The 288,358-nt window shown below is 35.5% G+C and overlaps 2 protein-coding genes across 11 annotated transcripts; one reads left to right on the top strand and one right to left on the bottom strand.

Moving 5' to 3' along the window:
- Window positions 1–10,291: 10,291 nt before the first annotated feature.
- LOC145662849 (sperm flagellar protein 2-like) lies at window positions 10,292–43,266 on the bottom strand. The gene is made up of 2 exons (XM_081728778.1): window positions 43,089–43,266; window positions 10,292–15,967 (listed from the first exon to the last, which is right to left on the bottom strand). Exon 2 carries the CDS (start codon window positions 15,857–15,859, stop codon window positions 10,295–10,297), a length of 5,565 nt encoding a protein of 1,854 aa, XP_081584904.1. The 5' UTR covers window positions 15,860–15,967; window positions 43,089–43,266; the 3' UTR covers window positions 10,292–10,294.
- A 55,316-nt stretch (window positions 43,267–98,582) lies between these two features.
- LOC145662848 (uncharacterized) lies at window positions 98,583–271,691 on the top strand. Of its 10 annotated transcripts, none has more exons than XM_081728767.1 (14): window positions 98,583–98,740; window positions 120,066–120,180; window positions 159,925–160,057; window positions 162,058–162,162; window positions 171,305–171,460; window positions 226,207–226,303; window positions 236,834–237,075; window positions 244,655–244,833; window positions 250,923–250,987; window positions 254,143–254,166; window positions 256,299–256,322; window positions 256,991–257,014; window positions 259,947–259,970; window positions 269,012–271,691. In XM_081728767.1, exons 2-14 carry the CDS (start codon window positions 120,111–120,113, stop codon window positions 271,100–271,102), a joined length of 3,234 nt encoding a protein of 1,077 aa, XP_081584893.1. In that variant the 5' UTR covers window positions 98,583–98,740; window positions 120,066–120,110; the 3' UTR covers window positions 271,103–271,691. The 10 variants fall into 10 exon arrangements, with proteins under 10 accessions (XP_081584893.1, XP_081584895.1, XP_081584896.1 ...); XM_081728768.1 differs by lacking the exon at window positions 98,583–98,740 and adding an exon at window positions 98,904–99,042; XM_081728769.1 differs by lacking the exon at window positions 254,143–254,166.
- Window positions 271,692–288,358: the final 16,667 nt, after the last annotated feature.

Raw genomic sequence — 288,358 nt, 5'->3', positions numbered from 1 at the left:
TAATAATAACTCTACAATACACATGAAGTAATTTATCATGAATATTTACAAAAGGTAGCCTACTGTTGAGATGAGTTTATTTTTGGATGATTTTCTCAAAAACGACTCTGGCAATTTCTTTTAGATTTCATTAATAACCCTAAAATGTTGCGTAAATCACTTTTTACGAAAATATCCACAAGGGGAAAAAAAGTTTATTTATTTACTTATAACTTTCTCAAGTTCGGCTCAAGTAATTTAGTTAATATCTCATAAGTGAATGTTTTATTAATAACACTAATATGTGGCGTAAGTAATTTCTCATTAAAAAGTCCGCAAAGGGTAGTTTGCTTTACGGACTGAGTATTCTTCGAACAAAATTTTTCGAAAACATACTTGTTTTTTTTTCCTATTTCATAAATAAATGTTTCAGTAATAACTGTAGCATCACATAATCTAGCAGAAGTGTACAATTTACGCACAGCAAGAATGTTTAATAAACGTGAAACCAGATATTGAATACTACAGAAATTGTCTCCCTTTAGAAACGGAATTTTCGAAAACAATGAAATGGTATTCACTCGTTTCTAATGAATACTTTATGTGCTAAATTTCACTCCTCCAAGTTCAGCAAATCCTAAAATTCAACATTCCGTAAATATAACTAACTAACTCTATGGCCTATAGAACCCGGAGGGTGACAGGACGTAAATATAATATCGGAAATTAGAATATTATATAAATTGACGTCTTTCCCTTTTAGGCGTGGATTTTTCTAAAACACTGAAAAACATTTCCTCTTATTAATGAAGTGGTTACATGTTGAATTTCGAAGATCCAACTTAAGAGAATCCTCACATTGTGCCTTTTCTGAACAAAGACGATCTAAAAACGATCAATGTTCTAATATACAATTTTCAAAACAATGCAGTTAAAGTTTCAGTTAAAATAAATTAGTCTAACTTCCGAAATTTTCATGCCCATCAAGCTAAAATATATAACTTTGTTGCCGTATTAGTTAAAAAATATTACAGAATAATATAACAAATTTATTAAAGATTGACAGACAAATTATTTGTTATAAATTTAATATTCGTTAATCTATGTGACAAATACTCTGTAAGATTTTTAAAATATGCGATTATGGTCAGTTTAATTATAACATATTATAATTCTTCTTAGTAGCTCAGATTTCAAATTTAAGGGACCAATGTCGATTGATTCTTTATACTATAATGTAGTACGCTTATACCTGCATTTCTAGACAATATTTACTATATTATTTACTTTCTAATTTCATTTCAATAAATGATTTATCGATGAATTTTCTTCTTTCAAATAGACTTTGGAATCCTCAATACTTTAGCCTATTTTCATAATTATGAGAATAATAATTCTTTTTCATTGAACAACAAAGTGGCCTAATAAAACATTTCTAAACCATTTTTTTTTTTTTTTTTTTTTTTTTTTTTTTTTTTTTTTTTTTTTAGCGTGTTACAGATACTGTTTTACATGACTGAAACAAACTATAGTTTAGATCAAACTAGTGTCACCATCTATAAAAATTCAGCACATTAATTGAATCGAAATTTCAGTTATCTGTCATAGAATATCTAGATCTTTCATGTCTTCTTCCTTGTTTATTGTTACTTCATTGATGGCAAAATATTGAATCTTGTTCGTAAATGTCATACTTTTTTTTTTTCATTTGATGTCCAATAAATACTTTTGTACCAGTTACTTATTCTATCTAAATCTATTTTTATTTTTTATTTTTTATTTTATTTATTCACTTTCCATTGGCCCCAAAGAGCTAATACTCACTTTAAGGGGCAGTACAATCCACTACGTACATATTTCAATAATAATAAAACATGACAATATATGTTTGTCATAGACTAAAAAGAAACAAATAAAAGAAAGAAAAAAATAAAGAAACAATAATGAAAATAAAGTACAATTATATTTATAAGAAAAGGAAATACATGGTAACTACTAAATACACGAAACAATAATATAAATTCAAAATTTTGCATAAGATGTTAACTAGAATAACAATATATAAAATACATGAACAGAAACTTTATAGTTATGGATTATATATGTAAGTTACATTAACAACAAATTTAGGAAAATATCATATAGCGTGACAGTTGTTTACAATGAGTTATAAACTGCTCCTAGTAATGCTGTGTCAGCTGTTTCTTAAATATATACTCACTACAACAATTTTTAAGTTTATCTGGAAGATCGTTATACGTTTTGAGTAGACTGTATTTGACACCCTTTGTGCCATAGTTAGTTGAGTTCATTCTTCTTATATGTAATGCATTTCTACGTCTAGTATTGTATTCATGAATATCGTTATTTTTTTGAAGCTTGAGATTAATATGTGTCTGGGAATTTATAATTTTGTAGATTAAAATACTTGTTTGACCTTTTGTAATTAAATTTAGTGGTAATATTCCTGAGGTCATGTGCAAATTTTTGCTGGAATATCTCGGAGGTAATCCATATATTGACTTTATTGCCTTCTTTTGGAGAATTGCTAATCTCTTTATATCTGATTGCCTACCATTCTGCCAGATTACCGATAAGTAAGATAGGTGGGGTTGTATGAGTGAATAGTATACTACTCTAACACTTGAATTTGGTACGATATTACGTAAACGACTGAGAACTCCCACAACTGGTGATATCTTCTGTGTTAACATTAATATATGATTATCCCATTTCATATTGTCATCCAGTACTAGACCTAAGTATTTTACAGTACTTGCTCTGAGTATAGTCAATTCATCTACCTGTAGTTTGCCAGGGATCTGTGTTTTAAATGAAGGCTTACGAAACACTAAAAACACAGTTTTGGAGGGATTCAGCACAAATTTGTTTTCACAAAGCCATCGATTAAAAATGTTTAAATCGTATTTTATATTACACAATAGTTCTTGGATAGAGTTTTCAACATAAAAGTATTGTTTTGTCATCTGCAAATAAAGCAACTTTACCTTTGAGGTTTAACTCGTTTATGTCATTTATATAAATAAATTTTTTTTTGTAAAAAATTATTGTCGTACTCATTATTAACTATTCTAAGAAGTTTGTCATCTGCGTACAGTAGTGTTTTTGAATATTCGATTTTTCGGGTAAATTATTTATAAATAAGGAGAAAAACAAGGGTTCTAAGAGATACCCTTGGAGCAGTCCGTTCTCTATTTTGCCTCCACTAGGTTATACATTGTCATTTTATCTTAAAAGTTCTATTTGACAGATAGCTTTCAAACTAATGTATTTTAATGACAATCTGATATTTGATAGCTTATTAAGGAGTAATTTACGATTAATGGAGTCGAAGGCATTTGGCATATCGATGTACGAGGGGATATCAAAAGGTTCCTGCAACCACCTAGAAGAAATCCACTCTGATACCTTGGAGTACTCTGACACCATGATGGTATTAGTACTTCTCAGGGGTGTAGCCACGCGGGGAGCATCGGGGCCAGGCCCCCACCAAATTACCAGTTTTTAAAACATCATTGTAAGATTACCTCACTTCAGTCACTTGAAAATAACAAAGTTTACATATAATTAATAATTTACGGTAAAATAGTATGGAAAAATACTATTTTACTATACCAATCGAAAAATAGTATGGTATCTCCTCCTTATCCCAATCGGAAAAGAGTATGGTTTATTTATTTTATTTATTTATTTATTTTTTACAGCAGATTACACAATTTACTGCGATTTATATTTGACACTTTGAAGACAACAATTTACTGTAAATACTACCATAAAACAATGGTACTAAACTGATTTGTAAGTAGGCCTGCATTACATTTTTTATGTGCTGTAGCTAGTATTTAAAAAAACATATTTATATCAGATGAAAAATTTGGTGAAAAACAGCGTTTTTCAGTATGGATTTCAATTAATCGGTCATTTTCAATTATTTTTACATGTCACCATCCCCCTTAGAAGTACTAATGGGGACTGAGTTTGGATTTAAACAGCATCGGAACTGGCACTGTTCATATCAGCAACTCCGAAAACTATGTTTCAACATTAATATTGGTCATTTTCGATCATTTTTGTATATCTTCCGCTTTTCTTCAAAGTGCCCCTTCAAAGTGAAGCTATAAAAACCATTCCAGGCCCGAACCTCATCTACATTGAAAATTTAATCGAAATCAGTCGGATGGCTCAAGAGTTGTTACAAATGTAGTCATTTCATTATATATATATATAGGGTGAATGGTAACTACGTGGACAAATTTGGGCGGATGATAGTACATCTAACAAGAAGCAAAAAAGTCGTAGTGAACATGGGAATTTCCGTCCCGTTTAGGAGTGACAGAGTGTCGAAAGCGTGAGAACATGAACTTCAGAGGTCAACAGCTTAAAAACAATACATCATAGAGAGTGCGGTTAAAAATGTCACTTAGAAAGTCATACCTACTCTGTTGAAAAATGCATATTTGGAAATGCAGCTATGCGTGCGCACGGAATTCCCCAAAGGAACAGACGGATTCCCGGACATGCTGTAAAGGAAAGAAGTGTCACACGTTGTTAATGCCGTGCGTCCACGTAGTTACCGTTCACCCTGTATATATAGATATATAGAAAAATGAAATGAAATCTTTGAGTTTTACGTCCCACGCTTATGCCGGTTAGGCTAAAGGAGACGGTGATGATGACTAATGAATGAAATGGCGGAATGAAGAAAGTGGGAGGAAACGGGAGAACCTCGAGGAAACCCATGTACACGGTGTTTGTCCACCACAAAGTTCACTTGGCGGAGGCTGGAATCGAACCCGGGACCCCATAGATATATAGATATATAAGTAAATAATTACATTATTGCGGAAAGTTTCGAACTATAGCCTATATAAATTGAATCATACAGAAGTTATTCGGAGACGCACTAGACACCAACATGACTGGTGAAGAACCCTGTGCGTATTACAATACAACAAAACTCCGTTTTGCGGCTATCGCACCATTGCATTTACGTCACACGATTTTCTGGAGTTAGTTGTTAGTGATCGTAACCACCGCTTTAAAATTCCTTCGCCTTCCCACTTGTATCGCTATTTCTGAGAATATTATTTAAAACTTCTGATTCGAATCATTACCCACTCTTTTCTTCGAAGAAGTTTCGCATGTGAAACAGAAGAAACTTTTTTTCTTGAAATGTTTTCCGCGACGGAACAATGCACGATTTACAGACCTAAAGATATTAAAAACCTAATTCGTCGGATATTAATGTCGTACTACTTTTTTATTATTATTTTTGGATTTGAATATTTCTGAAGAAATCGAGTTTATTCGCATTCTCGCACTAATTTAGGATAAAAAAAGAATTTGTAAAGTGGTAAACTGAAGTTCGAAGTCCAAAGAAGATGCTCGAAAGCTTGTTTACAAACGAGATGTCCCTGCTCCTTCACGTGTGCAATTACTTCGAATCTGTGGTCGACGTGGAACAGAACTCTGCATCGTTAACACTGGCGAACTTCAAATGCACGAAGCACCCTGTATCTCGGAAGAGGAGGTCGATGCTATTTCTTTAAATCCTGTTTTAACTGCATCTTCCGCAGTACTTTCTCCTTGCCAATCACCAGTGACCTAAAATGATGGGTGCGATCTCCTTGGGGAGTTTTAAAGAATTAGGATTGGTTAATTAAACAACCTTATGTGGATAAAAGATTATTACAAGTCTACCATTTTCTAATACTTTGATTTGTTGGCGAAAAACGCTACAAATATATTCACAATAATATAAGCATTTTGTAATAAAAAGTTCTACCATTAAAAATAGTTTTGTTATTGTAATAACCCCTAAAATAATCAAAATAATGAAAAAAACAAAGATAAAAAAGTGTTACGTAACAAAGGGGAGGGGTATGGCCTTGCGTTACGAAGTGTGACAAGCAGGAGGGAGGGGGGTAAAAATTGGTCAAAAATAGCGTTACGTAATATGTTAACGGCCCCTAGAACAGGAAATAAGACATAGATGTTAATAAAATAATTGTTTTTTTAGTCACGAATAATAAATAATTATTTTTCTCAGGAAATCTTATAGAAAATAAGTGAAATTTCAAAGAAAATCAGCCTTATGTAGATAGGTTGTGTACAAGGGCTTAAACTAAAATAGTTATGCACCAAGGTATAACCTTTGGTCCGGGACAATAATTATTTGTTAAACATAAAAACTATCTGGAATATAATTTATGCACAAAAAGCAAATAATAATAATAATAATAATAATAATAATAATAATAATAATAATAATAATAAATAAGCTAGAAACCAGTGTTTTTTAGTTTCCCGGAAGGAAACCAAAATTTGCCGGTTTTTTCAGGCCTCAAAAACACTAGCTGCAACATAGTTTATTTTGGCTTTGTGGCTGGCCCCCCCTCAAAAACGACGGGCCCCTCCTACATAAACCTGCTGGCTACACCTCTGGTCCTTCTCTACGTAATCATAGTGCGTAGCGACAAATTTTTGACAACGGTTCTTCACTTTCCGTAAGTATGTTTTGTAAAAGTCTGCAGTTCGGCTTTGGAACAACAGTTCAACCTCAGAAATGTCGTCATCTCTACTTTCAAAATGGCGTCTTCTGAGTGGACGTTTCATTTCTGAGAAGAGAACGAAGTTACTTGGTGCTAGGTCCGGTGAGTATTGGGGTGAGGTAATAATTCATATCCTAATTCCACTATCTTCATCATAGTCGCATGGGCGGAATGAGCTGGTGCATTGTTTGGTAACAGTAGCACCTCTTTTGTGACCAATTCACGATGTTTCTTCTTCAGTTCCTCTCGTAGCTTAGTCAGGAGATGGAAATAATATGCACTAGTAATAGTTTACCCCTGTGGTAGTTAATTTATCATGATGAACTTTTCACAGTCCTAGAAAACGGAAAGCATCACCTTCGCTGCAGACTTCTGCACTCGTGCCGTTTTAGAGGGAGGGGATGAATGTTTCCATTGTTGCTCATTTCTTTGTTTCTGGGTTATAAAGATAAACCAACTTTCATCTATTGTTACTAATCTGTAGAAAAAGTTCTCTTCATTCACCTCACAACGATGCAACTTTTTTCTTGGAGCGTCCATGCGATTTCTCTTATGAAAAGTTGTGAATAGTGGCACCCAACATGCTGACACTTTCCGAAGATGCAATTGGATTGTGAATGATATTCCAGGCAGACCCATAACTCATACCTATTGCACACATAACACTTTCAATGGTTATCCTCTTGTCTTCCATTATGATCTCAACATTCTCCGTCAAAGCAGCATTATCGGTGAAAGATGATTTTCCAGATTTAGAGGCGTCCGCAGTGGCCATGCGTCCAGTTTGGAATTGTCGTTTCCACTTGGATACCATCTCATAAGATGGGCTTTCATCTCCATAGACTTCTTTCATTTCTTGGTGGATCTGCTTTGCCGGTTTCCCCTGAAGATGGAGAAAACTCAATGACGCTCCGTGCCTTAAGCTCGACAATCATTGCAACTTCAGTGATTTACTTGGAAAAAATAAATTAATTAATTAAATTAAATAAATAAAAATAAAAACAAAAATAAAGAATTGTTCTACGAGTCCAGAATTTGCATGTCTAACATACAAGGATCTAACTATAAAATGCATGCCCGTGAGAGTTCGTAGTTCGTCACCTTCTAGGTGATTGCATGAATGTTTTGATACCTTCTCGTATATATAGCATTAACCTGTAAATTACTTTTTAATGTAACATACGTGAAGCCAGTAAAATGAATAAGATTAGTTACAATCCCTCTGCATTTGTAGGATTCATGATGTGCTTCAATTAAAATATATATTTTTTAAATATTAAAATATAAATATTCATGTACAGTTTATTAAAAAGAAATAGAAAACACATTTACTAAACATATGTAGCCCTATAATTTTTAATATTTTCACGATCACCTGATTTGTAAATCGGTACAACATATAATTTAGTTCCATTTCGAAAGGAATACTCGAATTTTTTAAATGAAATATTAAAAATGTTCGATAAATTTGTTGCTATATCACTACTACATGCTTTAATTATATAATACGGAATATTATTATTAGGTCTAGGGATAGTACTCCCTTTAGTTTTTCTAGTTGTTTGAATTACATCAGTTCCCATCATACTTGGAATACAAATCGATATACTTAAACTGCTACTAAACTTTCACAATTTCATAATCTAACTTTTTATATACTGATTAGAAACAAAATTATTTTACAATTTGTTCCGTCAAAATTAATTTAAGATGTATAAGTGTGAAATATATATATAAATGAACATTTATTTTCTCCTCTGTAAAGTTCAGTTTTATTGGGATATGATATTTTCATTCTTAGGCGACGATATATTCATTAGTTTGGCTTGTCATTTGTTTTAAGAAATTGTGGTTGGTCTTCTGTGGATTAATCAAGTTTATTGTAGATACTAATTTGGAAGATTTAGAGTAGAGTCATTAGAGTCTAGTGCTCACAGATTTGTGCGATTTTGTGACTATGATTATTTCATGAGACTCTGCACAAATAAATAGTAAAGTCAAACAGAATGAAAATTTGTGGAGAAAGTTATTTAAACGAAGATATTGTAGCTCAGTAACTGGATATCACGTAGCTGGAACAATCTACGTGAGTAAGATGATTCAGGTTCATTTCGGTCACGCCTATGCAATGTAGAGATATCCGAGTTGTTGTTCACGTTTGAAAGTCTTATTAGTCGAAGTGAATTGATTATTATTCTCAAAACCTGAAAGAACCTTTAAGCATATATAGAGAACCCAGTTCTAACTTTCTTCTTTTTTTTCTTGATATTATTTAACAATCTGTTCTATAATTACAACCAATACCATTGGTAACAGTATGATTCTATTATCTAATTTCTGATTTTTGGATCATTGTATAATGTATTATTCACTACCTACAGATGTCTTTATATTATACAGGGTGACTATAATTGATTCATTGAGTTTGAAAGGACTGTATTAAAAAATTATATAGCACATACAATAGCGAATTATATGTCCAAGTTTCAGACATATTGTTACAATTATTCAATGTGACTTCCTTTCGTCACACAATACATATCTATACGGTTATCTAGTTCGTCCCACACGCGCTATAGCATATCTCTACTAATGGCTGTAAATATAGCTGTAATATGATTCTGGAGTTTACTCAAGGTGTTGGTGTTGTAGTCATTTACACTGTGTCTTTCGCAACCCCCAAAGGAAAATAATCACGAACTATCAGATTGGAAGATCCAGAAGTCCATGGGGAAAGCGCTGAGTCATCTTCAGCACATTACCTAATCTAACGGTAAGAAAATTCTTCGTTCAGGTAACGACACACTTCAGTGTGCCAATGGAGCAGTACCCCATTAAGTTGGAGCATGAAGTTGTTGGAATCCACTTTCAATTGTGGAAACAAAAACAACTGTAGTATATATAGGAATGACATACCTTTCATACTGCTCTACGCGAATTAAAGGACCGAACACTTTTGTTTAGACACTGCAACAAAAACATTTAATTTTACCTTTACACAGCCCAATGTCGATACCATCTCAGAATGCTTTGGTGACCTGGCATAGCAGTTGCGAACTGTCTACGGAACGCACGCTGTACGGTAACAATGGAAAAACATTTCTCATTTTTAAAAACATAGAATGCTTTCTGCTGTAGAGACGCCATTTTGTAAACTAGACGTGTATTACCATTGTGTCCAGAAGCCAAGATTACGAATATGAGAAATTGAATACTTTCAAATGTATTCTTTCGTTTCATCGTTAGCACAAAAATATTGTATTAGTAATTTTCGACATATTTCACTTTAAAGCTCGATGAATTATTTGCAATTACCCTATAATACTCGTAATCCTCATTGGTTACTTTTAATTGTAATATAGCGGTCACGGTGTCATACCTCTGTTGTGAGAGGTCCCAGTTCAATCTCCGGTGATACTAGTCTGTTGTGGACAGCATCGTGTCCATAGGTTTTCTCGGGATTCCTCCATTTTCTTTCATTCTCCATTCTCATGTCACAAATTCTTTCTAGTTATTCATTATCATTAATTATCCGCTCCTTTTGTTTAATGAACATAAATGTGGAACGTAAATCAAGAAATTCCTTTCGTTCGTCGCATGTAATTGCAATATAGATTTAAGGGTGTTTCTAAATTTTCAATGTTTTATAACTGCTTTACTCAATACTAATAATTTCATCTTCGGATCAAGAATCAAGCAAGTCAATACATTCTTACATAGAAGAAATATAAAGAGTAGTAGTATTAATATTGCCTCAATTTTTTAATGTTGTTTAAAATTTCTGTAAGATACAATCCTTTGAATTGATTTGTTTCCCGTAGCATATTGTTGATAAAGCTACACTGTGTTAGAGATGTAGTTGGCAAAGTTTCTTCTTCTAAATACAGTATTCTGAGCTCAAATTCAATATCCTTTGGAGTCAACCAGGGAAGACTTGTAGTTAGGACATCATGGAGAATTTGGAATGATATTTCAGAAGCCTTGTAAAGCCATGATTTGCTTTCTTTCACAAGTTCCTCCTCCTCCTCCAATTCTTCTTCTTCTACTTCTTCTTCAACCAGTTCTTCTGGTTCTAATAAAGTTTCGTCATGCAAGACTTTCTCGTGCTCTTCTTCAAGATTCTCTGTCATGTCACGCGATAGTAAGTCACCAATATCTGTTCTAGACCCCGGAGTAAATGTATAGTTCGATCTAAGTAATTTGGATTCATGATCAGTGGCCTCTGTTGAAAAGAGTGAAGATTTAGGGCCTAAAAGAACATCAATAGTTGGTTCTTCCTCTCCTTCTTCTCCTTCTCCCTCTTCTTCTACCTGTTCCTCACTTATTTCCTCTTCATCGATCTTTTTCTCAACCGTTTCTGCAACTAACAGCCCAGTGGATAAAGGTATGGTAGATGTTACCTTAATGCCGTCATCTTCCATACATGGATAAAATTTTTCTTCTTCAGTTGGATAAAGACTCACAGCCTGACCCATATGCACAGCTATAGCATTAGCAAAACCTTGTATTGAATCCGAGCTTTTACTGAAACAATGAAGAAGATCAATGTAATTGATCTTTTCATTTTTTTGAAACAGATAACACAGGATCTCCTTCATTGGAATATTTATTAAAATATTACCATATTCATCTACTTCTTGTTCCTCAAACCAAAATATAACATGAACGTAATCGTTACAGTCAACGAATCCGGTGCGTTCAACATCATATTCCCAAAACCTTTTTAGTGTTCTTAATAACTGTCTTTGAGTCGGGTACGGTAAATTAAGAGAATATATCATAAAGTGGATCCAACGCATGTAGTCACTCGAGCCATAAACTTCCTCAAGAACATAACTAATTTCCGATGGCTGTAAATCACTCCATGCCTTTGGAAACGGCTGGATTTCCTCGTCATCCCAACAAAGTAATACATCTTCTACTATATACTGGAGAGCTTTTTTCCTAATATAACCTGTGGGAGCTACGTAAGTGAACACACTATGTAATTTTAGAATCGTATCTCTCTGAAAATACATCTCCTCGGTACTCTCAGTTACATGAAACTTTAAAGGAATTTTCGGATAAACAACTTGATTGCTTCGTATATAGAACTCATCGGTATGTAATATGAGATCAGCCTCTAGAGGACAACCTTGCTCAATCATGTTAAACAGAACGCCGCAAAGTAGATCAGAACTTGCTATTTCTCTCTCGTACATTTTATATAAATCTTCAAGCAAAGAGAATAACATCGATTGTGCCTGCCCTAAAATATTAGATAAATCTGCTAATGCTCGAGTTTTTACCTTCTCTAGTTTATACGACTGTGTTACTATTTCTCTTTCCAAACAAACTCTCCATTCGCTACAGATCTTTGTAGTGATGTCTTTGCTTAGTTGTAAATCAAAATTAGGAGACGTCTGTTTAAACATATTTGAATAACAACGTTTAACCTTTTGTTTATGTTTCTCTTTGTATTTTATCTCATTTCCTTTTTGATCAAACATGTCTCTAAAGAAACAAGTAACATTTTCCATTTCTGCTTTTGCAATATTAAATGTTTTCGAAATAATTTCATGACAAGGCGATGTATTCTTGCCATATTTTTGTGTGCTTGCGAGAAATTCTATCATCTTGATCTTAATTTCTTCAGCGTCTGCATTTTGTGTTGCTTTTATTTCATCAGAGGTTATCTTATGTCTTTTGTATATTTTAGCTATCCAATATTTTCTTTGTATTTCTGCTTCTTTTTCTCTCATTGATCTATGTACAATTTTTGGAATGGTCACTGGTTCTAATCTACTTCCCTTGATGAAATCACCCAGCATAAGAAGATAGTAATCGTAAAGTAGTTGGAATATTGCTGTGTTTATATTAATTTCCATTTGAATCATATCTAAATATGTATTAGTAAGTGTTACTATTTCATCTACAATCCAACCATCGGATATGATTTCTTCCCATTTTGTCGAAGCTTCCCTCTTCTTCACATCACAGTGCTCCCAAAGAACATTCTGTAATTTGTTAACGTACGAAATCAAACATTCTTTAGGCATCTTAGATTGGCTTAAATATTTATCAAATTTCGCTTGGAATTTTTTCACTATTTCTTGTTTTCTGTCTGGTCGTAAAAGAAACTTCTTGAAGTTTATTTGGATATGATTAAGCCAAGTTGATATTCTTATGAACGTTGGTCGTCTTACAGCTATACATTGCTTTAGTGCTTCAAAGTATGCTTCCTCCTTATTCTCCCATGTTGAAATAAGCATTAATGCTATCTCCTCTGGTAGAGGAACATTAATGTATTCCCATCCTGGTTCGCCAGGTTGCGCTGTTTGAATACTTAACAACGTATCAGTCTTACTTTCTGGCAAATCAGGTGTTTCATTTTCCTCCTCCTTTTGAGTTAATGTCTCCATTGGTGTCTCCGTAGCTTTTTTAGGCTCCGAACCTTTTCCTTTCTTTTTGTCAGCACCGGCTGTTGGATCCTCCATTATATCTATTACAGAGACATCTGGAATTACACCCTCGAGTATAATTTTTGCTAGCTCTTTAATCAGGAGGAAATCATAGGCCGGAAAAACGAATTGCTGATAAATATTTTGATCGTCATAAAATAGTTGCAAAAATTCGTGAGACTTGATGCTTTCTTCTGACATTTCGGTTTCCGATTCTTCTTCCTCAGCTTGCAATTCTTCGTCCAATGATAATAATGATTCTGTACGTGAAAGTCGCTGACCTGAACTTATGCCATCACCACCCTGACTTACATTCTCTGTTTTTACAGACCTATCTGTGCTTGGTCTAGCAGCTTCTGTCTCCTTCATTGTATTATTTACTGTTTGAGATAAACTAATCGTAGTTTTTCCGTAAAGCTTTTTCAACAATTTTTTCTTTTTCCTTTTGAAATGTTCATCTTCCTTCGTAATTTCTATATATTTTTTGAAAAAGGATTTAAAACCTGTGTCCGAAAGTGGAGGTCTAGGATTATTGTAAAGTCTTGAATAATTAATTATTTCCTCTTTCTTATCACTGGTTATTTCCTCTTCTGCTGTTAATTGAGATGCTGTTCTCCCAAATATCTCTTCACCATTTTCGTCAAAGAAAATTGGAATACCAATAGAGGAAGGGAGACTTCTGTCACCACTCAAAGTATCGATTCCAAATGATGGAGCCTCTATTTCTTTTCCTGTCAAAATTCGTTCTAGATATTTAATTTCTTTCCAATGAATGGGATAGTTTAATAATATCCATCCATTTGCATGTTGTAGTGTATTTAAATAAGTTATTAATATATCCACAAGTAGTTCATCTTCTAATATCTCACCGCGGCATAGTTTTTCAAAAGCCTTTCGACCCAGTTTAGCCAGAGGAGTTAACTCAACTAAAAGTTCATCAGACGGTACTTGTACAAGTTTGTCAACCTTATTTTGGGAGTGAGAATCAGGTTCGGTTCGGCCCGTGTCCGGTTTCCCTTTTTTATCTGGCTTTTGAGCACCTTTATCATTTTTACTGGGTTTCTTTGGAATAAAATCATCAATCATAAATCTTTTGTCCTCAAACTCTTTAATTTCAGTTTCCAATATTAAAGGTTTCCCAAATTCATTCTTATAGGTTTCAAAGCTAGTAACTACAATTTTAGACAAAGATAGTAAATATACTTCGTGCACTTTGAGTACGTCATGTAATGCCTTCATAGCTCGTTCATCGTCAATGCCTATTATAATGCCTGTGACAATAAAATCCGGGATGTTTGCTGGCTTTGGGGGGATTGGAGGAGGATACTTTACATCAAACAATCTATAGATGATATGAGCGAAAATTGTGTTTTCTTCGGGATGAGGACCTTCCAAAACATCCCAAGGCCCTTTAAAATTAAGATAGTCATCGACATCAGATGTGAGGAGAGCATCTTTGTCTGTGCCATCCATTCGTAACGCTTCCTCTAATATTCGATCAAATTCATCTTCTGATGATTCTCGTTCATCTGATGTGAATGGACGATAAATGGATTCTGAGCGTAAAAATTGCTGCGTCCAAAATTGCCACATTTCTTCTGGAATATTATTATTATTTCTTCCTTTATATTCTGCCGCTTGTACTGCAAAATCAATAATATCAGATGCAATGTCCATACAAAACATCCTATTTTGCACATGTTTCAGGTTTTTTCTTTTCTCACGCAGAAGGCGATGTAATTCCATTTCTCTCAGTTCTTGCAGTTGGAACTCTGTGTAAGTTTCACCTTCCATATCTTCTTCAAATCCTTTGTCCATGCCCATCAGTCTCGTAACGAATTCCTGCTCTCTCTCTAGAAGAATTTGTTCCTCGCGTGCTATATTTCTTTCTATTAACTCTTGTTTTCTTTGTCTTAGTTGAAAAAGCTTGGCAGCAAGTTTCTTCTCAAATTGAGATTTTTCCAGAATCTTTTTAGTAGTAGTATAATCTATTTCTTTTTGTTGTTGCTCAATAAGTCTATTCCACAATTTTGCTAATGTCATCTTTTCGACGGGTGTCTTTAGATTACGATATACGATCCGCTTTCTTTCTCTTCTCTTTAGATTATCCATAAACTTCTCTGTTTCTATTTTGGTGTCGCTATCATGATAAGGAAGATCTATAAGACTTAATTTCTTAGGTAAAACCTGACTTAAGATGGTGTCTGTGTCGACGGGTTTTAAATCATGCTTCTCTTCAAATTCATCAATGGTTTTTTGAGCACTCACGGCACTTTCTACATTTTCTTTTCTCTTCCTTCCCGTGATCACCTGTGTACCAAGAGCTTCCAGCTTAAGCGCTCGAGTAAATTCAAGTCTTGCATAAGCACACTTTTCCCTAAATGCTTGCTGTCGTTCTGTGTACCAATTAATTTGTGATTTTCTTTTCTCGCGTGTTTCTCGAAATTTCTCGGTCGACATGTCTTTAGTACGTTTGGGAGAACTTTTCAATGGTTTCCCTAATATTTCTCTTTCATTGCCACTGGACAGCAGAACTCTTCTATCCTGACCAAGACACAAATTTAATATATAAATTAACTGTAGACTTGCCGCTCCATTTCCTTCAGAGATCTTAGTGATAAACTCTTGCTCGCAATCCACTTTAATTAATTTCAACCAAGATTTAATTTTGTTCATATTTCCAAGGCAAATATATGGTTTATTTGAAGGAATAATATATTGCAGTTCTCGTGCTGGTATAATTCCATAGTTGCATAATATTTTAGCAATTGCTGTGCCATCTTTCATTTGAGAGCCAAACTCATGAGGAGCCATACTTATATTTAGTCCCATTTTTTGGTTCAGCCAAATTTTCAATTCGTCTCCCATATTCACTGATAGACATACATTAAGATAAAAATACGTTCACTTATCCGTTCCAGACAAACACTACAGTATGTATCCTATTCAGACTTCCATTGACGACTTCATACGTACCTGAAAAATTAATACCATTTAACAGATTAATATTACCAGTTACAAATCTAACAAATTGTTAGAAAAATCTCTAAATTATGCTATTTATAGTTCATTTTGTGATGTATACTGTTGATGTTTCAGTTTGTGTTGTATATTGTTGATACTTCAGTCTTTGGTATATTTACTGTGAAACCTCTTTAAGGAGACTGCTCAAAATTATCAAGTAAGATCAGTTACCTACAGAAGCGGTATTTTTGAAAGAGACTTAATGATTTATCAAAGATTTCAAGTCGGGAGTAAAACTAAATAATAGAGGATTTAATTAAATTATATGGTTTATTGTGGTTTTTCTTTATTTGTTTGTTTTTTTAATTTTATTTAAGAGCCGGTGAAATATGGAGGAAATTAAAGTGTTGGAAGAATCGTATCACTCACGTGATGATAAGAAGTGTCTCTAATTTACATTTTTCCATTAACAGTTAATCTTTTCTATTGTACACTTATCATTTTATTCATTCTTGAGGTAAAAGAAAAGCATGTAAGTCAATGTAAGTTCTTAAGACTATTGAGCAAATTATTAGTTCATGAAGAGAAAAAGGAAGGAAATAATTTCGAATATGCTTAGACGATTGTTTTTTAGTTTTAAACAAACTCTGAAACTCATAGAATACTCTACAAGTCCTGTTACAATTAGAATAATGCATAAAATAAGGAAGGGAAGTAAAATTATTTCTTCTGTTTATATAGATAAAAATGTATCCTAGATATAAATTTGTGAGAGTTTCTAGAATTGCATTTTTTCTGTCTTTCGCTAATGTAATTAACACATACCTACAACGATAAGTAGTAATCACTTATCTCCTTGATTAGCGATTATACTGTATTATATGCTCTTGTCTGAGGAAGAATTATATTAACTTTCCATCTAATATGTAAAAATGAAAATGATTTTTGTGGGATCAAATCACGGGAAAATAGCTGAACCGTTTGAAATGAATTTTGGGATATAATTATCACGTATCTTGACCTAAGTTTTTACCGTGTCACTTTGATTAAAATACATATTCTAAGGGTATGGGGTAATCACTATATATATATATCTATATATATACAGTATATATATATATATATATATATATATATATATATATATATATATAGTGTTTCAAAACAACAGCGACAACATTTGGGAGGTGAATCCTGACATCAAGATAAGACAAAAAGTATAGACCAACCTGAGTGCACAAGTGCTTCCTTTCGGAGTTATAGGCTGCCGAAAACAAAAAATGAACTTTAAAGCTCCATACCTCCAATACTATGGAACCTACCATTGTCGGGTCAAGACTTCACTTAGGAACTAGTATGTGCCCTATCCAAATATTCATGTTTCAGAATCTTGCGGTTCTTCCGCAACAATTTTTATAGGGGTATTTGGTGAGTACTTCAAATTATATGTTCATAGCCAAACTCCCTCTATAAAAATAGTTGCGTATCCCAACAGGGATATTTGGATAGGGCATATACTAGTTCCTAAGTGAAGTCTTGACCCGACGACGGTAGGTCCCACAGTATTGGAGTTATGGACCTTTAAATTTCAGTTTTCCATGTTTTCGGCAGCCTGTAACTCCGAAAGGAAGCATTTGTGCACCCAGGTTGATCTGAGTTTTGTCTTCTTGCTTAAAAGGCGTATCTTAAAGGAGATAGGAGGCTCAAAATTTATGCCATAGATAGAATATCTTATGAGTATTTATCATTACGTTTTCATTAAAGTGCGTATCCTAAGGAGGAGAAAGGGGTTAAAATTTTTCCTATCATAAACTTGTTCTCCCGTGATACGAACAGGCATTTGAGCTTGTATTATATAAAATATAAGATAATAAAAACTCCAATGTTTTGTTTTATGGTTGTTAAGAGTTTTGGTTACTAAGATAGATAGGAAATAAACAATATCTAAGATCAATGACGTATTATCAAGTGATTCAATTAATGAATCAATAAAGATTTCTGGAAGTAAAGAAAATTGTGCGCGCTTCGTCATTAGTTGAAACATTTTCGTTTAATTTAAAATTTATACGATGTCGTAAAGTACGATAACAAAACGTTAACCATTTTATTATTAATGGTGATTTCAAGAAGAGATAGATAGATAGATAGATAGATAGATAGAAAGTGAGGGCGAGAGAAATGTATAATACGGCAGAAAACTACGAAAAGGATACACTGGCAGAAAGCGAAACCATTACTTTGTCACATAATGTCTCGAAGAACCTGGAAAATTACTTCAAATAATTTTATAATAATGATTTGTTTACTAAACTTATAGAAAAAAAATACCAACTATAAAATCAATTTGAGTATTTGGCGAGCTCAATATTAGACGTCTATAAATAGAGCTTCAGAAACAAGTATGAAAAACACCATCACAGTTGTATTATGTTAGATTTTGTGGCAGTATGATCATTCCAATGATTGAGATGATGGAGATCCGACATATTAATTATCTAAGTTAACCGGAGGCATACAGGATAATGAAACCCATAACACCAAGAATTGACACGTTTAGTGAATAAGGGAATCAAATCCACCTCTGGTCATTTTGAACATATTTCATTTTTAAAATGTGTATATGAAGCTCCTTTCAGAGTGTAAAAGATTTATTTCCAGATATTCTAAGCGACCTTTATAATAATAGAAAAAGCTTTCCATATACTTAAATGTACTGTATAAACTTACGTCTTTTTCTTACAACTTTGGTAATTTCACTTGACACCCTTCTGCTCTGAATGGGCAGACATAATTGTATTATGCATTTAACAAGAGATTCAAAACATATTATAGTAATAACGGATGTAATGATAATTTGAAGTTGAATTTAATGGGATGTAGTGTGTATTACCAAGCATAGAAGGCACACTGATAATATCCTACCAATACACTTTTGGAGATATGAAGATGAATGTGATGTAATGAGTACAAGTAAAAGTAAATATTGTAATGTCCCACGTGCTTGTGTGTACGTACAAACACCCAACATGTGCTTCTATTTACAAACAACAACCACGTGCACCTTGCTATGGAGTATTATAGCTGCAGGCGACGGAGACGACAGCCACAACATTAGTCACATGAAGACGAGGGAACAGAAGCGCCACTGCCTCACCTGGGGTGAATGTATAGTCGAGAGGATTCCATGGATAGCCATTGGTTTCGACTGGTCAAATCCCCTTTCTTGGCTTACAGTGGATCCTAGGAAGTACCTCACCTAAACCCAAAGGCTTAGTTTGCAGTGGAGTTAACGGTTCCTTTTCCTCCTGGCTTGCAGTGGAGCGTTGTTTGAAAGTTTACTTCTTTTTCTGTTTGCAGTGAGGCAGCGAGATATACCTAAACACAACCCGGACTAGCTTGCAGTGGAGCTTTGTCGAGATCTCTAACCGCTCTCTGTTTGTAGTGGAGCAGCGAGTGTCCTACACTCCCTTACGTAGTACCTATTGAGGAATTCTTCCTGGGACCGTCAGGTCGAAGGGACCCCTATTCCTACCTTAGACTAGAGAATTTACATTATTGTAGTATTTCTGTAGATTGCTGTTTATAGAGGATTTTTATAATAAAAACCGGTAATGGGAAACGATTCCGGACTGTAATTTGCTCTACCCATACTCTACCTATTCCTGCAGAAGCAGAATTTTACAATATATACAGGTTTCATCACATGTTCTCGCAATTTCGTGTTCAATTCGGTCTAGATTGTGAAAAATACATTAGGTATTTACGAAGATTTCAAGTGTACACTTTTAAGTAATTTTGAAAATCATTTTGTAATATGCAACAATATATGCCTCTGTTAGAAATCGTAGATACCGTCTCTCAGGATGGAAAAAAGTCTTACAGATTTTAATGTATCTACACACATAATAATTTAAAATTATTCAACCCATTTCAACTTGATCCTAGAATAATAGTATTTTTTTGTATCCTATTACAATTTAGATTACAGCAGACATTGCTGTTATTTCAGTGTATGAATTTTAATTACTTTCTACTGTTAATACTGAATTACGAAGAATAGAAATTTAATTAGCAATCAGCAAGGGAATAGTATGAAAAAAGGGAAGAATGGTCTTCTTGATACTTGTAGTCCTGCGAAGAACAATCATTTTAGATTTATTAATATTGTACAACCAAGATGCTATCGTGACACAAGTAATAACAACAGATTAAATAGGTTCAGCAATCTTACACCTGTTATAACAACTTTCCTAACCTTAGAAACAACAGATACAGCGAGTACAGTAGTCCATATAATTAGTTGACAGTGATTTTTTCTTGAAACTAGGTGGTTCTTATAGTTTTTAAGCTCCTAAAAAGTAATCTGAACTTAGTTTTGGTACTGCGCCCTCCAGTTTAGAAATAGCGCCAGTAATAGTATTTATCTTCGGAAAACTACTTTAAAAAAGTTGGACTTTCACTTAGCAAGCTTTTGCTCTTAGTCTAATAAACTTAGATTCATGGTTGGTACACTATTATCTTTGGAATGATTCGTGCTTTTGAATGATACCTCACGATCTATAATTTTGCGGAAATCCTGGAAAATTCGAGAAATTTACCAGAAAAGTAGATGCTTTAGTAATCTGGGCAACCCTGGCAGGATCCAGTGTGAAGTACCTACATCAAATATATGTATATTCCACATTTTATTACACGTTTTGGACTATATACCAAGTTTCATTGAAGTGCAGCTGGTAGGTGTGAACATAGGATAATTTTCCGAAATATTACGACATTTTGAAATATAAAATAATTATGGAGCTTCTGATCGTATCGTAATTATTATAGATGCATAATTTTTACGTCATTGTCTTTAGAGTGAGCAGGATTTTGAATGACATCTAATTCATGTGTAATGATCCATAAATTCGAGAAAATTATCGAAATTGTCCTTTAAAAAGGTATATTTTAATTTAGGTACTCTTATCAGGGTATCAAAATCAGCTAACATATGATTGGAATAAAGTGTTTTCATTCGACTAGTACTTACATGCCATTAATTACATTTTAAGTGTTTTGCAACTCGTTTTGTACATAAGGCTATCATTTTTATATATGCATACATTCCCTTTCTCACTATTAGGTCTACTTTCGCTTTCTCCTAAAAAGTCATATTTGATGAAAACAATACTGTCCGAAAAATCTTCGTAATTATATCTTCATAACTTCTAATCATCTTTCAATGTAAGTTGACAAATATATAACATAAAATATGTACGATTTTTCGGAGTACCTTTCGTGCCGATATCTGATACTGGCGCCCCGATATGATATAATTTTTAAATTAAAATTTCGGAAATTTTATCGAATTTATGGATTGTTACACAGCGTGGGACATGATTCGAAACCCTGCATTATTCTATAGGCAATGACGTACAAACTATGACTCTGCAATATTTATGGTATGACCAAGATTTTTTTTTTTTCGCTCATGAAAAATTAGACGAAAATTCTAAATTATTGAAAAGTCAAAATGAAGAACTAGTGAAGTGTATGAATTTCATTGCCAAACTCAAAGTAAAAAATTTTCATTAAAAAGGACAGGTAGAGGAACTGAAGACAAAGATAGATTATCTGGATCAATACGGTAGAAGAAATACTTTAGAAATCCATGGTATTCCCGCCCTTCCCAATGAAGATGTTCAAATTGTAAAGAAGGTTGGTACTGCTTTGGACTTAAACATTACAGATAATATAATAAATACTTGTCACAGACCAAAAAAAAAAAAAAATAAATAAATAAATAAAAAATAATAATAAAAAAAAACAACAACCAGACCCGCATATAGTAGTAAAATTTGGTAGAAGATGTGACAAAGATAGCTTTGTTAAGAGAAGGAAAGTTAAAAGGAACCTAAATTGTAAAGATATTGGTTACTCAACTGGTGCAATTATTTATATAAATCATAGTTTAGCATTGCATCGAAGGCTAGTATTTAAGGAAGCTAGGAAGGTTAAAAGGGATAACATTTTGATTTTCTTTGAGTTGATTATGCGGGTAACATTAAGTTAAAGAAAAAAAAGCAAGCGATACTTATGTATACACGCTCAGTATGGTAGAAGAGGTTAAAAATACGTCATAATGATTGTTAACAAACATGATATTTTATTCAATTATCAAAATGTAAGAGGTTTAAGGTTCAAGTTGAGTGACTTATATGTGAGTATCACTACTAATGACTTTGATGTTATATTATTAACTGAAACCTATCTGTGACGGAATATAAAATGGCGAATTTATAGATCATAGGTACAATGTGTATCGACAGGACAGACAAAATAAGAACGAGGGTAGCGTATTGATTGCTGTCCTCAAACATTTTCATGTTGAAAACATTCCAATATCTATTGATACATTGATACAGTTGAAATACTGTGTATAAAATTGGTAACTGTGCATAAATCTTTTTATATAATAGTAGTTTATTTTCCACCCAAAAAAAGTTGACAAATATGAAGAATTTTTCTGAAAAATTGAGCAAGTTAAGGATATTCAGCATAATAACTTCTTAATCTTCGGTGATTTCAACATTCTAGAAATTAAAGATTCTGAATATGATTTGTTATAAGGTAGTCTGATTTGCGTTTCATTTGCCAATTTTTTGTCATTAATTAATTTACAATCATTGAAATCGGTGAGAAATAGTAACGGTAAAACTTTGGATTTAGTTCTTTCTAATATTGAAGGAGGTATAACTGTATCTAAGTGTATTTTCCCTTTATTACCTGAAGACATGCATCATCCCTCATTAACTTGTCAAATTTATATTAAGAGTTTTGATCTACTCTTAGACCGAATTCTATTATTGTATATAATTACAGTAAAGCTGACTTTTTTAATTTACACAAATCATTACAAAAACAAAATTGGAATGAAGTAACTAATTCCAATAATGTTGATAAGGCCGTGGATCTTTTCTATGAAGTGGTTAATGATGTTATTGATAGACACGTACCTAAGAAAGAGTTGTTCAAAAAACGCACTTACCCTGTTGGTTTACACATGAAATCATTACAATTCTCAAGCAAAAAGATTATTATAAGAAACACAAAAATCAATTGGAGTATAACGAAAATAAATTTATACAACTTCGTAGGCAACTAAAAAGTATGTTGAACACTGTGTATAAAAGATATATACGATAAACTGAAGACACTTTACGTAAGAACTCTTAATGTGAACTCCAAATGTTTTTAGAATTTCATTAAATCCAAGAAAAATGAATATTTTGTAAATAGGCGTAAGTTTTATAATAATCAAAAATTGAATTCTGACAGAGATATAGTAGATAGTTTTGCAAAGTATTTTTGAAGTGTATATAGTTTAGAATCGTCTTCTTATACTATTGGTGATATAAGTACTATGGAAGTTTCTCAGAGTGTGTCAATTGATTCCATGTATGAACTCGAAATTAAAGAATCCATTAAGACACTGAAGTCATCTAAGGCAAGGAGCCAAGACTCTATTCCTAGTTATGTATTTAAAGGTAATGGTGATGTTTTAATTGCACCTTTGTATTATATTTTTTATTTGATTTTGAAAACCAACTTTTCCTACATTATGGAAAGTTATTAAAGTTTCACTTATATATATCAACACCTGCTAAAATATTTGAGTATATAATTATTAATAGAATATTTAATCATGTTAGATCATACATATTTCTATATCAACACGGATTCTACCGAGGACGTTCAACTGGGTCTACCTTAATTACATTTGACAAAACATTCCAGAATCTATAAACAATAATTTCAAGGTTGATATCATATATACGGACTTTGCCAAGGCTTTTGACAGGCTTAATCATGATTTGTTGCTCCGAAATTATCTCTCTTTGGATATTCATACAAATTATTGACATTAAATTCTTCGTATCTTAAACACCGCGAACAGTATGTATCATATAATAAATTAAATTCGCCACATTTTAGGATTTTATCGGGTGTAACACAAGGTCCAAAGCTTGGACAATTACTTTTCTATTGTTTATCAATGATCTGCCTCGAGTTATAAAGTACTCCAAATGTCTGTTGTATGCAGATATGAAACTTCATAAAGAAATAAAGAATAACAATGTGTAATCAATTTACAAATGGATATAGATAGCTGCTACAGATGGAATATTGAAAATTTTGCCTTTTAATATAAAGAAATGGTCGGTAATAATGTTCTCGAGAAAGTTAATCCAACGTTATTCTAATTATTCGATGAACAATGTAATAATAAAGAGTTAGTCATGTAAATGATTTAGGCGTCCTTATAGATTCTAAACTATGCTTTAATCAGCGTATACATAAAATAATTAATGAAGCATATAAATCTTTAGGATTTTCAATTAGAAATACAAATAAATTTACTAACATAAGATCTTATACTGTTTTGGTTAATAGTATAGTACGTAGCAAGTTGAAATATGCGTCGATAATATGAGCTCCTTACTATAAGCAACATGAAAGAAATATTGAAAGAATGGAAAATAAGTTTTTAAGATATTTGTATTTTAAAATGTACAGGGTGAATTCCTATGACATGAGAGTTTCTTATAGTACATTATAGGACTTGTTTAAATATTCGTCACTAACTACACGGTGGGAAATATCTCAATAGATTTTCTTATTTAAATTGGCGAATGGTATTATAGATAATCATGAGGGCATAAGTATGTTAAATTTTAATACTACGAAAACCAGCCTAAGAAATAGAACGCTATTTTATAATGTGAAATCCAGAACTATGCATATGAATTCTCCCATAATTCGAATTTGTCGAAATTATAATAACGTATCCAAGAAAAGTCCAGAGATTAATCTTTCTCTTTCATATCCTTTATATTTGAAGTAGTTAAAAGAAATACTAAACAAAAAGTACGTTAGACGACTATTGGAATAATTTTCTTCTATTACGTTATGGATATAACATTCTTTTTTTTACGCCACTGCCAATCCTATGTATATTTTTCTTTATTTTTATTTTATCTTATTTTATTCATGCTTCTTTCTTTTATTTCTGTTTATTCTTATTTTTGTTCTTATTATTGTACATGTATAAAAGTATCTCTATAAACTTACATTTTGTAAGCCTATTTTAATTGGGACATTAGTCTTGTTATAGGTGACAAATAAATAATTCAAAACATACAATAATGTTTGGATATATTTTGTGTAGGTGCCCCACGATGGGGCACAACCAGGGGTGCCAAGTTTGCTAAACTTTTCTGGAAAATTTCTTGAATTTTCCAGGATCTCCCCAAAATCTTGGGTCATGACTTATCATTGCATGGTAACATTCGAAAACACGAACCATTACAAACATAACTTCTGCTAACCATGAATCTAAGTTAATTAGAGTGAAAGTCTAAAATTTCCTTTAAGAGAACAAAACGTGATTTTGAAAAGGTCTTTAATTTTATTGACATTATTCTTTAGTTGGGAGTTGAAAAACCAAAACTAAATTCAGATTTATTTTTAGGAGCTCGAAAACTATAAAAAACACCTAGTTTCACGCAAAAAATTCAGAGCTGAATTTTGTTGACCAGTGAAATAATAATAATAATAATAATAATAATAATAATAATAATAATAATAATAATAATAATAATAATAATAATAATAATAATAATAATAATAATAATAACTACACGTAATAACGTTAGTCAACAAATTTAAACTTTATATCTGTCACATGGACGAAAGTAGGTAATTTTAACTAAATCGACCCTCCTGAACGTGAAAATGGCAATTTCTAACACGTAACGTTTTCATATTACAAAGCGAGTTCGATTCTGGCGAAAAATATAAATTCATTAATTTTGTTGACATACAATTTTAATTATGTCTCTAAAATATTAATTTAATTACGTAATGTGACTAAAAATGAATTAATTTTGCACATAACACAGAATGTAATGTGTAACTACTGTTGCTTTCGCACAATTAGTGTTTGACCTGAATACGATTCGATAAATATCTCTATTTTTGAAATGATTTAAACATGCTACAATGTACTAAAACAAGTTGAAATGTTGTTTTAAATTACAATTTTGATCGATATTTCAATTTTTATTCAATACTTTAAGCGAAGTATTTTTAAAATGTAATTTTTATGTATAATTATAAAAATATCAATATTAATGTTCTTATAATGTTTTAGAGGTACTAAACCATGCAGAAGAAATCAAAAATGACAAATGTTTTTAAATTGTAAAGTTCTTTCTTTCTCTTGTATCTGTAGCTAGAAACAGCAGTAGTTAGTTATCCATCATGTAAGGATCCTATCTACTTTGATAGCTCTTTCCATTTTCTGTATACTGTAATTGAACTTTTCTCATCGCTCACAGCTTCTAAGTTCCAGGAGAAGAGTCTAGGTAATACTGTACGAAATGAATTTTCAACGAAACCGTCCATGTCTCGAACGAACTTTTTTAGGCGTAATTTTATATAGAGAGAAAGTGGAAGTAGTATTTATGTGGATTTACTAAAGGAATATACTTTACATTATGATGTCCTGGTATATATATTTTTATCAAGGCCTCTTTTTCACAGTGTATGTTACTCAATTGCTCTACTAAGCCAGAAGCTAAGGAAACCACACAATTCTAAATTATCCCTATAATCCTAGTAATATAGCAATTACCTTTAAATCCCCACAAATTTGTCAGTAGTACTTATAACAATGACTCATATCTAAAAACACAGACATACTATCATATGTTTTCTTCATATATAATATTGGTATTCATGGTTTAATGTTCCCGTCGTGTAGTAATAGTATTTCGAGGCTAGTTTAGAAGAGTAGATTAAAATCCCCGTTCTTTAGGAGTGTGTCGGAACCTAGTGCCTAGACCTTAACCATATATCTTTACATACGTGCAGAGAGATTCTTCCATAACATAGTATCCTGAAATTGTTCATGTATGTTCTTAACAAAATGAACTTCTAGTGCTGAAATTCAGTAAATTCCATTCCTGTAGCCTCTACTCAAGCACCTCCGCTTGATGTGTGGTGGATTCATATCTCTTATTAAGTTGTCCGGTTCAAGTTCTAGTCTACTTTGAGTAGGCGACGTGGAAGTTCCGAGTAATTAATTCAGCTGCAGAGAATTCTACCCTTGACAGCGGACTAAGAACTGGAGTTCAGATCCATGCAGCGATCATTACGGTACTCAATATTACAGTAGATTTTCTTCTATTCGAATTGTCCCCCAATTTCTGTTAGGCAGAAATATCATTCTTCCTCGCAGCAAAAATAAATCTTGACACTCAGGCACTTGAAACCACTTATCAAAAGGAAAAACTGAAGTCTAGAATACGAAGTTTTCACAATAAACACTCTCTCAGCCAATTTCCGTTGGTCAGACTCATGGAATAATGTGATAATAATCGCTAATGTAGCTTACTCCATATCGTACTTTATGTAGTTTGAATACCTATACATCTCTGTTAGTCGCCTATGGAATCACATGTCATAAGCTAGAGAACAAATCGTCAAAATAGCTTCTTGAAATAGAGACATGCATTGCTAACATCGTGTATATATGAAGATATGTTAGAAACGAAAGAAGAGGCACAGAATGGATCAGAAAACAATATTTTCACCTATGATACAACCAGAAGGACTTTTTGTCTTCTTTTGATGTCAGGAATCACCTCCTGGAGTTGGTGCACATCTTTCAGGTTCCCCCTATATATCTATATATAGGGTGGCCCAAAAGTAGGTATACTATCTTCCATTGATCAAGTATAATATTCTAGTTTATGGGTTAATTGGCTTGGCCTCTTTCGAGCTTAAGATGTAAGTAAAAACACATTAAGAACACATAATAAAGAAACTAAGTCTATCTGATGGATAACAATAAGAAATTATATAAAATGCAATACTTACTATACTGTATACCTACTTATGGGCCACCTTATATATATATATATATATATATATATATATATATATATATATATATATATATATATATATATATATGCCTATGTGTGTATGTGTATGTTCTGTTAAGATCGAACTTTGAATATTAACTTTTACGATCCGGTATCCTCTACATTTCACAGTTCTGAGTTGTAATAATTACATTTTGATGATCGATATCCTATTTTTGTAATTAATCGTTTATTAACAGACACGCCTAATTTCATTATACTCTGAAATAAAAATATATTTTGAATACACTACACATTCTGGAGATGAATTTCATCTTTCCACGTTCGAAAATTGAAGTTAATCAATGGCCGGCGTGAGAATAAATAAGTTGTCTTGTTACACAACTTTAAGAATAAAAGAGAATCTTCGTATTTCATACGGATCTTGTTCTTTGTTCCCAAATAATTTCTGTTCTATAAACTAGTGAATTTCCTTTTAGAGGGAAACGGTCGTACTTCATTGATTTTTAACAATTCTTCTTTATATGTAAATAGCAGGTTCGAAACCAGCCACAGAGGTTTGGGGGGCCATGAATGTTAGGGGGGCAAGTTCTCTTTCAAATATCTAAATTGTGTTTTTGTATCATTTTGTATTGCGGTCTGGAGGGGCCACGAAAAGTTTAGGGCGGTCAGGCCTCCCCAGCACCCCTCTGGTTGCGGGCCTGATAAACACACTCCGTATTTACTTTCCGTAACAGGTGTAACAGTGACGGTAACGGTGGAGGTTATTAGTGGTTAAATATAAAACTAGTTTATAACAACCTTCTGCTAGTCGGAATTTCGGTAGCAGGAATGCACGCTCCGAAAACAAAGTGTATTAATAAATAGTGAATTCAAATTGAATAAGAATACTAATATTAATATCAGAACACTTTTAGGTCGTAATTGACAACTTACCATGAAAGCCTTTAATATAAATTTTTATACCAATGATATTTATGACGTTGTTAGACGTAAACTATTTATTGAGATGATGCGAGCAATTTCGAACCAGAACTTTTAGAATTTATTTGCATAAACTTGTTATTAAAAACAATATGTATTTATTTGTAATATTTGTTTTTATAATACCACATTTTACCACAAAATTGTATTTATATACACGTCTGGTAATGTTTACTACAAATGAATGATATTTTGACAAATAGTTAATTTAATAATGATTTGATAATGTTACTGACTTTAATTATTGATACTGTTTAACATAAAACTGAGATTGACAAGTATTTAAAAGAGACAACATATATAGAACAATGAAACAAAAAATATTATATACAACAAAAATAATAATACATGTAATAAGGTTTTTAAATATATTTATATAAGTTTTTGTAGAATAAATGAGAGTCCACATGCAGAGCCGTAGCTAAGGGGGGGCCAGCGGGGCGCCCGCCCCGGGCGCTGACAGCAAGGGGGCGCCGCACGAGCAAGGAAAAAGAAAAAGTGGTGTTGAACATGAGTAAAAGACGAGTCGCCCCCAGAAAGTATTGGCGCCCTATTAGATAAATATTGCTGTAGGTTATCAATGAAATACATAGATTTCTTAAAAATTTTCTTGCTCGCTTCGCTCGCAATGCAAGAGTTTAAATAAGTCACAACAAGTTTCTACTTATTACTTGAAGATTTATTATACATGATTTCTTAATGACATGTGGTATACAAGGTGCCGAGTAATGACTTATAGTGTACGAATGAGCATTTTCAAAATCAGAAACGAGCAAAGTCGTGTTCGGCGTTTTGACAGTGATGAATTTGCTGACTTCAAAACGTTTTTCTACCCAATCGGATTAATCACGACGCACACTGGGGCCAAAGCACTGAATTTTTGGCAAAAATAAGAATTCGCAATATGAAGCGGAAAATTGAAATCAATTAGTTCGGCGTATGCAGTGGCTACAATAATTTTATTTCGACATTATTTAATCAAAAACATAGAGTTTTAATCATAAAAGGAAACATCCCTTATATTCGCGCCTAAATTATATAACAGATTATATGATTGGCATAAAGAAACGCGTGGGCAATATGCTTTGATTTGGCAATTTACGATTGGCTTATATTCTTATGTATGAAAGGAAAGAGTGTACTTATTCATTTTACAACTGAAGAGTAATAAAATTGAAGAAAAGTTCTTGCTTCTCAAAATTATTTCAAAGTTGTGGAGGATTCGTTATGACAATGAAGATGCAAGGACCTTCAATACATAAAAATTATCTCATCACAAGTGCTCGATATGAATATATTATCAGATACATTAAACATATGATTCACAAGCATCAGTAACCTGTTCAGGTTGTTTCATATATTGCATCGTGCATTACGTGAGCTCATTTCATAGCTTGATTGGAACACTCTGAGCTGGAACGAGCGGAGGCTCATTACAGTTGATCCCAATGTCACTTCTGTGCATGCATCACAAAAACACAATACTGAATTGATCAACACCATTTTAATATGGTTCATAGATGGTTTAGCATTGGCGTTTCAAAATGTCGCCACCATTAATCAAATATGTTTGACTAGAGTTTAGTTCTGTTGGTGAATGACAGAGAAGTATGACTAGATGTTGGAAACAAGATGGGTCTGGGGGCAAAATTCTCAGAATCGACCTATATTCAACTTTGTCACTGCGCGCATGTCTAATAACCTAACACTTGTTCTCACATTCATCCCAGCTCAATTCAAAAGCACCATTGCATCCAGAATGCGGTTTTCCTCAAACATTTTCATGTGCTATATTTTCCAAACGTGCAAATATGTGCAGGTTTTCTCTTTGCATACAGTAAGAACAATGTTTCTGGTACGACATATTAAAAAATCACAGACATATTATGCCATTAATCTAGTAAAATGGCACTCTATCGTTTGACCATACTTTATATGCTTTCAGTACCACAGCATTTTCCAAATATGATATTAAGTAGGGGATTATCATAAGGATATGATAATGATATTAGCATCATTGCTAATATGATTATTGACTACACATCACATCAATATTCTAAATATACAAAACGATACATACATGTCGGTCGTGTCACCATGTTTACCAGTCACTGAATATATACACGCAATGTAGAAATAGTCGCATTCAAAATCAATTTCCTATCTTCTCTCCGGCTTCAGCGGATAACCAAATTTACACGTCCCATGAGTTCATTGTAAGTTGCTATCACTTATTTTCCTGCACACTATCTTACGTGTACACTATTAAGGCTTCATTATAACAAATTATATCAAGTCAATCTTTTACTTCATTCTTCGAGTTTTTGCTAAGAATTGCCTGGTTCGGCCCCACTGTGCGACGGTGAGAATGAAGGTATGAAAGTGAGAAGAGTGAAGAGACACATTCAAGCTGCTGTTTGTGCGATAATATGAAAAATAAAGGTAAACGAGGGGAACAATAACATTTTCGAACTTCAAGCAGTTGTAGAATAGGGACTTAAGGGATCAGAACTTAGCCCAAAGAAGTTCAACTTTTTTAGATACTATTCACTACCAATGATTTATTTTTAAATTCCATTAACATATAAAATTCTTCCAGTTTGAAGGAATTTATTGGGGTCATTTTTTCATCAACTTTTTGTATTGTCAGCATATTATTTTGTGCATACGTGTCTAGCTGTGTGATGTTTTTATCTATCTACATACATACAAAACATAAGTAGGCACACTCTTAATATAAGTACGTGTTAGTGTATTTTAATATGTTAATTAATAATAAGTAGCTTAAATTCGGAACTCATTCATTAAGAAATTAAGTAATTACTATAATTTCAGACATATGTAGTAGCCAAAGTATATTTTGGATTTTAAGTACAAACATTGAACATATTCTTCACCTCCATCGATCAATATTTAGAAATTCACAAAGAAGGCTCCTTCTGAATTTCCATTACATTTCACAAACTATTTTTTACCGTAAAAAGATCGAAATTAAAATGCTATTCATCTGGTCACATACAGAATAAAATTAAAATGTTTACAATTATTATTGGAAATTAATACTGTCACCCATTTCGAACAATTTAGAAGCACATAGTTTTTAATGTATTAAAATATAATTTCTTATCGATAGTATTAAACGTTGTACATAGTAGTAATTTTCCTGAACTGTTCTCCTAGTGAATTTGTATACAACCAAACGTAGTTTTGTCAATCTTAACAAAAAATCCAAAATAAGACTCTTGAAAACAGCTCTTATTTGAAAAAGAATACATAATGATCGTTTTTAGTTGTTGCAGTGGTCTTTCCAAGAAGATTTATAAAAATTCAGCGTAGCATAACAACAAAAGCTGCTTTTCTTATATATATATAATGATTGGTAAGATTAGTAAGATGAGTGTAGGAGCGCCGAATTCTACTTCGCCCCGGGCGCCGAAATCTCTAGCTACGGCTCTGTCCACATGGCAATAGCGAATTATTGGTATTTTATATGTTTAGAAAGAACTGTTTTATATACAAAGAATTGTTTTATTTATTTTTTGATACAAAATGTGGTTTTGATTGTTATATTTGAAACGTATATTTGAATCTTATTAAATTTAAGTATTATATCATTACGAACAATACAGTTTTAGCCTTGTACTAATGTAATTTAATTTTGATTTATACTTATTTTTATTTGTTATTATTTTTTGAATTGATAATGCAACTGATGAAGCTTAACCTAAAACAATTCACTTATATAACGTAAGAGTATGAAGGTAGTAAATTCTGTACAGAACTTTATATTGAAATTTGAGTGATATTACTGTATTATAATTATATGATTTTAAAGTGAGCGAATGAAATGCGATTACTCAATGGAGAAATAGCTAGTTATTTTTTATATTTGGATACTTTTAATACTTTATTTATCTTTTATTTTCTCGTAAAAAATATTATGCACTTATATTCATGGGAATATTTTTTCTTTTTATTATTTTTATAATAACTATTTCATGGATCTTGTAAAATTTAAATTTCTTGTGATTGATTCTCTTTTCCTGTTTTTTTTAAAGATGTTTCATTGACCAGTGTAGCCAGTCAAGTTTTGACAGCTAACGTGAAGTTTAGATGGTTACTGAGCTGAGCGCTCAGTCACACCGCTCGAAATGAGCGAAACGCAAAGTTTGCGAAAACAACTGGTTCTCAAATGCTGATGGGGCGGCGTGTTCTGTTGCATATGGCGTCCGAATAGGTTGATTTCTGCGCCTTCGCTAAGCATTTTTAGATTAACTTTTACTTAGTTGTTACAGATACTTATGAGAAAAAGATAATATACAAACAAATGAAACCTGACATTAAACTTATATACATATATGCACAATATTTTGAAATATGTATAGTCCCCAATTTATTTGCAGTATTGAATTTTACAATACAACCGTACTGATTTATCCCAAGTTATTTTTGGTACTTTGGTCTGATCTTGCTTCAGAGCATCAATATAATTTATTAACTGTGGATTTTTACGCTGGTATTGTTTTTAATTTTTACTGGTTATATTTGCTAAATTTCCTGGAAGGACATGAAAATTTAAAATTATAACAATTCTAAGTGATTGACATGAGATAATACGAGACAAAGTATCCGTTGCTACATTGTTACTCCAGGTATGTATTGGATTTTTAACTCTACATTTTGCATTTCAATACACCACCGATGCAACCTGGTATTTCATTATTTTGTGCTTTTAAAATGCACTAAAGCTTGATGGTCAGTTAGCACGATCACATGATGTTCTATTAATAAAGTACGCCATTTTCTTATAGCTTTGTCAACACCCAACATTTCTATCTCGGTAATGATATAGCGAGATTTGCAAGGCTTAAGTATATGTCTAGTAGAACCAATAACTTGTTTCCCATCTTTATAATCTTGTGTTAAAATAGCAGAAGTTTCAATAATCGAACCGTTGACTATGATAATAAAATTTTTTGACATATTTGGATGCACCAAAAGCATATTTTTTACAGATTTCGTGTTTTATTTTTTCAAAACACTTCGTATGTTTAGACAACCAGGTTTATTTTTTTCTTGTTTAAGCAGCTGGTATAAAGGTACTGACTTACGTGCAAAATTATGTATGAACTTGGAGCACCACTGAAAAAATCCTAAGGGTTGTTGCAATGTTTTAATAGTTGTTGACCTTGGCAATGACTTTGCTAGTTCCACATACTCTGGAGCTTTTGCTATTTTTACTGGTATTACCACAAAACCTAAGAAACTGGCCTCAGACACCATAAATGTACATTTTCCAAAATTGACTGTCATATTTGCTTTCTTTAACTTTCACAATATTTGGTCTAACAACTCAATATGAGCTACTGAATTAGTTTTTGGAATTAAAATGTTATTTGTATAGAATAAGATTTTTTAAGTATAGCAACTTTTAACACTTTGCAATGCTGCCATTAAACAACCTTTACCATTTTTGTAACGGAACGGTATTTTGCAATGCTAGTACATTCGGCCTTTAAAAGAGAATGCTATAAATTTTTTACATTTTTTGGTTAACTTGATTCAACAGTAGGTATGCACCAGGTCGAGGACGTTGTACAGGTTATCCCATTGAATCTTGCAAAGAGGTCATCGAGGCGTTTGACCTTAAAATTTGTTAATGATACGAATTTATTAAGTTGGACCAAATTAAGACAGACTTTAACCTTATCTGAATTCTTTTTTATTACTACGAGGGGATGGTGATGTTTTGACATTGCAGGCTCAATATTCCCTTGACGTAACCATTTTTGGATTTGCTCTCTCGCCTTATTCCGGTAACACAACGGAATTGGATAAGGTAGTTTTACATTAGGGTTTTCAGTCGAAACCTGGATTGTATACTTAAACTTGTTACATTTTCCTGGTAAATGGGCGAAAACTTTTTTAGCAGCTCATTGAACATTTTCTTGTGTTCCGGAGAAATAGGAGTTTTTTTATTACTTTTTAAATGTTTTTTGGAGTAGCGTATAGACTTTTTAGTTGCTTTTTTGCCTTTTATGGTTTCCACGTTCTTTGGACAGCAAGTTGAACATTGAATTTCCTGAACAAGCGGGTTATATAAAGACTCCACAAGAGCTTGATCCTTATTTGGGTTACCCTAATTCGTTTTAGGTTGCCTTGACCTAGCTTTATTATACGAATTTTCTTGTTGCATCAATACGCTGTTTTAGTGATTTGAGACTTTTTAAGATCCTCATAATCGCATTCACATACCTGTGTGCAGCATGCTTCCTCTGGATGGCATTTGCATTCACTCCATTTTTCTTTTACATTTCCAGGAAAATGATTATCCACAGTTAACTTATTAGTCATATTATATTGCATGTTGTATTTTTTCTCTTTTGATTCAACCATGGGTACTACTTTGTGCTCCCCAGTTTGAATGGTTACCATGCCATTTCCGAAATTTATTTTTACTTGAAACTTGTTCATGTAATCACGACCCAGTAGAAGACCTTGGTTCTACAGTGTATATATTTTAAGCTTCAAATTCCTCGACAGAATTCGCGACGACAAAGGGTTTTAAACTGAATAATAACACGAATTTCCTGCTTTCAGTCGACATTTAAATCCTTCGTCGATGTGATTTTGGTCTGTTAATATTGTTCCTACATACTTGAAAGTATCCACTTTATCGAAAATATTATTTGATACTTTGACGGATCCATAATTTGCATATTACGATTCCAGTGAACTTTCATGTATTTTGTTTTTTCTGAATTTACTTCTAAATCTGCAAAAATTTAATAATATTTCTGCATTTCTTTCTATTGTTTCTCCTATCTTCTTCTACTAGATTTACATAATCAGCATACGCCATAACCTGGTGAATACCATTCATCTCTAGGCCCTGGTTGTTATCTTTGATTTTCCTTATAGTGTACTCCAGAATAAAGTTGAATAATAATGTCCACAACGCATCTCCTTGTTGCAGGCCATTCTCAACGAGGAAGCTCGTGGACAAGAATTTTCCTACTCGGACTTTACTTGGGGATTCGTTAACACATCTTAATTAATCTAACTAGCTTTTTTCGGCATTCCAAATTCTGCAAGAATGTATCTTCTAATAGAATCGTAAGCCTTTCTAAAATCAATAAATAATTGATGTAACGGGGTATTGTATTCCCGTTTCTTTTCTAGTCTGGTCTATAGTTGGTAAATTTAATCTAAATCCGCATTGATAATCTCCAACAATTTCATCCGCGTATGGGATCAATCTTGCTAATAAAATGTTAGAGAGGAGTTTATAACACGAGAAAGCCTCGAAAATTATTACAATGCGCTTTGTTGTCTTTCTTGTGAATTGGAACAATGATTCATTCTTTTCACTTTTGTGGTAATTCCTCCTTGCTCCAGATAAAGAGAATGAGTTTGTGTATCTTGCTCCACAATTTTCCTCTCTAGCTAAAATTAACTCAGCCAGAATATAGCCTATACCCTGAGATTTGTATTTCTTTAATTTTTTATAGCAATTTCTACTCCTTTTTGGCTAGGCTCTGAAATTTATGGTTCATTTCCCTTTCCTCATTAACATTAGTTTTTGGCTGCGTGTTAAGCAAATCGTCAAAGAAATCTTTCCAGCTTTTTAAGATGCTATCTGTATCAGTAAGAATTGATCCATCGTCTCTCTTTAATATATGAAAGCGAGATTGATACCCTTTCTTAAATTCGTTGATGCTTTTCAATATGTCTCGAACTTTTTTCTTTTACTATTATCTTCAAGTGCATTAATTTAAGCTTTCAATAAATCGCGTTTCTCTCTTCTAAACATTTTGGAAGTTTCCCGTCTGATGTCAACGAAATTTAGTGTAGTTATATATTTCGGATTTTGTAACCAACACAGTTTCGCCTATTTTCCCTTCTCCGTTAGTTTGGTTCATTCCTGGTCGAATCATGATTTGTTCATACGTATTTTCGCGTGGTCCAATTTTTCTGTTGCTGTAATTTTAATGCTATCCCTAATTTGAAGGCAAGTATTCTCAACATTAGAGCTCTCAAAACCTTCTAAAAACGAGAATTTATTATACTTCAGCCTGGTATTCTCCTCTCGCCTGGTTCTCTTCTATTTCTTTAAACTAAACCTCTCCGTTTTCAGATGTTGAATATTCTCTTTATTGAACGATGATCTCTGTCTCTTATTGCTGCTACCAGATAGTGATCAGTGTCACAATCGGATCCTCTGAACAAGCGAACATCAATTATGCTAGACTGTCTTCTTCTAACTACTAAAACGTGATCAATTTGATTGTTTATTCTTCTACCTAGCGAAGTCCATGTGTATTTATGGACATCGCGATGTGAGAATTTTGTACTCTTCATGATAAGGTTTTAGGATGTTCCAAAGTTTACGAAACTAGCCCCGTTGTCATTACTTTCCTTATGTAGATTTTCTTTCGCTATAACCGGTTTGAAAACATCCTGTCGCCCTACCTTCGCATTGAAATCCTCTAATAGAATTTTCATATTGTATCTCTCGACTTGATCGAATACCCGTGATACTACTTCGTAAAAAGTGTATTTTATATCGTCATTCTTATCTTCTGTTGGGACATGTACACTCATGTCCAAAATTATTGTCGCATATCTATAAATATGTTGTTGTAGGAATACAATTTGATAACGAATTCTCCCGGTATTTCTTATAATGTTAGTATGTGTATAATCAGCAAAGACATGTATTGTGGCAAATTTTATGTCAAAAGAGCAGGAAATAAGAGAAATAAAACAAAAATAAAACTTTCTTCTCCATTTAGCAAACATTTTGTTTTACTTATTCTAATTTTCGTATTTATAAGTCTTTTTCTATGAAATTTACCACAAATATATTCCCTATTATACACATAGTATCAGCATTAAAAGTACCCTGCAAAATCATTATCAAATTATATTCTTACAAGAAGACAGTTATAGATATGCGACAATAATTTTGGACATGAGTGTACATTTAAAACGATAGTATCACACCACCGACCCCTAAAAGTAATAAAAGGAAGTCTATTATTAACAAGTTCAACCCGTTTAATTGGTGATATGAAAAGAATTGAAACTAAAATGCTATTTGTGTGGTCACATACAGAATAAAATTACAAAAGTTTACAATTATTAGTGGAAATTAATGCTGTTACCCATTTCGAACATATTAAAAGCACACAGTTTCTAATGTATTGAAATTTCATTTCTTATCGATAGTATGAAACGTTACAAATAGTTGTGTTGTAACTTTCCGTAACTGTTCTTCAAGTGGATTTGTAAACAACCAAAGGTAGTTTTGTCAATCAAAAGTTCCAACTGCTTCTTTTCTTACAAGTAAAAAATAAATAAATAAATAAATAAATAAAATAAAATAAAATAAATAAATAAAAAAACTTGGTGTGGCGAGGGTAGGGGGCGCCGAAGTCTCTAGCTACGGCTCTGTACACAGATACTTCAAATAAAATTGCTAGAAATTATCAGTACAATACATTATATATCAGAAAAAAATCCACGAGCAAATTTGATTATATAATATTATCACTGGATCAACGCAAAGTAAAGAAATTTTAAAATTATTGAAATTGAATGTGATTAAAAATAGATTATGTACTTTGTTTGCTTTTGCAGTAAATTGTACCTTAGTCACGTCATTTGATAAATGTATTGTAATATATATAATACGTATTACCTGACCAGGATAGCAGTGTGGTTTTGGAAGCATGGCGCTGCTGTTGTCTTTACATCAGTTTCTTGGCAAGCGCGGTGTGACAGGGGAGCGGAGAGTTTCATTCTGCAGTGTATCCAACAGTTTTAAAAAGTTGCAGTTTAGATGTTATGCATAGCCGAATTTCTTTCCGCTTAATAAAGAATGTCGTAAGTTATGTGGTTGTAGTGAACCATTCCTGCAGTAATACAGATGTATTGTGGATAGTGATATATGAATGGAAATTACCAATTTAAGAACAGCATAGCACAATTGACAATTCAGTGAGCTTCTACCGTTTATTAAGCAGATTGTATAAAAATTGATTACGTTTTATTCGATGTCATTATAAAACAGGAGCAGCCTGTAAAACGCTGCTCGATAGTTTGTTCGCAAGTTAACGCCTTCACAAATGACTTTTTTTTTTTTTTTTTTTTTTTTGCAATGCTGTAAACATCTATGCCTCTTCTGGCGCTTACTTAAACTAACAGATGTTCACAAAGCACAGGAAACCTGTAAGCTTCTGCCTTCTATTGACAGCAAGCGGGATACAGCCGCTCAAACATCGAAACGCGTGACACGCGTCAAAATACGGAAGTGAAAAGTGAAAAGCAACGCGTCCAGCGCGTCAAAATATGGCAAGGGGTTAATATAGAGGGTGTATTTTTCTGCTTTTTTTTTTTTTTTTTTTTTTGCTTGTTGCTTAAGATGTTCTGCAAATAACTTCTTGAAACTGTTTGTCTTAACTTGAGCCAGGGGCGGATCTAGGCTGAATGTTTGGGGGGCGGTCGTTCGAAGTCAAATCAAGGTAAGAGTGTATTGCAAAAAAAAAAAAAAAAAAAGTAAATCAACTTTAGAAAAGGAAAAGTAGCTATTGTCTGCAATTTATAGAACAGAAATGGCCAACTGCGATTTCGAAGGTGGACATTTTTTGAGCAAGAACGCCAATGTGAGCAATTTCTTGCAATTTATTGCTTTATTTGACTTCTGCAACGTAAAACAAAAAAGTAAGGCCTACCTATTTTAGGTTAGGTTTTACATATATAACACAAAGGTGAAAATTCTTAGGTTTTATTTTTAAAATAAAAAATATCCTATTCTGGGGGGGGGGGGCAATCGCCCCTGGATCTGCCCCTGACTTGAGCATATGTGTGAAATGATTTATTACGAACAGGACAAAAAGGACTGTGATAGATTGATTACAAGTAATCCGGTTAGAAACACTGCTGCTTGCATTTTAGTTCCAAAACCGACCGCCCGCACTCGTTGGCTGGTCAGGTAATACAATATCTGTGAAACTCTACAATCGATTTTAATTCTGTATAAATATAGAGGGGAGGCTGTTTTGCTTATCATACCGGTACCCCTTGTTGATGGTTTCCTTGTTCACCGCCGGTGTATTGGATAATCCTGTTCGTATCCACTGCTCCGATTTATTTACGCGATTTTTCACGTATTCAAATTACTTGTAATCGGAGCAGTGAATCGTAATATTGAATCATATGCGCCATAAATTAACATTGCTCCTATATTACCTTTATATATTAAATAGAAATATAGTAATTGAAACAAGTAATACTTCTGGTATTTTCTAGCTTATACAATCCGTTAAAGCTACTCTAAATACAGCAAAGCAAAAAATAATAGTTATTATTACTCAAATATACAGTATGGCGCTAAGTTCGTTGTACAAGACCAGAGGGATGATTCCTGAAAGCAAAACAAACAAAAAAAGTTCTAATAAACATAGGGCGAAAATCGCGTCGTTTACGTGTTTTAAGCTGCCAAAAGCGTGGGAAAACTTTAGAGTTGAATATTGCACAAAGTACTGAGCGTAGACGTGATGCGGCATGATATCATCAAAGGATCCTAACTTTCTCTATTCAAATTTGAGTTTTCAGATTTGTGTAATGGCGGCGCAAGGGATTCCCTGATATTTTATGACTAAATTGAGTTGACAAGAGTATGTAAAAGACGTCTCACTACCTGGAAATAATACAACGTGGTCAGGAAATTTTCTAGGGAGGGGCCTGTCTTCATGGTTGCTATATTACGGCTGGTATTTCTGGTATTTAATATACGTGGTTTGCTATGTTACGTATATATTTTCGTGAGCCAGAGGGGGGCCAGGAACCCACCGTGCCCTCCGCTTCGGGCGCCCATGCACGTGGTAGATCAATACACATACATGCAGATAAAAGATGGCGGAGAAGGTAATAATCACTGTGCGTGGTTGCATACCTCCTTAAAAAGTACTATACATTATTCGCCGTAAGCTCTAAACTGCGATAAACAAAGCCATTTGAAACTAAATCTCGCTGATTTGCTGTTGTCCTACCGACGCTTGTACTCCTCCGCAAAATAGTTCATGCGATTGCATTATTACTTTTACTATGAAGCTTCATATAAAACTGCTATATTATTATAAATAACAAAAATATAATACGGATTATCTAATAATACTGCAGTCGAGTGTGGCTAATGAAACAATAGAAATAAACACTAAGCATGCGCAGTAATTCTGGCGCCAACTCAACTGTGGACGGGTGTTCTGCTTTTAAAGTCTGAAAGATGACTGGCATGAATCCCGGTTCCGCGAGTGTTGTGGTGAAACACCAACAAGGCAAACCTTTACTCACTAAGCAACAATTACTTACGAGCGAAATTCAAATACTTTTCTTTTCTTTTTTTTTTAATCTTTCGAGTTTCTTTTCTTTCTTTTCTGCTGCTGCTGTAAGTATCTGGACAACACGAGACAGTATTGTCAAAATGCACGTGTATAATTTGCTCCTCCCCGTGGGGAGTGGGAGTGATACATCATTAGCCAATCGTATTTGTGACAAGCGGAAGGATACAAATATTTTGTTTATCGGAGTTTAGAGCTTACGCCGAATAATGTATAGTAAAGACGTTGTGCAAGTTTTCACTGGAAACGTCACGTCGCCACAATGTAAAAATAAGTATATACAACACAAGCCGAAAGGTAACAGAAAATGAAGAAATTGAGATACTAATCTGCTCATATTAATGACATCCGAATTCTTTTGTTGACGATCTGTTATTGATTGAGAAAAAGAAAGTACTCTAGTCTCATTTGTGTGATGTACTGATAGAAATGAATGTGCTGAAACAGTTATATTATTATTATTATTATTATTATTATTATTATTATTATTATTATTATTATTATTATTATTATTATTATTATTATTATTATTATTATTATTACGCCTTCTTTGTCTCTTAATAGTGGTTCTTGTTCAACTCCTGTAGTATTAAAGGTAGACGCGTTCTCAAAAGTGTTGCGATATCATTAATATGAGCAGATTAGCAATCGGAATTTCTTTATTTTCGGTTACCTATCGGCTTGTATTGTACGTATTCTTACATTGTAGGGACGTGAAGTTTCCAGTGAAATCTTGCACAACGTCTTTACTTGTACTTTTTCAGGAGGTATGCAATCACGCACAGTGATAATTATCTTATTCACCACATTTTATCTGCGTGTATGTGTATTGACCTGCCAAGTGGTATTATTTCCAGGTAGCGAGACGTCTTTTACATACTCTTGTCAACTCAGTTTACGTCATAAAAAGTCCGGGAATCCCTAACGTCCTTTGGGGAATCCCTTGCGCCGCCATTGCACAAGTCTGAAATTTGCAAATTTGGATAGAGCAGGTTAGGATCCTTTGATGATATGCCGCATCACGTCTACGCTCAGTACTTTGTGCAATATTTAACTCTAAAGTTTGTTTTCCCACGCTTTCGGCAGCTTATAACACGTAAGCAACGAGATTTTCGCCCTATGTTTATTAGAACTTTTTTTGTTTGTTTTGCTCTCAGGAATCACCCCTCTGCTTTTGTACAATGAATTTAGCGCCATACTGTATAACTTTCTGATAATTTAGGGGTGCAAATGCCATACTGTAGTAGTAGCATTTCAGCAAAGAAGGAATTTCACCCCTTAAGTTTAGAGATGCCCCTCCGTTTTTTTTATAAAAAGAATAGGAAAATTTACAGGAGTAATGAGGTAAGAAATGATGATTTGGAGTTCTTGTGTGACCTTTAGATGTGAAGGTTTGCCCGGAAAGTTGTGTTTAATACGACAAAAGATCTGTAGAGTGGATAGTCCTACTGAATTTGAGAACACAGTGTAGAAAGTATGGGAAGGTAGTGAAAATCAAGCGTATAGAATAGAAAATCGGTGTGTTGAATATAGTGAAAAAGTAATGGGCAAACCTTTACTTTGAGTAGAACATTCACTAAAACCTAACCTAGCCTATACTTTAAATTAAGTGATAATTGGAACTTCTATGAGAACCGGTTCCAGTCACTGTTCTAGTCTAATTAAAGTCTTACCGGGTAACCTAAACTAATCTAACAATTTTTAATGTTTTAAATGCTTTTTAGTAGATTTCAAACTGGAGAGGCATCCCTAAACTTAAGAACCAATTTCACTCTTAGCGATATTTATTATTACACTAGTTATCTTCGTACTCACTTTTTGGAATTTTTCTTAATAGTTTCACTAGCTGCTATATAAATATACAGAGTACTTAAATTCACCAAAAAAAATTACAAAGCATAATCTTCTTCTTTCATACTAGTGTTAAAATTTTATCTGATTTAAGTTGGAAGAAGAAAAAAGAGAACAATGTAAGACGTTCATTACGGGGCGTTTACACTTAGTCGATTTGTAGTCAATTAAGTTGAACTGACGTCACTTTCGACTCAGTCGACTGTGTAAACAGTATTTCGACTGAATCGCCTGCTGGTCGAAAGCGACTAATCGACTGGCAACTGAATTGAAAAACGTTCTCGGGTCGATTCGATCAGATTGCCCAGCGAAGACGACTGGGTTGCCTAGTGTAAACACCTAATTCCAGGAAGTTTTCAGCGGAAGGGAAAAGTGTCTTAGAGGCAATGAGCATGCCATTCCGGTTTACAGATGTCTACAAGAATTTATATAATAAGTACTTCTTTCATTAGGAAAAGTACTTATATTAGCCTATGAATTGTTTCTTGTGGGAGTACTTGTATTCCTAGGTACAGATTCACTTTAGGATGACTTAATTGTTATGGGTATAAATACAACGTCGGACATATTCTGTAAAAGCGACAGTGCACAACACAAACTAATCTGTGCTAGGTGGCCACTGAAAGCAAGAAGTGTATCTATCAGAGCACGGCGAAGGTAGTAGACTCGCGCGGGATTGCGTTCGTAGGGAGCAGATGTCAGCGAATGTAGGTAGACCAATAAGCGTAAGCGTCGCTGTGGTATGCATATAAATGAACTGCCCTCATGTTACTAAACGCCTTACTTCTTACCTGCGTGACAGCGCTTTAGAGACTTTCTATTTCAGGTGTGCCCTTTTGGCGCTGCTGTCGGTGTGTTTTCCCGTACCTGCCTCGAAATTGGAGGGACAATTTGCTACGGCCGAGATCTTTCAATTGTTGGATGCGGTAGCGTTGCCACAATGAATTATTTCACAGTTTTCACTGTGCTCTATCTTGTTACCCATTCTAAAAGTACCCTACTATGTTCACTCATCAAGACCAAACGGCTGAATGGCAAATTAGCAATCCCGCTGCGGCCATTGACTTCTTTTCCTTAAACAAATGGCGGGTTTCCTCAATCAGTGGTTAGCGGGGGTGGGGCCGAAGTATGTTTCGCATAGTTTCCGAGGGCACACCTGGAGTAGACAAACTCTAATTACGAATCATGACTTGCCACACTACATTAACATAGTCTACATATTCAGTCCATCATTGTTTCGTTATAAACTATTACATGATTAGAAGGGCACATTTACATTACGTTTTATAACATTCTTAGGGATGTCAGAGGTAAGATTTCCATATATTTTGATTACTTACGTATTCCTCTTTTTAAATAACAGTCTACAAATTTATGAATCCCTAAACTGGGATAGCACCGAAATTAGATTAAGGCTGAAAACAATGGGGGGGAGGGTCGCTCTTCCTAAGTTTGAGGGCAAAAGTTTTAGGAAATAAAACATTAAATCGCGCTTATTTTACTCCCACACAGTGATGCAAACCCTGGGGAAAATCCCATATTGAAGGATTTTTTTTTTTTTACAACGATTTCTCGAAATGAGATAAAGAGAATTTTCGTATAAATTGGAAGGACTTACGGGGTTTTTCATAAATCATATCATTGACGCCAACAAAATTTTCTATGAGTGAAGAGTAGACAAATGAGTCTTTAATAAGCTTGGAATTAATGCTAACTGTCAAATTTTGTTACTAGAAAATGCAAGTGTTAAAGCGATTTACGCAGTGACTTGTGAAACTATAAAATAAAAAAAGTGCTAATGAACCTTGATTGTACTCTGGTATTTAAAAAAAAAAAAAGAGAGAAATGAAAGAAAGAATAAAACTAGCGGAAGAAAATAAAACGAGAAACATCCAACTTCCAATTCGTTCCATACAAAATGACTGAAGAATGAAGTTTATCTAGTTTTATTACGTTCAGTAGAAGTTTATAACACAGAAGTGTGATAGAAATACTAAACTCCCAAAAAATGTACTTATTTTCATCAGGAGCTCCTTCGTGGCTAAGCGGTTAGCGTACGCGCCTTTGGCGTGGGAGACCCGGGTTCGATTCCCGGCGGGAGCTCATGTGGTTCGGATTCCACGTTAATCAGTAGGTCCACGTCTCATATAGCCTCGCTGCTGAACGGGACGCTAAACTAAAAATCAACACAACTCAACAATTATTTTCATCAGTATTTTCAATTGTCTCTTTTAATTAAGGAAAGTACCGTATTTGTTCATAAACGGTTTAATAAACGTAGATGATCGGAATTTTTGAAGAATTTACTCATATATTGAAGAAAATTACTGATATGGCCTATACACTAACTTCACTGTTCATGTTTTCTAAGTTCAGAAAAGCGTGGGGAATTCAAGAGCAAAATGAGAATTCCTGCCTCTCCAGATGGGATTTTATAACGTTTCTGGTTGGCATCACTGCTCCCACACAAAATTTCCTTTTTAGTGCATTTTATAAAAGCATTGTATCAAAAAGTTTCTTAACGCTTGTTATGTAGTAGTGATGAGCAAATGCAAGACCAAGACCAAGACCCGAATGGTCTTGGTCTTGCTTACAAGTCTTGTAAGTTTTGCTTTTAAGAAATCTTATGCTCTTCGTTGGTAAATTTTACTCTGGATATAAGGGATAATAAATTCTACAATGTGCCAATAGTAACAGAAATACAATGCATGTTTCTAAATATAATATGGTTTACCTTCGTGTAAGTATAATGATAGTGTATAACATAAGCGATAACCTTCAGTTGTTTTTTAATACGTGACGACGCTTCACTACTTATGAGATAAATCACAACGTTTGTAATCTTTTTTTTTTTTTTTTTTAATAGATCCAATACTCCACCGGTTCCCAAACTGGGAAGGATACCCCTGAGACGCATAAAAGAAAATCAAGACGGTACAGATTACTAAAATACCATGATTCTTGCAAAATTACTTTTACACTCTAAAGTATCAGATTTTTTATCTTTTCAATCACGATTAGCTAATCTTTGTATTGATCAAACTTCCAATTAAATATTGAGATTTTGTTTTATTGATTCCAATATATGTACTCCATGGGTCAGAAATATGGACATTACGCAAAAGTGATGAAAAAAAAAATTGGAAGCTTTCGAAACATAGGCATGAAGAAAAAGGAGAGAATTAGCTGGGTTGTACAGGAAACGAATGAGATGTTAGAAATAGTAGCAGTTAGAGAGAAAACAAGAATCTGAGATGTAATTGAGAGGAGGAAGAGAAACTGGTTGGAACATTGGCTGAGTAGGAACTATATTTTGAGGGAAGTGCTAGAGAGTATGGTGGAAGGAAAGAGAGGGAGGAGACGAAGGAAACTGTTGTTGAAGGAAGGTATTCAAACAGAAAATTACTAAAAGGCGAAGAGACTAGCTAAGAACCACCGTACATTGAAGCTTCTCGGTTGCAGCAAGTGATCTGCTGATAATGGCAGAATACCTATGATGATGATGATGATATGTTTAGCAATATTGGCCAAAAAGAAAGAAAAAATCATAATCAATATAATAAAACCTCTTAATATTTTAGAATAATTTGAGGGAAAACTGAAAACGACTCAACTGTATGTCTTTTGTGTAAACTCAATTTATGCAAGTTGTTTTAAAACAACAACAACGTTTCGGAGACGATCCCTCTTGACACCAAGATAAGACAAAAAGTATAAACCAACCTGCGTGCACAAATGCTTCCTTTCGGAGTTATAGGCAATCTAAAACATGAAAAAAAAAATGAACTTTAAAGGTCTCTAAAACTATGGGACCGACCGTAGTTGGGTCAAGACTTCACTTAAAAACTAATATGTGAGCTATCCAAAATCCATGTTTCAGAATCCTGCGGTACTCACGCAACAATTTTATAGGAGTTTGACTACGGGTAAGTAATTTGAAGTACTCACCAACTACCTCTATAAAAATTGTTTCGGAAGTACCACAGGATTCTGAAATATGGATATTTGAATAGGACACATACTGGTTCGTAACTGAAGATCTGACCCAGTCCCATAGTTTAGGTGCTATGGAGCTTTAAAGTTAATTTTTTCATGTTTTCGGCAGTCTGTAGCTCCGAAAGTAAGCATTTGTGCACCCAAGTTGGTCTATACTTTTCGTCTTATCTTTGTGTCAGGATAACCTCCCAAACGTTGTCAGTTATGTTTTGGAACACCTTGTATAAATACTTTTTACCTATATTAGAAATACAGAATAATGGCATCAAACTCCAAGTTATTTGAAATAACTGTACCTAGGTACAAAGTCACTCTCACTTGAAAATATGGATTATTTATTGTTGTATAATGTTATATCGTTCAATCCTCGATGTGCCGTATACCTAAGGAGGCTAAAAGTTATATTGATAAGCATTCGACCATGAAATCAAGCTTACGGGCGTATGCACAAAGTTTTTGTAAATGTAATGAAAATGTCTTCTCGATACTGATATTCTGAGAACACATAAAAAAATTTCCAAGGGATGCTTGAGCCTTGGAGTCAAGGCCATATTCATGTAGTCAGCACCTATAGTGTATGGAATTACTGATGTTCAGTGCTACACTTCTATTTAGTTTTGGAAGAACATCAGTAATATGGTTTTAAATGAAATGAAACATCTAGTTTAACGTCCCAGGCTCATTGGCGTAACTAGGATGTTTTTCTAGGCGGAGCCTTGGCCCTTAGTTCTGAAAATTGGAAGAATCTTTTAGGAAACCTTGTTATATTATATGTTTATATATATATATATATATATATATATATATATATATATATATATATATATATATATATATATATATATATATATATATATATATATATATATATATCCTTCTGAGTCCCTTACCCCGCACTCATTATCATCTCTTCAAGTTATTTAATTCTAACACTACACTGTCATGTAACAGTTCAGTGAAAATCTATATTACATCAGAAATTTGCTTAAAATTGTGTATTTCCTATATTCTGTTGCTACTAAATAACTACCTAAAGTCTACTCTAATTATGAGAGCTCATAATTTTTTATTACTGCTTTACTCGTGCAATTCTGATCGAAATCACATTATTCGTAAACGTGAATGATCATGTTCTGTTTTCGTATTTTTTTTTTCTTGTTGACATTTGATGAGTTTTCTTGCTGCCCATAAGTGGAAAGAGGAAGTAAATGTTCCATCATATTTAAGATACCTATGTATTGCTTCTACATTCTGATGACTTTAATTTATTATGTACTCCTTTCGTTAAATTTCCTTTTTTATATATATAAATAGGGAGATGCAAATACCAAGGGACACAAATTTTCATGTACCAAGGGACAATACTTGTAGTAGGATTCCAATTAAACAAGATGGAAATGTGAAATCTTCACGAAGTAAAAGGAAGACTCTCCAAGTTTCCTACCTATTCAGCGCAGTTCGATGTGACTTCCATTTGTTGCCTTACAAACATCTAAACGATATTCAGGTTCTTCCCACCACGGTTAATGGCGTCTGGTGTAACAGAATGCATAATATCTGTGATTATTTTAAATGATGAATATCATTGATACTGTCACTGCAAAAATGTTGCATTACATAATCCACAATATAAAAGTCTAAGGGCGCCAGATCCGGGCATCGTGGTGGTAGAACCCCTGTCTATCCACCGCTGGGGGAATGTTGTATCCAAAAACTCATCAACAATGTGGGTGCAGTGTGAAAGAGCACCGTCATGTTAAAAGATGACACCTTCTGGAAATTGTAACATAGCATATAATTCCAACATTTCAAGGTAGTTTGCCGTCACAGTCTGCTCCGCAAAGAAAAATGGGCCTGTCACTTTATCATGGATTAGGCCACACCACACGTTCACTTTAGGGGTGTTACGTTCGTACTCAACGTCGGCATGAGGATTTTCAGCAGTCTATATTCGAACGTTATGGTGATGAACATGTCCACAGACATGAAATGTCGCTTCATCGCTAAACACAATCTTCTGCAGAAATGGTTCATCATTGTCGATCTCATGAACCATATCTGTAGCAAATATGAATCGTTTGGATCTATCCGCCGGTTTGATAGCGTGCAACAGCTGCACTTTGTAACCATTAGTAGGCGTTTCTTGAACATTTAAGAAACCGTAGTCTTGCTTAGGTGTAATTATCGAGCACACACACGCACAGACTTTTTAAAAGGGCTTTTTAGGTAGCTATCCCATAGCCTCTACAGAGTCATCACTTACCGATGGCCTACCAAAACAGATTTGTCCAACAAACTGCTGGTATCCTTCAACTGCTTATCCTACCAAGTAATGTTATTCATGTGTGGTGCGCTTCGTTGTACACGCGACAATATTCACGTTGCACTTTGGTCACGAATTAGAAACCCACAGAATATACTGAACTTTCCTGTGTACCATGCACATCTCGACTGGCGTGGGCGTGGGCTACTATGCATTTGGTGTTGTTGCATCATCACCTGTACACACTTGCACATCATACTACGGAAACTGGGAGAGCTTTCCTTTTATTTGATGAAGATTTCATATTTCATCTTTTTTTCTGCTTTGTTTTCCTGTTGCTTACCTGTGACCTTTCAAAAGTGCACCATGACTTTACGGACATATGTACATCGTTTAAAAAGCAACTTACCTGCAACAGTGATTGCTTCTGTGGTTTTCCTCTAAAGATATAGATATTTTTCTCTTTTAAAAAAATCGAGTTGAGTTTTCATTTTTTTGTCCAGGACTCTGTGACCAAGGGGCCCCAAAAATTTTAAAAATTACTGTAAACATTTTTTACCATAAAAGTTTAAAAATATGACATGAATCATTCCTATATAAAACATGGTCCTTTTGAATGTGTTGAGAGACGGTACGTTATAGAAGTTTTGATGGGGCCCCCTTGTATTTTCCCGTTCCAGGGCCCCCAATGGTCTTAATCCGACCATGTATATTTTCTATGCGGAAAACAACGGTGCTATAAAGTGTAAACTATTATTTAGTTTCAAGTTATGGTATCATTTGAGATTTCAGTTTAGCTAAATACTTCAATATTAGCAAAAGTTATAATCATCATCATCATAGGTATTCTGCCTTTATTGGCAGGTCACTTGCCGCAGCTGAGAAGCTTCCATGCTCCACGGTCCTCCGCTAACCTTTTCGTCTTCGCGTATGATCTTTCTGTTTTAATATAATCCATTAATTGTAGTCTCTTTCGCCCCCTCCCTCTCTTTCCTGCCACCATACCCTCTAGGACGTCCCTCATAATACAATCTCTTCTTAGGCAATGTCCCAACCAGTTTCTCTTCCTCTTCTTAATAATATCTAAAAGTGTTCTTTTCTCACCCACCATTTCTAACACTCTCGCATTCGTTTTCCGCTCGACCCAACTAATTCTTTCCATTCTTCTCCACACCCGCATTTCGAAGGCTTCCAGTCGATTTTCGTCACCTTTACGTAATGTCCACGTTTCCGCCCCATACAGTACAACACTCCACACGAAGCATTTTATGAGTCTTTTTCTCAACTCTTTGTTCAAGGTCCCACAAGACAGACTTTTCTTTCTTTTAAAGGCTTCTTTCGCCATTCCTATCCTTGCTTTTATTTCACTTTCGCATTTCATGTCATTACTAAGAACACTACCCAGGTATCGAAAACTATTCACTTGTTCTATTTTCTCCCCTCCTACTTTTATATTTGACACAGACCCCTTCGTTCCAATCACCATGACTTTTGTCTTTCTAACATTTATTTTCATCCCATATTCTTCAAAGCCCTTTCTCATTTTTTCTAACATTTTATTGATTTTATATGTTATAAAGCTATAAAGACCGGAAAAGTTATAAAGCAGGGTGGAAAATCAGTAACCATTCAAGGGTTGAATTACGAAAAAATGTGAAAGGTTCATGGGGAAACAATATTGGGTTTGGGATTAGCTGACTGTGTTGCCGGTACTCGACATGTTATCGTCCTCCGTTCCGTTACTCCCATATCTGAGAAGTGCGTGACGCGTGCTTTTTTTGGTATATACCGCTACTTACGATACAGGGCGGAGGGCCCACTAAAAAGTTTACCGTTCAGGGCCCACCGGAAAATTTCCCGGTTTCTCGCCTGGCCAGTACGGCCCTGGTTGCCCCCTGCCTCTCCCACAAGTTATGGCCCTGGGTGTGCGTGAGGTCTGAAGGTGTATTCAGAGCGGAAATTCATAGAAGACTTTTAGCTCAATATGGGAACAATGTGTTCCCACATCGAAGTGTTTATCAGTGGACTAAACAGCTCAAAAGTAGTAGAACAAGCGTGAAGGATGAGAATAAAGCAGGGCGTCTAGCTATAGCAATAACTGATGACATTATTGAACGAGTCCGTGACTTGATTCTGAATAACAGAAGTGACTATTGATGGAGTGCAACCCATATGCAGATTACTCATGGTTCTCTATATATGACATCATGCATGCTCAACTTTCAGAAAGTCTGTCCGAGATGAGCGCCGAAAAAAAAAACTCAATGAATATTATAAGCAAAACCGTGTGAGAATATATCAGCACTTATTGAACCGTTATGCTGACGAAGGTGAAGCGTTCCTCGGGCGAATCATCGCTGGAGATAAAATGTGGATTCATCACTTTGAATCATAGAACAAAGCCAGAGAATATAATGGAAGCATTCCGAATCTCCCTTCAAGAAGAAACTCAAGAGTCAACCGTCTACACGGAAAGTGATACCCACAGTATTTTGAAACTCACAAGGCCAATTGTGGAACATTACCCCGAAAAAGGGTCAACAATAAACAGTAAAAGGTACAATATGCTAGAAAGCAAGTTGAAGCCTGCAATTCGTAATAAACGTATAGGTTGATTGTCGGAAGGCGTTCTTCTGTTGCATGACAATGCGCGTTCACTTACCGCCGCAAACTCTTTAGACGCTGCGTTTTGAGGTGTTTGTGCATGCTGCATACAGTCCCGATCTCGCCCCATCGGATTACCATCTCCATTTAAAGATGGTCTTAGAGGCTGTCGATTCAGGTCCAATCAACAGGTGAAGGAAGTGGTGCATTCGTAGTTTGTTGCGCAACCCACAGGGGTGTAGCCACGGGTGCCTCATCGGAGCCAGGGCCCCCAAATGATTTCCTGGCCACCACATCATTTTAGAACATCATCGTAAGATTGTCTCGCTTCAGTCATTTTAAAATAAAAAAAGTTACATAGAATTGATAATTCATGGAAAAATAAGATTTTATCATATCGATTGAAAAATAGTATGGTATCTCTTCCTTATACCGATCGGAAAATAGCATGGTACACTTTTTTGTGAGAGCAGATTACATAATTTTCTGCGATTCATATTTGACAGTTTGAAGACAAACAAGATACTATAAATACTACCATAAAACAATACTACTAAACTAGTTTGTTAGTACATTATATATATATATATATATATATATATATATATATATATATATATATAAAACATATTTTTATCAGATGGAAAATTTGGTGGAAAACAACGTTCTTATTCAGGTTTTCAGTTTGGATTTCTTTAGCATTTTTATCTACTAAGTGTAAAACAGGAAGTGATATATAGCTGTTATTAAAATAATTAGTTTTTTAGTCACGAATATAATTAATAAATATTTCTGTCAGGAAATCTTAAAGAAATTAAGTGCAATTTCAAAGAAAATCAATCTTATTTAGATAGGTTCTGTGTACAAGGACTTAAACTGAATTAGTTATACGTACATTAAGGTATAACGTTTGGTCCGGGGCAGTAGTTCTTGGTTAACCCTTGAAATGACAAGGTGAGGCTATGAGCCTCATAGGTATTTTCATTTACTGTGCACGCGGATACCTACATGTAAATGTTTCTGTTTTATGATAATTGTGCGTACGTACTTGTTAGTAACTCTATTCCTGATTACCATTGTTGTAAATAGTGTTTACTCGTTTCTTTGTTAAACTTCACTTTTAATGGTAAATGATAAAAGTTAGCAATACGTCACTCAAAATAATGTATAATGTTTTGATAGTATACATGTTTTTGGTATATACAGTTTAGAAGAACCTAAAGTTAATTACTCACAGAGAACGGTTCACTTGTTTTGACAACGTACACAAATTCTACTCATCTTGCTGAGCTGTGTGTAGACATTTATCTTAGATATATCGAATGTTTGTTGCTATATTCTTGACTTTTTTTTTTTTTTTTTTGATCACACGCATGACAACTTCTATGCTTCTTTACCTTCACTTGATTGTCACATATCTGGGCACACCTGTAAATTACGACAGAATTCCATAACCAATTTTATGTCATTATGTAAGCTAATGATGCTATGTCAATTGATCTGTTTTATCAATGCTTCTGCTACTGAAATCAAAAACAGATACCTTTAATCGGTGGTAGTTACATTCCAGTTTGGGTGGCTGTTAGTCCAAATCACGCATGCTGCCACTCCATAAGCATCCAGAAGATTCATAAAATAAGCAAAATTGTATCTATACGTTTTCTTCCTGTATGCATAGGTGTGAACCATCTAATCGAAGGAATCAACCAGCCTTTTTGTTTCGTTGTAAAATACAGGGTGTTTCAAAACAACACCAACAACGTTCGGGAGGTTTCATTTAAAAACTACTTTGTGTCCTATCCAGATATCCATGTTTCAGAATCCTGCGGTATTTCCGCAACAATTTTTATAGAGGTAGTTAGTGAGTGCTTCAAATTATATTCCCGTAGGCAAACTACCTCTATAAAAATTGTTGCATGAGTACCGCAAGATTTTGAAACATGTATTTTTGGATAGCACACATATTAGTTCCAAAGTGACGTCTTGACCCGACTAGGTCCCCTAGTATTGGAGTTATGGACCTTTAAACTTCATTTTATATATATATATATATATATATATATATATATATATATATATATATATATATATATATATTTTCGCCTAAATTCCGAAAGGAAGCATTTGTGCACCCAGATTACTTTGTACTTTCGTCTTACCTTGGTGTCAGGAATCACCTCCCAAACGTTGTCGGTGCGTTGTTTTGAAACACCGGAAAAAATTTAAAATAACAATATCTGGCTTATTGTTCTTGTGTGGATGAAATTTATTGTCGTGATGGATACTGGATATAACTACAACTAAAGAGATTTCCTTAGGAACATAAGATACAAGTGTGAATTTGTCATTATTAGACATCGGATTTTTATGCACTTAAAATTCATGAAATATGCAAGCATCTATGCTGTTAAATATGTTGAAATATGCACTTAATATGCACTAACAATGCAATAAAAGAGAACATTTTCAAACATGCAGCAATGTTGTAACAAAATTTTGTATGTGAAATATAACATCGAAAGTGTACTTTACCTTTCAGGGATAGACAGTTATAGTTTATATACTACTAACTTTTTAAAACACACAAACTATAAGATTAAAATATCACACTGATATAAGAACACGTCTATACTTGTTCTTCACATTTGTATTTTAGAGTGCATTTACTTTACACAAAATAATACAAGCCTCACTTTTCTACACCTTCCATTATATATATGATTTATAGCTTCGCATAATTAGTCTTACAGTATATCACAAGATGCTTCTACTCATTTTTGGTGTCAGTTTGTGACATTTGTAGCCTGAAAATGACCTGTTAATATCAATAGATATTACTGGACAATATTTCAGAAAGGAGTAAGTTTAGTATCTATATTTTCTGGTCAGTTGAAATTTAACCCATGAAGGTATTTCCCATTTCAATTGTTTTGTAGTCGAGAGTTTGTGGCAACAACATCCATCAATTTCTTTTCCACAGAGCCCCCGATTTTACCAGGAACTGACTGGAGTTCGTGCCGAATTTCACCAACTAAAGCATCATTCACTGAGCCGCATTCCTCGTGTCTTTTGTTTCTGAACTGATAACATGGTATTACAACGTCTTTATCATTATCGGATCTCTCATAACGTCTAAGCAACTGTAAACGTCTTTGCTCTTCCGATCGGTCGCTAATAATATTGGTCTTCCAAAAACCATGCATTCTTCCATTCTCCTATGCAAAACGACGTTCTGTTGCAAAGACATGTAAATACATTGAAAATAGAAACTAAAACTGGATTTATTCCATGCTATAAACATACATGTGAAAAGCTTCTAGAATATGCGAAATATGCTCTTAAGCACTAATATATGCACTAACCTTTGAAATGTGCATTTACATGCATTACAAAAGTACAAATTCGAGCTGTATTATTGTTCTTAGAAAGCCCTAACAAGTTTAACAGAAATGCATATGTGCAAACAAAATATGCATTTGCATAAAAATCCGAAGTCCTGTCATACACGAATAAAGATGTGTGAGGCTCTCTGTGTTGCATAAAATATTGCCACAATCCCTTAGGTGAGGAAAAATATACTGAACAATAAACTAGTGAGAAATAACCTGAATTTCAAATAACCTGCACATAAAAAAATACATTCACTACAATAAGTTCATCTGCCAGTGCTGCCATTTGGTGACCACTGAATATTGTAATAATGAAGAATTTAAAAGAAAAGTACTGGCCTTTCATTTTAGCTTCAGAGGTTCATTTTGTCATGATTAAGTATGAAAAAAGAAAGCTGAAACGAGTAATTAAAATGTCGTTCAAGCTGAATGAGGCATATCACGGAATATACAGAAGACGCTGTGAGAATTCATAAAATATTAAAAAATCTTCAACTCTCATTAAAGCAGCTTTTTAATAAGAACGGTGATCATGAGGCTGAAAGACTCACCTTGTCATTTCTTCGGTTAAACATAATAAAAACTATCTGGAATATAATTTATGGATAAAAAGCAAAATAAATAAATAAACAAATAATAATAGGAAGAAGAAGAAGTTAAAGAACGGAAGGAAACCAATATTTTCCGGTTTTTTCAGACCTCAAAAACACCAGCTGCAATACAATATTTTTGACTTTGTACATTGTAGCTGGCCCTCCTCAAAAATGACGGGCCCCTCCAACATAAACCTGCTGGCTACACTCTGCAACCCAAAACCTTTTTTTTTCAAGGTATCGGAAAGCTTTTGCAACGGCGGACCAAGTGCATTGTATCACGATAACGTGATAATTTATCACGGTATTGTGATGCTTAATGTTGTTAAAAGATACTTAATATAATAGCTAATAATATTTTTACCACACCTGTTGATTACCTCGGTAGTACAGCAGTAAATGGTAATGATTTTATTAAATTATCTTTTAACATGTTGTAGGGAGATTGGGGTTAAATAGTTACCTATGACTAAACACACGCAGCAATAATTACGCAGTAATTGACTTAGGCTGTTTCATTTTATTATGATAACTATAATATAAATGTGGATGAGCCACCTTATAGGGCTATTTTAATCTAAATAAATTTGTTAATAAGTATATGGGTCATTTGCAGTGAGTAAAATACTTGTGAGTTAAAGAACTTGAATATACTATGAGATATGCATGACTAATAATTGACACATTGAGATGTAATGCCTTGGTAAATTACATAGTAAACTCATAAGCAGCATGCTTGTAACCGAACTTAATAATTGTTATAATTGCAACCTTTGTAATTACTGAAATAATGGTGACAAGTTAAGTTAATTATACCATTGAAATACTTATAAGAATAATTGATCCGGGTTTATCATAACCTACGGTTATGAGAATCTGATTGACATGTACTGCCCTGCCATAATCATGTGTAAGAGTATAAAAAAAACATGTAATATACAACTTACATTTTCTGGTCCATAGATCAATACAATACATAGACCATTTACGGTGGTGAATACAATTATACCACCTGCCCGATACTGTCCGACTTAACAATGCGAGTCGAGACGAGACGAGACTACGACCGACTGAACGCGATTGAAGGATCGGATATCCTGGTTTAGGAACCATAAGTTTTTATATGTGCCTCTTTTGATATTTCTCTTTCTCATGTCCTTCAGAACCAGTGATTTCTAGACTATGAAATAATACTTTTCGTGACGTATGCGGGAAAACACTACTTTCACATTTTTCACAAACATAATGTTTTTGTTATATAATTGTTTTGGTTTTCTGGTGTCTTTCTCCAAGTATGTTGCTGTAACAATTATAACTTATTTGTGTTACTTGGGTTTTCCAATGTGATATTATCATGCACTAAATAATATTGAAGTATGATTTCCGAAATTATAAAAAATTCGGTCAAATCCTTTCCGTTTTTATAGGAATTGAAAAGCAGGGTGACTATGTTGAAAAATGACGAATAAAAACCAATGTGCTGTGCGGGGTTATGCCTTTGTATATTTCAAGAATATTCATTCGTTCCTTAAGTGCTTGCATAAACAAATAAAAAAAGAAAGAGAAAGAAAAAGAAAGCTACATACATGTACTATCCATAAGGTGTTATTAAATCGTGAAATCCTAAACTACATTAAGAAAGTTTTTTTTTTTACCTGATGATAATTTCTATATGAGTTTTGTAAAACAAACAACCCTTCATCGAAAAAAATTATTGAGTCATCCTTACCCCCTGAGAAGAATGATATTTTTCTTCGAGTCCTTCCTTCCGTGCATCGTGTGATAAAGCTTAGGATGAGGCTCCAACCTATTAACTTCACTCCTTGCGGCAACGAGGTAGGAAAAGGAACGTTTCTGTTATGAAAAATGTGTGATTACAATGTACTTAAGGCTAGGCGTTTAAACGGCCGTTATATATCAGCAATGCACGTTAAAAAGAGTAAAAACAAAACACGTAAGAGAAGGCAATATGAAGCATTGTAACTTATGTTGCCATGTCTGTTACGAGCATCAATCAAAGTTGCCGATTCCATGTTAAAATACCTAAAAATTTATGTCTGGTCTGTCCAAACTCGTACACATAAATAAAAGCTCATAATTCTTTTTTTAAATATTTCTCCTCGTATTAATTGGAAAGTCACGTGACTTTGTGATTATATTACTAAGCCGCCTTGAAATAAATAAATATTCTTCGAATAGTCTTGAATTATAGTTTAAATTGATTTCCCTCTGAAATGTCGTTGTGAAGAATGGATGCGAAGCCATAGGCAAATATATAAGTTGCACTTATAATTCAAATAAATTGCTATAAAATACAAACAAATGGAGAGTAGCAAAATGTCGACAAATAAAATTTCAAATTTTAGAAATGAATTTCTTTTGTTTTTACTACCCTAAACCTCAGAATTTTTATGGTTTTGAGTCAATTGTCACGTCATATAGGGTAAGCTTAAGGTGGGGAATACTCACGGGGTTATGCGAATTCGGTCCCCGCTAGACTTGCGAAAATTTATGCATAGGTTCCTCGTGGATATATGATTAGTAAACGTGCCTTTGACATGGGATCCCAGGGTTCAGTTTCCGGTAGGAGTACGTTTGTTTCAAAGTCTACATTAAACTGTAGTTCTACGTCTCAGTGGTGAAAAGGAATTGTCGAATGAAGTACTTATTTGCTTTAGAAACTATCGAAATCTACTACATAGTTGAATTTCAATACATTATGTAAGTATTACCATGTCTGTTTTACAAATTTAAAATAATAATAGTATAAACGAGAAATGAAATCAGTTAACTTAGGATCATCATTCAGTTTTTTGTATCCGTTTTCGGTGATACTATTAATAAGCATGTTTTAATGGGTATGTACCCGAACGATATTTATAAAATTGATTAAGAAATTTAACACCCTTTTCGCTGATCTAGCAATTAGCACGTGCATCTATGGGGTGCATGGTTAGAGTTTGATTTCTTATGGGAACGCACAAGAATTTAATTTCACAGTCGTTCACTTTCATTAATCATTCCTATCTTTAGCCTAAAGGGTATAATTATGGTACCTGTACGTTAAACTAAAGTTTTAATTGATTAAGCAATTAAAACTGAACAAATATATTGAACAGTGTTGGAAACATCAATTATTTTCCACTCTTTGAATTCTTTGTACTTAGCAATGTATTTGACATAAAGTTCAATAGTTCTGTATGAGATATAGGGCTATGTTGGATACATTATTGCGATGCCAAATTTGTTATTAGTATGTAATACTTGTACCTGATAGTAGTAAGATGTAGAATTATACACAGCAAAGAGAAACCGCTCTTCTAAAATTTGGTAGTTCTAATGCGATTTTAGATGTTAACGTGGTAGAAAAAGTCGTGTATTGTTAATTGCTAAATACGTAAAAGTAGGTGAGGATTTTCTAAAGCTGTGAATGGTATTAGTAGTCGGATAATGACTTTTCATGCTTGCTGTGAGCAGCAGGAGCATGTTCTCTGGCTTTAGAACTGAGCCTCTGTGTTATAGAAGGTCCTGTATCGTTCAGCACCCTCCCGGTATGGTCCCTGACCCAACCACAATTTTTTATTGTTTATTATATTCCGAAAATACTAAAATGTGTGAACGTAATAGAAAAGTAGGCCTTGTCCCCTGAGTTTCCAGGTTCGATTCTATGTACTGTATGAAAAGCTTGTTGTTAAAGTGGTCCCCAGGACCCCTCTGTTTCCCAGAATGATGCCCTGCCCTTGTCTTTTTTATTTCATGTGTATTATTTATAATAATACTCTTTCTTAAAGTGGTCCCAGGACTCATTTGTGGCCCCCAAATGCTTTTAGAACCCTGTTCTTGTAAAACGATGATTGTAGGACCCCATAATATATTATTAGCAATGGGAATTGAACAATCTTAGTGTGAACAATGGGAGTCGTACCCGGTACTCCCACGCCAAAGATGCGCACGCTAACCGCCTACCCATGGTGGAGTTTGAATAAAAACATTTCTTTATTCACTCGTAATGTTTATGTTATCGGACCATTTGCTTCGCAAATTCTGAACACTGTGTGAACGTATTAAGAACTTATTGGTAAAAATCAGAAAAGATATCGTGAACTTGTAAGTTAGAAATATTTATTCATTTATATATTTTTCATAACAGGTCTAGCAGGATGCGGACCAGTCCTCAGGTACATCCTACTTTGTTCAACTTACAACACTAACTGAAGTTTTCGCCCAGCTCCATTGTAGACCGCCTAACATGCACAAGTTTCTGATAGAACTAACCAGCTTACAGCTAATGATGTTTGACCCCTTTACCTTGAACAACAAATGAACGCGAATGTGATGGTTGTGCTAGCATGCAGACAGCTTCTCTTCTCTCTCCTTGTGCACAGTGTCTGGTTTCTGTCAATGACCGTGCTCACATACTTTTCCTCCCTGTTGTGGGGAACTTCCTTCATGTTGCAGAGATGAATCTCATCGATTGATTACTTGATTTTTTTCCTTAAATGCATTAGTAAATGACAGTATTATCAGTCGTTGTGGTCATATGCTGATACAATCTTAATGGTAATGCGTTGCAATGAAATGTCAGCGTAAGGAACGTGAAAATCACAATTTCAATGTATGAAAAACGTGTCTGGAATATTCCAAAATACTATGTAGATAGCATCTTGAAAATTTAAGTGAATATGTAAATGCTTTTATTAAGATGTGATGTTTCTTAATTGTTGTAAAATGCACTCCCTCTCTCCCTTATGCATTAAAATTTTAATAAAGAGAACTACATTGCAATATTCCAAAATGTCACGTTCTTGTCCATTTTGTATGAAAGCATCTCAGCATTTTTGCAGAGAAAATCTTAGTTGATGTTGGATGAATGACCTGCTTTAATAAAGGCCTATATAAACTTCGACATTTTACCTTATCCCTATATTGTGATACTAACCTGTTGTACACTGTTTCAGTTGTTTTGTTTTCCTGTGAAGTCTGTTTTTCCCCGCGCTACAAGATACACGTAAGTTGGTTTTTTGTACTTTATTATTTTTAAAGATGTTTAAGAAGAAATATTTTAAAAGTTTAAAAATAATGATGATATCGTTTATAAACATGTAAACAAGATTTTAAAGACACCACAAATATTTTTTATTTTATTAGTATATAATTGGATTTTTAAAATTTTATTACACACACCACACACACACACACACACACACACACACACACACGCACACATACACACACACACAGACACACACACACACACACACACACACACATATATATATATATATATATATATATATATATATATATATATTACATTAATTTTTTAAAATTACATTTCTGCATTTTACCTACAATTCCTATAAAAAAACATTACAATCTTGGTAATGCATTAATTGATGCTGTTGATCTTTCATACTTCCACCAAAATTCAACTGTTATACATTACGATATACACATCCGGATTTCTTTACAATATTTGTATGAAAAGGACAATATTCATTAAATGTGTTTCCACACAATTCATTTAATGAATTACAATAATTGTTTCTAAATCAATAACATTATCTAATGCAAATATTCTCTTAAACAAAAGAGATTTCTCTAAACTGCTACAATAAAAGTTAAATTCTTTGCCCATAATTGACGTACCAGGTTCTTTATGAATGATACAGTATATCCGGTTTTGCTATCCGACCTCAAACCGTGTGAATTTAATGTTAACCAATCAATTTGTTTTTGGCAACTTGATGACAATAGATTATATTCTATTGGAGATTTTACCAAGCAATGAAAATTTACTTTATCATCGCATGGGGTTAAACAAAACTCACGAGTAATAAATTCGTTATCAGACATGTTAAAATCTTAAATATCAATAATATATTTATTTACGCATGTTCAAACTTGATTTGTGTGCTGATTGAGAAACGGTAGAATTTGTCCAAGAAATTCTCTATTTTTTAAAAAAGATGACAAGTTTTACACATAAAACAAATAAATGAAATTTCGCTTTGTTTTTTCAAACACTTCAGAAAGTTCACTAAGAATTCTATCGAGATAAGTATTTCGCTGCAATTGTTCCAGTATTATGAAGATGAGTAAAATCATGTACTCATCTTCCCAGTAGTACCAATTGTACAATCACGAAACCAATAGTTTGCATTCCGCGCATTCGTTTGGATTATTATTTCGTAAGAATATTTGTATAGTTTCTAATACACAATTCGCATTAACATTTTCAGCAGTACATAAAACACATGAAACACTACCACTATTGAAATACAATTTTTCACTCTGGAATGTCAGATTTCCGTCTGTTTTTTTCTTAATAAGACATCGAGTAATTCCGTGTGATAATATCAGATATCCGTCTGTCTTTTTTAAATAAACGTCGAGTGATTCCGGGTTCTATTGTCAGATTTCCGTCTGTCTTCTCTTAATAAAACGTCGAGTAATTCCAGGTGGTAATGTCTGATTTCTGTCTGTCCTTTCTTAATAAAACGTCGACTAATTCTGGGTTATAGTCTATATTATTTAATAATTCCACATATGTTTCATAATTCTTTTCTCGTTAATATCCCAATAATATGTCTTTGCATATAGGTAAAACACATCATCAACACTAGGACTTGCTACAGTACTCCACGCACGGTTTTCCAATGACTTTGGGGATACATTCATACAATCATGATAGGATCCTTCTCTATAACCATCGTATATTAATGTATCATCAAAATTCCATTTTTCAATAGCCTTCTTTATACATTGACGGCCTACTCTGACTATTACAACAAGTCTAAACTCCAAAATTTCGATGTTCTTAATAATACAGATGGAGATGACGGTGGGGTTTTTGAAACTGTTAGCACTGGTAATTCTATTGCGTCAATACCAAATTCTTCATCTGAAGATGATTCGTATACTTCTGATTCAACATGAGACGATGATGCTTCAATGTTAACATTGCCAAGTTCCTTTTTCTCGTAGGACTGCAGGGTGTATCGATATATATATTTTCTCTTATAACCTTATTTAAAGTATTTTATTGTCACAAGGTAATCACATGTTCACCCGTCGCGGCACCTAACTTCTTTTCTATTGCATCATCGGTTTTCTCTGATGTATACACCCCACGACGCCAAACTTCTTTTCTACTCCCATCGGTATTCTGTGACGTCAAGCTTCTTTTCTATTGGCTATTGGTTTCATCACCTAGCAGTAAGGTCAATACCCCACGCCACCAACTTTCACTTCCGTTCACCTATCGGTGTTCCAAAAGCTCGCGAAAACGTCAGTTACACTTCTGAATTCAGCAGAGAAAGATCTATCTGAAGACTGCTCCGCATCCGGAAGTGAACATGTACAAAAAATAAAATGTCACGCATGAATAAAGTTTATTCTCTCCCATCTTTCTATATAACGAGTGTTATTGTAAATAATACGAAAGAACAAATATGATCACAGCTTAGCTGTTCTACATTATGTAGATGACCTTCGTACCGCAACAAAAAGCAAATATTTAATATGTTCACACTTTTTTTTTAGTATTTTCGGAACCATTTATCAGTCATGGTAACATTGAGTATTTTGTTAAGAGAAAATAATACGAAAAATAAAAAAGTTTTTCTAAAATGTCAGGGGTTACAGGCCCTAACAGCTACTTCAGCTTCCTACAGTTTTAGGCACTTGTTGCACCAAATTGATATTATCAATTATGTACTACAAATATAGCATTTATATACCTGGCTCTAGCAGTAATTTGTTTTTATATTGTCACTTGGGACATATATCTGTCATGTTCTTGGTACGCCCTTTTGGTATATACTGTTTCAGATACCTTAACAGCACAAGATGTGCTAGGCATGCTACATTTATGTGCTCTAAATTTATCTCCTACATTTGATGCATTTCTTGCTTCTTCTAAGCGATTGTGTACTACAAGCAACAAATCCATTAACTTTATTAGATGCCAACTGTCGTCGATCATATGAAAGTGAATATAGAAGAACCATGAAAAAAAGTAAATAGAACTCATTTTGTTATAAAATTGCATGGCGAGCAGTTTTTATCTGATCCCAAACGGTTATCATCGAATATACGCGGTTAAAGGAGCACTCTGAGTAGTCAAATTCAAAAGGCCTTAACAATTTATCCCACTACAAGCGACGTTCTCTTCATCACCTCCATGGCCAATCCGGAGAAGCACATGGCTAGCGATCCAAAGGTTGTTGGTTCCACTTGTTTAAAGTGTTTTTAGAGTCACCTTAGTGTAAACATATTACGTATATAGACGATTTAACATATTTTGGGGGGTAATTTTGTGGTTCATTGACGCTTATGGCATGGGGAAATACCCAGAACGTACTAGGCACGTTCCACAGGAACACGTCAGGCATGTGTCCAGGGGCGGACAGACTGTGACTATCACTTGCCATCCATGTGATTTCTCTCTCATAACACATATTGTTCACATTCCCATGTACCTGAGGAAACATGTTAGGCATATGCATGCTATGTACTTGTGCTGTTAGGGGGAACATTCTTTACATTTGTCAGGGGCTATAAGGACCATACTGATCAAATTTTCCGCCAATTTTTAATTTTATTACATCACAGTTTTAACAACGAGTTTCCAAAGGAAACGTTCCATTAAAATTAGGAAAGAATGATCTTGCCAACGCGGTCAGATTGACCAAAAGTCACATGGTACAGATGATTCACACTACAGGAAAATCCTCACCTATTTTCACCTATGTAGAATTAACACTACATGATTTTCTCTACCACGTTAACATTTCAAAGTCCATAACATTTACCTAATTTACCGTTAGCCGGCATCCTTTCGCCATGTAGAATTCTACATCTTACTACTCCTGATATCCAAATTTAAATAATGCCTTCAAAGGAAAGTCACTGGAGGGGCCGAAACCCACGGGGTGATGTAGGTTTTACTTACACTGGAAACGTGACTTCCCTCTGATAGAACTCTGAAGCCGTAATTGAACTAATGGCAATGTATAAATTGGTGTAGTTTACATGTAGTGTTGACTGTTTCTAATATATACCAATTAACTGACCATTCGAAATATTATGACCACCTACTTTTTAAACGGAGTCACTGGGCTGCCGTAAGATTATTCATACTGTAGCACAGCAAAACCGCTTCCCGGACGGTGACGGAGATTTCACTCGACAACTTAGTATGAAGTTTGTGTATAGAGTCGGAAAGGTTGGTGATATATGGGTTAACCCTTTGGGGATCCTATGGTGCAATTTTGTACCATACGCGTTTTTCATGCTACATTGCGTTATTTCTCTTCTATTTGAGCTTTTTCGTCCGGTTTTTTTGTTTTCCAAGTCCAAAGGCCTTACGTATGGTTTCAGACCGTCCTGCGTCCAGATATAGGAGGTGATGACGTCATAAGTCAAAAATTTCTTTTTTCATTTTCTAAGCCTATGTTCAATATTTTTTTGGCGGGCTTATTTTTCTACGTAGAAGATTGAAATTTTGTGCAAACATTCAGTCCACCGAGTAGTATTTACCAGATTTTTTGTTCCGATATCAGTGCTAAAAAAGTAGGGAACCAGAGGGGCAAAGGGGTAAAAAAGGGATTTTTTAACACCCAAAATCCCGTTTTTCGTCATTTTCCCGCCTTACATACATGATAGGACCATGTGAGTCATACCGTCTGAAAGGCAGTTTCATTCTGAAGAGAACGACGGTTGAATTATTATCCTAGGGTAATTAGGGATGTCTCAGGGAATTTTTAAAAAATATACTTCTATATAGGGAAAAATGGGGCATTGTCGGTATATATATTTTTTGGCGGGCTTATTTTTGAACGTAGAAGATTGAAATTTTGCACAAACATTCAGTCCACCGAGTAGTATTTACCAGATTTTTTGTTCCGATGTCAGTGTTAAAACAGGGGGGAACCAGAGTGGCAAAGGGTTAAAAAAGGGATATTTTTACCCCAAAAATCCCGTTTTTCGTCATTTTCCCGCCTCAATACATGATAGGACCACGTTAGTCATACCGTCTGAAAGACAATTCCATTCTGAAGAGAACGATGGTCGAATTATTATTCTAGGGTAATTAGGGCCGTCTCAGTGAATTTTTATTCAAATATATTTCTGTATAGGGTAAAAGTGGGGCATGGTAGGGAAATTTTTTCTGGCGGGCCTATTTTTTCACGTAGAAGATTGAAATTTTGCACAAACATTCAGTCCACCGAGTAGTATTTACCAGAAGTTTTTTCCGATTTCTGCGTAAAAACAGTGGGGTCCAGAGGGGCAAATTTGAAAAAAGGGGTTTTTAAACCCAAAAATCCCTTTCTTCGGGATTTTCCCCCTTTACATACATGATAGAGACACGTGAGTCATACCGTCTGAAAGGCAGTTCTGTTCCGAAGAGAATGATGGGCGAAACATGACCCTAGGGTAATTAGGGATGTCTCAGGAAATTTTTTCCCTGAGATCATGGTGTTTTGCGGTCGTTTTGGGCATGGTGGGAATTCCTGATAAAATTTTTCCCGCCCTTACTGTTCAAGATAGAAACTTGAAATTTGGTACACATTTAGTTTACCAAGTACTATTCATCAGATTTTTTGGAGGTCTCTACTTTCACACAGGGGGGGCAGGGGGCTCAAAGTTGGACAAAAAATTTTCTCATCAAAATTTTCCCTTTGACATCAATTTTCCCTCTCCTGGTATATGGTATGGGCATGGTGCCTGCTGTATTCTGATACCATTTGAAAGCCTGCTGTATTCTGAAGAGAATGAGGTATGAACCATGATTCTAGAATAAATAGTGACGATGCAGTAGCTGCTTGACTAAAAGTTTAAAAAATAGCCCAAAATGCCAGGATCCGGGAAAGGGTTAATAGGGACAGAACCATGATATCCAAAATGCTGAGAACGAGCATCTCTGAAACAGTGCGACTTGTCGAGTGGTTTCGAGCTGCCGTTGTTTGTGTCTTCCAAAGGAGGGTGAAACCAACACCAAACCGCAAGACATGAGGTGGCCACATCTCATTAAAGATTTCAAACGTCTCGAGATTGGTTCAGCAGGATAAGGTGTAACTGTGTGAAAATTAACATCAGATTTTAACGGACTCTAAGAGTGGACAAAGCACGAATGTGTTTAAACACACAGTTCACCGTACACTGTTAGGTATGGGCCTCCACAACCGACATCTCACATGTGTATCAATCTTAACTGCAAGATATAGTTATGCTGTTTGATACACTTTCTATGCCGGAAAAAGTAGACGTCAACTACAAGAACACCTATAACGTGAGTAGTAGTGGCCCCATTATATTGAGCCGAGTCAGCAAAAATTTTCTCGATTCTGATTGGCTGAGAGAGGTCACGTGACGTTAGGCCCCGCCCACGCGGGAAATTCAAATTTTCAGGTCACGTGGTATGATGACCCGCGGGGAAATCCCTCATTCTCTTTTATGACCGGGATTTTTGAAATTTGTTCCCTTTTACGGGTAAGATGTGTGATTCTGATTGGTTGATAGCTGTCACGTGATTTTAGACCCTGCGATATTTGAAATTCGTTCCCTTTTACGGGTAAGATGAGTGTTTATGATTGGCTGATAGAGGTCACGTGATCTTAGGCCCTGGGATTTTTAAAATTCGTTCCCTTTTATGGGTAAGATGAGTGGTTTGGTACCTTGAATTTGATTGGTTGATAGCGGTCACATGATCTTAGACCCTGGGTTTTGAAATTTGGGTATCCTCTTTGATGAGTGCTTTGGTACCTCGATTCTGATTGGCCGACAGAGGTTACATGATCTTAGACCCGCCACACGGTGAACAGGTCACATGGTATGACGTCATGTTTTACCCTTGCGGGGAAATCCATCACTAATTCGTTTCCTTTTACGGGTAAGATAAGTGCTTTGGTACCTTGATTCTGATTGGATGATAGAGATCACGTGATTTTAGGTCCTAGGATTTTTGAAATTAGGGTGTCCTTTCTGATGTATACTTTGGTACCTCGATTCTGATTGGCCGACAGAGGTCACATGATTTTAGACCCGTCACACAGTGAACAGAATACGTTGGGAAAACCCCTCACTCATTTGTTTCCATTTTACGGATAAGATGATTGCTTTGGTACCGCGATGTTGATTGGTTGATAGAAATCGCATAATCTTACACCCCCACCCCCAATGCTAGACATTCAGAGTGCTATGACGACGATCCACCCTAGACCTGGATTTTAGAATTTTGTTCCTTTTTTATGGTTATCCTTAAAGTTCCCATGGAGGGTTTAACCTCCTCTTAAATAACCCTTTTTTTTTGGTATCATGATATTGTACTGAAGTTTACATTAAATATTATCGTTCTCTCTTTGACAGATAAGATGATTCTTACCTTGATGGAGATCCTGTCCTTGAATTAGTAGCCTATGTCTCTGGAAGTAACAATGATGAAAGAGGGGTGTCGCTTGTAGATTTCTTATAACACATTGTTGTGAGTTTAAGCGATTTATTGCTCAGTAAGCGCTTCATTAATGGAAACAGTGTTGCCAGATTTTTTTTACCTAAACTGCTCCGATTCTTTTCGAAACGGTTCCGCAGAGTGCAAGAAATTTTAAACTAAAAATTTTTCGAACTAAAAAAATTTTAAACAAAAATTTTCAAACAAAAAAAATTTCGAACTAAAAATTTTGAAACAAAAATTTCAAAAAAATTCGAACTAAAAAATTTAAACTAAAAACTTTCGAACTAAATTTTCAAATCAAAAAATTTTCGAACTAAAAGGAATTTAAAAAATTTTCGAACCCAAAAAAAATTCGAACTAAAAAAATTAAAAATTTTTCGAAAAATATTTTAAACTAAAAACTTTCGAACTAAATTTTCAAATCAAAATTTTTCGAACTAAAAATTTAAACAAAAAATTTCGAACCAATTTTTAAAAACAAGTTTCGTACTAAAGTTGTAAACCACATTTGAAAGTTTTCAAATCCAAATTTTTTTCGAACTAAATTAAAAACCAAATTTTGGACACTAAAAAATTCTTTAATTATTTTTTCGAACAAAATCATGTAAACCAAATCTTGGATATATTTTCCACCTTAAATTTTCAAGATTACCATTTATTTGAAAACAAGTGTTCAGGGTTTCAAGAAATAATAAAACATATTTTTTTCAACTTGTTGTATTTTAACGAATGGTATGTGCTCTTCTCATACAAGTTTATTAACATAATAAATACAGGATCTAGTTTAATGAATATGTTGGACGTGTCATCATCTTCGAATGTTGTAGACGTATCCTGTAAAGAAAAAGAAGAAACGACGGATTACTTTAAGAATTTCTTTTTTCTGAAACAATAAAAATGAGTCAATATTGATAAGAGAGAAATAAAACTTACTCGTAAATGATGGATCTGTTTAGGCTCATCTTCCTCCTCGGGTACGAGATAACACCATTTCATCCACTGATGGATGTTTACGAACTTTTTCTGGGTACTGCATTTTTCTTGGTGTTGCTGCTTTATGGTCAAGGTTCCTCCTTCGGTACGAGATGACTGCATTTCTTCCACTGATGGTGATGTTGATGATTTATGAACTCTTGTGGGTACTTCATTTTCTTCTTCTTGGTGTTGCTGCTTTGTGGTTAAGGAAGGGAAAGAAGAAAAGGAAAAGGAAAAAAGAAATGGCGGCCTTATTGGGTATTTACAGTTTTTTCTTCTTCATCTTCTTTTTCCAGTTCCATCTTCTGTTTTTAACGTACCCGTACGGAACCGTATCATAAGAATTGAATTCTTTAAATCGACGTTTTGTGTACTGGATACTGTACATTTTTTCTTCTTTGCGTGTGACGATGGTATGGTCTTTGGTCCTGCATATCTTATGGGGGATAGTGATGGTGACTTGTCCACGGCATTGATTTGTAATCATTTCTTTTAGCGTATTGAAATTTAATTGTTGTCCTGCATTGTAATTTAATGTAAATCCTCTAATTTTGCATATGTAACTGGTGACGTTGCTATCCGGATTGTATATTTCTAGGCTGTAATTTTTTGGTCCTCCACTGACAAATGTTTTGATGTATGCTCGTGGTCCGTAAGACTCCATCTCATTCGATAAGCATCCCAAGTACGTTGAAGGTTCAATGGTTGGCTCCCCGGGCTTTTCTGTAAATATTACAGAATCCGTGTCGAAATATAAAACACGTTCCTGCAACATTTCCAGGTACTTGTACAGTTCCAGGCGTGCCTGACATGTTGTAAATGCACCTAACACGACATTGGTGTTTCGGTTTTGAACAGGCACATGTTCATTGTACTCCCAGAACGCATACAACATCGTATCATTGATGGGTACAATTTGATGGAGTTTAATGTCGGGGGAAGTGAGTTTTTCATAAAATTCTTCCGGCCGGTCAATAATTGTGGTCTGGCTAAAGTTTGATCTTTGGCAAAGCTTTCCCCATAATGAGTTAACACAAAGCTTAGATAAACTTCTTCGTGCAGGATTATTTTCAATTTTGGACGGATCCAATGCAATACCTTCACGCTCCAGGACGGTTTGTATGAATTTTGATTTGTCTTCTTCGGTCACACAGGAACTAGGCCAGCCAGACGCTTCCATTTTTGATTTTAAAAACGTATTGATATATTCCGTGAACAAGCCACCTGTTTTCGTGATGGGATCATATTGTTCAATGTCATAGTCCCAAATTTCAAAAATTTCCACTGGTTGATATCCTAATTCTATTGCTTTCTGGATTTCATATGATACCCATGTTCCAGTGAGGCACCGCTCCTGGTCGTTGTGTGTACACGTTGCTGTAGGGTCTGGGTTCATTTCTTCGGTACACGCAGCACACAGTGGAAAGAGTAGTTTCTTGTTACATCGGTAAGGCAGGAGACCATGATAAAGATGGCGACTTGGTAATATCGACATTTTGATTAGACCATTGACTTTATTTATTGGTGGTATATTTTCATCACCCTGTAGATAAATTCGTGGATGGCCTACAGGGTATTTAGCACACTTATTGATGTAAGGATAAAGCGAGACAATATCGAAATATTTTATTACTTCTCCTGCTTTTTCATCGACTTGGTGGTACAATTTCACGCAATTGGTCCTTCCTCCAAAAAAACTATCTCTTGGATTTAATGGTCTGCGGTTCATGTACGGGTGATTCTTCAGATACGTCGCCATTGCAGGATTTTGTTTTAAGAACTGATTAAATTCGCACTCCCACATTTCATGTACAATGTACCCCAATTCACGCAGTCTTGCATTTTTTCTTTGCGTTCGTTCATAACGGAATTCCATGGTGTCTTCTGGATTGCTGTAGATGGGCTGATTACGGCCTGTAGTAAAACATACTTTACACCCGTGGTAAAAGCAGCCGGCATGCTCGTAGACGTGCTCCTCTAACGTCTCAGGATCTTGGTAGTAACCATCAACATGGAATCCCGCAATAAACACTTCTTTTTGTCGGGCCGCATGTAAGATTTGTTTTTCTTCGGTTTTTTCAATGTAGGCCAGCCATTGCATTGCAGCGATCGATTGGGTACTTCTCCATCGATAGCCATGTGTCGGTAGAATTCCAATGGTGTTGGGTTTAAGGAAATTCCGGCGGAATACTAAATTGGAAGCACTGGCAATCGTGATTGTCTCCAAGAAGGGATTCACTTTGGTTTCTGTTTCAAATGACGTCATAAACGAAACGCATGCTTGTCGCAGTACATTGACATCTTGAATACAATACTTGAGAATTTCTTTCTGGAAATCAAACGTGTCATTACGATGATCGTTGTACCACTGCATGAACTTGTTCCTGTCTTCGACGGCCATTTCATCTGCACCATAATACTTCGTTTCTGGAAGTGGTCCAATATACGATTGATTCTCCTTGGTGTTGAAGAAATGCGGGAAGTAGCCTTTAGTTGCGGGTAAATTGAACGCTTTTGACAATTTACTTAATGCCATAGGTAGGAAGTTCAACGAGTCAATGAACGTCAGATTATTCAACGTTAAACTCAGTATCTTGGTCCCATTTAATATGACGTCAGGTCTCCATTGGCATTGTTCTACCATGGTCTTTAGGATAAAATGTCCATCGTATCCCTTAGCGTTGTGCGCGAGGCAGAAAATCCTATTTATATTGGGACGACGTTCCCGCAAGTACTGGAGAAAATCATAAACTGGATCCTCTCCTTGGAAAATATGCTGGCGCTGACCACACGTACTGCAAGACTGCTGGATATTATTGTTTTCAACACATACATAACATACTTGTTGTGCAACCAATAAATTTGGAATGTGTACATACGTATTATCACCAATATTCGTGTCCTGCATAGATTCTATATCATAGAATATCAACAAGGCTTTCTTTGCGTGCATGAGTGAAGGAACACCAGGTTTCAAGCATTGGCGATCAGGAAGCATAAAACATTGATGGGATCCTGGAACAATCTTCTTACAAACATTGCAAAAGATCTCATTACAATCATGAAGTCGTTGTCCTGTATGCACAAAAGAATATACTCTGTAGCATTTAGTACATTGCTTCACCATTTTGCATACAGGTTCCCCTTGATGATATACAATATTACGATGATTGTTAAAACATTGTTCGCCGTAAAATTGACGATTGCAGTCTTTGCATAATATCGGCGTTTGGTTCTTGTCGCATAGAGGTCTCTGTAGACATTTGGAGCATGTTACAGGACAATTTTTCACATGTCTGTTACGATGATCATACTTTTTATGGCACGCTTCACAGTAGAACTTGGTTGCAAAACAAGCAGTTAAAGATTGGATGATGTCAAAATGGCCAGCCAAACAAATCAAATTTATGGGAGTGCGATTTTCGTCGTTGGGCCCCTCGTACATGATGTCACGGCCTGTGAAACTAGTATACACTGTAATTTTATATTCTTTGAGGTATGCCTGGAATTGTCGTATTTCATTTACACTGGCACCATGATCCAAATTGACTCCTGCATTTGCACATAATGCATTTACTTCATCGTCCACAACACATTTTGATTGATCTTGATATTGTCTACGTCGTTTCACATCTACATTCTTGTATTTTTTCAGGCCAATAGCAATAACAAGGTCGTACGCCAGGCACCTTGAATCTTGATTTTTTACGCGTACAATCCCTCGCTTGCAACGTAACAATTCTTCATTTTGAAGTATTCCTTGTGCTAAACGATCTCCATATCCGTATCCTCTTGGAATATCCACACGATGGAAATGAATCGTGAATGGCTCGTGCAGGAGAAATGCATTGTTACTTTGTAACACTCTTTCGAATGAGGCCCACATCGTTTCCAGTGTCAAGTTTCGTGCTTGGCGAAAACTCACCCAAAACGGTTTATTCGTGTTACGTGGCGATATTACCGATAAACCAACCATCGCCTCATCGTCGACATTGGCTAACAAATGGTCTAGCATTGCTTGGAAACTGTTATGTACATACTGTATGATATCGGTTCCTACGGGCGGTGCGTTGAATTGAATTTCGAGCATTCTGCCCTCAATGTTAAATCGTCTATAATGACGAGTGATTTCATTGCGAACAGTAAAACCCGATTCGGCCATGTTAATAAAAGGAGAAAACAAACAAACAGGTACGGTAAAACAAATATGTAATGGGGAAAAAGGAATTGAGCAGCGTGAATTTACTACAAAAGAAAAGAAGAAAGAAAAATCTTAATCACCTGATAAACAGGAAATCATAACATTCATGATAAATTCTTAACTAAACAATTCATGTAAAGGTCCTGAGTTTGATTCCCTAGCGATGGCGTTCAAAATCTCATTATGAAAGCACGCGTACTAGAAATCAAAGTTTTTTTAAAAAATAATTATGTTACTGAAATGAGTGTTTTATTGCTGTCAAACTCGAGAGCACTACATCAGCATTTAACTGACCTACCATTCTATAGTGATAAAAAGAATGCATGAAATGAATGAATGTTTCATCAGTACTGAGATGTTAGAAAGCACGCGTCAGCATTTTTTTTTCCCCACTCACAACGACCTTTAAATGATGCGCTTGCAAGTTGAAGAGATTCATCAAACATTAACGATACACATACGTAATTGTCGAAACAAAATCTGTATAGCGTATTTTTTTATTATTATTGTGACTAAGCGGTTAGCGTACATGGTTCGGACGTGGAAGGTCCTGGTTCAAGCCTCGGTGGGTTTGCTTTCCACGTCGGGGCATGTCAAGCCTTTTCTGTAATTTAATATTCTCACACGTTATCATACATTCTTTTCAAAACTAAGCTAAATGGTTGACGTACACCTTATAATACATAAACGTACATAAATCGTCTATAATGACGAGTGATTTCATTGCGAACAGTAAAACCCGATTGGGCCATGATTAAAAAATGAAAACAACAAACAGGTACGGTAAAACAAATATGTAATGGGAAAAAAGGAATTGAGCAGCGTGAATTTGAGTTGATTTTTTGATTTTTAGTTTAGCGTCCCTTTCAACAGCGAGGCTATATGAGACGTGGACCTACTGATTAACGTGGAATCCGAACCACATGAGCTCCCCGCCGGGAATCGAACCCTGGTCTCCCACGCCAAAGGCACGTATGCTAACCGCTTAGCCCAGGAAATCATAACATTCATGATAAATTCTTAACTAAGCAATTCATGTAAAGGTCCTGAGTTTGATTCCTGGCGGTGACGTTCAGAATCTCATTATGAAAGCACGTGTACTAGAAATCAAAGTTTTTTTTAAATAATTATGTTACTGAAATGAGTGTTTTATTGCTGTCAAACTCGAGACCATTACATCAGCATGTAACTGACCTACCATTCTATAGTGATAAAAAGAATGCATGAAATGAATGAATGTTTCAACAGTACTGAGATGTGACAAAGTACGCGTAAGCATTTTTTTCCACTCACAACGACCTTTAAATGATGCGTTTGCAAGTTGAAGAGATTCACCAACCATTAACGTTACACATACGTAATTGTCAAAACAAAATCTGTATAGCGTAAATCTTTTAACCAAATATTCATGCACTCTTTTTTATTTAAGCGGTTAGCGTACATGCTTTCTAACGTGGAAGGCCCTGGTTCAATCCTCGGTGGGTTTGCTTTCCCACATCGGATCGCTGTCAAGCCTTTTCTGAAATTTAATATTCTCATGCGTTATCATACATTCTTTTCAAAACTAAGTTAAATGATTGACGTACACACCTCTGGCCTTGGTTCAATCCCAGGTGATTGCTCGAATATCACGTTAAGCTGAAGGGGACACTAATGCTTTCAAAGGGTATCGAACCATATTGTTCTCAGGCATAGTTTCTGAAATTCTGTAATGCATTCTTTTCAAAACTAAGCGCACACATTTTCTGGCCATGGTTCAATTCCCGACGGGAGTTCACATTCAACATTAAGCTGAAGGGGCGCTAAAACATATCATTTATCGTGCTTACTTTTAATGTGTGGGGATCCTGATTCGTACTCCCACTTTCCCATTCCACTAATTTCTTCATAGTCTAAATATTTCGTACTAAAAGTAAAACAGTGTATGAGTGATCCACCCCCACAAATATAAAATAAAAATGATTTTCGAATCTTGGGTGACAAATAAAATCTCACTGAACTTACCTCAAATTCAATGAACAAAAAGTCGGTGCAGTAAAGCTTAAATGAAGACACTTCTAAAAAAGCAGATCTTCTTCACTTCACAGTTGAGAGCGATGTAGGATTTGAAAAATGAAATTTAGATTTTTATTTAGGTCGTTGTGAAAACGATGTCATCATCAACCAATCAGAAACGAGGAAATTTATAAAATGACATCACAACGAACCAATCAAAACGCTCGCTGCTTTTGTCATGAATCACGAACGAAAACGATGTGTAACAATCGATCGTGACGTCATTCAAGTTTCTCAATAGTTACAACATCTAGTATCACAGTTCTGATCCCAAATGCTTTCTGTCAGGATCATGTCACTACTTGTCGTAACTGTGACGACATTTCATTTTCCTCATATTCCATACGAGAATGTCAATGTTTGCTTTTTTTCATGAATCATGCTGACACGTTCGTAGTAAAACAAAAAGTAATGCGATCCGCTGACGTTTGCATTTTCAATCATATGTGCTTCTATGTCTACACACAAAGAAGTCTATCAGCATTTTATTTTAATCCACGTTACACTGTCAGATTTATTTTCTTAAAGTATAAGTGTATCCTTTTCAAGAACCATGGTTCGAAACCCACCAAGCATGATTAAATCCGAATTCATTCATAGCTAAGCGGTTAGGATACACATCTTTGGTTTGAAAGACCTGAGTTCGATTCCTGGAGAAACATTTCTTAGGATTTTTCTAAAACTTGGTTTAAATTTCTAGTTCGAAAATTTTAAAAGTTTAGTTCGATAAAAAGTTTGATTTGAAAATTTTTAGATGTGATTTACATCTTTAGTTCGAAACTTTTGTTTTTAAAAAATGTTTTAGTTCGACAAAATTTTGTTTCAATTTTTTTAGTTCGAAATTTTTTTGTTTAATTTTTTTAGTTTGAAATTTTTTTGTTCGAAAAATTTGTTTCGAAATTTTTTAGTTCGAAACTTTTGTTTGAAATTTTTGTTACAAAATTTTTAGTAACAAACTTTTTGGTTCGAAAATTTTTAGTTTTGAAATTTTTTTAGTTCGAAAAATTTTTAGTTTAAAATTTCTTGCACTTTGCGGAACCGTTTCGAAAAGAACCGGAGCAGTTTCGGTAAGAAAAATCTGGCAACACTGTTTCCATTAATGAAGCGCTTACTGAGCAATAAATCGCTTAAACTCACAACAATGTGTTATAAGAAATCTACAAGCGACACCCCTCTTTCATCATTGTTACTTCCAGAGACATAGGCTACTAATTCAAGGACAGGATCTCCATCAAGGTAAGAATCATCTTATCTGTCAAAGAGAGAACGATAATATTTAATGTAAACTTCAGTACAATATCATGATACCAAAAAAAAGGGTTATTTACGAGGAGGTTAAACCCTCCATGGGAACTTTAAGGATAACCATAAAAAAGGAACAAAATTCTAAAATCCAGGTCTAGGGTGGATCGTCGTCATAGCACTCTGAATGTCTAGCATTGGGGGTGGGGGTGTAAGATTATGCGATTTCTATCAACCAATCAACATCGCGGTACCAAAGCAATCATCTTATCCGTAAAATGGAAACAAATGAGTGAGGGGTTTTCCCAACGTATTCTGTTCACTGTGTGACGGGTCTAAAATCATGTGACCTCTGTCGGCCAATCAGAATCGAGGTACCAAAGTATACATCAGAAAGGACACCCTAATTTCAAAAATCCTAGGACCTAAAATCACGTGATCTCTATCATCCAATCAGAATCAAGGTACCAAAGCACTTATCTTACCCGTAAAAGGAAACGAATTAGTGATGGATTTCCCCGCAAGGGTAAAACATGACGTCATACCATGTGACCTGTTCACCGTGTGGCGGGTCTAAGATCATGTAACCTCTGTCGGCCAATCAGAATCGAGGTACCAAAGCACTCATCAAAGAGGATACCCAAATTTCAAAACCCAGGGTCTAAGATCATGTGACCGCTATCAACCAATCAAATTCAAGGTACCAAACCACTCATCTTACCCATAAAAGGGAACGAATTTTAAAAATCCCAGGGCCTAAGATCACGTGACCTCTATCAGCCAATCATAAACACTCATCTTACCCGTAAAAGGGAACGAATTTCAAATATCGCAGGGTCTAAAATCACGTGACAGCTATCAACCAATCAGAATCACACATCTTACCCGTAAAAGGGAACAAATTTCAAAAATCCCGGTCATAAAAGAGAATGAGGGATTTCCCCGCGGGTCATCATACCACGTGACCTGAAAATTTGAATTTCCCGCGTGGGCGGGGCCTAACATCACGTGACCTCTCTCAGCCAATCAGAATCGAGAAAATTTTTGCTGACTCGGCTCAATATAACGGGGCCACTACTACTAAAATTTCTCCCGCCCTTACTGTTCAAGATAGAAACTTGAAATTTGGTACACATTTAGTTTACCAAGTACTATTCATCAGATTTTTTGGAGGTCTCTACTTTCACACAGGGGGGGCAGGGGGCTCAAAGTTGGACAAAAAATTTTCCCATCAAAATTTTCCCTTTGACATCAATTTTCCCTCTCCTGGTATATGGTATGGGCATGGTGCCTGCTGTATTCTGATACCATTTGAAAGCCTGCTGTATTCTGAAGAGAATGAGGTATGAACCATGATTCTAGAATAAATAGTGACGATGCAGTAGCTGCTTGACTAAAAGTTTAAAAAATAGCCCAAAATGCCAGGATCCGGGAAAGGGTTAATAGGGACAGAACCATGATATCCAAAATGCTGAGAACGAGCATCTCTGAAACAGTGCGACTTGTCGAGTGGTTTCGAGCTGCCGTTGTTTGTGTCTTCCAAAGGAGGGTGAAACCAACACCAAACCGCAAGACATGAGGTGGCCACATCTCATTAAAGATTTCAAACGTCTCGAGATTGGTTCAGCAGGATAAGGTGTAACTGTGTGAAAATTAACATCAGATTTTAACGGACTCTAAGAGTGGACAAAGCACGAATGTGTTTAAACACACAGTTCACCGTACACTGTTAGGTATGGGCCTCCACAACCGACATCTCACATGTGTATCAATCTTAACTGCAAGATATAGTTATGCTGTTTGATACACTTTCTATGCCGGAAAAAGTAGACGTCAACTACAAGAACACCTATAACGTGGATCAATAAAATTACGTTTTTTTCGAGACAATTCGGATGGTCTGTTTCTTTCCTTAATGTTTCTAAATATTAACATGTGTTACAAGAAATATTTTAAGGAACATTTTAGGTCAGGTATGTGCAGGTTGGAACAGGGAGTGGGCTATCCACAGAGGACTTAGTGGCCACGAGGGCCGTACGAAACGATGTACAACATTTTCCAAAGATTGAATAGCCATATTCTATACATAAAGTCTTTCGTCGTAGATTAATATCCAGGAACATAAAAACCGTTATAGTAGTAGCCAAATATTTACTTACTAAAGAAAAGCAGAAAAATCTATTTATTTACCATTATACTAGAGCACTTGACCAATCTGCCAATGTTTCAACGCGAGGGATATTTTGAAGACGGATATCAGTTTTCCAAGAAAAACTTTCGGCTCATTTTAAAAAGTTATATATGAAACTCATTTTCAATAACAAGTCAGGCAGTCTGGCCATTGGGCCGAGGCGGGTGTTGTAAATTGCTTTTTAGGTCAGTGTTTTACATGAAAAAGTATTAAATCCGTATTTTGGTTGAAATCCCCATTCGTCGTTACAGCTTTTATGTTGCAATCTGCAAAATTTTGCGATGAACTAAAAGTTGCTAAAGTTAAGCCATTACACAAAAAAGGTAAGCTCAATGAAATAGAAAACTATAGAACGATATCGTTGCTACTCTTTATAGATAAAATTCTGGAAAAAATAATGTTCAATAGAGTAATAGATTTCATTAATAAATATTCTATCATATCCAACACGCAACATGCTTTCTTGAAAGGTGAATTCACAGAGACAGCAATTTTTCATTTTCTAGGAACCTGCAGAAAGTTGCCGGATGGAAAAGGATTAACTATAGGAATATTTTTTAGATCTAACAAAAGCCTTCGATTTAGTAATTCATAATACATTGCTAGAAAATTTAGTTGCTATGGCATTAGAGGCTTAGCAAATAAATGACTTGAATCATTCCTTAAACATCGGAAGCAGGTAACTGAAATCACAGGAATGTTTAATAATAAAATTCAAAAATGTGTAACAAATGAAGAAATTATTAATCGTGGAGTACCGCAGGGATCAATTCTAGAACCACTTCTCTTTCTTCTTTATATAAATGATCTTTCTGAAAGCATTAACAGTTTATATGTGACTTTATAAGCAGATGATACAAATATAATAGTTAGTGGGAAAGATGAAAGCGAATTAGCTTCAAAATGCCAAACGGCAATGAGCCAACTTTCAAGTTGGATGAATAAAAATGACCTAATTATTAATGCAAATAAAACGTGTGCCTTAAATTTTCATAATGGCAAAAGTAATCAAATCAATACAATAATAAGAATAAATAAAAAAACAGTTAAATATGTAGAAAGTGTTACCTTTGTCGGAGTTAAAATATCTAATAATTTCAAGTGGGAACCACATATAGAATATGTAAGAAGGAGGGACGTAGCTATGGAGGGGCACGGGGGGCACCGGCCTCCCAAAATCTTGGTTTGGCCCCCTCAAATATTTATTTAAAATTGTTACAAATTGTTTTATCCGACAATAAATGAAAAACTTACCCGTAGTAAACTGTAATTATTCGTACTTCTAAGAAAATGTTATTTTTAAAACCCATTTACAGGCTATTTCTTAAACATTAAGTGAGCGGTAATGTGAGTATAAGATCAGTAACTTTGGGGCTGGGAGTCGCCATTTTTAACATTGCTAGGTTCTTCCAGTCCATAATGATTCCAGCCTTATAGTCGCCTTGAGGTACCAAGGGCTAAAAATCTATACGAATGCACTTTTTATAACCGACTAACATGTAAAGGGTCCAAATGGATGAGTTGAGATGCAGGATGAGACATAGTGCACCTGATAGAGTATGTGAAAATATTTTTATGTTCAAAATTATAGCGGCTGAGCGCCATAAGGAACTGAGGGGAAGGGCTATGTGATAGAAATATATCAAATAAACTGTTGAATCGTAAAAATTGTGAAAGATAGACAATTCAAACAGTGGTAGTTTCACATATTGACAAGAGAAAAATGAGCAAAGTAGATGAGGAACCTCCGCCGCTATTTTGCAATCCGTCATTTTGAAACATGTTATATTTTTTGAAATGGAAAGGTACTCACGTGATATATCAATTAGAGCCAACATGTTCTTAAACAGTCAATTATGAACTTTATTGATCGTTATTTGGAAAATTTACGACCATCTTTATAGTTACTTACGAAAATTTAGGAGAATGATGACAACATTGTGAACGAGTTTGTCAGAAAATTCTACAAGGAAAATATATCTGTAATTGGTGGGATTCAAGCATGTCATCCTAAAACAAAACTGTTCTTGATGGAGGAGGCAATGGAAGAGTGTGCTACGCAATTCGAAATAGATTTTCCTGAATATGAATTCGTTATTGTAAAAATTACGTAGAATCTCTTATGGAGAAAGAAATTACAAATATCTCGTACCTGCGAGTTGCTGGAAATAGTCTTGACGCTACCTGTGTTATCAGCTTCTTGTGAGTGTTCTTTCAGCGTGCATAAGACTCGCAAATCCAGTGGCGTATTTACGATTTTGTTTCGAGGGCTTTGCTAACTTTAGTCCTGGAAATATTAAAATTCTGCAAGATATGTCATTTACTTTAATATAGTAAATAAAATTTCGTGGGGAGGGCTTAAGCCCAGAGCCCCCTAAATACGCCACTGATCAAATCATATCTTCGTTGTAGGTCTGATTAGAACAGAACATCAGCATTAGCCACACTTGAAATAGAACAAGAGATAGCCTCTAAGCTTGAAGAAGATAAAATTATTGACATAGGCCTATTCAGAAAGTCGTCGCAGATGCGCTACAGTTTGTGTCCAGCAAGTAATTTGTAAACGCAATGCGGAAGAACCTTGTCAGGTGGATGCAAGAACAGCATAAAAAGTGGTGGTGTAACATTAGTCCAATATTTTACCAATTATTATTTTATATGTACTTCGTTGATTAGATTTTTTTATGCTTACGGACGTTCAAGTATTGTAAGCCTTTTTAATATTCATATGTTTGAGACGCACGGAAGACGTTAACGATTTTGTGAACAATAAAAATGTATATGAAGGAACTCAAGATTCTTAATAAATGCTAAAGTTTATTAATGCTTATTAAATTTACACGATAGTCAGTTGAAACTATGTTGAAGTTTATTAGTCTAGTATAGGGTATAATGTTTCTTTTACTATGTAGAATATTACATTTTAACGCAAAAATATGTCTTGAGAGCTTGTGTGTTCAGTTTAGGTAACCTCATGGAAGTCATGTCATTTTTTAAGGTAGTTAATGTATTACCTGTTACCTATTACTTACTATTTATTTGTAACTATTTTCTCAAGCTACAAAGTATATAAAAGTACAAGGCAAAAATTTACAGTATATACAGGGTGTTTCAAACCAACACCGACAACGTTTGGGAGGTGATTCCTGACACCAAGATAAGACACAAAGTATAGACCAACCTACTTTTGCCTACAAATGCTTCCTTTCGGAGTTATAGGCTGCCGAAAATAAATTTTGAAAGTCCATAGCTCAAAAACTATGCGACCTACCGTAGTCGGTTCAAGACTTCACTTAGGAACTAGTATGTGCTCTAACGAAATATCCAAGATTCAGAATCCTGTGGTAGTTCCACAACATTTTTTTTAATAGAGGGAGTTTGGTTACGTGCATATAATCTGAAGTACTCACGAACTACATCTATAAAAATTGTTGTGGAAGTATCTGAAATTTGGGCATATATTAGTTCCTAAGTGAAGTCTTGACCCGACTACGGTAGCTCCCATACTATTGGAGCTATGGACCTTCAAAGTTCATTTTTTCATGTTTTCGGCAGCCTATAATTTCGAAAGAAAGCATTTGTGCACCAGGTTGGTCTATACTTTTTGTCTTATCTTGGTGTCAGGAATCACCTCCCAAACGTTGTCGGTGCAGTTTTGAAACACCCTGTATAAGTGTATCAAAAAGTATTTATATGAAGTATTGCGTTTCTTAATGTTCTAGTTGGATGTCCTTGCATAAGTAAACAACACTATTATTACATAGTTTTTAAATTATTGTCTCATTATCGCATTTTGTAGGGGAGGTTCACTTTTCTTTTCTAACCCCCGAAGGAGTAGTTAAAGTTTAATTTAATACAATTTATTGGTGAGTTTTCCATACGATCTTTTCGTGTTGATTATCCACGGTTGCCGCGCCACCCGATTCAGTGAATTATCGTGAGTACACAACACACACACACACACACACACACATATATATATATATATATATATATATATATATATATATATATATATATATATATATATATATATATATATGTGTGTGTGTGTGTGTGTGTGTGTGTTATTTCATCTGCAAATACGGCCCCGCAAACTCAGAACTCTGGCTACGTCCCTGGTAAGAAGTAAGTTAAGCAAACTATGTTATGCAATCAGATGTATAAGATATAAGATTAATGTAAAAACAGCTAAGTGTATATATTACTCAAATTTCCATTCTATAATGAAATATGAATTGATGGTCTGGGGAAATACACCTAAAAGTATTGTCGTATTTAGGCTATAGAAGAAAATGGTAAGAATACTTGCAGGAGTAAAATGGAACGTTTATAGGGAATCTGAAATAATGACTCTTAGCTCAATGCATTTGTTTGAAATATTAATGTATTTGAAAGAACATAGTGGTAAATTTATTATTAATAAAGACATTCACAGGTACAACAAAAGAAGTAAAGAAGACATTCACTTGCATGCACATAGAGCAAATATATACAATAAATCAATTAGGTATAAAGGTACTCTATTATATAATCTACTTCCATAATGTGCAAAAAATCAGGTCTCTCTAATAGCTTTAGATCCAAACCTAAAATGTACTTGATAGAACAATGGTTTTACTCTGTTGAAGAATATGTACAAAATAATCCGTATGCTTAAAATTAAATGTATAGTAAGTAAATTAGTGAATCTATAAGAATTCATATATAATAATACGTACGTTTGAAACGAAAAAATTTAACAAACAAAAATTTCAAAAAAAATTTGAAACGAAAAAAAAATTCATAAAAAATTTCAAACAAAATTTTCAAACAAATAATTTTACGTTTCACGGTTAACCGTCAAACTTTATCCGGCTTTTAACTATTCGATTAACAAACGGTTTTGATCATATTTATTAGTGAGTGCAAAATGTTGATCGAAACCAAAATTTTTAAACAGTAATCGATAAATGTTAAACAAAACTTAAAACTGAATGCAGCAAAGATTTGAAAATCATCAACTAATCAGATTGCGTGAAAGATAGTGATCAACCAATCAGATTGCATCAACAATAACTTTGCCAGTGTCAGATTACATCACCTTGTGACTAAATTTCAGTGTTGTAGCATGTATTGTCTTTAGACTATGAGTCATAAGATTCAATAAGGTTAGCTATCAGATTTCTAAAACTCAAGGGCAAATCAACCACCACCAATGATCTTAGACTATGAGCTGTGACTAAAGTTGAAAGTGTTATTTCAAATTTCGCGCCTTATGTAAAAATTCTGTTTATTACAATTCCCAAATTTAAAGAATGGTCCTACGTACCTCTCTCGATATACCTGTCTTAAAATTAACCATATGTTCAATAAGGTCAATAATGTCCGTCAATTGTTTGCCTTAGCAGAACCAACTGTTTTCTAGAAGTGTGTACTCAAATTTAAGAAGTACCACAACAAAGGAAATGAATCGCTGTACACTACTTCATCAAGGACAATCACGTTGTACATCGTATTGCGTACGTTTATATTTGGTCCATAGGCGGGAATAATCAAAACTAGTTACGTAATTTCATTTTGAAATTCTCAAATTATCCTACAAAGTTTCAATGTACCAATGTCATGGACTCCTAATCCCATCATAGGTCAATAACTGACCACGTGATCATACTAATATTTGACAATGATTTACCCATAGAATGAGATACCACCCAATTCTAAGAACAACTAGCAATTATTATATGACAATAAGAAATGTACCGCTCTTAAAATTTAAGATTGGGACACAAATACACCTGTGTCTTATGAAAAAGTAATAAATTCTGTACTCATTCAATGATAAAGCCGGTCAATTACCTTCGAAATTTGAATATTTGGCCATAAGAGGGACACCAACATTTTTCAAAGGGTTCTAGAAAACGTTTACCGAATTTTGTTATTTGATAATTCCCAAATTTAAGGAATGGTTCTATGACCCCAACAAAATTTAAAAGGGAACATAAAAATATAAAGATAATAAACCTCTGTACATACCCATATAACGTGCTAAATCCTTATCAAAGGGAATAAATTGAGTCAATAATCGAACACGTGGTGATAGTAATTTCTGGTAATTTTTACTCATGAAAGGGAACGAAATTTATAATGGTATATATTAAGAACCTATATTATTATACCAAATTGGGCAATTTCCTAACTTTAAGGGTGAGCCAATGTAACTCTAACAAATATTACGACGAAAGCATCAATGTCCTCATGCCTTATAAAATAAAATAAACCCCTGAACACATTCATATGTTCATATAAGGTAATAAAACCTCATCAAAGGGGTCAAAAACCTCCGAAATTTGATTTTTTAAATTTTTTATTCATAAAAGGGAACAAAAATGGACCACCCAAATTTATGCTAATACATATTAGGGTCCTGTAGTACTATATTAAATGTTTACATTTGGCAATTTCCAAAATTTAAGGTGGGGGCCAATGTACTCCTTGAAATTTTTCAACGGATGCACCAATGTATCTATGTCTTAAGAAATAGAATAGACCCTATGCATGCCCATATAATCATATAAGGTAATAAGACCTCATCAAATGAAATAAAATGAGTCAATAACCTCCGAAATTTGATTTTTGGTAGTTCTTTACCCATGAAAGGGAACGAAGTGGACCATCCAAATTTATAATGATACATATTGATGTCCTATACTATAATACCAAATGCTTATATTAAACAATTTCCAAAATTTAAGGGGTGGGCCAAGGTACCCTCCCAAATTTTGAAAGGGTGCACTAATATACCTATGTCTTATGTAAGATAATTGACCCCTATACATACCCATATAATCATACATGATAATAGGATCTCATCAAAGGGGATAACTTAGGTCAAAACCAAATACGTGGTCGTACTAATTTTCGACAATCTTTTACCCATGAAAGGGAACGAGGCGGACCATCCGAATTTATCATGATACATATTGAGGTCCTGTACTATAATACAGGGTGCGGCACGTAAAACCGGCCCGTCGTAATATTCTGGTATATTGTGTTTTTGGCAACACTTAAATAATCTACCTTCCTACCAAGAGATGGCGTGTCGAGGTCGGGTCGACTTACGTGACCTGCAGCAGTCACGTGCAGCCGCAGCCAGTGAAACTTGTCGAAACCAGTTGAGAAAAAGGCCTCGTTGTGTTAAGCCGGGTGAGTGTCAGTGTGTGATAATGCCGTATTCGATACCCGAGCGTGTTGCCATTGTTGAAGGGTTCATTCTCACTGGATCTTTTGTGAAAACAAAGAATTTGTTTCGGGAGAAATTTTCAGGACGTTCTGTGCCAGCAAAAAGCACCATTCAGGAATTGATTGAAAAATGGCGGCGTACAGGATCGGTTCAAAATGCTCCCAGGAACAGACGACCATCTGTCTGCACACCTGAATTAAAGATGCAGGTGGGGGAGATAATGACAAGAAGTCCTCGAAAGTCAACCAGGAGATTGAGTCAACAGGTTCATGCGAGTGAGAGAAGTTGCAGACGTGTTTTAAGGAGACTGAAGTTAAAACCGTACCGGATAAGTGTTGTGCAAGAACTGAAGGAGCCTGACCTGCAGAAGAGAGTGCATTTCTGTTCATGTCTGTTGAGCAATGTTGCCAATGGTTTCTTGGATCCACTAATGCTCATCATGAGTGACGAGGCGTGATTCCACCTGTCTGGGTACGTAAATTCCGAAAACAACCGGTATTGGTCGACAGAAAATCCACACGCAATCCACCACGTACCCTTGCATGATGAGAAGATTGGTGTTTGGTGTGTCATTTCCGCCACACGCGTTATTGGGCCCATATTCTTTGAGACGACAGTGAACAGTGACGTGTATATAGGAATCCTGGAGGAGTTTTATACACACTTGACCGAAGAGGAGCGTCAGTTATGTTACTTTCAGCAGGACGGTGCAACATGCCACACATCAGCTGCATCATTGTCCCTTGTGCATGAGATGTTTACACCAGAGAGGACAATCAGCAAAGGCTTGTGGCCTCCTCGGTCACCAGACTTGTCCACGTGTGACTTTTACTTATGGGGACTGTTAAAGGGAAGAGTATACGAAACAAATCCACACACAATTGAAGAACTCAAGACCAGGATCCAGGATGTCACCAATAGCATTACAACACAAGAACTGACAAGGGTATATATGAATCTCCTCAATCGTGCTCACATGTGTGTTGAAGTGGGCGGAGGACACTTTCAGCACCTGCTGTGAAGGTGAGAAGTCACATTCAATACATTACATTTCATTTATGTGTTGTAGTTAATCATATTCAATACATTACATTTCATTTTATGTATTCACTTTACAGGCCGGTTTTACGTGCCGCACCCTGTACCAAATGCTTAAATCGGAGAATTTCCAAAATTTAAGGGGTTGGCCAAGGTATTGCTCCCAAAAATTTAAAGGGGTGCATCAATATACCCATGTCTTATGATAGGAAATGAACCCGTGTATACATCCATATAACCATATAAGGTAATAGAACCTCATCAAAAGGGATAAAATGGGCCTAAAACCAAACACGTCGTTGTACTAAAATTTGGCAATTTTGTACACCTAAAAGGGAACGAGGGGGACCACTCAAATTTATAATAATCTATATTAGGTTCCTATACTATAATACCAAATGTTTAAATTGGGCAATTTCCAAAATTTAAGGGGTGGGCCAATGAACGTCTCCCAAAAAATTAAAGGGGTGCATCATTGTAACCGTATGTTTTATGATAGGGAATGGACACATATACATGACCATATAACCATATAAGGTAATAGGACCTCATCAAAGGGGATAAAATGGGCCAAAAACCAAACACGTGGTACAACGTATTGCTTACGTTTATATTTTGGCAATTTTGTACCCCCAAAAGGGAACGAGGTGGACCACCCAAATTTATAGTGATCGATATTAGGGTCCTATACTATTATACCAAATGTTTAAATTGGTCAATTTCCAAACTTGAAGGGGTGGGCCAAGGTAATCCTCCCAAAAATGTAAAGGGGTGCATCAATATACTCATATCTTATGAAAGGGAATGGACCCCTGTATACGCCCATATAACTATATAGGGTAATAACACCTATCAAAGGGGTTAAATTAGGTCAAAAAAACCCGAAATTTAACATTTTGGCAATTTTTTACCCATGAAAGGGAACCAGATGGACATCCAATACTAAAAGAGGTACGTACCCTGGTTTTAGGCTACCATACCAAATTTTTAGATCTGGCAATTTCCAAAATTTAAGGGGGTGGTCCTATGTATCCCTGCCAAAATCTAGAGGGGGTGGTTCTAAGTACCCGTACGTCATTGACCCCGGGCCAAGGTCATTGACCTTTTTACCTATGACGTTACAAAGGTCGGGGTCAAAGTCCAAACTTCGGCCGTCATGCGAGTACTACTTACATGAAAATGCGATTTTCTCCATGTTTGCCTGCGCCAATTTTGAAAATTCCTTCACCAATCGATTTCTCTCGCTCAGTACCACAAGAATCAGTTTAAAACTCGCGGGCCCTTTTTTCTTCTCCATTTTGAAACGGTACATGAAAATACTATTTTCTTCATGTTTGCCTGCGCCGATTTCGAAAATTCCTTCACTAATCGATTTCTCTCGTCGAGTACTACAAGAATCAGTTAAAATCTCGCGGGCCCTTTTTTTCTTCCCCATTTTGAACCGGTACATGAAAATGCGTTTTTCTCCATGTTGGCCTGCGCCGATTTTGAAAATTCTTTCACTAATGTATTTTTCTCGTCTAGTACTGCAAGAATCAGTTAAAATCTCGTGGGTCCTTTTTTCTTCCCCAACTTCCCATTTCCTAAGACTAAGTTAAAAAAAGAAAAAAACTCATCAGGTCCAATACCATCTCTGTTATTGGCTATGAATTCATTCTAGTGTTCCTTAAATTCTTCAGTCTGAGCTTTCACTGTGAGATGGAGATATTATTTCTTTGCGTTCTCAGCCACTTGTCCAGATATCCTCTTGGCACCATGCAATTCTTCTAGAACAGCATCTACTCTTTTGACCAAATATTCCAGAATGCAGTTATATGTTTTTTTCTCGCAGAAAATTAGTTTCAACAACTGATCAGAGAACACTGTGACTCCCTCAACATCATCATTGAGAACACTACATTTTCCATCCAGTAACAGTAAAGAAATCAACCCTATTTCATAAATTCAGTAATTGAACAATGGACCTAAATCGATTTTTTCCTGACTTTTCCTACCAATCTGCCATTTCCCTGACGTCACCTGATACATTTTTACTTCCCTGACCTTTCCCTGACTTTCACTTATTTTCCAGAATGTGGACACCCTGGTAAAGGTTTTGTATGTATTACTGTTTCATATGAAAAATTGTGCCATATGATATTTTCCGTTGCGTGAGTACTTATTGCAGGGGTGTTGCCAGCAGGTTTGTGTAGGGGGGCCCGTCGTTTTTGAGGGGGGGGGGCAGCTACAATGTACAAAGCCAAAAAAAAGTGTTGCTGCTAGTGTTTTTGAGGCCTGAAAGAAAGGAAAATTTTAGTTTCTTTTGGAAAACTAAAAACACTATTTTAGCTTATTATTATTATTATTATTATTATTATTATTATTATTATTATTATTATTATTATTATTATTATTATTATTATTATTATTATTATTATTATTATTATCCATAAATTATATTCAAGATAGTTTTTATTATGCTTAATCAAGAACTACTGCCCGGGACCAAACGCTATACTTTTGTGGATAACTATAAAGGTAACCAAGAAAGTTCTGTCCCTTTTCGTGGAAGTCTGTGTTCAATTGGACCTCACACCGTGAGTTGAATGCGAGTGGAGATAAGGCGAACGTCAGTTGTTGGTGTGGGTATATCCTACATACTACCTGGTTGCGGCAATTCAGACACACCGTGAACTTGCCTAAAGACAAAGGGAACATTGGACATCCACAGAGCTTCATAAGAGCATGTATGCCGAACGAGTTCAAATGGAGGTCAAACGCCGCTGTAGCGGGACAGAAGATATGCTAGGCCTTTGGTGAGGGTGTCGTGACGACGCGAACATTGCAGCGATGGTTTAACAAGTTTAAGAACGATGACGAAACACACGAAAACATCAGGTGCCGGAAGACCAACACATGTACAAAGAGGAACTGGGACTACAATTCAGTGTGTGGAGAAACCTTTCGGCAGCACATCCATCAACTTGTGAAGCACTACATGTTGGGTCAATGGGTCTCACATATTTTGACTCCGGGCCAGAAGGAAACGCGGCAGTCGCCTGTGTTTATTTACTGTTTCGGAGCCATTTCTGGACAGGGCGTTGACATGTGATAAAAAGTGTGTCCTATACGAAGCTCCACGGCGCCGTCATCATTGGTTAGCATCCCATGAGCCTATTTCAAAACATCCGAAACCAGCACTGTACCAGAATAAGGTCCTTCTGTGTGTTTGGTGCATCGTGCATCGGGAACTGCTATCAGCTGGTCAGAGTATCAATGCAAGTGTGTAGTGTCAGCAATTGAGCTGTGCACAACAAAAACTCAAAACTCTGGAGCCATCGCTTCTGAATTGCAAATGGGTCCTCGTTTACGGGACAACGCTAAGTCCCACGTGGTTAAGATGACTCAGGACACCATTTTCCGCTTTGGATGGGAAACAATATTGCAACCACTATATTCCCCGGGTATTGCACCGTCCGATTATCACCTGTTCCATTCTTTGAACAATCATCTTAGAGGACGCCAGTTCAAATCCCTAGTAAAAGTCCAAAATGCACCTGATACTTTCTTCGTTTCACGGCCACCAAGTTCTACCGCGATGGATTCCATGGCCTTCCAGAACGTTTTCAGAAGGTCGTCGATGCTGATAGGGACTATTTTTGATCTTCCAGGTTAGGTGACATATCAATGTTCGAAGGTGGTGGGTGAAAAAGCAACAAAACTTTTTCTTGGTTACCTTTAAATTTAAGATCTTGTATACAGAACCTATCTACACAAGATTGATTTTCTTTGAAATTTCACTTAATTTCTTTACGGTTTCCTGACAAAAACGTTTATTATTCGTGACTTAAAAAAAAAAAAAAATATATTGCACTGAGCAGAAATAAAAGAGAGAGCGAATGAAATCCAAATTGAATAAAAGCATTGTTTCTCACCAAATTTTAAAACCTCTATGTCTTTTAAAACACTTGTTAAAGCATATAAAAATATACTTGTTAAAACATATAAATCGCAGTAAATTGTGTAATCTGCTGTCACACAAAAAAGTATCCTATTTTTCGATCGGTATAAGGAAAAGATACTATACTATTTTTCGATCGTTATGGAAAAAAACAATATTTCACCTTACTATTTTACCATAAATTATTAATTGACAATAAAATTTGTTACTTTTAAATGAATGAAGCGAGATAATTTTATTATGATGTTTTAAAAGCTGGTCATTTGGGTGGGCCAGGAAACCATTTGGGGGGGGGAGGCCCCGATAGGCCCCCCCTTGGCTACACCCCTGACGTATTGGTTATTTGTCTTCCCATGTATTTAAGAAAGCTACAGGAATTGCGTTTTAATTGCAATTCAAAGCAATTAATATTGTAATTGCATATTTCTTTAAATGTCATAGCATATGCTTGCAGTACTTACTGTATTTCATTTTCTAAGAGTAAAAACATTCATTTAATGGCATGTGTGGAATTAAAAGTTTAAGTTGTTCATTAATTCCCAGTTTCAATATAACTTCTGCAAAACAAGCCTCATTATTCATTACTATGATTATCCCTTCTATTCACTTGTTTTGCAAATTTATTAAATAATCTGATCACACAGTTTTCCAGACAGAATTTTGAGATGTTCATGAGCAAGAACTCAAATCTTTTCTTACACTTTCGATCAGGGCATTTTTTAAGCTACCTTTTTGTATCCAAATGGATACCTAGGCCCAGCACTTGGATACCCAGGCCCAGGAGTTTGGATACCTAGTGAACTTCATAAATCTTAAATTACTGGAAGAGTACTTAACAATAAGTGACTTGAATTGCTGTAAATTTAAAATTACTTGAATATACTTTGGTTTTGTGACTATATGTATTAGCTTGTATTCTGTGGATAGGTATAAAATTTGAGAGCTTCGTTCTTGAAATTTCTCTTTCCTTCGTTTCGCGTAGTCATTTGTCTGTCTCGAGATGCTAACACTTTCATTCTAATACTAATACAGAGGAAGTTAATAGACCGATTAAAGAGGTAGAAAGGTTGAAGCCAAACTCTCACATGAGTATCGGTCCAAATGATGTTTGGATTATGTGTCTTTCGAATAGTCTCTGACAGAAAATAACAAAAGAAAACAACTTTGCTATTTGGATATTTAATTTTTATGAGATGGAATTTTTACTTATCCTTAGCTTACAATACTGGTTTGCTTTGCTACAATTAAGGCTCACTATTTCTGATAAAATATTGAGAAAAGAACCTTTACAACACTTTTGGGGAACACTTTGCGTAGCGACGATAGCCACTTACATAAGAAACGCAGCAACATGTAGAGTAAGAAGGAGCTTCTGATTCAGAGTGCCGGCGCCGATGGTTTTTAGTGAAAATCTATCATGCCGAATGATTAATGTAGCTACGTGAAGTCAAAGCCAGGATTGTCGTCTGTCGTCTATAAGGTAGGTCCACGTATTAGAACATATTTGAGGCTAAGCTAACCTGTCTATTAAAGAGGAGGTTATTGTAAATAGGAAGGATCTAGAGCGACAGAATTAGTTAGGCTTGCCATGTATGTTTTGTTTTGCTGCTTGTAGGTTTTCTGGCGACAATATTGAATATTGAGTTTCCTAGAATCCATTTCCGTTTTATTGAGAAGAAGCGATCACGGACGACTTTTCCTTTAAAGTCAGATTGTATTTTATTCTTTACCATAACGTGATTTTTTCATACATCCTCCCATCACACCGATCTACTACGCACTATATTATTGATATTCATTTGATGTGATGCATATTAAGCTATAAACGTTGATAAAACAACTTTTGATTTTTTGCTTAGGTTGGGTTATATTGAGTGCATTGACTACGCATACATAATTTTGAAGTTGCTATTTTAGAGGCCTCTTGAGACTAGCTTTCAGCTATTCCTGAACTACGCTTGTCCATTCGTAATATGGTTCGTTTTCCAGAGATTCCCAATTCTCATTATCGCCCAATTCCAGTCTGCTCAAAGATTGTTCAGCAGACCTAACCTGTTTTATCCTGTCTGTTATCGGCAATATCGGTAATTGAGATTTGTTCAGGCAAATTTTATGACAATTAATAGTGGCACAAACTTGTAAGAAAGTGAGATTGTCCATTAAGTATAAAGCGCTATTTTTAACAATTTTTGAACCAATTTGTTGCACAGTTAGCTTCAGTGGCAGATTTACGCCGGCGGGGAAGGGGCTGACCTCTTCCAAAATTTTGGGATTTCTATAGAAAACGAATCAATTGTTACTTATTACCTTCAAGTACCTCCCTTAAAATTTTGGGATTTCTAAACACGAAGTATTCCTAAGAGAAGTCCCTACTAAAATATTTTTCTAAATTTGTCGCAAGTTACCTTTGTGCACCTCCCTTTTTACCCTTATTTCCTGATATTAGAACCTCTAATACTCAGATTATAATCACTGGGTATTATTCCGTTTTTTCTTCAGCGCGAGTTTTCTTAAATATTGCCAGAAATGTTTCTTTTTCTTTGGTAATTTTACGATCAGTGAGATGCTACAAAATGACGACAGTTAAATTCTTAAAAAGAATCCCTTATGTCACAAAGCATAACAAATTGTAAACCTTTTTCATGCTCTGTAGCGTTACATAATTGATGGACAGTCCTAATAGTATCTAATGCCGAAATCTCTAATACACCGCATACATTCTATTTCCATAGGAAAAGTAGGGCTATATGTGTACAAAAAATGCTCCTGTATTGATGGCGATGTGTTGAATTGGAAATGAAACGGTTAGCAGAAGTCTGACGAATAGTTCATTTTATATGTCATTATTTCAAACGTGTACATTATACAAAAATGTACTTTAAAAACTCTGGTTGAATTTTGTTATTATTGTCAAGGGCCCTTTTGTGCCTGGATACCCAGTAGCGATTTCTTAAAAAATGCACTGCTTTCGATGCTTAAGAGTGTAAAGGGCTAGTACCTAACTGCATTAGGCCCTACTCTTATGAATTTACTTAAAACAGAAATACAATATTCGGCATTTTAAGTGAAAAAAGATAGTACCCTATTAGTTATACAACCTTTCATCAAACAGTGTTAGAAACAACCAGGAAATCTAACATTAACATTGATATACAATTGTTCAGATCACGTCTTGCTCCCCACTTTTAACGTCCAACCGCCGCCACTGGTGTGATCTAATATTCCAGTTTTAATTTATAGGTAAAAATTAAAAAAATGTACATTTATTCCAGGTTCTCTCCTTCAAATTAAATTAAGAATAATTAATGTTCGAAAACTATTGACACTACTAACTACACAACTGTACGTAGTTAAGTTAGTTACTTCCATATAATCAATCTACACCGTTATTTATTTAAAGCTGCAACAAAATAAACTGATATCATATAGACTCTAGTTGACACAAACTGGTCCTTTTTCTTTCCTTTTATTAAGAAAGAAAAAAGTATGTAATTCGTAGGTGTTTGCCACGAATTCCCAAATGAGACAGAATTATTTTTTTTTACATGAATATTTGATTTAATTATTATACAAACATTGGTTAAACATCTATGAGTAGGTATTCATGATTTTTTAAGTAGATATTTTCTTCTTTTTAGCATCATTATATCCCTTAATATTTGATTTGTCTCATAAACATATTTTCCCAAAAAAAAAAAAAAAAAAGTTTTGCTAGGTAGCCAATTTTAAAACATTAATATACATCGAAATAACAATGAAAAATAATTAGTGTACAACAATATGGACACATTACTCTTGTTTTTAAAGTAAGAAAATCTCCTCCAGTGCTTTACCAGGAGGTATGGTTCCTAGTATTGAAGCTACATTACCTCTCTGCACCGCCATGCTTATTCTTTGAATTAGGAAGCTGGTTGCCCTTTCATCACCGGATAACTGTGTGATGCGTTTTCCTACTTCCTTTATAAAGTTTAGGCCTTCCCTTCCCCACGAGCCACCGGATTCAACTGCAACTGGTACGAATTGATATTTTTCCATAAGGTTGTTGTATTTTCGTCTTTTCTCTATCTCTTTCCGACCTGCTGCATTGCCCGCCTGGATTGAAGAGAAAGGAAGGTTGGAAGGTGCAAAAGTGTCTGTGCATGTGAAGTCCCAAATTAAGGCTTTACCTTTCTTCCAAGGAATTAAGGACATCCCATCTGGTCTTTTTCCATCTGTTCTACTACAGCCATTTGGCTCCCTTATTGCCGGTACACCTGCGGAGATGAGTGCTCTCACAATGATGTCGTTGCAGCTCGAGTGTCGAGGATGTCTACCTGTGCTTTTTATGCAGGAGAGACCATGTAGTCCTTTTTTGTCAACAGGATTTTTGCACGCTTGGCATTTATGGGGTTCGCAAATATCTGCTCCCAGTCTTAACGCAATTGCTATTCTAAAAGATTCATCATTCAGGTGAAGGCCTAGAGGACGTGAGGGCAAAGCTTTGAGCCAAGCACCTGCCTCAATGGACGATGCAGCGATCAGTCTGGCCTTGTCCTCTGGGTTGTCGGAAGACTGTAGTAAAAATGAAAAATTTGATTGTATGATAGGTTCTTCCCATGTGGATTGTTTAGCCCTGAAACTGAGGTCGGGTAAATCGGAGCCCACCAACAATGACCATGTAGACGAACAATCATGAACTTCAGAATCCCAGTGGAGATTGTTGTTCTGTTGGAGAAGTGATTTTATTAGACATTGAGAGCCGTAGAATGATGCCAAGAAGGCGGGAATAGCCAAATCTAAGGCTCTTCGAATGCCTAATCCACCAAGATTAACTGGGAGAGATGCCTGAAGCCATGTGCTATCCTCAAGGACACAATTTAGGATAGACTCCAAACCAGATTTTATACTGTTGTCATATCTTTCTAGTAAATCCTCTTCTTTCCATGAAGGTGAACATCGCAGGAAATATAATAATCTTGGGATGGAAAATGATGTTCTTAGTAAGTAAAAGGCAGAATGAGCAGATATTGATGATAGACGTGAGAAATACATGTCCAACTGGTTAATCTTCTCAGTTAATAGAGTTCTTCTTGATTCAGCTGAGAGAGCAGCTCCAAGGAGGAAAGCGTTTGATGGCGACATTAATTGGATACCTGGAGCTACTTGGTTGTATGACGAAAACAGTGTGTGCTTTTGTTCATTTGTAGTTTCAAGAAAGCTGATTTCACATTTCGAGAAATTTAGTTGCAGACCAATTGTAGCTGCCTGTGTGTTGATCATTTTCAATGTATTTAATACAATATCTGGATCTCCAGCTATTGCACCATCATCGAGGTACCAGATATTTAAGTCTGTCTTGATATTATTGACTATAGGCTGCAATGTTACGGCAAATAATGCTGGACCTAAAGGATCACCTTGTTGGACTCCTCTTTCTGATAAGATTATATCTTTGCCATAATATAAATTACTGGCTTCAGCATAGCTTTGGTGTACATAGGGATATATCGAAGGAAAATTTTGTTTGACGATAGATAGCATTGTATATCTGTCTATTTCATTGAATGCGTTCCTAAAATCTATTTTTAAGAAAGCTTTGGGCTTCTGATGATGGTATGAGTAATAGATACGTGCTGTATGTGCTGCCGCTTCCGCACCATGTTGAACGCCTACTCCAAGTTGGTGTGGAGCAAGGAATTGGAGTAGTGGTTGTTTAATCCTCCCACAGATAATCTTGGATGCAAGTCTCCTCCAAACATTCCCAATGGCAATGGGTCTGATACCGCCATTTTTCTTTGTCAAGGCTATTAAGGATGCCCCAAAGAAAATGGGTCTTACTTCTTTAGGAACATTACCTGATATAATCTTTGAAAGAAACTCACAAATGTTCTTAATTAGGCGATCTTTAGAATCTTGATTATTATATAGTATCAAATCCTTGATAATTGAAGGGCGCATGCTATCTAAACCACCAGCCGATCCTGAAGGAAAGGATTTCAGTGCTTTAAGAAATTCATTAGATGTGACGTTGTTAAGATCAGTGCTAAAATCATTTATATCAGGAGCTGTAAATGCATATGCATGTGTAGGATGTTTGGCTTTTAGGGCTTTCAATATGGTTGCATCTGTTGGAGCTAAAGTATCTTCGGAAATAAGAAGTCTGACTGCTCCATGTACATCTCCATCTGCGAGTTTATTTTCAATTATCTTGATAAATATGCTATTAGATGATTTGTCAGTTCTACGTTTCTGTTTATTTTTTTTCAAAGATGTTTGGTTTGTTATATTGTCACTGGAGCTGCTTGACCAATTTTGGATTCTTTGTTTTACCCACGTAGTTAGGTTATTGGTTTTTACAGTATGTGGAGGCATACAAAGTATTACGTAGGGGAAGAGTAACAGATTCATCCAGGATTCCAAATTGTCAGAGTTCACTATCTGTTCAAGCACTTCACATAACAAATCTGCCATAACATGTCTTGCTCCTCGCGGAACTCTTCGTAAAATATTTACTGATGATTTTAATTTTCGTAAAATATCACTATATTTAGAAATTAATGCATTTTCATCTATCACATTGGCATTTGTATTCGAAACTTGCGCACTAGGTTGTTTCGCGGTGGCATCGATTACTTTCTTATCCTTATTAATGTCATTGTGGCACTTGCTGTTATGTATGGTTAGTCCTCTTGAGTTGAGAAAACTCTTATTACATATAGAACATTGAGAATTATTGGAACTACTAGAAGGGATGCTGGGTATATTTGCAGTTTGTGTATTAATCATTGTTTTCATTCTAACACATTTTGGAGTTTGAAGTATTGTTACTGAATGATTCAAATATTTAAATGTTAACGAATAATAACCGAAATAAATTATTCGGTATAATTGATAATAAATTAATACGAAAGGAATCACTTATGAGAAAAATTAATAAACTATCCCATTCTAGTTTTGTTCAATTCACTGAGGATACAAATCACAGTAATCTCACACTTAACACGATATCATTAGATGAGTGAGGGAAAGGCAGCAGGCTTGTCCTTTGGTTTCAAGTATTAGCGTTCTCGTTTATATCTTGTGATCCCCTGGATCGATTTAAAAACGGTTTTCACTCGAATTGTTCTTAAGTCATCATGAACGTTTTCATATTACTTAGCAAAGTCAAAACGAAACAACACTTTCACTTATAGGAAATTTAAACAGAGCGAATTTTTTGGACGATCACTAATATACAACAATATACAACAATATATTATTGAATATTCTTGTGGATAGAAAGTTAGTGAACCTGGCAACATTGAACTTTCTCCAACGATTATTTACCAAGATGGTGCGTTCTACACGTTGTAGTTCTAATGACGTGACGGTGTAGGAGTGAAATGTTGACTCTGTGTGTAACACGGAATGATTTATCTGTATTTCATATACGCCACTAATGACTTAATGGACTATATGACGTTTAAATAACGTAAGTAGTTAAAGAAACGATAAAGCATATGTGTTTCAATGTTAATCGGTGCTCCAAATTTACGTAACATAAAACTTGGAAAATTGGTACTGCAGCAGATGGTTACTGAGAATTAGGTCAAGATGAGCGGTGATCTATCTGTGTTCCATGTTTTGAGGTTATCGATGTACTAATTATTCTAAACGTGGCATGCTGTAAATTCTTAACCGTAGGAGCAAGTATTGCTATTGTGTTCTAGTACAGTAGGCAAGCGAATTTGTCTTATTCTGTTATAGAGAACTAGTTTTGAAGTTAGTTTATAGGTAGGTTATGGTTTTGAAGATGATCGTACATAGTTGGTATGTAGATAGCGACTAAGAATGATAATTAAATGATGGATTGACTTCAATGTATGGCTCGACACAGACATTAGAAAGAATACATCATCATATTCAATTTTCCTGTTAATAACATCAAAGTGAATACTTTATCCTTTAAAGTACAATATTTTTATAATATAAAGAAGTCATAGTCTCCCTCAAGTTACAAGAAAACACTCAAATCTGTCTAATATCATTCCAGAGTTAATGAGAAAAGTAAATATTGATTGTTAAATAAAATAAAATTTTCCGAGGACTATGTATGTATTGCGTATGCGTTTATATCGCTAGTTTTCAATAAGGTAACGTTAAGAGTCTTCACTACAGCGAAATTTAACTACCACTAATTTTAGTGTTTTTCTGTAATATCTTCAAAACAAATAAAAGTATTCGAAAAGCAGAAACGTAGTGAACTAGACAATATTATTTTGCATGTGATATCGTTATCACAACTCATCTATCTGCTTTCGATTTGGAACTGTAGATAGATTTAGCGTTTTTTGCGGGTTCTGTAAATAGCGGCATACCAAAAGCAGATAAGTGAATTGTGGTAAAGGTATCACATGCAAAATCGTATTGTCTAGTTCACTACGTTTCGGCTTTTGAATATTTTTATTTGTTTTGAAGATATTACAGAAAAACTCTAAAATTAGCGGTAGTTAAATTTCGTTATAGTGAAGACCCTTAATAACTAATGTCAGGTTTCAGATATTTTTGTCGGCGCAGATCAAGGAAAGAGGCTTAAGTTCAGAGTTGCCCCTCCAGTTCCCAACTTACAAAAATGCAGTTAAAACATTAACAATTTTGTTAGGTTTGGTTAGTTTAGGTTCGGTTAGGTTACCTGGTAAGACTTTAGTTAGACTAGAACAGTGACTGAAACAGGTTCTCACATAAGCGTCAATTAAATTCAATAACACATAGTTCTCATAACAATTTAATAGATTTTCTTCATTATTCTTATATAATTCTGTAAACCTCAATGCGGAAATGTCGTATTCAACGCACCCATCCCCCATCCTATAAGACTACCATGCTGTTCAGCAGGGTTGGCTGGTTTAAACCAGCTGGTTTTTTCATAAAAACCAATTGGTTTAAACCAAAAAACAAAAAAATGTTCGTAAAAGTGTAAGTGTTTGTAAAATCTTGATGAACACACATTTGTGGGTTATCACGTTTCACTCCCGTATATTATTCGTATTATATTCAGACCTAAATTCCCCGTTCATTACTCAAAAAGATTATACTACAAAAGCAACTTTCTTTATAAGTTTATAAATGTTTATTTTGTGATTTTTTGTAGTTGTTATTATTGTTATGTAATTGCAATCGAAGAAAAATTCTAAATATTGTTTTGTTTCAATGTTTACTATTGATAAAGTACATCGAAATGCCGTAGTTGTGTGTGTGTGTGTGGGGGGGGGTCATAAAACCCTACGAGAGGCATTTAGTGAAATGAGAAGTATCTTTGGTATCTATTTATGTGTATAAATGGGCCAAAGCCAAAGTGGACTCAAATAATTCATATATTTATTCACTTTTCTTACTGATATGCAAATTGAGTCGTATTTCTTTAACTTGGATTAATAACAGTTGTTGTTAACTAACTTGGATTAAATTAATTCTTCTGTACTCCGTAGTACTTTGAAATTGTTCATATGTAATTCTGTGAAACTGTTGCAACTGTTTATCTTTTTGTCATTCTGAAATTACTCTTGACAGTTATATTAAGAAGCATGTAAAGATCAGTACAACTTATTTTTATCAGGATTCCTTCTTGAGTGAGTCGGCAGACGTATCGCATTTGTGGCCAATTAGTCCTGGATCTGAGTTCAAGTGGAGGACAATTTCTCTCGGATGTAACTCGAGAAGCGGTTTTTATTCCGCTTTAAGCTTATGTGACCCCTTCCAGCATAACCCGGTTGTTGCATAATAACATCAAGGCTTAACAAACTTATTTCTGTCCATATATGATATGAATATATAGAGCAAATTATTTAAACCATAAAAACCTGGTTTAAACCAAAAAAAACGTTTTTTTTTTGTTTTTTTAATAAAAACCATGGTTTTTGCCAACCCTGCTGTTCAGTGATCGAAACCTTCTGCGTCTTGCAAATAGTACCCACTTCTTCATATCTTTTCTCGTATTAAACCAGCTGTTTTTTTTTTTTTTTTTTTTTTTTTTAAACAACCAACTGGTTTAAACCAAATAAAAAAGAACGAAAAATGCTTTAAATTGTGTGAACTTCATGGTGACTTCTCCACATATCAAAGCATCTGCATTACGTTTATCTACTTTTCACCTTTTAATCAAGAGGTCCCATGTTCAATTCTCGGTCGAACCACAACCCATCTTTCAAGTGTAAACCAAGTAGCGATTCGAGGTGTCCCTTTAAGCGAAAGTCTTCTTCGTGATAACCTTGGTATTTCATAAGGATGTTAAGTCGAAACATACGAAATGAAACCGAATTATATATTTCTACTGGCCTGAATGCTTGTTGTTTTGTAAAGAAACCAAAGTTGCTTAAATATATTGATAGAAATTTGCCAAATTTATCAACTGCCTACGTAGCTTCCAAAATCAGCTTGGATTCGACTTTGTTTTAATTTTATTGAATGATACCTACATACCAAGTTTGCAATTTAATACCTCAGTTTTAGCGTAGTGATTATATGTTGACCTTAAAATTGTACATACAAATACATTTAAAGTAATAACAGGATTTTCCCAATGGCTAAGGCGGGAGTTTCCCGATTTATGTGTAATTCTGTATAACGTTTTTACGTGTGTAACTGTTTATCGTTTTGTCCTTCTGAAATGACTCTTGGCATTTATATTAACTACTAGGCTTATGTAAAGATCAGTACAACGTATTTTTATCCCGAGTCCTTCGTGAGTGAGTCGGCAATCGCATTTGTGACCAATTAGTCCCAGTTTCGTGTCGAAATGGACAGTTTCTCTTGGATGTAAGCCGTGATGCGGTTTGAATTCCGCTTTAAGCATATGTGACCATTTCCAGCATAACCTTGTTGTTGTATAATAACACCAAGACGAAACAAACTAATTTTTGTCCATATCTAATATAAATACAGAGAGTAAATTATTTAAAAAAATGGTTTTTAGGTTTTTTCAATAAAAACCATGGTTTTTGCCAACCCTGTATTAAACATAACTTTACTGCCAAATTTTCACACCTAAACATCTCATAAGAACTGCAAATCATCATTTCTTACCCCATTTATCCTGTAAATTTTCCTAATTTTTTTTTAAAAAACGAAGGGGCAACTCTAAACTTAACCCAGGAAAGAACTCGTAAGAAGTTGTTAGTTCGGTTTCTGCTTCAAGTTCTCGTTAGTAATACTTATTTAGAGGGAATTTGCTAGCGTATAGTAGAAGGGTTGACTGATTTAGTGTGAAGAATAAGCTTATTAGAACCATAAGGAATATAAAAATTGATTTTGAACTTTTACTGAGTTAGGGTAAAGTTCTGTTTTTCAAGGATGAAAGAGTGCGACTGGGTCGCCGATCAAATCCGAATTTCCGTACTGTGCAGATACACTGCTATTACGGGTCCCAGACATCCTTGTTAGCCGAAACAGTCCCGGATTCACATAATCTGTCCCCCTCGAAATAAATGTACTGTACAGGTTGACAATAGATTGTCAAATTTTGAAAGAATTTTATTTCAACTTCTCTAACTTCGTCACGTTAATGATTTGACGAACTCGTTTTATAATTCACTACTTAGAATGAATCCCCCTACATCACTGTTCTGCGGGACTTTTGATATCAGTATTAGTAATGGGTTACTCGAGCAGACGGTTCTACCAAATAGCAAATTTATACGTAAAATACGACGTGAATCATTTTTAGCTGATACGTCCTCCATTGTACGGGGTAAGCAATATTTGAAAGATGTTCAAATACATTCACTAACTCTGACTTTCGGAAAGATTGGGAGCGTTGAACCATGTAGTATTTTTTTCTAGTGTCCTGGATATTTTCAAATAAATAAATAAAAAAAAACTAATTTCGCTATTGCTTGGAAATGAGAGCAGAGTGAATATATATATATATATATATATATATATATATATATATATATATATATATATATATATATAATATGTATGTATATGTTTTTACAAAATTGGTACTTCAGTAATTAGGGGTATTTGGTTCACAGGGTTTGGTATATTTGTGATGTCGTACGTAATAATGTAAAGTGTGGACACAGATACGTCTAACGCTGTGACAGGCAATCCCGAAATTGGTTGGCAATCCTGATAACGGTTGCTTGGGAGAAGTGGTAATGCTCACAGACGTGTTTTTAGGATACCGAAGACTACTTATACCAATTTTAGGGTGGATATGTTAGATCGTATAGAAGTTATTGGAAATACTTTATTTCGCAATCAGTTGGCAACCCTGACTGGGATATCTCTTTAGTGCTTGGAGGGACCATCACAAATGCTATAGGAACTCATATCACTGCTAAACCCGCATTAACGTAGGTTACTTGTAAATGCGACATACAAGCACTAACTTAACCTACCCGACCCTACTACACTAATGTAACCTAACCTATCTAGGGATGTACCTATATATCGGTATCGGCAAATGGACACCGATGTTTACCATACATTTTCCGAACTATTTTCAATTTGTGTACTATTAACCGTAACACTAATTTTTCATCGGTTTCTTTTAGAATTAAAGTTATCTAAATTATTATCAATTGTACAATCTATTTCTTTATGCATATGTACGCCTTTGATTTGCACTACTCGTCCCTCAATGCCAAAATAGTGGTGAAGTAAAGCCAAAGGTCCTTAGTCAGAATAATGGGCGCCCGAAGAAAATTTTCTAGGGGGGACCATTCCATGGTTTCTATATTACGTATATATTTTCGTGAGCCAGTTGTGTCCCACCTTGCTTTGCCCCTTCGGGCGCCCATGGTCAGGATAGAGATCCGTAATTTGAATTCCAAACTAGACAGGTTTCGATTCAGAAGAAAATGTTATGGAGGAAACCAGAATTGGCTGGTTTAAACCATGGTTTAAAAAAAGATGGCTTTAAATCATGTGAACTTCATGATGACGATCACTTATCAAACCATCTATACATTAGTTTTATCTACTTTTCACCTTTTAATCAAGAGGTCCCATGTTCAATTCTCGGTCGAACTACAACTCTTCTTTCAAGTGTAAACCAAGTAGCGGTTCGGTTGTCCATTTAAGCGAAAGTCTTCTTAATAACCTTGGTATTTCATAAGGATGTTTAGTCTAAACATAACGAAACGAAACCAAAGTATATATTTGCTTGCCTGAATGCCTGTTGTTTTATAAAGGAGCCAAGGTTGCTTAAATATATTGATAGAAATTGGCAAATTTTATCAATTGCCTACGTAACTTCCATCATTAGCTTGGATTGGACGTTGATTTAATTTTATTGAATGATATACTAAATTTGTAATTTAATGCCTCTGTTTTAGCGTACTGCTTATGATACGTTGACCTTAAAATGTTACATACAAATACATTTAAAGTAATAACAGGATTTTCCCAATGGCTACGGCAGAGTTCCGGATTTATATATAATTCTGTGTAATGTTTTTACTTATGTAACTGTATATCTTTCTGAAATGACTCTTGACAATTACATTAACAGGTAGGCCTATGTAGAGGTCAGTGCAACATATTTTTATCAGGAGTCCCTCGTGAGTCAGTCGGCAGACTCATCGCATTTGTGACCAATCAGTTCCGGTTTCGTGTCCAAATAGACAGTTTCTCTTGGATGTAAGCCGAGAAGCGGTTTGGATTCCGCTTTAACCTTATGTGACCCTTTCCAGAATAACCTTGTTGTTGCATAATAACAGCACTTATTTCTGTCCATATGCAATATAAATACATAGAGCAAATTATTTAAACCAAAAAAACCGTGTTTAAAACAAACAAACAAAAAAAGTTTTTTAAAAATAAAAATCATGGTTTTTGCCAACCCTGGAAGAACCACTTTGTCATTATTTTCTCCTACTTACTGGTTAAAAACAATTAGTTCTAAAGTTAATAAAGCGTTTTTTCGTTTTCGACTTCCCTTAAATAACCCTCTTATTTTTCTTATGGTTTATACAGCAACTCCTGCTTCATCACGCATAATTTTGTAAACAAAAATCTGTAACGGTAGTAGTCGTTTGCATTATATATATGTAATAGAGACTAGTAAATACTTTGTAACGTCAAAGTATGTTATCACTCTAAATATCAATCACTAATCTTAGAATTAAGTGTACACGATATAAGTATTTGCTGCTTTTTAGTTCATTGTATGTGAGCTGGATTAAATTTAGAGGAAATGTATTTTTTGTGTGGAACCTAATAGGTGCTGCTTTTTGTCTTTGGTCCTATATCTAATATACCCTATTACAATGTTGATCATTTCATTATTCTGAAAACTCCTGATAATATATAAGAAATGTGTCCAAAAGTATCGGTGTCATCAGTAACGGCCTCTAGTATTGGTATCGGCATCGGGTATCGGTGAAAAAGTGGTATCGGTACATCCCTGCACCTACTTCTTTGTTCTACTATACCACAGAATACCTTAGTGAATGTTTTTACACGTTTAATTTGTTTTCATGACACATCAATTTGCACTTATCTGATGGAGTATTAACTGAACGTATCGTGGGACTGATTGCTGTTATTGATAATATGTCCATATACGTTCGTGTGAAAGCCCCAGCTTGTCTCCTGATTCTGTCTTCAAATTTCAAGGATGGGGCTGTTACACTAGCCTTTCAAGTCAGCTCTTTCTTCATGACAAAATGTCTATGGAATGAACCAAGGATGTTCTAACATAGAGGATCTGCCTATTCAACAAAATCGTGAAGTCATACAGTAACAGCTTAGCCACACTTACTCCGTTCTCTCGGCGCCACTAAGATAGCAATGTTTCGAGCCAACAATCATGGCGGAAACAAGAGTACCAATCAGAAGTGCTGGCTTAGATGATGCTCGGTTGTCTTTTGGCTTCCACCGTGTGCGTGGGTTTTCTCGGGGTTCTCCCGTTTCCTCCCACTTTCTTCATTCCACCTTTTCATTCATTTCTCATAATCGCCGTCTCCTTCAGCCTAACCGACATAACCGTGGAACGTAAAACTCAAAGATTTCATTTCATTTTTCTTTTGGCTTCATTGAGTTCATAGGAATAAGATACGCATGGGCAGATCCTCTATTTTATAACATCCTAGGAATGAACCATGATATTTTAAAGCAGGGATGCAAATAACCACTCGCCCATTTAATATCATACCGAAGGTAAGTAAATGATTTCTATTGTGGGATGTAGGCTTATATATATATATATATATATATATATATATATATATATATATATATTTCTCTTGGGCTAGTAAACTTCTGTTGCTGATTTGCATCCCTGCTTTAAAAGGTTGACAGAATGACCTTGGAGAATTTCTGTCTCCGATCTTTCGATATGCAGTGTGGCAGTGAGATGATTCATGCTTCATTCAACAAACCTTTTTTTTAAATGTCGATGATTTATAAAAGCAGGAAAGGGATTAGTTTAAATTTTTGTTCGTTTGGCCGCACCTCCACTTGTCGCGCCACGGTTTATTGAATCAACAACGCGTTGTACTTGGAACAAGTCTAGATCGGTCACAAGAAAGCTTAAAAGCTATTTCCGAACATGTAGTTGCTTTCTTTTCAAACCGGAGATGGGGCTCTTACACGGGCAGTTTGCAAATCAGTAATATGAAAGAAAAAGTAGGATGGGGGCTGTTACATGGGCGATGCCGTTTCTTTGGCGTGTACGATATATAGCTTCGTATTTAGGAAAAGTACTTCTCCGTAATTAATTGTGAGTCGAAGTAAGTTGAATGAGAAAGAATTCGGTAGTTGCTTTTGATTGTTTGAAAATGTAGCGTTTCTTTGAACCTTAATTATCTGTATACTAGGAGCAGAGGACATTTTGGGTTTAGCCAGAAGTCTCGATTGAGTAAATCATCTGTCACTCTTGATGTTGAGATGAAGTGCGTTGAGTGGATTAAACTGTATTTATTGTAATTTTACGTCCCAGTACTAAACCTTGTAGGTTAGTCTGCTAAGCCATAGGTTAGAAAGGAAGAAAGAAACTGTTATTGGTTGATGGTTTGAAGTGTAACGTTCCTTTCCACATCGAGGCTGCAAAAGAAATGGACATAGGATAATGTAGGATTCCAAAAACGTGCACACCGAACAGGAATCAAACCTTGATCTTCCTCTGAACAGCGAACGTACGTTCTATTCGCTCGCAATGTATCTTTAGTACCTAACCATAATACGTAGTTTAATTCAGTTTCGTGAGCATCACAACCTTAAATTAAACGAGCAATAGCCTTGTATCCCGAAAGAATATTTCGTCTTTTATATCATTTCGAGGAGGGGGTTGGGGTCCTCTTTGGGCCCTTCCTGAGTTGAAATATAATTTGATCATATCGTTTATTTTGTTGATTTTGTAAATTTCATTATGAAACTACGAAGTATATTCGTAATATGGGTACAAACTGTATGATGTGTGAGCCCCCTGAGGATGAGATCCAATAGAATTGACTATTTTTTAATAGTGATTTCCTCTATTCTTATTGTTATGCTTTAATATGTTAGATATAAGGATATTTCGCGTTACTGTATGAAATTTTGTGTTATGAAAATTCTCATATTTTTGGTAGTTTTAAATTAATGGGTAGGATTTAGGTTATAAGTTTGTTATATTTGGTGGTTTATAATAGTTTTTGAATACGCATTTTGATCATAAATTTTAACTTTGGAGTTTGGGTATTTTTTATTTCAAAATTTCATTGTTCTTCCGCCATGTTATCAAATAATTTCTTTAATTGATTCTTTTATCTTCTAAAACTCTATTAGAGGACCCTTCTGTGTTGATCTGACGTTATTGATATTGTCTCATTATTGGAGGATATTCTGTGAAGTTAGTTATTTTAATTTAGATTGGTGTTTCATCCTCCCTATTTCCATCCAGTCTCAGTTAACTTCTTTGTTACTTAGAGGTTTTTAACTTTTGACGGGCTGACTCTTTTGAGGCCAAACTTATATTCACATCATACTTCTAGTTTCTACGAAAAAAAATATATATAGTTTAATAAAAGTAGTAAAACTCAACTAAGAGAAGCAGAATACTTCGAATCCGATGTGTGGCTGCTTTTTTTCGTTTAGCACAGGACAATTAACTGTAGAAAAAAAAATCATTAATTAGAATAGAATGCTTCTAGTGCTATGGTCGAAGGGTAGTCCTTTCGACGATTTCACGTAAACGACATGATTACATTTGTTGCTATTTTTAGTGGACAGTTGGGGGCTCAGTAGAGATTGGGTCGTAATTAAGTAGTAAAAGAACTGTCCATGGTCTTTAATAACACAAATCATATGCCCGATTTTCAGTCTTGTTAGTGGTAGGAGCTGTTTCTGTACATTTCGGCAATAGCTTTCCAAATTCTGGCTGTTACGAAAATGGAGAAATGGAATCAGGTGTGCATCAATTTTGATTTATTGATTGGGAGAGGAGGAATATAATGGGAAAGTTAGCAACTTGGGCTTTGTTCCTGCTACGGCCTTAAGTATTCAAGGAAGCATGAGTTAACTTAAGTATTGGTGGAATCGCACTTTTCCTACCCAAGTAATTCACAAATTATTTTCTTCGTAGGCAGTGCCATGGGTAATTGGTGTACAACTAGAAAGTGAGTGAAGCTACTCTTTCTTTCTTTCATGTGTTCTTTCTTTCTATGCACTGTAAGCCAAAGGAGACTGGTAATAAATGAAGGCAGAACGTTTTAAGTCAAAATACCAGGAAAGCAATGATGTACTTTGGTCAACAACGTAATTTAATAATGAAATTAATAATAACTTTAAATCAGCTCTCGCCAAGTGGGCTTTGTGGTGAACAAATGTAGTGTGTAGGGTTGGCAAAAACCATGGGTTTTATTGAAAAAACCAAAAAACCAGGTTTTTTGGTTTAAACCCGCTTTTTTTGGGTTTAAACCCGCTTTTTTTGTGTTTAAACCCGCTTTTTTTTTGTGTTTAAACCAGGTTTTTTTGGTTTAAATAATTTGCTTTAAGTATTTATATCACATATGGACAGAAATAAGCTTATTTCGCCTTGGTGTTAATATGCAACAACCGGGTTATGCTGGAAGGGGTCACATAAGCTTAAAGCGGAATCCAAACCACTTCTCGGCTTACATCCAAGAGAAAGTGTCCTCCATTTGAACTCGAAACCGGGACTAATTGGCTACAAATGCGATACGTCTGCCGACTCACTCACGAAGGATTCCTGATAAAAATACGTTGGACTAATCTTTACATATTTCTTAATATAATCGTCAACAGTCATTTCAGAAGGACAAAAAGATAAACAATTGCACAAGTGGAACCATTATACAGAATTACGTATGGACAATTTCAAAGTACTACAGAGTACAGAAGAACTAATTTAGTCCAAGTCAGTTCACTACGACTTTTATTAGTTTAAGTTAAAGAAATATAACGACTTCCTTTGCATATCAGTAAGAAAAATGAATAAAGATACGAATTATTTGAGTCCACCTTGGCTCTGACCCATTTATACATAAATAGTTACCAGAGATTCTTATGATTTCAATAATTGCCTCTCGTGGGGTTTGTATGACCCCCCTCTCCCCAAAAACGGCATTTCGATGTATTTTATCAATAGTAAACATTATTAATACGAAACAATGTTTAGAATTTTCCTTTGGTTGCATAACAATAATAACAAACTATAAAAAAATCACAAAAAAAAAAAATCCATAAAGTTACATAAAAAAGGTTGCTTTTGTAATATGATCTCTTTGAATAATGAATGTGGAATTTAGGTCTGAATATAGTACGAGTAATATATAGGAGTGAAGCGTGATAACCCACAAATGTGTGTTCGTCAAGATTTTATGAATAGTTACACTTTTACGAACCTTTTTTGTTATTTGGTTTAAACCAGTTGGTTTTTTACCTGGTTTAGCCACCTTGGTTTAAACCAGCCAACCCTGGTAGTGTGGATGGGTTTTCTCGAGGTTCTCCCATTTTCTTTATTTCACCATTTCGTTCATTGTTATGAATACTATCTCCTTTAGTCTCGGAGAATGATCGTAGGACATTAAACTCAAAGTAAAGTAATAAAAACAGAAAGAGATAATAATAAAATTAACTTAGGTGTTCGTTTTTTTTATTTAGTTCCCTTTTTGAGGTTGTATGATACTCGACTTGTATATTACCGTGGAAACGGCACCACATGAACATATATCGAGCGTAGAATCCGTATATCTCGGATGAAACGGGAACCGTTGCTGTTTAGCCAGGTGAGACGCCGCAACTTATTGATATAATACTACTACACGTTAAGCTGTACGTACACTGTTTTACATAACTTCGCTATTTAAAGGGACGCTGTACTCGAATGCAGCTAATAACCAAACGGTACGTGACGTTTGGGCGCGAGTTAAATTAAAATACCATTATGTTAGGCGCTGAGTACTAAGTTTTAATCAAGATATCACAAGGTGTCTGCTGTAATGGAAGTCCTTGAATTATACTGGATTTTGTTTTACATACTAGAAATACTGGAATTTCAAAATTCTAAAACTGAATTAACAATTAAATTTTGTAAATTTAAGTTTCAACTAAAGTTGTGTTTTTATTTGATAACTTTTCAAGCCAAAGGTAAGTAGACCAGACTAAATATGATTGATTGCATTACATACATAGTGAGCCTATTCCATTAAAAAACTTAAAGCAGGCCTTCCACTGTAGTTATGCAATAAGTGTGAATGTCAAACACATTTCTAGTGGCTAAATGACCAATATATGTACACTTAACTATTATTTTTCACTTTGAAATCGTTTTTTTTTTTTTTTTTTCCTTTCGCCACTTTCTTTAATGCAGATTAAATGCTTACAGTGGGACGAAAAAAAAAGTGTGTTAAGTTTTGATTTTTGTATTGGAATGTTAATAAAAAAAATCAGAAATACGGCATACTCCAGTTCCTAAACTCAATGTCTTAGACGGGACAGGACGTTTGGGCGCCACCATTTGGGCGCGGACGTTTCGGCGCTGCCGTTTGGGCGCCGGACGTTTGGGCGTGAAGCCGTTTAGGCACCAGACGTTTGGGCGCGAGGTACATAGTAAAACTTACAATTTACGAAATATAAAGTAAGCTAGGCACTGAAAACTAAGCGCGAATCAAGATATATACTTTTCCTACACTTCTATCTTTATCTTACCTCATTTATCTATCTATTTTCTATCTTATTTATTCATCTAAATTAAATGGTTTAATGCGTTTGTGGCATTTGTTGCCTAACCTCGTCATGGATTGATTTTTCGCTTGTTCACGATTCTTGTACTTCTGATCTAATGTTGATCTAATTTTTGTATTATATAAGAAAGCTAGGAAATGAAGGAATCAGACGAACTGTTAATAATTTTCTTAATGTTAATTTAAAAATATTGATTTAATTTTTTTATTTTTTAAAAAAAGTTAATAATTACATACTTAGAATCTTAAAATTTGCTTTCTTTCGTATTACGTTTGCTAAACTCTTCTCTTCCTTATTACGTTTGCCAAACTCTTCTCTTCCTTAAGTCCAATAAAGAACCACCAATAAAAGATTTCCGTGCACTCGAGTTGAGAGAAGTGGCCCCGCGTAGCGTAGTCGCTAACGCTCTCACCTTCTGTGCGAGCGGTCCCGGGTACGATTCCCGGTAGGGGCACTCGGTCGAAAATGTGTAACACGCTCTTTCAGGCCGGCCACCCTGAATGAGGTTTTCCTCATTCACACCAGGCCGGGGTGGTACCTAATTTATAGGTCCAGGCCGCTTCCTTCCTTCCCCAATCCTTTCTTCCTTTCCTTTTCCCGGATAGTGTGCCCCCTCAAACGTGACGGGCTAAATGGCCTTACATGCCGACAGCCCAAAAATCTAAATCATAATCGAGTTGAGCGAAAGCTATTAATACAGGGTGTCTAAGACATTGAGTTTAGGAACTGTAGTATGCTGTATTTCTTGTATCACTTTTTTTTATTAACATTCCAATATAAAAATCAAAACTTAACACACTTTTTTTCGTCCCATTGTAAGCATTTAATCTGCACTAAAGAAAGTGGCGAAAGGAAATAAAGAAGATTTCAAAGTGAAAAATAATAGTTAAGTGTACATATATTGGTCATTCAGCCACTAGAAATGTGTTTGACATTCACACTTATTGCATAACTACAGTAGAAGTCCTGCTTTAAGTTTTTTAATGGAATAGGCTCACTATGTACGTAATGCAGTCAATCATATCTAGTCTGGTCTACTTACCTTTGGCTTGAAAAGTTATCAAATAAAAAGCATACTTAACTTTGGTTGAAACTTAAATTTACAAAATTTAATTGTTAATTCAGTTTTTAGAATTTTCAAATTTCAATATTTCTAGTAGTAAAACAAAATCCAGTACAATTCAAGGACTTCCACTACAGTAGACACTTTGTGATATCTTGATTCGAACTTAGTACTCAGCGCCTAACACAATGACTTTTTAATTTAACTCGCGCCCAAACGTCTGGCGCCCAAATGGCTTCGCGCCCAAACGTCCAGTGCCCAAACGGCGGGGCCCAAACGTCCGCGCCCAAACGGCGGCGCCCAAACGTCACGTACCGGTCTTAGACACCCTGTATTAACATTTTCCCCTCAACTCGATTAGAATTTAGGATTTTTAGATTTCTGGATTCTCGGCATCTAAGGCCATTTAGCTCGTCACGTTTGAGGGAGCACACTAACCGGGGAAAGGGAAGGAAGAAAGGATTGGGGAAGGGAGGAAACAACCTGGACCTATAAATTAGGTACCACCCTGGTATTTGCCTGTCGTGAATGAGGAAAACTCAGGAAAACCTCATTTAGGGTGGCTGGCCTGAAAGAGCGTGTTACATTTTTTCGACCGAGTGCCCCCAACGGGAATCGAACCCGGGACCGCTCGCACCGAAGGCGAGAGCGTTAGCGCCTACGCTACACGGGGCCACTTTTCTTAACTCGAGTGCGCGGAAATCTTTTATTGGTAGTTCTTTATTGGACTTAAGGGAGAGAAAAGTTTGGCAAACGTAATACGAAAGAAAACAAATGTTAACATTCATAAGTATGTAATTACGAACTTAAAAAAAAAAAATCAAAAATTAAATCAATATGTTTTAATTAACATTAAGAAAATTATTAACAGTTCGTCTGATTTTTTCATTTCCTAGCTTTCTTATATAATACAAAAACTAGATCAGATGTACAAGAATCGTAAACAAGCGAAAAATCAATCCATGACAAGGTTAGGCAACAAATACCACAAACGCATTAAACTATTTAATTTAGATGAATAAATAAGATAGAGATAGAAAATATATAGATAAATGAGGTGAGATAAAGATAGAAGTGTAGGAAATGTATATATATATATATATATATATATATATATATATATATATATATATATATCTTGATTCGTGCTTAGTTTTCAGTGCCTAGCTTACTTTATATGTCGTAGATTGTGATTTTTACTATGTACCTCGCGCCCAAACAGCAGCACCGAAACGTCCCGCGTCCAAATGGTGGCGCCCAAACGTCCTGTCCCGTAACCAAAGTATCTATAGTAGGAGACAGTTTCGCATAAAACAATATTGAAAACTGTGCTCCACATTTTTGAGAAAACAGTGAGAGCATGACTAAACATGGGAGTAAAATTTCTTCAAGAGAGATAAAGAAATTTCGGGGACATAATTTAGAAGGCCTTCCAATCATGAAAATACATTAAGGGAATATTTATTCAAAAGCAATTGGTTTTGGTCCCCAGTTGGAATATTGTCCTTCCGTAGGTAGTTTACCTTTCCTTAGATATTTTACATTAACCTTTCAGATAAGAAACTTGTTTAAAACGTTATTTAAAACCTGTTTTTGAAAAAATTGTCCACTTTTGTACTTGTTTGTTCAAGGCTAAAAATTAACACTAGCAGTTAACATATTTGAATGATAAAGCAGAAAAGCTCTTTCTCATTCTTACGTATAACTTCTAAATTATTTTTTAAAATAATAATTAGAATATGTATGAAAATAGAAAATAATCAGCTGTCAGTTCTGAAAGATATTTGTTCAGCACATGGGATACTTGTATTATTGTAACAGCGACATTTCAGTTACCTGTTAAATATTATGAGAGATGGATTAAACCGTCCCTTGCAGAGGTTGAATCAACTAATCAATTGAATAGGGGGTCACTGTTGCTTAGTGGTAAGGCGCTGTGGTGCGAAGATCCTAGTTCAGTCCTTTTTACAGACATGTGTAAATGGAAAGTTAAATGATATAGTCACTTCTGCTCTCAGCCTAAGTGCAAGGATTTAAAAATCATATCTTCGGTTCGAAAAGATAAAGAAAGGAGAACATTAAAATTCCAACTCGTTCATTATAAAATCACGAATTTCCTTTGCAATTCGATAGAGAACGTGTGTCAGACAAATTGTGTCAATCATGATTGGCGGAAGGACTTTAAGAGCAATTGCAGGTCGCTGTACAAACAAGACAGCATCTTGATATTCTATACCTTCCGGCCAAAGAAACTTTAGTACGTGCAGAAGTGAACAACTGGGCAGTTGCTGTACTATTTGGATTTTGTAGTTGCTCACACGAAAAGAAAAAAAAATTAAAATAAAAAAAATAAAAAAAAGCGTCGGTTGTCTCGTCGGTGGAAACCCATTTTTTTTTTTTCGTCCCGAGTAACACTCGTCGACGTAATTTTTGCTCAATGTTAACTCATTCTATATCTCTTCTCCTGCGTATTTTGACAAAAAATCATCTTAGTGAGATATTTTTAATTTCCACAGAGGATTTTTTTGGGTTCAAATCCGTTTTTTTTTGTTTAAACCAGGCTTTTTTTTTTGGTTTAAATAATGTACTCATATTAGATATGGACAGAAATTAGTTTGTTTCGCCTTGGTGTTATTATGCAACAACAAGGTTATGCTGGAAGGGGTCACACAAGCGTAAAGCGGTATCCAAACTGCTTCTCGCTTTACATCAGAGAGAAATTGTCCTCCATTAAAACTCGGAACCGGGATTAATTGGCCACAAATGCGATACGTCTGCCGACTCACTCACGAAGGACTCCTGATAAAAATACGTTGTACTGATTTTTACATATAATTGTCGAGAGTCATTTCAGAAGGACAAAAAGATAAACAGTTACACAATAAAAACATTATACAATTATATATAAATCGGGAAACTCCCGCCTTAGCCATTGGGAAAATCCTGTTATTACTTTAAATGTATTTGTATATAAAATTTTAAGGTCAACGTATCATAATCACTACGCTAAAACTGAGGTATTAAATTACAAATTTGGTATGTATATATCATTCAATAAAATTAAAACAAAGTCAAATCAAAGCTAATGTTCGAAGATCAGTGATGAAAATTTTCCGGAAAATTTTCCGATTCATAAAAACATACTCCACTTATTCCTACATCGTTGTTTAGTCGAGATGTGAGGTGGAAAATTTTCTTCCATATTTTTCCGGAAAATTTTCAGTTCTTAACAAATATCAGTGATCAAGTAACAATTCGTCAGTATTCATAAAATTGATTGAATTCGTATATAGAAACGTTAAAAAGTGAAAGATCGTTTAAAGGATCTGAAAATGTTCATGGCTCAGACAATTTTCAGTACGATGTAGGAACTAGTGGAACAATTTTTCATGAATCGAAAAATTGTCTGTCCTGTACAATGAAAATTTTCCGGAAAATTTTCCGATTCATAAAAACATACTCCACTTATTCCTACATCGTTGTCTAGTTAAGATGTGAGGTGGAAATTTTTCTTCTATATTTTTCCGGAAAATTTTCCGTTAACAAATATCAGTGATCAAGTAACAATTCGTCAGTATTCGTAAAATTGATTGAATTCATATATAGAAACGTTAAAGAGTGAAAGATTGTTTAAAGGATCTGAAAATTTTCATGGCTTAGACAATTTTCAGTACGATGTAGGAACTAGTGGAACAATTTTTTATGAATCGAAAAATTGTCTGTCCTGTACAATGAAAATTTTCCGATTCATAAAAACATACTCCACTTATTCCTAGTTGAGATGTGAAGTGGAAATTTTTCTTCTATATTTTTCCGGAAAATTTTCCGTTCTTAACAAATATCAGTGATTAAGTAACAATTCGTCAGTATTCATAAAATTGATTGAATTCATATATAGAAATGTTAAAAAGTGAAAGATCGTTGAAAGAATCTGAAAATTTTCATGGCTTAGACAATTTTCAGTACGATGTAGGAACTAGTGGAACAATTTTTCATTAATCGAAAAGTTGTCTGTCCTGTTACAGTGATGAAAATTTTCCGGAAAATTTTCCGATTCATGAAAACATAGTGCACTTATTCCTAGTTGAGATGTGAGGTGGAAAATTTTCTTCTATATTTTTCCGGAAAATTTTCCGTTCTTAACAAATATCAGTGATTAAGTAAGAATTCGTCAGTATTCATGAAATTGATTGAATTCATATATAGAAATGTTAGAAAGTGAAAGATCGTTTAAAGAATCTGAAAATTTTCATGGTTTAGATAATTTTCAGTACTATGTAGGAACAAGTGGAACAATTTTCCATGAATCGAAAAATTGTCTGTCCTGTACAGTAATTAAAATTTTCCGGAAAATTTTGAAACGGAAAATTTTCCGATTCGTAAAAGAATAGTCCACTTATTCCTACATCGTTGATGTGAGGTGAAAAATTTCTTGTATAGAGAGAGAGAAAAACTGTGGTAAAAGTTTATTTCCCAACTTGAAATAAAAAATTTCCGTTTCCCGAAAGCTAATTGGAAAATTATAATTTGTTGCTGACTAACTTTCCTCTACTGAAATTCAATTTTGTAGCTCTATGTGCAGTTAAATATAGTGGAAAATTTTCCACCTAACATCACTATATATAATATACAAATTTGTCAGGCCTATGAAAAGTGTTTTCCACTTGTTTCTACAGAGCAATAAAATTTTCCGATTCAGAAAACAGTTGTTTTACTTCTTGCTTCGAAATGATGAAAACTTTCCGACTCATAAAAAATTCTTCAATTTTTCCACATAAGGCAGGAAATATTTCGATTCATGAACAATTGTTAACTTGTTCCTACATAGTACTGAAAATTGTCTGAGCCATGAAAATTTTCAGATTCTTTAAACGATCTTTCAGTTTTTAACATTTCTATACATGAATTCAATCAATTTCATGATTGCTGAGGAATTGTTACTTGATTACTGATTTTTTTTAGAACGGAAAATTTTCCGGAAAAATATAGCGGAAAATTTTCCGAAATGGAAAATTTTCCGCGGAAAACTTTCCGCCTCACATCACTATCGAAGATGCGTAGGCAGTTGATAAATTTTGCCAATTTCTATCAATATATTTAAGCAACCCTGGCTTCTTTATAAAACAGGCATTCAGGCAAGTAGACATATATATTTTGGTTTCGTTTCGTATGTTTAGGGTTAACATCCTTATGAAATACAAAGGTTATCACGGAGAAGACTTTCGCTTAAAGGGACATCTCGAATCGCTATTTTGTTTACACTTGAAAGATGGGTTGTGGTTCGACCGAGAATTGAACACGGGACCCCTTGATTAAAAGGTGAAAAGTACATAAACGTAATGCAGGTGGTTTCATACAGGGTTTGTCCGGAAAGTAATAGGACTGAGTCGATTTAAAAAAAAATTATTGAGCCAATCGTTACAATTCTTTAAAAACTTTCAAAATAGGGTCCTTCTGGATTTCCAAGCATTGAAGGCGTCACGGAAGTTATTCTCCGGAATAGCCTTGAGAGCCGCGGTGCAAGCTGCTTGGATCCCCTCTGTCGTCTCAAAATGCTTGCCTTTCATCGGGCGTTTCAGGCGAGGGAACAAAAAGAAGTTCGGGGGCGCACATCTGGGCTGTAGGGCGGCTGCGGAAGCGTTGGGATGCCGGCCTTGGTCAGGTAGCTGTTCACAAGAAAGGCGGTGTGAGCCGGGCGTTGTCGTGGTGCAGCTTCCAGTCGGCTCCGATGTCTGGTCGGACCCGATTGACCCTTCGTTTGAGTCTTTTGAGCACTTCCACGTAAAACTTGGCGTTGACGGTTTGTCCAGGAGGAACAAATTCTTCCCTTTTTTGGGCGAGGAGACGCCGGCGTGTGCCACTCGGAAGATTGCCTCTTTGTCTCGGGATCATATTCAAAGATCCATGATTCGTCACCTGTGATTACGTTATTCAAAAATTGGGGGTCACTTTCACACATGTTCAAATTTTCTTGGCACAATTCCACTCGCCGCAATTTCTGGTCGTCAGTGAGCACTTTTGGGACAGTCTTCGCGCACACCTTGCGCATGTTCAAATGCTCCGTCACAATTTCATGAACCATAGTTTTTGGTAAATTTAACATCTGGGCAATTAAACGAATACTTAGTCGACGGTCTGAGTTCAAAACTTCGCGCACACAAGTCACATTGTCGGTGTTTGTCGAAGTCGAAGGTCTTCCAGCACGGTCTTCATCGGCGACCTCTTCCCGGCCCTCTGAAAAGGCCTTGTGCCACCGAAACACACCACTTCTTGCTAAAGCATCATCTGGGTAAACCTGCTTGATCATATCAAACGTCTTTGTCGCAGATTTACCGAGTTTAACACAGAATTTAATCGCGTACCTCTGCTCTAACGAACGCTGCATTTTCGGCTTGCACCATTCAGCGAAAAAGCCTGTCCTGACTCTCCGTGTGCTCGGAGACAACTGACCAGCCGCTCGTTCGTTTGCTAGGAACGCCCTCTACCGGATCCAGTCGATGCGCCCACGCTCCGAAGTACAGTCATGGCGGAATAAAATCAGTCCTATTATTTCCCGGACAAACCCTGTATGTGGAGACGTCACCATGAAGTTCACACGATTTAAAGCATTTTTCGTTTTTTTTTTTTTTTTTTTTTTTTTTTTTTTTTTTTTTTTTTGTTTAAACCAGCCAACCCTGATACTACCAAACTAAAATGAGATCGAATGTGTGGAATATCAGAAAGAAAGAAGGAATGGAAGAGGGCAATGCAAATCACATGCAGCGTTGTTCGTTTCAGGCATTGATATGACACTTGGATTTGACCTGAACATAAGCAAGTTTCTTATATTTTTAAATTTCGTGGAACTGGTAGAAACCTTTCTTGAAATAAGAAATCTAAATACATGACATAGTCACCATGAAGTTCTGATTTGTAGAAAATACAATGAATAGTCAGTTTTTGGCATTTAAATAATAAAATAGGTAAGAGTGAAATTGACAAACTAATTATTGCTTAAATTGTACCAAAGATTCCCCCTCCCCCTAAGTAAACTTCAGCACGGTCAATTTTATCAAATCTTTAATTTTAAGAAATGTACATCTTGCCTAACATCCGGCTCTAGTTACTATCAATTTCACGTAGGTCATACGTAATGTTCATTGAGGTTTGCTCCAAAATATCTTTCGTCAGGCTTCTTAAATATGATTCTTTGCACCCCGTGCCAGTATTGTCTCCCCCGTTTTAGTCGGTTCTATTTGATTATCCGTACGTCATTCAGTGACTTACAAATATTATGATTTTCGAGTTCGTAAGCAATCTTTCGTATATTTTAACTACTGTCTTAAGTAATGAAGAACTGTGATTGAGTTTGAAATACAACGAATTAAATGCTATTATTTGAAGTGGTGAGTTCAATCTAGATGTTTTTTGTGTCAGAAATAAACAGATTAACATTGAGTCATCCTGCTGTATATTACGATTTTGAAATGAGATGTGGTTTTCAAAAATTACTTTTTTCTCTTTTCTCTTTCTGGTGAGATGTTTGATATATTTATATATTTCCTTTTCGTTATTTTAGGCCAGTTCAGCTTTGGAGAAGTAGGTGTATTGTAACACTTCCACAATGTCAGTGGTTATTGAAACTACGATTGGAGACATCACTGTCGACTTGTATACCGACGAAAGGCCACGAAGTAAGTATACAATAAATTTTATTTATGCTATATATGTATATGCATTTAATATTCCAACAACTTGCCCTACGGATCAGTGTTCGTAGATCCAGGTGGTTTATCACCAGATTATTGCAATTTTGTATTTAAAAAAAAAGTACGTAAACTGTGAGTAATACGTAAAGAGAGAACTATTTCGGATTGACTTCTGCCAAATGTGAACGCCATCGTAAAAGAACTATGAACATGCTGTTGTAATTTTTAGAAGCAATATATTGCTCTGGAAAAACTAACTTACAAGTATTATGAATAGAAATCCAGGACTAATGTTGGTGTCTGGAAAGTTAGTTACTTGAGCAAAATGCAGTGAGGGTGATTTAACGTATTATTAAGTATTTTGCCTTTTGGCAGGTCCTGGAACTAGTGAGTTTTGTTTGTTTGTTTGTTTCAGTTTAGGTTTGGGTTTGGAAATGTTTTATCTACGTTTCCCAATCTTCAGCCTCCTCTTTTGACTCCCAATATTTTCTTCTGTTTTTCCAATCATTGGTCAATTGTGTTGTTCTTCCTATCCCTCGCTTTCCTTCTATTGACAATGTGAAGAAGACATTTTCTTCGCAAGATGTGCCCAATCCTATTGCCCTCCTATGAAGAATGCTGGCTAAAAGCGTTCTTTTCTATTCAAAGGTCTCTAAATATTTCTTCTCTAACTTCCGTATGTCCAGGTCTCAGAACCATAGAGTCCAATACTTCATACATAGCAGAGTTTCCAAATGTAGCACTCAAATTTCCCTATTATGTACCAGAAGCGGGAAAATCCCACCCAAATCGAAAAAAGGGATTTTTCAAGGAGAAAATTTCCCTTTTCCCTCTAAATTTCTCCCCTTCGGGACATAAAGACATATTAGAAGTGGTACCGTTGGAAACCTAGTTGTATTTGGAACAAAGCGAGATACAAATCATGATCCTAGAGTAAATAGAAATGTGCCAGGAAATTTTCCATTGTTTGAATACTTGCTTTATTTACACATTTTTAGTCAATTAGTTTAGTAAAGTATCTACAGTATTATCACTATTTATCCTAAAATCATGAATCGTACCTCGTTTTCTTCGGCATGAATCGGCCATTCGAACGGTATAACTTGCATATCCGTATCGTGCACCTGAGGGGAGAAAATTCCCCCAAAAGGGAAATTTTTGTAAAAAAAATTTTTTTTTTTAAATTTTGGGTCCCTCTGTGCGCCCCGGGTGGCTCAGCGCCCAAAATATTTCGAAATATGCTACATAGTGTATGTAATAATTGTACGAAATACCAATCTCATATCTTGAAAACTAAAGGCGAGAAAAAAATATTGACCCATGTAGCAACAATACGCATGTTCCCCTATAGCATGAAAAAAGAGCTGAATTCTAGATAAAAATTTCCTGACACATCCCTAATTGTCGTAGGAACACGAATACAAAATCAATATATGCAATCGATACGGTAGACTTTTGTCGGAACTTCTGTAGAGTAACTGCTGATTTCTTCCTCCTCACGGCACTATTAGTAGTTGCCAGAGACGGCCGCACTACTCAGGATGTCCGTGTCATATGTGCAGCGAAGTATTATTTATTTTCTACAGTGCTACGGCACACAGCCATATTCACAGGGAAATGGAGATGGTGTATGGGGACAAGTGTTTAGCAGTGTGATCCAAGGAGTTTCAAAATGGTCGAGATGATGTTCAGTGCAATGAGCGATCGGCTCGACCTCGTTCTGCGCTGATACTGGACAACATTATGCGTGAAGACGAAATGAAGACCCCCCCCCCCTTTAAGGTACGAATTTTAATGAAAGTACACTATAATGATAAAAACCCATTAGATGCTCTTTATTTTTCGCAGAAAGTTTGAATCTCAGTCCCCGCTTACAGTATGCCCTGCAATCAGAGTGACATGATAAAATTCCAGCTTGAGGTAGGCACTATGATCCAAAATTTATTCAAGACAAGCCAGGCGTTTTCCCGTGATGCCATCACGAACAGCAATAGCAATTTCAATGTAAAGAGAGGAATTATAGAAAATGCCCCTCTTACAGTCTTAAAACGCAAAGTTTTAGAAACGCTGGGATACGTGTCTACTTATTTTTAATCAGGAGTTTCAACTTCCTAATTTGAAAGGATTGTAAGATACTCATGAACTTTGATTCCCTGCTTCTCCCTTAAGGTACACATTTTAATCAAAGTAACATGGTAAAAACCCAGTTCGAGGTAGCTATATCCAAAAATTAGTTTCAAAAGGTCCATATGTTTTTCGTGATACTATTACAAATATGATCTTTTTCACTTTTATTAGATGATAGACAAATTCAGTAAATGTGGTGATTAACGTAAAATTTGCTGCAAAGCAAAGCAGGTGCACAAGCAAACCTATTTTTAAGTAAGTGCGTAACTCATTTTTATTCACATTGAATTTTAATAAGTTTAAAATTTTCTGATTTTGCATTGATGCATTGAAAAAATTTACTCGTAGGTTTCCAGTAGATAATGTATTATACTAATTTTTTCTAGCAATTTTATATGTACGTCTTATATTACTTTTTTATATATAAGTTTAATTATACAGTATAACGTAACTATTTTGAGTTATAGTTTGTGTATATAACACTAGTAAAAAGGATCCCTCGAATGAAACCATTAATACCTCTATATTCTTTTTGACTTGAATAAAATAAAACTAGCTATTGCATACAGTATTTTTATTTTTCAATTTGTGTTTCGAAAGATGCTAATTAACTTATGATCGAGTATTATCCGAAATAATTGATTTCTGTCCTACTTTCCAAAATATTATCATCATTTTACATTCTAAGCAGAAGAAATCTTAGTTTCTCTTGTCGTATCGGTACCGTACACTGAGAGAAAAAGTTTATTTATTTTTTAGCCTAGAGAATCCGGAGGGGCGAAATTTAGCAGCATTCTCTATCACACACTAGATTTTCTCTTTCAGACTACTTACAGATTTACTGCTTAACCAGGACCAATTTATACAGCTTAAAAAAAACGTCGGCACGTGCAGGATACAGAAATCATAGTTACTTCGATAAACATTATCTGGTTGTGCACTGACGCTATACAATCCCATTCTTATCCACGATTTAGATTTTCCTTCTGCCAGAAATACGAGGTCTGGAAAGAAATAAGTGGCAACACTGTTTTATCCCCGCTCAGGGATTTTTGTTCTTGCTGCTGTTGGCAACGCGTGTAGAGGGTGGGTGAAGCCATACATCTCGGTTGGCGACGCTAGTGTAGGTGCCGCAGTGATAGTAGTGGAGTGTGTTAAATGTAGGTTATCAAATCACATCCCTCTAAAGCAGGGATGCAAATAAGCAACAAAATTTTACTCGGCCAAGAAAAAAGCTACTAGCCTACATCCCACAATGGAAATAATTCACTTACTTCGGTATGATAAATACTCGCCCGCACCGATGAGCCACTCGCCCTGGGCGAGTGGGCGAGTGCTTACTTCAGGGTGGCCACTCACCTGGAAAACCGGGAAAAGTCAGGGAATTTTGATGAAAAACATGGAATTTTTACTCGGGAGAAAATTTACGTTCTGCTGTATTCCTAGCCATTTAGCCGGTTTATTTATATACAAAATAGCTTTGGTCGCTGGGGGCTTCGCCCCCAGATTTCTCCTTCCTTCCAGGTTTCGTTTATCTAGCTCTGCTGGTTTGGGCTGCGCATACTTTCTTCATATTCTTTTGTCATTTAGTGCTGCCCATGAATTGAGCTGGAGCGAAATCGGGACCATTTTGTAATTAACACACTTGTTTAGTTCGATGGTTGCTTGATTTCCAGAATTCGCTCGGGGCTGCGCCCCTGCATCCCGTTTTGGTGGTCCCGATTAATATAAAGGCTGAACGATAGTTGAGTATTTCTGCCGGAAGAGTTCCGAATGTGTGTCGAATTCCACAAAATGTGTGGAATTTTGGTTAATGCGTGTATTTCTATGTGGAATCAAAAACTGTGTGGATTCCACATGCATTTGTACTCAGTGGCGGCAGTACTTTTTGCGCCACACGATTAATTGGCCATGCTTTTCTACAGATATTTGACCTTTTGACCACCAATTTGAAGTAATGGCATTCCCCTCCCCCTAGTTTTTACACCCAATTCCGCTACTGCATGTACTATTGTTCTAAAAAAAATCAACTTCAAACAAATTTTTCTGATTTCTTAAAAGCACATTTTAATAGTGCTCATTTACTTCAGTTCCGTTGTTTTGTTACACAATATTTCCCATCTATGTCGACCTGTTCCCCGGTTGCATAACCACCGCACGCCACTGCTGGCACGACAAAACCTTTGGGACCCGGGCCTACCTAAAGTTGTTAATGCCGGCTTTCTAGACCGAAGTCCGCTACTTCTTAATACAGGTAGCTCCATAATTGTCCTCTCCATTCATTTGTGACGTCAAAGAACGATAGCATAACCTTGTACTGCAATATGACAGAGGTTGCTAATAAGCACACCTGGTGAAGGTATTGTATATTTGTTGTTAAATCCGGAGAAATATTTGATTGCAAATTAACGAATAATAAGTAGATAATGAGTAGAACAGTTTCTTGATTTGAATTTTGCAATTTTAAACCGATTTTATGTAAATTCTGTAATGGTGTTTTTCCAAGAAAATAAATTTAAGAATTATTGACTACTTATTTTTTAAACATATATTTGTTAAAAAAAGAAATGAAAATTTCAGTCAAGGGAGTTGAGGATTGTCGCAGGGTGCGGGCTCCACCTCCATTGGCCATTTCCTAGCTATGGGCCTGGATCAAAATACCATGTTTTCGAGTAATTCTTTTTCTTAACACATGGACTTCTTTGCCGTATAACTCACATGATTTGTGTTTAATAATGGTTTACGGGTTTGCAGGGCCGGCGACAGGGGAGGGGGAATAGGGGACAAATGCCCGGGGGCCTGGAATCACAAAAGAATAATTAAAAGCAATAATTTTACTGGAATTTAGGGGTTCGTGTCCCTGAGTTGCCCAAGGATCCTATATATACCAATTTTAGATCTCTAGAAATTTTCTGGAAAACCGGGAAAATTTCTGGAAAAGTCAGGGAATTTTGAAATTCCAAATGAGTGGCCACCCTGTACTTGCATTCCTGCTTTAAAGGGATGTTTTCCAAGGTGAAATAATGTTCATGGATAAAGATCGAAGTGATCCGTGGAAAAAACGCCAGGTAATGTAACTCTGGACTACGTGAAACATGCGGTAATGACTTCGTTGTATCGAAGTGGCACGTTGGGTTGCATCGTTTCGTGCAGGACGTGGTAGTGTACAACAGGAACCAGATGGAGGTCAACAACCGAGTCATCGAATCTTTGTTGGATGTGGACAGGAGGTTGACTGCCAGGGAATTGGCTAACGAAGTAGGAACATTCCACACTACAGTGTTGAATGTGTTGCACAATGTCCTTGGTTACCAAAAAATTGCATCCCGGTGGCTACCGCACCACCTTACAGATGTTCAAAAATGGCGCAGATACGCCCACGCCGGAGATCATTTGGCATGTTACAGACGGGAAGGTTGCACGTTCCTGGATAGGATCATCGCACTTGACGAAACGGGCGTGCTCTTATGAGCCAGAACTTAAGCTCCAATCAAATGAATGCTCCACTCATAATCTCCCCGCCCAAGAAGCTGTCAGAAAACGGGGAATGTGAAGATGATACTAATAGTGGCACACAATGTACACTTCTCCAAAATATAATTTCATGCCCGAATTTTTCTGTCACTTAAAATTCTAAGTTTAGCAATAGCGCATTCTGAGTGAGAAGAGGGGAAGGAATGAAAAAAGAAACAAGACTTATGAATACAGCTCACAGTTTGCTGGTTGAAATTCTCAGTTCTTCTTTTGTTACTTATAAAAACGATACTTCTAGTACAAAGATCATCATAAAAACAACGAAAAACAAAGATAATCATAAAAACAAGGGTAGTTAAGGAGTTTGTTCTCTATCAATGCAACTGAAGGAGCGTTCTCTAGTTGTTCCGATAGCCATGCGTGTGAAGTAGTCTATTTTTATGTTGACGCAATACTTTTTAACTTGGTTCGAATCCCACTTGATGCATTTATTCTTTTATTTTGTAATTTTCAGTCATTCTTGCCGTACATATTTATAGTATATGTATTACACGGAGGTGATGGACAACTTTCTAATTTATCCAAAAATAAGTGTACAGGCGTAGATCCTTTCCTATATATCCCAATGTGAGTCTCCCTTAGTGCAAATAACTTCTTGCATCGATTTATAACATTTTCAGAAACTTGTAAATAAATCCAGAGATCTAGTGTTCAGGAAATCAGTATCAGATCTAATACCTCCTTCATCACTACCAGAACGCAATTATTATTATTATTATTATTATTATTATTATTATTATTATTAGTAGTAGTAGTAGTATAAGTAGGAAATAGAAAAAAAGGTTTTAGGGTACTAAATTTGGTGAGACATTTTATTTCTTCCCAGTATGGACTTTATTGTTGTTTTGGTGTATCAGAACCATTTTAGATAGGTTTTCACGACGTTCTCACATTTTTTTTCGCTTTAGAGTCTTAATAACTCTCAATAGTGTCACTGCTTTCTAGAGTTAATTGCATCTCACAAGAATGCACTCAGTTACATAATACCTTGGCCATCACTTTACTCCGAACATTCTCACTTAGTGTTTTACGAGAGAAGATGAGGTGTGTTCTCTACTGTTTTCAAATCGGTTTTGTCTCAGGTTCAAAGTAATGGATGTAAGTGTTTAATGAGTATCAATTTGGGCAACAACGACACGTTGATATTCTCTCATGCTTCACAGCGTAAGCGTGAAGATTCATGAATTATCGGAAATGAATTTTCTAAAAGGTAGTCCAAACTTTTGAATATATATAGGGTAATTTTGAATAGGCCTAATATAGGCGTATTAAAAGAAAAGGATGATATAGAAATATAATTTGACAGAAACGTGAAATATCTTGTCTAGAGTTCAGTCTGTTGGTTAAGTTACTTTTAAAATTTATCGCGTTACTTTGTCATCAACTTTTCCTTATATACAATATATGACACAAGTTACACTAGGTGATAGTTGTTACTTATGTAACTCGTGGTCGGTTCGGAAGTAGCACGCTATTTGTAGCGAAGTTACAATAGCTAGCTACAAATTTTGTAGCTCTAGATGTAGCGGCGCCACAAGTCTAAACCTGTAGCTTGTAGCTGTAGCTGAGCTACATATTTTTATAGTGTGTAGCGAATTTTGCACTAAAGCTACAAATAAACCTTTTTCAGGACGCAAAAATATTTTGTAACTAGAACATTTCCTCAAAATTTTTAGTAAATTTTTATATGATGATAGGGAGAAAATATGATTGTTTTCTAATTTCTGTCTCCAATTATTTTGTAACAATATTACAAGAAAATTTTCTGAAATAAATTGCGTACTGACGATCGGTCAAAAGGATAGTAATGACTCTTAAAATAGACCTACATGCCATTCTAGTGAAAGCATACATTTCTTTGGGGGAGGGGGTAATATATATAATATGCACTTTATAAAGAGTAGACAAAATGCATACTTTACTGTGAAATGCAAATTGACAAACAAAGCTTTTATGTAATATTTTAACCAAACTTTTAAGTTCAGTTACGCATGTAGATGCCAGACATATATTATAATCCATGATGCCAAGTAAACTGTATTTGTGACAAGAGCTTAAGTAGCGAATACGTTTCTGGAAAACCAGCTAATAGTTGTAGCGAGCTACACCTTTTATCATGTAGCTGTAGAGCAGCTACTTTCGAAAAGTAACTTTCCAATCACTACTCAAATAATGTTGGCAAATGGTGAATATACTGTATACTTGCCTTCTACGTGTGCCTCTCGGGTTTACTCTAGGCGATCTTGCTTTCCTCGATTTCAACAAGCGATAGAAGGAAATTTATCACTTTTCTCAGTTGGTTTTCTGTATGCTCAGGAAACTGATAAGAGTATGATTTTTAGAGTACTCGGGTCATAATCAAAGAAGGGGCATGAAAACCATGGCCATACTCACCTGAACCGATGAAAACTACTAAACACTGCTTAAATCGATTAATTCTTTACGATAGCTATGCAAAATCTTTATCGAGTTGGAAATAGTGGTGTCAACCAGCTCGGCTCGAGCACTAAGCCACCGGCGCGGCTTGAACTCCGGCTTGGTTCAACTGAGCCAACAGCTTGAGTCGGGGTGATTGGAATGAGCCATTGGTTCTGTTAGGCTCAGCTCAGGTAAGCCATTGGCTCAAGACGGCTCAGTTGGAATGAACCATCGGCTCGAGCCGGCACGTTTGGATGAGCTGTTGGCTCGGCTCACTTCTCAGTTCGGCTCGATGGTGACTGAGCCGGGAGCCAAGCTGATCAAGCCGTTGACAACACTACTACTTGAAACCTGAAAAACACAGATTTGAAAGAAGTAGAGAAAACACCTCATCTCCACTCGCAAAATACTCATGAGAGATTGTTTGGGGTAAGATGATGACCAATGTTTCATGAAACTGAGGGCATTCATGGACTCTAGCAAACGGTGATACTATTGAGAGCTATTAAGACATTTAAGTAAAAGATACGAGATCATCGTGAAAACCTATCTTATGGTGGAAAGACTACAAGGTGGATGCAATGCAGTGGTACATTCTTGTCGCTCTGGCGCATGACGTCATCTTGGTCGCAGACGTAGCCAGAGAGAGTCAGATGAACTTTTAACAAGCGCTTGCTCGCTGGTATCTTACACGTAAACTTCTCTTCTATTTATAGTGATCTTCAACGGAGTAAAAATTTTAGTATAAACAATAATTATATAAACGTAATGTAATCAATGCTTAAGCTAAGTGAATTCAAAAGAAGGTATTTACAATAGCAAAAGAAACAGCAATATCAGTTCATATTAAACAACTTTGAAGCTTGAACAAGCTAATGTTACTCACTACATTTTTTGCTTTTTCTTTCTTTTCTTTTCTTTCTTGTTTCTTTTCTTTTTTAAACATCTGAAGTAAGACCTCGAGTATGTATAGGCCTGAATAATCTATATCACAGTGTGTCGTTAATGCATTTCATTATTATATATTTATGTATGCTCAAGTATATTTTCGTAACACATTGATCGGTTTTGATTTACAATTATTATTATTTTGCTTGAAAGAGAATTCTTTACTGATGACACCATATAAATTTTGAGAATATCTCAAGGGAGAATTCATGGTTTTCGTAAACAGAAATGCACGTACGTATATTTTCGTTATGCTTGGACAGTTTTTTTTTTTTTTTTTTTTTTAAGAGGTTGCTCCCACGTAAGTTTCGTCAGAATCTCAGGGGAGGTTAAAAACTTTATTGAGCAGGGACGCACTTATTTAATATTTTAAACATCGTTTTTATTTTTGATTTATATAAAGAAAAAAACATCTGATTTGAAATCGCTGATCGCTTATTTATAGAATTTGTATTTAAACAAAAGGTTTGGTGAAACTGACAGTTCTCTGAATATTAGTGTCAAAATTTACGCCATAACAAACTGTATTATTAAACATTTGTACGAAATGAAACGTTACATATGCTATTGTGTTCTAAAAATATATAGAAATAAATATGTATATACAAAGCACCTAAAAGACAAAGAAACTGCCACTTGACTATTTCAAGCAAGAAACAAAGTACTAGTCGTAACTGAAGACGATGTAGGGGTGTTACAGCTAAACCAGAAAACATATAAACCATAAAATTACATAATTTTCTTGATAAGTTTTCTCTTTTCTGTCCCGTGGACTAAAGACAAAAGATAAATTCAAGTGATGACTGTGGAATTTGGTGGAATGAGAATGCGGGAGTACCCCGAGAAACTCACGGACACGATGTTGTCCACCACAAACTCACTTGACCGAGAAGCGGACTAGTATCCCTTGCACCAGAGGTGAGCCTTCTGCCACTGAGCCACCGTGCTTCCTTGATTGGTTGAGAATCTACCATATTTTTAAATTTACTGCACTCATTCTTAATTTTGTAACTCTGTAGGGGGCCCCTAAATATGTATATGTAATTATCCAAAGTTATGATTAAAATGAACAAAAATTTCAAAATCTGAGTATAAAAATGTCCCGACAATGTCGCCCTGACATGGTAGGTGGATACTTTATTCTCTTGATCTAATACATTGTTATATATCTTTGTAACCGTTAATCGTTATTACGAATCTTCCATTCGTTAGTTAATTTGAAGTACAACGTCCCGTTTCAGCACCGAGGCTACAGGGAATGCATACCTCCAGAATGAAATGGGATCTGAACTACATTAACGCGTTCAATATTCTACATATACGTAACTGGAGGGAGGTAATAGCCCCTAGAACATCGTGCCTCCCTTCTCGAGTTACATGCCTGCCTCTGTGGTGAAAATTTGGTCTCAATATCTTATGTAGAAGGAAATGATGGTAGAAATGATCACCTCTGTCTGTTCCCCTCCCTCATGATTTCAAATCCGGGTCTTGCCTCAAAGTTCGTCTTTTTAAATCGTACTATTGGATTTTTGTATGCATAATCAACACAAGCTACTGTAGCTCTATATACTATTATTACATACTATTAATACCAAAAAGAAACTACATAATGAATCGGTTTTTTTATAATTTCATTTAACATTGCATTTACTTATTACTTTTATGTAAAACTTACCATATTTTAGGTTTATTTTGTCCTGTCGCCTGCAAGCTAAAATCCATTTCTGGAGGCATTCCCCCTCTTTTAGAGGAAATCTAAAGTATTTTATATTAGTTTCCTTAGTTTTTCTGTACTAATTACTACAGCCGTACACTGCACAGTTAGGCATTCTCGATATCATTTAAAAGAACAAAGTAACAAAGAATTTCCACTTGTCACTTAAAGCCGCGCCTTTTCCCGCTGTCTGTTGCAAACCAGATGACGTCACAGCCACGACAACGCTCCAAGCGACATGCGCATGCAACCACCTTGTAGTCTTTCCACCATGGCCTATCTAAAATGGTTCTGATACACTAAGATAACAACATACAGTCCATAGGTGTAACCAGCGCCGTACCTTAGTTTTTTTCTGAAGGGGGGGGGGCAAGCATTAAGACGCGTATTAGGGTTCCATAGAATGGTTGTTTTCTAATTCTTGGGCCCCATCTTTCTCTTACTCTTTATGGGAGCCTGTGGGCCCTCCCGCACGGCAAGGTATGTGGTTCCATTAGTTGCGCCCCTGAACCCGTTTTATACATGACAAATTAATTAAGGGGACAATATTGACAAATCTCAAAGCCATACTAATACACATTATTTCTAGGGCACATAATAGTAGACATTTTTTTACTAAAATGGGCAATAGACTCAATTTTGTTTTATTTACCTTTTGTGTGCTGTTTTGTTTATATAATGTAATGAATCTGTTTGATGTTTCATTTATAATTTGATCTTCGTATCGTATATGGAGTAAAAAGAAAATTGTCTTAACATGGGACCCCATCGAACGGCGGGGAGCTTCTCTGGTAGGGACAGTTGCCCGATGCCCCCCCACAAGTTACGATACTGGGTGTAACAAACTAGGAGGAAATAAAATATCTCACCAAATTTAGTACACTAAAACCTTCTTTTTCTAATTCCTACTTACAATAATAATAATAATAATAATAATAATAATAATAATAATAATAATAATATGAACTGCGTTCTGGTAGTAATGAGGGAGGTATTAGGGCTGATAGTGATCTTCTGGACACTAGAACTCCGGATTTATTTTGAGGTTTACGAAAATCTTACGGATCAATGCAAGAAGTGATTTGCACTAAGAAGGAATCACAATGGGATATACAGAAAAGGTTTTACACCTGTACACCTTATTTTTGAATAAATTAGAAAGTTGTTCATCACCTCCGTGTAATACATATACTATAAAAGTGTACGGCAAAAATAAATGAAAAATTACAAAATGAAAAAGTAAGAGCATCGAATGGGACTCGAACCAGGTTCAAAAGTACTAAATCCGCACAGAAAACAAGAACTTAGCTTGCATGGCTATCGAAACAACTATGAAGTTCCATTCCTGTTTCATGAATAGAGAACGAATTTCTTAACAACTCCCCCTCTCCTTTTTTAACGAATATTGTGGTCGAAAAGCTTGTTTGCTTTACTTACAACTAAGTTTTCTGCATTTACCAAGTACTATGATGTTCTAAATGTATCATTATATTAAGTTATAAAAAGTCAACTGAGTATTTCAAACAGCAAATTATGAGTTGTGTTGCGAAGTCTCGTTATTTTTTTCTTTTCACTTCCCCTACCATTACGTCGTCTGCGATGTTCCCAAACCTACAATTTTAAGGGACTTAGAAAAATTCGGGCATGCAGTTATATTTTGGAGAAGTGTACAATGGCATGCAATTCCTCCGAACCAGACCGTAAATGCAGTGTACTACCGCAGGTTTCTGGAACACATCTTCGCCCTGCATTACGCACTAAACGACCCAACTTCACAAGGGATCCGCTCATTGTTTTGCACGACAATGCCCGTTGTCAACGCAGTTGCTGTGAGGAACCTGTTTGTACGATGGGACCCCAAAGCAGAACATTTTCAACTTCCTGCGACTATTTGCGAAAAATCCAAAAACTTTCTGCAACGTTCTAGTAATAGCGTAGTAAAATTACAGCATGAACTTTTCAAGCGCGTGAAAGCAAAAAAGTTTTTACAGTTCTATATTCCTAGGGAAAACGGTGAAAATGACACTTTTTCTATAATGAATATAACTTTATTAATAAACAAGCCAGAGCTCGAAAGTTTTTCAGTACAATAATGCCTAGAACATTCAACATAAAATTCTAGTTAGTTACATAGGATCTAAGTGTTAAGGCTTAATGACAGTAAATTAATAAATTTAGTGTTACATTTTGAAAGGAAAAGAAAAGGTTAAAATGACATATTGAACAGGCAAAATGACATACATAAAGTATCTTAGGTAAGAGTCTTATACAGCAACAAAGTGCACTCAAGAAGGTAACATGAGACAAATATCACATTCACATTGAACCTACTCCTCCATAGGTTTTAAATTGGAGTACAGATCGTTACAAGCGGGGGCTCATGTGGTTCGGATTCCACGTTAATCAGTAGGTCCACGTCTCATATAGCCTCGCTTCTAAACGGGACGTAAAACTCAAAATCAATCAATTAGTCAGTCAGATCGTTACGAAAAATTCATTCACAATTACTTTCATTGTCATCAACATCTACATCACTCACAATTCTAGTGTCTGAGGGCTCTTGTAGTATTTGTTTTTAGCACACTCGTGAAAATTGACATCTTTCAAGAGCCTCCTTTTCTTCTATTTTCTTTTTCTGTTCCTTGGGACTACACGTTAGAATTGTTGTGCTTCTTCCCTTGCGAACCAATCCTTTTGCGTTTACCAATCCTGATGTAGACGGAAACGGAGAAAGTTCTTGGATAGGGACAATGTGACGTTAACCTTCAGCTTTTGATGGAGTACTAGGTACATTTTTCGGAGTAAAGTTACAGGATGATTTCTCGGATAGATTGGATGGACTGTCAGAAATTGTAGGTGGGTATGAAACGTCTATTTGTAATGAAGCATTTTGTGTAGATCCACCATCATTCGTAGACATAACATCTAGTAATTGGTTGTCTGATCAAACACTCCTCTCGTCAGCAAGTCCCTCTATGTCTGGAATATTCATGTTAACTTTGGATGCTTTTAAACAATCCATTTGCTCCGGTCGAACCGCTCGAATTGCTTCCTCCATAGCCACTTTATCCCAGGATTGTCGTGTCTTAGTCCGTGTGTAGTTAGACCCATTCTGAAACAAAACGAAAATATTTATTAGAACTGTCAAATTGGTCATTAAAATAGAAATTTAAAAAAGTTAACCCTTTTAAATTATTGCCCTTTTCGGCGTTTTTCTTGTCTCAGATAAGCAGCGACAGTGTCATCCCTATTTACCCTAGGATCGTGGTTCATACCTCGTTTTTCTCAGAATGGAACAGCCTTTCAAACGGTACCACTTGCATGTCCCTATGGTATATCAGAAGGAAATTATTTGAGGGAAAATCGGGATTTTTGCCAAAAAAAAACTTTTTCAAAGTTTGTGGCCCCCTGAGACTCTACCGGGTCTGCGCACAAACCTCCAAAAATTTGGAAAAATACTACGTAGTGTACTAATTACTTGTGACAAATTCGAATTTCTTGTCTTGAATAATAAGGGCCGGAAAATTTTTTACCCATGTTGAGAGAGCATAAAAAAAACGTCCAAAAATTCTCTAAAACGCACCCTACAAATTTAAAAATTTTCTGACACGTCCATAATGATCGTAAAATTATGGTTTATACGTCGTTTTGTTCAGAATGGCGTAGCCTTTCAGATGGTATCACCGCATGTCCCTCGAACATCCCTAAGGAGGGAAAAAATGAGGAAAATAGGGATTTTTGATGAAAAATCCCTTTTTTCCAGATTTGGGGCCCTCTGGTGCGGCCCTGGGTAAACATAGAGATCTGGAAATCACTTTCAAAAATACTACGTAGTGTACTAATTACTTGTGCCAAATACCAATTTCCTATCTTCAATACTAAGGACGGGAAAAATATTTTCCTCTTCTGCGAATATTTCCGAAATTCTCCAAGGATGCTATACAAACTTCAAAAATTTCCTGACACGTCCCTAATTATTGTAGAATAATGATTCATACGTCGTTCTCTTCAGAATCGAGTAGGCTTTCAGAAAGTACCACTCAAATGTCCCTATCATGTAGCCGAGCGGAGCAAGAATCGGGAAAGTGGGATTTTTGGTCAAAAATATCCTTTTTTTTTTTTTTTACCCTTTTGTCCCTCTGAACCCCCCTTCTGTGTTGACGAAGAGATCCGAAAAAATTCTCATAAAAACTAATGGGTCCACTGATTGTTTATGGAAAATGTGAGGATTCTAGGATTAAAGAGAATCTCACCAATGTTGAAGTTAGACCTCAGTAAAAAAAGGGAATTTAAAAATTGACGACGTCATACCCTCCAATGTTCTGACGCCCTGAAGCGTGTAAACCCTTCCAAGGCTTTCTTGAATGCCTCCTCTCTTGGAAAATAAAAAAAGACCGGAACTAAATAGCATTCTTAGTTCTCTTTTAATCGAATCTTTAAGACACTACAATATCGGTCGAAAACGACCGAAAAAACTTAAAAGGGTTAATCATATTACTTGAAATAACATATTTTCAGTGTGTTCACAATTGTCAATTTACAGTGCAATATTTTGCAGTGTGGATTTGAATTTTCCATGTGCTAGAGTGGAGCAAAAATGCTTTTTCTGATACTGAATTTTGGAAGAAATCAGATCTATTTTAAAAGTGGAAATTAACAGATTTTAGAATGCTGCCTCAGAACAATAGGCTATAACATGAAACTGAGATACAATGTATAGCTTAATTTCCAATTATGGTAAAATGACGCACTATGTCATCCTACATCAAGCCATGACGTGTCATTTCCCCCCAATAGCACACTGCGACAAACTAGCGTCATTCTACAAGAGCGCAAAAAACCACCAACTAAGAAGAAGGCATAAAATGATAGCTCACTGACCATAATTCAACACCCACATATTGTTAACAATGGCTCGGTAACTTTAAAGTACTTATGCTATTTCTCCGAGCAATAAGAAAAAAATTACATTCCTACCTTAACACAAATCTTCCCATCAAAACGTAACTTCCTGCTCTATTGGTCTACCATTACTCCACTATCACTGTTGCTAAGTACCGCATTTGGTTATGTTGCCGACAGACACAGAAAACACACCAACACCGAGAAACCCCGCTATGTCATTTTACCTGAGTGTCATTTTCGCAAAGTCCCCTAAACTTCTTTACTTATAGGCTTTCTATTTATAGAGAAATATATAGAGAATTTATAGGGTTGTATAATAACTGAATAAGTAGCCCATCAAGAAATCCCCATATATATTTACTCAGAAAGAATTACAGGCACTTTTTTTAAAATCTCAAACATGACGATGAATCATTTAACTTCCCTTGAATCCTTCTTACAACTTTGAATGTGACCTGCTTGGACATTAATTTATCTTCAGAAATAGACTTGAAATTGTAGTATTGACTGTCATATTTCTGACATAAAGCCATTAAAAAAAAAAAAAAATCCTGTTTCCCTTGTAACCAGTAGATTGTTCATTTATCTGAAGTAAGCCAACATATTAGTTACGCCAATCTCGTCAAACGAAAAAGCACTGGCTGCTGTGCGGTTAGTCATAATATTGCTAATTAGAGACCCCCAGCTTTCACAAATCGTCCTGAGGTAGCCATTTTCTAAGTATCAAAATCACGTTATAACCTCGACGGCTGCTCTACCAATGCGCAATGGCTCATTGGTATCGTTTACGCTTCCTGTTCTCGCCTCTCAATTTTATCGGTATATTACGATTATCAAATGTTGAACTGTTCTGAATCGTGTTTTATTTATGGGGAAGAAAATCTTTTTGCAACCGTAATTTTTATTTTTAGAGTAGACAATCTTTCTGAGGCAGTGATTTTCGTCTAGAGGTAGCCAGTCTTTCTGCCGCCCGCATTTTCTTTCTGCAACATTGTCGCACTGTCACTTATTGTTCTGCTTTGGGGCGATGGGACATTCTAGAGCGCCCACCCTATTCACCTGACATGAGTCCATGTGACTTTCGTCTGTTTCCTAAGACGAAAGAACCACTGCGAGGGGTGCGTTTCCGCACCAGAGATGCCATACTTCAAGCTATAGGGCACTCTCAGATATCCTCAAAGAGAGCACGGCTGCTAGTATCCTACGACTTCCCCCCATCTGGCAACTGGTGAACATGCGTGCAGGGGATTACGTTGAAGGCCTGTAGAAGTCTCATGATTGTGCAATATATAGTTCACGAAAGACCCAGCACCATGTGTTGCCATTTATTTCTTTCCAGTCCTCGTAAACATGTGGATAACAGAATTGAGTGCGCAGCAGCATCTAGAAAATGTGTAAGAAGCATATGTACTACGATGAGAAGGTATGCACCATCTAGGCTGACCTGGCTGTACTCCTTACAACGCAGTACAAAAATTGCGTCCCCTAACACAAATTGCACTTCTTTTCTCTGGTAGAGTAGCGCCAGGAAAGTCGCCTGTAGCTGGAATTTACGTATTTTCTTTCTAATTGCACTCGATTATTCTCTCTTATGAAATTTATTTAATTTTCTTCTACTTGTACTTAAATGTTTGTGCATTTTAAAAGCTTTACAGTTGAGTTTACAAAAAAAAAAAAAAAAAAAAAAAAAAGCGTATGAGAAGTCGTACAATTTGAACTACCAGTGCAGTCCAATGCCTTCATCGCTACGACATCCGTGAAACAACAGAGGTACGGCCATATCATCGTAGCCTACTGGAGCCGCTAGTGCTTGCGAGTGACTTGTATTTTTTTTTTTTTTTTTTGCATGATAATAGGGAAAAAGGTGTGATAGTTGATCGTTACTTTCGACATCATAGTAGCTCAGTGGGTTTTATTGGGTAAAATTAAGTTTTATTAAATTATGTACGTATATTTAAAATCGTATTCGTAGTGAAATACCATCTAAGCATTCATACTCTATTGTACACATGAAATTATGAAATTCCCTCATCGCACAGAGGAAATCCATGGACCCCCATCTGCGCTTCGTGGAACATACTTTGCACCATTGTCACTTGGCTATATTTAGGTTTCTAGAAAGAAGGAAGTAAACAATTTTATAGAGTATCAAAAAGGTGGGTAATTCTATATAATATAGAATAGGGATAAAATCCGTTAGTACACGAAGGATTCAAATTCGTGGGCCAGCCAGGCAAATACTGGGATGTACCTTAAGGTCAGAAGCCAAAGATAAGAAATTTCTAAATAGGGTGAATGTGCCCGAATTCAGCCGTCTCCAGTAGTCAGCCACTTTCAGTAACAAGCAATTAAATAAGCATGCGGTAGCTTGTTGTCAAACAAACAGTCAACTAAAACATAAATCAGAGCTCCAGTAGTCAACCTCATTTGTTCTGGCCTGGTGTGACTTCTCGTAGCAGAAAAGAAAAATTATCATTTGAGGTCTGCTGATGCAAGTAGTTAAGTTAAAACTATATTATTGTAAAATAGTACGAGTTATTGCTTTCTTCGATGCATGAATGTATGTAGTTACTTAAAAATTTGTGTTCTTTTGATACAAAACAAGATATTGCGTAGAAATAAGGGGGGCTGACTTCAGGTTGCATTTTTGATAACGTTTCCCAGTGGTGAGCCCCCATTACTTTCAACGGACGACTACTGGATACATATACTCCAGTAGTCAGCTACTAAGTCACTAATTGCATCATGCAAGCATAATAGTTATAATACCAGCCATTTCAATTCTTGTATTGGGGGGCGCGGTGGCTCAGTGGTAGAGCGTTCACCTCCGGTGCTTGGGGTCCCTGGTTCGATCCCAGCTCGCGCCGTGTGGACTTTGTGGTGGACAAACACCGTGCTCGTGGGTTTTCTCGGGGTTCTCCCGTTTCCTCCCACTTTCTTCATTCCACCATTTCACTCATCTCTCATCATCACCGTCTCCTTTAGCCTAACCGGCATAACCATGGGACGTAAAATTTCAGATTTCATTTCATTTCAATTCTTGTATTTTCCTGGAACTGAGGGGGGAAAAAGGTTAAGAATTTATGGCTGGCCTGAATTATTTCTCTAAAATATAAAGGACAGGTAATGAGTATTTTTTTTACCCTGATCATAGGTTACCTTTTAATCTAAGGTAACTGTGAGGAAATCAGGGATATCAATATCTAATTGATTTGATGATTTAAATTACTCCGCACAATGTCACGTTTCTACATGTTTTTAATTCCAAAGTTGCAATATTATTATTATTATTACTAATAATAATAATATCTGTTCCGTTCCTAGAGTTGCCTGATTGCCAAAACAATACAGAATAATCATAAATATTTACATTCTAACTCATGTTTCACATTCAGTACCTCATAGCCTAGGTACACTTTCTCATAGTAACCTACTTGCTTTCTATCAAAACCTAATTAAAAACGCGCTTTATCTTTTTATAAGTAAATTTACGCACAGATGCGTGTTAGCCTATCTTGAAGAGAGACAACGGAAACCAAAGAGTCATAGAGAGCCATTTCAAGCATTCCAACCAAGAGTAATAGCTGGTAGGTGTGAAAGTTATCGAATACTTGAAATCGAATCTTCATAAAAAAGCAAATAATGAAGGTCTCTTTCAAGGAATTAAGAGGACTGCTGACCGTGAGGAAAATATGTCTAACAGTTTAAGAACGTGTGATTCACTGTTTCTTTGAACCAGTCCAAAGACATCTACTGGAATAGACTCAGTGTCAGATGTTTTTGCAACCAGGTGCATTGAGAATACTGTATCCAAAGTCTTCTTGTTCTACACTAATGAACTCAGACAGGGCTATTCTTCTGTCCAAAGAGGATCGATCTGTTAAATCAGTACTTGCTAGTGAGATGTTCGATAATCTTAGTCCTGGAACATACCAGATTTCCACAATCGGCCTTCTAGAACCTACAAATACATCTGTGATATCAGAAATAGATGTTACGTCTGACTCAAACCAGGAAACCAACATATCCGTTGTGGAATCTTGTACTGAAACGACGCAAGGTGAAAGGTCTTCTCCGGTTTCTACAATCGGTAGTACCAGAAATAACTCCATATGATCTCAGAAGAAATTCAAAGAGAACCTTCGTCAAATACTTTCATATCATCTGCCTTTGATCAACATCTTTTCTGACTAGCTCCAATCAAAACAGGAACTACCAAAAATGTGCCCAGAGAAAAAGTTCCAACTGCGATATCCTCCAAAGAATGGAGAAATTATCAGATGTTAAAGAGTGAAAAGAAACGAAAACTAGAAGAGGAACGTCTAAAACGAAAAAGGTAGAGAATAAAAAAGAAAGGAAAATCTGCAAAAGTCAAACAGAAAGAAAATACTGTCAAGCCAAGTAGCAATAGTAGTTCGGAAGACGAGATGCAAGAAATTGTTGAAAGCCGTGTAAAATGTAAGGCCTATGAAGAAGAATTCATAAGTGATATTGAGGTCGACACTAAATATATTGGGTGTGATTTTTGTGATCACTGGTATCACTTGAAATGCACGTGCCTCAGTGATTTATCGTACGAAGAAGCTACTAAGCAAGTGTTTATGTGTCCTGCATGTGCTTAATGAACTTCATATTAAAGGATTAATGTCATAGCTAAGTATAAATGTCAATGTAAATATAAATAAGCCTATATATTAGTTTTAAATAGGCCAGTCTAGGCCGAGGCACATTTTTCTTAGTTTATGGTAAGTACAAGAAGTCTTTTTCCTGTATTGCAATAGATTTTCCAGGTAGTTTTTCTCTGTAGGAACTCCGAGTGCAATATATTTGTCCCTTAATTTGCTAACTGGGGAATTTGTCTCTTAAATTTCATTAAAAAAGTCCATTCTATAGTGTGGCTGAGTACTGGTTAAAGTAATGGCTGACCTTTGGTTTTCATAGACTGAGTACTGGTTATTTTAGGGCTTCTGGTATTTTCTTTTACCTATGTAACTATTTATAAAAGATTTCCTATGCGAGCTACACAAAAGTAAAATTTAAACGCTGCTCTTTGTAATGGCATATGCAGTAAAAGTTGTTAATAAAAAAATATTTTTTTTTATACTTTAAAGTTGAAAATCTTAAATGGCCGACTACTGGCACATTTACCCTATACATTCTTTATGAAAATAAAAACTCAGCTTTTTTTCTTTTTTTGGTGTGCAGAACTGAAATGTTGAAAATTTATTATTATTTTTTTTAAATTTAAAAACTCATTTCTAGTTAGCTTTCTTTCGTACGATAGAGTTTACGATTGAGGAAGTTCTGTAACACATATATACACATCACATACTCCACTAGATGGAAAAGAAGAATTCGGGAGTTTTCCGATCTCCTTTTTAATGCAGTTTTTTTTGTTTTTATGTACGAGGAACTATCAGAAACTAAGGTTACAAGGCCAATGCTTCTGGAATTTCGTCTGTTATAGAGAAATGAGGAGTATGCGGTAATTTTAATACATGGAGTTGGCAACTGTGCAGTTTCAGCCACCCACCACTAGTTGTATGTAAACACAAGTGGTGACTCGTTTGGAAAACTGGTTTCGCTAAGAAGTCTGCTCAGTTATTCGATTCTTGTGGCAGGAAACATGTAACTAGTTGAAATTCACCAACAGCTAGTAGAGGTTTACGGAGACTGAAATGTCTCGTCAGCATGTTGCAGAATGGTGTCAAAAGTTAGCGACTGGTAGAGAAAACAGTCACCGACGAGGAGCGCAGTGGACGACCCAGGTACGACGTCAAGCAGTTTCGCTGCGACATCACCGACCACCCTCCCTTCAGCCCGGACCTTGTTCCAAGCGAGGGGCCGCGGTGGCTCAGTGGTACAGCGTTCACCTCTGGTGCTTGGGGTCCCGGGTTCGATCCCAGCCCCCGCCAAGTGAATTTTTGGTGGGCAAACACCATGTGCGTGGGTTTCCTCGGGGTCCTCCCGTTTCCTCCCACTTTTTCATTCTACCATTTCATTCATTACTCATCATCACCGTCTCCTTTAGCGTAAACGGCATAATCGTGGGACGTAAAACTCAAAGATTTCATTTCATTTTTTGTTCCAAGCGACTTTCACCTGTTCTGATACTGAAGGAGCACCTAGGAGACCGTCGCTTCGCTTCAGACGAGGAGGTGAAACACTTCGTGACAACGTGGCTGAACATGCAAAGACGGGAATTTTACCAGGAGGGAATTTTCAAACTCATCCCATGATGCGATAAGTGTCTCAACGGATATTGAGACTGTTGGAAACTAACCTGATTATGTATGTTGGCTATATTGATTGCATGAAATAAATAATATATACACGTTTCACTGCAGGCTTTGTAAGCTTACTTTCTGATCACTCCTCGTGTGTAATTATACCTACGTAGTGTTGAGAAAGTAGGGGTAGTTGTTTAGCAATTCTCCTTTTTTTTAAAGTTAAACGTCTGTAGTGTCTTCGATTCGAATTACTGATATTATGCATTTGTAATTATCATAAGATGATTTGGTTTCCTTTTTAATGCAAATTTTATTTTTAATTTCTTTGTGTGTAATTATTAAGATATAGTATTGAGAAAATAAGAGAGATATCTTTAGTAATTTCCTTTTTTAAAAGTGGAGCGTTTTCGATTTGTAATCAACGTGCTACGGGAACAGAAAGATGTACTCGCATTACATATGGTTCCAGATTGCAGTTGAACACCATTATGGCGAGATTGATTAGCGCGAACAAAGTTCGTTATATATATATATATATATATATATATATATATATATATATAATATATGAGAGAGAGAGAGAGAGGACCGATTCCATTTCAAATCGTCCAGGCAAACCACAATTGGTCCCCATCATAGTCTCAGATTTCATTTATTTTTTTTAAATATGGGATCTACATGCAATATTATTAGACCCATATTTTTTCTTTTTGCTGAAAACAGTTTTCCTTCGATATATAACCTTCCAAAATGACTCCCCTCCTCTCGTGGTTGTAGCCCCTAACATTCGCAATTAATTATTGAAATTTCGATTTTTGTACTTGAAATGTAAATATTTCCTATGGGCATTTAGATCCTGTACACAAGGCGATTTGAAAGGGAGTATGAACATTTTGAGAGATGAATTCTGACATCAAATCCAGTAGAAAAGTTCCTATAAACATGAGTCGAATTCCGCTTCGTTTTCGAGTTACAGGATTTCCAACTCGGGACCCAAAATCGGCTCGCGACAATGGAAAATAAAATATAAATTTCGCGTTAAATCAGCACTATGTGTTAAGGTTATGATGAAGTTCAGAAAGTTGATTTGTATCAATGTGATAATTTTTACGTGCGTTGCAATTCGATTTGCAGTGTTGCCAACTTGGTAAAACTTTTATTTGTTTTCAAATGACACTACGTGGTTTTTATTTGATATTTGATATTTATTAATAGTTGTAAACATTACATGAAGCACAATTTTCCCCACATCACCACAGTTTTCGAAAACTTACATGTATTTCATTAAAAGGTTTTATCTCGTGCGTTATTGATAGTTTGCAACATTAAATGTGAATTTCACTTGATGCTTGCCATCATTAGTAAAACCAAAATGTCGAATAAAAACTACGTTTGTGTAAGTTGTAATAATAATAATAAGAAGAAGAAGGAGAAGAACATTTATTTATTGCAAAACCTCTCATAACTCCACGCATCAAGTTGACTTGTTCTAGAACTTCTGCTGCAACCACATCGAACTCGTTCAAAAATTGTTTACACGAACATGATGTTTGCGCAAACACGTGGACCGTGTATGGGCATGTTTGTGCGAACACGAGCTTTATTTCCGAGTAAGAGGCCTAGTGTACAGACGTTTATTTCTTGTGATAGGTCTATGGCGTCAGTGAATAGGAATCAAGAATTCTAGAGAGAATTTATTAAACTTGATCGAAATTTACCTGAACTGTGGAAGGTAAACAGTGAAGATTATATATATATATAAAAGAATTGAAAAAATGCGGCGTATGAGAAATTGATGGCTAAAATGAAGATTAGAAGGCGGATAGAGTGTCAGTGAGGAATAAAATCAATTTTCCAGTATTTCACCACATGTAGTTGAATCCATTCGTAAATAATTTTTATAGTCCACAGTCAAACTTATCTCAAGTTCGGATATTACCTAGGTAAATTTTGATGACTAAACTTAGACCGTTTCTTGAACCACTCTTTCATCCACACCATCTTCTTCTGTTTTGGTTTCGCACGTCTTTCCGCTTCCAAAACACAAGCAATTACTATCATTAAACGACATGTTTACGCGATCAAAGTCAAAATTGAACTGAAGTTTGTGCAAACAGTTGAACCATGTATGGCCGAATGTTTGCGCAAACACAGTGTTTGCACAAACCGTGGATCGTCTATGGTCCCTTTAAGAGGATTGTGTACAGAAAGAATTCTTGACAAAAATTTTATCTTGCGGCAAAATATATGTATTGTGTATAGCGCGTCTGCCAAAACCTAGTATTAGGAGAGGATGATTATTTGTGTAAAGGGTGCTTTGAATATTTACTGTGCACAACGTGAAGGTATGTGAGATATTTGTGACCATGGAAGAAGGTATAAATATGAAATTATGTACCAGCAAGAAAAAGAATTTGTTCCTCTGAATGTAGATTTGGAAACCATCAACCAGACAGTTAACATGCTAAAGATGAATGTGTCGCCATTAAAACGGCCGTTGTCTGTGACCTAGACTACGGTGAAGGATTCACGTCTCAAAATTTTTCATACTGCCTTTCAAATCGCGTTGTGTACAGGACACAAATAATCATCATCCTCTAATAGTACGTTTGGGCAGACACGCTGTACGCAATCCATATATTTTACCGCAAGGGTTTTTTTTTTTTTGTCTAGAATTCTTTCTGTGCACAATCCTCTTATGGCTTTTAGCATAATCAAAACATTTAATACGGTCCTTACTGTAATAGGACTTCTCCATTATTATTCACAGGAACACTGTAATTAGTGCACTACAATGTCATGTTACCAGTGAAAACAATTTTCATGCTTCCAGAGAACACTAAGACGATGTTCACGACACCGAATCACGCAAACTATCAATAATGCACGAGATAAAACTTTTTAATGAAATACATGTAAGTTTTCGAAAACTGTGGTGATGTGGAGAAAATTGTGCTTCATGTGATGTTTACAATCATTAATGAATACCAAATATAAAATAAAATCCATGTAGTGTCATTTGAAAACATAAAAGTTCTACCAAGTTGGCAATACTGCCAACAGAATTGCAACTAGTGCTGTTGAATTTTTGTGACATTTGCGGTTTTCGGTTTTTGAGAAAACCGGTTTTCTGAAAACCGAAACCGCAAATGCGGTTTTCAAAACCGAAACCGCAAAAGCGGTTTTCAAAACCGAAACCGCAAAAGCGGTTTTCAAAACCGAAACCGCAAAAGCGGTTTTCAAAACCGAAACCGCAAATGCGGTTTTCAAAACCGACATTTCGGTTTTATGAAATTTCACTTTTTTCAAAAACCGGTTTTCGGTTTTTTCAAAAACCGATTTCGACAGCACTAATTGCAACGCACGTAATCATCATAATATTGATACAAATCAACCTTCTGAACTTTATCATAGCTTTAACACACAGTTCTGATTTAACGCGATATATATATATATATATATATATATATATATATATATATATATTCTTTTTTCTATTGTCCCGAGCCGATTTTGGGTCCCGAGTTGGAAACCCTGTAACTCGAAAATGAAGCAGAATTCGACTCATGTTTATAGGAACTTTTCTACTGGATTTGATGTCAGGATTCATCTCAAAATGTTCATACTCCCTTTCAATTCGCCTTCTGTATAGGATCTAAATGCCCATAGGAAATACATTTATTTCCTACATTTACATTTCAAGTACAAAAATCGAAATTTCAATAATTAATTGCGAATCTTAGGGGACAGCCGCATGAACGGTTAGCGGATATTAAATACTTAGATACTTCTCCAATACATGTAAATAATTCAGATTTTTAAAAGGTGGGGTTTTTGAGAAAATGGCGTCCAAACATGGCGTCTTAATGAAATTTTCAGCTTTTCATCATGCTATAACATGGAATGTAATAATCAGAAACTAAGTCCTTTACATTTTCAGGAGACTATGGAGTAGATTTCGATGCTAGAAGCAGATCGATATTGCTTGTGAGGACAGAAAAAAAGTTTGAAGTTAGCAAAAATTTCACCAAAGTTGGCAACATTGCGAGTGAATTGCGCAATCCCTGTTTTACCAATAGACGAGTTTTGGCCCTCCACCGAAACATACAACTTTATACTCTTCCTGCTATTGCGATTATGTTACTAAGTACACTCGTTTCTCTACAATAAAATTTTTAATTTGACATATTTTTCAATTTTTCGAGCAACCAGAGAGGAGGGCAGCCATTTTGGAAGGCTGTATATTGAAGAAAAAAATATTTTCAACAAAAAGAAAAAATATGGGTCTAATAATTTTGTATGTCGTTTCTTATTTTAAAATAATAAACTAAATCTAAGACAGTTGTGTGGACCACCCTGGACAATTTGAAATGGAATCACAGAAAAAGAAAGAGATGGTATTCTGTTTTGTAGATCTCGTGATAAATACCATATTTTAAAGCCAATTCTGAAATTAGACGTGTGCTGAGAAACACGATTGAAGAAAGTAATTATAATTACATTGAAGTTGTCATTTCAGTCCAAGTTTTGAAGTGTGTTTTTGGGTTTTATTGTGGGTTTTTATCCCTCCGAAAAACTCTTGTCGGTATTTTTGGGCTGGGAAAATTCCATTAATATTCCAGTATGAGTACTGGAAGAATTGCTGCTTTCCCTCAGGACACTCTTCGGTTAGATACCCCATTTTAGAGCAAAGATGCGTGAATAATCCGTCTGACAGCAGTCCATCTCTAAAGAAGCTCTAAATCTTGTTACGGCATTCATCTAAACAAAGACATATTTAAAGTTTGTGTGGAAGGGGGATTGAGTATAACAATAGAAAAGAGTATCCAGCTGTAATGGAACGTTGAAGTATTAATCTTGATATTCTTTTTCTGAATTATACTTTGATAGATATATATATATAGTGTGATTTACGCTTACTATATACCAGTCCTTCACACAGGACTCCAAATAGCTTAAAAATTGAAGCACAATGAAGTTGTTAAATATTGATTTAACGGTAACTGTTGTTGCACATTGATTCAGTAGAACTCTCACTTGAGAACAATAGTGTCTTAAGTTAAATACTAATGTTTTCATTTTATGTATAATACGCTATTATGTAAACCAACAAAGAATAGATAAAAATCACGTACCTTAGTGTATTTGTGTTTTATTTAATCGACTATCTTTTGGATGTCTCAGTGACATCTTATCCAGACGACAACTTTGGATTACTTGTTGAGCTGCTGATAACTTACATTTTTGATCTTGTGTCTTTTCTCCCATCTCCTAATTGACAACATTGTAAGACGGCGATGTTGTATTTGAAGATAACGTAGTTCATTATGTTGTAAATTAGTGTTTTTAACAAGAATTTAATATGCTTTTAGTCTACTCAGTTAGGGGTTGGAGAGACTATTAATATATATGAAGTGGTAGAGGAAGACACAAGATAATATGTAAGTTATAATTAGCCCAACAACTAATTCAAGTACGTGTTTGAAAAAAAAAATGCTAGTGAAACATCATTATGATCCTCGATTAAATAAAACACAAATTAGCACTGTGCGAATTAGACAATTTATATTGGGGGGGGGGGGATAAAATTAGGCCAACTTGAAGTAGTCTGAAGGTGCAATAATTCAAAATGAGACAGTAATGTCTTACCCCCCCCCCCCACATAAATATGATATGACATAAATAAGGGATTTATTAATTCAATAAATATACCGACAATAACTATGTATATTTGGCATGCACACACCACACCTAACCTTTCTAAATGTGTTTAAATGTCGTACTCACTCTTGTGTCCGTAGCTTTCTAAGGTTTATTTACTTAATAATTTGGCCCGAGCGATAGCCATAATCACAAGCATATGTTGATTTTTCCGCTCATATTGAAATCTTCTACTTTGCGTTATTACACACAACCTTATGAAAGAAAACTTAGGCCTACTTCAGTGTTACGAAAACCACTAAAATTATCAGTTAAACGAGACATATTTTTTTAAAAAAATCTACGTATTAGCCTATCATTAAGAAATGGATTGTTGCTGGTCCCGATTTCTGGCATCAAGGTCAAATCGAAGGCCAAATATTTAAAAACTCTCAATTCAAATTTCGAGCTTTCGCTTCTACTTCTCGCTAATGCTGCGCTCTCCATGTTTCCCCCCCTTCCCTCAAATATCGATTTCATGACGGAGCTTAGGAAATCAATACTTCTAATTACTTTTACTGTTAGGTTAGTTTACTGAGTTGATTCACTATGTGCTACGTTATCAAATGTAGTATAAACATTACATTAAAGTTTTCCAGACAACATTATTGGCGTGGACAGCAAACTGTACAGCGAAAAGATAGATGGAAAGCGAATGGTTAACTTTGAAATGCCCGCTCCAGTTGAAGTGCTTATACAGACACCAGCAATGAATGACACGGAAAATCAGTCGTATTAGCAAATGCTGAAACAAATCTTATCCGCTTACTCACCTTCACTAACGAGTCTGCTCACTACGGACGCATCCTCAGCATGCAGGTTAACATATAGCCACGAGAGAATATGTAACTCAGATTCTGAGTACAGTTTCAAAGTTCATTTTCATAAACTGTAAAAGGCAGTGATGTTCAGGCAATAATAGTCTACTTATGTTCTGTTAAATCCACTTGTTCCATTTATTGGATATTACAAATATTGTGCAAACTTGCAAACTAAAATAAAATATAACAAAAATTAAAACAAGATGATAATCGATACAAATGTAGAGGATGGATATGACATGCCCGAGTATGATGGAAGAAACCATTTGTTTACTTCTTGGCCAAACCGCTAAGAGCATTTATAAATCCATATGCTACTTTGTTATGCGCAATTAGGACATTCAAATTCACAAATGACGACGAACTAAAGGGTATGAGGATACCGTTGCAAGTTACAACTGTAGTCATAATAATATAGTTCAACTAAGCAACGGTGAAAATAGTGGGGAAATTAGAAATGATCAAAACTGAATAGTTTACATCGCTCATTTCGAAATACGGCTAGCAGATTAAACTTACAAGAAATGTCACAAATCAGTAAAATGTGGCGTTATACTAAGCATGGTTTGGGGGAAAAGCGAGCATCCCCGGTAGAGATACTTCAGTTTTATTTGGGGGGGGGGAACAAAATGTGTTGGTAGGGGATAGGTCTATTTTATTCAATAATTTGTTCTACAAAATGTCTCAACCCCCCACGGAATTAATTGGCTTCCTCCCGTAATGATCGTGTTGATTACATAGCATTATTGTACCTGCAAAGTTTGACAACGGTATAGCAGATCTGGTTATCCTGACACAACTAATGCGTATAACGGATATACAGGTTTCATTTTGGTTTTATTCTTAAATATAGGTTGACTGCCATGTGCGTCATATGTTGTGCTCACCTTATTTCTCTGTGGGTCCATGAGCACCATGTATGATGCTCTGATGCTCATATTTGATATCACAAATTACTAACCTATCCAGGTTCTTGAGCATCATATATGATGCTCATTGTCACAAATTACTGTGAAAGACCATGACCATCACATATAGTGCTCGGCTCCCATTGGCACATTTTTGGGAGAAAAAATATCGCGACAAAAATGTGATATAACTATCCATAACCGAGCAAAAGGCAAGAAGAAAATTATGGCCTCCTAAAACAAGTAACCTCAAACCACCTTGGCAGTCAACCTGTTAAAGTGATATGATATTTATTGTATTTTTATTTCAAGTTCATCTACTAAGTGGCAAATTCTCGATCTTGAAAGGTAATGAGGAAATTGAGTAGGAGTTCTACCAAAAGCATAAAATTGAAATTGGCACTAGCTTGCTTGTGAGTCTGAAACATCCTAGCAAGTGCCTCCGTAGCATAATGGTTTAAGCGTCAGATTAATAATTTACATTGGGGCGGCGGTGGCTCAGTGGTAGAGCGTTCACCTCTGATGTGTGGGGTCCCTGGTTTGACCCCAACTCGCACCAAATGTTCTTTGTGGTGGACAAACCGTGTGCATGGGTATTCTCGGGTTTCTCCCGTTTCCTCCCACTTTCTTCGTACCACATTTTTCATTTATGGACAGAAATTAGTTTGTTTCGCCTTGGTGTTAGTATGCAACAACCGGGTTATGCTGGAAGGGGTCACATAAGCTTAAAGCGTAATCCAAACCGCTTCTCGGCTTACATCCAAGAGAAATTGTCCTCCATTTGAATTCGAAACCGGGACTAATTGGCCACAAATGCGATACGTCTGCCGACTCACTCACAAAGGACTCCTGATAAAAATACGTTGAATGATCTTTACATATTTGTTAATATAATCGTCAAGAGTCATTAGGACAAAAGGACAAAAGATAAACAATTGCACAAGTGGAACCATTATACAGTATATTATAAATTACATATGGACAATTTCAAAGTACTACAGAGTATAGAAGAACTAATTTAGTCTAAGTCAGTTCACTACGACTTTTGTTAGTCCAAGTTAAAAAAAAAAATACAATGACTTAATTTGCATATCAGTAAGAAAAGTGAATAAAGATACGAATTATTTGAGTCCACTTTGGCTCTGACCCATTTATACATAAATATTTACCAAAGATTCTTGCCTCAATAATTGCCTCTCGTGGGGTTTGTGTGACCCCCTCCCAAAAAAAAGTACGGCAATTCGATGTATTTTATCAATAGTAAACATTATTAAAACGAAAAAATGTTTAGAATTTTCCTTTGGTTGCATAACAGTAATAACAAACTATAAAAAAGTTACAAAAGAAACATCCATAAAGTTACCTAAAAAAAGTTGCTTTTGTAATATAATCTCTTTGAGTAAATAATGGGGAATTTAGGTCTGAATATAGTACGAATAATATATGGGAGTGAAACATGATAACCCACAAATGCGTGTTCATCAAGATTTTGCGAATAGTTACACTTTTACGAAAATATTTCGTTTTTTGGTTTAAACCAGCCAACCCTGTTAGAGAATAAATAATAATAACGGCTGGTAGCAACACATGAAAGATATATAATATTGAAATAGAGATACAGTGACATCATACACACGAAGAAACACTACGCTTCTTGCGAAAATATCACTTGTGTAAGTGAAACAGTACCTGTCAGCGTTCGTTAGTAGTTGAAACGTAGATAATTCTACGTCAAGAAACATAAAACCTAAATACATTTATCATTCCATAATATATATATATATATATATATATATATATATATATATATATATATATATATATATATATATATATATATATATATATATATATATATATATAGTTTCTTCATTGGTGTGCATTGTAAAAGCCTTCCATTAGAACTGAAACGTGTTTTTATACAAACCAATAAAACTTCAAACTGAATAATGTCTTTGTGTGTAAGTAGGTGTTGATTATTTTGCAAATATATTGTAATTATTTGGAATTAATCATTCGATTTAAATCATGATGGACGTGCTAGAAGGTATGGTGATAGGAAAAAAAAAAAGAGGGGTGGCGAAAGAGACTACAATTGGTGGACGGTATTAAAACACAAAGATCATACGTGAAAACAGTTAGCTGTACCTGTACTCATCGAGACACTGTCAGCAAGTTATGACCCATGTAATGATAATGAAGAATGCAGATTAAGAGGTTCATATACATGACTCAGCAGCTCGTTTCGTAATATAGTGAGGTAGTAATAATAATAATAACAATAAAGAGAGCCTATATTATCAATTTTACTTGCCACCTACAATGAGCTTAAATTTTTAAATGTTTATTTTAATTTTATTGTGGAATTTTACATTGATCAGAACTGATGAGCTTGACATTTTACGTTTCATTTTCTCACTTACATTATCAAAAAGGAAAGCCTTTTAAGTATGATATTCTTCGCAGAGCTTAAAAATTTTTTAATGTATGTTCTTGTAAAATTTAGAATTCTTCTAAATTTTGTGTTCGTTTGTGACTAAATAACTAACACTCTTTGTTTTCTGTATACGTGATCCCGAATTCTATTTCCGGTGGAAGGTGCTTGCCTCGGATGCAAATTCAAGCAGTGGTTTGGACCAGACCCGTATCCAGAGGGGGTCTAGGGTGGGCGGCCCCCCTAAATTTTTGCTGGGCCCCTAAACTTTTCACGGTAGGCTTGAAAATGAACTATAATATGGCGTTGAACTATATGGTTGGATCGCCCCCCTAACTTCAGCCGGCCCGGCCCCACCTACATTTTTGGGCTGTCTACCGGCCTGGTTTGGACTCTACTTGAATTAATTTGTCCTTCTTCTATTAAGCATTGATGCTGAAAAGGTACATGAAATTCCAATAATCAACCAATCGATCTATCTATAGTTTCGAAAATGATGAAGCAAAATTAAATGTTCTGGGAAAGCTGCATTATCTTTTCTCAGTGTTAGGTACTTCTTTTTCATTTTTTAAGCGAATGATTCCAGCGTTTTATAAGAAAAATCTCGAAAGAAGGCGTATATTATTTTGAAAAAAACAAGCCTCAACATTTATCAAATTTAAGAATTGAAAATGTGGTCTGTTCACACTTATAGCTAATTCATACTTATATGATCAAAAAATGAAATGTGGTTTTAAGGGATATTCGACACTTCTGTTTCATTTCCCCCCGTAAAAAACACTACAATGTGAATATTATCCGTGAAAACTGTTAGATCTTTAACCACTAGGTTTTGACTTGGTGAAATGCAGTGGCGTATTTTATGGACAACCGAGGCTACAGGCGGTAGCCCTGCAATATTAATGAAGATAGTTAATATAACCCGTATAAATTAATTAAAAATAATACGTTTACAGTTTATTATCTTCTTTTCATGGTACTAGATTCTCTATATTTTCGCAAACATGAATACGTACTAAGGCAGCCGTTAACGCTTAGAACACAATCTCTCTTGCTTTCGTAAACATTGGTGATTTGACAATTCCTGAGAAACCGCATCCGTCTGCCAGCAGAGAGAAACGTGTAACTGCTTGCGCACCCACGTAGGTTCCCCCGTAACAGTGTACTAGCGAGGCACTGGATGGCAACGAAGCAGGTTATCTCTCTGTGGAACGGTTTCTGTAGGTGGAGCGAGTAAATTGAAGTTAAGAACAATGACATAGCAGCCATTTTGAGACTATCTGAGAATTTCGGGGCATCATTTGGTAGCGCTTTGCGTCAACGCAATTCAAAATTTGTGTTTGTTTGCTATTCTTGTTATTGTAGTTATAATTACATATTGCGTTATTTGCATTGAGTTGAATCCGTTGATTTTGCGCCAACCATTATGAAATGTGGCCCGCAGACAGTATTGTAGGTTAAAGAATGTGTTAACTTCTATTACTCTGGTGAGCATTGTGAGTAGTATCTAGCGGGGAAAATGAAATGCTACGAAGAAAATTCTCAATTGTTTAAAAATTTTTTGTTACAAAGTAAATTGATTATAGAACTTTTTTGTAAAGCTAAAATATGCACTAATGGATTTAAGACCAAATAGCAAAATCACAATACATATCTCGTGATGCAAATTGATGAACGAAAAATCCACGAGAAGTTAACTGCACAGATGTATGATGGGATTTCATTTACGGTGGAAAACATTAATGGTCTCAAGGCAAAAGTTCAAACAAAACACACCAACCACTTTTGTTCATTGTCATGCATATTTTGATTTTTATTATTATTATTAATATTATTATTATTATTAATGATAATAATAATATACAAGGTACCGGTATGTGGTAGCCTATGCCTTCAAACCAGTATACTGATCTTGTGTATGATCGAATAATGACCAACCAGCTCAACTGCTTGAAATTAATTTTTGAATAAGGTAATCACCTACTCCGATCTGTATTTTTTATCATGTTATTTTTTATTAAAATGCATATCCTACGGCGGTAGTCAGGCCGTAATTTATGAAAAAAAATCCCGCTTAAAAATAAGCGGACACTTGTCGCAGTATTTTTGAAAAGTTTCAAGAGAGGCAAAGGGGTATTTTATATATTTTTTCGCCATATCGAAAGCGACGTCTGTTTTTGATCGCATCATCAGAGAACGTCTAAACTGTTTGAAGTTAATTTTAGTAAATAATACCTATTTCGAACTCGTTTTTTATAATTTTAACTTTAATTCAAAGACATATTAAAGGGTGGTGCAAGGGATTAAAATTTCAGCCGAAAATAGTGTATTTCACGAACCTCTCAAATTAAGATTGTGAAACTTCGTAAATAAAGTAAGCGAATTTTTGTCCCAGCGTTTTCAAAATTCCGGCTTTAAGGAATAAAGAATTCTTAGCAATAAATTAATTGTATGGTAAAATTAATTATACTTAGGTATAATTAATTTTACCATATAGAAATTCATGTTGTCTGTTATTTTGTGATCACATCACGGGGAAAGTGCTGATCTATTTGAAAGTAATTTTAGAATTAGTTTGTACCAACCTCGACCTTTTTCACGGCACTTTGATTAAAGAGCATATCGTAAGGGGTTCAGAATTTATACAAAACATATAGTACCTTATGGGTTTTTATCGTTACACTTTTATTAAAATGCGTTTCCTAAGGGAGGAAGAGGTTTCCGTATACTCTCCATAAATCCATTGGCATGACAGATAGTGAATAAATATAATGACATTATGAGAACCTCATGGCATAAAGCAGGGATGCAAATAACCACTCGCCCGGGGCGAGTGGTTCATCGGTGCGGGCGAGTATTTAATATCATACCGAAGGTAAGTAAATAATTTGTATTGTGGGATGTAGGCTAGTAGATTTTTTTCTCGAACTACTAAAATTTTGTTTCTTATTTGCATCCCTGGCATAAATAAATGTAATTTTCTACTAAAATTTCTCTTTTGAAATTAGCCTCCTGGAATTTAAAAGATTCAGAAAATCCATCGCTGCAAGTTTTCAAACGTTTTCTAATTGAGTAGTTCCCAACACTTCTTGACTAACGACACACTAATTATAATAGTGTAAGATGATACTATAGTGTACGACTGTAAGTTTCTCTAAAGTAGTGACCGTACACTGGTTACCCGTTGAATTAGAGACACCTACCTAATACCGTGTAGCTCCACCTTTCGCTCTGATAACGGCGGCTACCCAGCGTGGCATGGATTCCGAGGCGCCTCAAGTAGTGTTGTGGCATCTCAATCCATATCTGCTGCAAAGTCTCCCACAGAGCCAACGGGTTGGTCGGAAGAGGGTCCACAGCCCTAAGACGAAGTTTTATGGCGTCCCAGATATTTTCGATAGGATTGAAGTCTGGTGACTGTAATGGCTAGGGAAGTGTTGCCAGATCAAAGGAGTGCTCATCAAAACAGTTTGCTGCCATCTTAGAGCGGTGAGCCGGCGCATTTTCCTGCTGAAAGATGAGCCACCATCCGGATGTTGCAGCCGAGCAAATGACAAGACATGGTTATCCAGAATATCGCGGTAGCGTTCACCTGTGATGGACCCATATCACACGTGTTAGAGACCCATTTTAGTCTACGTAAACTTGCCCCAGATGAGAATACCACCACCATCGGCTTGCACAATTAGTGATGCACCCGTCCCCGTCCATCGACATGTATCAATGTGAAACGTGACTCATCTGTCCTGGCAACCTTTTTACACATTTCCATGGTCTAGTGGCAGTGTTCCTTTGCCCGAGTGCTCGCGTGGACCGATGGCTTCTGTACCCCATGGCGAGTAGGTAGTTGTGTGGCTGCTAACACGGCATTGTTGTTGTGCATTGAACCTCTCCGCAATTTGACGCACTGTGGCTCGTCTATCGGTTGTTACGATGCGGGAGAGTCGGCATCTACCCCTGACGTCGACACGCCCCTGACCGCGACAGTTTTCCCGTGCAGGTGCGGTTTTACCGGAATTCAGGTACTCACAATACATCCTTGACACAGTTGCCTTTGAAAATCCGAGTGCAACAGCCACTTCCAAAATCGAGCCACCCAGTCTTTTGGCCCCTACGATTTGACTACGATCTATGCACTCTGTCTGTCTTGCCCATCACACTGCACTGTCACGGATACCGAGAGAGGAAGCGCACGACAGCAGTACACGCACGATGCGTTTCATTCATATGCACTCGTGGAGCCTCTTCAGGGCGGTTTCTGCAACTGTCCTTCTGTCTTTAAGAGCCCTTTCTCATTATCCGACGAACTGCCATAAACAGCGACGGCGAATTGCCGTGCAGGGTAGAAATATATTGCAAGCAATAGAGCTCTTCTCATATGCGAGGCGGTCGCCGTTTTCATTTACATGGCGAGCAAAAACAACTGCCTCTCCCTGCTAGAAAGCGGCGCGGCAGATTGCCGTTTATAGCCAAGCGGGACATGACAAGCAATGGAGCTCTTCACATATACTCGGTGATCTGCCGTTGGATGTTGGGGGAGGGAGCAAGTGTTGCCAGGAAAGAGTAGAGAGTGGCTGCGATAATATGGATGTGTGTGTTTTACGTATATATATATAATCGAAAACGATCGATACTACCGGTGTCGAATCCATAGGTCGTTGACCAAAAAGAGTCCAAATCAATATATTTTTTATGTAATAGAAGATTGGGAGAAATAAATGTCCAGGCAGCACTGGGCAAATGACCTTGTAATTCTATAAATTTGTACCAAAATTTAAATATACACTATCAACTATTTCAGCAATATTACTTATTTAGTAATAATACATTAATGTACTTTCACAAAGCAAGAGAGAATTCATGATGTAATATTTGATAAATATAACGTACTTTATATAATTTATCGTTAACACTTCTATGGTTGTAATTTCTTGAATAGTCCTTTGAATTCAGGGACTAGAGCAGTGCTTTAGAGAGACTTGAGTCAATAGTCGGAACGCTTAAAACAATAATAATAATAATAATAATAATAATAATAATAATAATAATAATAATAATAATAATAATAATAATAGTGGTTGTGTGTTGACTTGATATTTTGGGGGGGGACCGCGGTGGCTCAGTGGTGCTAGGGGTCTCTGGTGCTAGGGGTCTCGGGTTCAAAACCTGCTCCCGCCAAGTGAACCTTGTGGTGGACAAACACCGTGTGCGTGGGTTTTCTCGGGGTTCCCCCGTTTCCCCCCACTTTCTTCATTCCACCATTTCATTCATTACTCATTATCACCGTCTCCTTTAGCCTAACCGGCATAACCGTGGGACGTAAAACTCAAAATTTCATTTCATTTGATATTTTGGGATGGATCTCAATCACCGACTATCCTGAAAGGACTTCATCCTGGTTTTCTCAGTCACAGCAGGTGAATACCGGGATGGTATTTTAAATATTCAGAACCCGGCCCCTATTTTGCTCAAGTCTCAATTGTGGGAACAGTATAGAAAAATCTCCTTCAAGATACCACTTCTCTCTCTCTCTCTCTCGAAAAAGAAAAAAAAACATGTCTCTGACTTTATTTCCTGTTTAACAAGGCGAGTAGAGACAGTTTTTGCGTCTGTCCATTGCAACTACCACAACACAACAGTCACAGGTTTTTTTTTTCTTCAGTTGCACAGCAACCCTGCTCACATATTTTTCATCCTCGGCAAAACGCCGCGTAATGTGAAAGGGTACACTTGTCATTATTTAATACTTTGACTCCCTTCTGCTCAAAAACACAAAACGCGCTTTGTTGTGTGTTATGGTATACTAAAGGACTAACTATTCCCAAAATATCAGATTTTTTTTTATTTTTTATCCAGACCTATTGGAGATATTGGACAGTGAAATATGCTAAATTGGCATAATTCCCCAATTTTACGATATTTTTTTCAGGCCTTTGGGAGCAGCTACAGGCCTGTAAATGTTTGTGTATTAACTTATGACCCCGGACTACATGCACTCACAAATTCAGGCCTCTACGTAAGTTGTTTCCTCTTCCCAAACATGTTTTCAGTGTCCAGAAATGTTGCTACTGTAGGCCCTGATTTCACCCCCTTCAGATGGTTTTAGGCAAAAATGTTGAGATCAAAGTTTTAGCTCTGCACGAGTTGTAGACGTCCAGCAATTTTCAATTTGTTAGGGCAAATACATGCTGAGATATTCAAAACAACGTAAAGGCCTAAAATAGAAAAAACGCAAAATGGCGCCAGTCCCTGTGTCGCCATGGGATGTTGTAAAAAAAAATTGTGGTTTTGAAGTACCCTGATATAGGATAAACATTCATGAAAAAAGTGATTTTTTTTTTTCTTTGAAAAGGTCGAGCGGCAATTTTTCTTTTTTCTCGATCACTTTGCATGGATTGACCTATTCATTACAATATCTTCAGATTTTGTTCTTGTACACGAATACTGAGATTCGAAGCATTTCTTAAATAAGCCTTAGAACCACAGTTTGAACGAAATGACTAATTATACATTACTGTGTGAAATGCAACACATTTTTCTACTGCTGCGAGTATTTATTTCTTATATTCGAAAAATATAGAAACCGTTGCATTGGAAGCAGCTCCACTGACTGTCGATTTGTTTTTTTGTTTGTTTTTTCGTTTTTAAATGACGTTCTATTTCAGATTATCCGCTGTTGGCAATGGAAAGCTGAGCTGAACATTTTTCACAATGTATATCACTATCTGTCTTCCCTTTCTCAATAAATGGGTAGAGATATTTTAGTTCTGAATTTAGAACATGGGTGTCTCTTGTTTGTTCACACAATGTACTTAAGCAAATAACACTACTGAAAAAAGCGAAGATACAGCGCACCGCAAGTCTTTAAGTGGGCGAATCAAATCCATTTGTATCAGAATCAAGTAATTGCATTTGCATTATAATTAATTAGACACGTAATTAATATTTGTGCTTGTCGTTTATTTTGATGAACGTATAGTGAAATTTCGTGTAAGGCTAAATACTTATTTTTTTTTTTTTAATCGACTTTCGGTGCGTGGGATTATTTTAAAGAATGAGGGAAAATTTGGATCGGTACGAGGGAACTTCTACTTAACTTCGTTGGTATTATTGTCGTAACTTGAAATAAGAAATCTTTCCTGCCTTACTGACATCTCAACAAGGTCTTCTCAGTAAAGTCAATGTATTGCAAAACAGTGGTTTGTTGATTGTTTTCCTTTCCTAACAGTAATATTTTGAGAAGTGTTGAAAAACACAGCGGTTTATCATTCAGAGAAAGAATGTCTCTGATTCAAAATAGTGTGAGTAAAGAATGAAATATTAAAGTACTGCAAAGTAAGTGAAATTAGGACATTTTAAAAAAGTAGGACATTTCTCGATTGGTGACTTTGCAACACATAGGACAGCTCTTGGAAAAACAGTACTGTACTGCGAAAATCAGTACGTCTGGTCACCCTCTACACTAGATGAACTTCTCAGACTAAACGATTATAGAGGCAATCCAATTCTTATTACAAATGCTTTTGTAGGATGACAGATTAACTCTTTTTCTCTCAGCTTTCAACATTTCTTGTCGAATTTTTATTTCTTGGAAATAAAAGTATATAGGAATGAACAGCTTATTATTTATGTCCTTGTTCTAGATCACTTTCCTCTGCTATGTCTATTTGTTGAATAGATAAAGGTCATTAAAAGAGGGCTTATTTTACAATAGTGTGTATATTAATTGATAGAAAATACATACTGAAGCCTTTCTATTAACGACTAGCAGGACGACTTGGCTAGTCTACAAAAAAATAGAAGTCTTTGATGATATGAATGTCTGTTTGTTCTTTTAGAGGCCAATGAATGAATTAATAAAGACACAAGAGTTGTATATCAGTATTCACAAAACGCTGTGTTTTTATCAGTAGATATTTAATCATTTGACATATTTTGAGTTTAGTAGTTGTAGGGGTAACTGAGGCACTTTTTCTTTCTTTCTTTGCAGCATGTCTGAACTTCTTGAAACTCTGCAAAATCAAGTACTACAATTTCTGTCTTTTTCACTCGGTTCAGCATAATTTTATAGCTCAAACTGGCGATCCCACAGGATCTGGAAAGGGAGGAGAATCGGTTTATGGGTGAGTATTCGGTAAAGCATTTGAAATATAAAGTAACCTGTAATAAATTTATATATATAAAAATTAATTGAATATATAATTATATACTTCTGAATTATTGATCGCTGCTGTAAAAAAATAAATTATGAGTAAATATGTTGGGTTTTACGGATTTTGCTTCTTGAGTTTATTTCTTATTCATTTCTTATATATTTGGTTTATAATATTTACGTGTTAAAAACTTTTACAAATTATAAACAAAAGCATGAACAGTGATTATAAAAAGAGTACAGGGATAAATTGTTGCGTAATTATCGTTAATTCTGCTAACCATACTGTAATATACATCACTGAATTAAATTTACGGGAAAATGGAGATTTGCATAATATCATGGGCATAATTTTTAATTAACAAAATGAGTTAGGAATATTCACCCCTCACCTATGTACAGTTACGAAAGAAAGTATTGTGCAGTTGACAAAATTCTTTTCTGAATGTTCTTAATAACTCAATAATAAACTAACCTATTACAGTACCGATTTTGGCAAGTTATCAAATTATATCTATCCTATGAATAACAACAAAAAGATTCAAATTAATTCATTTGTTCCCGAGTTATTGGCAAAAGAAAATTTGTCAACTGTCAAATACTTTCTTTTACGTGTGTACACGAGAAATAAAGATTAGTCAAACAAATTGAATATTTAAGTATGAGACTTAATAAAAATTGTTTAGAAGTGGATGAAAAAAGAATAATATGCTTCATCATTTTAGGCTGCAGCTTCACATTTAGAAAAGTAATGAGCGGGTGAAGTGAAATATTAACACAGTCTGGTAACACATGAATAAAGGCTTGGAGTTATTTGCTTCTTCCATGAAAGAAGCAAAATTCAATTTAGATATTTGAATCTGGAACACGATTCTGAGTTCCAAGTTGAAAGCTTTTAAAGCTTGCATTCCCAGTTTCCTCCAGGGTAGCCCAACATGTACTCGGTAAATGTCTTTTACTTTGGTCTGGCAAATCTCCGGACTACGGACTAAGTCCTATCGATTAGTAATTACCACCATCCAAGTATACTAAGATCTATAGCGAATAGGAAATGTCATGTCCCCGACAGACAACCGACTACGTGCCCGAAAAGCTGCTTGTGTGTCCACTCGGTGTAGTTACACGTTGTTTTAATGTGAGTATTATTTGTTTTTGAGCACCCTCTATGACATATTCGCGATAGCCCACGGGGGCACTCTTGGAATTTTAACAACTATTTACCTTTACCAGATTCATGAAATCGCGCTGGGTGTTCTTAATTTTGTTTCCACCTGTATATTTATTGGATAATAAACATTGTAAATACGGGAGTCTTACGCAAATCGAAATTGCGATTGAAAAAAAAATACGATTCTTATTATATTATATCTACTAATCAGACACTAAACACTCATCAATCCAATTTAAATAAATCTCTGTATGTAATTAATTACGTATGGTATTTCTGGGTAAGTTTTGCATAAAGTTTATTGTTTCAAAACTGAGATAAAATACTGTTCGATGCTAGATTGCATATTTTTTGTTGCATGTGACTGAGATGTCTTCTCTATCAGGTGTAAGATATGTATTTTTACTTGCAGAGACAAAGAAGCAATTTCCACAGAACGTGCAAAAAAGTATTTGTATAAAGTAAACGTATTTGAGTTAAAAAGCATTTTAATTCTGGTAAGTAAAATAATCATAAATTTCGAGTGAAGATTGAACATGTTGACATCGAATTGTATTAATAAAAAAAATGTTCAATTGCAATACTTAATTTCATTCCCACACGGTAAGTAAACGAACAGAGTATAAAAAAACATGGTTACTCCATAAACTAAAGGTTTACTGTATTAGTGGGGAAGACATGTTTTACTGAAAGTTGGAAGTATTCTGTTTTACTGAAAGTTTTAGCTGATCTAGTAACAACGTAGATACAGTCGTTTTTAGCGTGGCATTTCTCTGATATATGGCTTCTGGTTTCTCTGTTAGGATTATATATGGAGAAAATGCAAGATACTTCGAGGCGGAAACTTTGCCTAAAATCAAACACAACAAGGCTGGTCTCATATCAATGGTTCATTGTGGTGGAAATACGTAAGTAAACCTCATTCACTACTTGTAAGCAATGAAAAAACAAAAGGCAATTAACCCCGGATTACTAAACCATTTTTGTTTCAACATGGTTACTAAACATTCGTAAATTTTACTACTCAAGTTCATTCCTTTTGGGATTAGGGTCTATATTATTATTTTTTTTAAACTGAGAATGTGTTTGTTTATAGAATTATGCGTATGTAGACAACACGATTATATATCTTTGAAATACTTTACTTTAAAAATACACATAAAAATCTATATATATTAACTTCCTCACAGTATATCTGAATTACAAGTACGACCATAAGAAAAAATTACATATGTGAGGAAATTGTTTTATTGATAGTATGACTTTATAGTTTTTTAAAAAAATAACGAAGTAAGTATCAGTTATAACACTGTGCATATAAACTTAAAACGAAGTTATTAGTGGATCGGTGAAAAAGTGTCATCCATCTGTTTCTGTTTCACTACTTGAACTTTCTATTTCAAAATTTGGATCGGCGTCCGTGTCTTCCGTATCTTCTATATATCTTCTTCACATCTTTCTTCAAATAATGTTCCATCATCATCAACACTATCATCAGAAGTAACGTTATCCAACAATCATCTTATTCATTCATTTTCACGTTCGTCCTCTCTCTCCCACATTTTCTCCAACAGAGACAAGCAATAATTAAAGTATTATAAAAGTATTATTTGCAATATAATAGTCTAAAACTGCTTACTGATTTTACAAATTATAAAAATTAGCTAAAGTGATCTAAAGAGTCCCTAAAACAATAACGTAATTATAAAACCTTCGTAAAAATTACGAATATACGTTCAGTACAAGTCTGACACAAGCAACAGACAAGACTCTAAAACCAGAACTGGCCTCTGTAATAAGAGTTAGGAAGGTAGTGGGAAGAGGGGAGCCCGCGATACACAGTTCGATAGATACGGCAATGTTTGTCGTGCTGTTTCGTAAAATTTTCATTGAATTTGTGATTAAGGGTTAACATATGTAGGAATCAGTATTTTAAACATTATTTTTCATATATGGAAAACGGGCAAAAGTTTCTAGTTTCTAATGATAATAGTAAACCATATTTACTTCAAAGCGACGATAGAAGCAAAAAAGAGATCAGTCTGTGCGTAATGATAATATGCAAAATTCGAAACATTTGAGAGAAGCATCTAGGAGAAAATATTGAGATATTCTTAAGCTTTATTATAAGCGCAAGACGCCGCAGTCTCTTAATCTTGCTAAATTCCTAGTAGTTCACAGTCAGGCTAAGCCTATGCCAAGAGACGTCGATGATAATAATAATAATAATAATAATAATAATACCTTTTCAAGACTTAAAATTTACCAAAATTTTCTCTCTCGATGCACTTTGGTTGTTCCAATGTGCAGAGAATTGGAGGGAGGTTATGATATTTTGCATAGAGAGTCATATATTCCCGTCTTCCACACAAAATTAGGTATAATTTACTCGAATGTGAAAATCGAAAATAACTATTTTGTAGAAAACAGTTCAAACATTCCATAAATATACATATACATATATATATATATATATATATATATATATATATATATATATAATATGCCTCCCATTCCGTGCTATATATATATATATATATATCACCTATGGGGGGCATATGAAAGATCTATAATAATTCTCTCTTTAGAGAAAAAAAATTATAAAATGTTCATTGCTGGAGTGGTTATTGTTTTGACCATTATCTTAGAAGCTCCTATTACAATTTTTTTTTTTAAAACAGAAATAACGGTTTGATGAATATATCTGTAACATTTCTCCCGTACAGTGATAATATTATAACGTAACATAAAATAGAAAGTAGAGTGCGTGTAGATATACCGAAATTTATAATTTATTGATCAGTCCCAATATCGAAGAAACGAACGATTGATTGGTTAATGTACACCAAAGGTTTCTTGGCGAATATGAAAAAATCACCGTTATTTTGTAAGAATGTTTTCTTTTTTTAGTTACTTAAAAGTGTTTAGTAGACTTAAGGTGAATGAGGAATATAGAAATCAAGGAAGGGCAGTATTCTAGTAATGACATATCGACAGTCTGGGAATTCGTATAAGGTTTTCTTCCTTCATATTTTATTCTTTTTCTTCTGTATTATTTAATATTTTTTCTATTATATATGTTGTGTCAGTGTTCCTTTTTATGAAATAAACCAGAGAGAGCTCCTTCCTGATAATTATCTAACCTATGTGATGTCAAGAGACTGGTAACACAAGACTTTCCGTCAGCCTAATTATGACACAGTAATGGATTTGTGCTTAAAACCAATGAGAACTCGGAAGAAAGGAGTCAGTCAGTCAGTCGGTTAGTCAGAATACGAGGAACAGTCAGTTCAGAATTAGTTATTCGAGAATAAACATTCTCTGTCTGTAAGAGTAGCCTTTGGCACAGGAACTGGCCGTTCGGAGTGTTAATCAAACGGTAAGATAACCAGTGAGTTAGGGACTCGGACACCAACTGTTCAAGGTCCACACTTAAGTCTGCGATATATCTACCTTTAGGCTAGAAACATAGACTACATGAATTCTATACGCTAATAGCAGAACAAGAAGACTTCTTGGATCAGGCGAAAGGAGAACGACGAGGAGCAAAGCTGCAGGATGGAGTGTCATCAGGTATCCTGTAACCCTGTATTTGTACTCTCGTAACTTCCACTTATTCCTTCTCTCTCCGTATTTTCTGGATTTTATTGTTTTCATTTTATTTCACCTTACGACTTACTGCTGTAAGATCTAAACGAGCGCCGCTCGAACCCCAAGTACCATTTGCCATTCTGAGAAACTTACCAAAATTGCCTCTGTGGCGGTGCAGCTACTCTGAGACTTACCTTCGGAGATAGCATTCGTTAAATGATAGAGATATTGTGTCTCAATTACCTCTTCATTAGTTCTTACTGAGTTTGTTAGCAGTTCTCAAGCCATTTCTTTTTTAAACCTCTGTTTCCGAAATTCCCCACCGCCTTCTCGGTATAATTATTTTATATTTTTATTCATTGATCCAACTTTTCTAATAACGATCATACATAACGTTTGTTTTCATTTCTCTTCAACATATTTGAAAAGTGATGATGTTCCCAATATCTTTTCTTAAGATATACTCGTATGTAGTCTTTTCTGATCCTTTCTGTATATTTTGTGATTTTAATATACCATATGTACCTTGTATTCACTTTAGACTTCTGCCGAGTGCAATTTATTTTTGGTTTTATATCTTGCAGCGCTTAGCGGAGAATTTTTTAAAATTTCTTTTAATATGTTTGACTTGAATGATACGGTTTATTCTCATCCTGGTCCGTGTTCGTCTCTCAAATCGGCGAAATTAACCAGAAATTACGTAACAGCTGAGAAAGGAGAATTTTCGATAACTTTCTCTGCCATTAAACCCAATTCGTTAGAAGTAACTGTTGAAAGTCCCGTCATACTAGAAATGGCTTCAGGAGGAGATAACCCACCTTTAACTGTTTTTAATAAGTATATTAAACGGGAATCATCCTATGCTCGATTAGGAGAGGACGTGGAACGCTTCGTCAGGAAATATGAGTCTATAGCTGATATGAACGGATGGGATGGGATGAGGTGAAAATTAGTGCTTGGTTCGGTTGAAGTGACTTACGATCAGTTTAAACAAGCATTGATTGCAGCGTTCAAAGACAACTTAGTTCCTCACTTAACAGAGGCGCAAATTAGATCGAGGGAACAGGGTAACGATGAATTGGTAGTGGACTACGTTTATACGAAACAGGACCTCATTTTGAGAGCGGATTCTACTGCTCCCGAAAAGAAACAAATTCAGTTGATAATTGAGGGTTTAATTTCGGACTATTTTAAGGTCGTCATGTGCAAAGAATACGCCACTGTTGCAGCTTTACTTAATGACATGGTGGTTGAGAAAAAGGCAGTTATTGTTAAAGCAGCGGAAGGAGTTAGAAAAATTCCTGAAAAAGAATTCTTCTGTTTTACATCTGTGATTGCTTGCACCAAGCAATCTTGAATCTTGAGGTAAGAATATTGCGGAATCAGCAGTTCAAAGTCCGATGTACGCGGAAGAGAATTCTGTTCGGTCAGCGTCTGTGCAGAACCAGCAGAATCAGGTGGTTAACGACCAGATGCTTGTCTTACAACAGCAATTATAGAAATTAACGCTGCAAATATGTGCGTTAGCTTCTGCTAAGACCAGGAAGTACACGACGAGTCACAATTCAAGAAAAAAGAGGGAAGTGAACAAAGAAATATAGGTCAGGAGAATAGTAAGATAAATAATGCCCGTGAAAAATCAAAACCGTAACAATAGTGATAATAATAGCAATAATGATTCATGTTCTTTCAACGGATATTCGTCTCAGAACCATGGTTTGACCCCCAGTAAAGGCGCAATCGTATGTGTTAGCTCTAAAATGCCAAATCATATCGCACGCTACTGTAGGGCAGCTTTAAACTTACAAACACAATATATAATAATCCCATTTTTTTCTTTCAATGAGTTACCTTACAGTACTGCTTTAATGGACTGTCAAGTAGTAACTATAATGATTGAAAGCGGAAGCCAGATTAATTGTTTTGGGGAGAATTTAGTACCTAAGAACGCGAAACGTTTTCGTCTTAACACGAGATTGAAGGGGATTACTGGAAAATGTATTCAGATATCGGAAATTGTTTTATTAAAATGTCACCTTGGTAATAGATGTTTTACGCATATCTTTCGAATTATTCCAAACTTTAATTATGGTCCTGTGATCGATGCAGATTTTTTGGAAAGACATCGAGCTGTTTTGAAGCATAATAAACAAATTTTGACTTTGTACCGTTTTGACGTCCTCCTGTATGAAGTTGCCCCGTAGGAATTTAGAAGTAAATCTGTCGAAAGTTTTAACATCTGGAATTGCTCACGAATCTAGAACCATTTTTAGTATTAGAAAATACAATTTTACCTCCTTGTTCGCACACGCTAGTGAAGTTACGTACATGTTCAGGGTGTGTATCGGTCACGAAAAAAAATCACGAAATCAGAAAATGGTCATGAAAGTCACGAAATTTAGCTTTTGGGTCACGATTTTTTTAAACTGTTCAAATGTAAGTACATAGTGGAAAATTTTGTTCTATAAAACGTCAAAGTTCACCACCAAAAACGTCTATGATCGGCTTTAGACGCTACCAAATCGCAAGCAAAGTACGTTTTAATCGCATGGATGAAAATTCGGCCTAATTCGCACCCAAATTTGCTCTTAAAAATATTAGGAAATTTTATGATTTGGTAAAGAAAAGGTCACGAAAAAGTCACGAAATTTCATTTTGGAATTTTAGTAGACACCCTGATGTTGGGATATTCCGGGAAGAAGAGTGTTACTGTCAGTAGTCTCGAGATATAGAGAAAATGGGAATCTTTATCCCGAGAGTAATAATAAATAGTAAGTCTCCAACGGTGTTCGTAACGAATCCCACAGTACGCACAGTGAAGTTACGACAGGGAACGAATGTTAGTGACCGCAGAGGAGTTCGAAGAAGTGCTCGAGTAATCTAAGAGAACATTGTCGACTTTGCGGAATATACATCTTGTCCAGAGAAATTAGAGGAATCCAGAAGGATGGGCGACCCGGTCAGTGTAGATAGCTTTCATAAAATGCGAGTTGACAGAATATAACGAACGATTTTGAAGAAATGCAAAGTGTATTCTAAGTAAGAACGAACCATTGACCTGGAAATACTTGTCATTCTTCGAAGTCCAACTGTATACTTAATGTCCAGTTATGCACTTACGTGTAACACCTTCATACTTAACGGTTTCCAAATTCTGCAATACGAAAATTAATATCTGAGCATTTCGTATTAATTAAATTTCTAACAAATATTTCCCCTTACGTATATCAACTTTGGCATTATAGTTACTTGCATAGACCTTTCTGGCCATAACTACAAGTATAAGCGTAGGTTGGTGCTAATTTTTCGAGAACGATTCTAACTGTTCCCTTCACTTATCTTGAATAGATATTTGAAGTAATTTATTTTATAACATGAATCTTTCTTGGAACGGATAATGCGATGGCTTCGCATTTTCTTGCGATTTTCTCGAAAAATCACACTGAAAATTATGTTATAAACATTTCGCTTAGAATCCTGGATTTTATTTTTGTAGGGGTAAATACGTGGATTAAATATTGTGTAATAGATTTTTGAATATTTTAGCCATAATTCATTTTCGATTTCATGAAATGAAATTAATCCCAATAATAATCTAATGCAGAAGAGATAATTGATTATATTGACTATTAGCAACGAGACAGCATTTTATTGTTTTCACATAAGGCTTCGCTAGTGTTTTTTACTATTATTTTGTAGCCTTTTTATTTATTTATTTATTTATTTATTTATTTATTTAGTAAAGTCGAAATGTCATACAGGTAAGTTATGCTGTTGTTTGTCGTTGATTTTTCCCCCTCTTCATTGTTTCTTTTTCGTTATGTGATACTGGAGAGGTGGTATAGGCTATCTAATAGTTTTTACCTAAAAGTTAATTTGTTGCTACTAACGAGGGAACCTATCCAAGTGCAACTCTGACTTCGAGTCGAGATTATGGCCGTTGGATACCTTGTCCCAAAAGAACATAACACGAAAAGGGATACACCCTCGATCGCAACCGTTGCGGAGATATAAGAGTGAAAAGTTAGAAATTGAGCTCCATACTATACATTACAAAGTCAGATTCCGGGTCAGATTTTTCGGAAATGGTCAGGTAAGGAAACTCAGCGAATACATATCAAATTAGTGTGGGGAGCACAGCACCTTTTGAATAAAAAAATTGTGTCCCCGGGGCACTCGCAGGGTCCCAGGCAGGTCCAACTCAAAATTTGCAAATGGAACCGGGGGTCAAGTAGCATATTGTATGAAAGCTATTGTTAAATAAAAGAAGACAGAACAAATCTCAACTCTCTACTATAACCCTATACAAACGGGCAACTGGTCAAAATGTCAATACAGCCTACATCAGAAAATCTATGGCCACTCTTCTAAATCCGTTAAGTTGCGACAATAACAAAACAGAAAAACACGTTTGAAAGTGCAAGGTATTGAAGTAAAGCATATTGCTGCAGAGTCCCTCACTGAGTCGCACAACGGACCTTATGCAAGTATAAGTGTGACTTCGAATGACCAATAGACAATAGAATAACCATGACCATTGAATTTCGTGTCCTAGAAGAGAAAGGATACATTGTCAATCGCAACCGTCGTGGAGGGTGAGAAGGTCAAAAGGCAACGGTATATGCTTCGCGCATCAGGACCCCAAATTCACAGATTGCACTGTGAAATTTCTATCGGAGGATTTGCTGAACGAGAAACATGATGGTACAGACGAAAAGGAGTAACCTTGAAACTGTGAGGCAACTTGAAGAGGAGTGAGGTTGGAGAAAACTGGAATAATGGTGCAAAAGTAAAATATATCGGAGGGTGCTTTTGAGAGAGAGACTCTGCAGCAATTTGCTTTACTTCAGTACCTTGCACTTTCAAACGTGCTTTTTCTGTTTTGTTATTGTCGCAACTTAACGGATTTAGAAGAGTGGCCATAGATTTTCTGATGTAGGTTGTATTGACATCTTGACTAGTTGCCCGGTTGCACAGGGTTATCGTAGAGAGTTGAGATTTGTTCTAACTTCTTTTATTTAACAATAGCTTTCATACAATATGCTACTTGACCCCCGGTTCCATTTGCAAATTTTGAGTTGGACCTGCCTGGGACCCTGCGAGTGCCCCGGGGACACAAATTTTTTATTCAAAAGGTGCTGTGCTCCCCACACTAATTTGATATGTATTCGCTGAGTTTCCTTACCTGACCATTTCCGAAAAATTTGACCCGGAATCTGACTTTGTAATGTATAGTATGGAGCTCAATTTCTAACTTTTCACTCTTATACCTCCGCAACGGTTGCGATCGAGGGTGTATCCCTTTTCGTGTTATGTTCTTTTGGGACAAGGTACCCAACGGCCATAATCTCGACTCGAAGTCAGAGTTGCACTTGGATAGGTTCCCTCGTAAGATTTTTTGTTGCATGAAATCAGTTAGGGATAAGATAATGATTATGTAAATCAAATTTATAATTTTTAACCAAAGTTTTTCTGTTTGTTCAATTAGTAATGAAAGGAATGGTGTTATATGGACTTAATTATAAAGTAGTTTTATTGTTTAAAGTTCCAGAAAATTGCATTGAAACATTGTTTTGAATTGTTACTTATTCGTGATTAGAGTAAAATATAAATGCTATCAATTTATTTATATTCTGTCATTTTCATCAGAAAGAAAGAACTTTAATTGCAGTCGCAATAAATTTCGTTGTTATACTGTAATTCTCATATTTTCTGGTAGTTTGGTGAGTAGTAAGATGTTATTTTTATTTAGAAATGAAATGTTTTTCTTAAAAGAAAATTCATCTTGGACAAAGTATTTTTTGATCATTTAATGTAATAAAAGATCATTTTGAAGTGATCCATAAAATGAAAAACTAAAGAAATGTCCATTTTGTAGTTATTGGTTAAAAAAAGAAAAGTTTACACTGTTTTGATGAATTGAAATTTTCATTCGTGATATTTAACTTTAAGAATGTTCAATGACTGCCGTAAATGGTCTCACCGTAATGTAAGACTTCGCTTTCTTCGATGTTTCGGAATTTCAAATGGAATTAGTAGATAATTTCAATGTATTAAATGCATTTGATTACTAACTTCAAATATCAGCCTGGATCATTAAATTCTGGAAATCACTGTAAAGACGAGGCCTGTTTTGAATTAGGAGAATGATCTGATTCCAAATTGAAGACAGTCCGTCGACAGCACAGCAGAGAAGATTTGGATCTGTTTGGAGTGATGTGATTAACATTCGTCGTTCCTAGAAGAGGTGGTTTCTTGTCGTCAAGATGTTTACAATTTGGACCCACATCGAAGACTGAGAAGAATATTAGATTCATGTAAGGTAAGAGAAAGCTGCCCATTTGCAGTTAATACATTGAAAATCTTAAGTTGTTCCACTTGATATTCTGACATCGTTATTCATATAGTGCCATTACACAAGGTAACACACTTTTCTTTTGTCTTTTTAAACAAATACAGGATTGGATCACAGTTTTTCCTCACCCTGAGTGCTGATCTTACTTCGTTGGATAGTGAACATTGTGTCTTCGGAGAGGTTGCGGAAGGCCATGATGTCCTCGCGAAGCTGAATGATGCCATCTGCGATGAGGAGCATCGACCGTATCAAGACATCAGGTATTTTGAGGGAAAGCATGCTTAGGCTTGGTTGTTGTTATGTACATATATGTTGAATATTTTAAAATTATATTTAAATACATCTTTTAATATTTAAAAGAGTTTAAACCAGAAGGTTTGCTTCTAATGAAAATTGTTCCTTCTTATCTTATATTCTGTCTCTGAAGACCTGAATTTTATTGTCTTCACTCTTCGTACATTCTATTTTATTATATAGTTAATAGTAGTGTCTAATTGATACGCTTTTTCAGAGTAACAAATACGTCTCAACGTCTGAGATGGTTGTGGTATATTTGCACCTTGTTCTTTAATTTGCTGTCTATTTTGAGCTGTGTTTTTGGTTGGCAGAGTGTATACACATTTATTGTATGGAATTTATATCTTGAGCAGGAATGTGGAATAACATAGTTCATTGTGTGTTTATTTCTACACGATTGTCTATTCAAATATAAGGATTTTTATGTATACTAAGGCGTTCAAGCTTTCGATGGTACTGAATTGCAGCAATAATACGAAATATCCACAATTTAATACGAAAGATCCATAATTTTATGACTTAAGTGAACCGTAATTATATAGTCTGATGTTCTTTAGATTTTTAATTCTGAGTACGTTGGATTTATATATCATAATGATCTAGAAGCGGACTTTTAGTGAGATACTTTTTCTTTCTTTCTTTCTTTCTTTCTTTGGTAGTCAAAAACAGCTTTTATTTTCAAATGCTAGACTGCCATAGCAGCGAAACTAACTTACTACATTTCAGGTTTTTCTTTGAAAGCCTTATATGTGCTTTCAGATGTAATAGATAATCTTTTCTGTTTATTTATTTATTTATTTATTTATTTATTATGCATGCCACTTGAAAACCGTCGTTTTCACTTGAAAAGAATGCTTATACACAAGGAACATTATAATGATATATTATTGCTTGTCAGGAACTGAGAAAAAAAAAAAAGAACTAAAGTTTTAATAAATTTAATGATGTTTATTCGCCAAACCACATTGTGATTAACATGTTCATGCATGTTGATCTATTTTATTTATTTATCTGATAGGGTGATAGATTCCGCTTTTGTTCAGAATTCTCATATTGACGCATTCTGTTTCAATTCCATTAGGCATATCCCCTCTTTCCAAATATGTTTTCTCTCTTTTATTCTGGGTTCACGATAAGAAACAAAAGTGAAATGAAATCGTTAGCTAAAAAATGAACTGAAATTTTTAAGTCCCATGGTTATGTCCTTTAGGCTGAAAGAGACGGATAATTAATAAAAGTGAGTGACTCTGAATGAATTGGTATAATGAGAATGTGGGACGGAATGGGAGCACCCAAGAAAACCTACAAGCACACTGTTGTGTACCGCAAACGAGTGAACTAGGATAGAACTAAGGGACCACTCGCACCAGATGTGAGTACTCTACCACTGAAGCCAATGTGCTTCCTCGACAAGAAACAAATATTAGCTTACAACGAGATACAGAGGAACTGTTTGTAATGGGCTTATTCTGTCAGGTACAACTGCCGAGTTTGTGAAAAAAAAAATAAGCAGTGCTTCTTTCTCTGAGCTATATTTAATTTCCTATATCAGTCCATTGTATTGTCTGTGATAGCTTCTTCTTATTGTCTCTTTTTCGGTTAGTGTTTTTCTGTGTCTTCAAACGACTTTTAGACTTCAGTTTTAATACGATGTACTCTTTAAATTGAACACTTTATTGTACTTAAAGCTGTTAAATACAGGCGCTATCATTGATTTTTTAGTCCGTTGTGTCATATTTGGGGTGTAGTTTGTATTTTTTTAAATATAAAAATGGAAATTTGAATATTCTGTGAAAATTCATAGTAAAAAAGTGCTGAACTGAACCGTGGATTGAACACGGGTCTCGGCTTACCATATCTGTATGCTAACCGGTACGCTTCCCAGTCCGCTGTCTGAGCAGCCATACACAATTGCTGGTTATACACCCATTTTCTCAGATAGTATTGAGTTCATGTGGTGTAGGCGTTCATTAATATGGACGTTAAGTAATCCAGGCATAAACGGAGTCGTGTTACAGTCTATGTGTTCTCATGGTATGAACACTAACTTAGAGGTGTGAATGTTCGTAGGTGGTTAGGGAGCAAACTATTTAGCATAGTGGTTAATGCACTGGCACGGTAAGACGGAGATGGGTTAGGTTCCGGACTTTTTCATTCAAAACTTCCATTAAATTTGAACCTATACAGGGCATAATGTAAGGAATATCGGTTAATGCTGTTACCTTCTATATATTTATTTTAATGCTTTGTGGAAATGAGTTTAGTTTATATACAAAAATAATTTACGTAAATTACATATTAAATTTAGTATGCAAACAAAAGTGACTCTAACGGAGAAAGACAAAATACGATAATCATAGTTAATCTTCGATGTCCGGACGTCTTTTCGACAAACTGGGAAAATATTACCTCATATGAATCAGGTAAAAATAAGATACGTTCCCCATTTGGGAGTGAAATGTGGTTCATGTACATTGTAAACGTAAGCCTCCATATCTCCATGGTCGTGAAACATAGAGGAGGTTTGAACGACGGAATAAACCCTGTCCCGGGCCATTCAGTTGGTAGATCAGTGGATTGAAAATCAAAGATTACGCCAGTATTGTACAGTCTAAACCGTAGTGGGAAATTTTATGAGTATTTGCTGTAGGAGCAGTCTTGACTGCATAGTATCTTGTGTTTCACAATATAGACATTTCAGGGGCTGTAGTTTGCTATCTTCTTAGTATGTTGGTAATGGATTAGTCAAGTGATTTCACTTCCACTCTTAAGTGTAAGGACCTAAAATTCATATTTTCGATTCCAAACAATATGTCTGCTAGGTAAAGGAAACATTGGTTGGTGTATGCTTCACTTTATTTTCATGAAAATGCGTTTTCCATCCTTACTTATCTTTCATCTTTTCGCTCTTTAAAGTTCTCTTTTTCAGAAATGTAAACAGAAATTGCAATTCTTTCTTTCATTATAATATTTATAAGCAAAACATAACCACTGTAAGTTCCTTATGTAGCTCACGTCATTTGAATCAACTGGAAACAAATGCTACCGGAATTACTGCCAGAAATAGGTCATGCTTGACCTGTCCATTAGTAGTGATATGTTATATTGTGTGTGGTCCATTGGGTCTGTAATCTAACTTCGTCCAAACTCTGCAGAGAAATGGCGAAAAAATATAATATGTTATTTAGATATTCAAGTTTTCGAATGTCGTACTCGCATCATTAAATCGCTAGCAGAAATGCATTTTCCTCCCACTTATTCTTTTGGTAATAACTTCTATAAAAGTAGACCAATTTGACTGTAGATTTCCTCTATGTACAGAGGACGTGATCCTCCATAGATTAGTAAAAAACTGCACCGAAGATTATACGAGTAGTTTGTTCAAGTTCATTGATAAATTAATAGATAAGGGAAGGTGTGATCTTTGAAGAAGTCAGTGTGTTCGCTATACGAGCGATTCTGACCCTTGTCGAAGGTTTTTCGTAATCAAAGGAGGCAAAGATAAAAAGCCTTAAAAGCAGTATTGTACTATAGATAGAAAATATCCTAAGCTTTAAAGCCCATTCAATATAAAAATACAATATTTTCGAGATAGTTATATTTTCTAGTATTCTCTACACAAACCAATATTCAGATCACTTTCAGGTCATTTTGTTTTATGTAAATAGTTTCGTTAAATTAATGTCATTCAGTCTTGCATGAAAGTTTTCTTTTTGTTCCCGTACTCTTCTAATGAGAAATTCCGTTTCTTCTGCATGTTTTAGTTATTTCACATTTCATTTCTTCGTTAATTTCTTGCGCAGTTTCGAGATAACTAAGAACATCCACCAAGAGTGATTTTGTACCTACATGCTCTCTTGGTTGTTCTTTTTGTTGCCATCATTCGCTAACCAAGTGTGAATTTCGCATGTCAATTTCTTTTAGTTGTGTTAAGCAGCAACTTCAGATTTCAAAATGCTGATGGAATGTTGGAGTGTAAGCTATGTAGAGAGAAAATATTTTTTACACAAGAAGTTTTTTCCTTCTATTCACCACGAAACAGTGGGAAGTTCCCGCCATACGTATTGCTGTGACGATTGGACCAGTTTGGGACTATTGCTGCAGTATTAAGTGAAAATGGTAAGTGCTGTTGTATTTTATTCACCAATATTACTTTTATACTCTATTTACAGTAACAGTAGAAGGCTATTTGTATACTTTGAAGTACATATCTCGAATCAAAGAACGTAATGCGTAAATTATTGTAGACTTTTATGTATTATCCATCTATAGATTTCTTTTATGCTATTGGAGACAAACACATCACTTAAGACAATTATGCTTATAAAATATAGCACATACTGTGGGAGGTTATTCCATTCAGTAAAAGAAGTAAGAGTTTGGAACAGTGGTGTAAACTAGATTTACATTGGCGACTCTTTCGTAAACTCTGCATACTTCAAGCCCCCCGCTCCCACCGTCCTTACGACAAAGGCACTATTAAATATGTAGCGCCCGTAAAGTTGGCTAAAGGTAAATTGCAAACGATCATTACTATTAGTACTTTCTTCTTAATTTCACAGTTCGTCAGTAATTTACACCCCCCTTGCTCGCTCTTCACGGCAGCCTCCAGGCTGGGGACCATTGATCCTCATATATCACTAAATCAACAATTTTCCCATATTTTGTGATTCGGTGGAAACTACTTTCAGTTAGAAAGTACCGTCAAAAATAATAGTCTAGAAAAACTGAACAATAGCTTTTTTTAAATATTTTGTGTTCGATTTGTAAAGAGTGTTTGAAAATTAAAAATCAAGGCTTTGTATTTTTACTGTAAATTATAAATGTTAATTCTTTTTTTTTTTAACAAATGTTTTTTTTTTATTTATTTATTTTTTTTTTATTAACAAGACTGTTCAGAGGGAATTCATTTATTGTAAATGTGTGGTGTCTCTTAAGTAGTCCTAAAACTAGCTGCCAAAGAAACAAAATTCTGCAACCGAATCTTATCGTCTTTTAAACAGTCCAATCCAGTTGAATCAATCCAGGATTCTTGATATCCACTCCTAATATTATATTATTTTCAATCATCTTTCGTTAGCTAGAAGCCTGTCTTTCAAAAGTTTTCGAAATAAAACTGAACATCCCTCTCTAGATTAGTGTGTTTTAGTATGATCTTCGTATTTGGTAACATGCTCATAACTGAAGTTTCAGATTATTTCTCACTCAACGTGTCAGACAAAATAATAATTTTCCATGTTTTTGATTTTCATTTTTTTAATAAGTCGCAACAATAGAAATTTTGTATAAATTAGTAAACATACATCTTTCACTTAGGAATATACCGAGAAATTTAAGTTAAGCCTATTTTATTTCTGTAGTGATTCTAGTGAGAAAAAGTTGTATGTTGTGTGCTTGCCTTGAAATGCATATTTTAACATTCTTTACCTATTTCATTTTGCCAAATGTATATACAAACTTGAAAAAAACAAACTTATTGTGGTGGCAGAAACAATGAAAATAGTTGAGTGAGGTGAACGGACGGAAGAAAATCTTGGAATTCCGTGCACTGCATTAGTAAACTGGTCATAGTAAAACAGTCAATGATTACTAGAATTACTCAACAGTAATTACCTGTAACTTCAACTGTTGTTTAATGATTCAGGCCATAAAGCGAAGTTGTCATAACGGGAGAAAACTCATAACAATAAGATACTTAGTTGGAATTAATCCTGCTATTATGGGCCATTCCGAGAACTTTTCAAATATCCCTCATATGCTTTCGCAGAGAAACGAAATGAAATGAAATCTTCGAGATTTTCGTTCCATTTTTTTTTTGTGTGTGTGTGTGTGTGTGTGTGTGTGTTCTGTATACTAAAAGAAACGGAAATTAATGAAAGTGAATAATTATAAAGGAAGCGGTGAAATGAGAATGTGGGAGGGAACAGGAAAACGGACTCGATATTCTCCACCACAAATTCAGATAGCCCGGGATCGAATCAGTCACACCTCGTGCCAGAGTAGAGGTGAGCGATGTACTACTGACCTACTGTGCCTCTATATTTATGCAGAGTTGATTTCCTGTTTGGATTACCTCCCAGGGTTAGTGGAAACGTTTAGTAAACATTTTCTACAAAACATATTGAACAGTTGCACTTTGTACTACTGTAATTAGAGTAAATTATTCTTGCTAAGTTAACTTCGTACATATAACTAAAGATTACATATGAAGTTTTACAGGAAAAAGATTTCTGAAACTTTTAACATGAAATCCGTTAGTAATTAGAGTGTTCAAGAAACACAAACTTCGATTAGTACAATTAACTCGAATATTATCGTGTAGGTAGTCTTTATTCCTAATTTCTTTTTATATTCTACTATAATAAATATGCAGAAAAGAGTGATAAAAGGATATAAGTACTGAAAAGAGCATTGCTCTTTTCAGTACTTATATCCTTGTATATATATATTCTTCGGGTTCAGTAGGACTATTATGGCAACATCACAAAACATGCTTGGTGAACTGCTACTCTTGGAGCAAATCCTTTCTTAAGTTTGTAGCTACCTTCTTGTTAAGAAAAGAGAGAAACATTGGTAGAGATAGCCAGACTTCCAAGCGTATATTAGAGTTGCACGAACTTCAAATAATCTGATTACTCGTATTTGTAAGGTATAGAAATTGAGGAACATAAAGTCGACGATTCCCAAGTCGAGGGGGGACTCAAGTAATTGATTGGAGTATTAACTTTCCTTATCAATACATGCTATATGATGTAATTGGAATACTGTAAATTAGTTGTTTTATGAAAATATTATTCGTAGAGCTTTTCCACAAATCCCATTTGGGCAGATGGATACTCACCTTTTAAATCTACAGTCCGAACATTTTATTGTTATCCGTACTAAGCGTTGAGAACAATAGATTTGTGGTGATATTGACTACTCCGTGGCGTTACAGAACACGAAAGACTGTGCTTGACGAGACAGCTATGAGTTGAATGATGAGCTCATGAGCAGCTGCTAAAAGTGAGCACATCAACAGCTCACTTTCTAGACCAGTGTGCGCTACGCTTTAATTCGTCGGACACACGAATTTGTGGTGGACATAATCGTGTCCCAGTGTTTTTTCGGTGATCTCCCGTTTCAACGCACATTCTCATTCCACCTGTTCGTTCATAATTCACTTTCACTTGCAAGAAAAACAAATATTAAAAATTAAATTATTGACTCGACGGCGGTCGAACGGGACCCGATCGTGTGTCGTTCGGGAGATTGTTATTATGCTTAGGCAACCCGCCTTACAAATAACCTGAATAATTAAATCTCTTAAAGTAAAGGCTTCAAACTCTTGCATATTATAAAAGGTATATAATTTCTAAATATCCTATTAAGCCAAAGAATATCCATATTTCGGCTGTGTCTAAGGGTATATTAATTAAGCCAATAAAATTATACACGGGAACATATCCTGTTAATAAACGTCTTGATTTCTTTCCTCTCTTTTCTTTATTTACGAAATAAATTTTTGGGCTTAACTTTGTATCAATCTAATCGATGCGAGGAAGAGTTCATCGAATCCACAGGTTGGCTCTCAGGAATCTCTAAGACCATGGTTCGTAATAAAAATACAGCTCCTACTCTGATATTTTCCTTAAAGACGTTAAAGAAACTTTAATTTAACTAAAATTACTCTAAATCTAAATCGTGGGACTTGCGTACTCACCTTTTTCGCATTCACTTACACGCCTCCCAGTGAGCCCTTAATTTACAAAGGTTCCTTCAGCACTCGTACAGAAACCTGGGCTACTGCCTACTCGTAGTACAGCCTGTCAGAGGCAGTACCACTAATTAAGGATTCTATCTAAACAATTTACAAGGAATGGGTAGGATTTAAGGTAAGGCTACATTTCCTCAAGTAGGAAATAAATATGTCCCTCACTACGGAACTGGTTAACTTATAGGAAGTTCAACAAAATGATATAGGCCCATAATCTTGATCGCTCAAGAGTAAGACGTATAAATCTCTATCAAGCAGGCCGATCACGTCACCTGGCTTCAAAGGAAATCGAGCTTAAAACTCCATAAATACCAAATAAACCTACAGCTGGCCCTCAAGTAGAAACCAGATGTATCTGAGAGCTTACAGAGCCTCAAGGAAACTCTAAGAAAAATCTAATTTCCAATATAGGAGTAGTATTAAAGAAACACATATAACAATATAATAATTTCTAAGTAAATTGCTTACAATTGAGAAAGAAAACCTAAACAGGAACTACCTTACCAACCCTATTTTACACAGGAATACAGCCTCCCATTTAGAGAGCTGAAAAACTTCTTGTCATCTGAGTTTCGTAAAAGTGCTAAACTTCTAAGAAACCTAACATCCCTATATTGCCATCACTAAGGCTAAAAAACCAGCATAAAAATGTGACAAAATGATCTTCGTGGCGTTTGTGCGTAAAGTTCCGTCAAAAATGAAGAGGACTTCTTCTCGTATTTACAGAGAACGACCCAAAGGGACACTTTGACTTCCCTTACAAAAAATCCATTTATAGAACCAGAGAAAGGAAAGAGAAACGGTTTCCCCCCTCTCTACAATAGCTGGCTGGCTAAATTTAGAAATAAACTGGTTTCCTAAAGCTAGCAAGAGGAAAGATTTCTTTTAATAAGAAACTCTTAAAAAAAGGAATATACAAACATATACAATAATAATTTTAAAATGCTAATCAGATTATATGAATTAAATGATACCCAGGCCTGGGATCCCCATCTTAATTAAATTTAACGAAATTAAACGTATATATAAAATATGTACTAATATTCAATTTTTAATATTATAAGCAAGAGGCACAAAATGACTCTTGCACACTGATCGTCCATCTTTTTTAGCCTAAAGAGTATAATTGGATGTAAAACTAGAAATTCTATTTCATTTCATTTTGCTACGTCTTAATTCAAGTAGTTCAGCGATTGCCTCAGCAGTGCAGAGTCAACGTCGAAGGGTATGTAAACATACGTACCTGAAATTGAACCTAAATTATACACTGTTAATAGTTTAGGAATACGATGAAATAACTTTTTCTACATTTCTGTAGAAGAGAGGTGTCCTTTTGAGGGTTTCTTAAGTTATGCGAATTCTCTAGGCAGATTCGAGAACAACATACTTCCTGAAGGCCAAATAATTTTCGTGCCGTGCTACCTTTTCCAGATTGCTTTCTGATTGTTAATCAGAAGATTGCGGTTCGATCTCAGAGCATGTCAGTTTCTGGTAGACAACACCATGCCCGTGGATTTTCTCGGAGTTTTCACCTTTCGTCGTACATTTTCATACCCATTTACTTTCAATCACATCCGTCTCCATTAGCCTATATTGTATAATCGTGGCACGTGAAACTTAGAGCTTTTCATTTCATTTTTACTTAGAAGAATACATAAGCCTATTAGTTCTCAGAATCGCGCGAGAGGGAAGACCGGTCGGATAGCCAGGCGTTAGTTTCGATGCTTATTGAGATGGTTGGTCTCTGTAAAATAATAGTCTGTTGTATTATTTTCCAGTAAACTATGCCACTGAACAAACAGAAGCCATACGCTCTGGTCCAGTGAGGTGATACTTCGTGGGTGCATGGATTATCAAGAAATCCCATCAAGAAGTAACTGAAACTGGATGTAGTTGGTCGGCAAAGGTGTCAGCTAACTGCTTTTAAAGTAACAAGAGTCGTTCTCCGTGCATCGAAGAAGAGTTCTGTTCATCATCTGGTCTGTCGCGTAGAATTTCTGGTCTATGTGCAGCTATTTTTTCCACAGGTCATCATCCCGATAGGTGTCAAAGGAGGTAGAAAGAAGAATTGCAGAATACTAAAAGTAAGTAGTATCTTGATTAGTAAAGCGAAAATTGATGCATTAGCATTGCACTGAGGACGTCACAACATTTTTACAAGTCTTTAAACCAGTATTTCAAGAAAAGTCTTCAGACCACCGCCGTATGTTCTCACAACAGAAGTATTTAGGATCAAAATACAAATAATCGATGCTGATATTTGATCTTCAGAGTTTAGTTAAATTAATGCAATACTTTCTCACTGGAAAAGATTATTTCGTTGTTTCTATTGTAAGATTTGGTTAATTGCAAGATTGGTTCGAACATCCTTAATTTGTTCACAGGGCATGTGAGCTTAAGGTGGGTATTATATGTAGGGTTACTCGGGGCGATTCTGTATCGTATTGCTATATTTATTTTCTCTACGTCATTCAGTTCTGTCCACCTGACTCCTGGATCCACCAGGATTCATCCGTTCTATAATCATCGGACGAGACTCAAGATTTTATTGGGGGCGCGGTGGCTCAGTGGTAGAGCGTTCACCTCCGGTGCTTGGGGTCCCTGGTTCGATCCGAGCTCGCGCTGTGTGGACTTTGTGGTGGACAAATACCGTGCTCGTGGGTTTTCTCGGGGTTCTCCCGTTTCCTCCCACTTTCTTCATTCCACCATTTCATTCATTTCTCATAATCACCGTCTCCTTTAGCCTAACCGGCATAATCGTGGGACGTAAAACTCAAAGATTTAATTTCATTTTCAAGATTTTATTGTATTTTCTGTTGCAAAATAGTCAAAATTCAGCAATTAAACAGAACGTTTGTAAAAGAAGGAAAGAATAAAATAGAAAACGGTAATCGCGTATACCTTTCGATAAATGAAGAAGTAGAAATTTACATACGGAAATGAAAGAGAAAGATCAAATACGTTAAGATTAAATATGAATGCTGACAGCGCTGAGATTTTATAAACAATAACTTATATAACGTAATTGTGTAGGACTTCGAGAGATTTCTAGCACTACAAGAAAAAATAACATTTTTGGCGAAATGAAAGAATGTTTTAAAACAATCGACGAGTCTTTCTGGCTAGAGTCACAGCCTATAAGCTTAAGTGTAAAAAGAATGATTAGTTTTGAATCATAATTAGGACAATCATAGTAATGTAATTTTTCCTTTGGAATACTAGATTGCGGCTTGATGGAGGCCCTGCCCATTATTACCTTGAAATTATTTTTGTGTGATGTAAGTCTCGTGTATTTTTGTCAGACTGAAATGCATAGGCTTTTCTTTCCTATAGTTACTATCTAAGAAATGAATAATAATAATGGTCACAAAGTAGGAAGGAGCCGATGTTGTAATATGCTGAAAGGAATCATAAAGAATTGCTACAATGGAAGCCACATACGAAGAATATAGGAACAGGTAGACTATGTAAAAAAAAAACTTTTACTGATTTTTTTTTTTTTTTTCAAGTAGAAACACCACGTCAAATAGTTTGCTTTTGTCACTGAATGTAAGAACAGTGCATATTCGTGGTCATTATCCCTATCTCGAAGGTAAAATCTAGAAAGGTTTTTCCTTCCTTTCTGTTCCGCGCAAATATCATATTGAAATTGGTATCTGAATGCTACTCGTTCTAGCTTTGGAACTATTTATAAGTTAAATAAAAATAAAATCTGACCAAGCAATAATTATGTGTGTAACAGTTTCCGCAAATATATCATTACCTTCTTTAGACATATTGCCTTCATTAGGTAATGTGTTTGTTGAAGGCAATGATATATTGAGAAAAGTGTAACACAAGTTAGTAATAAAAAGTATTTACTTTTTTTTTTTTTTTTTTTTTTAATTTACAAAATTGGTAGACATGAATTTCGATAAAGATATTTTCTTGATAAGTTACAAATGTTTTCAAAATTTTATTGAATAGTTTGTCTTTAAGGAGAGCGTCGGCAGTGCTAATGTATCAGTTAAATTCGCTTATTTGTGTATCAATTTGCCCCTAGTTAGCATTATGAATAAAAAATTTAAAATAAAAGAATAATATAATAAATATGATTTTGGAATAAACATTTAGATGAAAATGCAAAAAGAAAAAAGTGAGTTCGCTGTTAATGCATATTGTAATTACAGTGAAGACGTTTAACTGATTCGTTCCACTTTTGAGTAATGCTTTGATGATAGTTTTAATGGCAATTTGCTGTCTTGTTTTACCATGATGTAAAGAATGTACAAGACGGCAATTGCTGTTTATATAAACTGTCGTCAAAATATTACTCAGAAGATGTCGCATCGGGTAAAAAAATTAGTTTTGGAAGGAAATAAAAAATATCCAGTAAACTAAAAGCTATCATTAAGACAATATTGTCTCAAGGTATGAGTAAACAGCAAAATCTGTTTTCTTTTTAGTAAATGAGGGTGTTGCCTCGTAGTATGGTAATAATAACAATATGGATGAAAATTGAAAACACATAGTGCAAATTGTGTTCGTAAGTATGAATGAACCTTAAATTCTGATTAGAAATCGTATTTTGAAATTTGACTTGATCTACTTGTCTGTGTGTTTGTTGTCTTGGGAGTACTTATGTAGTTATGATTGCTACGCCATTAACATCTCAAAATTTCCCATAATGTATCGATTATTTATCAAGTCTAAGCAGTTACTCTACAGTCGGCGCTCTACCAACTCGATTTGTTACCGTATATTAACAATTACTTTAACTACCAATATTTTCTTCCATTTTTCAAATCATCGATTAGTTGTGTTCTTCCTTCTCTTCTCTTCTCTTTCCATCTTTCTCTCTACAGCGGTAGGAAGAAGACATTTTCTTTGCAAGATGTGTCCAATCCAACTGGCCTTCCTACGAATGATGCTGACTGAAAGCGTCCTCTTCTATCCTACCCGTTTTAAAACATCTTCGTTTGTTACTCTTTCCATTTATTTCATCTTCCTCCAACACACATTTTGAAGCTTTCTAAATATTTCTCCTCTAACACTGAAGTAATGTCCAAGTCTCCGAATCATGTCCCATACTCCACATGTAGCACTTGACCAGTTTCTTCCTTAGTCCAATATTAAGCCTACTAGTTAAGAGTAATCTTTTCTTGTTGAATGCCTCTTGGCTACGACAATTTTTGACCTGACCTCTTCGCATCTCTCGTCATAATACTTCCCAGCTATGTGAAATGATTGAACTCTTCAAGTTCTCTGTGTTCTACTCTGACCTGTAAGAGCGCTCTCCACGGGATATCTCATGACCTTCGATTTTCGACATTGTTTTCCGTTCCATATTGTTACCCGATGTCAACTGTTTTGTTCATCTCCTGTAGTTCTTCGGTTTCAGCTATAATAACCATATCATCCGCATACCTAACCTTGTTAGTTATCTGTCCTCCAATCATCAAGCCTCATGTTCAGTATCCGCGCAATAATATTTCCAGTGTGGAAAAATGAGGGTAATGGTTCTGTGATCACTGCATTTCTTTGTTTGCTTTTTCTTTGGTAATGCAAACTTGGTAACACCAGGAAAATCCTTTGGCCATTTCCACTCAGATCTTGTTAATAAGTGACATCAGAATTTTATTGCACTGCCTTCTAGTCTCTTGAGCAAATCCTCTACTGTGTCATTGTCTCCAGTGACCATCTTTCCTCGTATATTTTCGATGGATTGTATTACTTTACTTTTCAATATACTGGGTCCTTTTCCTTCATCATCCACCTCTTTCTTTGCTTGAATCACAATATCTTGTGGGCAGTTCTTCTGGTCATATAGATCCTTTATGTAGTCTTTCCAGATTCTGCAAAGATTCTTTGGTGGTCATTGACTACATGACTGTGTTGATCTTCGATTCCAAACGTGGGTTAGCTTTCCCTCCTAATTCTTGTGCTTTCTGATACATCAAATCATACCTGCCGTGTTGGTGAAGTTTCATTATTTCTTCACATATCTATTCCATGTACTTCTTTCTGACTTTGTGAGTCTCTCCTCTCAATTCATTATTCAGCTTTCTTCATTCTGTGATGTGTGGGGTTTTTGGCTTTCTGCGTTCCTCCATCTTCTTACGCATCACTTCAGTTACCTTGACAATGTTACTTCGGAGTGTGTCAAGTAGAATCTGTTTAACTTTTCTCCAGCTATTTTCTACACTTTCTACCGTATCGCCCATTGCACAGAATTTTTCTCAGTCTCTTCTTTCACATCACTGTCCATATTTCTTAGTTGCTTTAACCCATTTGGGACAAAATTATTATTTTTCTGATTTCTTTCACTTTAAGAATTCAATTTAGTTTACTATTGCCTGAGTATCACGAAGATATAACATTTTGATTTTTCCTGCGCATCAGATGTGACTTACGCCCTGACCTATAAATAGGACTCTGGTCCTTTCTGATATACTAGAGAGGATATATTTCTAACTAATTGCATTCTATTGCTTGAGTGAAGCAATTCAAATTTTTACCGCTAAGTGCCTCAAGGCATTGAGTGATCACGGTCGGTCTATCGAAGCACGAAGTCTTCCTGATTTATATCTATATCTATCTATCTATATATATACACAGTATATATAATATGCGTGTGTGTTTCGTATTGATGTTCATTTAGAACACTAAACAGTTAAGTTTGAAGTTCAGATAATTACCGGTTTGTAATTTCGATCTACCTGTGCAAGTTTGTTACACGTGTTTGGCTTTGATTCAAAGTTTATTTTTCTTTGCCTTCTTGATATTTCACGAAACGCTTTGAAACACAATGTGACATTACACTTTTCAAAGTACGATAATGGTATTCAAGTGCATCGATTATCATGGCATCTTTACGTCTTCCTTTCCATAATGAAGTAACCACTTCCAGCGAGGCGTACATCATTGAATACATTTGAAGAGGTGACCACCAAGTTTGATATATATGATAGATATACAGATATGTTGCGTGTAAATGTCAGAAGATCCATATTGAACTGAGTTGGTTTCGTAAACATAATTATGAGTTTACGATCATCATGTTAATAATTCGTGAAAATATTACCCAATACCACTTTTTGCATCTTATATCAATTCTAATTTTTTGAACTAGCAAGTCGAAGCAGTCGACACCTCCCATATGGTTATGGTAGGATAACATGAGGCTGCTCAATTCTAATATGTTCATGATGTAGTCGGCTCCACCTCATGGTTCACGAAACAGGATGTATGCTGTCAAAATTTGTGCCAATTACAACACGTCAATTGTCATTCCATTTGACAGTGAGAACTTACCATCCCAGTCGAATCTGTATTCATATGAACTCCGTGCATATGTATTTACTCAACTCTGCAGTCAATGGATACTGAGACACACGGTTACTTTGCAGAGTACCGGTTGCTCTGAATCCCAATTCACGAAGATGTATTAGCAGATCTCTACTTGCGAAAAAATTCTCAAAATATAGCAGATGATTATTCGGAACATCTACAATATTTAGCATATTGAAAACCACTCTGGAATCTTAAGAAAAATCATCTCTATCATGATGTATATTGTCGCTAGCACTCTCCTTTATTTTCATATCCTTTCCATAGCAGAGATCAAATTTTTATAACAAGTTTTGTAATCGTACAACAGAAAATGATGATTGTTCTTTATATCTACATCATAACGAACTGTTTCCTTCACTATAGCTATATTGCACTGTGTCACTGTTGGAAATACAAAAGAATATCTCTGTAGGTGATTTGTTTACAACATTTCTCTTTCAGTTCGCTAAAGATTCTGTCAGTTTGTACACCAACTTGGGGAAGCTTTGTGTATGATGCGTATATTTTTTTTTCAAATTTGAACATTATTATTCAGCACTTTTCTTTTTCTACCACTTATTTCTCTACTGTAGTTACACTAAAGCTTAGACGTAAATTGCATTCAATTGAGAAAAGTAAAAAAATGTAGTTTTTAAGTACTGAACAATGAATGATAAGCGTAAGAACGCGAAAAATCAAGGGCGTCAGTCTATCTATACATTCGCTTTTATTACTTAGTAGTATACTGCTTTGGACCAGCGTCCTATTTATGACACTAATGTTTCAACATCTATAGCACCGAAAGTAATAACAAAACTAAAATAACCTTTTTATAGTCTGATTGCGGCGTACCTATTGCTGCCTAATACATATAAATTAAATGCACTGTTTGTATTAAAAACAAAAATTAACGTTGCCCAAAACATACCCAAATAAAGTAATTTACACAGATAAATTTAAGCGTCCGTTTTTTACAGAGGGAAAGGAAAAAATGTATCAAAAAATTACAGTGCATTATGACAGGTCTTCAATTGCTCCCTGTAATTAGCAGAACACGAAAACCTTATTCTTCTTTGCTATAAAAAATAAAATATCAAGTGCCCTAAAAATAGGACGCTGGCCCCAAATGGGTTAAATTCCATTTTCAATTTCTCCTCTCATTCTTCTGTATTGATTTTAACTAGATTTGCACTTACGTCACTAGGAGATTGTAGTCCGAATCGATGATGGCTCCTGGTCGTACACTATTCCTGAAACCTTGCTAAGGAAGGATGTAATCGATTAGGTAGCGTTTCTTATCGCCTGGATTTTTTCCTTCTGTATAGCTTGTTTTTCCTTTCTTATAGCACGTATTCGTCACTACCATATTATGTTGCGTACAAGTATCAATAAGTATCTGTCCCTGTTCTACCTAGTCCAAATGGTCCCACCACCTAACTCGCAACTCCTCGCACTTTGCTGTGAAAAGTCTCCCATTACAGTGGCGTTGATTTCACCTCTTTTCTCCTGATGCAATATGACACTAATTTCATCATATATTATTTCTACTACATTGTCATCATGGTTGGTTGTTGGCATATACGCTTTGGATTATCACAATATCCACTGGTTTTGGACTTAGCTTTACAAATGGCTGGACATTAAAATTAAAGTTTCATTTTGTGAAATCATTCTTACATTGTAGTGATATTTATTTTTTGTCTTAATGAGAATCTCGCAACGAAATATTTTATTTTTGAAGATAAGATGAAATTTTAAGTATCTGGAATAAGTATTTGTAGATGATGCGGAAGTAGACAGTTTGTTCGTGTTCCGATCGCTGTGATCAGTAAACAGTTGTCTTGAGAGTCTAAATCTGTGTACACATTAAGCCAAACTTCTGCAAGCTTATATGATATCACTAAACGTAGGAAGTAATAAAAATAGCCCCTGATAATGTTGTTTAAGAGAAATTATTTTGCAGCTGTTCTTTTTTCACTTTTATTTTTGTGAATTATAACTGTTTAGTCATTGTTGCTATTGGTTGTGGGCCAGGTATAATTTTTCTTAGCAATTGGATATATCACTGTACTACTGTACTATAGCTGCTTATTTAAAGAATATTTAGGTGAATATTTACAGGGTACAAATTAAGTGATCACCCCACACATGATATATGAACGAAGCTGACGATATTTTGTAATATAGATATGTCCGCAAATGTTTTATTTGAGCGATATAAAGCAGACAAGTTTCACTTTCATATTCTTGGAAAAGGAAAGTTGAGTAAATGTTGATTTTCACTATTTAACGCAATTATGGAATAGTCAAGTATACATTTTGTACACCTCTGGTGCAAAGTCGAAGTTTCGGTTGTGACAAAATGTAACAGGCAGGTTGATTTGACAACCAACTAATCAGAACGTACCTTTTACTTAATGGAATTCGTAAAAAAAAATACTAGATATATATATCTAGATACATTGCTTGTGGCATTGAATGTAGTATAGTCATGTGTTAAATTCTAGTACGACGATGTAGCTTCATACTTTGACGGCCTAAAGATATCTTATATAAAAAGTGGGATGTCGTGTACATCCATCTCCGCCTTGCCCTTTCCTTACCGGCGCCAATGCACGTTTTCTCCGAAGTATTTTGAAGAGTTGTGTTAAAAAAAAAAAAAAAAAAAAAAAAAAAAAAAAAAAAAAAAAGTGAAAAAATCAGTGCTAGGAACATTGCGATGGATTGAACTAAGCGAAACATTATAATGTCTTGCAAGTATTATGAATAAATATGAAGGCTTCTGTCAGAAGATACATTTTGCTGCATGTTATTAGTATTATCATTATTTTCAAAATAAATTAATGCCACGATAGTATAATAATGTTTATTTGAAGTTCAGCCTTCGTTTTGAGCATCGAGGCTCAATGAAAAATCCTACGATTTAAAAGAGAAATTGTAACCACCATATGCATTTAAATTTTAATATTCACTCTCTGGGAATCAATCTCTTGACCACATGTATCAAAGATGCGCACGCTAGCCACTAGACCAGCGGAGAACGAGAAGTATAATGTTGTAATGGTAGGTTTGTTCATTGTAATGTACAGTAATATTACGTGTGTTATTTTCTTTTCTCTGCATCTTTGTGTAATTGCTCAGTTAATTCATAATGCTGATTTAATATTTGCATGTTGCTTTATGCTTGAAATCTTTGCTACTAATTGCATGTGCTTGAAATGTGCATTTCTGTGTTCAGAGTGCGTGATATAATTTTCGACCCCCAACGGAAGATGATATTTATATAACATTAAAGTATTAAGTTAGACATTTATTGTTATCACGTTACTGTGACGATAGGGAAGTGTTTATAGTATCTGGTTCGATAGGAAACTAGGAAAAAAATCAACATAATTATCGATTATAATGGAAAAGGTTTGATTTTTCGCTAGATTAATAATGGATTCTAAGATAAAGAGGAAGGATACTGTAATTAACTTCTGACACTTGCGCTTTCTATTGCAAATCAGTATAGACCTAATTTAGTATGATTTTCTATTATTTTGCATATTACGGTTGAAATAAATAATCACTTGTTATTACTAAGATGACATATTGCAGTCAAATTATTAATCAGATTATTCAAATTCTGATGTACGTGTTTTCAGGTTCAAGCAAGTGATATGAGTTGAGTTATTAAGAGCAATAAGAAAATATAAGAGATGAATTTGTTTAATGTTCAGTGAAACAGGAAATACCATTGAGAATTCGTTTGTGTCGTCTGTATAGTATGTGTATTGTGGATTTAATATATATTCCGATAATAAAGAGAAAAATAAATAAACCATTACTATGCATTACATTATAATTAAATATGAGGAAGATAAGAGAACATAAGTTTATGAAATAATTGTTATACCAAATAAAGTAAATGTACATACAAAATCAAGCGTGAGTGTAATAAGCAAGCTGTAATTTATTTGTTAATAAGTAAATAACTATAAAAACTCACGAGTTGATGTTTAAAATACCAATAGATATACCGGTATTAACCGTTTGTTGCATATGATGTACATGTTAAGACTACTGCAATCTGCTTTTTTTTTTTTTTTTTTTTTTCTGTAACTATTTCTTGTAAATTACTGCCGAAACTAGTTGTATGTTGTCGAATCTCTTTCAGTGTGCTTTTATTATTTGTACTGCTGTTCATTTGTCTGTCAATGATCAATGCAGGTGCATGAAAACAATACGAAATTTTTATGTAACTTTTTTTTTTTTTTAAATTCTAATGCTAGAGCAATGGTAGTACTAGTAGTATTTCTTCGTAGTGTTTTCACTGCACTTCCTTCCTACAAGACGGCTTACAATTCGCTTCTTTAATAGGTAAGTGACATAACTCAAAATCATCAACTTTTCAGGAAGGTTTGCTGTAGATTGACATAGCAGGTTAACATGGCACGTTGCTTCTTCGAGGAAATGTGTACCTTCATCTGCGACGTTAATACACAAAACATTTCTACTCTTTAGACTGATTTCAACATCATATGTCAATAAGGGTCATTTTTGAGTTGTCACGTTTTGTTTAAGTGGCAATTTGATCTGGTCTAAAGTAGATTCAGTAACTTAGTTAAACCTAACGATAACAGTACCAATAAAATAATTAACGTTTTTGTTGTTATATAATATACATTACATCATATCGCTCAAATCAAGCTTGTGCGGACTAAACTATATAAACAAAAGTTGATCAATTTTATTCATACAACCCATCTTCAAGCTTTCTTTGTAATGTGTGTATAGTTTCTTTCATCGTATGGAAACTGAATGACGTACGTACATTAAGTACCCTTGTCGGTGTTATTTTATTTTATTTTTTTTTTCATGAGAAATAGTTTTACAAGTATTTAATAACTAAGGAGGTAAATATTACTTGGCTTTTCGAATTCGATTGTAAAATAAATGTATCTTATCTTTTCTTACGTTTCAGCCAATGTAAGAAGAGTAACCGCATGCAACTCCACATTGCGACTGAAGTTCTGAAGATTCCTCTTGTGGTGGATGTTTGAAATATCAAGTGAAATAATGCCATTTAAAAAAGTTGTATGCTAATGTAATTAACGTATATTTGAAATATAAATATGTTATTCACCATTTTCTTACTCTTTTTAATGGCCCTTGTACTAGAAATCTACTGTTTAGCTATGTAGATTTACTGCATCAGATGATTTAGTTCAGATAAATTTTCTCGATACATTTGTTACTGACTTTCTTAATGACATAGGGTCATTTCATTTGTGGTTCTTTGTGCTGTTCTTATACTACAAAAAATTAAACAGGATTCATAATCTAGTAAAAAAAAGTTACCACGATATGCGTAAGAATTATAATAGTGTACTTGCTGGGGTAAAAAAGGTGATGGGATATGGTCTTTTACGTTTCCATGGTTTCAGAAAACATTCAAAATATTTTCTGTTAAGAATCATACTTAGTAAATTATTAAATTTTATAAATATTTAATGAAATCAATACAAATGTTTTTATTTTTCAGTTAAGCAGTTTTCCACCGTACTGAACTGATGTGAGATCATTGCTTTTGAATTACTTCGTATGTTAAATTTCTTAAAAATATAAGTTTTAGTATGTTAATTGTTCTTCACTGTTCTGTAAATTGTACATACACTACTGGAATCACTATCTTTAATGTTAAAACTCAACATGCTATTTGCACGGACATTAGCTTCGTATAAGTATAACAGTTTATCCTATTAGATAAAGGATGCACGGGAGTAATCACTGGTATTTTCTTTCGTAAAATTTACTTGCCCTGTAACCGTAAAATTATCGGATAACTGTTTCTATTGAATGTTATTTCCAAGTATAAGGTTTTTCTATTCGATCTATTGGACCTATCGATACATGAAGTTAATAGTAAAACACTTCTTTGGTGCATTAACTATAATTTACCAGTCACGCTTCACACTATGTTGAGAAGAGAGAATTTATTTTCTTAACGCCCATTTTAACGAGCTTTTTTTAAATATATATATATATATATATATATATATATATATATATATATATATAAAGAATATCAGTACAGCAAAAATTAAATGTGAATTCTTAGGGACATGGCGGCTTAGTGGTAAGTCACTCACCTGTTTTATAAAGATTTCCAGTTTGATTACTAGCATATAAGCTTGTGGTGGAAAACCTGCATTATCACAATGTTGCGAGCGGTGATTATTAGAAAAAGCGGAAAGCCTATTACTCACCGCCAAAAATATGTAACAGAATTTTCTTCTACATGCAACAGGTAGCGCTTTCGAAAGATGCTACTCCCTTCATCAGCCTATGGTAGACTTCAAAAAGGATTAAAAAACATAAAGATGGTAAAAAATGGTTAAAAGTTTAGGATATGTAAAAAAATCTTCTGTCAAACATTAAAACGTAGAAACTCACTGACATTTTACACTGCTGTTCACTGTTTTCTGTTCTTGCTTTTCAAATGGTGAAAGTATGTAGTGAAAAGATTACTCCAAATAATATTTATTTCTCCTCTATCCAGGTTAAGTGAGGGCCTTTCTTTGTGAATATTATATGATTCTTTAATTTTTCGTTCCGTTGCTCTTTTTGCTTTTTTAATTGAACCTGATTCCACGATATGCTGGTTATAATCTCTAAGATGCATTGCTAGACCGGATAACTGTTGCGGATTCCGAGATTTCGAGGTACGAACGTGCTCAGTTATTCTAGTACAAATGTTCGTTTTTGTTTGACCTATGTACACTTTATCACACTGACATTTCACCCGATAGACAACACTGCTTTGTAAAGGGTCAGTAAAAATGCTTTAAAATTGGCTATGTATTTATCTATAGATTTTGGAGAAACTTCTGAATTTTTGATGCTTTGTCTTTGCAGAATCATCTTGATTTTTACTGAAAAATGTGGAACCAAAGAGACACCAATCCGTCTGTCAGTTACGGCATCTGTTGTTGGTTGATGATGGGTGCCGACGATCTTCTGTTGTACCTGTTTGTACCATTTTAACAATAGAGATTTTTGGAAACCATTTTCCTGTCCAATTTGTAATAAATACTCTATTTCCTTGTTGAAATTCTCAGAGAGGTCTGAAAGTAAAAGAGCTCTCCTAAAAAAGCTTTTCCAAACATTTAATTTCTGAAGCTATGAAGCTTTGAAGTTAATATATATATATGGTACCAGCAGAAGGTTTGTGGTATACCGAAGTAATAAATTTATTGTTATGTACATAAATTCAAAATACATGCTGGTACAAAATATATCAACTTCAAATCATCACATTCATGGCTTCAGAAATTAAATGTTTAGAAAAACTTTTTTAGGAGAACTTTTACTTTCAGACCTCTCTGAGAATCTCAACAAGGAAATAAAGTATTTATTACAAATTGGACAGAAAAATAGTTTCCAAAAATCTTTATTGTTAAAATGGTACGAACAGGTATAACAGGAGATCGTCGGCACCCATCATCAACCAACAACAGATGCCGTAACTGACAGATGGATTGATGTCCCTTGGTTTCACATTTTTCAGTAAAAATCAAGATGATTCTGCAAAGAGACAGCATCAAAATTTCAGAAGTTTCTCCAAAATCTATAGATAAATACATAACCAATTTTAAAGCATTTTTACTGACCCTTTACAAAGCAATGGCGTCTATCGGGTGAAATGTCAGTATGATAAAGTGTACATAGGTCAAACAAAAACGAACATTTGTACTAGAATAACTGAGCACGTTCGTACCTCGAAATCTCGGAATTCACAACAGTTACCCGGTCTAGCAACGCATCTTAGAGGTTATAACCATCACATCGTGAAATCAGGTTCAATTGAAAAAGCAAACAGAGCAACGGAACGAAAAATTAAAGAATCATATAATATTCACAAAGAAAAGCCCTCACTTAACCTGGATAGAGGAGAAATAAATATATTTGGAGTAATCTTTTCACTACATACTTTCACCATTTAAAAAGCAAGAACAAAAAACAGTGAACAACAGTGTACAGTGTCAGTGAGTTCCTATGTTTTAATGTTTGACAGATTTGTTTACATATCCTAAACTTTTAACCATTTTTTTAACCATCCTTCACGGTTTTTTTTTTTTTTTTTAATTATATCCTTTTTGAAGTCTACCACAGGCTGATGAAGGAAGTAGCATTTTCCGAAAGCGCTACCTGTTGCATGTAGAAGAAAATTCTGTTTTTTTGCGGTGAGTAATAGTCTTTCCGTTTTTTCTCATTGGTGTACATTATTTTCGGAGTTCTTCCTCTACCTCCCATTATCAAATATTAGATTCGCAAGAAGGGGCCGCGGTGGCTCAGCGGTTGAGCGTTCACCTCCGGTGCTTGGGGTCCCGGATTTGATCCCAGCCCTCGCCAAGTGAACTTTGTGATGGACAAACCGTTTGCGTGGATTTCCTCGAGGTTCTCCCGTTTCCTCCCACTTTCTTCATTCCACCATTTCATTCATTACTCATCATCACCGTCTCCTTTAGTCTAACCGGCATAACCGTGGGACGTAAAACTCAAAGATTTCATTTCATTTTTAGATTCGCAAGACCTATTCTAGTCCAGTTTAGGACATGAGTATGTGTTTTCCTTTCAGTATTTATCATCATAGTTTATCATTATCTTCTTTAACCTAGAGACAGAATCGTTGGATGTAAAACTGAAAAATAAGTTAAATAATAAAACTAATTTTTGAGTATTTTCACTTTTGCTAATAATTCATGTCCTTAAGCCTAAAGAGCATATTTGTGAACGACAATTCGTTGTACTTGTTGCTCATCGTATTTTACCAAAATTTACTCTAAGACCCCGCAGGCGCCCAATAAACCATCTTCATCTGGCAAATATTCCCATTTAGGGGCACCAATCGTTTCGCTTCGGCAGGTATGGCTACAATAGTATGCCTGAACAATATTCGTGGTGAGGTACCACACAGATTCCTGGGCCCAATGGTCCATACCATTGGCCCATTTGAGAAATTACAACCTCTTGTAACTTCTTATGTCCCCCAGTAGAAAATCCCGTCACATTCTCCACCTATGTTCATTGCTATGCTATAAAAGAGATGGTGTTCAAAAAGCAAAAGGCATTGTTTTAAAAATTCCCAATTTGGCATCTTAAATAATGCGTGTAAGTGCTGCACGCTTAAGTAATCTTACGTGGGGTCCCTCCCCCTTTCTTAACACGGGCTTGGGACCTGCTATGGCAGATTTAGGTGGAGACCTACAGTTAAAAGTAGGGTTTCAACCACTACAGTGCGCCTGATGTTTTCTCATCGGAAATTAAATCCGCAACCTGTTGAACCACAGGCACACACATTAGCTACTAGATCAGGAAGGAAGGGGTTGATTTTTTAAAATTTTAAATTCTACTGTCATATGACACTTATCATTTTTTGTGTGTGTGTGTGTGTGTGTGTGTTTTGTTTTTTAAATAATTATCTGCTGTGCATTGACGTACTCGCACAAAATTTACTGATTCACCTACCTTTTATTTGACTACCTGGAATCAAGATGTTAGTGGAGTTTCTCTACCAGGATATTTCATGTGTCATTACTTTGTTCCTGCTGAATATTTCGGTTTAGTGTGGAGTTTTTGTTTGTTTGTTTGTTTTTGTTACATCTTAAAGATGTTTGGATAATCTTAAAATAGGGTTTGTTCTTTTCGCATCTTAATACGTCCGTTAAAACTTAATTTTATATGTTGTGGCGTGTTTCCTATATAAGATTTCTCACAAAATAATTACATATAAGTTCATACATCCCACTTTTTTGTAAAATAATTTTTGTAACCAGTTACCACCTTGACGTGTTCGTGCAATGGAAGGTAAATTCTAATTTCTGTCGTGCGAAAACGTCAAATTGATAAGTAATTATGAATTTAATTGTTTTATGAGTTGATGATTAGGTATTTACTTGTTACTTCCGGGGTTTTGTTATTAGTTTCTTTTTCACTGTATATAGTGATTTTAAACATCATTTATCTACGAAACCAATGTGTTTCCGTTATAACCAACCTGTTTCCCAATATTCATTTTGAATACGCTATTTCCACCGTTACAACTTGCCTACTGGAGCACAAATTAAGGCCCTTTCTAAGACAAAGTCGTAGGAAAGATGTGCAGATATTTCATGAATATATTGAAAATAAGTTTTGGCTTTCTGTACACTATTATTAAATACTTTTCTTTTTGTGTAAATAAGTTAACGAAATAAATTATACCGAATATTTTGTGTTATGATTCCACATTTTTAACGTATAACAGTTTACTAAAAAGACAATAATTCAAATTGTATACATTTATTTACAGAAAAAATAATAAATTTAACACAACAGTATACAAAACTGACAGTTAGTTCCCAGTGTATTCATGCATCATCTTAAAAGCCAATGTATGGAAAAAAGTTTATTTTAGAAAGTTTCTTAATTTGTGCTCTAACTTGTAAAGTATAACAAGAGAAATAGCATATTTGATGGCTATGTAAAAACAGATAGATTATATAATATTTATGATGTAAAGGAAGTTGGGCGTGAAACAGAACATAATCAGCAGTGGAAAATGAATGACTCATGGAGTAATATAGAAATCATTTAAATCTTGATTCCGATCAGTTGAATTAAAGATTAGTAAAAGTGGCAAGTTTTATGCTAATAGGTCAGTGCGTAGCAGGAAGAAAAACATTGACACTTTATGTGACGAGAGAAAAAAGTGACCTAGCAGGAGGCTTATATTTTAACTATTTTTAATAGTTGTTTCACATAGATTTTTTTTGTTTTATCCTTGTTTCAAATAATTTTCACACATCTTCACACATCACTTTGATTCTTCTGTGGAAGTGCTGCGTAATGTCGTAGAATATAAAGGTAATTTGTGCTTATGTTAGACATAAAAATCGTCTACAGTGAATAAAGGTATCAAACTTCCTTTCTATATTTAAAAAAAAAAAAAAAAAAAAATCCTGTTAATTTAAGGCTACTGTATCCAAAAATTAATATCTTTTTTAACTTCACAAGTCGGGCATTTAGTTCGAAATGGAAGTCTTATCTTCAAAATTCAGCCACGTGATGCAGCTACTAATATAATGCAAAACTGTAATACAAAGTTGGCAAATAGATTATACTCTTAATTGTAGGCTTTATGCTTCTGAATATGTTCGGTTCCTTATATTTGCAAATGAAGCAATGAACATAAATCTCTTAACATAAACTGTAGGTTATGAGTTCAAATCTGAACTTAGGAAGATAGTAAAACTAATATTTTATTTTTATATCTGTGTACCACACGTGAACTTATTATGACTCGAATTAGATTCGTTGGGAGAACACGTGTGATTTGAGTAAAGACGGAAAGCCAATTGAGTAGTTCTATGAAAAACATTACAGTCAAAAGTAGATCGTAATTGACTGGTTCCATGTGTTTTGAGGAAAAACCTCTTAATTATGCTAAAATGAGTTCATTGCTTGATGTTCGTATCTCCGGCAATGCATCTAATTTTCGTCAAGTGAGAATGTAAATGGTTACCTTTGCCAACGTGGTAACATCGATTGTTTACAGTACCGGATCTAGGAAGTATACTAAGAGTATATGTTCGTTTTTCACGTGCATATTCAAAAATGCATATTTTAGTTTCATTCACTTATATGTGAAAACCTAGTAGAGAAATAATACTTACGAACTAAATATAGCATTTAGCTATAATTTGGCACTCTTTCGATTAATTACAGTTGAGAAGTAGTATATGAAAAATTGTAGTAACATTCCCAAAATTAACATTTTGGAAGTGATTCGCGGTATTCAGTTGAAGTATGTGAGAAAATAATATATTGCTTTGATAGCACACGATAAAAAAGACGATCAACGTTAATTTAATGGGTTGCACTTCTGTAATAGGCTTGCGAGGAAAGGACGCGATGTCACTCAGAGATAACTGCACCAAATTTGAAGTAGAAGTAGGTAATAGGAATAGAAAAGAACGTGTGGAAGCATTCGTTTCGCAGGCGTTCGGAATCAGAAGTAATGGACCCTACAGTTCAGAAGAAGTATGTCCTGACAATCAGATATTGATAGGACGGAGTCGTTGCTCGCTGTTGCGATCAATGCAGAAGAAGTTAAATAAAGTAGAATGAAAACAGAAAAGATGGGCTGAATAGAAAATGAGCCAATATCTGCCCTCAGATTCACCATGCAAATGCCGGGATACTAAATCTATCAACTGCCCTGCCCTTGCCGTTATCAATAGGGTATGCATCATTAGTTAGCTTAATGAAATTATATTTAAGAAATAAAGAAAATATATACAGAAATTAATCAGGGGCGTCGCCAGAAGGTTTCCAGAGAAGGGGTCAAAATGAAGTTGCTGTATTTCTTCACACTATAAGATGGCGTTAGTACGCAAGTGTTACTGGTTTCATTTGTACGCGTGTTTGATATCTACGACGTGGTGCCCACCAAAATTGAATTATTGTGTGTTTGTGAGGCGAATTTAAACATATATTAAAGGATTAGTGATGTTTAAAATGGGACCGACTCTGGACGGCCATAACAAAAATAACGTTTGAATACATACAAGACTGTTCGTTAACAACCATGTTAACGCAAAGAATAAGAAAATATTTGAATTTGGTCTACTCACCATTAGAAAGTTTCGTAGCAACTGCGTTCAAGACTCCAAATATAACTCACGCATGTTTCACAAACACTGCATTTTAATAGTGTGAACACAAAATGAACATGAGCTACCTAGCACACATGAGACAGAACGTCTTCACTGGCTACACACATGCAATGATCGTAAAATTAGCTTTCAAATTGGTTTCAACAAGATAATTAAATACCGTAGTTAACCGTAATATGCAGTACAGTGAGTTATATACTTTTTTTTTTGTGACATCATGAAACGGTTGTTAACAGAAGCATTAAAAAAATATAATAGGCATACATACAGCAGTACCAGGAACTGTATTCAAAAAGATAAATAGGCTGAAAAAAAACACACGTTCTGATGAGACTGTTTTTTAAAAATTTATTTCAATTCCTCTTTATAGAGATAAGGTGGGTAATGTCAAGGGCAATTAATAATTTAGTATCTCGGCATTCGGCCTGGTGGGTCTGAGGGCGGACATCGGCTCATTTTCTATTCATCCCATCTTTTCTGTTTTCATTCTACTTTATTTAATTTCTGTATTGGTCGCAACAGCGAGCAAAATCTCCGTCCTATCAATATCTTATTGACAGGCCATACTTTTCCTGAATTGTAGGGTCCATTACTTCTGATTCCGAACGCCTGCGAAACGAATGCTTCCACACGTTCTTTTCTATTCCCATTACCTACTTCTACCCCAAATTTGGTTCAATTATCTCTGAGTGACATCGCGCTCTTTCCTCGTGAGTTATCGTGAATGAAATGTCTTCTACCACATACTTAAAATAGCACTTCACGAAAAGGCTTTTATTTCTCCATTCTGTGTTCGACGAGAAATATTTTCGTAAAGACTTGATGAATGAATTCAAATCAAATTTTAATAAGATATACATCTAAATTTGTTTCGAATGTAAAGAATTAGGGAAGAAGAATTGATAGCTGAGTTTTATAGCAAATAATAATAATAATAATAATAATAATATTTGGTCTAGGAATTAATTCGTGCGGTTGGTACGCACACATTGAAGCTGTAGTACAAACACAAAATACATAAATACCTTAAGAAAAATATTGTCCATCGCTAGCCACCACTTTCGCCCATCTGTCAGGCAATGTACGGATTCCGTGGCGAAAGAAGTCCTCATCCTTGGAAGCGATCCAGTCAGAGACCCATGTTTCGATATCTTCTGAAGAAGTAAACCGCTGTCCAATCAAATCGTTGTTCATGCAATCGAACAAGTAGTAGTCCGAAGGAGCAACGTCTGGTGAATACGGCGGGTGGGGTAAAACTTTCCATCCGACATTTTCTAAATAGGTTTTGACCGGTTTTGCGACATGTGGGCGAGCGTTATCATGTTGAACAATAAGTTTATCATGTCTGTTCTCCCATTCTGGTCGTGTTCTGGCCAGAGCTTGCTTCAAACGCATTAATTGTCGTCGATAACGTTCTCCATTCATAGTTTCACCCGGTTGCAGCAGCTCATAGTACACCACACCTTTTTATATCCCACCATATGCACAGCATAACCTTTGCACAGTGAATATCTCGTTTTGGTTGTGATGGACCTGGTTCACCTGGTTTCACCCAGGCCTTTTTTCGTTTAGGGTTCTCGTAATGGATCCACTTCTCATCACCCGTAATAATTCGATGCAGAAACCCCTTTCTGCTCTGTCGTTGAAGCAGCAATTCGCAAATGGTTTTTCGTCTTTCAACGTCTCTGTCTTTCAATTCATGTGGAACCCAATGTGACATCTTTTGAATCATTCCCATGGCTTTCAAGCGTTTGGAGACTGTTGTTTGATCAACGCCTAATGCTGCTGCAAGTTGTTCCTGCGTTTGACACGAATCCTGCTCGAGCAATGCTGTCAATTCTTCGTCTTGAAATTTTTTTGGCTGTCCAGCTCGCTCTTGGTCTGCCAAGCCGAAATCACCACTTCTAAACCGTGCAAACCACTTCTGACACGTTCGCTCAGCTAGAGCATGGTCACCATACACTTCCACCAAAATACGATGACTTTCAGTCGCACTTTTCTGCATGTTAAAGTAATGCAGCAGGACACCCCGCAAAAACACTTTATCAGGCACAAATTGGGCCATGTTCACTTAACTACAAACTGGTGTTGTTGACGCTTTAATCCACTGCCCTATACTACGAACGATACGCGATGACAGGGGTTGCAACACATGTGTGGATACACGGAACTGTGGGACGCTCCGTTCGTTGCGCCATCTCTTGTCCACCCGCACGAATTAATTCCTAGACCAAATAATAATAATAATAAAATCTTTCAAGGTTAAGGCGTAGGAAGTATTGTCAACAAAATTTCCGAAAATTTTAAAAACAATGTGAGAGTCGCCAAACGAGAAATGACATATTTGTAGAATGCATCTTTAATAATCTATTTTTGGAGAAAAATTGTAATTAAAAGCTACTAGTTCTCAATAAAGTAGTCCATATATTACATAGGAACTTGGGAAACTTTCTCAATCAAAAGAAGGGTTCGCTGTATGCAAATGGTACGAATATGAAAAAATGACACCACCGAGAAGAAAATATAATAACAGGAAACAAGAGTATAGGAACAAAAGGAAATACTAACTTTGAAGGCGAGCTTATTGTTACGGATTTAACCAATTAATCAATCATACAATTAAGAAATTCCAGACTTTGGTTGAAATAAAAGATTACCCTGAACTGAAAGACATTTCTAATTATGCATAGCAATATACATCTCATTATCACCATTTCTAATCAACCCATCTGTCAATTACTTCGAATCCTAGCTCCTAGAAAAACAGCAAATTCAAGGTAGTGTAATCTGCAGAAGACGCGTTGACGACACGCTACTCCATATATTACGAAACTGTCATACGCTAGTAATGTACAAGGGCTGTAATACTTTTAATGAAGTTGATTAAATTCAGTAGATTACGAAAACCTCAAATTTGACTGCTAAGGAAGATCTGTAAAATGAATCTGTAAACTTGGACATCACCATTAAAATGATTAACAAGATCTTGAAAGCTTATGAGTAGAAAACTCATTGCTAGGGTATACAGTACTTCACAATCAAAGTACGTATTTGCTCAGAAAGCAAATATGGAAGATTTTCCTCATAAGAGCAATAATCTGATGCTGTAACGCCAGTGCTGCAAAAATTAGAATCAAATAAATAATGGGAAAAGATAGGATCAAACAATAATTGAATTAATAATTAATTCAACAAAGTAAATTTATGAAATGATTCTATCAATTCACAGAATGGTTAAGGTAGGTTCTATCCAACAGGAGGATCAAAATTGATTTTCATCCTACACCCTGGGAAGTCTTTGACAAAATGGCTTCAGCTTTATGCAATTATTAGTATTTCACATCATAGTTATCATAATATATTACCAGCTTTTACTCCTCATTAAGGAGCGACTCAGTATCGGGTATATATTACGTCCCACGTTTGGAAACATACATTTTTTTTTTTTTTTTAAAAAGAACAAAATAGCATACGAGACATGTAAAACGTTTACCCTAGAATAAAGGTAAGAAACCGAAAATGAATTTCATATGTAATTTGTAACTGAAAATCATATGGAAGAGATTTATTACACTTTCAAGAACAAACTGCAACTTAAACTTCGTATAAAAAGTACAGAAACTACCGTATATTTAAAAGCGATGGAAAAAGAGGTTAAGTCTTTCTCTTGTTTTCTGTTATTATTTAAACTATACGCCTGTTTGTCGTATATAGGGTATTCTCCTAACCAAAACGTTCCGTAATATATTTACAACTCGATTAAGAACTAGTAATTTTTATTTAAATTTTTACTTTAATATCATGACAGTTTTGTTACGTCATTTTAATATTAGTTTGTTTTTAATTTTTTTGCTTACATCACTTTCAACCTACAGTATCAGAAATGTTTGTATTAACTGACACTATTGATGAACTACGTACTAGATTAAGATCCTTTGTAATTCTTCAGCTGTGCCTCATGTGTGGAATGTACATCATTTTAGTTTACAGTACTCACTTCCAGTGTCGAGTTGCAAGTGATCATTTATCGAGACATTTTCTCAAATGGAAATAGGAAATCATCATAATAGAAAATAATGAAAACAGTAGACGAAACGTAGATTTTCATACATGTTGTATCAGAAAACAATACTAACACTGTCACAATATGAAAGGAAGTAAATTATGAATGCTTTCGCTAAACAATATCACATACAGAGAAGTAGTAAGAAGAGAAAATATAAAAATAAAGAACACAGCTAACTGAAGCGCCCAGTTGGGCACTTTATTGGAAGCTATCATATGATAGTGTTCTCAGTTTAAAGAGATTTTAGTAAAGTAAGATAAAACTAAGATGGAGTGATCGTTAGAAGTATAGAGGGGGAGCGATCATTAATGAAGGAATGAATTTATGTATATGTAGAAATGAGAGATTTTTTTAAAAAAAGAAAAAAAAACAAGAGGGGCCGCGGTGGCTCAGTGTTAGAGCGTTCACTTCTGGTGCACGGGGTCCCTGGTTTGATCCAAGCTCGTGCCAAGTGAGCTTTGTGGTGGACACACCGTGTGCGTGAGTTTCCTCGGAGTTCTCCCGTTTTCTCCTACTTTCTTTATGCCACCGTTTCATTCATTTCTCATCATCACTGTCTCCTTTAGCTTAACCGTCATAACCATGGGACGAAAAACTCAAAAAAAATTATTTAAAGAAAAAAAAAGAAGAATGGAAAAACATAAATTAATAATAAATTATGAAATAATAATTAGAGAGAAAGATTGTCTAAAAATAAAAATGTATAATAATAATAAAAAAGGAGTATTGGTAAAGATAAAATACATATATGGAGAACGTAGTGAGTAAATTGGATGTTTGGTAGGTATAAGTGAATGAAACCAGGGGATGGTTCTGAAATAGCATAATAATACACGTGTCTGACCCGTCGTAAGAACACGGAAGAGTCGTGGAAAAGAATTTTGTAGTCAAATGTTTGTTGCGATTAAGTTTGGACCGCCAATACACGATTTTGGACCCGGTCTGGACAGCACTTTCGGTTTATGATGGAATGAGAGTAGGAATGAGCTAGGTTCATGAGTTTGTGTAGAGAACGGAAGGTGGAAAGGTATTGAGTGAGGAAATTTGAAGTAGAGAAATCTGTTTTCTTTAGTGTTATCCATGTTTAGACTGTTTGTGGATAAAGTTCGGGGATGGGATTTTCCGATTAGTGAGTACTGGCGAGAGGATCTTGAGATAGTTGTTGGACAATAGTTTACTTTCTGTTATGGTGTGTGATAGGATTTCTGCTGTTTTTTGGTAAGTATATGTTCTTCACGCTTGTTTTGGTATTCCTTTGTTCATAGCATCAACCATACATAATACAAGAGAGAAATTCGCAATGGGAATGAAAACCCAAAACATATAGTACTAATAAGAAATAGATTAAATCTATAGGAAAAAAAGCAGCTTGAAAATTTTAAAAATTTGGAAAAAGCTAAGGAAAGACACAGATATTGGGACAAATGTCAAACATCGACGGACGAAGAGGAAGAACTCACACTCGGGAAGAATGAGGAAAGTATGAAAACAGCAGCAAACTATGTATAAGTAAACGATATATTATACAAATCTTGGATCACTGAAGAAATAGTGGTCTTCATGGAGAAAGAAATGAAGTAAAAGTAACATAAGATACAAAGTAATGTTAGTAAAGCAGGAAATTCAAAAATTAAAATTGTAAAGAGAAAAACAAGAACAGCCTGAGAAACCTGAGATGTCAATAATTTAAAATAGGGAGGAAAATGTGAGTAAGGGAACAAGGGAGCTAGAGGTAAGAAAGTGTTCAAGATTTGAAAGCAGCAGTCAGGCGTTAGTGAAGATAGAAATGAAAAACAAACGAACGACACACCGACGAAGAATGCATAGAGGAACTTAACGAACTTAAACTAGTAATTGACCGAAGAAAAGGATCAGATAGAGGAAAACTATTTAGATTCAATTTTGAATATTTAATTTGATAATGGAATACAAGGAACGAAGGAAACGAAAACTTCACGATCATATATCAGTTGAACAAGTAAAAAAAATTAGAAAGAGTTACAGAAAGAATTTCTTTAAGTTAGTAAATTAAATGATACATAGCAGGGAAAGTGCCAGTATATTTTGAGTGTCATAATTTCAGTCTCGTATAAAGAGGGAATGTGGAAATACTAGGACTGGAAGGTGATCAATGTGATATCGAATGCATAAAACAAATCCTGTGCTGAATCTATTATAAGATCAATTTAGGGTCAGCAAAAACTGTCTACGATTGATTACTGAATAACTCAATCGAATTAACGAAAATCTGATTGTTTAATTGTAGAAAGTGTATAATATAAAAGTAAGCAATAAGAAACATTTTTCAAGCGTATAAAGAAAAAACAGAAAAGAATGAGAATTTCCTCTCGACTAAGATAAAATTGAAGAAAATACATTAAATATTTGGGGAGCGAGAAATGATCGAACGGAAGAAATAAAAATGACCTGAGAAATAGTATTGGACAGACAATGCAGGCATTTCCCAAATCGATAAGTTTTGTATAATATGTTGCCCTGTACAGATCAGAAACTTGAATATTTTGGATATTAGGAGAAAACACTAGAAGCATTTAGCAATTGGATGTTTGATTTAAAAAATAAAAAAGATCTATGTATCGTGGACAAAAGATGTAACAGAAAAACGAAGGCGATGTACAAGGGCTGATGGAAAAGTTCCTGCAAACTGCTACTTATAGTGGCGCTAGTGTTCCCATATAAAATTAGGAAGAATAGATATTACTATGTTTATTTTATTTTATTTCTGAGTCTATTCGTTCATATTTCGTAGCAATATGAAGAAGTGCCACAGAAACCGCTGTTCGAAATACGTCAACAGCTGTTTCATGCATCTTATTTTTCGTGTGTGGAAACAAAAAGAAGTCACTAAGTGTTAAATAAGGAGAGTACGAGCAATGAGTCATTCATTCGACATTTTTACTGGAACAAAGTAAACAGTTTGGTCTGCTAAGTGGAAACTGATGTTTTAGTAGTGAGGAATGATGCAACGATTTGACTTTGTTTTACATAATTCATTGATAACCTTTGGTAAACAAATTGTTTTCTGTAACAGTATTTACAGTCCGTTGATCTTCGAAAGTTTTAGTTTCTACACGATATGTACGGTATTACCGAAGAAACATTGCGTTGCAGCACTTCTCGAACGGACAACTTTTGTTAGTTTAGGCTCACTTTGAAACATCCAAACAATGGATTGCTGTTTAGTTTCGAGTTCATGTGAAAGATCTAAATTTCATCCCCTGGTATGATACTGTACACCAAATTTGACTTAACCTCGGTTGAATTTCTTGAGTACTTCTTTACACCAAGGAGCATGAGCTTCGGTTGAATGGGATCCAACTGTTGAACGTATGTTCAGGTGGCCATGTATTGCTTTCATATCAATGTCCAAGGATACCTGAATCTCACGGTATGTCACACCCTGATCTCTTGTCATTTCACGCACAGCATCAGCATTACTGACAACAACGGACATCGATGGACGACCTTCACGAAATTCATTACTGAGAAATGTGCAACCACGCTGAAATTTGGAAAACCAACTGTACACAGTCCAATTAGATGGTTCGTCATCCCTAAAAAAACAAATGATGTCACTTGATGCATTGTTTTGGTGTCTACATTTGAAATCATAAAACATCGTTACCCAAAAGTGAACATGAGAAATTTCCACTTCCCAAAATACTGTGAAGAGTGAATGAATCGGCTTAAACAAAGATAATTTAAGCATAGAAAGATGTGTTATTTCGAATTTGATAATAGCGAAATACTGGCGCCACTGTAAGTAGTAGTTTGCAGAAACTTTTTCCAGCAGCTCTCGTATTACGATAAAAAAAAATTAATTAAAAAAAGCATAACAACTCATTTCATTCGGTTTAATGGAGCAACATATTGTTAGCAAGAAAGATAAAGGAAGAATCAGACGTAGAAGATCAAGAACAGTGTATCTAGACGATATAAAGCAAGGTAATTTTATAAGCACGTAAAGCAATTTTCAAATAAATGGCACAAAATTTAAATCTATGTTACATTAACCTTTGGTTGAGTAGAGAACTGAAAATATGTAGTCGAAAGTTGCTCGCTAACTTGCAGAAAAGCGCAGTGGCTGACAGGATTTTCTAAGACGAATTTTCAGGAAAATGCCACATTTTTGCAGATACAAATTTCTATCAAGATACAGTGTCACTTCCAAAATACATGTTAAATGTGGAATAATTGCGACAGTTATATGAAACCACCCATTCTTTCAGTAAGTATTATGTATAACTCATAGCTTTTCAACAGACGAAAGACAAAGCTCAAACTATTTCGTTTGATTCACATAGGAATAATTCACTGTATAGGCAAATACTTTTCACTTTTGGTCCACATAGCAATAACTGTACGACCAACGATAGAAAATAAATTTGTTGAACTTAATACCGCATATTCCTAATACATAGATACAATTTTTTTCCTGCAGCTTTTTCCAGTCAAAACCAAGATGCGCGGTGTGGGCGCATAAATACAGCATTTGGTACAAACGTAAAGATACAGATACCATCCCTTTTGCTATAGTTGCTAGCACGTACGCCTTGTGGTTCAAATTCCATACTACACTGTAGGTTCACGCCTCATATAGCCTCATTACTGAAAGTGGAAGCTTTAACAAACCTAAAAGAACAAATAAATAAGGTTAACCAACTCGAAACTTTACAACAGTAGCAAGGTACCAAAAATTTTATGGATATAATTCGGTCTCCAACCTCAGGGGTTCAGGCGTGCTACGACAAGAAAGATAATGACATGTTCTACGCGTTTATTGTTTGGATAAATGATATGGACAAATAAAATACGAAGCGGTATCAAAAAGTTTCGAGATTAGTTCTGTAACACGCCAACAGGTGGTAGCGCAAGGCTGTTCGCACAGGTACAGGGAGTATGGACTTTCATAACTCAGTGTCTAAGAGATATCGTCCTGTATATATTAGGAGCTGTGCAGCTGGTGCTATTGACTATGTGCGTTACCACGTCAGCAATTTCATCATGGACATCAAATTAGAGCAACGAGCGAACGTGAAATTATATGTGAAATTGGACAAATCCGCAACACAGACACGACATGGTTCGGCAAGTGTACGACGATGTTGCAATGAGTCATTCGAGATGTTTTGAATAGCACACGCGCTTCAAGAGCGGAAGAACATCATTGGGAGACATCGAGAGATCAGGACGACCTTCAACGAGCACGATATCCGAAAATGTTGAAACCATTCGGCAACTTGTGCATGAGAATCGTCGGAGAACAGTCAGTCTACAACATTGCTGCCATTGTCGATGTGTCATACGGAACAGTATAGGCAATCCTCATGTGTGATTTGAACATGCGCCGTGTTGCTGCCAAGTTCGTCCCCAAGCTGCTGACCCAGGAGCAATAGGAACACGGCATCGAAGTCTGCCAAGAACTCCGTCAGCGTGTCGTGGATGCCCCGTCCTTCATGTCGAGGATCATTACCTGTGACGAAACTTCGGTGTACGGATACGACCCTGAGACAAAGCAACAGTCTTTACAGTGGAAGAGCCCATAATCTCCACGACCGAAAAAGGCGAGGCAGGTCCGTAGCTCGACCAAGTGCATGTTTATCGTTTTTTTTTTTTTTTTTTCGACATTCGCGGCATTGTACATTACGAATTCGTCCCCAGGGGCTAGAACATCAATAGCGAGTTCTGCTTCCAAGTTTTAAGCCGTTTGAGGGCGGACATTTGGCGAACGACTCATTGCTGCATCATACCGCAATGAGTACACTTGCCGAATCATGTCAAGCGCCTCTGTGGCGGATTTACCCAATTTCACACAGAATTTAACGTTCACTTGTTCTAACTTGTCCATAATGAAATCGCAGACTCGCAAACGTGGTAACTCACCTGGTGAGAATAGCACCAACTGCACAGCTCCGGATGTACACATGACGATGTCTCTTGGCACACTGACTTATGAAGATCGGTGCTCCCTGGACCTTTGCGTGCGGCCTTGCGCTACCATCTGTTGATGTATTACAGAACTAGTCTCGAAACTTTAGATACCACCTTGTATATTGCTCTACGTTCATACGTTGAAGGCGCTGTTTTGTATAAGCTTACGTTTCTTGTTTAATATTTTTTTCATAAATGTTTGAGTGTTTTTGACAATATTATTTGTATTATCAGAGATAGGTAATGACTCCGTTGTAACATGATACTCAGAATGGATGGTGCATTATCTTACTTTAAAAGCTACATAAGTCTTTCCTATCTCAGGAGGTTATACATATATTTTCAATGTCAATTTACACTTACGTATGCAATAGACTAAAGATGGATAACAGTATTATTTCTGCGAAAATATTAGATAACATGAATGCTGCAGAATAAATAATAAATAAATAAATTCCTAAATTTATCCGTTGCAAAAATACAAGAGATTTGAAATTGCTGGTTAATCTTTGGAAAATGAGTTGAAGTAAACAGGTACACAATAACAAAGTTTGACTTAATGCATTTTAATATGTAATCCTATTGTTTAGTGTAATCATGAACTATTGAATAAATTAGAAAACTTTACTTACACTGCCTTTAAATTAAATTAGAAAACTTAACTTAGTTCTAACATTATGGAAATGTAGGTAAGCTACTGTAAGTTTTACATTGTAACTTCTTCATAATGACTCATCGAGTGTAGGGAACACATCATAATAAATTGAATTACCTAATTGTACAGTGAGTAATTCTAGTTATCTTACGTAGTAGTTAACTTCGTAAGTTTTTTAACTAGAAAGTGTTCATAGGGTATCCGGTGTTGTTCCCCCTCCCGAGGAGTTAAGGCTTCAGTTCATAGTTATAAGTTTGGCACATGTTCCAAGAAATTAATATTTTTCATGAACTTTATAGCTGTAAATACATATTCTTGCTGCTGTTAAAATGGTAAGTGACGATTTCATGAACTTTCAAATGTAATTTCAGTTTTATCGATCGTCAATGCATTTTTTTTTTTTTTCATTCCTATACTATAAACTCCACTTCCACATACTTTTCAATGAATACAAGATCACATTTTTCAGTGAGATAGTCATTCACGACAGAAGCACGTAATTAGATAATTTTTTCCAGTTTTTCTCTTTCGTGAAAGGGATCTTCACTACATCCCCTACCCACAACAAACAAACTGTGGCAAGTTTGGAAAGTTGATTTCCAGATCCTTTCATATTGTGTAGAGATTTGAGCACCCGAAAATTATAATGTCATAAACACATTGACTTACAAGGTAATAGCTAGGAACCGGTATTAGTTTACGTAATAACATTTAGTAGATACGACCCGATAATATTTTCTGAATTTGTGATATTCTTTATTTTCTTTAAGTTTTTCATGAACAGTAACAATACTGAAAGGTTGTAAGCCTAGTAAAAACTTAACTCAAATGGAATGACTATACTGCAAAACATGAATGAAATGAATTTATTCATTAATCATTTTCACTCTGTAACTAAAGTAAAAGTGTTCCTTTCGAGTGTAAAATGAGAATATGTTATCTTGGAACTCTTGAATACCCAGAACGTTCTTGTGGATTTATATGTTGCAGTATTTCACACGCTTTATATGTGCTTTTATTTCAATAAAGTAGATTTAAAGAATCATGAAAAATAGATAAAAACGAGGGACGTAAAACGTTTTAAGGATTCCTCTTCTAACCAGCTGGTTGTGTTGCTACATTAAACGAAACGTCAGTGAGAGCAATTCAAACATGGTAATTCCAAATAGTGTTATAGGGCCTGTATACTTCAAGAATTGAAACTGAGAACAAACGCTAGTGAAACAGGAATAAAAATATACACGGCATTTGGGTACCGATATGGGGAGGGTTTGCGAGGGCGAGGAACAATTTCCTTCGTGAGAACGAGGGCACGCGAGGGAGAAGGACAAGCTTTCTTAATAACTATTTTGAATTTGCTGTTTAACAATTTTTGGAGGAATATAATATTTAAAATAACATATGCCGTGTCCCTTAGATGAAAATTGATGTCAAAGCAAGATCATAGATTGGTCATATTCTTCCTTTCATTTAATTGCAGTAAACAATTTCTCTTGTGTACTTCTACATAATTATTAAAAATAATAATGCAAATGAATATAATATTTGCTTGTTCCTCATGTTCTTCATGTTTCCGGATAGAAATAGCACTACGTTTAGAAGTGTGTGTGCTTCATTGTTGCCCTGCCTGTGCTAGAGACTTTTTTAAGATAAAAAGTGTCTACACTGTCATGTTTAAAGAGTACTGGTAGACAAACTGTCACTCACGTCATTCAGCAGTAAATGACAAGAGCGCTGATATCTGAACAAACACAATCAGTGAGAGAACCAACAGAATGCAGTAGATCAGATTGAAAAAGACTTGGTGGAATGACTTTTTGTTCGTAGATGGCCATTTTGCACTGGGCTCGCGCTCACTTCTCTGAACTGGGTTCGCGTTCACTCGGGCACGGGCTCATTTCTTTCAACTGGGCTCGTGCTCGGGCTCAGTTCCCTCAGTTTGGCTGCTCACGCTTAATTTTTAATTGAATAGTTTGTATTAAGTTTCTGGAAACAAGCAATATGTTCTGAAGTTGATTGAACAGTAGTTTATTTTTATATGTTTCCAACTTCTGTTGTAAAAATAGATATTAAGTAATATGATAGTCCATGAACACACGGATGATACAGCCTCTGAGATTTCTTTGTATGTTTTTTTTCTCTTCTCCCACCCAAAACTAAGTTTTATATGCTCAAAGACACACACACACACACACAAGAGAAATAAACATACAAAGAAATCTCACTGAGGCTATATCATCCGTGTGTTCATGGATGTGTCATATTACTTAATATCTATCTATCTATCTATCTATCTGTCATATATATGTGTGTGTGTGTCTTGGAGCAATATAGTATATGCAAGTTAGTTGTGAACCTGGGGTCCCGCAATAGTGTTCCCAATCGGGCCTTGCACCTTCTAAGTCCATTAGATTACTTTTTCTTCCCCTTACTTGAAGCAAGAAAGCTTTACATTTTTAACTATATGACTTCCCTCAGGAACAGTCTCTACTTTCAATTATGTGTTTGAAGACATATTGTCCTGGTAAAATACATTAAATATAATAATTTCTTTATTAGTTCTTATGCGGTGGTAATAAATTTTGGTCGGACACATGTTCTTATCTTTCCTATTATTATTATTATTATTATTATTATTATTATTATTATTATTATTATTATTATTAGACAATATTACCTACTCACCAACCAATAAGCATTTCTTGGAAAAGTTGTCAGAACGAACCTTCAATTTATGATACCCGAAGAAAAGTTTTTATCTGCAGCTATAACGCCTACAGGTAATCTAGGACTGAAATCCGGGGCTGGATTCACGACGGGCTCCTGGGGGGCAGTGAAAGTTTTCTCTGATGATCTGAAGCTGCCGCAATGTGGTGTCGCTAAGCGGAGTGACAAACGACACTTCGTCCTGTGCTAATGCAGAGATTTCTTTGAATTTAGTAGAGGTGTCATCCTCCCATCACCTTAGTAAAAATAGAAACTAACTTCTACACACTAAAAAAAATGGGTCAATGATTTCTGGGCATATGAAATATATACCACATATTACAAAGGGTGTTATTGCTGGAATTGTAAACAAAATTCACCAAATTAATTTCGTGCAAATAACTAACTCAATATTTTACGTAAATCTTATGTATTCCTTATGTGTTAATAATTATAAGAAACTATAAGTTGAAAACAACACTTTTTAAATCTCATGAGCGTTAGCACTCTTATAATTTGCACTACGAGACAAGACATGAAGTTTTTCGAGTTTTGTGAGCAACACTAGTTCACCCAAGTCTTAGGTCTCAAACACTATTTTAGCGCTAAATGATCCGTTTGAGAAACCTATAAATTGATAAAAGTGATCACAATGAAGAGCATTTATGAACGTTTAAAGATACTCAAATCAGAATATATTCCAATAATAAATATGGTTTAAATTCTCTTACATACACCCTTCTTACACCTCTCGTGACGCAGAAGGTTCTGAGAATATCTAGATAAGGAAATAAATTTTGTAGGTAAATTTACAGAACGAGACGAGAAGTGAGTCGTCGAGAATCGAGAAAATAAAGAAGTTTCCGAAAATTGAAACGAGACGAGACTTCTATAAAATTTACGAGACGAGATTATAAATCTTATTTCTCATCTCGTCTCGTCTCATGGGCAACACTAGTTTGCACCGAAAGATGTAAAGTGAACTACTCAAATTTTATCTGAACATATTCATGGTAATATTAAGCGTGGAGTAGTCAATGACTTGTTGTATTTTAGGAGATTCCGAGTAAGTTATACGATGGTATGTTTAGTTTTCTTTGTTTAGGACGTATGTTCAGGAATAATTCAGTAAATAGGCTGTAGAATTGAGAATTGATCCTCGCCAGAGAGGCTCTCGAGAGGGCTTCCTCACCATCAAATAACCTCGCCCTCAATCATATGAGGGCGATGGGCGACTCCCTTCGCGAGGGTGAGATTGAATGAGGGCGAGGGCCAACTGCCACTGCCAGGGCGAGGATGCGCGAGGGCGAGGAGAAGTTTCCAGTACGAGAGCGAGGGCGATGCACAACCATCCTAGCGAGTAGGGCTAACTTCCACTATGAGGGCGAGGGTGCGCGAGGGCGATGGACAATTTCCTTCGTGAGGACGAGGTTGAATGAGGGCAAGTGCCAACTGCCACTGTGAGGGCGAGGGTGAGTGAGGCCGGAGTAAAATGAACATCTATGATTTAACCTGATATATTGTATCAAAGAAATAATCACACTCTACTTTGGTTAGTATCGTATTTGTGGACTAGTTATCACTCGACTGCCTTAATCATTTAAACATACTTCATTCAACCTCTAGAATAATTATTATAGTCTATACCATCTACCAAAAAGTCCCATTTCATCTCTTGAATTTGTTACGTATTTCTGTAACACTTCTTATTCCAAGAGGTAGTTTTAGATTCCAAGTTGTTCAAGTACTAGAGCGTGAATACATTTCAGTAGTGTATCAGTTAGGTAAGCATTTTAAAATTACGTGAATCTCACAGCTCTTCGCCTGCTCTACGCGTTTTTTCCCACTTTCTTCCTTCCATCATTTCCTTCATCCTGATCATCTACGTCTCCTTTAACCTACAGGACATAACGAGGGACGTAAAAACTTACATATTATTTCATACTTTCATAAATATTATTCGATTTTGTTAGAATTTCCAAAGGTCACCGTCAAAGTGAAATGAAAACCATCCTAGGCTCAAACTCCATCTATATTGAAAATTTGATCGAGACAGGTCGGGTGGTTCAAGAGTTATTGAGTCACAAACGCAGCCAATTTATTTTTTTTTATGTATTTCTATATATTTCCCCCTTTCCCTCCGCCTTCCCGTCAAAGTAAAATGATAAAAACCATCCCAGGCGGTAACCTGATCTGTCTGGCAAATTCGATCGAGATTGGTCTCTTGGTTCAAGAGTTATTAAGTTTTATTTATTTTTATATATCTTCCCCTCCACTTCATTATGCCGTCAAAGTGAAATTACAAAAGACATCCCAGGCCGGAGCCTCATCTATGTTGAAAATTTGATCGAGATCGGTCTGGTGGCTCAAGAGGTATTATGTCACAAACACAGTAATTTTCATTTTTATATATACAGATTTTCAAAGCACGCGTTAGAATATTTTCTTCTCATTATTTTAATGTAATTATGTGTTATTACAAAATATATACATATAGCAATATATAGAGCATTCTACATCGAAGAAATGGTCGTGACGAGGTTTTATACCGACATTTCTTCCCAGGCAAGATTACGTCCCGCGTAGTTTAAACCAGGCGAGATTCTGTGTCCAGAGATCAGGACCGTGAGATTTTGGGTATTGCGAGATTTTGGGGCGCGAGGTTTTGGCAAGGCGAGGTTTCGGACTAACGAGATTTTAGGCGGCGAGGTTTTGACGTGGCGAGATTTTGTCCCTCGAGGTTTTGGGCGGCGAGGTTCAGGCCCGTCGAGATTTTGGGCCGCGAGGTTTTGTACCCAAACCGAACTACACAGCTTGATAGGCAGACACAATATACAATAATTCCTTTTGTGCATAATTAATTGGCCAGATAAATAATTTTCATAGTCTGAAGACTTAATATGGCATTTCTAAAAGTGATTGTGCTGTGAATCATCCAAACCAAGCTAAAGAAAAATAAGTGTTGAGCACTTGTGTTACTAAGAAATCGTAAGTGGAGATATAAAGAATTGGGGTATAGGAGAGCACTTCCCCTTGAATTTCTAATTAATGTCGATGGAAGATTTTTTTAAGGGGAGGGGAAAAGGATATTTATTTTTATTTTCAAAAATTGTGTGCCGTTTCAGCTTGAAGAGTAAGTTTATAATAAATGGAGAATTAGTATTGTCCAGAAAATTTGAAATTCTGTTATCTTAAAGTTGTCTGACGGTTGTATTCGTAGATTTTTGTGAATAAGATACAAATGTCATTTCATCAGGACCTTACTGAAAACCTATATCTCAAAATCTTGCCTAAGTGGGATTATGAAACAGCAATTCGTCTCTCAAGATAGATCTTGAGAAAATTTTTCGTTAAGATGGCTCTAAGAAATAGTATGGGTGTCAAACATTAATCTTTCTGTTTTACAGTTCATTATTTCCGTGTATATATTTAGCTGAAAGTTAATGTTCCACATTTGAAGTGAACGGACGGTACCACTTGGTTTGAGGTGTGCATTCAGTAATATGATAAAACCTCTTTTCCTTATGTTCGCATCTAGGTCGAAAACTATTATATCAATTCATGTTTTCAGCTTGGCAAAGCAGATATTTTATGAATGAGATCTTAAATGTTTCTTCTTATGTGTGCGGTTAATTTGTGGATCATTATGAATAGACACCAAGCCGTTTTCTGTTTATTTTTATTTATTTATTTATTTATTTATTTATTTATTTATTTATTATTGAAAGGAGAGTTTGCATTTTGAGCACCGAATCTGAGACAAACGTAAGTCATATAAGATTGGGGCTGTATGTGCCTCCACCAATAATCCAGTTCAGAACTCATATGGGAAATATGTTTCTAGCCAGTCGCCTGCTTGGCAGCCCTTACCACTTTCTTGAGTTGACCATTTTTTTTTTTTTTATGTGAAACCACATTAGGGCATATACTTTTAGGAAAAAAAATGAGACCCGGGTTCCATTCCCGGCGGGAGCTCAAGTGGTTCGGATTCCACGTTAATCAGTAGGTCCACGTCTCATATAGCCTCGCTGCCGAACGGGACGTTAAACTCAAAATCAACAACTTTTAGGAAAAAATTGTTGGTTTCAAGTAAGGAGGTAGATTCTGTGTGCGAATCTAAAACCAGATGATTTTATTTGCTGTAGCGACCTATTGACTTATCGCTAATGGATAGAAAATCTTCTGGAAATAATATATCCCTACCAATAATGTTCAAGAATTACTGTTGGGATAAGTGTATGTTCAAATCTGTAAAATGCAATAATGTAACTTCGTACTTACAAATACATTTCATAGAGCTCATTCGTGGTTAAGCGGTTAGCGTGCGCGTCTTTGGCGTGGAAGACCAAGGTTTGATTCCCGGCGGGAGCTCATGTGGTTCGGATTCCACGTTAATCAGTAGGTCCCGTCTCATATAGCCTCACTTTTGACAGGGACGTTAAACTCAAACTCGACAATAACAACAAACAAATTTCATTAGTCTTCCTCTTGCAAAGATCCTTTCATTTGCACACTGTCCGCCGTTCGTGGCATTTGTTCGCCATTTTTCAGCCAAAAATCGTGTGAATATTGCTAACTTCCTGAACAATATTAAATAATTACTTTCGTTTGATTTTTCGCTCTTGCAGCGTTTTTTATGGTAAACTTTCGTGATATTGAAGTATAGAATAGTTAAAAAAAAGTATATGAATTTAGTTTTTTATTAGTTCCTGAGCTTATAATTAATCCGTTAAAAATTAACGAATGATTTAATTCGTCAAAAGTTTTGTTAATTTTTAATTAAATCAGTTAAATTTTGGAGGAGTTAATGTGTAATTAAAACGATCATTAAAAACGTTAGTAACGATTAAAAAATCAGTTATTATTTCTTCGCGAAAACCAAGTGAAATGGACAGTCTGCAAGAGGTTTTCTATTGCTTATTTCAAAAACGGCGGTTTTACTACAGAAATGCATTAAAGTAGGCCTTATTTCCCAGAATAGCTTCAAATTGTTTTGAAGTCTGAGTTATGGACTCATGAATTTTTAACGATGAAGTTATCATTATTGAAGACTGTTATATGCACCTGGTATTTGGTATAGCTTTAACATGATATACACTTACCATTAATATTACATTAAAAATTGTGTTATTCCTAGATAAAAATTACTCAAAAGATTTTATTAAAAATATAGAATTTCATTGATATTTTTTCGCTCAGTTTAGTATTATTTTCAGTAATTATCAGTTTTGTTTGGAAAGAGCAACAAAGTAACAGGTTATATTTTTCATGCTCTTAATTTTATCCATTAAATTTTAGATAAAATTTCGTAACTCAAGATGATTTCCATTACCTAATACTGAAAATATACAATTTTAAGTTTAATAAGTTTTTTTTGTTCTTTACCGTAGTTTTTAATTTTAATCGGTTAATTTTTTCTTTAATTTTTCCAACTAGGGAAAAAATTTATGTTAATTTCACTTGCGCCTACAGAGCCTGATAGGCTTTCTTATAAATGACTTTTGAATTATTTTCTCACCTGTAACAATCCACCATTGTCTGTATTCTGTGTGACGATTCCCCGACAGCACAGTTTCACTAAAGAAGACTTCTTTGCAGGTAAACAAGGAGTATTTCGATCTATTCTTGTTGAGGCGCGTTCTAGAGACCAGAAACTGCACATCCTTACGAGAAGAAAAGCGTTGTTTCAGAAGTTGAAAGGCGTACTACTGTATTAGAAACCGAATTCTAGCTTCCATATATCAGTAGATTACCAGAGATGATTTGGGTGTGACTGGAACCTGGTCCTGTTGCAATTTCATCCAAGTGGTGTCTGCTCCATACTAACTAAATTAACTAAGCAGTATTCACAAGCTTTCCATTGACTTCTATCCTTAGCCATTTGGATCCTGTTTCTACTTCGTATTCTTATATCTGCGGGATCAATCTTAACCCCTTAAGCGGGGAATTTTCAATCGTAGGTTTATCACATGTGTAATTCTTTTTCACAGAATCAAGTAAGTACTGTAAATCTTATATGATAATTAGTACAAGTATTATTCGCAGGTAATTCCCAAAGAGAACCACATGTAACAAAGTTGGGTACATATTATGTAAACCAGACACACATATCATCATTATTATCATCACTATTTTAGCTATTACCACACGAGCTGCATAAATGGAATCTTTATCCTGGTGCAGTCTTCGAGACTTTGAAGTCCACAGACCTGGTAATTTCGAATAAAAAGCATCCCGTAGACGATAGAAAATGTCTTTCGTATCTGTATGTCCTTCCGGTACGCACAAATGTTGTACATTGCCTCAGCAATCGAAGAACACAATCAACATTGGTCTGATTTTGCTATGCACCTGGTGATCTCTGGGTCTTCGTGAGTTTTATCAGACCTTGGCGAGATTGGATGTGTCCACGGAGTTGGCTGAGACTTCGTTCTCGCGTCCTATCCGTACAAACCCATGTCTTTACCATCTTAGTGCGCAGAGACCACAGAAGAGCACCAAACATAATCACTCCTCTAAAACAGAAGATGCAATTGAAAATAACGACATCTGCAGGCTGATGATATCATGAATTCCTCTTCCATGTCGCAAAATTTCGCCAAACTACGCCATGTAGTTTTCCTAAAAACAAAGAAGATCGGATATTTTTTCAGCAGGCTTCTTCAATTATAGGAGTACAATTCTCGGTGGAATAGTGTGATTTTACCTTGAAATCTTACTAAAGAAAGAACTTTATTTTATCTTAAAAAAAAAAAAAAGTTTTCTCTCTCATTTTTCCCGCCACAGACACGCGCACACTCAACAACACTGTCCTACAATATTACTGTCTACTTCTCTATTTTACTTTCTCTGTCGCATAATGTTACCTTGGCAATTCTAAATTCCGATACGAAAGGCGTAAACACTGCACTGTCAGTCACAATGGAAGTGTGGTTGTAAATGTTCACTTGAGAAGTGCTTGCTAGCGTGAAACAAACAACAAACGAAGAAGTAATTTTTAACTTCCACACCTACTGCAAAAAATGGCAAGTTTCCATACAGACGAAATTCAAAGAGCACAATACATTACGGGCATACAACAGAACCGTGAAAGCCGCTTTACTGAGGCAGTAGTGTTGATGTGTCTGCCAGCACAGTATTGTGTTGTGCGAAGTGTAATGGCGCCGAAAGTGAGTCGATTCTTGTAAGGTTACATTGTAGCGTTGTTCTAGCATAGGTAAATAGTGCCTCAAATGTCTATTTTCTGAGCTCCCTCGTCGTTATATGGTTGGCGTACTTGTCTGGCGTGAGATTCCCAGGTTCGATTCCCGGTGGGAGTTCATATGGTTTCGATCTCATATTGAGGTGTAGGCTCACGTCTCATATGGTCTCAATACTGAAAGGGACGCTGAACTTCAATCCAACCAACAGTGGATTTGCTGTTGGACCCTCTACTCTGAATGTCACAGCGCGATGATATGTAGCGCGACTGCCTCCGGATTGTGTACCACCAACTAAGCCACATCCGAAACGGACTTCAGTGAAGCTGACACCACCAATGTTAGGCAGAATTAGGATACTAACAGAACTGGAAAATCTACACGGGTCCTTGTGTCCCAACCAATAACTCACCATGCTATTCATAAAATGTTCCGTTTCAATGAGGTCCATAAAACGAAAGATCTTGCACTGAAAACCAGAAATGTCTAGCAACGGAAACCCAACTGGAGAAAGATGTATGAGCACAACCTGATAGGAGATCAATGGAAATTTAAAGTTATGACAGAGTGTGGATATATTTGACCGATTGTACAATTCCGGTCCAGGTTTGAGCAGTTACGTGCAGAAGTGTCTAATGCAAAAAGACAAAGAAATTTCATTCCGTCGTGCACCGAGTTTCCCACGCGGTTTCATGGTTGTGGCTAGACATTGTTAAAGGAGAAGATCAAGTTACCATCAATGTAAAAAATCAATGCTAGATATTATCTGGAACATGTTTTGACGATATTTACAAGAACAGTAATTGCACCCACAATGCATGGAGCGGATTGCAATTATTTGTAACTATAAGTGCGGATTTAGCTGAAATTGATAAACTATCAATCAGATACCTACTATTCGCCAAATACTTGAAAAAAAAAAAAAAAATGGGAATACAATACCCCAGTATACATCATTGATTTACTTATTGATTTCAGAAGGATCTATAATTTGGTTAGGAGGGAAACACTGTACAACATTCTCTCTAAATCTGGTATGCCAAAAAAGCTAATTAGATTAATTATGGTTAATGAAACTGAAAGTAAAGTCCGATTAGAGAAATACATGTCCACGAGCTTTTACGTCGAGAATGACCTAAAACAAGATGTATTATCACCATTGTTACTCAATTTTGTTATGGAATATGCTATATATATATATATATACTGTGGCGGATCCAAGGGGAGGGCTATAGGGGCTGTAGCCCCCCCCCCCCCCTTGACGCTCAGGTTTACACTGGATAAAATGGGCTTCAATCTTGGTTTACACTGGATAAAACGGCAAACTATGGTTTAGCCCCTCCCTTGATCATATTCTGGATCCGCCACTGTATATATATAAACTTAAAGAGGGGACTGGAAAATGAATGGCATTTACAGATTATGGCTTATGGTGATGTCAATCTGATAGATGTGAGGATCATGAAATAAATGCACAGATGATTTTAAACGCCTGCAGGGACATGGGTTTAGAAGTAACCTCACAGAAAACCAAATACTTGGAAATTCACTGCGATTGAAATATTGCAAACTATGAATACGTTAAAATATCAAGTAATACTTTTGACAAAGTGGACACTTTCAAATATTTAGGATTAACATTAACCGACCAAAACCATATCCAAATTAAATGTCGACTGAAAGCAGGGAATTTATGATATTCAGTCCAAACTCTCTTGTCTTCCCGAATTCTACCGAAAAGATTCAAGATTAATATATGTATATATATATATATATATAAAGATAAATTACGCTTGTTATGATGTATAGCTGCGAAACATGGTAGGTTATCTCAAGGGAAGAACGCAGAATGAAAGTATTCGAAAATAAAATCTTGAGTTAAATATTCGAACCCAAGATGGATGGGAATGAGAATGGTAGGGGCATAACGAGAAGCTGCATAATTTATACCATTTACCAAACATTGTTAGGGTCATAAAATCTAGGAGACTCAGGTGGAAGTCCAATCAGAAAATGACCATTAGGGAGACCTAAGCTCACATGGGAGGACAATATTAACCCTTTAAGCAGGTGGACCGCTTATAAGTGTCACGGTTGGCATAACATTTATTGGGTAAACCACTTTTAAGCGTTTTTGAAGTTTATTTTCCTTTTTCTCCTTGTGTAGATCGCTTATATGCGTCAAGTTAGATGAAAACAACCTGCTACCTATTGACAACATTCCTATTTGTTTACTATATGGTGGGCGTTCCTTTTGTGTACTATATTGTACCGTGGATTGAATTTGTCATTTGTTAGAAAATGGCTGCAAGCACAAGTTCTGCTATGAGTGCTATTGCAAAGAAATGCGTTCATGATGAACTAATATTGCAAGGTATTACACAGAAGCCATCTTCAGTTCTTCATCTACAGACTAAGAACAAATTATACATATTCTTACATAGGCCATAAAATGCTGCTATGGTGATTTACTGTATTATTTTTAACGTCGAGCTGGTTATAAAGAGGAAAATAAATCGTTTGACAGAATTCTAGTTCTCTTCCATCATCTCTCATACAGAATCAGATAAGATTTCAGTGGTGATGTAGGCTGAAGATGTTTAAGGTACTGATTTCACTTGATGTAAGGCTTGTATTTTTGCTTCAGCTTTTATCACGCGAAATTGCAGTAGCCTTGTACGTATTTTTAAGAGGAGTTACGTGTTCCTTAAATAAAAGTATTCATATCTATAGTTCGTCTCCATTGTTCCTCACCCAACTTAGAAGTAACCCATGACAGTATAGCAATGGTTTCGTAATGGTAGTAAAGAGATGTCTGATAGTACGCTGCTTCCATTCTTTCATAGAGTACATTTGAGTGGTTGGATGTAAAATTTTGCGTTTTCCATTCGTCATATTACATCAATGTTTAAATAATTCGAAGTACAAGTAACTTTCATGTTACCTTTTGTATGGCACAAACCGTGTTTTCTTGTTTTAAACTATTTCCTCTTTGTTTTTAAGGAGGGAGAGGGAGGAGGGGAAGAAATGTACATCAGACTTCGATGTTTTATGAATCACTAGTTCAGTTACCTTACATTTACCTTTGGAGTGTAAAATTGCATGTTCGATCCCGATTTCACCATAATGGTTTGGAGTTGTACAGCATTATATGTAAGAAAGAACTTACGCAAAGGCAGCTTGTGGTGTCAGATTTTTAAGAAGGGAAGTTCTTCTAGTAATAAACTAGTCTCTTTCGGATAGAAAATAACGTGGTAGATGACACACATTTGCATTATTGTTAGTCTTTTAACAGTTTATTTTATTTTTTTATTTATTTATTTTATTATTATTATTATTATTATTTTTTTTTTTTGTAAACGAGTGATTAGACACACACCACCCTGTTGCTTTTCTAGACTCTGTAGTATATCACTTCAAAGTAATTATCTCAATAGGTTTCAACGTTTTGAAGGAAGTGCACACCCAAGAACAGTTTTCACAAAGAAGACAGGGCGAGAAATATTCAGCATTTGGTTTAACAGCTGCTGCTTTGTAACCTTTAAATTCCAACTGTCTTTTTCAAGTTATCACTGAAATCAGAAGTTTCGCTGTACTGTATTTACTAACTGGATGCATGCGATTTTTTAATACCTCTGTTTCCCGCACTTTAAGGATTATTTTTATTATTTATTTAATTTTTCCCCCTTTATGTTCCTCATTTCTATTGCACAAAGTAATTAAATTGGATTAACATAATTATTTACTGTTAAGTTTATCGAGTTCTTCAGTTGGATTTGAATCTTAAAAGTATGAATTGCGTATGAGAAGTGGACCAGAACACATGGTTTGGAATGCACTTTCATCTTACACATAAATTTTTTGGAAGTATAAACAAAATTAAAGTAAAATACTGAATTCTAAAATGAAACTTATTGCACAAATGATGGTTGTTGTTAGATCGTATATATTGTTTAAAAGTTCTATCAGTATAGTCACCCAATGAACTTATTTTATATTCCTGCTCAAGGTGCTTTATATATTTTTCTGGTAATATTAATTGTGTGCTTAGCCAATGAACTTATTCCATATTCCTGCTCAAGGTGTTTTATATTTTCTGGTTAATATTATTTGTGACTTAGATTTTAGCATTGTGTAATAATAGTTTTGCAGTGTAAAAAGGTAGAAAGAATAATCAGTTCACATGAGAGAGCTTTTCAGTTTATGTGTACTGCAAATCCTTTCTAATAACATAAACGAAGCACAACAAAACATACTCTGCAGTTAAAGCAGAACTTTCAGTTTTATTGGGTAAGTGCAACTGCGGCCAAACCACCATGTTAGAGACAAGAGTATCGGACCAGTTACAGATTACCAGTATGCCAGTGGCTTAAAAATTAAAGCTAACAATGTAAAAGGTAAAATGGTAATGAACGCCTCTGTTTCTAGGTTCATTTATGGGTACAGAACTTCTAAAGAAACATTGACAGTATTTTAGATGTCTTCATTACACTACGTACAATCGACGAATGATCTGGTTTAAGAGTGACTTGTACTTTCTTTTTAACGAAATGTTCTTTTCAATGAAAGGTTTCGTAATATCAAAGAATTTAATTGTAGGATCTACTCTTGTTGTTACTTGTGCAATACATTGATGATATTCACCATACTAGCGCAAGTCAACCTTAAAATTAATCATTTTATATTTGCTGGCAACTTGATGAGTGGGGAGGGTAAAAAATGGCAGGAGATAAAACGGTAAAACAAATGCATCTTCATATCTTTGAAACATTGTCTGAAATTTTTATTTGATCCAACTAGTGTTCGAAGCCAGTTATCATGAACTCACACATGAAATATTAAAGATGGCATCAAAATGTAAACCTTAGCTAGGAAGATTTTACAACGTTAAGGAGACATATTCTGCTACTGGAGCAGCTTTCAGCAAAAATATTATTCGAGGACATTATGGTTTGAAAGATATTACAATTGATATACATTTTGAAAGCACTAGAAATTCATATTTTCCTGTCACTCAGCAAAAGGGCACTCCAACAAAATCCCAAATAATCAAAACTAAGAGAGTTTACTTACGGATTTATCGAGGTAAAAGATTAAAAATAAATTTATCAAATTCACAGTTTTAAAAAAAAATAATGTTGAAGTCCTGCTTAAGGTCAGATTCATTGGAAATGCAACTGTAATGTTTCTTTAACATTCTGAGAGTTTGACAAGAATCATGTCTCATAAACATGTAATAATGAAACGTAAAAATATTTGATGGCTAACTTCCAGACCACTAGACCGATTTTGATGATTTTTGGTACATGACTGCACCGAACTTAAATGTTTATCACATTATTTTTTCGGAATTGCTTACCCTAAGGAGGGTTGGGGAGGGGGGTAGAGAGAAGGTGTTCAAAAATTTATGCCAGAAATAAAGTATCTCGCGTGCCCATCAAAGTTAGAAAGATGAAGCTCAAAATATAATCTCCTCATTAAAAATAAAGGGACACGTCCACTGTCTTGGGAAGAAAGAAAGAAAGAAAAAAAAAAACTGTTCTGAGGGAAAACGGAGGAAGATATGTTCTAATTTCTATATAATTAAAAATGGATGTAATTGTGTTTGGCGGCCAACTTCTTCTAAACCGCTGCTCCAAATGACAAATTTTAGGGCGTAAGTTGCCATAGCCTAACTTAGGCTTTTATCACATTACCAACATGTGGTTTGAAAAGTGGGATGGGAAGGGGGTGAAATAATCAAAAACGACTGCTGTTAATATCTAGTCCATAGTGTTCCTATGATGAACAGTGACACCCGTAATATCATTTAACTCCTCAGGGGGGGGGGGGGAGGAGTGACATGTTGAAATTATCGAAAACTACCATTTTAGTCTGCAGTCCATAGTTTTCGGGGTCGTTGAGATTGATAGTAGCAGTTCTGATGCCGTTTAAGTTCAATCCCCATCGGCATTATGGAAAAGGACGACACTTTCATTAAAATAGGTGTCTTAAAGAGGGAGGGAGTTCAAATAGTTTCCATAACCTTTGCTCACACTATTAGAAGAATAGGCATTTCAGGTACTTTTCGTTAAGATAAGTGGAATAGGTTTACATTTGGAGAAGAAAGTGGTTGGTGCCGATATTTCAAATTACAGGTTGAATAGTACTTTCTTTTTCAAGTTTTTTCAATTAATCAGAATAGCCAGAAATTTTAAAAATTATATTATTGTAAATTTTTTCTTGACAAACTTCAGAGTGAGAAATCTTTCAGTGGATAATAATGTATTTATACAATATCTTAATATTGCTTTTATTTGTTTTTCATCTCGTGTATGAAATTTGCATAAGAGTCTAAAACCATGTGTTCTTCATTTATTGCAGAATTACCCATACGGTGATATTAGACGATCCTTTTCCGGACCCACCAGCGTTACCAATTCCAGACATGTCACCGGAACCAACCAAAGAGCGTCTTATGGTTAGTATTGACTGATCTTTAGCAATAACAGATATTTCTTAACTGTTAATATAAATAATAGATTATACGTTATTATTAGATACGTTATACACTGATGAAGCAAAACACACATGACCGGCACCACCTGACTACTAATATCTTACGTATTAATGAATGGTAATGTTTGAACAGAAATACATACCGGTATCTATATTAATAAAAATGAATATGACGATGTTTACTCGTCCTAGAACGCTGCACCATTTGATGATTTGTGGTATATGAGTGCACTCTGGTCTGACTTTTTAGCACAGTTTCGGCAAGAGAAGGGGCGAAGATAACAACATGTAAAAATATGTTTGACTGATAACTCCTTCTAGGTCGTTGTGCCGAGTTTGGTGATTTTAGTACATGAATGGATCCTTGTGGCCTAACTTAGGTTTTTAGCACTTTTTGGCAAAGGGAGGAGAAGGGCTGAGGTGGTGAAATGTAAAAATAATCGGAAACGACTAATCCGGCTTCCGTGGTCCCTGATAAGAATAGTAACTTTCCGATGCCAATGAAGTCCAAATTCATCCAAATCCTAAGAGTGAAAGGGGTTCAAATATTTCTAAACCTGTTCTCCAGTGCTAAGAACGGGAATTTCAGCTAACATAATGTCTGTATGTAGAGTTAACTTGATACATAGTGATTAGTTTAATAATGCCGGATTCAGCAGCAAAGGAAAGAAAAAAATAATAATCGTTCGTGAATAAAAGTCTAGTTGTTAGTCAGAAGGCTTTCCGAGAACATTTCTTAACTGAGACTCTTAGCAAGGCAATATTCATTGCCAGCGGTGTGAAGAGGGAAAAAAGTTACTAACACGAAACATGAAGGCTACTTTGGTTTATACTGCAGAATGCTTTAATTGTATGAAGAAGGAAATGCCAGTTGATTATATCTGTTAAATTTGAGATTGCGAGTATCAAATCCAAACAGTGTACATAATTTGGGTAAGGAGTGCCCAGACAGAAAATGCAGGTGGTTTACAGGCGCCTGTGAAACATGCATCAACAGACATATTTTTACAGGCGCCTGTACATGCGCCTGAAAATGGAACACTTTTAAACGCATGAGACAGGTACCGATTTGTTTCAGGATCATTGCATGTTCATTTCACGGAAACAGGTAGTTTTCGTGTTGATAGGTTGCAACATTGCAACGTGAAAAATGCGTGTAAACAACATGTAGAGAGTGGAAGGACATGTACGTAACCATGTAGTTGACATATACGTTATTTCATGAGGATCTGACGACACCTGCTTTTCATTAGATAAAAATGTAATTGACATATTAAGCACATGTGAAATACAGGTGTTAGCGAATTAGTGGGTGTGTGAGCGGAATATACATGTGAAGTACATCGCATTAAGTGTACATAAAATTTGTGTGTCACAGGTGTTGGACACGTATAAGACATGTACGTTCCATGTATATATATGATACAAGAGACATGTAGGTAACATGTACATGGGAGCTACATGTAACATGAAGTTTGCCTGTTTATGAATTGGGTATGTATTGTATAGATCATATGCATGTTAAACGTTGATCACATGTACATGTAATATACATGAGACCTGCGTGTTACAGGTGAATTACTTCTACCTCTGAGATATGTAGGAAATGTATGTTACAAGTAGATTACTAGAATATAGGCTGCATACTTTAAGGATTAATACTACTATTTGATCCATCTAATCCAAGTGTCTGCGCACGCCTCTGTATATATGTGTTAGCACCTTGCATATGTGCATGTCAAAGTGGAGACTTGATGCCTGGATATTGTATGTTCCCTACGCCTGTAACGTGAATGTTTCACTCTAATCAACCTTGCCCATCGCATTTACCTGTCTAAGCTATATACTCACTACACGTATCTGTTTAATCCATTTATTGGCAGTCATGATCATTGCATGTTCCCATTCATCTATACATTGCACTTTGCATGTTACAGGCAATATGTCCAATTCTATTCCAATGTACTATATATACGTCAGGGCAGTGCATATGTGCATGACAAACTGGAGACTTGGTGCCTGAATATTACATGTTTCCTATACCTGTAACATTAATGATTCACTCCAATCAACCTTGTTCATTGCATGCACCCGTTTAACCCATTTATTGGTAATCATGATCATTGCATTTTCCGTTTACCTGCACATTGACTGTACATTGCATATAGGTAGTTCACACTTCGCATGTACACGGAGATAATACAGGCAATATATTCAGTTGTAATCCCATGTATTATACATGTGTCAGACCTTACATATATGCATGGCAAACTCGAGACTTGTGCCTGAATATTGCATGTCTCCTATGCCTATAACGTAAATGTTTAGCTCCAATCCACCTTGTCCGCCACACGTATCTGTTTAATCCATTTATTGGCAATCATCATCATTGCATGTTCTCGTTCACCTGTACATTGCCTGTACACTGCACGTACGGGAGCTACACACTTCGCATGTACACGAAAATGATAAATGTAAAATAAGATATTCTATATCATTCGTTTTCCATACTATACGCTAATACATGGTATTTACATGTAATGCAAATGTCACACACGTATATTACATGTTGATAAACAGGCACCTTCCTTGTACTTTTCATTCTTACTGTATTGCGAATGTTACCAACAATCCATTCAAGGTACTTTACATGCATATATTCCCTCCATTTACTTGCAGCCTGTGCTACTACGTGTATATTGCATGTTCTCATTTTAATGTACAGGCTCTGTACAATGCGTTGTTTCCGTGCAAAATTTCCAAGAGAAGTTTAATACTTTTTCGACATGCATATCACCTGAAGACAATGTGCCTGTAATTTTCTTTACATGTGTTTTCGCCGAAACAGGTGCCTGTATAATGCCAGTCAAAATCTGACAAGTTTTTACAGGCAGTTCCATGTACAAAACATTGCATGTTTCCTCAAAAATTTTCATAATAGTGACAAAACATTTTCAATGGTCGTGTAAACTTCATCATTGAACCATAAATTAGAGGAAAATTGCCCTTTCCATAGCTTTTCCAGTAGAATGAATTCCAGCTGGAGATGGAAGCTAGATGGTTGATAGCATTCTGAAAGAAAAATATTGTAACCGCTTCGACTTCAACGCGTACGACACTGCAGCCATATTGAAAGTGTGCATGCGTGCAACTCACTACAGCGTCGTTAAAGACGAGGTAAATTACAGGACAAATATAAAGAGTTTAAATCACTATTAGTTTTAATGACCATTTTGGTTCTTTATTTTTGTTGTTCTGTACTTTACAGCTTTTCATCTCTCAGACTTAAAAAAGATAGAGAAGCATGTGGACGTTATGGTAGTCACAACCAATTCTGAGACGTCTGGTTTGCGCCTCTGTCGTTCTAAATAAACAGAATACGAAGCAAACAAAGCAACTTGCATTTCGTGGCAGGCAAATAAGAACTTCAATAGCGGAATTGATGGTATTTTAAGTACATCATCTGTGAATTCATGCCTAAAGTGCGAAATGAATGAACTCTCCCTGCTGGTCTAGTGGCTAGCACTTGCGCCATTGGTGTATGTGCTGCTCGGTGGGAGAACATAAACAAAAGCTGAACGCATTACGTTGATTCAGACTCCTTAAACTTCAGGTCCACGTCTCACATAGTCCGGTGCTGAAAAGGGGCGCGAAACTTCGGCATCGAAGTTAATGGCAAAATGGCATAAATTTCTTATTTTGCAGTTTTCGTGATTTATTATTATTATTATTATTATTATTATTATTATTAATTATTATTATTATTATTATTATTATTATTATTATTATAGGAAGAGTGGAATTTTAGAATTTAGCAGCCTGTGTTACTTCCGTTTTTCTCTTCTCACTACGCGTTAGTCATATGAGAATGGGGGCATAACATACAAGGCTTGGCTGGCTCTTACCCGTGAACTGAGAAGTAATCATAGCATCTTCTACAGTCCACTGTCGTTGGAATGCGGCAAACGCAAGGGGAACCTAGTGCGTCTTCAGTTCTTGGAATTATGAAATGATAAAGAAAATGAGATAGTTTGGGAGATAAAGCCACGTACCAGTTATTGTGAATAATACGCAGTTACAGTTAGTTGGTCGATTGTAGTATTTCAAATGCCTTTCTGGAGAAGATGGCAGAAAAAAGTGTGAATGGATTTAGATGCAGTGGGTTTTTAACGAATGGTTCTATACTCTATAAATTGGGTACAACTTTGGTTTTCGCAGAAAAACATTATTCTGTCACACATCATATAAGGACTGCAAAGCATAGATTTGAGAGACCTGCAAATCAGTTGGTATAAAGGTTCAGAAAATGTTTTTTCGTAAATTTGCTGTAGAAATATACAAAACAAACAGTTCCGAATCGTCGTTGAGAAAAACGTATGTTGATAATATGCATAATAGGACTATGAACAAAATCTGTGAATATGTTGGTGACAGAAATACATGAATTTCAATTGATGAAAATGCGTGTTCTAAGCCGCTCCGTTGCTAATGTATACACTTTTGACGCTTCCACTCTCCCCTTATGTCATAATGTATGCTCTATTATGCATCGCCGTCTCCTTTAGCCTAACCGGCATAATCGTGGGACGTAAAACTTAAAAAAAGATTTCATTTCATTTTTTCTATTATGCATCGGACAATTGGAAATTGCTCTGTGAATTTGAATTACCAGCCGAAAGAGCGCAATCACAATATCATCAGCTTAAGACTTCACAAGTTACTAAGCCTTGGCACCAGATTTACTTAAAACGGGTTTAAAGGTTTTGTAGAGCCCGTGCTCATGGGATAAGAGCCGTTTTGGTAGTTCATACAATGTAAAGAAAGTGGTTGTGATGTTTTGTCTCAACATTGTATAAACTTGTTTTTCTATCAATATTTATTGTAATTTAGTGCTGGTCAAGAAGAAATCATAATTAATGTATTGTTCACCAAAGACATTAACCAGGATCCTAATGGACATGGTCTCTATCGAATTGAATCACGTGTTCAATAGGTCTGCCAGTCCTAAAGGTACGTGCTGGAACCCATTCTTTTACTTCATTTTCAGCACCACCTCTGTATTCTTCATGACAGCTCTAAACGAGTCAAAACATTTACCCCTGGTTCCAGTTTCAGGCGAGGGAAAGAAGACGGTCTAACAGAATGAGGTCAGGCTGTATGAAGGTAGGGCACGTATTCAACGTTGACTTGACCACATATTGGGAAGCAACATTGGCAGCAGCTAGTCTGGCATGCTTATGATGGAAGCCGTAACTATGTGGGTTCATCTACAGCCGTTTTTGGCCGGTGTGGTCGGCAAGGATCTGCAATAATATCACGTAATTATCTCACATAGTAATGTTTAGCATTGTAATGTTGTAAAATATTGCTTATCCTTTCTGATGAAAATGTTAGTCCTAGAACGAGGGTTATCTTAAAATATCAGTAGAATATAAGATTCTTTAATGATATAAAGTGGAATATATGATGCTGTAAATGAACTTGGTGGGCTCGAATCTGATATCACTATCCAGATCAGATAATACTGTCAATGAGATCACACGGGAGATTTGAGGAACTCGAAGCGGAAGCTACGTCGGAAAAAAGAGGTCGAAGAGATGTCAGAAAGAAAAGAACACAGAAAAAATTGAATTAACATGAAGTCAGGAAAATTTTTAACCAGTATCTGGAAGTAGGTAGTAATAAAGACATAAGAAAATTCCGTAATGAAGTTAAGTTATTGTGTATATGAAAATATTATGTGATAAGGTTAGTTTTAAGATTATTTTCAATTTTGTTTATCTTTTATTTTATTTTATTCAAAAGGTGTATGGCATTTTCGTACCATTAATACCAATATAAAGGTAATATTTTGGTATTTTTTATAGCAAAAGATTTGAATTTTCATGTATTAATTGAATATTTGAAAAAGTGCTTTAAAAGTCTCGAATTTGGTAATAGCAATTCTACCCTATAATCTAGCCTGGTATTCCAAGATTCCTCGTACTTTCGTGTAGTCGGAGAACAAAATTTCTATTACCATTTCTTTCGAAGGAACAACGTTGACATTCTGAGACATCGGAGAGTCGAGCGATTTTGACCCGTTTTTCTTCTTGATCCTAGGGATGTAGCCAAATTTCATCACTAAAAAGGATGAACTTAAGGTGTCCGTAACTTATGTTCCTAAATCAAACACTGGAGTTCTTTATACATTCTTCAACTCTTCACCTATTTCTGCCAGATATAAACCTCTATCTGATCCTCCGTCAAGATGTGTCGTGCACAAGTTCTCGTAAAGCGGAATGGAAGATATTGCCCTAAGAGATATGCAGCGTGTTTACCAGGTAATAAATGGTTACCTGGCGAACATTGAGAAGATTGGCGGCAGCTATCTAAATCTAGATCATTACCACATTCATTATTGTTGCCGAAGTACTTAGAACCACTTATCTTTATTGTCGAAACCGGAATTACCGTAACTCTTTGAACCAACGAAATTTTGTTGCTGGAAGAACATCTTTTTTGAAGTCTGCTGAACAAACAGAGTTTTTTTCTTTCTTTCTTTTTTTTTTTTTTCAGACGAACTAGTGTTATAAGTTAACATATATTTCTGCCATAGTGACATCGTTTTAAGTAACATTACAGCTTGGAGGCGAAACTCGTGTTTTCTACTCACGCATTCAACATCCCGTTTATGTTCCACATTGATTCATCCACATTCAAACTTGTTAGAAATAATATATTTGGCTTTCTAGACTATTTCATAATAATTCTTATTTATTTATCCTCGTACGTACGTTATACAAGCAATCAATTTATTTTATGTATCCAGAATTTTAGAGATACAAGGTGTCTCAAAACTACATTCACAACTCTCAAACCAAATAACACCTAGCATCGCGATCCCGTGCAAAGTATACCACACTTCAAGTGTAAATTGTGATAAGTGAACTTCAACGCGTGTCACTTTAATTGTCTGCAGAATATCAAAGCGATATTCTGTCCTAGGCGTCATATGTCAACATCAAGAGCATGTACAACGTTAGTGATTCGCCCATGAAGTGTAGCGATCGTCAATAGCAGTCTGGTAGATGCTCCTTATCGTGCTCCAAAGAAAGAAATCTAATGGGGTGATATAAAGAGATCGAGAAGACCAGAATATTGGTCCACTACGGTCTTTTCATCTTCCAGGAATGTGTGTACCCAAAATTTCGTGAACATCGTAAGATGAACGGGGGGACGCCCTGTCATGTTTAAAAACTGATGAAACGCTGCAACTCTTTCAGTTATGGGAGAGCTCTTCCGTGGCTAAGCGGTTAGCGTACGCGTCTTTGGCGTGGGAGACCCGGGTTCGATTCCCGACGGGAGCTCATGTGGTTCGGATTCCACGTTAATCAGTAGGTCCACGTCTCATATGCCTCGCTGCTGAAAGGGACGCTAAACTAAAATCAACTCAACAACTCTTTCAGTTATGGCGTTCCATAGTAGTTTTTCCGTGTAATGTTGCCCCAGTGAAGAAAAGTGGACCGATTAGCTTATTGTGCATTGGACCATACCATACATTCGTAAAGGTACTGGAAATGTGTTCACGAGTGGTATAGATTTTTTCGAGATTCATATTTTCATGTTGTGATAGGTAACATACCGTGTCACCTAAAAGTGGCTTCATGAGGAAACTTTTTCTAAATTTAATTTTCACTGTCTTTAATGGTAGTATTTAATTTAAAATAGGGCAATTCGAAACTCAAAAGACATACATTTGGCACCAACGCTTGGACGATTTGCACGATTTATAACCATGAAAAGTGTAGCCGCTTATGGAAGACTTTAGTGAAAATGGTTTTTAAGTCTTGTAATTTCCGCGAGGCTACAGAAAATAAACTGGTTTTTCAGGACTCCGTTAAAGTGTAATGCGTAGATGGTCGCTTTTATTATTATTATTATTATTATTATTATTATTATTATTATTATTATTATTATTATTATTACAACAACAACAACAACAATACTTTTGGTCGTCCTCTCTGCAACAGATCACTCAGGCTACCAGTCTTCTTAAAGTTTTCTACCCACCTTAGAACGCTTGGCTTGAAGGGATGGTTATTTTGACGGCGTAAGCTCTTTTGCATGTTAATTGGCGACTTAGCCTCCACATATCAAAGCACACAATAAGATTTTTCACGATGTGATTTCTTTTCGTTTATTTGTTCTGAAATGAAATAATTCGACATTGGAAAAAGTGACATGCAAACAAGTCTTTGTAAGTTATGGTACATTTTCTAGTGGATCGTCATGCACCTTGTCATTTGGTTTGGATGTTGTAAATGATTATAACAGTAATAGTACTTTTGGGGTACCCGTTACAGGTGTAATTACTTAAATATCTTGTACTTAGACGCTAATTTATCTAAAGTTGTAGTTTTTGAGGTGTAGAGTTAATTCCTTAGCTTGTGACTTATACATACAGACGCTTTACTGTATGTTGAATAGTTTCAGTAATCGTTTTGTTTTAAAACTTCAGTAATCTATAAAGTGACATAAATGTAGAATTTTATTAAGGATTAAAATAGTGTATAGATTTTGCGTATGTAAGCAAGAATTACGAAACAATCTTGGATTAAAAGTCACATGTTACAGCTCTTGTGTAAGCAGTGGCAACAAGTGTATTTGATTGTATTTACTTAGAACCGTAGCTAGATATTTCGGCACCCGGGATGAAGTAGAATTCAGTGCTCCCTATACTCATCTCACCAAGCTTTTCCTTTTTTTTAACATATAAAAAAAATAGCTTTTGTTGTTGCGCTACAGTGAACTCTTATCACGCTGCTTAGACAGTCCGTTACAACGCCCAAAAGCGATCATTATGTATTCTTTTACAAATAAGATCTGTTTTCAAGAGGCTTATTTTGGACTTTTTGTTGAACTTGAGAAAATTACCGTTGGTTCGTATACAGATCCATTTAGAGAACAGTTATAGAAATTTACAGTACAATTGTCTATAACGTTTCATGCTGTCGATAAGAAATGAAATTTCAATACATAGAAACTATGTGCGTTTAAAACATTCGGTTACAGCAGTAATAAGTGTAAACTTTTGAAATTTTATTCTGTATGTGACTACACAAATAACATTTTAATTTGGATTCTTTTACGGTAAAAAATATTTTGTGAAATGCAACGGAAATTCAGAAGGAGCCTTCTTTACGAATTTCTCAGTATTGATCGATGGAACTAAAGAATATATTTAATGTTCGTATTTAAAATCCAAAGTATAGTTTGGTTGCTACATACCCTTGAAATTACAACGATTAGTTAATTTCTTAATGAATGAAAGTTATGAATTTAATGTTACTTATTATTAATTAACACATTAGTAATACACTAACACACACACACACACATTTATATATGATGTGTGCATATATTTGTAGATAGATAAAAATATCACACAACTGGATACAAATGCACACATACACACACAAAAAAAAGTCCTGACGATGGAAAAATGATTCCAATAAATTCCTTCAGATTGGAAACACTTCATATATTAATGGAATAAGAAGATCACTGGTAGTGATCAGTCTTTCAAAAAGGCGAAATTTGTTGGGATAAGTTCTGAGCCCTTAAGTCCCTATTCTATAACTACTACGAGTTCGAAAATGTTATTAATCCTCTTGTTTTTTTTTTTTTTTTTTTTTTTTTTTTTCATTTTTAATATTCCCCCTAAAAAACAGGAGCTTGCGTGTGTCTCTTCATCCCTCTCATTTTCATACCTTCATTTTCACTGTCATGATTAATCCGATTGGGTAGAAAAGCGGGATTAACTAATTAAACTCATCACCTTGAAAACAGTGAACACATGTTTGAGACTTTTACTCGGCACCGGGCATGTCACATCATTATTAAGAAATCATATATATATATATATACTGTATATATATATATATAAAAGTAAAAACTCATTGTAACTCTTATTGAAAGGTTTGGGTTGCGAGCGTAGCGAAAAAAAAAATATATAAACCGATAACAATGTTGATTTAATAGGGTGCCAATACTTTTACTGGGCGACGCGTCGTTTACTCCTTTCCAATACTTTCTCTTTCTGCTTGTCGTTCTGTGACCTCTTACTGTCAGCGCCCGGGGCAATAGCCCTATCCGCCCCATCCCCGTAGCTACGGCTCTGTATATACTATATTCTACTGTTGCGAAGGCTGATCTTCTTGTAGTTTATCTATGACAAACAGGACTTGGTTTAGTTACATCGTACATTCTTTTATATCCCAACTCATGAATTAAAGAATAATATAGTATAAATTACACTGCGCTTACAGGATCTTTTGTGGCTTTATTAGTTTATATAATTTGATTTTATATTAGGGTAAACAATGGTAATTAGTTGAAGACACACATTTCGACATTTATGAATAACCTGTGCAACGTCGATTACTTTTTATGATGCATGTTACTGTGCTTATTGTGTGATATGTAACTGCTTAAAATTCAATGCTTGTAGAACGGTCGGATAGCCCCAGATGAAGAAATTGATGACACAAAAGGCAAAACTACAGAAGAAATCGAAGAGATGGTTCGGAGTCGTGAAGCCGCTGCCCGTGCTACTATTTTAGAGATGATCGGAGACATTCCAGATGCTGAAATGGCACCACCTGAAAATGTTCTTTTCGTTTGTAAATTGAATCCAGTGACTACAGACAGTGACTTAGAAATCATATTTAGTCGATTTGGAAAAATTAAAAGGTAAGAGTTTTCGAAAGAATTATTTATCAATAACGTAATCAATTATAGTTTCATTTAAGATAGATGGATTTTCTAAATATCACTATGAAAATAGATGGATTTTCTAAATATCACTATGAAAATTTTGTAATATTTTGCTAAATCTATGTATAGAAACGTGATGGAAACACATGGGCAATGTAAATGGTAGAGCTAGCAATGAGAAGTGAAGGTTATTCATAAACGGTTGGCATACGAACTCCGGTAATTTCATCAGCTTACAATGACACTACTAGGTAGATAAAAAAAGGTTAATTAACCAACATGATCTTAAAACAGTAAGCAGAGGGATTAGAACTGCTATTAGGTGGTAAAGTGCTCACTTTTTAGACTTCCAAACTATGTGGTGTGTAAGTATCGAAAGTCTTACAACGAACTTTGTCCGTTCGTCCTCTGTTGCAAGTATCAGAGTAAAAACGGTAAGAGATCGAGATTAGTGTTTTTTTTTTTTCGATCAATTCGGCGTCCCAAGAATAGGTTGCATCTCCTCCGTTAACTCCCTATTCAAACTGGAAGTGGTTCAGATTGGTCATTTCGTGTTTCAGCGTTTATCGCCATAGAACAAAAACGGTAGCAGTTAGCGGCGAGAAGCGGCTTTTTGCAAGCGATTCAGCGTCTCAAGGCAACGTACCATGACTGTCTCGAACACTGTACCAAAACTGGAAGAGAATCAAATTTATTATTACTTCGGCTTCAATACTGGTTTCCACAGACCAAGAACGGTAAGAAATATCGAGATATGGTTTCTGTAATCGATTTATTGTACCGAGAACAGACTCTACCTTCTTTGTTAACTCTCTATTCAAACCGGAAGGGGATCAAATTAGCAATTTACTGTTCCAACGCTTATCGCCATAAAACAAAAATGGCAATAGATAGCGACAAGCAAAAGATTATATCATCATAATTCACAACACACTACAGAAACCGAAAGTAGTTGAAATTTACTACTACTACCGGTTTCAGTACTGATTTCCGTAGAGCATAAACGTGGAGATAGATCTAGATGGGGATTCTTTCAGGTGATTCACCTTCCCAAGAATAGGTTCAAACTACTTCATTAACCCTCTGTTCAAATCGAAAGTGGTTTAAATCAAGCATTTCAGATGTCAATATTTATCGTCAGAGAACAAAAATGTTTATATATATAGTACAAGTGGTTTTGTGTGATCGAATCAATGTATCAAGAGAGCATATCATCACAAACCGTCACACTGTAGCAAAACCGGAAGTTTTTTGAAATTCACTACTAACGCCGGTTTCAGTACTGATTTCCGTAGAGCAGAAATAGAGGTATAGAGATGCAATCATCTGCAATTGATTCAGCTTCCCAACAGTATGTTCTGTCTCCTGCCTTAACCTTTTATTGAATCCGGAAGTGGTTCAAATTAACGATTTCCGGTTTCAACATTTTTCGAAATAGAACAAAAACAGTAAGGCCAATTGCTAGTAATGGCTTTTTGATACGGATTTAGCGTCGTATGAAGAGGTTTTATCTTTGTCTTACCAATTTATTGTAACCAGTAGTTATAGATGTACTACTTCAAGTTTGATTATTGAATTGCGATAGTTTTAAGATTACTGTAGTTTCACACTATAAACGAAACTCACTTGTAATGTGTATGGCCCCGATTTCGATTCTAGCATTCTTTATTTAAGCTTGGAGGTGGGACTTAACGCCGTGTAATGTGATAGAAACTGGCTTACTTATGTTCTCTAAAATAGCTTTCTTTTCTCAATTTTATAATTCCACTAACTGTTCTATAATTTAATTTGCATTATTGTCATTAGCCTGCAAACTAGATTAAAAGTATGGAACGTCTTAAAAAATAATTAACAAAGTAAGATAAATTAAAAATTCGTGCACGATTTCTATAATTAACAGAAAACGTAAAGGTTAAATTCAGCGTATTATTTATTTATTTATTTATTTATTTGAAATGTTTAATTCTTTGATTCTGGCTTAGGAAATGATGCTGCACATAATTCTGGTGTTCCCGAATATATTAATTTTGGATTAATTTGAAATGTTATAGTAGTTGTTTTGCTTTTGCGATACTGAAGAAATGAAATGGTTGTAAGCAACAATATCTTAAGAAACAAGAAGAATGATTAAATTTGCCACCTTTGGTTTCGAAGAAAATGTTGATTTATATAAGTGGCCAATTTATCAATTAATGAAGGCATGAGTTTTTATCTTGCTGTTTTACACAAAGTACACAGTATGTCGGAAAAATAACGGAACTTTTTAAATTAAACAAAACGAATTAGGTATTTTACCTACTGCAGTTGTTTTTATTCAAAATACATCCCTTCCGCATCAATACACTGGGCACGTTCAATTAATGCTAGCATAGAGTTTTTAATGTTCTTTTTCGGAATCGCATCAATGACCCTCGTCTGTACACAGACTGAACGTGTGTAACAATGTTATTTTCATCTTCATTTTATGGTCAATTTTAGTTTTGGGAATAGGAAATAGTCACACGGCGGGAAATCAGGTGAATACGGAGGATGTGGAAGGACACAGATTTGTTTGTTAGCCAAAAAGTCACGTTAGTCAGTTAAGGTGTGCGGAACAAATCGAGCACAGACTTTCCGATTCTTTAAATCCTTTGTCAAACTTTCATGAATCATGCCATCTCACAGTCGAATTCGTATCATAGGCGATCATTTTACGTACTTGTTCCACCAACTCATCGCGACTTCTGTTTTTCGGACTGTCTGGCTTAGGGTCATCTTCCAAGGACTCACAACTGTCCCGGAATCTCGTATACCATTCGAACATACGTGTACGAGATAAGCACTCATCACCATACACTTCTTTTATCACTGCCAATATTTGTGTAAATGTTTTACGTAGCTTGAAACAAAAATTAATATTGGTTCTATGCTCCCTCGTGTTTTTGTGACAAGATGATACTAGATACACTCACTTTCTTTGCTATAACTTCACACTCCGTTAATCGTAGTCTCGTTTTATTGAGCAAATATCCAGCTTTCCGGATATATGTTGATTCAATAGATGGAGCTAATGTTTATCGGTAAAGAAATAAAGTTCCATTACTTTTCCGACGTACTGTGTATGACGAACTTGAGCAAGTAGCAGTTAAAGAGGTGGCCACCTTACCAGGTTTCATTGCAAACCAACATGTGTAGAGCTGCCTCGTGGCTAAGCGGTTAGCGTACGCGCCTTTGGCGTGGGAGACTAAGGTTCGATTCCCGGCGGGAGCTTATGTGGTTCGGATTCTATGTTAATTAGTAGGTCCCGTCTCATATAGCCGCGCTGCTGAAAGGGACGTTAAACTCAAAATCAGTCGTCAACATTATACGGCTATCGTATATGAAACTATCGCAAGCCACACAGGCACGAGCTTCACAAGAAGAGGAATACTTTCAATATCTTTGTTCAACTTTGCCATCGTAATGTAAAAAGAGTGGTCACCGACTTTTTTTTTATTACTGTTTGATAGAAGTTTGGACTCTTTCTACAAAAGTTGAGCGTTTTCGCATTTCGATACTCATCTAACATAGCTCCCTATTGTAAATAACAATGAAAAACAGTTACTTGTTACACTGCGGATTTTAACAGATGGAAATTATGATATGTGTGGAACCCATAAAATCAAAGGTCTTTGTAATTTTAATTAGTCTTTGGAATTGGATAATTAATCAGTCATACAAAGAATTTCATTATATAAAAGAAGTCGTTTTAACGGACTGACTGATCAACGCTCAGCTCAAACCACTTAAGCTAGAAACTTGAGAAATTGATAGTGAGTAGGATTGATTTCTGACGTAAGGTACCACTAAAAAAGGATTTTTGGAAATTCGACAGTGAAGGGGAATATGGAGGTGGCAGTTATAGTAGTAAAATGTCCATATGTTATGGGCATTTATCTCCGAATCTCAGAAGGGCAGATACATGAAATTATGTATTTGGACTTCGTATTTAAAATAGACATGAATCTTTTACCTTTATATATATATATATATATATATATATATATATATATATATATATATATATATATATATATATTCCCCTCAGAAGGGGAGAGAAAACATCGGGAAGAAAAAAGGATGGAAATACAGGATGACCACATCTCGAAATCCTGTAAGGTTAGAAACATGAAATTTGGTGTTTGGACTTAAAACAATTAAAGACGTTTCAGCGGTTTTAGGTATTACCCCTAGAAGGAAAGAAAAAAAATCACGAAGAAAAGTAAGTGATGTTTGCAATTGTTGAAATAAGATGGACATATCTTGAAATCCCGTAAGGTTAGAAATAAGAAATTTAGGTTTCGATTTTTCAAAGTCTTACAGAAGAAATGCGAGGCCTATGCCAAAAAATGCGTGGGTCTGAGGGCGAAGTCCCCAGATGACGGAAGGTTATTTTAATATAAAATACTGTAAGTTCAAAGTGTCAGTTGCCACTGAAAATTAAGCCTTACTTAAAGAAAGAAAGAAATAATTAAACTTCTTGCTATTTATAAGTTGCGCTTTTTTACAATATCTAGTTAAAACTATTAGTCTATGGAAGTATAAAAACATTATATTCCAGTTGCGTTTCGTGTGCAATTTTGATCTCATTTAGCCTAAAATCATGCCCGTAGGATGTTAAAATTATATGTTTTTCATATATATAAAGTTTAGTGGACTAAAATATTGTTTTTTCCAACTGGCAACCCTAGAAATAACATGCGCTTCTCCTGCAGATGTAGGACATTAAAACTACGAGAGCAAGTCAAAAATTACCTACACTTTTCATTCTACAATTTATTTACATGAAGCTAGGGTTATACTATGCATATCATTTTTCTACGTAATCTCCCTTCTTATCAATGCACTTGGCCCAACGGTCAACGAGCTTACGTATTACTTCCAAATAAAAGGTTTTCGGTTGGTCGTGAAGCCACTTTTGCACTGCATTTTGCACATCTAAATCTGAGGCAAATCGGCGACCACGCAAAGCATCCTTGAGTGGCCCAAACAAGTGAAAGTCAGACGGAGCTAGGTCTGAGCTGTAGGGAGGGTGTTCCAATAGCTCAAATTTCATCTTGTTGATGGTTTCAATAGTGTGATGAGCCGTATGTGGCCGTGAATTGTCATGCAACAATAAAACTTTCTTCGACAACAAACCTCGGCGTTTGTTGCAAATTGCCAGCTTCAGGTTCTTTTCCAACATTTCACTATAACTCGCACTGTTGATCGTCTTTCCCTTTTCCTTGAACTCTGCCATTATGAGCCCCTGTGAGTCCCAAAACACATTTAACATAACCTTTCCTGCGGATGGCTCAGTCTTGAATTTTTTCTTCGACGGCGATCTAGGGTGTTCCCTCTGCATACTCTGGCGCTTTGATTCTGGCTGATAGTGATGAACCCATGTTTCGTCGCCAGTGACTATTCTACTTAAAAATCAGTTGTTGAAGCGAGTGAGTAAGCGTTGACAGACCCTAACACGAGTGAGCTTGTGTTTTGCAGTAAGCTTTCTTGGTACCCACCATGCACAGACTTTATGAAAACCGAGCTCGTCGTGGATGATTTGATGGGTAGAGCCATGACTGATGTGCAAAGCAGATGCTACCTCATCGATAGTGATTCGCCTATTCACCAGAACCATCTCTCGAGCTTGCTGAATGTTGTCGTATGTAGTGGAAGTTTATGGCCGTCCTGCTTCCTCTTCATGCGTTACACTTGTTCGACCACTTTTAAACTTCTCGAGCCCCCCCCCCCCCCACACACACACACACACAAAAGTTTTACGTGATAGTGCACTTCACCCATATTGCGATTATAGTCTGCGATGAATGTCTGACCCTTTGACACCCTCCGACCAGAGGAAGTGGATCACTGCTCGTTCCTCTTTGGTGCAAACTTCTAATGGAGCAGTCATGATATATCTGCAACAGAAGAAAGAAAAATGAAGGAATTAAGATCACACTTTCACTGCATTATCACAACAATGTAACAATAAAATATGCGAGGACAGAAGACAAAGTGCGCAATATAAGAAAAGTTATGACAAAAGTGTGGATAATTTTTGATTCGCCTACGTATATTTTAAAATCAAATTCAGTGGACTAGAAGTAGTATTTTTCCAGTAACTACTTACGCCACCATTCAAAAAGGGGGAGGAAAGCCTTTCATGTAACAAGGTAGCTCTAAACACGTATTATCGCTGTGATGCGTTGCACATCGTATAGGAGTAGCACATTTAACTAACTAACAGAAGACATAAGAGTTTTCTCACAGTTTCACAATTTGATTAAGTGCGTATCTATCCGTAACTTCCGTGTCTCATGCAGTATTGAGAATTAAACATCGTGAACCTGAGAGTAGCATAACAGTGTAGCACATGTATTAAAATGAAAAAGTAGTAACGTGACGTTACTATTCACTACTATATTCATTATATATTTTATAAATTAAAATATTCACTATTTTTTAAGAAATCCCATTATCAGTCAAAACAGGTGACTGCAAAATGTTGAAGAATTCCCAAGAAGATTGTAGGATTAGGTGTAGGCATGAGTTAATAAAACTAGCAGTGATGTACAGATAAGAAGAAATCTTGGAATGCATAATAATTTAAAACAAGAAGAGTCTGTATGGCTACTATTTTTTTTTTTCTTTAGAATACTTGATTATGAAAACTAAAAATAGGGACAGAGTGCTAACATTGAGTAGTCCTCAGCATGTGGAGGCAATATAAGTCGCTTCAAGGAAACTCAAGTATCTTGACAGATTGTAAACAAGTCTCTCTTGGAGTGAGTATGGGTACGACGAGATAATTACATGGTGACATGTCAAGAAGGAGATATCAGAAACCACAAAAATACATTGTATCCACGCACATTAATGTAGAAGAGGTTAATATATTCAAAAATTTAAGCGTAGTAATAAGAATTGAAAATGAAGCTAGCGGGATTACAAATAGAAAGTAAATTAAAGTAGTTAAGAAAGTGAAAGTATACATACAAAGCATAATTTTGGCCGTTGTGCCGCGTGTAGTAGATGTAAAAATTTGTTTAACGCACGTGACGAAGCGCTGAGAATTCTTGGGAAATAATAAATTCATAAAAATTCTTGGAGGAAAAGAAGAATGGTGAAAAGATTGTACAACACAAAACTTCTTGGTTCATTCGTCAGCAAATATGTTGCGGATTAAAAAAATAAAAAAATAAAAAATAAAATTAAAAAAAAAAGTTAGACAGTTATTCGCATTAAAAGCGCTTTGATTTCTTAAGGTACTGATATTTTTACCTTAGAGGACTTTAAGATATGAATTCGAATAATATCGTAAAAGTTATATCATTTTAGCACCGTTTAATTGTATCCATTTATTGTTTGAAATGTGGATATGGAATCTCTCTCTCCCTCTTACCGTGTGCTTCAATTGAATGTAATTGGTAAGAATAGTTGCATATTAAAATAATAATAATAATAATAATGATTGAAATAGATTGATCATAAGGGTATGTACCAATTTAGTGTGTTAATGTGTTATTACAAATTCTTTTTCTTCCTTTCCATTTAGTTGTGAAGTCATCAGGGATAAAACAACCGGTGAATCTTTGCAGTATGCCTTCATTGAATTTGAAGATAAGAAAGCATGTGAAGATGCATACTTCAAAATGGACAATGTCCTTATTGATGATCGGAGAATCCATGTAGATTTTAGTCAGAGTGTAGCCAAGTTAAGGTGGCGAGGGAAAGGTTTGTATTATTGCTTCTTTCTTGTATATAAATATTGTTTGTCAGCAAAACGAAAGAAGACTACTTAAGTTGTTATTCGAACATAATGTTAAAAATTTGAGAGAAAATCTAAACGTCTAATGTTTTCTAGGTATAAAGAGCAGTAAGTCACTAAGGCTCAGAAGGAAACTTGAACTTATTTTGTACTTATTTTTTCTTTTACTCATTAATTCTCCAGAATAGAGAGAAAATAAGTTTTGAAGGTTAAATAGAGAATTGTTAATTTGTAAATTATCTTCAGAATTACAAAGAAAAGTCAGTTGAAGGAAGAGAGAAAGTCGACTTGATTGCAGACAGGAAATATTACTTACAAGTTATCTGGTTCATAAGTAGTGCCTCGTTAATCCTTGTTACTGGAAATAATTTTGCTTTGTCTCGATTCACGAAGCATCTACAGTTCCGGCCTATAGGTAACAAAGAAACAACACATACTTGACTCCCGAACATAATGACTATTATATGATTTAACTTCCATCTTATAATAAACAAACTGGCTTTAATGAAGCATTATCTTTCGCATTTATTTAATGTATGGAATTTCTTGCCTGGAACTGCAGTGTTAGTTCTTATCGAACTTCGTTAGTCTGTTTCACTAAAGCCATACGAAGGAAAATATTACAAAGACATCGTTAAAACGCCAATACACTAATAGATTAATATAATTACAAGAATCGTAGAAGTTTAACCGTGATTTCTGTGTTTGTTTGTTTCTCTATGGAGGAAGTGGAAAATTCTGCAAGTAGTAAAGTAGATTAGATTTTCATAGTATTCATTATGTTTGTCTAAGGAGCATTGTAGCAGCTTCTGTATTCCTTTAACAGAAACAACTAGTCTGGTGTAATAGCCACTGCGGAACGTCTTTCTGCAGTGTTTCATCTGTCTTGAATTTCTTCCCTTCTATGGTCAAACAAGTGATAATCACTGGGGACTGATTCCGGACTCTAAAGAGCAAAGGCCAAAACCATTCTAGACATAGTTGCTGTTACCAAATTGATCGTGATGAAATATTAAATTTTCTAACAACATTCCAGGTTTTTCCTTATGAATAGCATAATAGATTTTCGTACTGCATAGCGATGTGCTGTAATATTGGGAATTAACTGTTTCATTTCGCTTATAATAATTTATTTATTTATTGAAGAAAGTGACACTACAGCCAAAGCCTTGAATTGGTCACATAATAAAAAAAAATATATAAATTAGCAAGTCATGAAAAGTGTATTCAAAAAATTTTAAAACATAAAGTAATAATCTATATATATATATATAAAAGTAAATTTTAATAATACAATATACTGCACTTGCATAGAATTGTCCAAAAAGGCAAAAGAAACAATATGTGTAATATTTTGATGTACTGATTTAAATGACAAAAAGTATTTAGAATATTTTTTTTATTATGTACTCATTATTGAGGAAAATAACATATAAATAAACATTCAGTTAATCACATCAAAATAATAAAGAGGCACGCTAATAAAATAATAATAATGGAGAACGTGTGAACAAAACTTAGAATCATGTAGAAAATAAACAAATAATAAGTTGTAATACACATAACTTACGTAAAAATTGACACAGTATACTATAAATACATGGAACTGCCCTAAAAGAAAAGATGACTTATTCATTGATAATATTCTTGAGATATTGATTTTTAATTTGAGGAAATTGTCTATCAAAAATTTCAAATATTAACATTTTCTTATTAATCTTCAGAATTAATGTTTTTGAATACTTTTACATATTGGAGTACCAACCAAATTATAGTTACAAAAAGGAAGTCGAAAAGTAGTAGGGTTGTAAGATGGAATTCTGATGTACAACAAATCGATAAGAACAGTCTTACCATAAATTAAACTGTAAATAAATTTGATCTGCTGTAAATTTCTTTTTTAAGGAAAATTAAATTGGGTTTCAAAAGAATAACATCGTTGGTTAAAATATTAAATTTAAATCGGAGCCAAACGAAAACCAAAATTTGAATAACTTCAGTAGCTTAGGAGATTGTAATCAAATTCCTATTTCATATCAAAGCAGCATTTCTAAGTAGAATTTCACATACAGTAAGTTTAATATAGAACTTTACAGGTTAAAACATCTGTAAAGTTTCTTGCAGTCCATTTAATAAGACCTAAGTTCCTTCTGGCCTTTGACAAAATATTATCAACATTTTCATTAAGCAGTAATTTATTATCCATAACAATACCAAGATGTTTTGTAGTTAAAACCATTTCAGTTTTGTGATTATTATTTTTGTACTGATAAATTTTAGGTTTATTTTCTTTGAATATAGTAATGTTTTAGTTTTATTCATATTCAGAGGTAATAAATTGTTTTTAAACCATTCAGAGATGGAGTCAATATGTGCCTGTAATGTTAAATGATCCTGATAATAATGAATACTAGAAAAAATCTTAAGATCATAACATATAAAAGAAAAGGACAGTGGAAAGAATTACCAATATCATTTACATACAAGAAGCAATAAATAAATGCGGATCCAAGTTAGATCTTTGTGGGATATCAGAAGAAATATGTACATAGATGATTTACAATCCATATATCGAACCACAACTTTACGATCAAACAAATAAGAGGCAGACTAAAGTATTAAAGACTTAGGAATACCGAAAAGACAAAGCTTTTTGAGAAGAACACGATGGGAAATCTTGTCAAAAGCCTTAGTGAAACCAAAGTAAATAATAATTGTAAAAAATACATACGAATAATACCTTAACGATATTGAGTACCTACGTCATCATTACTTTTAGATCAATTTATTTATATGGGGAATTATTTTTCTGTTCTCTTTGAAATATGATTTTTACTAATCTCTTCTTCAAGTCTAGTTAGTTGTTCCTTGCTTTCTCAAATTAATTTGCATTACATATAAATTTTGTATTACTTAAATTTAAATATTACATGTTGTTAATATTCACAAAGTAAGGATCATTTAAATAGATTTCAATAATAAATCATTAAAATTAAAATGGCCCGTTTTAATTTTTGAATTTAATTTATGAAAATTATGGCCCATTTCAATATATATATATATATATATATATATATACAGATGGTGATCAGAAAAATGGAAACACCTGAACGAAATTGCAACTTACCAGATTAATATGGTGTCGGGCCACCTTTCGCCTTCAGAACAGCCTTGATGCGACGTGGGACGGAGGCATAGAGGTCGTGAATGGTAGCAAGTGGAATTTTACACCATTCCTCGTGCAGGGCATCAGTCAGTTCTGTGAGAGAGGATAAAGGTGGAAATCGTCGCCGGAGTCGTGTTTCCAAGACGGACCACAGATGTTCAATTATGTTGAGATCTGGGGATTGGGCGGGCAAGGGGAGGTGTTGAACTTCATCCTGATGTTCCTCAAATCACGCTGCAACAACGCCAGCTGTGTGAATGGGTGCATTATCATCCTGGAAGATGGCGTCATTGTCCGGGAACAACATCCGGACCATAGGATGCAAGTGGTCTCCAAAAATTGCGACATAATCGTTGGCAGTGATTCGTCCGCTAAGTGTGACCACAGGACACAATGAAAACCATGATATGGCGGCCCACAGCATCACCGAGCCACCGCCATGTTTCACAGTTGGGCGGAAACACTGCAGATCATAAGCTTCTTTGGACGTTCTCCACACATCAACACGGCCCGTGGTTGGGAATAGGGTGAAGGATGACTCATCCGACCATATCACACGTTTCCAGTCCTCAACGGTCCAAGTTGCATCGTCGCGGCACCATTTGCGGCGTGCGAAAGCGTTATGGTCCCTGATGAGCGGTTTAGCCCGTGCAACACGACCCCGTAAGTTCATGTCATGTAATTCGCGGCGGACTGTGATTGTCGAAACAGGATGGGGGAGGTGCTGATTGAGTTCTTCCGTCACTTGCTCCGCAGTGGCACGACGGTTCTGCGTGACAATGCGCTTTAATACCCGACGTGACCTGTCACTCATGATTTTCTTCCGCCCACTGTTCCGCTTCCCCGATGTGGTTTTCCCGTGTGTTGTGTAGGCCGTCATCACCTTCGATACTGTCCTACGCGACACACCTAACACAGTAGCCACTGCCGTCACACTCACTCCACATAACCGTGCACCAACAATTTGCCCTCTTTGAAAATCTGAGAGGTCTCCCATTTTACACTAACTCCGTCTGCTGCAGCCATTGGACACTGCTGTTCCACTGCGCCTGACGTAGTATGGAGACCGACCTAACACACCACCACCAGCGGTCCGGCGCTGCGGGCGCCACGACACCACTGCCAACCCATACATCTGACGTGTTGCCAACTACAGGTGTTTCCATTTTTCTTATCACCATCTGTATATATATATATATAAATCAATGGGTTAAAGAATAAAAGAGCAGCAGATATTCAGTACTGTTATATATGGGCGAAAAGACAATTTCTGTCTTATCGGTCAAACTGCTGCCCTTTATTAGGTGTTTTAAAATTTTCGTGCTGCTTTGGATCTCTGGTATAAAATTGTGATCATAAATATTTTGTTGCATGGATAATTTGAAAAAGTTTAACTTCTGTTAGAAATTGATTCATTAGCTGTTCACAGATCATGTTGGTTCACAAGTTTTGATCAAATATCAGCTGACAAAAAATCTATCGTGCACTGAGTTTACGGAAAGTAAAAAATCCTGATGAATGTCAGTAGTTCTCCTCGCTTACAAAACTACACTGTTTACCTGTTTACATAGATCTGCCCGTTGGTCGAGTGCTTAGCACGCGGACATTTAGTACACGGGTCCTGGTTCGATCGTCGGTGGGAGAACATTTGAACACATTACAGTAGTTCGGAAACGCCTTAAACTGTAGGGCCACGTCTCGTATAGCCTCTGTGCTGGAAAGGGACGTTAAACTTTCAGAAACAAAAAGAAACAACCAGTATAGCATATGATGTGTTTGTTTCCTACACTGTGCTTGTGATATTCTCTGAGTGGTTAGCAGCTGTAAACTTTGACAATGCACCATTGTTCAGCTACAGTATGTTACATACACATTAGCCGAAGACATTATGCGTGATGGAGGGCTACTCACAAAAGATAATGTTATTGTATTAGCTTCGCAAAGCTTATTGCTCTACGCGTTCACCTCCAGTGCTTGGGGTCCCTGGTTCGATCCCAGCTCGCGTCGTGTGAACTTTGTGGTGGACAAATACCGTGCTCGGGGTTCTCCCGTTTCCTCCCACTTTCTTCATTCCACCATTTCACTCATCTCTCATCATCACCGTCTCCTTTAGCCTAACCGGCATAACCGTGGGACGTAAAACTTAAAGATTCCATTTCATTTTTCATTCTTATTGCTCTACAATTATTCATCGATTAAAAAAAAAAAAAATCTCATTCAAACTGGAAAGGCACTAGTATTTATCTTAACTGTATTCCTTAGTATAACTAAATAGTAAATTAAACATTAGTAAAATTTTGACATGGCTTTAAATGTACTATTATGCAGTGGCCGCACACAAGGGAGATTTTGGGGGTTAACACCTCCCGTCCGTAAACAGGGTGTGGAAAAATAAACATTTAGTACATTAAGATTATATATACACGAAAATCACGCTTATCTGAAAGGATGAGATTCAGTCCTTGAATGAACACTTCCCTCATAATGAAATTCTGCGCGTACTACTTGCCCCATAATTGTCGATATTGACCCAATGTCATGAGAAAATTGGAAAAACTGATTGAATTAAGAGATCTTTGGTGTAAAAAGTCAGAAATAATGGCGATGGAAACTAATGTAATAGTCACATATCATCAGGCTGTAGCCGTCCATAACCTTTTGTGCACCGTAACGCTTGGGAATTGAGCTTATGATATTTGTAGTAATAATAATTATTAAATTACTATTTTAAAATGAAAGCTAGTATTCAAAATTAAATTAAGTAATCACACTGTTTTTCCAGTTTATTTTCAATTAAAGCTTCCGTATTGTCTTACGAAATTGTTGGTAATTCATGTTTCCGATGTTTATATTTAATTGTTGTATTTAAGGATATGTCATTATTTTTAGGTCGAGGTGTTGAAGTTCTCGATGGTGGAGATGGAAGGTTAGAAGAGGTTCAGAGAAGTGGAAAGGTAAATGATTTTTTAAAATATATATGTATTTTTAAATATGAAAATATTTGAATTCAGATTGATGTTATCTTGTTGTCAGTTCACTGAAAAAAAAGTATGAAGGGATGTATTATTCAGGTATATAAAAACATGGATACTTTGATATTCCGTAACTTTGTTTCTCGTACCTACGAAGTCTGGTTTGTCTAAAACCATTTGCACAATGTCCAACTATTTCTTGCACTTAAAGCATAGCTTGTAACAAATGAAAGTTTGTGAACATGCAGTGGGTTACACAATTATCTGTGTTAATTACGAACGATATAATTGAAAAGAAAGAATAAAAAAAAACGTTTAAATTAGCATCAACCTCAGGGGAAATATGTGGGCTGCTCATTAAAGATTTCCCCTGTCCTACTTACCGTTGACTGAGATAACATAATTTGATACAGACGTTAGTCCTTCTCTACATAAGAATCTCCAATGACCACACATTTTCCCCGTCGTTTTATGCATGTATGGAGACCTTGTTTGTAGAAATCCACTGATTGTTACAGAAGCCATGACTTAACCTCACAAATCAACGTATCATCGCCTTTGAAAAGCTTTTCCTTCAAAAATGACTTCATGGTTAGGAAGATGAAAGTCAGATGATACAATGTTAGGATAGTACGGAGGATGGAGAAGGATTTCATACCCGCAGGAACGTGCTTCTGTCAGGACAACATGCTAGTTGCAATCTGGGGCGTTGTCTTGAAAGATACAGACACCTTTGATTTGCATTCCACACCTCTTGATTTTGATGGAATCCCATAATTTCTGCTGCAGTGAAGTATAGTATGCCCCTCTAATTGTGATACCCTTCGACAGGAAGTCCATCTTCACTACTCCATGCTGGTCCCAAAAAAACTGTTAGCATGACCTTGCACCGTGAGGGTTTGGACTCGGGCCTTTTTTGGAGTTGGCAGTTGTTTTGTCTCGGCCTTAGTCTCTGGGTCATAGTGATGGACATGTGATTCATCCTGAATTATTAGTCTATCAAAAAAATTCTTATTGTTTTTGTGGCACAGAGTCGAAAATTCGTGGGAGCTAGTGACTCGTTCCTGCTTTTGGAAAGTGACGGTAACCAGACCGCTGCATCAGGCAGACACTTTATGCATGTACAAATGCTCATGGATTAATTTTTTCCACAGACTCCACACTTATTTTGGCATTTTCAGCTAGTTGGCTAGAAGTTAGTGATCCTCCAATATGACGGCTTTCACTTGCCCAATAATGTCTTTATCAATGGCGGACTGGGATCACACTGTATAGGGGACGTTTGTGAAACTCCGACCGTACTTTACAACACATGGGCTTCCTTACCGTAAGTTTCATTTCCGTAGGTGTTTCCTTTGGTGTGCGGCCTCTTAAGTACAGAAACTTGATAACGCTCGAGGTTCAGTTGGATCCATTCTTACATTCGTTAGTTTAGTGCCTATAATACAGAAAATATTAGAAGATAAAAAACCAAGTTTTGCTCATACCCTGTAGAGATATGTATCAATACGTATGTAAAATTTCAGTATCGTACATTAACTAACTATAACAAGGTCAGGGGAAGTGTTTAATGAACGTCCCACGTATTTTTTTCTTCTTTTGCCAATAGTAATTGATAGTTTTTTTTTCTGCTGGAACAACTTGTTTATTTTTGTACTTACATGTAGCAAATACACTATATATTGTTATTTGGTTTCTTCTAACGGTAACACTTATACTTGTAATAGTGACGCACATACTTCTATCGGTGACACATTTTCTGCGTGTAACTTTTGAATCGTAAAATACAAAACTCAAAGCTGTTACATATGAACAAAACGTGCTTTTTCTTCAGGAAATACTAAAATCAGTTTACGTGCACAAATTCAATATAAATGAGACTGAAGTGAAGGCCTAAAATTTGGCTGCCAAGAAAAAGAATTGATCCCATAACGTGATAGGATAAAAAGTTATGTTTTCTTTCTTTTCTAAATTTTATGGGAAAATTAATTCAGTCAGTGATATATATATATATATATCCTGAAAATCTGAACGTGTTTACCGCAGCCTATATAGGATAAAATGCTTAAAATGCAACGACATTTTCGATAACTTCTATATATTTTGGTATTTTGTAACGCATGGATACATACTGTCCTCGTAATAATCATGAACCTACTATAAGTTCTAAGTTAAGCATTTTACCTGAAGGTGTCAATGCTAATCTTAGAAAATACATTCTGGAAGAATATATATTATATATATATTTATAAAAGAAAGGAAAGAAAGAAGCTGACTTGGAATGAAGCTGACAGCGTTCTCCGTAGATAGACCTTGGATCTTCTATACCCTTTTTTCTGTTTATCTTCTGCATAACATCAGAATTTACGTTACATTTTGAAGAAGCACACTGACCCAGAAATGCTTGAATTTGGCATTGAAACTTGAACATACTATTAAAAAGAAACTCTGCCACCACAATTCACAATCAACACAAGCTCCAGTCACAAATTGTACCATATTTATTTATTTTAAGTTTTCTCCTTAGTCTAGTGATCTATACATAGCTTCGTTGTTGATGTAGGACGTAAATACAAATCAGTCAGTCATTTGTTTCTTTTCACTCTCTATTCTATTTTGATTGATAATGTCAAAGAATAGACTTAGACCAAAGTAGTAACAAAACAACGTATGGAAGATGTAAAATATTGCAATTTAAGTATTATATTCTTTCCTTTACATTTTCTAAAACAGCTTCTAAGCAAATTTAAGTACTGAATATGATAAAATACACTAAATACAATTTATTTTGTGTTGACGGAAGAAACACTTTTTCCGTCGTCTATGTACAGTTTCAAGGGCGTCATTCTAATATTGTGTATTGTGATATTTCGCCAGAACCTCAATGGAACTTAACTTTCATACTGAGTACAAGGTTAGGTGAGCGAGAAACTGAGGTAGTTCAATTGAATTCAGTTGCAATTTATTAATTTTTCATAGTTAAAGGCGTAATACATCGGGAAACATTCAAATACAGTTTTTAGTAGGAAGGTAGGGTATTTTAGTTTAATAATACAATAAGGTCGAGGTATTTTTAGCATAATAATTACAATAAACACTAAAGAATACCTTATCTTTTTCATTGGTTCATGTTTCAGAATAAAATTAAGACTGGTGGAAAGGTATGGATAAATGTTCTTTTTTTTTGTATCAAATTTATCATTAACACAGTTGATATTAGCATATTTGACTTTTGCTCTGAATTGTTGGGCATGCACATTTTCTTCGTAGTCTTAAATGATTTGCATTTTCTGAAAAGGAAATGCTTCGTATGGTAAAACATAAATGCATTTCATTATAAAAAAACATAAATAAACGGAAGGACTACTGTCTGACATGAACTTTCCTGTATTGGAAAGGAGATAGGTTCAAATAAATAGATTATCTTCTCATTCAGTTGAAGTAATTTTTTAAAAAATCACACACATATATATATATATATATATATATATGTGTGTGTGTGTGTGTCATGTCAGGTTTGTTCTTTGACTCCATTTATAAAATACAACAATTATATTTATTTATTTATTTATTTATTTATTTATTTATTTGTATCTGCTTGGTAGTCTCAAAGTAATGTAACAAGGTCATAGGTGTCATAAGTATTGGGTTAATATGATTCAATTGTCCGATATTACACCTGGTGGGGATACCTTCTGTAATTCAACAAATCAATGGAGTACAGTAGTGCGTACGATGTCACAAACTCAGTGCGTGTTCAGAAAATAGGCTGTGTTACTCAGTCAGTCAGAAGATAGTGTTACAGTGTATAGGGTTGTATGAACGTACACCATGGGGAACACAATAGTGAATGTTTTTCCTATACGAAAAACATCAAGAGTGCAATTTGGCGAGGAATAGCGAACGAACACACCATACACCGCCTTGTGTCAAAGACAACGTTTAAAAAATAAGGTCCAGCCACCAACCAACAGAGTGTTCTGGTAAGTTTCACAGGAACACTGTGAAATTCGACTTTCGGAAAACTGTCTACGCAATTGCAAACTAGTTAGAAATACATCATACCGCTGTCGTTCGTCGGCTTCTCACAATATGTTAGGTGGAAAAATTGGCTACATGGGTGCCATTCGCTGTCTGGCGGTGTTAAGTTCTCTGAGTATATGGAATGACCAGGAAGGTTTCCAGCATCAGATTGTCACTCTAATAAAAATAATGGATATTCTACGACAATCGTAAAGGGTCAGAGTGATTAGATCGTGATCAACGTCCAGGTGGTTTCTAAAACCACTCCGCAGAAGGTGTTGATACTGGTATCACCGCCTATGGGAGGGTGATCTCTAGCCAAAACCATTACTGTGGATCGTTACAGTACTGAATTCCATGAAATGCACCGCAAACTTGTTCCCATTGTATAGAACAATGGTCAGCAGACATGATATCCGTGTTGCATAACAATGCACTCACAGATGTGCAAACTTTCCTTGAATTGCAATATGAAACAGCTTCTCATTCATGGTATTCTCCTGACGTCTCTCCTACTGACTACCACCTAGTCCAGCATCTCGGGGTCAATTCTTGGCAAGGAAGAACAGCCCTGATGATCAGCAGGTGCAACGTGCAGTTGAGGTCGTCTTCGCATTTCAAACTCCAGACTTCTTTTATCATGGAATACAATTGTTTTCTGAGCGATGACAAAAGTGTATGACTGCAACCAGAGTCTACTTTGACTAACCACGTATTGTAATTTTCACTTTTTCTTCTTTCAAAAGTGACACACGCCAGTCAGACATACCTGTCGCACCAGCCCAATATAAACATTCTAATACAAAAAATTCGTAAAAATAATCTCTACCTGTTTCTAATACATTTACTGTGCGACATGTAATTAAATTCATTCATACTGCTTGCAGGTAGATTGTTTAGTAGGTCAATAGAAACACGCATCTAATACTTATCTCATAGCCAAAGATGACAAATGTGCTTCTATTCACATTTGTCAGAACTATTGAGTGCATATTTCAGAGAATATCGTCTACCTATAAGTGTAAGTTCACGGAATACTCTAAATTCTGTTTTTAATTAGTGTTCCATTTGTATAACTTCAGCTTACTGTAAGTACCATTGAACCCAAAAGTTTCACAACACAATGTATCACAGTATCACACTATGAATTTCTGAGAGTAGCAAGATAGGATATTTTAGTTTAATAATACAATAAGATCGATGTATTTTAGCATAATAATACAATAAACACTGAATAATACTTTATCCGTGTCATTGGTTCATGTTTCAGGATAAAGTGAAGACTGGCGGAAAGGTATGAATTATTTTTTTTTGTGTGTGTGTGTGTGTGTGTATATTAAAAAAATAACGTTAACACATATTTCTGTTTCCTTATCTATTTAGTAACTGAGGGATGATCACGCTGTGTGCATGGATCCTACACAGAATTTGACATTACAGAAAGTATTGTTTCTAGTAGAATTTTCTGATCTGTTTTATAGCTAAGTGTTTTAAGGTGCGCGAATTTTATCATTATTTGTAAAAGCTCATGAATCTTATCGTGTTTGTGATTCTTTTGCGGAACTGTATATCTTTCCACTAAAGTGATGTTGAAGTTAATAGTTTGACGTCAACATTAACTAAGGGATAAACACGATTTTATTGTCTGTTACAGAAGTCTGTACATGAATTATTATTACATTCATATCAACATTATTAGTGAAAATGTGCATTGGTGTTATCAGCTGCTATTTTTTGGTGTACATACATTTTATTAACATAATTCAATTGAATTCAGTTAAAATTTATTATTTTTCATGGTTAAAAGCGTGATACATAGGGAAACAAGTACAATTTATATTTACAGTAGCAAGATAGGGTATTTTAGTTTAATGATACAGTAAGATCGAGATATGTATTTTAGCATAGTAATACAATAAACAGTACAGAATACTTGATCCGTTTCATTGGTTCATGTTTCAGGATAAAGTGAAGATTGGTGGAAAGGTATGGACGAATGTTCTTTTTCTGTATATAAAAAAAAAGATCATTAACACAGTTGATATTAACGTATTTGACTTCTTTTAGTCTGAACTGTAGTGCATGGTTTTTAACCCATTTGCAGGAAATAAAATATGTCAATTTGAAACAATCTGATGAGTAAGTAATGATTAAAATAAGGTGATGGAGCTGAAAGGGATTGTGGAAGTATGCATCAACTCGAATACGAGTTTTGTGTTTATACTAAGTACATATTTAAGATAGTATATGTATATTACCTGTAATATATTACCGCAGATGTTGCTTACCAGAAGATACTTGAAGCATGTTTTACTTGAAAAATTTAAATTCGCATAACACTTTTAAGTATATATTTTATCATTGACATCTTTAATTTGAGTTAATTACATCTGCTTACTAATAGTAGTACTGACATGTACTAATATCCTTCTAAAAACTTTTCTTTATTACGAAAAATGAAAATTTAAATTCGTACATTTAAATTTGAATTATATTCGAAAAGTAGTATGTAGTTCACTTCATTTTGAATTAGATAACACCTTACTCTTTCTTGACTACTTTTTAACTAATTATGACGAAAGTCATTTTATAAATAATGCACACTATGGGAACACTGCGGAATGGATGATGAAATGGAGGTAAACTTTCTTTAGAAGTTTGTGGTCTGTTTTGTAAGTAGGTATTTAAGGTGCGTTAATTTTATCATTATTTGTAAAAGTTCATGATTCATATCGTGTTTGTGAGTCATTTGCGGAACTGTGATTAAAGTATATACTTTCCACTAAAAAGAAGTTTGACTTCAACATTAACTACGAGATAAACACGATTTTTTTCAAGACACAGAAGTCTGTACATAAATTATTATTGCATTCATATCAAAATTATTAGTAAAAATGTGTGTTGGTGTTATCAGCTTCTATTTTCTGGTGTACATACATTTTGTGAAGGTAATTCAATTGAATTCAGTTGAAATGTATTATTTTTCATGGTTAAAGGCGTGATAATCGGGAAACATTCAAAAACGGTTTTTATTTGCAGTAGCAAGAAGGGTAGTTTAGTTTAATAATACAATAAACAGTACAGAATACTTTATCCGTTTCATTGGTTCATGTTTCAGGATAAAGTAAAGATTGGTGGAAAGGTATGGATGAATGTTCTTTTTCTGTATAAAAAAAATGATCATTAACACAGTTGATATTAACGTATTTGACTTCTTTTAGTCTGAACTGTAGTGCATGGTTTCTAACCCATTTGCAGGAAATAAAATATGTCAATTTGAAACAATCTGATGAATAAGTAATGATTAAAATAAGGTGATGGAGCTGAAAGGAATTGTGGAAGTATGCATCAACTCGAATACGAGTTTTGTGTTTATACTAAGTACATATTTAAGATAGTATATGTAAATTACCTGTAATATATTACCGCAGATGTTGCTTACCAGAAGATATTTGAAGCATGTTTTACTTGAAAAATATCAATTCGCATAACACTTTTAAGTATATATTTTATCATTGACGAAAAATCATATTCACGAAGAAATTAAATGTCGACTAAAAGCAGGGAATTCGTGTTATTATTCAGTTCAAAATCTCTTGTCGTCGCGAATTCTATCGAGAAATCTGAAGCTTAAAATATACAAAACGATAATCATGCCTGTTGTTCTGTATGGTTGTGAAACATGGTCACTTACTCTGAGGGAAGAACATAGACTGAAAAGTATTTGAGAACAAGATTCTGAGACGAATATTCGGACCCAAGAGGAACGGGAATGGGGAATGGCGGAAACTTCATAACGAGGAACTACATAATTTATATGGTCTACCCAACATTGTTAGGGTCGTCAAGTCTAGGAGGCTTAGGTGGGCAGGTCATGTAGCTAGAATGGAAGAAAATAGAAACGCTTTCAAAGTCTTGACTGGAGGACCAATCGGAAAACGACCATTAGGAAGACCTAGGCGCAGATGGGAAGACAATGTTAAGATGGATCTCGCAGAGATTGGAATACAAAGTAGAAACTGGATGCAGTTAGCTAAGGATAGAAATCAGTGGAGAGCTTTTGTGAACGCGGCATTGAACCTCCGGGTTCCATAGGCCATAGAGTGAGTTAGTTAGTTAGTTAGTTATTTTATCATTGACATCTTTAATTTGAGTTAACTACATCTGCTTACTAATAGTAGTACTGACATGCACTAATATCCTTCTAGAAACTTTTCTTTATTACGAAAAATGAAAATTTAAATTAGTACATTTAAATTTGAATTATATTCGAAGAGTAGTATGTAGTTCACTTCATTTTGAATTAGATAACACCTTACTCTTTCTTGACTACTTTTTAGCTAATTATGGCGAAAGTCATTTTATATAACTAATTATGACGAAAGTCATTTTATAAATAATGCACACTATGGGAACACTGCGAAATGGATGATGAAATCGAGGTAAACTTTCTAGTAAAAGTTTGTGGTTTGTTTTGTAAGTAGGTATTTAAGGTGCGTTAGTTTTATCATTATTTGTAAAAGTTCACGAATCATATCGTGTTTGTGAGTAATTTGCGGAACTGTGATTAAAGTATATACTTTCCACTAAAAAGAAGTTTGACTTCAACATTAACTAAGAGATAAACACGATTTTTTTCAAGAGACAGAAGTCTGTACATGAATTATTATTACATTCATATCAAAATTATTAGTAAAAATGTGTATTGGTGTTATTAGCTTCTATTTTCTGGTGTACATACATTTTGTGAACGCAGTTCAATTGAATTCAGTTGAAACGTATTATTTTTCATGGTTAAAGGCGTGATAATCGGGAATCATTCAAAAACGGTTTTTATTTGCAGTAGCAAGATTGAATAGTTTAGCTTAATAATGCAATAAACAGTACATGTGATCCGTTTCATTGGTTCATGTTTCAGGATAAAGTGAAGACTGGTGGAAAGGTATGGATGATTATTCTTTTTTTTGTATAAAAAAAATGATCATTAACACAGTTGATATTAACGTATTTGACTTCTTTTAGTCTGAACTGTAGTGCATGGTTTCTAACTCATTTACAGGAAATAAAATATTTAATTTTGAAACAGTTTGCTGAATAAGTAATGACTGAAATAAGGTGATGGAGCAGAAAAGAATTGTGGAAGTATGCATCAACTCGAATACGTTCTTTGTGTTTATACTAGTACATATTTAAGGTAGTATCTATAAATTATCTGTAATATATATTTTTTTCAGACGCAGATGTTACTTACCAGAAGATATTTGAAGTATGTTTTACTTAATAAATTTAAATTCGCATAACACTTTTTAAGCATATATTTTATCATTGACATCTTTAATTTGAGTTAACTACTTCTGCTTACTAACAATAGTAGTAACACGCACTAATATTCTTTAAGAAACTTTAATACGAAAAAGGAAAATTTAAATTTATACATTTAAACTTGAATTATATTGGAAAAGTTGTATGTAGTCCACTTCATTTTGAACTAGATAGCACCTTACTCTTTCTTGGCTACTTTTAAACATTATGACGAGGGTCATTTCATAAATAATGCACACTATGGTAGCATGCGGAGTGGATGGTGAAATTGAGGTAAACATTTCGTCGGTGCTGAAGTCTTGAGGCAGCAGGATGTGTTCTTGTGCGCTCTCTAGTGAACGCAGTGTGGCTGTGACAAGTGTTGGAAATGGAGTCTGCAAGTATTTCGGGTAACATGTGTATTGAAGATCAGTGGGTGTACATAAAGATTGAAATTTTACGTGCAAAAACCTCGCAGAAATTCGCAGTGCCTTACGTGAAGTTTGTGGTGAGACAACAGTGGACCGTAGTACAGCTTCTTGTTTGACTTCTCGTTTCTGTAATGGTTGTGTGAGCATAAAGGATTGATGCAAGACCAGCAAGACCAAAGTCATCAGCCGATGAAGGAAGTGTGCAACTTGTGGCAGGTGCACTTGAACAAGATTTGTGTGTGACATATGAGAAATTTTCTGGTATCACAGGGACTCCATCTGCGGCAATATCCCAAATTCTAATAATTAATCTCCACGTTGAAGGTGAGGACTTCCTACGTCGCATTATTGCTATTGATGAAACGTGAATCGGATACTTTGAGCTGTAGTTGAAATCACAATCCAATGAGTGGATGGTTCCATAATCTCGAAGACCAAAAAAGTGTCACCGATCTCAATCAAAGGTTAAACAAATGATGATTTTTGCTTACGATCACCAAGGCATTATCATAACGGACAGAGTTCCTCGTGGCAAAAGTGTCCCAGCAGTCCCAGCATATGGAAGAAGAGTCATAACAGCGTATTGTTGTGAATTCCTTCTGAAATGTGCAGATATATACACAAAACCCGATCGCAGTTACTTAGGGCGAACTCATTGATTTTCCACAACACTCTGAGGGCACACCGCCAATGCTGTGCGTACAAAGCATCGCAAATACGGTTGGGAAATGTTACCTAATACTCCCTACAGTCCGCCAGACTATATGTTCCCAAGGTTGTAACAACGTATGCGTGGACGTCCAATTCCATGTCTGGAAGAGCTTTCTGCGGTCATTACTCAAACCTTTCGACAGCTTCGCAAAGATGACGTCCTTTCTGGAATACAGAAGCTACCTGGACGTTGGGATTCTGTCATTTCCAAGCAGGAAGATTATATTGAAGACCTGTAAAGAGATTCTCTCCAAACAACAAACTTGTAAGTCACAAAAAATTAGTGTGCATTATTTATGAAATGACCCTCGTAATTACTCATTTTAATTTTAAACAAAACTATTTTTCAGAGTATTGAACAAATAATAGGTTACGTGCGGAACTGTTTGAAGTTAAATCAAAGTAGTTCTCGAGTTTAATACTTCCATAAGAGTAAATTTGTTTTTTCTCATATACTTGGTACCCACTGCTATTAACGTCATGGGATATGACTGAAGGAAGATTTTTTTTAGGTTAGAATTTGATAAGGTAACTTTATTAGCTGCCTCGTTACGTTATCGTATCCTTCGTTAGTCATGTACACAACTACGTAAGATAATACAGATTTTTCTTACAGAAGAGTTAAGTTCGATTTTATCTTAACATGACTTTCGTGTGCGTTATAAAACCATTTATCATTTGGATATTAATAAAATGCTGACAATAGTAACATGAGCTGCAATGAGTCACTGATATTTTTTGACGTTCTAGTCGTACTCAAATGATGTTAATTATTTGCTGGAGAACATCGTATCCGTGGGTTTTCTCAGGGTACTCCCATTTCCTTCCACACCATCATTTCACCAATTCTTCCATCATCATTTACTTGCCTTAATCAACCGTCTCGCTTAGTCTAAAGGGCATAATCGTGGGACGTTAAACTGAAAGATTTCAGTTCATTTTTTTTTATTTCATGTTAATTGTTTAGTAGTATTTTTCTTTTATTAATGAACTAACAATATATCAGGGGGCGCGGTGGCTCAGTGGTGAGCGTTCACCTTTGGTGCATGCGGTCTCTGGTTCGATCCCAGCTCGCACCGTGTGAACTTTGTGGTGGACAAACACCGTGCTCGTGGGTTTTCTCGGGGTTTTCCCGTTTCATCCCACTTTCTTGATTCCACCATTTCAGTCATTTCTCTTCTCCACCGTCTCCTTTAGCCTTACCGGCGTAACCGTGTGACGTAAAACTCAAATATTTATTTTCAGTTTTTAAGAATATATCAATGTTAAATACAGAGAAAAAAGTTGTACATGAAAATTCATAATATGAAGTTGTCTAAAAAGTACCGGTACCTTGAAGGTGGAAATTGACAATAAATTTATTGTGGTTTACAATACAAAATCACATATGCACCATTTTGGTCGATGATATGCCATTTTTCTGATAACACCATAATCTCTTCGTTATAGAATTTCCTTGGTTTCAGATCAAGAAAACTGTGATTCGTGGCTTTCACAGGCCTCTATTGAAACTAACTTAACACCATTCAGAGAGAAAAAAAAAAGATAGTCTGATGGTGCCAGGTCTGAGCTGTACGATGGATGCATTTAAAACTTCCTAGCCAAGTTCTCTCAAGTTCTTACGGGTTGTTAAAGATGTATGCAGTCTGGCGTTGTTAACGTGTCAGCAAGACCTTTGTGTTGACCATTTTGGGCTGCTTATTTTGACATCCCGAGGGTGCAGTCGCACTAATTGTCAGTATTGCAGGTCCGAGTCTATAATTCTGTCCGCGATGCAGCTCGTGATAACGGGTAACATTCATAAGTCCTAAACGGCACAAGACCTAAACGCCATAATATAGGCATTGGACCTAAATTTTAGGTCTTGTGCCGTTTAGGACTAGTATCGCAAATTGATTTTTAGGTCTTGTGCCGTTTAGGGCTTGTGCCTTTTTCATTCACCTGCTTTAGTTCTGAAATTCGCCACCACCACGCGAAATTGAGACGATGCAGTAACTAGTCGGCAGTAATGTTACGAACGTAGCTAATTCCAACGGTAACAGTTATATTTCTACTATTAAAATTATTATTATCATTATCTGTTCTGCAGTTATACATGAATTACATTATATAACCTATTTCATTCTAAGAATTAATTATATAATTGATTAAGAAATTCGTTTCTTTCAAATGGAGATACGAGAATCCCATGACGAATTCCTAAAAAAGAATTAAAATAAAAATGTTTAAAAATCATATTTTACCAGACTTTCCTGAATTCAAGCAAGCATTCAGAATTTCAATATATATACTCTGTGGAGTGTATTTTATTAAAAGTAGGACAAAAGCTCACTGTAACTTTCCAAAGGTAGGACAAAAGCCCACCAAAGTTTGCTTAATAGGGCAAAAGCCAACCAAAGTTTGCTTAATAGGACAAAAGCCCACTAGATATTTCACAAGTGAACACTAAATACCACTATATATATTAAGAACTCAGACAGTTACTATATTTTACAGTGGGTTTTGATAGAGTTGATATGTATAAGCCAGAAGAAGATCAAAGAAGATCAACAAATAACGCTAAATGACTAATGTAATATGCAACACAATACGTTTGAGGAAACCAATACATAGTCATTTAGGGGTGTAGCCTGCAAACTTTTCTAGGGAAGTAGGCTTTTTAACATATTAAAAGGAAACCAAAGGTATATTTCCAAATTACGAAAGCTTCAATAAGACAGTAAATATTTACATATTACACACGTATGTAAATACATATTATTATTATTATTATTATTATTATTATTATTATTATTATTATTATTATTATTATTATTATTATTATTATTATATTTGCAGTTTGTTACCTTTATGAAATCTTGATCTTGACAATGCGTAAATTTAAAACTACACCTTGTGGGGAATGTACGAATAAGTTGTTAAAAAGAAATCGGAAACTGTTCATGAAATTCAATGAGTTTGACTATGTTTATCTTCTGTACTCTTATATAAAAGAGTTAAGATAAATGACTTTCTGGGCATACTACTACAAGTAGAGTCTTAAATTTTAATTTTAAAAAATCGTTTTCTTATAAAAGCAGGATATGTTATTTTTGGAAATGCGTATCGTAAAAAAGGTGGGGTAAGATTTTTTGAAGAGTATTGTATCTCGTAAATCTTTGAAGCTAGTAAAATGAAACTTGGCATATAAACTTTCCACTGAAGAAAGAAAGAAAAAAACTGAAAATTCAACAAACAAGGGAAAGAACAAAGGGTGAACTTTCTTTAATGTTCGAATTTCTCATTACTTATTCAGAAAATACTTATAAAGTAAAGAAGGATTTGCTTAGACTGGATGCGTGAAACGATATTTCAACTTTTAACTAAAAGTAATAAAATATATGTTTCAGCGTCTTGAAAATTACATTTCTAAGAGGGAAGGAGGGTCTATTTGTATAGTATTAAAATTACCTACTGCAATAAGATTTGGAAAAAAAAAAATCCTTTAGGTCTGGGTTCGTCCAGTTAAGCAAATGGGAGTACAAAGTGGATGATTAATTAGGTTCTTTAATTATTGTAACATGTTGACGTAGTTTAGGTTTTTTTTTTTTTCGTTTCTTTCACATTCTATTATAAACATTATTAATTCGCTGTAATTATTAAACACTGACTAACCCCCACTTGGGGGGCAAGAGTTTGTTTTGGGTGTTAAGCCATCATTTGCCGTCTGTGACATAACCTTTGATTTAAACTTCACGTACAGTAAAGACTCAGGTCTCGAAAATTTAGCCTGTATTATTATTATCATAAAACTAATATTATGATTATTATTATTATTAATAATAATAGTTAATCCCAACGGTAACAGCTATGTTAGTATTACTAAAACTATTGTTAATAATGGTAACGAGTAAAGAGTAGTTAATTACGAGTATGACAACTATTTGCTACGGAAAGAGTTGAATATGATAAATATAAGTGTGAAAATAATTGACTTCAAATCAGCACAAAGAAAGCAAAATTTATGACGTATATAACTAAAACACAACATTATGTTACTAATACGAGGGCAGTGGTGTGGAAATGGAAAAAAAAACAGACATTATGAAAGATCTGGGAATCACATTTGATAGGTAGTTAATATTTTTGTCGCCACACAAATGCTATCATGCAAACAGCAATAAAAAACAATAGGCCTTATTTATTTATTATTTCAGAACGATAGAATATGTATATATACAAATTACTTGTAAGAATTAAGCTAGAATCTGGTTCTGTAGTATGAAACAGTGTATCTAAAACTTTGACTAACAGATTGACAGTATTCTTGGCACGGACGCGATGGTAGCACCACAAGGGATTTTTAGGTCTTGTGCCATTTAGGTCTTATGCAGTTTAGGGCTTGTGCCGCGAAATGATTTTTAGGTCTTGTGCCGTTTAAGACTTGTTCCGTTTAGGACTAGTGCCGCGTCTCCGTGATAACACGATGCCCTTCCAGTACTACCAAAAATACAACATAATTATTTTGGGCGTCAGTGTTGTCTATGCTACTGTGGAGCTTCTTCTCATTTTGAGCATGATATTTGTCGCATATTGTTGTCATACGTTATCTACTTTTCATCACACGTTATCAACCGCTTCAGAAAAGGCTCAAGCTCTTTACGTTTCAATACAGATTCATAGATAGAAATTGGATCAAGTCGGTTTTTTAGTCAGATCATTAGTCTCTCAAACGTCCAGCTTTTTTTACCCAGCTTTCTTCAAGTGGTTTAATACTGTTTAGTGATATATCAGGGTTCCCACTCGTCCTGGAAATCCTGGAAAACGTGGAAATGTCCTTGAATCGATTTTGTCCTGGAAATGTCCTTAAATGCATTTCTGTCCTTGAAACTTACAGAAATACTGAATGTCAATTTTTTCATAATTATAATGAAGATTTTGATTGATATTTTTGTTTGCTATTCCTGTTTTTGTGCTGAATAATAATTTGTCATGATCCTGCATGCGTAGGTGGTTGGTGGGCTTTCTTTCTCTGAACAGAGGGATTGGCTGGGAGAAATTCTCACTTCTTCTTTCATCCACTAGTCTATCAACCCATTCTTGGATGCTGTCTTTACTAGTACTATCCTCCAGAAACTGTGCTTTGTACCAGTATCAATCCTCCATAGTCAGTCTACTTTTGCAACAGTATTTAAATCTTCAGTAAAATTTCATATGAATGCTATTTGTGACAAGGTTATATCTAGGTGAAACTCAATTCCTTGCTATGCCAAAGAAACTTTACGTTTTCCTGGGTTGTTTAAGTTGTTTAAATTAGGATTTGTTAAAACGTAGTGAGTTCTCTAATATTTATTTGTATGTTGAACCCTGAGAGGCTGGATTGTTTTTACACAAAACTGCTGGGTGGTTTGGAAGAATTTAAACATTTGTTGTTAATCATAAAGAAGCTTCTGGTTTTGTCTCATGGGCAGGTTGAGCGAGACTATAGCATAAATAAAGATCTGTTTGTTGAAAATATGAAGGAGAAATCATTGGTCGGTTTGAGATTGGTGAGCAGTAACATTTCCCACAAAGGCCTTCCTTCAATCAACATCACGAAAGAAATGCTGCATCATGTCTTCCATGCAAGGCAGCGCTATATGGCAGATCTGGAGAAAATAAGAACTACTGAAAGAGAAAGTCAAGCGCAGAGCAAGAGGATACAGATAAGTGAAAATGTACAGCAGCTGCAGAGAAAGGAAAGGAAATTGATGGAAACAAGTGAAGCTTTGGAGACTGAAGCAAAAGCAAACCAGCTTGCACATAAAGGAGAGCGGAAGTCTTGCTTTACTTTATTGACAAAGTCAAATGCTATCCGTAGAGCAGCTTCGCCAAAGAGGAAAGAGATTATGTCTATAGATGAGGAAATCACATGACTCCATATTCAGTTGAAAAACTTCTAATATAATTCCTTTTTTCCCATAATTATATCTGCCACATTGTCACGCAATGAAGATGCCATGTACGAAAAATAGATTTTTCTTCTTTGTAAATTTGTTCGGTGCACAATTAAAATGTCATGTAGAAAGAATGAAAATACATGTGTTGGATGTGGGTGGATCGGGTGGCTATAAGGGGAATTGGGACGCCACAATAAAAATAAAACAAAATTAAAAAAAAAAAAAAATACGTTCCGCTTTGTGTATTTAATACTGTACTTGCATTAATATTCACTGTACTTTTCTTTTCACTGTTGAGAGTTTTGAACCTACAGTTGTAATCCTGTTTCGAAGTCCTGGAAATTTTGGGGGAAAAGAAAGTGGGAACCCTGATATATGTTTATGTCGTTGGCGATGTCATAACTGGTTACGTGCCGGTCTTGCCCGACTTTTGCCAGAATATGAATCACTTCTTCTGTGATTGATCACCCACTGCGAATAGCATCTTAGGCATCGAAATTTCCAGAACGAAAATGACTAAATCATCATTGGTTATTTCCTTTGATAACATATTTTGCCTGTAAACAGCACATTTCTATAGGACTCTGCGCAGCCTTTGCGTCTTTATGGAAATGGAAGTGTAAAATGTACTGCAATTTTGCGAACTAGATCACTTGTCTTAACTTCACGATACCTTACGTCTGATTACAGGAATTCTATCTCTTCTTGCACATCTATTAGCCTCAACTGTCAACTCTCAAGTGACATTAGGCCAGACCCGCTGCTGCTCATGTACCCTGAGATTTGGAACACTAATGCTAACTCATGAGCAAAATGATCATTACTTTTTCAACTAGCTGGTAACTAATAATTTAGCTTATCTGAAATTCAGAAAATTGGAGTAAATACAATTGACAGTGTTCGAATCAGATTGTAAAGGTGTTTCTGGTAAGAAATGAAGTATTGGAAATGACATAGTAAGTAAAATGTGCTCAATCTAAATAATAATAATAATAATAATAAAGTTCAATGTCATTTTATATTTATTCATTAATTGTTCCACGTTTTGCAAGATCACATGTTAAGATGCCTTTCTTTTTAATAGTTAACGAATTTCACAGTAGTAGAGGAAGCATATTTAAATTTGTGAACAAAAAGAAGAAAACTTTGTGAGTGTAGTAACAATAAAAAGTCTGCTTCTTTCTTATAAGTGCGAGGTACAGTGTTTTTTTCTAATTCCAACAAAAATTGTGAAAAACCCTGTATATGGAGTACTCAAGCTTGCTCCCTCATTTCTTTCAACTACATATTGTGATCACACGCTTCGTATCATTTTTTTTTTTCTCTAGCATGCATGGCAGACATGCAGACGTAAAATTAAAATTCTACTCCTTTAAAGATAATGTAAGAAGAGTTCTAATTAACTTAGCAGGTTTCAATTGGGAATTTAGCATCTTTATAGCTCATTCGACCTAATACACTAATAATAACCATCTTCTTCCAGGTGAAATAACATTTTTAAATTATAGTTGAAAGGTCGGTCGGTTAGTGCTGCTGAGTATGAAGAACATATATATTCTTTCTTTATTTTACAATATTTTAAATAGATATGCTCATCTATTTGTCTTCTTAAATCTTTTCAGAAAAGTGATTACGGAAAAGGTGATGGAAGAAGCAGAAGACGAAGTAGAAGTCGTTCTTTAAGTTCAAGGAGTGAAGAACGACAAAATAGGCGAGTGAGCCCAGGAAGGGAAGATTGGGAAGACGATCGAGAGCTGAGAAGATCGCGGTACGAACGCAGTTCTAGGGATAGGAACTCTGACAGAAAATACGAAGAGAGTAGACGAAGAGCTGACGATAATAGACATGATAATGTAGATAGTAGAAAAACTAACGGCAGACGATATGATGACTATGACCGAGATGGACGAAACCGAACAAGAGGTGAAAAGATGAATGATTTTGATCGAAGTGGACGAAGAGAGAGATATAAAGAGGAAAAGAAAAATGACGATAAAAGATACGATGATTATGAACGGGATTCTAAAAGAGAAAGAGAAAGAGGATATAGAAAATATGAAGAAGATTCAAGAAGGAATCGAGATAGGGAGGATGATAAAGATAGGAGAGGAAGAGGAAGAGATGAAGAGGGTAGAAGTAGAGGGAAGGATACTAAAGAGAATGAGGAAAGAGAACGAAAAGAAAAGAAAGAGGAAAAACACCATGAGGATGAAGATCGGAACAAAAAAGAGAAGATTAAAGATGAAAAAAGAAAAGATGATAAAGGATCTCTAAAAGAGAAGCACAAAAGTAAAGAACCCAAGAAGAAGACTGAAGACAAGAAAGTAAAAGCAGAGAAGAGTAATGTTGATATTAAGCACAGTTCAAAACTGGAATCGAACAACGAAGATGGCAGCTATAGACGAAGTACTGAAGCATCTAGACAACAGGATATTAATATAAGCAAACCAGGAACAAATCCAGAGTACGAACGCCAAGAGACTGAAATCAGAAACGTTCCTGAACCTTTAATTTCCGAGAGAGCTCCCGATGGAGAACTTGAGAAGAATCTAGAAAGAACAGAAACAGGAAATGTAATCAAAGATTCGGGAAATTACTACAGGGAGGATAGCATAGAGAAAGAGCTAGAGAAAGCTTTAGATCGCAATAAGGATAAGTTGGTATCAAAGCGCCGAAGTGTGGACAGTGTAAGAGAAAGAAGTATTGAACAACAAAGGGAACGAAGTCAGGATAGCCAGAGGGAGAGGAGTTTAGATAAAGGAAGAAGTAGAAGTACCGAGAAAGCACGGGATAGAAGTGCAAGTGTTCAACAGAGAGAAAGAAGTATAGATGTTCAACAGAGAGAAAGAAGTATAGACAAGGCGAGGGAAGAGAGAAGTTCAGAGAGGGTACGCGCCGTACGTCAGGAAGAGAAAAAGGTTGAAAGTACAGCAGAGGAAACGTGGAAACCTCATGACGACAAAGAGGGAAGTGTGGCTTCTGATGATAGAATGAAAAAGACTGCATTGAAAAGAAAGAAGAAGACCGAAAGCGTAATTGACAAGAAAAGACGACGAACTGTGAGTGTAACTTCTAGTGATAGTGACAGTAGCAGTTCCAGCAGTGAATCCTCATCAGAGAGTACATCACCTGAAAGAAAATCGCGACGGAAGAAGAGAAAGAAGAAAGTAATCAGTAGCAAGCGACGTAAAAAGATACCAGGAAAGAAGAAGAAATCTAGACGGAGAAGCGAGAGTGATAGTTCATCAGAAAGTTCGTCAGCAGAGAGTGACTCATCCGCTGAGCGAAAACGACGACGAAAGAAGAAGAAGAAAGTCGAAACGTCTTCTGACGATGATAGTAGCTCAAGTTATGAAGTTAGAAAAGTGAAAAGGAAGAAAAAACATAAACGAAAAGCATCGACGTCAGAGTCTGATAGTGATGAAGAATCGTCATCAAGTGATTCAGAGGTAGTGAGAAAATCGTTGAAAAAGAAAAGGAAAAAGGACGGTTCAGTGTCAAAGAAATTGAAGAAAAAGAAGAAGAAGAAGAGCAGTGGGTCTTCCAAGAAAAAGCGAAAGAGTGTAAGTGAATCAGACAGTGATGAGGCATCTAGTAAAAGTGGTACCGATTCCGAAGCTAGCGTGAAAAGAAAGAAGAAAACACCAGTACCCCACAAGAAGAACAGAAAAATTTCGAAAGAGAATGAAACAATGTCATCAGGTAGCAATTGAAAAACCTATTACTACTTAATGCATTTTCATAAAAGAAGGAAAAAAAAAAATACACATGTCCTGTACTTAATTCCAATCTTTCACTTCTCTTTTTCTTTATATACTTACTGAACAAAAACTGGTTTTGGGTATGGCGCTGACACTCCATAATTGTCGTCCTGTATACTATATATAGTATATGAAGCCATTTTTCTGGAAATTTATAAAAACCTATGACATAAAATGATTTGTAAGAATTTTATGAATTTTGCTGTAATTGCACAATTATTCTCGTAATGTAATGTTCAACGAGTACTTTTCTCGTTGGTAAATATAGTCATGTGAGAAGGCGAGGAATGTTGTATCTTAAAGTTTTCATGCCATGTGTAAATAGCTAACCGACGAAGTATAAAGCTTTTCACTTCAATATGCTGTTCTGATTTAAAAGAAAAAAGGAGTAAAACAAAGGTTATGTTTGTTTATTTGATGTAAACTTTAAAATTGCAAGTAAAATGTCTTTGATGACAGTTCATATCAAAAGACAACAAACTGTTGATTGTAATTCATTTAAACCCACCAGGAAGATACTGAATAAACCATTTTGTAGATATTTTTTGTTTTTTACTGTTTTAGCAACACTGACATACTTTGTGGCCCTAAAGGAGGTATACAGTCCCGTACTAATCTATTCATGGCATGTTATATCATTTATTTATTTTTATCCATATAGGTTCATTTAGTTTCTTCATTATTTGTAATTAATTTATTTTCACTTAAACCTTAAGCTCTGAAAAAATCGAAGCAATTAAGTTCATTAACTTAATCAAGTAAAACGTCATGCTTAATCGATGCAGGTCTGTATACCTACTTTTGGACCACTCTGTAGTTTCTTGCTACTGATTATACGAGGGTCATTCGGAAAGTAAAGAACGTTTTGCGCTAGCGCGTGCGCGTGTTCCCCCATCCCCGCTGCCGCTGGGTTATTGACCTGGGAATGCTTTAGCCTCAGTCTGGCACCAGCTGCGATCCGCTACGGTCCGTTATTGCTTCGCTGTGCGACTGTAAAATGTGCGATACAATTACTGCTCCCGCCAAATGTAAGGTTCGTAGTGTGATAAGATTTTTGAATGCAAGAAAAGTGCGTCCGATAGAAATTTATAGACAAATCACTGAGGTGTATAGAAATGTAATGAATGAAGCATCAGTTCGTAAGTGGTGCATTATGTTTAATGACGGACGGACGAATGTGCACGATGAGGAACGCTCGGGCCGGCCTTCTGTTGTGACTGACGAACTCAAAGGAAGAATTGAGCGGAAAATTCAAGAGGATAGGCGATTCCCAAAGTTGAAAGACTTTTTGGGTGGAAGCCACTACGGCAGTGATGATGAACTTAAGGAAGCTGTTAGTGATTGGTTCAACAGTTTGGCGACAACTGTGTATGCCGAAGGCATAGAAAAACTTGTACCACGGTATGACAAGTGTTTAAATTTACACGGCGACTATGTCGAAAAGTAACTTAAGTATCACATAGTATGTAACACAAATTTCGCCTTTGTATATCAGTTATTAAAGTGTTTATACAAAAACGTTCTTTACTTTCTGAATGACCCTCGTACGTTTGATGTTCGATGAGAGACATATAAATATGATACAACGTTACTTATAGATCCAGTTTGAGATAGCCCTGCTCTTGGAAAGAACAGCGTAACCGCATTTCGAATTGATGTATATCTTTCAGTGTGCTTTTGGAATAAAGCCACTATGAATCACATGAACATGTCTCAACGGCTTTATTGTTGGCAGTGAATGCTTAACGGAAGCTCTGATACAGTACTCCAGATCAATTATCTGCTATCTTTGATTATGTGGTAACTGATGTGCAATATCAGTTAATCCTAGTAACAACATGCCAATGCAAGCTTTTATAGCAGCTAATCGTAATCCTCACGAAAGTTACTTTAGTTTGTTAACGAAGGTAAATATAGGTTAGGTAAAAAGTAAAGGCAGGACTGCTGTCAAGTAGAATGCATGAACCAGACGGCCACAAGTATACGATAGATGATAACGAAAGGTCTGATAAGTGAAAACAGTTGTATCTTATTAAGTGAAATAGAAGCAGAGATTCCGAGATTTAGGGACAATTCAAGAGACCTAACAATATGTTCATGGAAGTGGAACAACGTGCATGGGTCAGTATTCAAATGGTACGTTGTGGAAGTGTGCAAGACTGCATGATATATATATGTGGTAGCGAAGCGCTATCCAACAGTAGAATATTTTTGAATATCAGGGATATGTTTTAAGGGCGATCCCATACTGACAACCATAAATTCACGGGAATCGCCAATGGGCTGTGTGTGGTGAGTTAGCCATGGAGATAGGCATGTATCACTAAACCGTGCCTCACATCTTCCGTTTTCACAAGATACCGCGCGGTGCAAAAGAGGCAGCGCTGTGCAATCTCACAAACTTGTTGCACTGCTAAAAGAGGAAAGGTGACAACTTCCTTGGACGAATCAATACTATGGACGAAATCTGGGTTGAAGCGACAGTCCAATAAATGAAAGAATAGATTTTCTCGTCTATAATTTTTCGTGGCAATACTAGGTGTCATACATGTAACGCTGTTTAGGATATCGTGCGTGAATGACGATGAGAGGTATAGGAACATCCGCCGTATCCCCTAGATGTGAGTCCATGCGATTAGTCTCGTCGCCAAAGATAAAAGAATATCTTCGCGGGAAACATTACGACACAAGAGAAGTATCGGTGCAGTAAGGCAGACCCTGCGAAACATAAAGATGGACGTGCTGATTGTGTATGACACCTTCCACAGATGTGGCAGAAGGTCCTAGTTATGATCCTTGAAGCAATTAATTAACTTGTATTTAGTGCGCTAATAAATTCATGCAGGTATAAGAATTGTAACAGTGTTGTCATTACTTATTACTTAACCCTTGTAAATAAGTCTTGGGTGCCATTTCTTATCTGATTAAGTTGTTACTACTAATACAGATAGACCACTCAACATAACTTTTCCTGATATAAATAAATAAAATGCGAGTATTGAAATTTTGTATGTAGATGGTAACGTATCACTTTTCTGGACAAATAAGACTTGTTGCTGTTTTAGTTGGAGCTTGTTATATAGGTGCTTTATAAACAGTACCAGAATGGCGACACTATGAATATTGTCAACAGAAAAGATGAGCATGCATGGGAGGTGATGTAAGAGAGGCATTATCGGCGCTTTCCAATGCCAATTCATTTACACTGACCAGCGAAACATCAGCTGCTTCTTGAACAAAGTTGTTGGACTGATGTAACTGTCCCTTCTCATGCAGTCACTGAGTGACGTCACTTAGTTGCGTCACTGCTTGTGAAAGAACAGGCAACCGACAGCAGATACCGATGCTTCTTGTTGTTTTCTGTTCCCCTTCCCTTTTATTGCCCAAGTTATGAATGGTGTTGCCAGAACACACAGAAATACATGGAGCACGCAGAAACGCACATATAGCCATTCATGGTTCGAGATTTCAGTGTCCATTCGGCGACTATCCGGTTCATATAGTTCGTAGAAGCACCATGAACCACCGTCTCAAGTTATTCCACTTTTATTTTCTGGACGGACCCTTAAAGGTTGGCTGCTCCTGATAGAGAATGTCGCAATCTTCAGTTATGGGTGCTGCTAGATTTTTATTTTAACTAGCTACAATTTATTATTTTTTAAGGACAATTATTTTTTAAGAGAATTAGGCCAAATTGTTCCGACTTCTGGAACAATTTTTAGATATTTAGAACTGAATCCTTTTAATCGAGTGAGTTCCCTGGGTTCCGAAGATGCTGATATGAAGGGGGATATTTCAGGTTCCCCAGTTGACCTGAACCAGCTTGAATGAGGTTCGTGAGGATTGGCAGGACGGATCTCTTTCTGCCAAGAGATTTGCCTTAGAAAAGGATTTGCATGAAGGAATCCTGTCATTAGGACTATATATGCATATGCATATTATTTCCATACTTTTTTTTAGGTATTGCAGCTCCAAAGTCAGCATAAACTTTGTAATTCATTTCTCAATTTATATTCTTTTGTTAGACGCAGGTAATATTCTTCCACTTACCAATATTTTTGTTTATATATTTTTTATTCGAGTTCAACTTCATTTCAACACCTACGCTACTAGCTACATGTGACGTAGATCTACAAACCACAGTACCTGCCACCGGAAATCGAACCCGACTCGTTCAAGAGCAGCAAAGTCCTAAGCACTTAGCCACAAAGAATTTCATCACTATATGTTTGGTTTTGTCAACAACATATTTTCGTCCTTTACTTCTTTCCTTAATGATTTAATAATAATAATACATAATTCTGGTAAAGACAATAAAGAGGAGCGCGCCAATATATTTTTTTCATAGTATGGAAACCAAAAATTGTAGATGTATACCACGTTTGGCTTTAGTTCAGAGATTAGAGTCGAGATGGAATATTATTCTTGGGACTGAATTGATTACAGAAAACAGCTTCTCCCTACCTATTACCGTTTTTACCTTATAGTAATCAACGTTTCGGAAGCAGTTGATTTATGCCATTTCTGGTTTAAATAGAGGGTTAAGAGGGGAGATAGTAAACATTTTTGGAATGCTAAATTGATTACAAAAACACTTTTTGCTATCTATTACGGTTTTTATTCTATAGCGATCAACACTGAAATCGGAAATGATTGATTTCTGCCACTGCCGATTTGAATAAAGTGTTAAGAGAGAAGATGCGAACTATTCTTAGAAAGCTAAGTCGATTCCAAGAAAATCGAGCTTGCTCTCTTATCGATTTTTCTCTATATACATTAATATTAAAACCGGAAGTCATACTGGATTTCTACCACTTCCGGTTTTAATACAGTATTAAGGATGGACATTTCAGTTATTCTGGGAACGCTTAATCGATTTGAGAAAACCTCTTCTCGCTATCTATGGCGGCTTTCTCTCTATAATGGCAACCTTAAAACCGGAAATGGTTGATTTTTACCACGTCCGATTGATTAATCATTTCCATTAACGAACTCGGACGAGATACTATAATCGCTCCACATATCTATTGCAATAACAGAACATAAAAATTTGGCATTTGTCCAAGAGTTATCGTGGGAGTAACGGACGGACGTAATAAGAATACAATATTTAAGTCATGTTACGTGATAATAATAATAATAATAATAGTATAAGCGTAGACCCGGAAATGATTCATTTGGCATAAGGGGTGACTGCAAATCTGATGATTAATATAAATGACTAATACCCAAAGAACAAAACATAATAGACGACTAGGCAGGGTTGGATTTACCACTAGGCCCTAGTCTAGGCCGGAACGTTTTGAGGGCAGCACTTCGAATGAAAATTTAATTAGCAAGACGAAGAAAAGTGCAAAAGTATTATTATTATTATAACAGAAGTTAAATTAAACAGTCTCCAAATAATAATTGATTTAGCAAGTCTATTGGCTTTAATCATTGGTCGTCGAAGCTAAATAGAATTTTAACGTTGTACTTGCAGTAGACAGTAGCGAAGAGGTGGGTAATTATGGCATACTGCACTTCCCTCGCAACCCTCCTGTGCATGTGCTCCTCAACACCTTGCCACAATATAAATCTAGATAAATTTCAACAATCCGATTATTTTATTTCTTTTAATGAAATTCTTAGTGTTGGAATATTCGAACTATTACGGACGAATATTCAAAACTAATTTCTTTTATTATTGCGTCAACGCATATTGTAAAACTCAAACTCATCATTCTCTGTAACTATTTCAAACAAGAAAAGATCGTGAATTTGTAGTCTTTCTTCACAGCATTTGTAAAATGAAAATTCATTAAAATTTATACTAAAATGAAATAAAGGTAGATCCCTATGCATAAAATAAGTTTTTCATTATTATTTTCTATTGTGTTAAAAATTTCCCCCATCGGGGAGGGGTAGAAAACCTGCGACCAGGGCAGGTACAGAAAGATAAAGTGTGCATGTAAGACATTCCTCATTTTGAGGTTTAAAAATAATAATATAGAAGTACACAGTTAACGGATCAACTCTAAGTTTCTAGAACAATATAGCAGAGTGAAAACATTTTTAAATAGAACTAACAGCACGTTTGTAGGTAACGCGGACGAAGTTAGAAAAGTGAAAACAAAAACAATTCCAGTTCCGTGAAATGAAAGTATTATAAAAACCGTAGACAATTCAGTCTAGGTGTGCAGATAATCTATCAACCTCCTAGTTACCGCTCTTGCTTCGTAGAAAAGTGACATTGGGAAGGAGTAGTTCTGTTACTGATAGCAAAGGACGTAAAGACACTGTAAGTACGCTCGCATAGAGCTCTGTTAGTGACTCTGGTGAAAAATACACATAGACAGTCCTGACATGTAAGACGAGAATGTGAACCCTTCAATTATCTTGTAAACATCATTCATTTAATAAGCTCTTTTGGTAATGGTTTATCTTATATGCACTTTGTTATATATTGTTGTAATAAATTAGTTTTCTTCATGTAAAGCCTATAAAAGTGAATTTCTAACTCTATACTACCTGCCCTATGGCATTCAATCAATCAATCATATTATTTTTTAAAGATTTGTTATGGCTCCCCCCGAGGAATTTAAGCTCTCGTTGTTAAGACTGTCTTGTGTACATTTCACATACTTGTAAGGCAAGACTTTTATTTTCATATTTCATTATACTTATACTTTCTGTTATGATATGCCTATAACTCGTAGACAAGCATCTTTCATACCTCTCACCATGAATTCCACTTCAGACAACAATATCAATAATACTTCTGGTACAGTTTCTATCATTCCCGACATATATGATCCAAGTACGCACCCATCCGCGGAATTATTCTTAAAGAATTTTCTCAAAATCGCATTAGTGAATAATTGGTCAGACTCAAAATGTGTGCAGATTTTTGAGAAATCCTTAGTTGGACCCGCTCATTTCTGGTTTTCCACCCAGAACCTCTCATCCCAACCTTGGGCAACCATCCAATCAAAATTCTTACGTCAGTTTGGTCAAGATCAGGTCCCCCGTTCCCGTATTCACCAATACCGCTCACGCGTTCAGCTCCCCAACGAACCTCTCTCTCATTATGTCTTTTCCAAAAAGCATTTAGCAGACCAAGCTTATACCCAGCTAGACTTTCAGGAATTTTTGTTAGAATGTGTTTCTAATATGTTACCTGAATATATTCGTTGGTTTGGAACGCGCACAATTTCAGATTATCCCACCCTCTTAGATGAAGTAACCTTACTGGAACGGACCAACCACCTTGTTCACAAACGGGAAAACGAAACAAAGACACATTCCACAACCGCGACCGATACCACAGCGCAGGCTATTTCCGAACTAACAGATCAAATATCTCAACTCCGTCTCCATGTTAATACTCTTTCAAATTCCCAATCCGCTTCTCTCCATTTTGCTCCCTCCCGTTCCCGTTCTCCAAGTCCTCATAACCGCTTCTACTCCTCCAAACCATCCCGACCTTCTTCCCCGAACCCAACTCACTCACCTTCCTCTTCCTTCCTCCCACATTCCCATTCCACCAATTCTCTCACAACCTATCAACACCATTCTTCGCCGACTCCTCCACCTTTTCATTCCACCTCTACCTCATGTGCACCTTGCACTACGCACTCCGCTCCCCTCCCACATTCCCATCCCACCAATTCTCTAACAACCTCCTATCAACACTGCTCTTCACCGACTCCTCCACATTTTCATTCCACTGCTTCCACCTCTACCTCATGTGCACCTTGCACTACGCACTCCGCTCCCCTCCCACATTCCCATCCCACCAATTCTCTCACAACCTCCTATCAACACTGCTCTTCACCGACTCCTCCACATTTTCATTCCACTGCTTCCACCTCTACCTCATGTGCAGCTTGCGCTATGCACTCCATTTCCCTCCCACATTCCCATACCACCAATCCCAGTACACCCTCCTGCACTAACTGTATCACACAGCAACATCAATGTTGCCAACACGTTTCTTCAACCCCTTCCCATCCTTCTCATAACTTCACAAACGAACCTTCATCTACAAACAATACCAAACGAAAGAACTCCAAGAAACAGTGGCGTTCCAGTCAGAACAAACAACCTCCATCCCAGAATGTTTTTTCCACACAATCTACCCAAATACCTATTCCTCCCTACCCGTTTTATCATCCTTTTTTCCAGTATCCCCCACCTCCGTTCCCTCCTTCTGCCCCTGGGACCACACTAAACACACCTAAGAATTCAAAAAACGGCCAAAATTAGCGCGGGAGTCACCTCACCGCGCATTAACCACCCAATCTTCGCTCCTCCCTTCCTCTTCATCTCCCACAGCGACTAGCCAGGACTACCATACCCTTCCCTTGCAATTTAAAGGAAATTCTCCGTATATACAGGGCACGTACGCAAACAAAGAATTACTTTTCTGCCTCGATAGTGGTGCAGACGTAGGATTATTTCCAATTGAATTATTGGAACCGAATGCTCATACTTTCCATCTCCCGTCCCTTCTTCACGGTTTGTCAGACAAACCCGTCCAATTAAATCGCGCTACTATTCTCAAAATTAACTTTAATGGTCGTAATTACTCCATTCTTTTTCGGTTAGTTCCCTTCAAAAATTTCCCACCCCTTCTTTCATCACGTTTTTTGCAAGATCACCAATCAATTTTGGATTACTCACAAGGCACTTTGTCCTTGAAACATTTTGGAAAAATGCCACATACTGTAAAGGATAAAAACCCAGTTAGTATTAACATCTCGCATTTCTTTCAAAAACACTCCAAACTTCAGGTTGTATTTTTTGCGCGGCGCACTACCGTTATTCCCCCTCATTCTGTTAGATTCATACCACTGGCTACTAATGGTTATTTCCCTGATGCACAGTTTCGCCTACATACACCGATTTCTCGGAATTTAAGTAAATGTTATATGGCACATACTGTAGTTTCCACACAAAACCTTGTTCTCCCGTTAGCTAATCTCACAAACAAAAAGCAAACGATTCAGGCTCATAATCCGGTAGTTATAGGTTCTCTCTTTTCCCAACAAGACAATGACCACAATATCCTGACTGTTAGGCAAATATATTTTCCTACAGACGAAGATGCGGCACGCAACAAAGAAAAGCGTCTTAAAGAAATTGGTCATCTCATAGATATTAGTAAGTTTAAGCTGTCTCCAGACATGAATGAGGAACAACAAGCTCAAATGCGGGAATTACTCTCCGAATATGCCTTTTTATTTCAATGGGCAAGTGAACATTTTACCAAGATAGATTCTTTTGTGGCAACATTAGATTTAGAAGACAAAACTCCATTTCAGTGTAACTCTTTTGTCATTCCGCACAAATTACGTCCCAAAGCGAGAGAGTTAGTTATACAACTTTTGAACCAAGGGATTTTTGAAAAGTCGGATTCCCCCTATAAAAACAACATCCTATTTGTTTTAAAACCGAATTCTGAATCTCTTCGAGCCGTATTTGATTTGAGGGTTCTAAATGGGAAATGCCGGACTTTAGCTTCTCCATTAGAGGACATACAGGACGTTATAGATTCGCTTAGTGATTCCACCTTTTTCTCGAGTTTCGATCTCCATTCCTCTTTTCATCAGTTATCCCTTCATCCTGATGATCGCCCTGCAACAGCCTTTAGTTTAAAGGGCCTCTCTTTGCCCTTCAATCATATGCAACTCACTTCAATTCCACAGGGTTTCAAAAATTCATCTATTTTATTACAACAGGTACTGCAAACTATCTTTCGGGATTTATATACCAATAACATCACTTCGTTCGTAGATGACATGTATATTCATGCTGATTCTTTTGATCACATGATGACAGTTTTACGCGCATTTTTTCATACAGCTGCAAAACATTCTTTGCTGTTCAATATTAACAAATCAGTATTTGGCGCTAGACGGATTAAATGCTTAGGTCATATTGTGGAAAATCATACAGTCAAACCTGATCCCGAGAAAACCGCTGCCCTCGCCAATGCACCCAAACCAACCACCATCAAAGGGTTAAAAAGTTGGTTGGCTTCGGCTAATTACTTTAGGAAATTTTTCCATCACATTTCTCTCATATTAGCCCCACTTTATGAAGCTATTTCGAATGGAAATCGCAAATTGATATGGACACCTGAAAGAGACCGTGCCTTCGACCAGATGAAGCACCTCCTCACTTCCCCACCAGTGCTTGCTTTGTACTCAACAAAGAACACAGAACATATTTTAATGTGCGATTCCTCAGCCCTAGGCGTTGGCGCCGTATTGTTACAAAAAGACCTTAGTTCTAATGTCATTCAGCCCGTCTGTTATGTTTCTTCCAGGCATCCAAAAACTGTCAACCCACTCCCAATTTTTCATCGGGAATTGTACGCAATTTTCTTTTCGCTTAAGAAATTAGAAAAATACCTTCTGGGAAAACATTTTACTTTGATCACTGATAACATTTCCCTTCTCGCTATTAGGAAAACTGTTATCCCAAACGCAAAAATTCTCCGGTGGATCACTTATATCAACACTTTCACTTTTACAATCAAACACGTAAAAAGTCAGTCAAACGCAGTTGCCGACCTACTTAGCCGTTTTCCTCTGGACGTCTCACCAGACGCCATTGCCTTAGAACAGGATGACATTCCCGATGCCGTCCTCTTTTCCAACACGACTGATACTGACCAGACCCACCCATCCTTGGAGGACACTCCTCCTACTGTTCTAACTACAATAGGTGACAACACTGACCTACCAAATCTCCAGCTTCAGGACCGTTTTTTTGGCAAAATTATTACGACTCTAAATACCAAAAATGAATCAGACCCGGCCTTTCAACGTCTCACGAAACAGTACGTTCTTAAGAACAACATCTTGTACAGAAAAATGTATCGTGCCTCGCAAACCCGTTTGCTTGTCTGTATTCCGGACGCGCTAAAACCTGCTTTATTTCAGGAATACCACGGTGAACTTACTCATGTAGGCTTTAACAAACTTTACTGGATGATACGTTATAAATATTACGTACCACGCTTGAAATCTTGGTTAGCGAGTGAACTCAAATCTTGCAAACAGTGTGCAATTTTCAAACGCAATTATTTGCCCAACAACCCCAACATACAACGTTTTCCCCAAGCTCCCCTATTTTCGGTTTATAGCTTGGACTTAGCAGGGAAATTCATAGCCAGTGACCCAGAGAAATACCAATATTTCTATGCCGCAACCGAACATTGCACAGGCTTTACCATTACACAACCCATCACTACCCCAAATACTGACAATTTCATTTCCTTCATTACTAATCAAATAATCATTCCCTTTGGTGTTCCTTCCTGTATTTATACTGACCGTCAGTCAAGCCACACTTCCACTTTATCCCTGAGCTTTCTCAAATCACTCAACATTACAGTTAAGTATGGATTACCATATCAGCATTTCACACTAGGAAAAGTTGAACAACGTTTGGGCACATTGCAAACTAGTCTTAAATTTCTGTGCCAATCTAACCAAAAACTCTGGCCAAAATATTTGCCTCACGCCACTTCCGCACTTAACAAGACTCCATTAACATCTTTAGGTGTCTCATCTCATGAATTGTTATATGGAGTACCTCCTCGCCTACCCATAGACAACTTGCTACATGTTGAGAAAGAACATCTAGAATTACAGGACCGCCTTTTGGCACTGAAAGACATGAGGGATTTAGTTGAATATAGGAAGCACCAAGCATTTCTTGACTTCAAGAAAAAAGTCGAATCAAGCAAACCGCCCACAGAGTTCCTACCGGACTCTCAAGTTATGATTTTGGACACATCTTCTCAGCCTGGTACTTGTAAACCACTGTCCAGAATTTATAAAGGACCTTATAGGCTCATATCAACTGTTTCTCCAAACGTAGTCCTCGTTGACATAGAGGGTAAACCCACCCTTATAGGAAAGACTCGTTTGAAACATTACGTACCACCAACAACACCTAATTCAGAGTTCGAAATGAAATATAAGCGTTTTTTGAAATCGTCTAATTAAAGTTTTCAGCTGGCAAAACTTCCGACTTTGTCTCTCGTTCTGCCATGGACTCATATTTCAAAAGGAACTTTATTTTCAAATCCCCTGTTAGGTAGGCAACACACTTCCCAAAAATCTTTCTCCCGTGCAATCATTTTCGGCCGTACAATGCATTCATATCTCACCTCCCAAATCCTGATTTCATATTGAGGCATTGGTTCACTGCCCGACATACCACCTTAACCTCTTATCCCTTTTCCCCTTCCTTCCCTTCACGTACGTAACACGCCACTTAAACAATAGCGACACTGAATGTTCTCAACACACCTTTTCCTAAGCATGCAAGGAAAAGTACTTGTTTATATTCACGTATTTCCTTCCTGTATCTTAATCTTGAACAGCTGGTTCTGTTCAAAAACTTGAGCGCTCTAAGGATACATGAACGAAATCTGTTGAATACTTCATACAACTCACGCTCAATAGACATTGTTTATATCAGAATAGACACACCCACCCTTTACCATTTTCATAGCATCTTAATACAAAGCGACTAAAATCCGTTTCTTTCGATTCAAATATACGGTTACGTCGTGACCCACCCCCACGAAATACTACTCCGCCACTATGTCCTTTCCTTTCCTACGACCCCTTTGCCTTCGATACATCTGATCACTCACTAATTCAGCGTAACATACTGTTTATCTTTAAACTTAGGTGTTTACTTTATTTCCACAACAACAACAACAACAAAATAAATAAATAAAAAAAAATAAAAAGAGAATTTCTAGGTAATACGTACCAAATTTCTTCTTCCGGACGGTCATAATAACATCCTGTTTATGTCCTACTCACATACACATTAAACTTTCACCCTTGAACCTTCCTTCTACTCGCACAAAATTACGGTACAAATCACCAAGAAAACACTTTCGCACAGGTCATTTACCCTGAATTCTCTATGATGCAGTATGACCTACTTATGCTAGTGGACAAAACCGCCTCTCCATACCGTTACTCTTCTACCAAAATATTTTGTTTCTGTTGAGGACCACAACAAAAGAACTACACCAGATTATAGGGACTACCATAATAATAATAATAATAATAATAATAATAATAATAATAATAATAATAATATAATAATAATTCACTCCTACTTCCATCCCTTTTCCTCCTTGCAGTTTATTGTGTTGTCCCTCGTTCCACAAATTCCTGCCTTCGACTCCCGATTAGCTCCAATACTTGCAATAATTATTGCCTCCTACAAACATCTTGCACTATTTTCTGTCTGTCGCCGATTACATTTTTTTTCACCCGTGACCTTTGTCAACAGTAATTTTGTGGTGCATACATGGTATCAGACATGTCTTCTCATTATTTTCTTTTCACCTTTCTTTCCATTTTTGTCTTCTTTTCATATACTGAAATTTGAATATAAGAAGCCTTGCCTACAAACCTAACAGAGAAACTCGTACACAGGCGTACTTTCATTTTTTGATCCACGTCCTTTTTTGAGTTCCTTTCATTTACGTCCTACTTCCTGGACCCGTGCTCCACCCGCCCTGGGACAGCCATTTCCAGAACCCAGAGGGATGCAGCCAGCAATGTCTCCAGAGATTTCCTGTTCCTGCGAGATGCAAACAGCCCTGTTCCTGAGAAATGCAGCCAGCAATGTCTCCAGAGATTTCCTGTTCCTGAGAGATGCAAACAGCCTTGTTCTTGAGAAATGCAGCCAGCAATGTCTCCAGAGATTTCCTGTTCCTGAGAGATACAAACAGCCCTGTTCCTGAGAAATGCAGCCAGCAATGTCTCCAGAGATTTCCTGTTCCTGAGAGATGCAAACAGCTCTGTTCCTGAAAAATGCAGCCAGAAATGTCTCCAGAGATTTCCTGTTCCTGGGTATGCAAACAGCTCTGTTCTTGAGAAATGCAGCCAGCATGCCTCCAGAGAATACCTGTTCCTGAGAGATGCAAACAGTCTTGTTCCTGAGAAATGAAGCCAGCAATGTCTCCAGAGATTTCCTGTTCCTGAGAGATCCAAACAGCCCTGTCTCCAGAGACTTCTAGCTTCAGAGCGACGCAGCCAGCCCTGCTCCTAGTGCTCCGGTACGATATGCAACCCGCACTTCTCCACGGCATTCCAGTTTGCAGCCTTCTGCATTTTCACATGGACCTTCTTCGCATGTCAGTGTTTTTTTTTTTTTCATCCCATGTGTTCACACCTTTTAGTGTTTTATTTTGAGGTTTAAAAGTCACTAGTTCATAAGAACAGATGACAGACATTTTTTTGAGCCGAGGATTAAGACATTCCTCATTTTGAGGTTTAAAAATAATAATATAGAAGTACACAGTTAACGGATCAACTCTAAGTTTCTAGAACAATATAGCAGAGTGAAAACATTTTTAAATAGAACTAACAGCACGTTTGTAGGTAACGCGGACGAAGTTAGAAAAGTGAAAACAAAAACAATTCCAGTTCCGTGAAATGAAAGTATTATAAAAACCGTAGACAATTCAGTCTAGGTGTGCAGATAATCTATCAACCTCCTAGTTACCGCTCTTGCTTCGTAGAAAAGTGACATTGGGAAGGAGTAGTTCTGTTACTGATAGCAAAGGACGTAAAGACACTGTAAGTACGCTCGCATAGAGCTCTGTTAGTGACTCTGGTGAAAAATACACATAGACAGTCCTGACATGTAAGACGAGAATGTGAACCCTTCAATTATCTTGTAAACATCATTCATTTAATAAGCTCTTTTGGTAATGGTTTATCTTATATGCACTTTGTTATATATTGTTGTAATAAATTAGTTTTCTTCATGTAAAGCCTATAAAAGTGAATTTCTAACTCTATACTACCTGCCCTATGGCATTCAATCAATCAATCATATTATTTTTTAAAGATTTGTTACATGTTTCGTCTGATCAGCACTTTTTTTTTTTTAAGCATATACATACATTGGCATCAAGATACACTGGCAACATTGTGTGGTGACGGTCACTGCAGTGTCCCCGTACGAAGGCTACAATTTAAAGGAATGCTTTTCCTCGAGTGACGGACACTGAGAGTTGCTCGAGACAGTTGCGCGAGAGCGGTCGGTGACGGCAACTGCAGTTACCACGTACGAACGCAACAATTCAAAGCAGTGCTTCACAAGTAGTTGCGTCACTCAGTGACTCCATATGAGAGCTCAGTAAGAAACACGGGGCTTGGCAGAACCGCTCGCCAGATGTGAGAAAGGTCTCACTCGATCAGTGAGTGTAATGCTTGTGCGTAGAATGGGATAGACCGATGATATATGAGAGTTCCAGATTGTGATGACCAGACAGTTAGGAACGAACATCTCGAAAACAGCGCTACTTGTCAGTTGTTTACCAGCTGACGTGCTTAGTATCGTCCAAAGGAGTTAACGGAACTGGCAACAAACCACAAGACCGAATCTAATTCAAGATGTTGTACGTTGTAGACTGTCGAGATTGGTACAACAGAATTGGACACAATTACCAACAGACTTCAACAGTGGATAAAACAGGAGTGTGTCTGACCCAGGGTTGTAAACGCTTACTTTTGAAACGAGCTTAGCTCAGCTCAAACTCACACTGTCAGAGGGTAAAAAGTGAGTTAACTCAAGCTCAAACTCACGGTTTTTAAAAGAAGCGCGCTCAACTCATGCTAAATTTTTATTTGAGCTAGCTCAACTTGATGCTCAACATAAGGAAAATTACAAATAAAACTGTACGATGATTTAATAACTAAAAATATTTATAGTGGTGCATATTGAGAACGTTAAAGCATACAAATGGATATTTTACAGTAATGTATATTACTTTACAATGAAAGCATAATAAATAAGAAAGAATGTTTAAGAAACTAACTTATACAAGCGACAAATAGCAATAAAGTAGAAATAAAATAGATTATATAAACCTGACCACCATGTATGATTCAATAAAGGAAGCACCCCGCACATCATGTGTATGCCGACACTGAATATGCGTTTGTCTAAAGTATTGTCTCTGTGACTTTGAATAGTGTCCGCCTTTGCACATTCGGTTCCCTTACAATGCGTAACAGCCCCATCAACCTTATTAGTCCAGTCAAATTACATCAAAAGCGGGCCAAACCTAGACGTTTAGAATAAAAAGATGGGACCTTCTGGAATTTGTTCGTGATCTCTTCCTCATTAACCTCCAAAAAATCCAGTTATGGGTTTTCCGCCATTTTGAATAAATAGTCTGCCATCTTGGCTTTCTCACATGCAGTTACATTACGCCTCATAACTTCTAAACTAATTTAACGTAGAAAAATCATTCTTTCTTTATTATACTTCTAATGTTATTGGCAATGAAACAAGTCATCATCACTTTTCTCCAAGTAACCATTTTTGCATAACTTGAGAATAAAGTGAAAAATTGGGATCTGTATTAGGGGACATATTCTTTTCATTGCCTCATACACCTTAACAGAGTATATATATATATATAAAGTGCTCGAATAAAAGTTATTGGAAATTCCATAAGCTTTAAAATGATGCATATATTGTCACTATATACAATGTCAGAGATGAGCAATGAAGCTTCAAACCATCGGACTGCGCACAATTTCAGTAGAAACATATGCATGAATCATTTAACACGAAGAAAAAGATATTTATTGATTTGAGACGCCTTTTCATTGCAATTTCCGGTAAGTATAAACAAGTTTGGAAGTCTGGCTAGTTTAATAAGTAGTTCGTAAATAGTGGCGTGGCCAGGAGGTGCGCACGAACCCTGAAAGTAGACTTTCGCACTATTTTTATGTATGTAGGCCTATGTGTCCATTGAAATTAATGTTTGACATAAATATTTTAAAAAGAAGATGAAATATAGTGAAATATGTTCTACTGATGTTATTATTCCGCAAAAAAAAATCCAGTTGCGGGTTTTCGCCTTTTTGAATAAATAGCCCTAGTCCAGTGCAATTGCGACAAAAATCGATTAAAGATTTTTTTTTTTAAAAAAAAGATTAAACTGGTAGAATATGTTATATGTGTTGATATTATACTAAAAAATCCCCAAACTCTAGTTGTTGGTTTTCCATAATTTTTGCGGCCAATTAATTATATGAGCAATATGTGAGGTTTATCACAAAACACTATATTGAATAATGTATTGTGTTTGATGGTTATGGTGGACCTAGTGTAAAGGATATAAAACATTCGACATGAACAAAGAAACCATGAATACGC

The sequence above is a fragment of the Thermobia domestica genome, chromosome 10 (assembly GCF_964235325.1).
Source record: "Thermobia domestica chromosome 10, izTheDome1.hap1.1, whole genome shotgun sequence".
Classification (NCBI taxonomy): Eukaryota; Metazoa; Arthropoda; class Insecta; order Zygentoma; family Lepismatidae; genus Thermobia; species Thermobia domestica.
Note: the sequence above shows the minus strand (reverse complement) of the source record. Positions and strands in the feature narration are given on the sequence as shown.

Excerpts from the sequence above, each read along its gene's own strand:
- LOC145662849 (XM_081728778.1), bottom strand. The coding sequence starts at position 15,859 with ATGGGAGACGAATTGAAAATTTGGCTGAACCAAAAAATGGGACTAAAT.
- LOC145662848 (XM_081728767.1), top strand. The coding sequence starts at position 120,111 with ATGTCAGTGGTTATTGAAACTACGATTGGAGACATCACTGTCGACTTG. Across the intron at positions 244,834-250,922 it reads GTTAAGGTGGCGAGGGAAAG|GTCGAGGTGTTGAAGTTCTC; the intron begins GTTTGTATTATT and ends CATTATTTTTAG. Across the intron at positions 254,167-256,298 it reads AAATTAAGACTGGTGGAAAG|GATAAAGTGAAGACTGGCGG; the intron begins GTATGGATAAAT and ends TTCATGTTTCAG.